At 36.9% G+C, this 288358-nt stretch overlaps 4 protein-coding genes across 8 annotated transcripts; all 4 read left to right on the top strand.

Annotated features, from left to right (window-relative positions):
- Nucleotides 1–79120: 79120 nt before the first annotated feature.
- Nucleotides 79121–175388, top strand: LOC6053351 (homeotic protein antennapedia). Of its 4 annotated transcripts, XM_038259144.1 has the most exons (6): nucleotides 79121–79921; nucleotides 100550–100648; nucleotides 162955–163174; nucleotides 163772–164217; nucleotides 164279–164498; nucleotides 174759–175388. In XM_038259144.1, the coding sequence occupies exons 4-6, from the start codon at nucleotides 163774–163776 to the stop codon at nucleotides 175004–175006; spliced, it is 912 nt and encodes a 303-aa protein (XP_038115072.1). In that variant the 5' UTR covers nucleotides 79121–79921; nucleotides 100550–100648; nucleotides 162955–163174; nucleotides 163772–163773; the 3' UTR covers nucleotides 175007–175388. The 4 variants fall into 4 exon arrangements, with proteins under 4 accessions (XP_038115072.1, XP_038115052.1, XP_038115067.1 ...); XM_038259124.1 differs by having other exon boundaries at nucleotides 162955–164217; XM_038259139.1 differs by lacking the exons at nucleotides 79121–79921; nucleotides 100550–100648 and adding an exon at nucleotides 114625–115314 and having other exon boundaries at nucleotides 162955–164217; nucleotides 174759–175006.
- Nucleotides 175389–177699: 2311 nt separating this feature from the next.
- LOC6032008 (homeotic protein Sex combs reduced) lies at nucleotides 177700–252071 on the top strand. Of its 2 annotated transcripts, XM_038259966.1 has the most exons (4): nucleotides 177700–178217; nucleotides 226405–226428; nucleotides 242098–242950; nucleotides 249902–252071. In XM_038259966.1, exons 3-4 carry the CDS (start codon nucleotides 242128–242130, stop codon nucleotides 250204–250206), a joined length of 1128 nt encoding a protein of 375 aa, XP_038115894.1. In that variant the 5' UTR covers nucleotides 177700–178217; nucleotides 226405–226428; nucleotides 242098–242127; the 3' UTR covers nucleotides 250207–252071. The 2 variants fall into 2 exon arrangements, with proteins under 2 accessions (XP_038115894.1, XP_001842676.1); XM_001842624.2 differs by lacking the exons at nucleotides 177700–178217; nucleotides 226405–226428 and adding an exon at nucleotides 234403–234945.
- On the top strand, nucleotides 223131–224477 carry LOC6032009 (segmentation protein fushi tarazu). The gene is made up of 2 exons (XM_001842625.2): nucleotides 223131–224031; nucleotides 224104–224477. The coding sequence occupies exons 1-2, from the start codon at nucleotides 223131–223133 to the stop codon at nucleotides 224475–224477; spliced, it is 1275 nt and encodes a 424-aa protein (XP_001842677.2).
- Nucleotides 252072–270544: 18473 nt separating the features above from the next.
- On the top strand, nucleotides 270545–283212 carry LOC6032006 (homeotic protein deformed). The gene is made up of 5 exons (XM_038249326.1): nucleotides 270545–271265; nucleotides 278451–278551; nucleotides 279015–279198; nucleotides 281757–282121; nucleotides 282187–283212. The coding sequence occupies exons 1-5, from the start codon at nucleotides 270806–270808 to the stop codon at nucleotides 282484–282486; spliced, it is 1410 nt and encodes a 469-aa protein (XP_038105254.1). The 5' UTR covers nucleotides 270545–270805; the 3' UTR covers nucleotides 282487–283212.
- Nucleotides 283213–288358: the final 5146 nt, after the last annotated feature.

The following is a 288358-nucleotide window of genomic DNA, read 5'->3' as shown; positions in this document are numbered from 1 at the left end:
GTATCATAGTTCTTCATTTTGTCAGAGCATTCCAAATATTGTCAAAAAATTCTCGAAAATGGTGCATTTGATCAACAATGTTGTAAATTTTTCGATAGAAAATGTCTAATAAATTAATGAAAACTTTTTTGCAATTCCATCGTGACTTACTTTTTCTGTCATTCTCGAATGACGAAACAGCCTACTTCTATCAACAAAAAAAAAATAGAATCGAATAGAAACACTTTTTAAAACAAATGCTGATAAGCTCTACTTTTCAGCACTGAAATGGTAATACTTTTCAGCATTTGGGTGGTCTCTCATGCTCATGAAATGGTAATACTTTTCAGCATTGTTATGATTAAAACTTTGGATTAACAAAATACATGAGTTTGAGTTACAATTCCATTCAAAGAGTGTTTTTCGTTGCCGTTTCCGTCTTTTTTGTCCCACGATTGTGTGTGTTTTTCTATCCGGGCGGTTTCGCGTTTTCGCGTATTATTTTGGTTTTATCTTTCCACAGCCGGCTGTCTAAGATTGAATTATTTATGCTAAACTCAGCACCAAATAACCGGGAATAGTCTCATCCGCATCATCCGATTTTTTGCCTTGAGAATGCATAATACATCACACAATTAAACAAAATTTATTTATTATTGGGTCGCATCATCACCCTTTATGATGAATCCTGGCTATTACCCTTACACACTAACAAAATCCCAAGTAGAAGTAGTTTTTCCGGCACACGTGGGGGTGTGGATATCGTATAGAACCCACCCTTGGTAGCAACCTGTGCTAACTAACATTCCCGTCCCAATCCCCCCGAGATCTACAAACTGACATGGCGGGCGCCGTTGGTGGTCAACGACTGTTACCTATAAGCTCCAGATCTAGTTATGATGATCTTGATGTTTTATCTTTTCAGCGCATTCATACATGCTGTTGATTAGGGAAACACCATTAGACCGTTGAAGCATATGATCGTTGTATTGATAGGATATTACGGTTCTGTTCAGCAACGGAGAAGGACAACCATGGGTGGTCTCTCATGCTCATGCTCATGCTCATTTGCGAAAAATGTTGTATGGAACTAGTTGCAAAACTTGATTTTTCCAGCACTCGTCGTTTTTAATTAAATGTACGACTCGTGCTGAAAAAATCAACTTGGTGCAAGCACTTTCGATCATGGTGTGCCAGATTTTCGAAAAAAAATTGCAACTGTTTACACTTTTGTTTGTTTATGCTGTTTTTAAAAGGTCCTATAACTATTGTCTTTCATGTGTTTAAAGGACCTATTCAAAAATAAACTTTAGTTATGATTTTTATGCTACACCCAGAACTGGGTATCGACATATGAGAGGATAAAGAGCACGATTTGGTAATAAAATGGTACTGTGTGCGGACGGAGAGGATAAATCCCGAAATTACCGAGAGTACTTTACTCATGGTTCATCTTCAAAAAAAGTTCATCTAACAAAAAAAAAAGTACCGGTACCGAGACTCGAACCTAAGACCTTCGGCATATTGAACCGTGCCTTTGCCGTATGGGCCACCATGGTTCGGTAACTAAGTGGCGGTCATTTGTCCATATAAGCCACTCAATAGGATGAACTGTTCCAATGAACGAATGAACACGCGAGAGGACTATACTCTCGCAAAAAAGCACTTTCCTCACGTTTCTTTTCGTGAGGACTATCCCCTCGTTCTTCAACTTTGGGTGTAGAGCTGTCAATAAATTTATGTCAAGTTTACCCTGTTGTTGTAAATATTGCGATCTGTCAACTTTTGAGTGGAGTTCATGTTTTGATTTCGGTGAAGTAAATGCGTTGTTTCGCAAAATTCTGCAGCTATTCTCTGTCCCCCGTGAAAGACGGTCCAAACCCGGGTTTGTTCCGTTTCCCCAACGCCCGCGATTTGTGCGAAAAGTGGTTGATGTTCTGCGAGGTGGAACCAGTTGAAAATGTGGGAGAATACGACTGGCTATGTTGAAAGCATTTTAAAACCGAGAGCCTGATTGTCAAATATACGAATCCCAGCGGACTGGTGGTGATGCAATATGTTGATTTTCCCACATTTATAAAATAATTAAATAATATCAATTTAAAAGTATAAAACATCTATCATACCAGATTTTTCTAACTTCCTTGACTGAAACCAAAACAAACCTGACAGCGCGCACAGAAAAGCAAAAAAAAAGAAATTAATTTAAAAACCAGCTTCATCAATATCAACAACTTTGCCGAAACCAAAAAAAACGATAATAAAATTCCTTCAAAAGATACAAATTTTCGAATATTTACGTAGGGGAAACTTAGGCCAGTACGACTATATGTGGCAATATGAACAATTTTCTCCTTGCCACGCTTTTCCCTACCATTTCATTTGGACAGCTGCCAAAATTCAAACAATCTCAAAAAGCCTTTTTTGGTCATAGGAAAGGCCCCCTCAAAGTTTGAGCCAATTAAAAAGTACAAATAAAATTTTTTTTTTTGAAATTTGGGGAGAATTGTTCAAAAGAAAAAAAAATGTTATCTACTTCCTACCAAGAGAAAAATCATGTTTTTTTTTACGTTTTTCCCTTATTTTTCTGTAGATAATTAAAAAAAAACAATGAAACTTCGGATCTACGGTCTATGGTATTGGAAATAGTTTAAAATAGATTGTACATGCACGGAGAAAAAAGAGTTCCCAAAATCGTGAACAAGCGTTCATGAAAATGGGAACCTCGAACAAAGTGTTCAAATCCCATGGTACGATTTTGAAAAACGTACCATGAAATTTGAACACTTTGTTCGTGGTTCATATTTTCATGAACGCTTGTTCACGATTTTGGGAACTCTTTTTTCTCCGTGTGTTTTTTCAATGCGAATTCAAATTGCTTTATTTAGGTAATTGCGAAAACTGTAATAAACAATGTATGGTTTAAATAGTTGTTGAATGAGCTCTAATATGAGATTTTTAAAATACCATCCAAATTCCCTTCACCAAACTGATGTTTTGAAGTATCACCAGCAAGACAGCAAACTGCTTATTTATGTTAAAAATGAATTCAAAATGAGACTGTAATTTGTGCAAACCTTGTACCACTCGTCGTTCCCCTTCGGGGAAAGGGGGCGAACACACAGGTGAAATATGAGGCCTGCGAGAAGGACTTTCGCTCTCATTCTACCCCATACACGCGTACGCCCACCCGCTTGGGGGAGGCGAGCATTTCCCACCGCTCCTTAACCTGAGATGCTGTTTTCTCCGTATGCGTAATAAAAGCAGAGGACGCTTGGTGGGTGGTGGGCGGATTTGTGCGGGCCGTAAATTATGCTCCTTTTCACGCCCGCCATCGCTTGTGTTGTGTTGCCGAAGCGAGGAATCAGGTTCTTTTCTTCTCCGATGGCTTTGTTTTACGGCAGGTTTTAAAATAATGCGCGCGAAAATATTACACAACTTGAGACGGGCCGGGGGATGGAAATTTGATGACTTTTGTAATTAATTAAAATTAATTATTATTAGAGCTGTTCAGCACACCGTATTTTTTATCGAAAAAGGAAAATACCACAACAAGTGGTAGGCTGAAACCGATTAACAGGTTTAGAGTGACATTTTGATTGGATTATCAAAAACATACATTTATCTCGAACTGGTGGGTGTCCTTATTTGCTCAAAACATCACGCAATGTTTAGCTATTGAAAACAACTTCTCAAAACAGATGTTCAAAAAGACTGCTGTGTGGAACCGACAACGTCCACATAATTGATCAATTCGATTAAATTTAGTACATAAATAACGAAAAGTAGCAAAAATCCTGCGGGAAAACAAAAGAACCCTCAAGCTCGATAGATTTTTCTCCTTTTGATTACGTAACTGAGAGAGGAATGTTCTTCACACAGTGGGAGTCGTTTGAATATATCGTGGGTCAAAACAACTCGAACATTTCCCAGTGGTTGCGCTGTAACTTGAGAGTAACTCATTTGATTGTGGCGGCACACAATACCGCCCAGGACAATGCTTTGGTGGTGGTCTGTCCTGAAAGTGAGCTGAGGCTGTCCGAAATCGCAAAATAGCAGCAGCAGCAGCAGCAGCAGAGACAAAACGCGCGTGGCAGGGCGGTACCGAGGGGTTGAGAAAGATAAAATATGTCAGAAAAAGAAAATTGCAAAGAACAGCGATAAATTTTCATGAGAAAGGAAGATCTATTGCTGATACTTTGCGCGCGCGGGAAATAAGACAAACCCTACGGAGAGCACTGGAGAGACACCGCCGCCGACGACGACGACCGGGAGATCCCAACTTTGAGGAGGTACCGGTGATGCTGCTGACGATGGGCTTTTGGGTGTTCAGGGTGGAAAAAAAATAAGATAGAGAAGGAAAACAGAGTGGAATTCGACCCGGGGAAAACTTCGGGGTGGCGTGAGGAGGAGACAGCCCAAGAAAGTGCCCTGGAGAAAAAAGAAAAATTATTGGGAAAAATCAACAAATATATCACGTATGCTTGACGTGGCGTAACAATTTTATTTCAAATTTATTCAAGATCGAGACTTATTATCATAATACTGATAAATATGGATGCTGGAGCATATAGGCAGTGGAAAACTCTGGAAAAGACATCAGGCACCAAAACAACTTCCAGGGACAGTTTTTTTTTATTCGCTCTGTTTTGTTCCCTGGTGGAAAGGGAATCGATTTCGCATGGTGCAATTTCGGTAGACCAGAGCAAATCTATTTCTCATCGCATTCCGATTTGAAGTTTTACCATCTCACACGAGCCACCAAGTAGAGAGCGCAATTTGAATGAAAATTTGTCAAAGGTCGTTTGTCACAAATTTTAAATCCTTTTAAAGAGGGATTGCCATTTCTTCCACATAGATCATGCGACTGTCTTCAGAAAATAAAGGACGCTTCACATGCAAGGCGACAGGAAGAAAAGCGAGTTCCGGCTTGGAGAAAAAAGTTTCATTTTCTTCCCTGCAGGATCCACTTGAAAGTCTAGATATCGTTTTTCACTGCTGCTGCTGCTGCTGGTGTTCTGTACCGATGGTGCAACATGGGAAGATAAAATGAAAGTTTTCCCCAGCGTGCTTGATACAGTCGAGGAGTAGTTTCTTTTTTTGCCTCTCTTTCTCGACAAGCATCCCCACTCCGAGTCCTGCAAGATGACAAATAAAACGGCCACAGCGAAGAATTCCAAAGTTTTGTTTCCTCTCCCGGTTGCCTTTCAAGCGGAATGATTTATTCCTGACAAGATTAATCAAGAAAATATAAATTGAGAATAGTAATGACTGAAGGGAAAATCCTCCCCCCCCCCCGAGGGAGAGTGGGTGGCAATTACAATCGAAGAATGTAGGGGTTGAGAGAGGAGGTGAGGTGAAGAAAAAAATAAACCCGGAAAATTTATAGAGAAAAGTTTTATTATTTGTTGAAGCAAAGTTTTCTACGAGTTTTTTTTCTTTGCCGTCATCCATCTTTCGTTCGGAGCCTTCGCCATTTTCCTCATAGAGATGCCTATGCACGTTTTCGTGGTAAATTTTCCCAACCGCGCACACAATTAATGAAAATATATTATAATTTTGCGAATCATCATTATTCCTCCAACTGTCCCTGGAACAAGATTGACAAAGAGATTCTACGTGATGGGTGCTGGAACCGCCATTCCTGCTGCCAATCAGTGACTGTGAAGAGCTCAAATCAAAGCACTATCGCACCACTTGAGCCTGCCGTAGAAGGCCCCGCTGTTAAGATAAGCCTCGTTGATGCGGCAGCTGGACGTAGACTATGATGGATTAAGATAGAAGAACCGGCAGTGATAGCCGACAAAGTTCTTTTTTTCTGCTGCTCCACGCTGATCCACCAGATTGGAACTCGCGCTCGTCCCAGAAGGGTCATAAGTGCGTGTCGTAAATCTTGAGTAGTTTTTTTTTTCGTTCCTTTCCCAGTTTTTCACAAGAAATTCTCGTTCTGCAAGACTTCACACGGAGTTTTTGTTGCCCCGTTTTTTTTTCGGGGCGGCATGGGTGCTTTGTGAGTGGATCTTTCCGGCGAATCCCCACGGCCGGGGAAAGCTGACACTACACACTGGTGGCGCGGCGGCCATGATAAATTTTTCACGCACATATAAATCGGAAGCCCGAGCTGTGCCAAAAGCATAAATTTCCATATCTTCTCACCCTTTGGGTTTGGAAGCGCCGCGCGAATGGATTCAATAAAACAGTGTACATGTACACTGACCCCGCTGGCAAGTTTGGGCACTTCTATGGCTGCAGCAGCAGCGACGTGTAGGCGTTTGCATTTGGCCCTCTGGTCAGAGTAGAGAGGTCCAGTAGACGAATGTGTCCTTCCTTGTGCGTGGATGCAAGTTTTTGGAGCGTAGGGTCATACGCATCCTTGTGGCAATTCTAGCGGTACGAATATCTGGAATTTTGAAGAGAATTTTGAAAATTACAAACAAATCAAATAGTTCCTCAAATTTCTACAAATATGAAAAAATCATGTTTCAACACATTTTTTTTACAAAATCTTAATCAACAAACATTTTTTACAAATTTGACCTAACACAAAAAGCAAAGCAATCCACTTTAACGACCCCCGGGTCTTTGGTGGGCTCTGTTGCAAGTTTCTGCTCATTTCTAGGCGTCCGAAGGTTATGTGTGGTGAGTCACCCAAAACCTCTTTTACGCAAATGGACCGACGTTTTACTTCCCCATCCGATAGAAGGCGAGACCTAACACCTGAAAAGTAAATAAATATCAAAAAGTCTGACCAAATCATCAAACTACGACTTAAATTATTTAAAAACACACTTTACTTCTTTAAAAAAATTCAAATAATCGAGTAAAAATATCAACATTCTCCTTAAAAATCGTGTTCATTTAACACAAAAAACATCAAATTTTTTCTGCGGTATTAAAACATAAAAATATTACTAAGAATTAAACTTAAAAATAACAAAATACCTTATTTTTTCCAAAATACTCAAGTTTCCATTATGTGTAATAAAGGTATTAGGATGTAACAAAAATGGCTTTTTGGCGGGCATTCAAGGGTTTGTTCCGGTGGGCATACTAAGCCCAAATCCAAAATATGAGCTTGATTGGACGTAACAGGAGCTGGCGCTCCGCCCTTCAATTTTAAATGGGATTTAAACCGTAAAAAAAGATTTTTTCAAAAATGTCACTTTTTGAGGCATTTTGGCCACTGAAGCGTTTATTTTCAACATCATTGGCGTGTTGGCCAGATCCTTGCGCATCTTTTGGTATATATAACATTGAAATTTGGAGCACCCTGGAGCTCGGTACAGACCTTCAAACTTTGGCATTTTTTCGAAAAATCGGTCCTGGCAAAAAAGATATGCGTCGCGCCTCGCGACGCCCTAGACGCCATTTGATTTTGTCAGGACCGATTTTTCGAAAAAAATGCCAAAGTTTGAAGACCTGTACCGAGCTCCAGGGTGCTCCAAATTTCAATGTTATACATATATACCAAAAGATGCGCAAGGATCTGGCCAACACGCCAATGATGTTGAAAATAAACGCTTCAGTGGCCAAAATGCCTCAAAAAGTGACATTTTTGAAAAAAATCTTTTTTTTTCGGGTTAAATCCCATTTAAAATTGAAGGGCGAAGCGCCAGCTCCTGTTACGTCCAATCAAGCTCATATTTTGGATTTGGGCTTAGTATGCCCACCGGAACAAACCCTTGAATGCCTGCCAAAAAGTCATTTTTGTTACACTCTAATAGGTATCAAACGATTCGAAGTTTAGCTTATTTTCACTATTTTAGAGATTGTTTTGAATGAAATTTCGTCCAGACTCGAATATTCGATGTTTAAGCAAGGAAGGATAATCGAGTAATAAAATTTTCACAAAATACTGTATTTTTTCGATTCGAAATTTACGAAAATACCGTATTTTTCCAATATACACAAATTATGATAATTTGCAATTTGGTTCTTAATCGATTAAAAATTTGGTTGCATTTGCACTGTTTCAGGGGTTTTTGAAAAAAATACTCAAATTTTCCTTTTTTAAAGTGCAATAAGAGTATCAAATGATTAGAAATTTTGTATAAATTTTCAATGTTTTATAGTTTGTTCTTTTAAATGAAATACATTTTTTTCACAAGATGCCATATTTTTTGAAAATACTAAAATACAACAAAAAACTAAACATCAAAACAATTGTACTGTTTTAGAGTTTTTGGGATCAAATAATAAAATTTTCTGAAAATTCCGTATTTTTTTAAAGACCTCCAATTTTCATAATCAATCGAAGCGATATTCTTAATAGATTTTCACTATTTGATAGTTTTTGAAATGAAAAAAAAATATATTCCAAAATCTTTAAAACTATTAAAATGCATACAAAATTTTTAATCGTTTGATACCCAGATTATCGTTATCTTCCCGAATCCCGACGATAACGATATCGATATACGATAATTTTATCAATTACCGACCTTGATGAGCAACAATTTAAGTCACTTGTTTGGATTGCTGGATTGACAATGTGCAAACTTTTAATATTTTATTGAATACTTGAAACATCGCCGAGTTCGTCACAGGAAAAGTGCGTATTTTGGAATTACGCGCGAAAAGGCCCAGGGCCCGAGAAACGCACAATCCAAAAAAGGACAAAAAAGAGATATTTAATAACTGTTTATATGACATTCCACTAAATAAAATTATGCATAAATAACGGAATAGTGCACAATAAAGTGAACTAAAAATGAAATATTGCGCGTTGGTGTCCTCGCTCTCAGTCTCAGTTTCTGGTGGAAGCGACCTCGTGGGGTGCCCTCTAGTAGAGCGAGCGACCGACCGACTGTGCCAAGCGTTTTGCGTTGCAACTCTGTGTTGTAGCCATAGTAAGTAGTGTTGCTGCTGCGACCAAAAACCGCCGCAACAGACGCGCCATGGTCATATATATTCAAACTAGCAAATTGGCCTTTGTTCCACTTCAACGTGGCATGTGTGGGGGTCCTGATGCTCCTATTTGAGCGGAAACGGATGCTGCGCCATGCGTTTTATGCCCGCGTCGCGAGTTTTTTTTTCTGTTGTCGTTTGCCTACATTCAGGCGGCTTTCTTTGCATCATAAAATCCTGCCGAGCGCCAAATACTTTCTTTCCGCAATCAAAAGCCGGCAATCCTCGCGGTGGGGGAAGCACGCTTTCAGCCAATTCATCATGCAAGAAGCTGGAAATCCTTGATTTATGGAAGATTTTCACAAGAAACAATGCAAATATTTTCCTTGGCCGCTGTAAAAATGAGGGAAAATCCTATCGAAATGTAATCGTTTGAACAAATTCTGCAACGAATTCACGTAGGAAAAGGGAAATCCATTCAATAAACAAATGATAAATTTTTCCTATTTGTACTGGGGTGTATTTTGCCATCTTATCTCCGTTGGTGTTTCCAAGGTTTAAAAATGGGATTTTCCAGCGCAAAAATAATATAAAAATGTATTATCGTGTCTTCGCCACATGTGTTGGCAGCGACGAGCATCCTTGGCGGTTCCGGAAAACGTGGCTCCACGTGGCGTGGCCAATCGCACCCAGTATGGCAAACGGATTACAATCCGTTGTGTGTGCAATCGAACACACATGCTGGGTGGAAATTGTGCGATAGTCGGAATCCTCGGACAAAAATGGTGGGGGTCATGTTTGAAACTGTACACAAATGCCACCAAATTTCAACACTCTATCAACTAACGGTTTAAATGTGCGCTTTCTGCATCCGCAAATTGGCAACACTCGTGAGGGAAGCTCGTAATGAACAATAACTCCTCGGTGGTGTAATGAATAACCGAAATAAATTATAATTTAAAATAAAACTTTCGTCTTTGCAAACTTTTCGCGCATGCAAGAGGATGGTTAATTAGTGAAAGAAGATTAATGTACTACTTCGTGGTGCTTTCCTTTTTGCTCGGTGCTCTTACACTGGCACAGCGAGAATTCAGGAGCTCAACTGACTTGCCGGAGCTAGTAACCGGGTACCTTCACTCACCCGCGGTACTGGATCTACTTCTTGGCTTCTTGTTTGGGAATGTGGCTAGGATTCGCACATAAAAAACTTTCGCCCTGGAACCGAAACCAATTTTCCCCTGCGACTCGACCACAATGGAGCCTTGGGCGGGCACAACGGTACAACAGCTAGCAGCAGCATCAGGCCACCGGGTGGTCCCAGAACAAGAGTTTCCATTCATCCGAGCTTTTCCGGGGTAGTTTTCAAACGAGCCTTCTCCCCATCCACCATAATTTTCCTCCACAAGTGGGTGGCGAAGCATGGAGCGAGCGAGCATTTGGAGAGTTTTATGAATTACGAAAACTTTACCCTTCACCAACCGTTTCTTCGGGAGACAAGCTGAGCTCCTGCACGCTGAGGTGGTGGGAAAAACTTTGGAAAACAGCTTGTTTTACTAGAAGTGCTATAAATTTCCGGCGAATCTCGCGAATCATTTTTCGTTTCTTCTTGCGCTTTGTTGGTGTTTGCGGAGCGAGTGTGGTTTTCCCCGAGATATTACTCTGCACCGAAATTGTAGACCACATTTAATCAGCACAAGTATTACACGTGCACGAACGTTTTAGACGGAATTAGCACATGACGAGCACATTTCAAAATGTCTTTCGATTGAGTAAATGTTCAAACTTGCAACATTGCCTTCGTCACTTGAGTGACTTTGACGTTGTTTCCCAGCTGCGGTGGTGCAGAATGTCAACGATTGTCCTTAGGACACTGTGTTCATAAAGGTATGCACGGCACAACAACAAAAACAACGACTGCCACAGCAAGAATGTAGACATCGAATCGCGGCTCAAACAACAACAAAAAACAAGAGCTTGTCAAGCTCTATGTACGACACATTCGTGGAACGTCAAATTGCGTCGAAAAGTGCGATCTCTAAAAACCGGGCGGACACCGAAATAGCGTCCCGCGCTTGACGGGCACAGACACGACTGAATAACACAAATAATTTCGTGTCATTTAAATTACGTTTGTACTGTTTGCTTCCCAGCCCAGGCAGCAGCAGCAGATTTCTTCGAGACGACAAAAATGTGGTAACATTGCACGTTGTTGCTTCAAAGACCAAACAAATTTTTCGAAGGCAAAACAAGTGAGACAAGCAACGTTGCCTGCCACCGAAAAGCCTTGAATTTTGAACCTCATCGCAAAAAGGAGCAGCAAAAAAACGTGTCCCCTGAAGCAAGTGACACAATGTTATGTAAATCGGCGTGGTAGCAGCCGTAGAGCAATTACAATCATTATCGTCAAGGTTCGCCATCAAGGACACGACACTCCGAAGGTAAGTCACAGCCAGAGCAAATCGATTTTCGGTACGGCTAATGGTTTTTCCCTTTGTTTGCGGAGAAATGTGCCCTCCTTTAAATCACCTTTCACCCTGAGAGAGCACAGCAAGGAAAGCAGGGGGCACACAAAAAAAGGACCCACCGAGAAAGGTGTTTTGATTCATCCCAGGCCACATTTTTTCCATCATTTCACGCTCACGGGAAGTCTCTAAGATAAACTTTAGAGACCTTGGATTCGGAAAAAATGGTCGAGGCGACCAAGATTCGAGAGGGTCCGTCGGGACCGGGAAGACACAGCACCGGCGACATTCCTCTATTCTCTTACCGCTCTCTCTCTCACAGGAACGTTCCAGTTTCTTCTCCAGGGCGAATAATCTTCTCGGTGCTTGTTTTGATAATAAATCACAATTTTAGCATAAATCATTTCATGTGACAACATTCCTGTTCTCCTTTTTTTTTCCTCCACACACTCTCTCTCTCTCGTTCTTTCTCCATAGTGTCATGGTGCCCAAGAATAACGCTTGGCTGCCTTTTCTCGGCCGATTCCCCGAATATGTATATGGTGGACGTGTTTTCTAGTTTGGCATCTCAGACTGTGTGTTCCGGGATCTGTAGATGGCATGTTCGGAGTGGATGGTAGGTTTTTCCAAACTTTAAAGTCACTTTAAACGGCGAAATCAAGGCTAAAGTTGATAAACATGTAAGTGATCTGAGGTTCGTGTGATGTATCTTCAGTTTGCTTAAGGGGTTACATACATGTAGAAAATCACAAAATGTCATTTTACAGAAAAAAAATATCAAACAGAAAAAACTAACTAACTGCCATGCGCAAAGCGAACTGACCAACTTTCTGAGCGTTTTCTAGAATCACTGAATTTTTTCACGGGTGCCAAGATATCTCGAGATTGAATAGACCAAATTGGGTGAAATTTGGGGGGAAGACACTCAAGCCATATCCTGTGTGCATGACGATGTCCGATTTTTATGTTTTGTTTTAAAAAAATACAAAATTCATAAACTCAAAAACAACTTTTTTAAACAAACTTTAAAAAATAGGCCTTTGTAATGCTCACGGGATGGGTTTAACGAGTCTTCACCAAAATTTTGAGACGATTTGGTCAAAGTAGTGTTCTGATATCATTTCACCCAATTGAAACCTCTTATTTAAATAGCTATATCTCGGCATCAATACAACCTAATGTCGTAAAATTTATTATGATAATAGTTGAAAATTTATATTTTAATGGTCAGAAATCAGTTGTTTTTATGTTTCAGAGTGTGCACATATCAAAACTTGATTTTTTTCCACCGATTTACTTGTATCACTTGGCACTTGTTTGGCTTCTACTGTTAGATACATATTTAGAAAATAATCATTCTACTAGTTGTTTAGAATAGTACGAATTTCTTGATCCTTTTGAATAATCATTAGACTCATTTAATTTGAAACTTAAGTTCCTTCTGCACCTTCAAAAACTAGCATTTTGGTGCTGAATTCTGTAAAATATAATTAGTTTTAAAGTGACGATCAATTTTCCATGATCAATTAATGCCTAATCAAGTATTTCGAGAAATACTTCTTGTCATTTGCCATAACTGTATCAGGTGATGAGAATTTTGCATCGACATTAAAAAAAAACAATTGAATTTAAAATTTGATTTTAAGAAACATGCGAAACATCCCTTACCTATAGGAGCAAAAATCACGATATTTTTTTTAATAAACGAAACTGCAAACGAAAACAACCGTCTATACTGAAGAAATTCTCCCCGAATTCCGGACTTGGATTTAATTTGTATTTTTTAATCTGATAATAAAATCGTTGCAAATATTTTTTGAAGTTTATGTTACCCTCTCCTTAAAAAAGGCCTTAAAAATTCAGGAAGCGAAACAAATATTTTCTATAATCTTCAAAATATAAATGCAAATAGATGTGCAATCGACTGATTTTTTTCCAAAATATATTTTCCTACGTTGAAAATATTTGTTAGCATGAATGAACCAGTTAAAGATATTTTTTTCCAGTGTGCAGTATCGCATTTTTTCAAAGTCTTAAAATAAAATTCAAAATTAAATTTACAAAGGTCAAAACAACTACGTAAATATTTGAAAATCTGTATCTTTTGTAGCCCCGCCCGTTGTGGATCAATCGAACCGCGCACTGGACTCACAATCCAGAGGTCGCCGGTTCGAATATCGCGGCGGTCGCCTTAAAATTCTACACTGAAATAAAAAAAAGTACAAAATTCCTAAATTCTAGGAATTTTGGCTCCTTTCTTATTTAGTAATTGGGTTTTTGGATTACTTAATAAGAAAAGGAGGCAAAATTCCTAGAATTTAGGAATTTTATACTTTTTTTTATTTCAGTGTAAGTGTCAACATAGGTAATCGGCGCCGTCGCTCAGTGTCATACTGTCGTACACTTAGGATCCTAAGGCGGCGAAATGCATTTAGATAAAGGGAAGACACTACAAAATAGTGGCCGACAGCTATAAAGTCAACTCTAATCTTTTGGAGAATTTTTTGATCATTTCGGTGTCTTCAGCAAATATTCATGAAACATTTGTGAATCTTACTGATAAATTAGATAAAAAAAATATTTCGAATATTTTAAAATCAAGACTAACAATTCCAAAGGGCGTAATATTTCTATTTAAAAACATCATTCCCTCTGGCTCAAAATTTGCGAGTTTGTGTCCCTTAAAATACATAAAAAAGGTAAATACGGTTTGTTAGAAACTAATTTTAAAATTTAAAAAAACGTAACGAAACTATTGGCACTACGCCCCCCGGGGCATGGCCTTCCTCTAACGTGGGATTTCTGCTCCAGCGCCTCTGACGAGACAGGAGAAACCGGGACCGACGTTTTACTTCACCATCCGATAGAAGCTTAGTGGATAAGGCGGGAATCGAACCCGCGTCTCATAGCATCATCGGGATCGGCAGCCGAAGCCGCTACCCCTGCGCCACGAGACCCACCAAAAAACGTAAAAAAAGGTAATTAGAAAATCCACCGAAAGAAATCCATGTGCATATTTTTCTCAAAGGACTTCATCAATTCGTCGCCGTCGTGCTAACTTGTCGTACGTGCATTTGGGCCAAACTGAGTTAAGAACGCCATTTTGTGCTGCTCATAATGTCTCACCTTTTGACCTTCACAGTTCCCACACGACGTCGACTTACTACAACTTTACCCAGAGATATCGAATCGATCAGAAAATTCCTCCAAAAGGTATCAAGAAATTAAAACATACAAAAATCCACTTGATTTTTTAAATTGTTTTCTTTTTCAATGAGTTTAAGTCAATAATGCTCATCTTTCCAGAAAATTATACATTTTCACGCAAGGAAAATTACAAAATATAATCTCCCCACTCTCACTTACATGATTATCACTAGCCTATTCTAGTGCTGAGCCCAGCAGTTTGTAACGTTGTTATTGCCTGTTTGCTCTGTAAGTATCATAAACTGCAATTCGTACTTTTTTCCTGTTTGTGCATCCTCAGATATTCGTGAATGGTCGTACCTTAAAAAAACATATCTTAAATGTTCAATCTGCCTTTTTGTCTTTGTTGTGGCAGTACTTTTTCTGCGTGACCATTAAACTTTTCTTACTGAAAACAGCAAAACAATTGATCAAACATCAAAATTTTGTAAAAAATATATGCTCAACTTATGTTTTTACATTGGTTATATTTCTAGGAATTTTGATAATGATGCTTGTAAACGATTAAAAAAAGGTTGTTTCCTCTATACTGAAGATTATCCGAGTATTCAAAGTGAATTTAGTGACTTATACATTTTTTACGTTGATCAAAAGGTCGCAGTCCTAAGAAGTAAATATTATGTGCTGTTGGCGATTAACAATTCATTTAATACCTTTTTGAATCAATTAATATCAATGCAGGCAAAATTGTGAAGGAAACAGCAACCATGTAGATGGATATAGTAATCTTTTTTTATTCCCGTTCTGCGTTTTTTTTTTCTGCATTGTCTTTCCCCAAACTTTCGCATATTGCACCGCGTGGCTACCGAGTAAAGCTCGTAACAGGAAGGAATGCGACAATTATAACATATTGACCGGTTGATACTCCAAATGATTCACTTCGAGTGGATGCCGCACATTTAACGACGTACAAATTGGTGTACACCTCTCGGGAGCCCGTCTTCCCGCCGTGTTCCCAGGTGGAGTTCCACGCAGAACACAAAAAATAAACAAACAAGTTTACCTCTTCGTGAGCCCTTTCCGCCGAGAGCAGGGATTGCTGGCTCGTGTAATTGGCTTCAATTGCATGCACGCGACTCGCCATGCATGCAAACATTCATCCAGCAATGTGGGGGAGAAGAGGAGGGGGGTAGGCATTACATAATCTAACCTCACCGCTGGATATTATGTTGTAGAGAGTCGCGCGCGCAAAATGCAGTTCACATTTTTGCGCCATTGCTCATGGCGGAGGGAAAGCTCGATGGAGATGCTTCGATAAAAATTCACACAATGTGTCACCTCCTCCTCCGCCTCCCCCACTTGGTAAAAGGCTCGTTTTGCTCGGTTGATACGACGTTGAAGACGACGACGTCGGAGCACGACGATTGACGGTTGACAAATAAACAAAAGACAGCTGGAACGTGATCGGAGGATCGAATGCTTTCAAAGTGGCTGCTCGTCCGTCGCGTTTTGGGGTCCTTTCGACCGGGACCTGTTCGAGTCTCTGGTGATTTTTTTTTTCTTTCTTTCTCCTGACGTACATGAGCGTTTTAAGTTATGGTGTGTTGGGAATAAAATTTATTTGCCGAATGAGACATTAAATTTGCATGTTTCGCAGAGTGTGTCATTTGTTTGAGCAGGCGCGTCCCTGATTCAGAGCCATCGCACGGTGGGAGAAACGGTGGACATTAAGAGAAGTTGAGTATCGTTTGCTGTTTTACTTATTGCAAACAAAGCAAAATAATTATGTTTAATACCAATTTATTTCCTTCAATTGATTTTTAATCAGAAATTGATATGATCATGTAGATGTGTTTTTCATTAACAATCCTGATTAATTCAACAAACCAATATGTATAACCATTTTTTCAATTTTTTAAATGGCTGTTTGAGGACCACGAGTTGAAGTTGATGTGTTTCATTTTTAATAGCTTTTCATGGTATTTTTTCAAGTTGTGGTAGTTGTTCAAGTGGAAAAACCAATATTTTGACCACCAGCATCACCAAACTCACCCACCGTGTATCGTTCTTATGAACGGCGCAAGCCTTCCCGGATGATGTGATTTATTTGGGAATTACAGTCAGTTTGTACAGTTGAGGCACTGCTGAGTGGATGCAAACCATCGCTGTTTATTCATCCCCCGTACGGACCATACAGGTGGCAAATAAAAGATGCTTCGTCAATCGTTCACACATCCCTTGATTGTTATCAACGGAGGCAAAATCTCCGGCTCCATCCCGTTTATAGCTGCCCAACAACTGGCAGCGATTTCGTTTCATGGGAAATTCTTTTATCCCGATAAATCTCGTCGCTTCATAAAACGACGAAGGAGCGAAAATAAAGCACCCATAAACGAGCAACGGAGAATGAGCGGCTTTCGAGGGCACACAAAAGCTCGCGCGCGCGGTGAAAAGTCCAAAAGAAGAATGAAATCCCTGGGATATTTATAATGTGCGAAAAATATTACTGCACTCTCCAATCCAATTCAGCGATACTTTGGTGTGTGCACCTTAATCCGCCGCTTACAATCGTCGTCGTCGTCGTCGTCGTGCGGCATTTTAAGGAACGATCTGGCACGCGGGAAATAAATAAGCGCGCAAAAATTTTCCATCCCGATCACATAATAATCCCATAAATAAAATATTATTTATTAAGATAAATAAAGTCATAATAATAATCTTATTTTGCTCTCTGACGGTCTTGTTCTAGCAATATTTCTTCTCGTGAATTCCCTGAGCGTTTCGCTTTTCGGTCGTGTTTTTAACATAACTTATTTATTTGTTTTATATTTTATCGTTTATCACCCAAATACACACACGTACAGCGATTCGGTATATAGCGTTTCTAGAGAGGTGTAAGGCAAGGAAAGAAAAAAAAAGGTGAAAAGTTTCAGGTTTCCCCCCGAAACGAAAAACAACAGGAGGAAGAGTGATGGATGAGGAAGAAAGAAGAAAAAAAAAGTTTCCAAGGATCCAAACGCGGCACCAAAAAGAAGTATAGCACCAGAGAGTGAACCGTTCCTTCAACGTCAAATTGGCATGCCTCCGAGAAGAACAAAGCGTTTCGGACGAAATGAGCTTGGCCCGGGAGGGAAAACGAAGGCGAAACGTGCCGCTGTGGGGTCAGCTCCAAGAAGGAGTCTTCTTTTGCCTTCGCCGAAAGAGAAAGGAAAAAAAATCTCAAATAAAAATTGCCGACACACTCTTGCAATATATCTTGTAGATCCTTTATAAATCACAATGTAATCCCTCATGCTGTACAGAAAATAATGTATAACAGCAAATATTGTATCGCACACCATTCCACGTGGCTGTGGGGATGAGGTCGCCACCCGTTGTCGCCCACCATCCACCGTTGGCCCTTATATTTTGGGCAGCCAAGTGCGAAAACACCTTCCAGTCAGCCAGGGTGGCGTCGACGACCCCTCCGTAATTCGGGTACTTTTTCAACTCACCCTCGAGCAATTCCACGGATGCTGTGCCGAGCGACGCCCAACTTTCCCGGAAAGGGGCTAGCCACTAGAACGAGGGTGGCCATAAATATGGTACCACAGCTTGCTATTTATTCACGACCATCAGTGTCACAGCCTCGGCGATGTCGTCGTCGTCGCAGCCTACTCCTACTAGCCCGGATACTAAAAAGTCACCTTCGCGAAAAAGACTTCTCGAATATCCGAAAGCTCCTCCGAAAATCGCTAGAATGAGAAATTTTCTAATTTTGCTTTCTTTCGCTATTCTTTTGATGTGACCAACCAACCTCCAACCACCCTGGCCAATGTAAATTTATCGACATTGGTCTCGGTGACAATCGCTAGGTGGGTTGCCCACGAGAACCGACTCCCGGACAGACATAAATTACCAAGTTTTACCAAGGATTCAGAAATTGTCTCACCTCGCTTTTCCCTGACAATCGCCATTATGGATTTTTCTTAAGTCCGCTTAATTGCCTCCTGCTGGGGATCTTGAGAAGAAAGTGGGGTTCAATCCAGCCAGCTAGGATGATTGTAACAATTAGTGGCCGCTGCGCTGCTGGTGGAAAGTTGTTGAGAATATTCTGAAATCACCTGCTGATCGTATAATTAAAGAAATTGGTTCCTCTGCTCAACCAGAGTCCCACTCTTCACAATTCGACTTAATCTCAATACCGAGCTGTTCGTCATTCCTCTCCGCGTGTTTTTTTTTTTTGCCACCCCCATGCAATCATCCAGGCCAGGGAAGAAATAAAGACATAAATTGTTATTTAGAGCACGTGTAATATTATTTTCACATTAAATTTAACTTATTTTCCGTCTTTTCAGTCGGTCGCCTGCACCTTCCGGCCGCCGCCGCTCGTTTGAAACTCATTATTCTCCACTTGAGTTTTGTTTCCCATCCATCGTTGCGGGAAAACGTGAGCGAAGTGAACCATTTCGGAATAAAGCGACCAAAAGGCTACCGTGGTCCCCTCCGCTTGGTTTATCTCAGAGGCGACTCGTGCCCGAATGTAGTACCTGTTCAATGTTATTTTTTTACATTCTTTATTATAGAGTTTTTCAGCCGGAGGCTGGTTCAACTCTTTTGGATGATTTGACTTCGTGCTTGAAGTCGACCCGGTTACAATGTTGTTTTAATAAATATTGTTATAATAATAGATCGTAGTAAATTTTTGAATCTCAATGTTAAAAAATGTTTTTGAAGCTTTTTTCTTTCCAATGGCTTCTATTTTTATGTTTTATTATTTTTATGCTATTATAATTTTCTGTTTATGCAAATAATTAATTACACTTATGATTAAGACTTTTTTATTTCGGTAAAATGTATTTTTAAGACTCAATCATTAGCGTGGCAAATGTGGAAAAATAGAGCAATCGCTCTGCCATCCTTATCGAAATTCAAGGAAAGTTATTGAACATTGTACTAAAATTCAAAACTCTTCATCAGGATGTTCAGAAAAAATACCACATCCTTCACAAAGGAAAACTGTTTGTTGGGCTTTTAAGGCCCAACTAATATTGAGCTAACTTGGTTACTATTTAAAAATACAATTGACATTTTACTTTATACTTTTAGAACCAGGTCGTATCGCTTTTGATCCTTTGTCAAATTTTTAGAGAATTGAATTTACTCACTGTTATGTCCTCATGGTTTTGGAATATAATTTCTGAATAAAAGAAGAGCTTCTTCTGATTTTAAGAACAAAACTATATTGACATGAATCCGAAATAATGAAAATATTTGATTTTAGCATCAGTGAAAAAAAAGTTTTCAGAACAAATTCATGCTACAATATATGATAATAATATATTCAACTAGAGTGAACCGGACCAACAGTCTGAATAAACACAGTCGTTTTTGGAGCATTTAATGGCATCAAATCTTGCACTTTTTAGAACTGCATCCGCTTTAAATACAATTATCCTGAAAATAAAATAACGATCATGGTTGAATCTACGATCATAATTCTTCTCATGTGTCCCGAGTCTGGAAAAAAACACAGTACTTTTTTGTTTCAATTGTTTCAATTCAATCTATCAATCACACTATCTAAACTTAACATTACATCACTTTCCAGTAGAGCAAGAATCCACTAGTTACCTAGAAGATCGAAGAGGTTCAACGCGCGCAGTTGAACATTCCAGTTTTAAAACAAGCCATCACCAGTCTGCGCAAAACAGCCTGATGCCTAAAAGTGCGCCAAATATAGAGCAATATCTGTGGTGCTCTCGCGCTCTCTCATTTATTCATGCTCTCAACGTGCTGTCAACGCGCTGGCTTGTTTACCTTTTGCAAGCAGCTCCTGCAGAGCTGAGCGAGCTAAGTCAGCTGGGGCCTGGGGTGGCATTTCGCTCTCTCCCAAAAATGCTGTCAGTTCACGCTCTCAGATTGAACCAGATTTACCAACACATCGATAATGCCGCTGCGTATGAATAGGATGCTCTTTACATGTGTTGAATTTTTCCGTATGGAGATTTTTTCCCGACGTTCACAGGGTCGGTTTGAACGCGACGAGCATTTGCGCCTGGCCCGTCAGGCTGGCTCGCTTTAGTATTGGTGGGTTGTAAAGAGAGGTAAAGAGTAAAGGGTGGCGGACCAATGCTTTTTTGGTGCATGCAGCGCTGCTGAACATAGGACGTCGATTTTGTTAACGTTTATTCAAACAAAAATTGTAATTGTATGTTGCTGGTTGAAAAAGCACCGCGGTACTTAAATAAAAAAAATATCCGCATGAAATCGGCTACCTGTTCAATGAACAGGTTGAACAGGTGGACGAGTCGCCTCTGGTTTATCTATTTTGGAGTTCTAGAAGAGCGGAAAAATATCGGAAACCCCCGTTTCGGCGATGGAAAGAAAAAAACCTGGGAAAATTTTCTATTTTACATTTAAAATTGTTTTGGCAGGGATAAGTTCTGGTGATGCTTTTACGAAATACCTTCTTTAAATTCACGAAGCAATTTTGTGAAAGTAAAGCATTTACATTCTGACATTTTACATTTTCATGTTTTGTATAAAAATCTTTAACCTTATATAATATAATATGGGCTAGCGATTTTTCACGGCTGGAAAATCGAAATTTCACGGCAAGCCAATTAGAAAACATTGAAATTTCACGACAATCTCAAATCTGCTTGAAATAAAGGCAAAAATCAATTTTAGATAAATTGTGTACAGAGTGTTTACCTTGAATTACCTAGAACTATGTTCAAGTTTAACCCCTGACATAAAATTTCAATAAGTTCAATAAAGAAAAAAGAAAACAAAATTTCTCAATGACTGGTAAGAAGTCGCAAAACGATCCTCAAGCGCTAGCGAAGCTAGCTCATAAACGCAGAACGCGTAGGCAAGAGCGAGACAGAAAAAAACGCCTGCGAGCGAAACAAAATGAGGTTCCTCTCCGCGCGAGCAAATGGCCGAAAAGCTTTCGCCCGCGAGTAAGCTTGCAGAACAGCACACTCTGGTGGCCGGATAAAGAACGATCGTGCGTCTGGTTGTTGGAGGCCAACAAGGGGCTGGAAACTCTAATATTACTCAGGAATACTAAGTATACTAACGATATTCCAGTATACTTGTTAGTATACTAACCGAAAAGCAATAAACTGTTAGTATATTAAGATACTCTCAGTATATTGGTAAGTATACTGGCGATATGTAAAGGAAATAATAAGTATACTAACATATATTTTGATATACTGGTCAACATAATAATTATAGCTCTAAGAGTTTCCATCCCCTTGGAGGCCAAACAAAATGGAAGCCTCGTCGGGTGCGGTCGGTGCGGTGCGCGTCGTTCACTCGCATTGTTTTGAAATATATTTTTTCGCAATTTCTACCGAGTGTTCCTTGTAGTTTGGTACGATATTCTGAAGAATATCAAAATGTGATCGTGTAATATCGATACGCGGCGGAATAGTATGGAAAAAAATGTTCTTAAGTCGAAATCTTGTGCCTTTGAGTGCGGTAAAATTCGGAGTTCAGAAAAGTGCTTGATTCTCGTCGATCTTAGCAAGCAAGCTGCATACAAGTGTGTGGTTGCTTTGGTTGGTGTGCGGTGATCACAGGAAAAGTAAGAAGAATCATTTTGGTGGCGACGTCATCAGTTGCAGTCATAAAAAGTTCGATATGCTACAGATATTGTTTTAAAGAAGTGAAATATTTAGTAGTCTTTCGAAAAGAGCGATTTTTAAAAGTTTTAATTAAAACTGGTAAGTTCATTCTATTTAAGCATTTATTGTCATGTAGAAAAGGGCCGAATAAAAAAAATAAGCTTTTTTAATTTTTGATTCAAACATTTTTAAAGTGGAGTTTGATTGCAAAACATTTAATATTAGCGGTGGCTTATTCGGTTACACTATGCCAATTAGAAAACATTGGAATTTTACGGCAATCTCAAATCTGCTTGAAATAAAGGCAAAAATCAATTTTAGATAAATTGTGTACAGGGTGTTTACCTACAATTAGGTACCTAGAACTATGTTCAAGTTTAAACCCTGACACAAAATTACAATAAGTTCAATAAAGAAAAAAGAAAACAAAATTTCTCAATGACTAGTAAGAAGTCGCAAAACGATCCTCAAGCGCTAGCTCATAAACGCAGAACGCGTAGGCAAGAGCGAGACAGAAAAAACGCCTGCGAGCGAAACAAAATGAGGTTCCACTCCGCGCGAGCAAATGGCCGAAAAGCTTTCGCCCGCGAGTAAGCTTGCAGAACAGCACACTCTGGTGGCCGGATAAAGAACGATCGTGCGTCTGTTGGAGGTCAAACAAAATGGAAGCCTCGTCGGGTGCGGTGCGCGTCGTTCACTCGCATTGTTTTGAAATATATTTTTTCCGCAATTTCTACCGAGTGTTCCTAGTAGTTTGGTACGATATTCTGAAGAATATCAAAATGTGATCGTGTAATATCGATACGCGGCGGAATAGTATGGAAAAAAATGTTCTTAAGTCGAAATCTTGTGCCTTTGATTGCGGTAAAATTCGGAGTTCAGAAAAGTGCTTGATTCTCGTCGCAAGCTGCATACAAGTGTGTGGTTACTTTGGTTGGTGTGCGATGATCACAGGAAAAGTAAGAAGAATCATTTTGGTGGCGACGTCATCAGTTGCAGTCATCAAAAGTGGAGGAAAATCGGGTGGGCAGTGGTTTTAAAAGTTCGATATGCTACAGATATTGTTTTGAAGAAGTGTAATATCTAGTAGTCTTTCGAAAAGAGCGAATTTTAAAAGTTTTAATTAAAACTGGTAAGTTCATTCTATTTAAGCATTTATTATCATGTAGAAAAGGGCCGAATAAAAAAAATAATTTTTTTTAATTTTTGATTCAAACATTTTTAAAGTGGAGTTTGATTGCAAAACATTTAATATTAGCGGTGGCTTATTCGGTTACACTATGCCAATTAGAAAACATTGGAATTTTACGGCAATCTCAAATCTGCTTGAAATAAAGGCAAAAATCAATTTTAGATAAATTGTGTACAGGGTGTTTACCTACAATTAGGTACCTAGAACTATGTTCAAGTTTAACCCCTGACACAAAATTTCAAAAAGTTCAATAAAGGAAAAAGAAAACAAAATTTCTCAATAACTAGTGAGAAGTCGCAAAACGATCCTCAAGTGCTAGCTCATAAACGCAGAACGCTTAGGCAAGAGCGAGACAGAAAAAAAAACGCCTGCGAGCGAAACAAAATGAAGTTCCACTCCGCGCGAGCAAATGGCCGAAAAGCTTTCGCCCGCGAGTAAGCTTTCAGAACAGCACACTCTGGTGGCCGGATAAAGAACGATCGTGCGTCTGTTCGGTGGAGGTCAAACAAAATGGAAGCCTCGTCGGGTGCGGTGCGCGTCGTTCACTTCGTTTTGAAATATTTTTTTTTTTCGCGATTTCTACCGAGTGTTCCTAGTAGTTTGATACGATATTCTGAAGAATATCAAAATGTGATCGTGGAATATCGATACACGGTTGAATAATATGAAAAAAAAAAATGTGTTTAAGTCGAAATCTTGTGACTTTGAGTGCGGTAAAATTTGGAGTTCAGAAAAAGTGCTTGATTCTCGTCGATCTTAGCAAGCAAGCTCATTATATGCATACAAGTATGTGGTTGCTTTGGTTGGTGTGCGGTGATCGCAGGAAAACGAAGAAGAATCATTTTGGTGGCGACGTCATCAGTTGCAGTCATCAAAAGTGGAAGAAAATCGGGTGGGCAGTGGTTTTAAAAGTTCGATATACTACAGATATTGTTTTGAAGAAGTGAAATATCTAGTAGTCTTTGGAAAAGAGCGATTTTTTAAAGTTTTAATTAAAACTGGTAAGTTCATTCTATTTAAGCATTTATTGTCATGTAGAAAAGGGCCGAATAAAAAAAAAAGTTTTTTTTTTAATTTTTGATTCAAACATTTTTAAAGTGGAGTTTGATTGCAAAACATTTAATATTAGCGGTGGCTTATTCGGTTACACTATGCCAATTAGAAAACATTGGAATTTTACGGCAATCTCAAATCTGCTTGAAATAAAGGCAAAAATCAATTTTAGATAAATTGTGTACAGGGTGTTTACCTACAATTAGGTACCGTAAAACGGGGTGACTTTGATAGCCGGGGTGACTTTGATAGGTTTGCGGTTTTTCCGCAAAATGAAGAGTACAATTAAAATACGTAAGGAATGGTTCAGAAACATACTGACCGTGGTAGAGAAATGTTCAAAGTACCTCAAGAAGAACTTTTCATAAATTTTTGAAAGGTTTATAAAGTTAGTTAACTATAGTTAAGAAAATGTTGATGGAAGTCATTATTTTAAACTTCTCAAAGTGTCATGATTTTATCAATGAACATGATTTTTAATCGGAAAACGGAATGCATTACCGGATTCTTTGGACAATTTTCCACTAGGAGAAGGTTAAAAAAGTTTGTAAATAATAAATGATATGTGTTTTTGAAACACAATTTAAAAAAAAATCTCAAAATTGAAAGGCAATTTCAGTTGAACAAATTTCATGTAAAATGTGAAAACTTGTGATTCGTGCTTCGAATTCAGTATAAAATGCAATATAAATCGATAATTTTACAAACAAAACTAGTTTTAACAAATTTCAGGCAAAATTCCGACTTTTTAACAATTTTACCTTAAATTTATATGTATTTTGTTAAAAAGCTTATAAACATAGTTAACTTAACATAAACATTGATTTTTTTTCTTACAAACTATATCAGCTACATTAGTAATGATACAGTTAACGTACAAATAAAGTTTGAACATCTTAAATATGATTTTAACAAGAAAAACTTTGACTATCAAAGTCACCCCGGAATTAAAACTAAGAATTTTTAACGTAACTATTTTTCTAAACACTATTGAAAATTTTTGTTTTCCAAAATAGTGCATGGACTTTGTGTGGCCTACCCCAGTACATGTTTTAAAAATAATAATCTTGAGAAAAACCTAACCTATTGGAAAATATTCTAAAAACAAATTGAAATCCTATCAAAGTCACCCCGGCTTACGGTACCTAGAACTATGTTCAAGTTTAACCCCTGACACAAAATTTCAAAAAGTTCAATAAAGGAAAAAGAAAACAAAATTTCTCAATAACCAGTAAGAAGTCGCAAAACGATCATCAAGCGCTAGCGAAGCTAGCTCATAAACGCAGAACGCGTACGCAAAAGCGAGACAGAAAAAACGCCTGCGAGCGAAACAAAATGAGGTTCCTCTCCGCGCGAGCAAATGGCCGAAAAGCTTTCGCTCGCGAGTAAGCTTTCAGAACAGCACACTCTGGTGGCCGGATAAAGAACGATCGTGCGTCTGTTTGTTGGAGGTCAAACAAAATGGAAGCCTCGTCGGGTGCGGTGCGCGTCGTTCACTTCGTTTTGAAATATTTTTTATCCGCTTTTTTATCGTCGATCTTAGCAAGCAAGCTGCATACAAGTGTGTGGTTGCTTTGGTTGGTGCGCGATGATCACAGGAAAACGAAGAAGAATCATTTTGGTGGCGACGTCATCAGTTGCAGTCATCAAAAGTGGAAGAAAATCGGGTGGGCAGTGGTTTTAAAAGTTCGATATACTACAGATATTGTTTTGAAGAAGTGAAATATCTAGTAGTCTTTCGAAAAGAGCGAGTTTTAAAAGTTTTAATTAAAACTGGTAAGTTCATTCTATTTAAGCATTTATTGTCATGTAGAAAAGGGCCGAATAAAAAAAATAAGTTTTTTTTAATTTTTGATTCAAACATTTTTAAAGTGGAGTTTGATTGCAAAACATTTAATATAAGCGGTGGCTTATTCGGTTACACTATGCCAATTAGAAAACATTGGAATTTTACGGCAATCTCAAATCTGCTTGAAATAAAGGCAAAAATCAATTTTAGATAAATTGTGTACAGGGTGTTTACCTACAATTAGGTACCTAGAACTATGTTCAAGTTTAACCCCTGACACAAAATTTCAAAAAGTTCAATAAAGGAAAAAGAAAACAAAATTTCTCAATAACTAGTAAGAAGTCGCAAAACGATCGTCAAGCGCTAGCGAAGCTAGCTCATAAACGCAGAACGCGTAGGCAAGAGAGAGACAGAAAAAACGCCTGCGAGCGAAACAAAATGAGGTTCCTCTCCGCGCGAGCAAATGGCCGAAAAGCTTTCGCCCGCGAGTAAGCTTGCAGAACAGCACACTCTGGTGACCGGATAAGGAACGATCGTGCGTCTGTTCGGTGGAGGTCAAACAAAATGGAAGCCTCGTCGGGTGCGGTGCACGTCGTTCACTCGCATTGTTTTGAAATATTTTTTTTCTCAATTTCTACCGAGTATTCCTAGTAGTTTGGTACGATATTCTGAAGAATATCAAAATGTGATCGTGTAATATCGATACGCGGCGGAATAGTATGAAAAAAAATGTTCTTAAGTCGAAATCTTGTGCCTCTGAGTGCGGTAAAATTCGGAGTTCAGAAAAAGTGCTTGATTCTCGTCGATCTTAGCAAGCAAGCTGCATACAAGTGTGTGGTTGCTTTGGTTGGTGTGCGGTGATCACAGGAAAAGGAAGAAGAATCATTTTGGTGGCGACGTCATCAGTTGCAGTCATCAAAAATGGAAGAAAATTGGGTGGGCAGTGGTTTTAAAAGTTCGATATGACAGATATTGTTTTGAAGAAGTGAAATGTCCAGTATCTAGTAGTCTTTCGAAAAGATCGAGTTTTAAAACTGGTAAGTTCATTCTATTTAAGCATTTTTATTTCATCATTTCAGGCCAAAGTAATGTTAAAAAGGGCCGAATTAAAAAAAAAAATAAATAGGTTTTTAATTTTTGATTCAAACATTTTCTAAGTGGAGTTTGATTGCTGAACATTTAATATTTGCAGTGGCTTATTCGGTTACACTATTTTTACATTTTTGTAGGTATTCGTCTATTACTGCCAAAAATGGTTAAAATTGTGATTGAATTACTTATAATTATATTTTATTGGAATAAAAAAAAAAAAAACGAATTTTGTTAGGTAATGTTAGGTAATGTGACAAACACTCAACCTCCCGGATTTGACTGATTTGTGGTCGTTGAACTCAATTTGAATTCCACAAATAAGTTGATAAAATTGTTTTTTTTTTACCATATTAGAATTTTTTTAAAGATAAAATAAAATAAAAACGTACTCTGGATAAATGAGCTTGTACTGTGTCAAAAGATGAGTCTTTTAATTAGGAAAATGTTGATACCCGAACATATATAGGTCATCGCAGAAATTTTAAAGTTATCACAGTTTTAGTAAAAAAAAGTTGATATTTTTTCTCGTTTCGTCATTTTCTCGTTTTTGCGAGTGGCGTGTGGAAAAACTCAGTTTTTATTTTCATAAAATCATATCTCTGAAACCTACGGGTCGACAACTATTTTTTTTTATATAAAGTCCAGACACGATTATCCGAAGGCATCGGAAATATTTCACTTCGGATAATCGAATCAAGAAATTTCATTGTATTATTTTTATGGTCGAGCTAAGTATGACCCATGAACAACTCTAAAATGAATTAAAATCTTTAAATCCAAAATGGCGGCCAAAATGGCGGTGATAATATATTGAAAAATGTATTTTTTAAAATTTAAAAGGAATTCAAACTTAACTAAAATGGGATCGCAGAACTCAAACTTCATGTCAAAAACAAAAAGTCCCATACACGGAGAAAAATGAGTTCCCGAAACCGTGAACAAGCGTTCATGAAATTCGGAGCCACGAACAAAGTGTTCAAATTCCATGGTACGATTTTGAAAAACGTACCATGGAATTTGAACACTTTGTTCGTGGTTCCGAATTTCATGAACGCTTGTTCACGATATTAGGAACTCATTTTTCTCCGTGTACATACCTTCGGATAATCAAACTTTGGATAAACGAAACTTCGGATAATCGAGTCTGGACTGTATTACCTATGTGGAATCCGATAAAAATATTTTCAGACATAGGCTCTTTGGTCAAAACGCCATTTTTTTTGTTTTCATTTGACTTTTTCAAATGTTTGGCTGTTTTTTCGGGTCTTAAATTTTTTTTGGAATACCAACTTATAACTTTTCATTTGCGTCCAAGACAGCTAAAATCGGTTGAAATGGCGCGGAGTTGCGATTTTTTTTAAAAGTGGTTTTTGTGAAAATTTACGAAAATTGCCGTTTTTGTGACCATCTTAGCACCCTAACCCTAACCCTAACGGTAAAATTTCGGCTAAGGAAACACAACAATTTTGAGCCCGATCGGTGAACTTTTTTTCGGTTTTGGCTCTTTTCAAATGGAATTGCTGTATAAAAACAAAACTTCATTTTTAAACAGAGTTTGTCCCGCATGTGTGGATCAATCGGGCACGCGCACAATCCAAAAGTCGGAGTCGACAAATTTTCAACAAATTTATCGAAAGGTGATGTTTGTGTTAGATTAAAAGACAATGAAGAAGGTTATTGCAATAGACCTGAAGACTACGTTGGAAAATAAAATTTCATGAATATTAAAAAATTATAAAAAGGTCAATCTGCTCTGAACTGATTTTATATGATTGAATATGATTGAAAAACATGAAAATAAATATAAATCCAGAATAAATTTTCATTCTTCATATTTTGTATGGAATCTTGGTCTTGTTAAAATGAATTTACTGTGGAATTGAACAGTCCACACTCGGTTATCCGAAGGCCTACGAAAATTTTCACTTCGGATATTCAAATCACAAACAAAATTCAATCCTTATGTTTAATTCTTAGGCTACGCTTGTTTAAGAATGTGAATTTGAAATAAATTATTATTTTTTAATTCAAGATGGTGGCCAAAATAGAGGTGATGAATTTATAAATAAAAACAATCAGTGTGATCATTCCATACGCAATCAACTAAACAAATTTGACCAAAATTGAGTCGCAGAACACGAATTTATATGACTTTTTTTTGTTAATCGATAATGTCAATTCCTATGCAAACCTGCGAATAATCTAAACTTCGGATAATTGAGTCTGGACTGTACATCAATAAGTGGTTGAGAAATTGTAAATTAATGCGGTAATTGGAATTCAACTATCAATATTGAAAGATGTGATTTTCATTAAAAACGGCCTGTTTATTTATTTTATACATATTTTATTGACTATGAAAATTATGTTACATACTATAAACGATGAATTTCTCTGATTTATTGAAAGTATTGTTAAATCAACATGAACAATTCTGATCGACCCTCCGTAGAGCAACACGATTCATACGCGCCACTCTGGGCCTAAATTTACCGACGGCATTGTTTGAATCAGGTTTCTTTTCGAATGGAAGCGACACTACAAGTCCCAGCGCTTGAATCAAGTTATGTTTTATCAGTTTAAACAATAAACCCGCACGTACCTCAACGAAGAACTCTTAACAAGTGTCATAACAATTATTGGAACGAGCTGAAAATTCTCTTAACTACAGATTGACGACACCATAATTGCGTTTACTTTACAACTTACCCTTCATCATCACCGTAATAATCGTCATCGTCGTCGTAAACAAGAGCCCAGAAGCACAATCTCACACACTCACACAACACTCTCGCATTCACTCTCACACACTCTCACAGTCGTTATCCTGATTCGTACTTGTAGCTTTAGTCCTGCCATGTTGTCCTAGAGAAGTCTTAAAGAGAAGTGCCGTAGCTCACTGAGAGGCTTCCATTACTTGTCAAATTTTGAGTTCCCGAGCAATCCGCTCACACAGGCTTATGCAAGTGCATGACTTTGTTAAACAAAATCGTATAATGTCAATTGCACGGCAAAATTTCACCAACTGTTTTTCACCATATGAGACGATTTACGATTGAAACCAAATAAACATACCAAATTCAATAAATTTGGTTAGGGTTTTACATTTTTTGCGAAAATTTGGGATGTTTTCTTGTACAAAACTAGTAACGGAATCGACGTCAAAACCTTCTAATGATACCCTATTAAACCTTGATGTTCCGTCAACGGTTCCACAATCTTGTATCTTTCATTTTGCGACAAGACTCCGCCTAACGAGTCTGCTAAGTATGAAGGTTTTGCACGGGCTGCTTGTAAAACTAGTGGCCACAAGAGAAGCAAGATAACAACCGGTACGATTGTCGTCCTTTCGTTCCCATCAGCCAGGGAAAACTTCCAAATTAGGGCATCGTGTAAGGCCCAAGATCGCAGCTGTTTGGAAAAAAACTCTAATTAGTTAACAAAAGGTCTTAACAGCCTCCTCCAGCACTTGAGAGCAAATCTAAATTTCATTGTTTTTAAGTTGAGGGCCCTTAATGAACAATCCAAAGAATTTGTGATAATGTTTTTTTCTAATATTGATTAAATCCCGATTGAAAAAGCTTTGATTAATAAAACCGCTTAGGATCAATTGCAATCTTACTCGAGAAATGCTACGTAGTCCAAATAACATCCGATTAATGTGCTTTCCTTTTACGCCGAACACACCATTAACACCTAAAATGCTTCTCGATCCATGCAGATGCCTAAATTGCTGAATAACTGAAAATTAATTATTCAAATGTGTGCTTATTTTAATCCTACGATTTCAATACTTCTTGCTTTTTAAGAAGAGAAAATATGCGATGCTCCCGAGTCCTTGCGTTCCTTTGAGTGATTTGAGTGCCTTGACGCTTCTCTTTAAGACTTCTCTATGTTGTCCTAAAGTGCCGGCCATGCTTATGCTGCGAGACATCCGGAGAGGGAATGCGAACGCGGCATCAGCCGAACACTGTCAAAGCCGGAGATCATGGTAACTCACGGGTAGAGAAGTCTTAAAGAGAAGTGCCGTAGCTCACTGAGAGGCTTCCATTACTTGTCAAATTTTGAGTTCCCGAGCAATCCGCTCACACAGGCTTATGCAAGTGCATGACTTTGTTAAACAAAATCGTATAATGTCAATTGCACGGCAAAATTTCACCAACTGTTTTTCACCATATGAGACGATTTACGATTGAAACCAAATAAACATACCAAATTCAATAAATTTGGTTAGGGTTTTACATTTTTTGCGAAAATTTGGGATGTTTTCTTGTACAAAACTAGTAACGGAATCGACGTCAAAACCTTCTAATGATACCCTATTAAACCTTGATGTTCCGTCAACGGTTCCACAATCTTGTATCTTTCATTTTGCGACAAGACTCCGCCTAACGAGTCTGCTAAGTATGAAGGTTTTGCACGGGCTGCTTGTAAAACTAGTGGCCACAAGAGAAGCAAGATAACAACCGGTACGATTGTCGTCCTTTCGTTCCCATCAGCCAGGAAAACTTCCAAATTAGGGCATCGTGTAAGGCCCAAGATCGCAGCTGTTTGGAAAAAACTCTAATTAGTTAACAAAAGGTCTTAACAGCCTCCTCCAGCACTTGAGAGCAAATCTAAATTTCATTGTTTTTAAGTTGAGGGCCCTTAATGAACAATCCAAAGAATTTGTGATAATGTTTTTTTTTCTAATATTGATTAAATCCCGATTGAAAAAAGCTTTGATTAATAAAACCGCTTAGGATCAATTGCAATCTTACTCGAGAAATGCTACGTAGTCCAAATAACATCCGATTAATGTGCTTTCCTTTTACGCCGAACACACCATTAACACCTAAAATGCTTCTCGATCCATGCAGATGCCTAAATTGCTGAATAACTGAAAATTAATTATTCAAATGTGTGCTTATTTTAATCCTACGATTTCAATACTTCTTGCTTTTTAAGAAGAGAAAATATGCGATGCTCCCGAGTCCTTGCGTTCCTTTGAGTGATTTGAGTGCCTTGACGCTTCTCTTTAAGACTTCTCTACTCACGGGTAGAGAAGTCTTAAAGAGAAGTGCCGTAGCTCACTGAGAGGCTTCCATTACTTGTCAAATTTTGAGTTCCCGAGCAATCCGCTCACACAGGCTTATGCAAGTGCATGACTTTGTTAAACAAAATCGTATAATGTCAATTGCACGGCAAAATTTCACCAACTGTTTTTCACCATATGAGACGATTTACGATTGAAACCAAATAAACATACCAAATTCAATAAATTTGGTTAGGGTTTTACATTTTTTGCGAAAATTTGGGATGTTTTCTTGTACAAAACTAGTAACGGAATCGACGTCAAAACCTTCTAATGATACCCTATTAAACCTTGATGTTCCGTCAACGGTTCCACAATCTTGTATCTTTCATTTTGCGACAAGACTCCGCCTAACGAGTCTGCTAAGTATGAAGGTTTTGCACGGGCTGCTTGTAAAACTAGTGGCCACAAGAGAAGCAAGATAACAACCGGTACGATTGTCGTCCTTTCGTTCCCATCAGCCAGGAAAACTTCCAAATTAGGGCATCGTGTAAGGCCCAAGATCGCAGCTGTTTGGAAAAAACTCTAATTAGTTAACAAAAGGTCTTAACAGCCTCCTCCAGCACTTGAGAGCAAATCTAAATTTCATTGTTTTTAAGTTGAGGGCCCTTAATGAACAATCCAAAGAATTTGTGATAATGTTTTTTTTTCTAATATTGATTAAATCCCGATTGAAAAAAGCTTTGATTAATAAAACCGCTTAGGATCAATTGCAATCTTACTCGAGAAATGCTACGTAGTCCAAATAACATCCGATTAATGTGCTTTCCTTTTACGCCGAACACACCATTAACACCTAAAATGCTTCTCGATCCATGCAGATGCCTAAATTGCTGAATAACTGAAAATTAATTATTCAAATGTGTGCTTATTTTAATCCTACGATTTCAATACTTCTTGCTTTTTAAGAAGAGAAAATATGCGATGCTCCCGAGTCCTTGCGTTCCTTTGAGTGATTTGAGTGCCTTGACGCTTCTCTTTAAGACTTCTCTACTCACGGGGGTCACTCATTCTCTGCGCAGCAGCTGTGGATTCTCTCTCAAGCTCTCGCTGCACTCACACTGATAACGATGCCGGAAAAAGTCGTAAAGCATAAGCCCCGACCGACCCCACTGATACATAAGCGACCACGTGGAGGCCACGATGCTCGTAAATTCTCTGCACACGAGGAGAAAATAACTCATTCGGGAAATCACTCACCTCCCCTCTCGGCACACACCACTAAAGAGGGGGAACTGAAATTGAAAAAAAGAAGCGAAAAAAAAGTGAGCACAAGAGGCGGACACTTTTATGGCTTTTCTCAAGGCACAGACACTAATCGCTCCATCTCTATCGCGCAAATTTATGTTTCACTTTTCCCCTTCTGCTTACGCACACCGAGAAGGATGCATTTGTGTGCGTCACCGGGAAAAAGGCAATAAAGCATTGGTTGTCGGCCATAAAGCATTTTAATAGCTCTTTAGTGTTGTCCTGCTCTCAGTGGGTGTCTCGCTCTCGCTCACTCTCTCTCGTACGCTGCGGGATGATGATGGTTGCGTACGAAAGTGAAATCTTTGAATGGAACTGGAGTGAACATCGTTTTGGGCGGTGGAGGCGAGGGATGGCCTTACGAGTGTGTTGGCCAAACTGAAACGGAACAAGAGGTAGCGGACGCTGCGAGAGCAAGCGAGATGAAACACCCAACGCAATCCACGCGTGCACACCAATAAAGCATTTCGGGGTTTTAAACTCACACAGAATGATTAATGAGTGAGGCACACTTAGCGGGTCGTTCGAAAATTACGTCCATAGATGTTTGGGTATTTTTACACAATTTCATTGTTTAGCTTTTATTTTTACTATTAACGATGTGTGACGTCCATGTTCTTGATTCTCACACAATTCAGTCGTAATTTTTGAACGCTCCCCTATCAAGTGTTTTCAAGTGGATCTGGGGTGGAATTTTGCTCGTCCACAAAAGATTAAATGTGAATGTTTCTATTATGTCAGGAAATATTTTCGTTTGCTATTTATTATAAATTAAAATTTTTTCAAGCATTATCTTAGGCTTAGGCACACATTTTTTTTGTTTCAGGCTATGTATTGCAAATTTTATTTCATGTTTTTGTCCACGGCCTTGATCCTAGTCAACATGTATTTTTTTTATTGATTTTGGTGTCTTCGGCGAAGTTGTATGGTATGCTGTTTATAAAATCACTTTTTGGCACATGCCAAAAATACTATTTTCGATTTTTCTTATTTCTTTTGTTTGTTTTAAGAGATATTGAATACCATCCATTTTTTCAGAGAAGTCCAGAATAGGTAAAACACCTTTGACCAAGTTATGATTTTTTGAAAAAAAAGATGTTTAAAAAAAACTTGAAAATTATTTAGACTTCATATTCAAATGTCAAATCAAAATTGTGATCAAAAAATAATTTGGAGAAATTAAAGTGAACAGTTTTCAAGTTAAACAAGTTTTTAGGTAACCTTTTGAAAAACAAAACGGAGTCATTCAATTTTCGAAAAGAGTAGCCATGTTTTCCAATATATTCAAAGATTTAAAAAATACAGAATAAAATAAAATTTCTCAACATTGCCTAATTATTTCTCCTTTTTGGATCACCGATATCTCCCCCCCGCCTTGAAGGGGGCGTCCCCTTCAAAGTTGGCCCGAAAATTCAGGGGACAAAACATTTTTTTTTTCAAAAAACTTTAAAATTTCAATGGAAATTAAAGAACAATCAGCTGAAATCAATTTAAAATTATTTTTCGAATGTTTTGGTTGATTTATAAACCCTTTGAATTTTTGAAAATTTTCGATGTTTATGTATTTTTTTTCGCTAAAATTTTTGTTTTCGTCAAATCTTTCATTTTTTGAAAATGTATGATTGCAAAACAACTGAACTAGTGTAAAATGCATTTTAAAACACTTTTGCCATGCAAATGTTTAAGCTTTGGCTTGTTATTTCAATATTTATATTTTTTAATTCCCCCCCTCCTCTCCTTCGAGCCCGGCCAGAGCCGTATTTGGATTGGCCTTAATATAAATATTTTATTATCAAGAATAAGAGCTAACCACTGATTTTTTACACTGATTTTTTACTTCAATCTATATCTATTACTACATCAAATCTTGATATTTCATTAATTGTGCATCTAATCAAACTCAAGTCTCAAGATAAACATTAAGTAAACTCATCATAAATATAATCTTGCATGTACCCTTTCAACCGAAATAAACTTTATGAAAAATCATGAAGGTATCGACCAACTTCAAGTAACAGTTCAATTTCATGGAAAACTCCAACATCAGCCTCAACGCAGTAGGAGTGAGTTTTCTCCCGAGGGAAAATTATGCGTGACTGTGCCAGGGACGAATGAAAATTTCTTTTACGCTATTGTCGCACCACCAAAGGATCCGTCGGTCTCTGAAGTATGTTTGAAACTGTAAATTAAGCATATTGTGGTTACACGTTGACGTATTTATGAAATTCACTAATTATTTCATAAATTTGCATTTTATATTAATTTGTTATTTATTATTATGCGCGAATCTAGTGTTTAGCCTTATTCTGCTTCCGCCGTCACTTCTGAGGCTACCGGTCAGAATGAACTTATTTTCCTAAATCGTTTTATTATACACGGGGTATTGATTTAATGACTTCATTTCGCGCCGATCAGGAATAGCCTGTATGAATAATGGATGTACCGAAGCGTATTTATCATTTAACAGTTTGATTGAATGATTAATGAGCGAGAAGTCTTTCTACCTTCTGCTTTTTCGAAAATTTACTCCTTTATGGGCTGTGACTTTTTTTTCTCCTTTCGATTCGTCTTGCGGCACTTTGCGCGTTTTTTCTCACTTCTCCATAGAGCATGGCATTTTAACAGACACGAGAATGTTAATGTTTATGATATCGTGTCCTATAAATATTAACCAGCTGAGGTGCGAATGAGACAAATTTATTTATGATTTGGTATTCATTCAGCTCCTACAACAAACAAGGTGTTCGTCAACCAACACGCAGAAGATGCAACACCGACTCTCGTCCCGACGGCTCCGTAGAAATGGTTTACTCTCCTCAGCGGTTCGGATCTGTAGGCTGCTCAGTTGCATAGGCTAAGCCGGAGCAACGAGCAAGAATGAAACAGTTGCATGTTGAGCAAGCCGCCCTGTATGCCTGTATTCGCAGTAGTGCCTTGTTTGTTATCTTTACTGTAAAGTAACTCCAAGCCCCACCATATACATTTGAAGTCTCACTCGCTCTCTGGGAAGGCGACTTGTACGTTGCCGTTTTAGACGGGACCACGTGGTTTTGTTTATTTGGTATATTATTTTTTTGTTGGTTTCTAACCAAATTTTATTCTCAGAAATATAAAAAAGAGGAAACTGAAGAATAGAAGAATACATATAAAAATAATTACATTATTCAGTTTACTGTACCAAGAGTGTTCATTACACAATCACAAGTTTTGCTGGATGTTTTCCGGAATACCTTTGAAATGAAATTTTATATTTAAAAATTACATTCATAAAAAAGTGCAAAACAAAGTTAGGCCGATGCCCCCTCTCCGCCTTCAATGTTAACAAAAATCAGGTGGCGAAAAAAAAATCGTTGTTCCGAAAAAAAATATTATCATTGTTTTTAAATACTATCATTGATTCATACATGTTTGGTAATTTTTGACAGATCTATTATCATTTTCAAGCCACACTGAAAACATTTTTTAAAACTTCATACAGACAAAAACACAACTCAACTGGCAGCACTGCACTGAACGTTGTCATTTCTCGACCAGCGCAGCATTAAAATGGTAAACAAACAACACAATCGAAATCAAATCAACTTGAAATTTCCCTGCGTTTGGTTAGATTTACGCTCAGTTTCTTATATATATCATTTTTGCTTAAAACAAGTGTAGAATTGTGCGGAAAGTTTGCTAGAAATGTGATATTAGAAGTGGAAAGAAATGGTTTCTAAAGTGAAGAAATCTGGAGTCAATTTTCAAAACAGAGTCATGCAGATACACTCAACCCCCGGTGGTTGGTCACTTTTTCGTTTGACACTTTGTTAGTTTGAACCCCGTTGGTTGGTCAAAGTCAAATTAAATAGTGACGAACTGTCACTTTTTACTCGACGCTCACGCACACTATCAAAACAAGCGTTTGGCAGTGTGTGTGAAAGGGGTGTCAAACTTAAACGTGACCCCGTTCGTTTGACAATAGATGGTGTCAAATCATCGGGGTTTGAGTGTAGGACCTTTTAAAAATTTAATCTAGAAATAAATACTCGGTTGAGCAGAAGAAACTAGTGAAATCGAGTCGAAAAAATGTTATTTCAAAGCAAATCTGTTACGAACAACGCGTCCACCAATGAAAGAAGGAACACTTTTCCAGAGTCTACCAAATTCAGATTATGGAAGCACAACAACAAAGGTAATAATTACAAAACAACATTTTCATACTGTGTTGTGTGATAATCAAACTTTTCGGCACCCTCAGCAATCAGTTTAAATTGCTGACGAATCTTTTCCAGGATATCTTCCAGAATTTTATTTGTTTTGAAGTTTGCGTGCATCAGCCAATCACCCTGCATTGAAAAAAATATCAAAAAAAAAAAAAAAACTCGATGGTTTTTCGATACAAAATCATTGCTTATATTATTTTGGATTATATAATTAAAAAATATTTATTCATTGAACAAACTACCCTTAAGTCATTTGACACTAGTTTCCGAACAAAATCATCAGGTACATCTAACGACAGCCAAGCATCGCCAGCACATCGAGCTCGTTGAACAAATCTGACTATAAATGTTATCACTGAACAACGATCGCTTGCTGATGAAACACGATTGATAAGCTCGGGCGTGCGACGCTTTTTTGTCCCGTTTTGGTTTCTACTATCCTACACACAACATTTCATCGTGTCCAGATTGTGCCAGTTGTTCTCTGAACACAGTCCGTGGCCAATTGTCTCCGACGACGACGACGTCGACTACGGCCGCAAGCCAGCTGACCTAGCGGCCGATTGAACTCCGGTCAAACCCGTGTTACAAAGCGAATATGTTTATCTTGTTTCAGTTCACTGTTTTATTTATGAAATATCACTTACTAAATTAAAAGTGGACGTGAATGGAATCGATAATCGCGCCACCGCGCTTTAACGCCGCGGCGTGACGCTATCTCGCTCCTCCTGGTCCCCCATGGCCCCATCCCTCTCCCGGTGAGTCTGGCCAAACGGCAAGGTTTCCACAGATCGGAGCTGCGATTGGAACCGCCAAGGTGTGATGCGGTCGCAGTCCGGAGTCTCGCGGCGCGCACCATGAAACCAAGACCAAGAGTGTGGCAGCCGAAGGAGTACATATGCTTGGGCCAAGTACATCACCTGAATAAAGTTAAGCTCGCTCCGTGGGTAAGCAAGTAAGCCAGTAGCGGCCAAGTCAAGTCGTACCTGCCGATATTAGCATGCACCTTAGACTCGTTGTGATTATATGCATGTTCGGCAGAGATGGAATTTAAATTCATTTCGCGAACCTCGACAACAATGCGTAATTAAAATTGTTTGGTGTTTTGCGCGCGATTCAACGATACTTGCGATTTCGCGCTGTGCGGTGATTATTTTCATATTTAGAATTTAATATGTCCGGCTGAAATGCATAAAATTTTAATGATTTATTGTATTTCGATTGGGGCTCCACACACAGTGCCACCCATCATCGGCTAGCTGCACCTTACCAACTCTGCGGCCTGCTACTGGACACAAAACTCGCATCGCTGTGATGGGTTCCAGCGTTCCAGGCAGCGCCCAAAGGAGACCAATTCTGTGCGGTAGTTCTTGCCTTTTCGCCGCAAAACGCGTCACCGTGGTAATTGATTTGGTGAATGATTTGTTGTTTGACATTCAGAAATTTGTCATCATTAGCATTTTGCATAACGCGTCATGAATCGATAGAATTGCAACGATTCTTCCTCGTTCGCAACGTTCCCTCAACCAACCGGGGGTATTTTATTGCACTTTGTGTGTGTGTGCATTCCATTTAAAACCCAGTGAGTCGAGCATGACACTGGCACCGCGCATCGGGAATCAATGCATGGGAATTGATTTATGTTTCTCGATAATGGGTCAATCGTATTAAACTTCCGCGATTGTGCCGTTTCGCGTGCGCACTTTTTTCCCTCACACCGTTTTTGTTTTGATTACATAACCGTTTTTCACTGTCCCTGTTGAGTTTTCCACGTGACCATTTCGGCTGATTTTACGGTCGTCATTAATTAACGCTGCTCTTCATTAGACTGTGGCCAGGCCCGCCAGCAAACCACCATCGCCGTTGCTCTGATTTATTGGTTGAATCACGCGCTCTGACAAGTGCAGCTCTAGTCCAGTGATATTCGATTTACTCAGAGAAGCTAGAAGCGAAAAAAAAAATCAATTGCATGTTTCTTGATAATTTATCGGTTATTAATTGACTCAATACGCTGTTTCAATTAGGTTTCTAGTTCTGCGCTGTGTTTATTTCAAACGATGACATCGTGGGTAGTTCGGGCGTAGGATTAATGGATGTTTAGAGTGCGAACTGTGCACTGCATGAAACGTATTTCGTACGTCATGTGGAATCCGAAATTTTATCTGAATTATGATACAAAAAAGAAATTCAATATATATTCGATCATTCTAAACTCCAAAACTTTGTTATTCACTACAGAAAGAATTTTTATTAGATTTTATATTATGATAATCCATCAGTTTTTTAAAAAATATTTTTGTTCTTTGTCAATTATATGCAAAAAGTTAAATCCATAAATTCGCTGTTTTTTTTTTTCAAAGTTTATATTAACTTCTCTGAAAAAAAAAACTTAAAATTTGGACTATTTGACTTGAACTTGTTTTTCTTGTTATTGTTTTTTTCAATTTTACTGGATTTTTCTTAAAAGCATGTCATAAAAGATGGAAAATGAGCAGCTATCTACGAAATCGGCCGAGTTCGATCATTCCTTATAACAAAAAAGTCATTTTGTGGTTCACCCATACAAGTCTCAATACAATTTGACTGCTGTTCATACGAAAATGGTACGTAAATATCCAGAGGTTTTTTTTTTTAAATGGTCCTATAAGCTATTGTGTTTCATATGTTTATTGGACCTTTAAAAAACTTTAGATATACGTAAATCTGTAATTTTCAAAGGAATTTTTTGATGGGTTCACTTTATTAAAAAAAAATCTTTTGGGTACTTTTCGATTGCAAATTTCAAATTTGATTTAACATTAATAGATCAAATCAGAAAAAATATTGACTAAAATATCTATTTTTCCAACATTTCCATTAAAAAAATAACTTGACGGTAATTTTTTTCCTCCTTACTTCCTTATGGCTCAAAAGTTGCGGTTTTTTGTCCCCAATATCACATATCAGAAAATTTCAAAAAAGGTCATAGTCAGGGTTGTTAAAATATCAAAATATCAGCTCTCAGCAACTACAATTATCTCGCCTGAATATTCATGCCTCAAATACAACTGCTCTTCTCTCTTCATTGAAACTCTCAGCGCCGAACATAGCCGAACACGTTTTCGTGTTAACACACTCGCGATTGACATTTTCCTCTTCTCTCTCATTCCCGCTTCCACGATCATCCTACCGCGACAGCGTTTAACCACAAAAGCCGCCACAAAACCAATTTCGCAGACGCAGTTTAACGGGACGTCATGCGTGGTCGGCTCCTAATCGCCATCTCGCGTTCTCTCATTGCAGTTTTCAGAGAGATTGAGACTCAGCGGTGAGAGCGCAGAGTCGAGGAAAAGGGGAAGAGTGATAAAGAGAGAGAGAATGACATCGCTGGGAATCACGAGACACAAGAAGAGATCTCACAGGCTAAAGTGACGGCCGCTATACTCTCGGATATTTTTGGTGCAGAGATAATCTATTGATAGCTTTTTTATCACTCATTTGCAACACTGGTCATAGTCATAGGGAAGGACACCACTATGTTTGGACCTAATCAAAAAATATAAATAAAATCCATTTTGGTTTTGGTGGAGATTTGCTCAAATATAATATTACGACAACGATTTTTTAAATGGATTCAATCAGCAAGTTTTTCACTCATGCAAGTTTTTCTCAAAAAATCAGGAAACCAAAGAATTGTTGAGCGCTAAAAATTTTAATTTTCATTGAAAATAGATTGTTTTTTTTAATTGTTTGCTACGAAGAATACATCTTAGAACGTTTATTTTTGTATTTACAATTAAATAGAGCACCTTAATATATTTTCACAATTTTGAATTTTTTTACCACAAATTGAGAAAAAACATTTTTAAAAATTCAATGATACTTTGAAATTTTTCAACAGTGCTTAAACTGATTTTTTTTCATGTACTTTGTGATACTTTTTGACTTGAAATTTGAAAATACCCTTCCCTCGACCAAGACCAGAAACAAGGGATAGAAATGTTCAAAAATTCATTAATAATATGTATTTTTGTTTACGATACCAAAACTGAAACAATGTAAAAGCATTTTGTGATACTGTTCAGCTTCCCCGACCTTGGTAGGAAATGAGGAATAAAATTTTCAACACAATTTTTACGAACCTTATATGTTTTATATAATTATTTTTACAATTCTACATAAAATTGAAATTTAGAAATTATAAAAACTTTTAAAAATGTTGACTGAAACAACAATTTTGCCGTGTTTTCCCAGGATTTTTTTTAATTGGATACAATTTAATCAAGAGTAAATAATTAAAAAAAATCTTTTGTCTTTTAAAACATCTTTTATGAAAAGTTTTACTTTTCAACATCCAAATGATGTAATCAACTTTTCAGCACTGTTATTTTCGGTGATGATAGGCAGACCTTATGGTCACTATAAAATCGAAACGACAGAAAAAGTTGATGCGAGAAATTATTTAATTATTAATCAAACATTGTAAACATTGCTTCTGAAATCATAATCTATTTTTGTAAACATGTAAATGTGTCTAGTTTATTGAGTTTAGCTTTGAAAAACAAAACATCGATTAGAGTCAGCATCAAACACTTGTGCAATAGTCTTAAGAATAACAACAACGGAAAACGTTTTATCAGATAAAGAACTTGTAATTCTTATTTGCATTGTTTCAAGGATGAAGGCCTTTATTAGACCGTGTACAAATGTAATGTAAACAAAATTGTGAAAATTGCATCTCACGCGACATTTGTGTTCGTGTTTAATTTTATACATAACTTTGTTCTTCTGAGAAGCAAAAAACTAAAAGCTACAACAGAACAAGAACAAACAAAACTCGGTGAAATCGCAACCAACAAATGTCAGACAGTTTACGCTTAGTTGCGCGTCTCGTACACACATAATATCGTTACGGAACCGTGCGACCGGCTTAAAGACGGCAGAACCATATCAGGTACCGCGACCGACCCGCGAGTCGTCGCATTCGTCCAAACGGAAAGGAAAAGCTGATTACTGGCTGCACTTTTATTTTATTTTGGCCAGACCCGTCCGACGAAATGGTTCTCGCATGAGATCACGAAACGCTGTGCACGCAAATTTTGTGGCCGCAGAGAGCGCGGGGGCCTATAGGAAAGTAAGTAAGCCGCCAACACTCGATAAAGGCAGAATATCTCTCAGGAGATGTCGAACCACCACAAAACGCGCAATAAGCCATGACGATTCTGGCTGGCTGGTTTGGCTTGGCTCGGCAAAAGGTTGGCCAAATGTCTGGCAAAAGCCCCACCGCGCCCGGCACTGACTGGTTGACGGGAAAAGACTTAATTTTGCGCTTCTCTTCGCCGTTAAACGCGCGATTGCAACGCCAGACGCGCGCACTCTGCACTGAACTGAACTGAAAAAAAGGGTGCACATATCGACATTAACGTTTCAATTCACGCTTATTATCAGTGCTCGGCGCGCAAGACGGCGTGGCGTGGCGTGGCAGGAGCTTAAGCTTAAGCGCTCTGACGGATGCTGTTCGGGGGCACATATTGAAATGTCCATAAGGAAATGCCATCGCGTTGGGTAGAGCAGCAGCAGCAGCAGCAGCAGATACGCGATGTCATGGTAGCGATTGGACGCAATCACGTGTGGAATTACTCCTCTGATGCAATCGTTTTAGCGGCTCTCTGCGAGGGCGGTTCGGCGACATTCGGAATTGAAATTATGTTCCTTGGGACGCGACAGCCGGCAGTGAATGACCACTACTGTACTCTGGGCAATTTGCTCCCAGCGCGCACACATGTTCTCCCCAAAGATCAAAGTCAGAGTTTCTATTTCAAATGCATATGCGCTCAGTTTTTCAAATTTACCCCGCTCAAAATGATTAATCGCTTGAAAGATTAAGCGAAGCCGTCGACTCCTAGGTTCGTTGCGGTCAGCGATAAATTAAATTCTGGTGGAGCTGGCAGGCGGAGTGAGTGTGCACTGCACACCCAAAATAAACATGCTCTCACAGCACACACTCCACACAGCAGCTCAGCGAAATCAACGCCACTGATTGCTACACACGGCCTGGCACCGGCACTGCCCGCTAGAATATTCAAAAATCGCGCACATAAATTCATAATTTGTCCATTCGCGGTTTGTTGATTTTTATTCGTACACCATTTCCTCTTTCCCGTCGGACGCGCGTTCTCCATTCTGTGGTGGCGAGCTTTAATTAGATCTGATTCATTTAATTTTCATAGAAAATTATTGTCATTGTGTTGCGATAATAATTCAGAACATTAATTTTTCAAATATTTAATAATTTTAATCCGATGGTCAAACTGGTCGCCGGAGCATTTTATTGTTCTACTCCACGCTGCTAGTTTTCCGCGGCGAGCCACAACACCAACGCCAGTTTCCCGTCAGTCGAGAGAGGGCACTTTGGAGTACAAAAGTGTAAACTCGACGCAATTTCTCTATCACCAGCATTCACCCACCATGATCGGAAAGCTCGACGCAATTGAAATTATTTGCACTTGGATGATCCTCCATTGTTTAGCCGGCTAAAAGTACCAACGCACACACACTCACCTAGGAATGGGAAGTTGACTACAAATGCAATTACCAATGCATCATTATAAATAATCGTCACTGCAATTACAATTATCAACAGTTACTGCACCTGTCCGTCCTGCAGCACCGTCCTTCCCATTCCGACGACTCTGTTGGGGTCAGCAGTGCGAACTTTCTCTTACCGAAAGCATAAACATAATTACCGTTTCTAAGGCCATTTCAGCCGTTCCGAAGGTCGTTCGAGACGCTCAGTTACGTAAAACCTTCCAAGACCTTCAAACTCACCTGTGTTTGTCCTTCCGACACCGTCATAAAACTATCAGGAAACTGGATCATATACCTTACGTGATTCGTGTACATTCATTTTAGTTAGAAGACACTTGATCCTGAAAAAAACAGCATGGGCATCAGCAAAACTAAAATTGTCCATCGTTTTTGCGAACAATGAAATCTTTTGAGGATTTTGTTTGAAGAAATAGCAAGGAATGACAATCAAGAGATAGTGATTTTGAATCCGTGAAAAACTCTAAATGTGAACAAATGCTTTAGTGTCATACCCTTGGGCCAATATTTTTTGTTAAATTGACTACCTGAGAGGTATTACACTAACCTACAAAAAATGACAGCTCAACTCGAGGGAAAGCATACAGTTTGGGGTCCCCAGAAACACGTGCACTTTGAATTTTTGATAAATATTTAGACAGGGCCGAATCGTTTTTCTTCAAAGTTTATATGGAGAATTAGGGCGGTTCGTCGCTCTTGCATACAACCAAAAAATTGCATGCACAATGTGGGAGTACCGAACAGCACTAATTGACCCAATTTTATCCTGTGAGAATGTTGCATAAAGTGAAAAAAATACGGGTCTTAATATTTTGGTCAAGTAACTTCCAAACCAATCGGAGCTCTTTTGATTTGAATCCTGCTAGAATTTTTGAATTTAAAATAACAAATTAAGAAAAAGGACTTAGGGTAGGGTAGTCATCAATGAGACACTTTTGGTTTCCAACATTCAAAAAATTTTCTCATTTTTTCATCAGCATGTTTTAATGAGCTTTTTGTTGCATTTTCTTTCTTTTAATGTGTTCTAACATTGACCAAAATATGAGGTCGATCCGACATCTACAGCCAGAGTTATTGAACTGTCTCATTGTAGACGCACTTGGCAGGAACAATGAGACAGCTGGGGAACAATGAGACACACTACGAAAATCAAGATTTTTCTAGTAAAACATCATGTTTTTGTATTGTTCTATTGCAGGTAACTTGCCTTGAACATTTTAGAGCAATTTTGCCAACATGAAACTTTAATTAACAAAAGTTATACTAAAAACTATTTAAATTTTGTAAAATTCGTATATTTATACCAAATAACTTTGTATTTTTGGTTAAATGAAGTTAAAACTCTATAAATATGCCAAAAAACACTTTTAATTCATGTTTTGAAAGATTTCCATAGATATTGAAAAGTTTAATGAAGAAAAATAGAAGTGTCTCATTGTTACCCATGAGCTGAAATGAGTGGGGAACAATGAGACAGTCCTGGATACTGGGTATATTCTAAATTTTGGCCAAACCTAATGAAAGGACATTGTAGCCCAACTCAATCCCTATGGAACGTCGAAAGAAATTTGAAGAAATATTAGTTTTGGTGTTAATGGCAGCCTACGAGCGAAAAAGTAATTTTTGTCCATAATTTACTTTTACACCCCAGAATCAAACATTTATGAATAACTTTTCAAGGGAGCGTCCATAACCAAAGCCACTATAATGGCAGACGTGTATCCAGTAGACACACCTTTCCCCCAAATATGAGCTCGATTGGTTGAAACTACGACTTGTGAGAGCCATTTTATCATTGTTCCCCGTGTCTCATTGATGACTACTCTACCCTACACAAAATGTTGTCCTTTTCGGATCGAATCTGGACGTGGATTTTTCGAGACTTATTATATTTTGTATATGTTTTGTTCTCTGAGATGTGAAAGATAAGCAATTCTCTACGAAATAAGCCTTTATTCGGATTTTTTTTAATTTGTTTAAGAAGACACAATTTTTTATTCAGATATTCCAAAAAGGGTGAAAAATCTATGGCCAATTATGATTTTTTATTTTTTTTTTAATTAAAACAAATTGCAAGTGCATCGTTTTCAAGTTATAGCCATTTTTACATAACTTTTTCGAAATGGTAGCAAATTTTCAATTTATGAAAATAGTGCCCATGTTGGACCACTTATGAAAAAAATATTTCACAATTTCACAATATTTTACAATTTGCTTCTAGAATTTTGTTGATAAGTTGCTAAGAATTATAAAGATTAAAAAACATGACATTGGGATTTGCTTAGTTTCGCCCACATGTCAGCTTAAATTTTTTTTTTTTTGAAAAGTTAGCCTTCAAAAGTAAAAATAAAAGTAGCGTGCAATGGAATGTTTTAGGAAGCAGCGCTCAAGCAGTTTTATCTACTACTGGAGTAGGTGTTTCAGATGAAGAGGAAGTACTTGGAAGATCAGTGAAACTATACTAAGTTCTACGATCGGGTGAAGTCGGTCGGAAATGGTGGATATTGCGCTGAAGCCGCAGTATCTCATCTGCAGCTGACCAAGAATTGCCAGTGAATCTCCAGGATGTGATCAAGCTACTCGCAGCTGGAATTCAGGGCGCATGCGAACAAAACAGGAAACAACGTCCGGGTGCTTGAAAGCTGCCTAGAAATTGGACAACCAGGCGATCCAGAAACTTGGTGAGATCTATCCGAATTGAAAGATTAAAATTTTGCCTTCTTTTCAACAATAATTAAATACGCGCTGATCCCTGTTTGCCTGATGGGATTGGAAGTTTAAAGATAGATCGAGAACCCGTCTGGTTTTTGCTCTATGTTTAGGCGGGGCCGGACATTCCCCTACGACCTCGGAATTGGACCGCAAGGAGCTCTGTCATTCTGAAATGGGTCGTTGGAAGCAGCGCGAGGGCTATCACCACCTAATACCCGGGACTGAGATAAACTGTATCAGCATTCGGCATATACAAAGTCTGATACAAATTATACTTTCCCATAATTTCGCTGCCGGCCAGCGGGTATTGGATTGGACCACACTCACACATTAAACATTTTTGTTCAGAATTCTTGCCTGAAAGAAAAGAGATTTTTTTATTATTTTTTTCAAGTTAAGTGAAGTCTTTTACAAATACACTTTTGAATACTGATTTATCTTGACAGTTAAGAAAAGAATGCCTAACCGCATCATAAGACACTAGACAAAATAAATACAATTTCGGCAGAGGTTGCAGCCTGTGTGCAAAGACGTCTTTGGAAAGGGATTAGAAATTGATAGCAATTTATTTTCGGTTACAGGCAACGTGTACGTACCCACAAGCCTGCTGCTACAGTGCGGGGGAAGGGATGGCAACACTGGTAGCGGTAACACTAACAGCAGTGGTGGTTGGTATTAGCTCGGAGAAATATTGCTTTTCGTTTTGTGCGGATGCAAGGCACTGCTGCTGCTGCAATGCAAAAAATCTATCGGAAAAGGAAGAAAAGCGGGAAACCGGAAGAAATTCTGCGGATTTGCGAGAGATGCATTTCAAATTCAAAGAAGATCCTTTGCGTTTGCTGCAAGAAAGCTTAAGCATTGTCGATGGAGAAAGAAAAAAACGAAGGAAAAATCTTCTCTGAGCGCACACCGACGTTCATTCTCGGTACAGCGGGCTGAAGGAAAATTTATGAGTCAATTAAATTAACATTCTTTTGCATTTCTTTCGCCACGAAGCTCGATCTATTTTACCTCGCTATCTATTCATTTTCCTTCCGCTCCGACTCATAGTAGCTGTATATCTCGGTTTTCTTTGGTTTATTAGGCGTTTTGTTTTTGTATCTTCAAGAATAAATTACAGCTTCTGAAGAAATCTTCCACGAGCCACGTGGAACAGAGCTGAGTGAGCCGCGGTGTGACGTTACCGATCCTTCCATCGCGAGTACGCAATCTATCAATGGCTCGGGGTTGGATTGTTTTTTAAACACAAAAGCAATAAAAAGTGTCATTTTCAAATTTGGAAATGTTTTCCAACCATTATCACCTTTATTGTTTTTGTCTCCGGAAAATATTCCAACGATGGCATCTTACGAGAAAAATCACTGTTTGGAATTTCGGGCGAGTTTAAATTTATCTTGCTTTGAAGAATTGTCTGGCACAGTTTAAATTACTTTTCGATTGATATTTATCTCAACGGATTTATGTGGACTGTTCGCTTACTTGGCGGTCTAATAGAGCTTGAGACAATCGGTTATTTATGGATGCGTCAAGCAATTCTTTTTACAATTGTAGAAAAGTGTCCACGACTTTTTGTGGGCAAACAGTGAGTGGCACTTACGCAAGCCAAATAAGAAAACTTGTGTTTGAAACACGCATAAATCAACCCCGAGGCAGAAATGTCCTTCAAGTCACGCAGTTTTCTGGTATGTCATAATGCTGAAAAGTAGAGCTGCTCCTGTGCAGCAATAAATTACAAACAAAAAATAATATATTGTACGCATAAGAAACAGACGGGCAACGGAAACAAAGTGCGAAGCTGACCTCCTAATGCCCAATGAATCAGCGTGTGATGGCAATGTGCTGCACTGGAAATCTGCAAAAATAAAACACACCATAAATCATAAAAAGCTATGGAAATTAAAAATTTTCTTTGCCATAAAAGGAAGAGAAAGGCAAAAAAAACTAAACCAGAGCGCCACCGAAAGAGCCAAACAAAAGCGGCATCCTCACATTTCCTGGTGTCACAGTTCCAGTTTTTTTTTTCTTCTTCTACTGGGAGGTTATGCTTTCCGGCTTTCTTCGCCGTGAAATATATGACCTAGTGGGATTATTTTAAATTTTATCCTCAATTCAGAAGCTATCAAAGAGTAAAAAGTATCGCTATAGCATTTTTGGGTGGTTTATTTTTCCATCTTTTAAAAAACTTTTGTTTAACTCTTAAAGCGGCGATTCCAAAGTAAGGATTGAACTCACGCTCGCTGGATTACCAGTGAAGCGTGCTATACGCGTGAGCAATTTACAGAACCTTGGAAGTGTTACTTCTGGTGAACCCCAATTCGAGTGCGGACTACGAAAGAAAGGGGGATGATAATTACTGGAAATTAATTATCGAACAACTGTTGATATTCAAAACGTAAAACGTGCCTTTCTTGCCGAATGTGTCTTCCGCCAGGCAGAGAATCGCTAAAGTCACTGCTTGCCTGCACTGATGCCATCTGTAGAGCACTTAGTCGGAGCTATTTTAGGACAATGGCTGGGGTTCGCTGGAACGGGGATGGATTTATTTTGGCTGTGTGAAGTACTACCGTAATCTGGACGCGACCACCCAAGCTGTTTGCTTACATCATTTTTTTTCGGTTAGTGGTATTTGATAAGCACATACGAGTTGATATGAATGTTCACAGTTCCAAACGGAGTCGGTGAGTGATGTTTTATTTTTGTTTTAAAACATTACAAAAACATCACCCGTATCAACTGAATAACATTGGATTGGTAAATAAATGGAAATCATGCATGAAATTTTGATGCTGGGAATTCAGTACACATCAATACGCTTCTTCAACGTTAATGATTTATGTAAATGAGTATAAATTAAAATTTCAATTAATTTTGCTTCACTCGCACTCACCTCTGATGCGGCAATAATAATGATTTATTTGGCCTCGATCGTGATTCGCGATGTGTGTGTTGCCCATTGAAAATTGTATTTCTAGAACACTTCCCATGCAGACAAAGCGAAATTTCGGATGTAAAAGTTCAGCTTGCAATGTCAGTTCACAACTGTGCACTATTACGCTTAGGATTTACTTGATCCAAAGCCACAGCGTTTCTATAACCATTACTCACCGAACTCATCACAAACTCACTCTCTTGAAGCTCACTCGCTTGAGTTATAGCTGTGAATTGAATAAAATATTTTCCATTTAATTGAACTTAATAAATCATTTCGGCTCAGCACTGCTCCGAATTTTCTCGCTCTCTATCCCATTCCAGAGTCCAGAACTATACACTTCTGGGCTCGTTCGTTATATAATATTTTTTTCGTTCTCCTTTTTTCACAGTTTCAGTTTTTCGGCGCTCCTTCTTTTTTCCCTTTTTTGTGTATCACCACATATTCAAATTTCTGGCGTAAAAGCATCGAAACGAGCCGACGACCAAAGAATCGCTGTTTGCCAGCCAACGCTGGATCGATCCACCCTCCAGACACACGCATTTCTCAAGTGACCACCGTAATATAACAGCATTCAAATCGTGAAAAAGAAAGATAATAAAATATTTTCGCTCAAAAAGCACACAGAATACATTTGAATTTTTGTCGCCATTCAATGATGCTGAGCCAGATCACAACGTGCCCCCCAAAGCAAGGCCATCACAGCGCGGTGATGCCGGAATGCTGATGACGATTGTCATCGTAATCATTTTCTCGTATGACTCGAGCTCGAGTCGTCACATCATTCAGGGTGGGTTCCTTTTCATTGGAGCCAGTTATTTACACATTTGCAGCCTGCAGGAAGCGTTTGGCAAAACAGTGCAAATAGTGCCAAAAAACTTCCCATAAACAGGCCTACAAAGTCGGGCCTGTCGGAGAAACATTGCCAAAAATATGGCAAAATAAATTAAACCTGACATATTTTCACATATAAATTTTAAAAATATTTATTGCGAAATAAATAAACGCTTTTGGTCGCAGCAAACAGTTCATTCTGCTTTTGCTTCTTTTTTTTGCTTTATTCATTACAGAGTTTATTTTGATTGGAAATGTGAACGCAATCATGCCGAGCAAGTGCAGTGTTGAATGAAACGAGTAGATTTTGGCAAACGGTACGAAATTTCGTAGATGCATTGGAACATTCTTTTCTTGTTACGTTAGCATAAATGTCTTATATGCATTTGCATCACTTTTAAGATTTTGAGGTACATTTGTTGTAAGTCATGTAAATTTTCGCAAAAACTAGCAATATCCCGTATTTTGTACGTTTAAAAGTGTATTCGCATTATACCGCATCTGCAGCCGCAGCCGCATCCGAACAAAATTTGACAGTACGGACGCGATTTCTCCAATGCATTTCATATGCAGCCATTCACACTTTTCCGCATCCGTATCCGCTGTAAGGATCCGTATAAAAATACGGATCAGTGTGAATGGGAACATTTGAAATGCATTTTAGGAATCGCTTCCTCACTGTGCGTCTGTACTGTCAAATTTTGTGCGGATGCGGCTAAGTTTGAATGCACCTTAAAGGTGTATTCACATTATACCGCATCCGCAGCCGCAGCCGCATCCGTATAAAATTCGACAGTACGGACGCACAGTGCGATAGCCATTCCTCCAATGCATTTCAAATGTTCCAATTCACACTGTTCCGCATCCGTATACGGATCCGTACTGCGGATACGGATGCGGAACAGTGTGAATGGCTGCATATGCAATGAATTGGAGAAATCGCGTCCGCACTGTGCGTCCGCACTGTCCAATTTTGTACGGATGCGGCTGCGGCTGCGGATGCGGTATAATGTGAATACACCTTAAACCGGAAGAAATCCAATTTAGTGAGATCCGTATGTGTGCTCATCTATTTTATGGTCTCATTTGGCTGTTTTTGCATTTGGTTTATTTAGCTGGCTAACATTTCAAATGGGCGTAATATTCAATGTTTTGCCCTTTTGAAATGTGAGTCTTGATTCAAACATTTTGAAAAACAAAATTTTAGAAGATTATAAAATTTTCCAAATATTTTAGTTTTTAACATTGCAAAATGGATCATTAGTAGCTGAGATATTGGCATTAGAAAATATGGGAATGTTAGGATGAGACTTTAAAAACACATTTTTTCCAAAAATAATGACAAATTTTTTGTCCCCTAAAAAACAAAATAAAATAAAATTTATAAAATACGCATTTTGAGGAATAGATTTTTAGTGTCTTTACACTAACATTTTTTCCGTGAACCTGTTTTTTTTTCTAAAAAATCCTCATCAATACCTACAACTTTGCACCAAATCGATCAGAAATTCCTTCAAAAGTTAGGGACCATCCATAAACGACGTGAACATTTTAGGGAGGGGGAGTTTCAGATTCCCAAAAAAGTATACACGTGGTTTATGGATGGTCCCTTACAGATGTTCGAATATGTACGTACCATTTTTGTATGGAGAGCTCCCAAAATTGCATGCAGCTTTTGCCCGTGACACATAATGGCTTCTTTGGACATATTTTGAAACAATTCCATGCTTGCTTACAATGATTAGACCAATATTGTTCCAAGTGTTTGTTTCTAACAAATTTTGATAAAACCTTGAAACTTTTATTTAGTTTACCTAAAATTTGTATAAACTTTATAAGGAGTCAATAAATTTGGTTAACCAACATTTAAATGCATTTTTTCTAAAATTGGTAAGAAAAACAGATTTTTTCAATGAAACTATTTTTCAAAGCACTATTGAAAAAATCATGTTTAAAGAAACGTACGCATTCTGTCACCCAGCCCAGTACATGTTGAAAAAATATAAATCATAAATCGTTCAAATGACATAGTCTAAATTAAGCTATAAATATTTGAGAAACATACCAAAAGTACTCCATGAAACCGATCAAACTCCATTTCCAATCATTACTTCTTGCGCATGCACGCAATTCGCAGTGCGCATTAAGCCGCAAGATGTTATCAAACCGAATTGTTTACCGATGAAATTACCAAGAGAACATTTTAATTACGTTTCTCGGAAGGACGGGTGCGCAGCCTCAACTTTGCTCGAGGGGGTGTTGCCGAAGCGAAATGCATCGTGTAAGATAAATATTATTGCAGCTTGTTTAACAATTGACCAACCTCGGTAAGCGCGAAATCGTTTTTTTTTTTTTGCTTATTTTCTTTCTCTGCCACGATCCGACTGCGAAAGAAACCCGCAGGAATTTATCATTTAGCCAATCAAGCCTGCCATGTCTACCTGGGCCGGGGTGAACCTCTGAACCGGGGTCCTCATGGCGTGCAGTGTGGACCCGAAAAAAACAACCCCGGAGAAAGAGAGTCAATTCACACGTTTTTCATTTCACCCGCCGCTGCTGCTGCTGCGATCTGCTGTGAGCTGCAAGCACCTTATGAGAAATAAATTTACATTAACCAAGAAGTGGAATCGTGTAATCAGAAGGAGCTACAACCCGAAGGCAATGTCAAAAAAGGTACGCGCGCGCTTTTTTCCCCCTTTTTTTGCCGGCCAGGGTTTGAGCCCGGTCCTTACAAGCAAGGATTGGGTCCTGCCAGAGCGGTTGTGGTGGTGGCCGACCACTGCCTCTTTGGAGAAATGGAAAAACCACTAGCTTATGCTTTATGGCACACGCGGATATAACTCTTGATTATAGTAAATTACTCTAATTTTTATGTTTTATTCATGTTCCCTTTCATGTTTACGGCTGCTACTCGCTAATTATGATTGTGCTTCTGATCTCATAAACAAGAATTTATAATTAACGTTATATGCTGGCACTGAGAGACACGACACTTTCTGGGATGCTGTCAGTTGAAGAAACTCCAGACTCGGTGGCGTCGCGTTACTGTGTACTATCTGCGTCCTTCGCCTCTCCCCTAAGGTGAAAAATGACCTTTTAATGTGCTCACAACATTCATCGCTTAGAATGGTTCCTAGTCGCAAATTGTGAGTGTTTTTTTTTCCTTTTTTTTTCTCCTCCACCACACTGCGGTCACCATCAGCATAAGGGATGGAAATTAACGTGAAGACTTCCATCATTTTCATGATTTTTCGTTCAAAGATATAATTTTTGCGTTGCTTTCAATATTTTGACAAAATTCCTTCAACAAGTTGTTTAGAATAGTGCCCTACACATGCTGATTCGTTTTGGTAACGATTATCCCATTCCTTGTAAAGTTATGGAAATCGTCATTAATCAATGATTGTCAACTAGGACGTCAATGACTGTGCCACAAAATTATATAAATTTTGAAGCACATTTGATTTAGATCAAAAATTCTTTCAGTTGCTTCAAGAAGGCAACAACCGGCACATGCTGATTCCTTTTGGTGCTGAAATTCGTTAAATTGAATTTAATACAGAATATTTTATAGTGATGATTAATTTTCTTCAAAAATGATCAACGGCTTCACCTTAAGAATCCGCAGATAAATGGGTTTCGGGTGATTTTCCCGCGCATCGCCGCGTTGGAAGAAAAACTGCCGTCAAGATGCTGGTGGCGTGGTGCTGCGGTGGATGTTGTTTGTTATCGGCGAGGAAAAGCTTTCGAAGAAAAATGCGAACGCAAAAAATTGGAACAAAATTCCTCAGCATTAGAGAAGAGGACGACGCTCCTGCGCAGGGATGCCAAGGAGGCGAGCCAGAAGAAAAAAAAAGTCGGAGAAAAAAATGTTTGCAGAAAAATATAGAATCTATCTTTTTACCGTAAGAAGCTATACATCAAGTTGATTTATGACCTCAGATACGACAGCTTAAATTGCATCTCACACCACCCAAAAATGAAATTAAACTCTCCCCTAACTAAAAACTAAGAAGCACACGACAGAGAGGACTGAGAGTGTGGTCGACGACGACGACGACGTCGAGAAGGCGTAGGAGAAAGTGACGAGAAAGTCGCCTCTCTTCCTTGTTGGATCGTTTTTTTCTTCTTCTTATACCTACTGGTTTCTTCCGATCTGCGACCAAGTTTGTGAGAATTCGTCTTCGGGAAAAGAGGGATGAGACGGGTGTGATATTTCCCTGGAGCTCCAAATATCATCCGTGAATACCACTGGTGTTTTGTTTTGTTTCGGCTCGAGTTTCTCGTTTTATTATTTGCTACGTCGAGGAATGGTAATTTTCGGTCGAAGCTTAGAAAGTGCGAACAAAATTTGAAAAGTACCAACATTGGACTCAGAACTGCGTGCCAGTTCGATTTTTCCAAGAGCTGTCAACTTGACAGTCTACAGGGTTCAATGGTCATTGACAGGCATACTATGATGATTGGCGTAAAGTTCTACGGCCAATGGTGCGATTAACGGATAATCATGTATTAGGCTCAGCGCAAAAATTCAGTGTTCAAGACGAATTATGATTTTCATTACGTCAGTTAATCTTTTTTATATATTGGATTTTTATGTATTTCATAATTTAAATGCAAAAAAAAATTCAAAACCCAGCTTCGCTATGCAAACAATCTGCACGAAATGTCTTTAGAGTCTCCACCACAAATTTCAACTCAGTTTGTTCTTACAGGCTTGGGACGCGCAGGTTCTTGATTTCTTAGAGTAATCTCACTTGAAAATTGATTCTTGCGATAGAAACAGTTAAGCAAAGCCTAATTCTGATGTTTCATGAGCAGTATATTATTTTTTTTTTGAAAAAAGTGCATGCTCTTTGAAACCGTTTATCTGGATCAAGTTACGGCGTTCCTTCCCTTCCCTTCGAAAGATTGTCTGCGCTAGGGTCTGATTAGATTAGATTTAGATCAGATACCACGCGTCTCCATTTTTATCTATATTTCAAAATGTTGGTTATGAAATTCTCGTTGTTTGTCCTGAGATCAGCATGAATTTTTCGAAAAAAATTGACATTAAATATCAATGTTTCTACCAACATATTTTTAAAACGCTGCAGGTATTCAAAATAATCTTTTCTTAGGAAAGCTTTCAAAAGCTCGCTAGCACTAGTTTGAACGAAATCTTTTTTATCGGTTTTGAATCCAAAATCCTGATTTTCATATAGCTTGAATTTTTCATATTTGCATGCTTTTCAATTTTCCAAGCACAAATTCAATAAAACTTTGGTTTGTTTAAAAATATGTAAATCAGGCCATTGCAAATATTTTTCAAAGTTTATGTCGGCCTCCCCTAAAAATCGCCCTCGAAATTGGGAACTAAAAAAACTTCAAAATGTCAATAGAAATAGAATCAACTAAAAACAATTTGAAATGCGTTAAAAATCATAGCAAGCAAGTTTTGACTTGTTAACATTTTTTTTAATTTTTGTGAAATTATTATGTGCCGTACCGCGAAAATAACATTTTTTTCGTCAATATTTAGATATTTTGGAAAATCATGATTGCAAACAAAATGAACTAGTTAAAATGCACACCTTTTTTCATTCAACCATTGCAATTTTTATATTTATTCTGGCGTTGTAACGTCACGAATTTTTCACTTTTTCCGGATTGGAAATTTAATTTTCTATTAGTAGAGACTATGGAAAACTAATTTTAAGTCTTTTCATTTGCCGCATGAGTAACTCCGCGACGTTGCAATTGAATCCAGCTGCGATTGATGATTGGACCAATAAAACAATCAATAAATAACTAAAATGTAAGACCTATCAGCCAAAACGTATCGTTTTTGTCGCGTGAGAATGTGTCTTGTATTTTTGTTTGGACGGTGTCGAAGGACATAAACTTTAGAAAAAAATTGAGATGGCCTTATTACTGAAAAGCAGAAAATGCAAATCACAGTTTCCTTTAACATTTTTCTGTATTTTTTTAATTGGTTTATATTTTGTGAGTATTTTCTCTTCGACACTTTACATCATTAATTCGTCCATATAAATTCTCCTTACAACTTTGGCAACTGTTTATACAAAGGATCAAAAGTCAGTACCTTGATTTTTTTTCTACTCGATTTGAACTTTGAAACTGTAGAAAAAAAGTTAATATGTAAAAAATAATCTGGTTTTCCTTTTTTTTCTCACGGGATTATTGGATTTTTTCGATTATTGAGAATGTAATTTTTTGAGTTATAACACGAAATTCTAAAATATTACTTTGCAATATTACTTCCTTAACAAGCGTTTTTTTTTTTGAAAAAGTACAGAAAAAATAAAAAAAAATGATTTTGCTAAATTGAAGAATCAAATTTATATAAAACATAAGAACTCCATTTTTGTTTTCATGTTTTATCCAAAACACCTAAAAAATAATGTTTGCATAAAAAGTGACATTTTTTCCAGTAGAAATCATAATTAGGTTAGGAGCTTTTGCATTACTTCTATTAATTTGAAGAAAAAGAAGGGAACAATTTTTTTGTTCTTTGTCATTGAACTCAATATGATCATCACTATACTGTTTAAAGATTCATGAAGAACTAATTCAAAACATATTAAATTTAAAATATTTAAGACCTTTAAAAACTTAAAATACATGTCTAATTTTCAAAAAAAAAAAACATCCGTTTGTTATTTTTTATCTTAGATTCGTTATAAATTAATAATTATTTGCTGTCCTGTTTGTCATACATATTTTAAAGAAAATAAAAAGAAAAACAGATTTTTTGAAATTCCAACAATTATGTTGTAGTTATTTATACAATAATACTGAATAGTAATAATAATAACATTCTTTCAATTCAATAAACCAATGTTGTGAAATTTGATGGGAACATCGGTTTAGCTCTGTTATTTCTATAATATTTATTCTTGACATCCTTTAATTCTCGCAAAATTCGACCAGTCCGCTCGATCCCACAACAAACTGGTAGCTTGACTGTTTTGCCTTATCCTGGACCAATGTTCCTTCTTCTGCTGATGCTTGATATATTTCTTATACATTGTAATGTGCGTTGTACACTTCCCTTAGTTATATTTTACTGTGTTTATGTGAGTATGTGTGTGTGTGTGTCTGCGCTTGTACAACTGTGGGTGGATTCCTGTTCGGCCCCCATCCTCTTTGTAGGACAACAGTGACACCGGTACCGGCTGGTGATATATGGCAAATTAAGAAAAGAAGACAGTTTGGGTAGTGTTTTACTCAAGAGTTTCGGGCATTTTCTGGGGAGCACAGCTGAAGCTCTCGCTTCAGGCACAATTGTTTTTCTTTTCGTCTAGAGCCGTCGTGAAAATTGCTCTTCTGGGAGCGAAAGCAAGCGAACCAACTGGAATTTTTATCATCACTTTAGGAAGCAACCCGATAGTAGGAAAAACACGCTTTTTCTATATTAATTCACCATGCGTCTCCACCGTCTTCAAAATATTCAATTCTCAATTTGATAAACGAGCTGTTAGATGAAAGACCATTTAGACGCCACATTGTTTGTCCAAATGTTTTACAGTGGTTCGTCAACGCACATAAATCTTGTGCTCTCGAAAGGATAGTGAGAAATAGAACGGAAGATGATACATTAACTTCCCCCAAATTGAGCACGGGGAATGTATTTTAATACCACGCAATATGTTGCCACTAGGGAGGCAGCAACGAAAAACGAAAAAGAGTTACCACTAGACTAGTTAAAAGTGTCTGAGCAATCCGCCCTCCCCCTGCCCCGACCATATAATCCATATAAATAAGAGATAAATTATGTAAAAAACGGTTCTCTCCTCCAACCTTTCTCGGAAAGCCGACGCTCACACCGAATAATAATTTTAAATTGTAATAAATCAAAAGAACAAAACACCAGCTGCTCACACATAATTTTCCTATTTTTCCTCCTGCTTGATCTCAATTTTCCTTGTGCTACACAGCTTCCATCAAAACCACTACCACTACTTCAGCCGGTTCTCCGGTGTGCGGCGGCCAGGATATGTTTTATGCATAAATTTAGAACATTTCCAGCATTTTCCTACGCCATCGTGGTGTAAAAGAAGTTTGGGAACGTGCCGTGCCGTGGCAGACCCTCTCCGGTTCCCGGGGTGGTGGCCGCGTGCAATGAGCCAAAAGGGGCGGACAGGAAGCGTACGTTGAGAGGCAAAACGTGTGTGTGTGCGTACGTGTGATCCGGTTTAATTTTTCCGACTCGTACACATTTTCCGCCCCATTTGGAAACTACAATATAATAGTGTTGAGCAGCAACTCAGAGGGATAACGATGATGCAGCCAAATCGGGACAAATGAAGTGTCTCACTGTGCCGATTCGAGAGTTCAGGGGCAATAATTTATCCGTGCTGACAAAACATTCCGGGTTTTCGAGGGTCGACAATACTTCAATTTACAATTAGCATCAGTCGAACTAGAAGAGGTTTTTTTTCGATGACTAATTGTTGCATGCTTTACAAATGATCGGAAAAACTCACCCCTGGATGGTTGGCGAACCAACCACGATGGATGGAAAAATAATTCAAAATGCAAGTTGCTTTCCATCACCGGTCCAGGCATTCTGTCCCCCACAGGCCAACAGGGAGGGAGAGTGTTTTTCCTCTGGCAGGCCGATTCGATCGGCTTTGGTCCGTTAAAAATCCAATTCAGTTCACGTACGCGAGTCCTTTCCGCGGAAAATGCGCGTTTCTCAACGGAATTTGGTTGGCGTATGGCCCCGCTCGTATGGTCGGTTCCTGCGTGTGTTTGTGCGTATTTTCAGCAAATGGTGATACCATAAATCAATGGAGTCATTCATTTTTCATGCCTCCGCTGTCCGGAATAAATCGATTTATGAACATTACACTGTTATTTATGAATTCGGAAATAAATTTCTCAAAAAAAGACAAAACAAAAACAGACTGCCTCGAGATTGGCCCGCCAGGCCTGGACCGGAGGAAATGGGCAATTTTTGGGCAAGATTGCGCTCGCAATTAGGGCCATTGGGCACTTGACCATTGCTTGCTTATTTTTTGATGTTGTGCAAGTTTGACAATTGAGTGTCACAATTGATTGCAAGACAAATTTGGTATCAAAAACTGTTTTTTTGTTTTAAATAAAAAGCTTAGTTTTCAAATCAGTCTGTTCAAATTTTGAAAAACGTCAGAATCCATATAGTTAATACCAAAATATATTGGGCATAAACAATAACTGCTGATTTTTCGTCATATTCTGTAGAAATTGAGAACCTTGAAGCTGTTCCAATCGATAACATTATATTTTGGGTTATGGGTATAAATGCTATGGAATCATGCTAGGATCGAGATTGCCTCCATAACTCTAAAAATGGATGAGATTCTGTTCATTTTTTTTTTATTTTATTTAAGGCTAAATTATACAGCCAAATACATTAATACAGCGGTGCATGAATTGAACATAAAGCACCATGCGTCTCCAGCAAAATGTTCTGGGAACTCATTTCGATGGAGAAGCATGGTAATTTGAGTTCAATTGATATATCGAATTTCGATTAAAAAAATCATATCTCCGAATCCTGTTGATGGATATTCACCATTTCCGGATATGTTACGTGAAACTTCACAAACAATCATAGACAAATATTTTCTGCTGTAGACTCTCTGGTCTCGAGATTGCCTAGACCTTATACCGTCCAAATCCAAGCGAAACTTACTTGGAGATTTTCCCTTGTCCTCTTTAAAAAGTGGAGCATCAATACATTCCGTCTTCCAAATCCCTTCCCTTCCTTCAGGTAGAGTTAGTACTATTTCTAATTATCAATTCCTTTTGGAAAATCATCTTTTATACGTGGTGAAATCCAGTCTGCAATCCGCTAGAATCACCGACTCCAAGCGAAGCGAATGTGGTTTTTGCGAAAATCATTAAGCCATTTTTTGTATCACCCTATTTCGGATAGGCCCCCCTAATCGCTAAATAAAACAAATATGGATATAGTTATTGTGACCAAGGAACTCCAATGCTAAATTTGAGCCAAAGTGGAGCTTTTTTCATCTGCTGGTTTGACGCTGTATCCCTGTATAAAGTTATTGTAAAAATTTCAAGAAACATTTACAAGAACCAAAAGTCATTTTTTGTTCTTCCAAATTTCATCTCATCTTCGTTTCATTCCAAAACGTAGCGTGATGAAATGCACAAACAGATTAATTGATAGCAAACATGAGCATACAAAAAGCATGCTTAATGTACAGGAAAACGAGGAAGAGACAAGGCGCTTCGAAGATACATATTTAATTTGCAGTTTCAAAGAGGCAGACTTAAAATGTGAACCTGGCAAAAGGTACAACGGCCAAGTCCAGAAGTCGAGAAGACGTGCGATGGTCAACCTGCGCTTTTAAATGCGTGAGCCGATAAAGGTGGCAAAATTCTGAACTCGATGCATCGGGAAGGTGCCCAGGCAACGTTTTAATTATGCTGCGAGGAAAGGTGTGAGCCAATAATTAATTCCGATTCGGGCGCTGTTTTGCATACTTAAGAACACATCCTTTGATTAGAGAGGGAAGAGTGCAGTTTTTCGATTTAAAAAATAAATAAATAAAATGACTTTTAATAATTTCCTTTTTTAATAATACATTCAACAAAATTCAAAAAATATTGCTAAAAAAATTAAATTTAAAAAAACAATAAACTGATAACTGCTTTTAGATATCAATTTCAACTGAAAACGCCTTGTTTAACCGTAGGTAGCTCATCTGTGACTATCCAGCCATTCTTCATCCGACGAAATAATATGCACGTTGCTCCTGGAGAGAGCCAGCGTGTTAAATTATGTAAAATATGGCGGCGAATAAAATTAAAATTACAAATGTTAGGCACGCTTCAACTTTTCACCCCCTTCGCAAACGCTGCGGCTCTGTTGGCTGGCGCTATGGAATATGAAAAGCACACGCTTAAAACGGCTCTCGTCGCATGTTGCTCATCTCTTACCACACTCCACCCAAAGAGAGAGCAAGAGCAAGAGCAAAAGACTTAGGGGTGTCAGGCCATGTCCGTTAGGAAACCGCAGCCAATCCCATCCACCCCCCAACCCTCCCTCATGAGCTCTGCTCTTTCACTGCGGGAAGTGCATGATATTCCACGTGGTCGCCGGTCGTCGTACCCCCAAAAAGTCTGTAACGCGTTGTCCCTGAAAGTTTTTGATTCATGATTATTCATGGAAACATTTGTCATTTCGGCGTTATTGTTTAAATTATTGTCCTATTGTTGTGGTTATATTCGAGAAGATAAAACTATCACACTTTTTACTGCTGAAAGAATTTTCATTCATAAAAAAGGAGGTCAGTATGGTAACGAATAACTTTCAATTTGATGTTTAAATTTGGCTTGGGGAAAATAAAATCTTAACTATAATTTTGAATAGTCTTACAATCTTGTTTCAAAATGAGTTTTAAAATGCAAGGGAAACAAAAAGCTGTAAATCATAAAAGATTATGCAAATTTCACTTTTTTCGGTGGTTCCATATACGATTAAACAATTTGCTACGAATGAATGGCCAACCTTAGAGGTTCATAAATCTGCAATCAAGTGACAATGGGAGGACCCGGCAGTCAATGATAAAGGCATAACACCAAACCGGTAAACATTTAGACAAATGAAAAATGGCAATTTCCCTGCAAGTTAATTTAAATGTTGCCCAGTGATAACGCCTTGAGCTCATACTTGAGTCGTGTTTTTTTTTCGCTTTTTTTTCTGTCGGACAATTCCTCCTGTGTTCAAATTTTGGCCGCACTAAATAGGGATGGTTGCGGCCAAGCATCTTCGCCCAGGATGTTGCCGTTGCGGTTGCACATTAAGATGTGCCCGGGGGGCATTTTGGGGAGGCAAGGGCAAGCACCAAAATGATTTTCTTCTCTTCCTGCCTGCACAGAACAGCCGTGTGGATAAATATGCATAAAACATTAAATTTTTAAATAATGTGGTTTTCTATACAGAGCTGTTGTACTCTCTGAGGGCAGCGCGGTTTTTTTTTTTATCTCGCAGCCAACAACCACGAAACGGAGCTCGCAATCTTTTTTTTTTGGCTGCTTTGGCTCCCATCACATGCTTTCGACATCATTTGGGTTTATAATATTTTCATTTCATTTATGGCTAATGTCTTAATTCTTAACTCGCTCGCACTCCTCTGCAGCACTCGTTTGTGGTGCTGGACAAAAAAGAAGAAGAAAAACATAATATATGTTAATGATTTATAGCTTTGCTAATATTTTTTGTTTAAAATTTTGAGCAAGGTGGCGTATAAGTCATTTTTGAACATGACTACTAAACAACTGATAACTTTTAAAAGCCATTGATTTTTTTTTCAGGACTGTACAATAAAACAAGTATTTTTATTTTAAGTCAAATAGTTTTGATGGCATGCATCCCACATACTGGGTTGCAGGACATTTCGCCGAATGTCGTTTCACCGTCGTTTTACAAACGTTCACTGTTTTGCCAAATGAATATTTTTCAAAACAAAAAAAGGTGATATTGAAGTCAGTAAACGGTTCAGTTTCGTCAAGGTATGACAGATTTGGGCTTCCTGAATACACTTCAAAAGACAAAATTGAATTTTAGTGAATTTCCTGCCAATAATTAAAATTATAAATGTTATGTTGGGTTCATAAAATAAGCAACCAAGCGCACCCTCTTATTAACATAGGTGCGCATGGTTGTTTAAGATAATTCCATAGCATTTATACCCGAAATTTTATTTATTGGCAGGAAAATCACGAAAGCTCAATTCTGTCGATTGAAGTGTGTTCAGGAAGCCCAAATCTATCATACCTTGTGGAAACTGAAGCGTTTACTGACATCAACTTCAAAAATGTCGAATTGTGTAATTGAGAGGAAGCAGACTGGCGATTGAAATTTTTAAATATAAATTGAAAATGTATGTATTACAATTATGTATTACAGTTTTTTGAGAAAGATCTTTGAAGATCAAAAAAATCATTTAATCATAATCTATCATAATTTTAGATTAGATTAGATTAATCATAATTTAAGGGAAAGTGGGGCAAGTGTAACAAGCTGCTCGTTATAACCCATTAAAAACGTTACAAATCTGTCGGATTTATTGAAATCATCTTATTCCAGGTCTTGACTGAGACTTTGATAGAACAAGTTTTTCAAAAATTCTGTTTTTTAATGTAAAAAATTGATTTTTTTTTTTGATTTTTCGTACGTTCTACTTCTACGTACGTGGGGCAAGACGAACAAACCGTTGGGGCACCTCTGAATGCATGAAAAAAACATGCTAATTTACTAACAATTGAACTATTATCGCTTAGATACATCAGATTAGGATGTATTTGAAACGTTTCTTTCATTTTTAAATTAAAAAATAATATTTTACTTAAAATTTGACCGTTTTTACGAAAAAAAATATTGCTTAGATAAGGAATAGTAAACTTTCATGATATTATTATATCGTGTATGGACAATTTTTAAAACAACTGATTATCAGTTTTAAAGTACTTTTTATGTATTTTTTCACAATAAAATATGTTGCTGCAGCAATTCATATTTTTTTCCATACTAAAAATCCATATGGTACACTTGCCCCACCTGAACAAGATTATTTAGAAGCTCTCTACAAAAATAACAAAAACATAAATCATACTTTATAATACGTGCAAGTCATTGGTAGGGGCACTACTGATCTAGGAAAAATAGCATTTTGATAAAATGAGCCTTAAAACGAACCCGAAGCCTTATTTTGTACTTTCCAAATATTATAAGGAAACAAAGGTTTTGAAAAAAAACTTCATTCAATATTATGCCCCGTGGCGTTTACGTCGTTTTGGTGGTTATGTGGTAATAGAATCAGCTAATTGCATTGCTAGCAACAATTCCTCATACTGGAAATAATCAAAATTGTAAAAATTACGGCCTTACTAGCGATTGTTCCTCTTGCCCCATATGGTCGTCTTGCTCCACCTTCCCCTATTTTGAATTTGATCGAACGTATTAAAGTATCAAAATTTGCCGCTTAGTGTATGTTGTATTTCAAATTTTAAATTATATTTACTCATGAATAATCCTACATTTAATTATTCAAGGTGTGATGTAGATAACAACAATGCTAATGAAAATTTTAGGTATTTTGTTAAATTGTTAAATTTCAATTTAAATCCCAATTACCATATTCTTATTAGGCTGTTGCAAATATTTTTCAAAGTTTTTGTCAGTTTTTTGCTTTTTGAAACCAAAGATTGCAATTCATTTTCACAGGTAATCACTGCATTTTCATACAATTGAATTGTAGATTTTCTGCTATTTTGTGATTCGATCATCCGAAGATAATTTTTTCCGACGACTTCGAACAATCGAGTCTGGACTGTAAACCTTATATCTTTTGAACTTATTTCGTACAAGCTCTTACAATACTGCCCATAATTTAAAATCCAGCTTAATCAAGTATTTCAGTATTGCAGTTTTCAGTAAATTTAACTGAATTCAGTAATGAAAAATTGGTGTGTATGTAATATTACACATTTTTTTCGACACAAAATCTGATGAATATTACCATCTGTAACTTGATAGGAATTCCAGCAAGCTTAGTACAAGAGAGCACATAGGCATCGGTTTATCCCACTTTATCGGTCTGATTGCCGAGCGGGCTAAGGTGCCAGTCCTATCTATTGGTGCTGGGTTAGAATCCCGTCGGTTGCAACATGTCTTGTGTGTGTAGAAAAATAGTACATGCGGTGTTTAATACTAAGTGACTTTTCCCACAAAGGCAGATTCGAATTTACCATCGTTTTTTTTTTTTTTTTTTGCTATGTTTCGGTCAAGTTTCGGTAATCGCATAATTGAACGAAAACTCAAGCAGCCCAAGATAAAAACAAATATTTTCCATACGATTTTGTCTAGAGAAATGTCACTTTTTAAGTTATGGTCATTTTTGCCAATTTTTTGATTCATATCTTGCGATATATTTCAAAACTGTCATGATTTCAGCTATCTATGTTATTAAACTAATATGTGTAGCACACATTGCATTTTTGTAATAATGATTTTTTTTTTTTAGAATAGCAATTTCATTCAAGTTGTTGCATCACTATCAGATGTCCTTTCACCTATATATTCAGTAGTAAACATAATAATCATAAAACCCAACGAGCTGAATCGTTTTATGCTCGTTTGTTACTAGCGACGGTAAAATGCAAACTCGTCATCGACTTTCAGCACATAAAGTCAGCCTGCATGACTGTTTGTGTTCATAAATCGGAGCCATTCGCCGGTAGGTTCCTATGTCCTGTGAGGCGCTACAAATCGCTGCTCCTTCGTCCTCTCGATGCGACGGGCCACAGTGACAATAAAGCAATTCACTCCGTCTGTTCTCTCCAGAGAAATGAAGCAATTTTGAGACTATGGGTGAAATGCAAGTCGTGCTGCAATTATAATCGAATGGAAAATTGTGAAATATACTTTTTTTCTATTAGGACTATTATCACATGATATTGGACAACTAGTAGGAGTTGGAATTAAATGTAATTTTTTTTGACGCCAATTTTTCCCACTATGCGTTTACACACTCACACACGAAACGTTGGTTATGAGGACCGTATTTATTTCCACTCTTATGACGACGATACAATTCACACTCTCACGATACTGAAATCACTCTTTTCTGACGACACCACCAAAAAGCTCCAAACTAGAGAAGTCTTAAAGAGAAGTGCCGTAGCTCACTGAGAGGCTTCCATTACTTGTCAAATTTTGAGTTCCCGAGCAATCCGCTCACACAGGCTTATGCAAGTGCATGACTTTGTTAAACAAAATCGTATAATGTCAATTGCACGGCAAAATTTCACCAACTGTTTTTCACCATATGAGACGATTTACGATTGAAACCAAATAAACATACCAAATTCAATAAATTTGGTTAGGGTTTTACATTTTTTGCGAAAATTTGGGATGTTTTCTTGTACAAAACTAGTAACGGAATCGACGTCAAAACCTTCTAATGATACCCTATTAAACCTTGATGTTCCGTCAACGGTTCCACAATCTTGTATCTTTCATTTTGCGACAAGACTCCGCCTAACGAGTCTGCTAAGTATGAAGGTTTTGCACGGGCTGCTTGTAAAACTAGTGGCCACAAGAGAAGCAAGATAACAACCGGTACGATTGTCGTCCTTTCGTTCCCATCAGCCAGGAAAACTTCCAAATTAGGGCATCGTGTAAGGCCCAAGATCGCAGCTGTTTGGAAAAAACTCTAATTAGTTAACAAAAGGTCTTAACAGCCTCCTCCAGCACTTGAGAGCAAATCTAAATTTCATTGTTTTTAAGTTGAGGGCCCTTAATGAACAATCCAAAGAATTTGTGATAATGTTTTTTCTAATATTGATTAAATCCCGATTGAAAAAGCTTTGATTAATAAAACCGCTTAGGATCAATTGCAATCTTACTCGAGAAATGCTACGTAGTCCAAATAACATCCGATTAATGTGCTTTCCTTTTACGCCGAACACACCATTAACACCTAAAATGCTTCTCGATCCATGCAGATGCCTAAATTGCTGAATAACTGAAAATTAATTATTCAAATGTGTGCTTATTTTAATCCTACGATTTCAATACTTCTTGCTTTTTAAGAAGAGAAAATATGCGATGCTCCCGAGTCCTTGCGTTCCTTTGAGTGATTTGAGTGCCTTGACGCTTCTCTTTAAGACTTCTCTACTCCAAACGCTTCCGTGCTTACCCGAACGACCGATGCGAGTCCAAGCATAAAGTCCTCCCAAATGATGAGGCTAGAGAAGTCTTAAAGAGAAGTGCCGTAGCTCACTGAGAGGCTTCCATTACTTGTCAAATTTTGAGTTCCCGAGCAATCCGCTCACACAGGCTTATGCAAGTGCATGACTTTGTTAAACAAAATCGTATAATGTCAATTGCACGGCAAAATTTCACCAACTGTTTTTCACCATATGAGACGATTTACGATTGAAACCAAATAAACATACCAAATTCAATAAATTTGGTTAGGGTTTACATTTTTGCGAAAATTTGGGATGTTTTCTTGTACAAAACTAGTAACGGAATCGACGTCAAAACCTTCTAATGATACCCTATTAAACCTTGATGTTCCGTCAACGGTTCCACAATCTTGTATCTTTCATTTTGCGACAAGACTCCGCCTAACGAGTCTGCTAAGTATGAAGGTTTTGCACGGGCTGCTTGTAAAACTAGTGGCCACAAGAGAAGCAAGATAACAACCGGTACGATTGTCGTCCTTTCGTTCCCATCAGCCAGGAAAACTTCCAAATTAGGGCATCGTGTAAGGCCCAAGATCGCAGCTGTTTGGAAAAAACTCTAATTAGTTAACAAAAGGTCTTAACAGCCTCCTCCAGCACTTGAGAGCAAATCTAAATTTCATTGTTTTTAAGTTGAGGGCCCTTAATGAACAATCCAAAGAATTTGTGATAATGTTTTTTTTTCTAATATTGATTAAATCCCGATTGAAAAAAGCTTTGATTAATAAAACCGCTTAGGATCAATTGCAATCTTACTCGAGAAATGCTACGTAGTCCAAATAACATCCGATTAATGTGCTTTCCTTTTACGCCGAACACACCATTAACACCTAAAATGCTTCTCGATCCATGCAGATGCCTAAATTGCTGAATAACTGAAAATTAATTATTCAAATGTGTGCTTATTTTAATCCTACGATTTCAATACTTCTTGCTTTTTAAGAAGAGAAAATATGCGATGCTCCCGAGTCCTTGCGTTCCTTTGAGTGATTTGAGTGCCTTGACGCTTCTCTTTAAGACTTCTCTAGATGAGGCCCGAGACAACAACAAAAGCCGAACATAGAGAAGTCTTAAAGAGAAGTGCCGTAGCTCACTGAGAGGCTTCCATTACTTGTCAAATTTTGAGTTCCCGAGCAATCCGCTCACACAGGCTTATGCAAGTGCATGACTTTGTTAAACAAAATCGTATAATGTCAATTGCACGGCAAAATTTCACCAACTGTTTTTCACCATATGAGACGATTTACGATTGAAACCAAATAAACATACCAAATTCAATAAATTTGGTTAGGGTTTTACATTTTTTGCGAAAATTTGGGATGTTTTCTTGTACAAAACTAGTAACGGAATCGACGTCAAAACCTTCTACACGGATAGAAATCCGTTCCGCAAATCTGAAATCAAATTGTCTTGAAATCGAAAACATCGTCTGTTCTCGATTTCGTTTCGAATGTTATCAAAAACGACAACATTTTCATCACATTCGAAAACATTTGTGTTCGAAATCGCCCCCCGCTTTTCACAAATTTTCTGAAGCGTAACAACTGTCAAACGCAACCAAAACCGCAACCCAATATTTTCTACCGCGCGAGTGCGACTGTTTGTTTATTTTTGTTTTTTTGAACGAATGCCAGAAGTGGAAGTGACATAAAATGGAAGGAACGTCGCCGTGTGGTTATCCCTCCGGATCACGTTCGGTTCTGCTGCCGCGGAATGACGGGGACGAACCGTCCTAGTTTTCGGGAATCCGCTAGCATTGCGGCGCGTGGTCCTGCGGCGAGGATGGTTGTTGGACAGTGGCCCTTAGTGCTTTTTCGGCGTTGGCCAGCGGAACGTGGTTTTGTTCGCCGGGTCCGCGTGTTGACCAGCAGCTCGTCCGACGTTGTTGCCCACACTTAGTTCGGCCAGGATTTCGAAAACGGCGCCGGCGCGGAATCACGAATGCCGATTCCTGGCAGCGGCGCAGAACTTATCCTCCTGCTCCACGACCGCCGAGGAGAAGATATAGCGGTAGGAAATCATCAACGCGCCTCTTCCTCCTCCTCCTCCTCCTCCTCCTCCTCCTCCTCCTCCTCCTCCTCCTCCTCCTCCTCCTCCTCCTCCTCCTCCTCCTCCTCCTCCTCCTCCTCCTCCTCCTCCTCCTCCTCCTCCTCCTCCTCCTCCTCCTCCTCCTCCTCCTCCTCCTCCTCCTCCTCCTCCTCCTCCTCCTCCTCCTCCTCCTCCTCCTCCTCCTCCTCCTCCTCCTCCTCCTCCTCCTCCTCCTCCTCCTCCTCCTCCTCCTCCTCCTCCTCCTCCTCCTCCTCCTCCTCCTCCTCCTCCTCCTCCTCCTCCTCCTCCTCCTCCTCCTCCAATCCCAAAATTTTTAATCTATCGATCTAATCGATCTTTTCTACCTATTCCGCCACAGACTGCGACGCCGACCTATTCCACCGATCTTCAGCCACCTCGGATAAGGACAAAGACGACTAGGAAAGCGACACGGCCAACATCATCCGTTCCAGTCGAACTTGATCTCCGTCGGCATCCTGGAGGCGATCTCTGGCCAGCTTCGGTCGCTCGTGCAGAAGGCGCTGAAAATCCACACACACTTTGTTACACTCTACCACCACAAAACTCTAATCTAAAATTATACCATTCTGCAATTCTCATTTCAAAAATTCTCTAATTTTAAAATTTCAACGCATTGACATTTTTGAAACCTAATAATCGAAAACTCTACAATTCTAAAGATTATTAATTTTGAATTTTTTTAAAATTCTGCAATACTAAAATTCTAAAATCCAAAAATTCAAAATTTCTACACCAAATCCCTTTACCAACACTATACACTCAAACCCCGATGGTTTGACAACAACTGTTCGTCTCTTTTAAGTTTGACCAATTATAAAATTCTTAAATTCTTAAACTCTTAAATTCTAAAATTCTTAAACTCTAAAAATCTAAAATTCTAAAATCCTAAATCTAAAATTCTAAAATTCTTAAAATCTTAAATTCTGAAATTCTAAAATTCTAAAATTCTGAAATTCTGAAATTTTGAAATTCTAAAATTCTACAATTCTAAAATTCTAAAATTTTAAAATTCTAAAATTCTAAAATTCGAAAAGTCTTAAACTCTAAAATTCTACAATTCTAAAATCCTAAAATTCTAAAATTCTAAAATTCTAAAATTCTAAAATTCTAAAATTCTAAAATTCTAAAATTCTAAAATTCTAAAATTCTAAAATTCTAAAATTCTAAAATTCTAAAATTCTAAAATTCTAAAATTCTAAAATTTTAAATTCTAAAATTCTAAAATTCTAAAATTCTAAAATTCTAAAATTCTAAAATTCTAAAATTCTAAAATTCTAAAATTCTAAAATTCTAAAATTCTAAAATTCTAAAATTCTAAAATTCTAAAATTCTAAAATTCTAAAATTCTAAAATTCTAAAATTCTAAAATTCTAAAATTCTAAAATTCTAAAATTCTAAAATTCTAAGATTCTAAAATTCTAAAATTCTAAAATTCTAAAATTCTAAAATTCTTAAATTTTAAAATTCTAAAATTCTAAAATTCTAAAATTCTAAAATTCTAAAATTCTAAAATTCTAAAATTCTAAAATTATAAAATTTTAAAAGTCTAAAATTCTAAAATTCTAAGATTCTAAAATTCTAAAATTCTAAAATTCTAAAATTCTAAAATTTTAAAATTCTAAAATTCTAAAATTCTAAAATTCTAAAATTCTAAAATTCTAAAATTCTAAAATTCTAAAATTCTAAAATTCTAAAATTCTAAAATTCTAAAATTCTAAAATTTTAAAATTCTAAAATTCTATAATTCTAAAATTCTAAAATTCTAAGATTCTAAAATCATAAAATTCTAAAATTCTAAAATTCTAAAATTCTAAAATTCTAAAATTCTAAAATTCTAGAATTCTAAAATTCTAAAATTCTAAAATTCTAAAATTCTAAAATTCTAAAATTCTAAAATTCTAAAATTCTAAAATTCTAAAATTCTAAAATTCTAAAATTCTAAAATTCTAAAATTCTAAAATTTTAAAATTTTAAAATTCTAAAATTCTATAATTCTAAAATTCTAAAATTCTAAGATTCTAAAATCATAAAATTCTAAAATTCTAAAATTCTAAAATTCTAAAATTCTAAAATTCTAAAATTCTAAAATTCTAAAATTCTAAAATTCTAGAAATCTAAAATTCTAAAATTCTAAAATTCTAAAATTCTAAAATTCTAAAATTTTAAAATTCTAAAATTCTAAAATTCTAAAATTCTAAAATTCTAAAATTCTAAAATTCTAAAATTCTAAAATTCTAAGATTCTAAAATTCTAAAATTCTAAAATTCTAAAATTCTAAAATTCTAAAATTCTAAAATTCTAAAATTCTAAAATTCTAAAATTCTAAAATTCTAAAATTCTTAAATTCTAAAATTCTAAAATTCTAAAATTCTTAAATTCTTAAATTCTAAATTCTAAATTCTAAAATTCTAAAATTATAAAATTATAAAATTCTAAAATTCTAAAATTCTAAAATTCTAAAATTCTAAAATTCTAAAATTCTAAAATTCTAAAATTCTAAAATTCTAAAATTCTAAAATTCTAAAATTCTAAAATTCTAAAATTCTAAAATTCTAAAATTCTAAAATTCTAAAATTCTGAAATTCTAAAATTCTAAAACTCTAAAATTCTAAAATTCTAAAATTCTAAAATTCTAAAATTCTAAAATTCTAAAATTCTAAGATTCTAAAATTCTAAAATTCTAAAATTCTATAATTCTAAGATTCTAAAATTCTAAAATTCTAAAATTCTAAAATTCTAAAATTCTAAAATTCTAAAATTCTAAAATTCTAAAATTCTTAAAATTCTAAAATTCTAAATTTCTAAAATTCTAAGATTCTAAAATTCTAAAATTCTAAAATTCTAAAATTCTAAAATTCTTAAATTCTTAAATTCTTAAAGTCTAAAATTCTAAAATTCTAAAATTCTAAAATTCTAAAACTCTAAAATTCTAAAATTCTAAAATTCTAAAATTCTAAAATTCTTAAATTCTTAAATTCTTAAATTCTTAAATTCTTAAATTCTTAAATTTAAATTCTAAAATTTTAAATTCTAAAATTCTAAAATTTTAAATTTAAAATTCTAAAATTTTAGAATTTTAAACCCAAATTCCCAAATTCCTAAATTCTTAAATTCCTAAAATCCCAAATGCTTATATTCCCAAATTTTCAAATTCCCAAATTCTTAAATTCCCAAATTTCCATATTCCCAAATTCCTAAATTCCCAAATTCCGTAAGTCTCAAATTCCCAAAATCACAAATTTCCAAATTCTTAAATTCCCAAATTATCAATTTCACTAATTCTCAAATCCCCTAATTCCCAAATTTCCAATTTCTCAAATTCCCAAATTTTTAAATTCCCAATTCACAAATTACCAAATTCCCAAATTCTCCTTCCTAAATTCCTTAATTCCTAAATTCCCAAATTCCCAAAGTCCCAAATTCACAAATTCCCAAATTTTAAATTACCAAATTCTAAATTCCTATTTCCCAAATTCCCAAATTCTTAAATTTCCAACTTCTCAACTTCCCAAATTCCCAAATTTACAAATTCCCAAATTCTAAAATTCCAAAATCCGAAATTCCTTAATTTCTAAATTCCTAAATTCTCAAATTCCTAAATTCACAAATTCTTAAATTCCTAAATTCCTGAATTCTCAAATTCCTAAATTCCTTAATTCCTAAATTCCTAAATTCCTGAATTCAATTTCCCAAATTCCCAAAATCCCCAATTCCCAAATTCACAAATTTCCAAATTCCCAAATTCCTAAATTCCGAAATCCACAAATTCTCAAATTCCCAAATTCCCGAAGTCTAAAATTCCTAAATTCCAAATTCCTAATTTTCTAAATTTTCATATTCCCAGATTCTCAAATTCCCAAATTCTCAAATTCCCAAATTCCCAAATTCCCATATTTCCAAATTCCCAAATTCCCAAATTCCTAAATTCATAAATTCCTTATTTCCCAAATTCCCAAATTCTCAAATTTCCAACTTCCCATCTTCCCAAATTCCCAAATTTCCAAAATCACAAATTCCCAAATTCCCATAATCTTAAATTCCCAAATTCCCAAAATCCTAAATTTATAAATTCTCAAATTCCTAAATTCCAAATTCCTTAATTTCTAAATTCCCAAATTCCTCAATTCCTTAATTCTCAAATTCCTAAATTCCCAAATCCCCAAATTCACAATTTCCCAAATTCATAAATCCCCAAATTCTTCAATTCCCGAATTCCCAAATTCCTAAATTCTCAAATTCCTAAATTCTAAAATTCTAAAATTCTAGAATTCTAAAATTCTAAAATTCTAAAATTCTAAAATTTTAAAATTCTAAAATTCTAAAATTCTAAAATTCTTAAATTCTAAAATTCTAAAATTCTAAAATTCTAAAATTCTAAAATTCTAAAATTCTAAAATTTTAAATTTCTAAAATTATAAAATTTTAAAATTTTAAAAGTCTAAAATTCTAAAATTCTAAAATTATAAAATTATAAAATTATAAAATTATAAAATTTTAATAGTCTAAAATTCTAAAATTCTAAAATTCTAAAATTCTAAAATTCTAAAATTCTAAAATTCTATAATTCTTAAATTCTAAAATTCTAAAATTCTAAGATTCTAAAATTATAAAATTCTAAAATTCTAAAATTCTAAAATTCTAAAATTTAAAATTCTAAAATTCTAAAATTCTAAAATTCTAAAATTCTAAAATTCTAAAATTTAAAATTCTAAAATTCTAAAATTCTAAAATTCTAAAATTCTAAAATTTAAAGTTCTAAAATTCTAAAATTCTAAAATTTAAAATTCTAAAATTCTAAAATTCTAAAATTCTAAAATTTAAAATCTAAAATTCTAAAATTCTAAAATTCTAAAATTTAAAATTCTAAAATTCTAAAATTATAAAATTTAAAATTCTAAAATTCTAAAATTCTAAAATTTAAAATTCAAAATTTTAAAATTCTAAAATTCTAAAATTCTAAAATTCTAAAATTCTAAAATTCTAAAATTTAAAATTTAAAATTTAAAATTCTAAAATTCTAAAATTCTAAAATTCTAAAATTCTAAAATTATAAAATTTAAAATTCTAAAATTCTAAAATTCTAAAATTCTAAAATTCTAAAATTCTAAAATTCTAAAATTCTAAAATTCTAAAATTCTAAAATTCTAAAATTCTAAAATTCTAAAATTCTAAAATTCTAAAATTCTAAAATTCTAAAATTCTAAAATTTAAAATTCTAAAATTCTAAAATTCTAAAATTCTAAAATTCTAAGATTCTAAAATTCTAAAATTTTAAATTCTTAAATTCTAAAATTCTAAAATTCTAAAATTCTAAAATTCTAAATTCTAAAATTTAAAATTCTAAAATTCTAAAATTTAAAATTCTAAAATTCTAAAATTCTAAAATTCTAAGATTCTAAAATTCTAAAATTCTAAAATTCTAAAATTCTAAAATTCTTAAATTCTTAAATTCTTAAAGTCTAAAATTCTAAAATTCTAAAATTCTAAAATTCTAAAACTCTAAAATTCTAAAATTCTAAAATTCTAAAATTCTTAAGTTCTTAAATTCTTAAATTCTTAAATTCTTAAATTCTTAAATTCTTAAATTCTTAAATTCTTAAATTCTTAAATTCTTAAATTCTTAAATTCTAAAATTCTTAAATTCTAAAATTCTAAAATTCTTAAATTCTAAAATTCTAAAAATTTTAGAATTTTAAAAAAACCCAAATTCCCAAATTCCTAAATTCTTAAATTCCTAAAATCCCAAATGCTTATATTCCCAAATTTTCAAATTCCCAAATTCTTAAATTCCCAATTTCCATATTCCCAAATTCCTAAATTCCCAAATCCGTAAGTCTCAAATTCCCAAATCACAAATTTCCAAATTCTTAAATTCCCAAATTATCAATTTCACTAATTCTCAAACCCTAATTCCCAAATTTCCAATTTCTCATTCCCAAATTTTTAAATTCCCAAATTCACAAATTACCAAATTCCCAAATTCCTAAATTCTCAAATTCCTAAATTCCTTAATTCCTAAATTCCCAAATTCCCAAAGTCCCAAATTCACAAATTCCCAAATTCTTAAATTACCAAATTCCTAAATTCCTAATTTCCCAAATTCCCAAATTCTTAAATTTCCAACTTCTCAACTTCCCAAATTCCCAAATTTACAAATTCCCAAATTCTAAAATTCCAAAATCCGAAATTTCTTAATTTCTAAATTCCTAAATTCTCAAATTCCTAAATTCACAAATTCTTAAATTCCTAAATTCCTGAATTCTCAAATTCCTAAATTCCTTAATTCCTAAATTCCTAAATTCCTGAATTCAATTTCCCAAATTCCCAAAATCCCCAATTCCCAAATTCACAAATTTCCAAATTCCCAAATTCCTAAATTCCGAAATCCACAAATTCTCAAATTCCCAAATTCCCGAAGTCTAAAATTCCTAAATTCCAAATTCCTAAATTTCTAAATTTTCATATTCCCAGATTCTCAAATTCCCAAATTCTCAAATTCCCAAATTCCCAAATTCCCATATTTCCAAATTCCCAAATTCCCAAATTCCTAAATTCATAAATTCCTTATTTCCCAAATTCCCAAATTCTCAAATTTCCAACTTCCCATCTTCCCAAATTCCCAAATTTCCAAAATCACAAATTCCCAAATTCCCATAATCTTAAATTCCCAAATTCCCAAAATCCTAAATTTATAAATCCTCAAATTCCTAAATTCCAAATTCCTTAATTTCTAAATTCCCAAATTCCTCAATTCCTTAATTCTCAAATTCCTAAATTCCCAAATCCCCAAATTCACAATTTCCCAAATTCCCAAATCCCCAAATTCTTCAATTCCCGAATTCCCAAATTCCTAAATTCTCAAATTCCTAAATTCCTAAATTCCTAAATTCCCAAATTCCTAAATTCCTAAATTCCTAAATTCCTAAATTCCTAAATTCCTAAAATCCTAAATTCATAAATTCTTAAATTCCTAAATTTCTTAATTCCTAAATTCCTTAATTCATTATTACCTAAATTCCTGAATTCCCAAATTTCTAAATTCCCAAAATTCCTAAATTCCTTAATTCCCAAACTTTTAAATTCCTCAATACCTAAATTCTCAAATTCCTAAATTCCCATATTTCTAAATTCCCAAAATCCAAAATTTCCAAATTCCTAAATTCCCAAAACCCAATTTCCCAAATTCCCAAATTCTTAAATTTCTAAATTCTTAAATTCTGAAATTCCCAAATTCCTAAGTTCTAAAATTCCCAAATTCCCAAATTCTTAAATTCCCAAATTCCCAAATTCTCAAATTCACAAATTACCAAATTCCCATATTCACAAATTCCCAAATTCTTAAATGCCCAAATTCCCAAATTTCACAAATACACACACACACACACACACACACACACACACACACACACACACACACACACACACACACACACACACACACACAAAGATTAGTTTGTTAATTAATGATGTATTTTTTGCCTCAATAAATAAAAAAAACGAATCAACTGTTTTACTGAACCAAAAAAAATATCCAACGGTCAATTCAAAAACCAAAACCAACGGTCAATTCAAAAACCGATTAAACCGCCACCCTTCGTTTGGGATGGCTGCGTGCTTTTTGTTTTGAGCCAGGCGTACCCAATCGTCACGCTTCAGAATCGAGAACATTGTTGTCGATTTCAATGCAAATGTTACCGGACGACTGGTCGACAACATTCTGAAACGAATCTCAGAACGAATCGAGAACAATGTTGTCGATTTCCCGGACAGGATTTCTATCCGTGTAATGATACCCTATTAAACCTTGATGTTCCGTCAACGGTTCCACAATCTTGTATCTTTCATTTTGCGACAAGACTCCGCCTAACGAGTCTGCTAAGTATGAAGGTTTTGCACGGGCTGCTTGTAAAACTAGTGGCCACAAGAGAAGCAAGATAACAACCGGTACGATTGTCGTCCTTTCGTTCCCATCAGCCAGGGAAAACTTCCAAATTAGGGCATCGTGTAAGGCCCAAGATCGCAGCTGTTTGGAAAAAAACTCTAATTAGTTAACAAAAGGTCTTAACAGCCTCCTCCAGCACTTGAGAGCAAATCTAAATTTCATTGTTTTTAAGTTGAGGGCCCTTAATGAACAATCCAAAGAATTTGTGATAATGTTTTTTTTTCTAATATTGATTAAATCCCGATTGAAAAAAGCTTTGATTAATAAAACCGCTTAGGATCAATTGCAATCTTACTCGAGAAATGCTACGTAGTCCAAATAACATCCGATTAATGTGCTTTCCTTTTACGCCGAACACACCATTAACACCTAAAATGCTTCTCGATCCATGCAGATGCCTAAATTGCTGAATAACTGAAAATTAATTATTCAAATGTGTGCTTATTTTAATCCTACGATTTCAATACTTCTTGCTTTTTAAGAAGAGAAAATATGCGATGCTCCCGAGTCCTTGCGTTCCTTTGAGTGATTTGAGTGCCTTGACGCTTCTCTTTAAGACTTCTCTAGCCGAACAACATATCAAAGCGCTGTGGTACTCATTCTCACTCTTCGCTCGCTCCCGCTCTCTGCCGAGCAACGTTCGGCTGGCCATAAATAACCCGGTTATATACGAGTTTTCTGCCTCGTGGTACGAAATACTCCAATATCTCACTCGCACGAAACATCCATCTTTCCGCCGCCGCTTTTTTCCCTTCTTTTTTCCCGACCGACCGACCGACCGACCATGTTTCTCGCCGTTGCTCACTCACTTCTCCTCGAATGGTTTATGAGATTTGCTCCTCCTATTTGTTGTCTTTTTTGCACCCCCGAATTTGGAAACTCTTCTTTCGCTGGTGTTGGTGACTTTTCCCGGCTGAGAGTCCCAGATGATTTTTGTTGTGTTGTTTTGTCGACTCGCGGCGTGTTTTGGAACTCACCAAGAGAGAGAGCCGGGAGAGTGGAATTTACTCACTCACTTTACGGATGGTTTATGTTTTGTTTCGCTCCTTCGGCGCTGAGTTATGGCGTTTCGCTGTTTCGCTCTGCCTTTCTGCACGGTCATATTTTACTCACGGAACCCACACCAATACCAGCGCAACGCTCGTAAAGGTGACCGAGATTCTCATAATAAATTTAAAAATCGTTGAGAAGGAAAATATACTTTACGACCATCGGGGCAGACGCACACACACACTCGCGCACACAAGGATATCTTCTTGCTCGTTCTGGTCGGTGGAGAACCCCGATGGAAGAGTTACATTTATCTCTTTTCGTCGTAATTGATTGTTATTGTTGTTTCACGCGGTCGTCACTTGGTAGTTTATGTGTGAGAGTCCTCTCAAGATCGGGTCGGGCCGTCTCTAGGGTTTCCGGGGGTGGGTTGCGGAGGGATCAAAGCGAAGTAGCGCCCGTGTGTCCAATCTCATCGTCGTATTTTATTGCTACAGGGATTCTCCCGCTTCACATGTGAGCTCTCGTGGCTGTTCGCACACAATTCAACCGGGCCGGGAGTGAACAGCAGAGAAATCGTATTTTATGGTTTTAGTTTGATAGAAATCGTAAAGAAATAAACATCAATTAGAAAAGCATAAAGAAACACACAATAAAAAGTACACAGTTGAGAGGTTGTCGCAGTTGGATTTTCTGCTCTCCGCTGTATTGTCGATTGTTGCGTTTTGCTCCTCGCAGGAGGACGACTTCGAGCAAGCGACGAGAGAACAGACAATCATAACAAATCGTAAAATTTTATAGTTATTGTAATTTACGAGGTGTTGACGAGAGGCGCCGGGTTTTAACGTCTAATCGCCACCGGTCGTCAAACAGTTCGCAGTTCGTAGTTTGTTTAATTGTTGTCTAGTGCTAGCCGACCACGTGGAGCAAGTGCCCACCAGCCGTACGTACGGAAGCACTTCATTATCTTATCGAGAAGCGAAAAGCGTGTGCGAAACTGACCCACAAACTGGGAGAACAAGTGAAAGAATTCAAAGTGCGAGCGGCGAGCTAGCAGCTCTTCCAGTCCAATGCAAGCAAAGTGTTCCTGAAAGAAGCCAAAAGTTGTCTAAGTAATCACCGTTTGTGCAGCAAAAAATCAATCGCTGAAGTTGGAGAAAAGAAAAAGTGTGCAATTTATATTTATTTATTTGGGAAAAGTTTATAATTTCGTGCAACAGAAGCAAAGAAAAATTGGGGAAAAGTGCAAGTGTAAGAAATACTTAAATTAAAAGATCCAGTCTAAACATTGAAAGTGGGAGAAAAATCATTCGGGTGCAATAAATCGTGAAAAGTGGAGGATTGCAGCGGATGAGCCAGCTACACATCCAAGACGACATCTCTAATCGGTAAGTTTTATTTGACGGGGTTCAACCCCGACGGGTATGGACTTCTTTGGGAAACAATTGTTGTTTTGCAATACCATTATTGGAAGTTAGCTTAAAAGTAATGAATAAACCCGTTGTAAAATTAAACATCATTGAAAACTTTGAATTTTGTTTAATGTTGGCAGAAATTTTATAATTTCAACTATTTAATTCACATATATTTTTGCACTATCATAAATTAAAGGCAAAAGTATTGTATAATGCCCAAAAAAATTTTAACCTTTTTTCAAATTGCTCGTTGAAAGCGATTAAAATTGCTCAAATAAGTTAAAACTGAGTCGAGTCCGGCTATAAAATGTACCAATTTTGCGATTTACCTAGATTTTCCAGTAGTAAAAATGAAATAAACAGAAACTAACGAATAAAAACTGGTTGGTTTATTTCTCATCATAATTTCAGATAATTAAAATTTATTGAAATGCGCTATACCAACCCAAGCAAAAAATCAGAGTTAAGTTTATTTTAGGTTTTTTTACCATTTTATAATTTTAATATCATGTGCACCTTTATATCTATTTTTTTCCTTTGTGCAATCAAAAGAAAACAAATCCTTTTATTTTACATCATAAAACATCATAGAAGAGCGAACAATTTAATTTTCTTTAAAATTAACTGTATCCACTAAAATAAACTTAACTGTGTTAATAAAGTCCCGCCCGTGTGGATCAATCGGACCGCGCACTGGACTCACAATCCAGAGGTCGCCGGTTTGAATCCCGCGGCGGGCGCTCTAAAATTCTTTGTGTAAATATGGGTATTCGGCGCCGTCGCTCCGTGCCATACTTTCATACACTTAGGAGCCCAGGGCGGCGAAGTCCTTGTAGATAAAAGGAAGACACTAGTGGTTGGTACTAGCAATGGTGGCCGACAGCTATAAAGTCAACTTCGTGTTAATAAACCTTAATAAATGAATAGTTTTTTTCGCTAACAACTCCATACTCATTTCTTATTCTGTAATTCAGCTGTTTCCGTAAATTTCGTTCTTTGGAAACGAAAATATTATGATAGTATTTCAGATAACATTACGGTTAAATATTTAACATCAATGAACCTCTGGCCAATAGGATTGTTGAGCTTTAGTATGACCTCTTATCTTCCTTAAGATGAATTGGAATTTTAAAATTCAAGATTATTTGTTCGTGATTCGATTATTCGAAGTCCCACCTTCGGATTATCGAGTCTGGACTTTATAGCAATAACCGTTGAAGTCCGGTTGTTGTTACAAGAATTCAAAATATTCGGCTCATTAGAAAAATACTAATACGACGGATCACATAACAGATCCGGACAAAAAATCTGATGTCCAGATCGAGATATTGTTAAATTTTGATTTAATCGTACCTTTTCATATGGTTGTTAGATCCTCGATATTTTTGATTCAAAATTGTATTCTGAACCTATTGTATACACGAAGATGGACTTAAAGAGTCAAATTCAAAAGTACTTTTTTCAATTGATGTTACAGCACAGTGTATAATAAAACTCGATTTATTGGCTTGGAAACAATTTTTTTATGCATAGAAAAATTCCTAAAAATCACTGGAAAATGGCCTATTTTCATAGAAATTGTTATATTTTGTTCTAAAACATTTTATAACAAGTCCGAATTACTCCTTTTTTTAACTTTGAGTCCTATCCTACCAATTATTTTCTTTATTTATGTAGAAGTTGTAATTTTAAATTGCAATCATGTTATTTGCCACCTCCTTGCTGAACAACTTTACTCTTTGAATAATCATGTTTATGTTTCCAAACCAAAAACATGCCAAATCAATAGTTTAATTAAATTGATTATGTGACGCAAGCGCCATTAAGCTGACAATCATTTCAAATGAACCACATTTAATGCATCAAAATCAATTTTATTGAATATATTGCTGAAAATCGATTTGGATGATATAATATTATAAATATTATTGCATACCTTGATTTGTTTTCTTGTAAATGCAGTTTTTAGCAAAACTTTGAAGAAAAAAAAATGATTTGGATGGTTTTTGTTAAAAATGCTTTTCTTCTTTTAATGTCCTAAATAATAAAATGTCAAATAACTAATTTCCGGATAAACCATAAGGCCGATGCAAATATTTAAAAAAGTTTTTGTCCCTCGGCCCTGGCAGAGGTCAAGAGGGGGGCAAAAAAATAAAAAAATATAAAAATTTAAATAACAAGCCATAGTCTTCACATTTAAATGAAAAAAGTGTCTTAAAATGCATTTTACACTAGTTCAGTTGTTTTGCAATCATTAGTTTTCAAAAAATCTAAGATCTGACAAAAACAAAAATTGTATCGAAAAAAAAGATTTTGCATCGAAAATTTTCAAAAAATCTTTGGATTTTTTAATAAACCCAAACATGCTAAAAATGATTTTAAACGCAGGAGAATGTATTTTAATTTGATTTCAGCTGGTTGCAATTGAATTTTCATTGAAATTTTGAAGTTTATAGCAAAAATATTTTTTGCCCCTGATTTTCGGGCCAATTTTGAAGGGGGTGACAAAAACTTTTAAAAATATTTGTACCAGCCTAAGCATTATAGAAAACAAATGAAAATAATTCCAACAACCATAGTAAACTTTAAGATCTTTATTTCATCAAGATTAGTGAAAATATAGAAGATGGATTAATCGATGTTTGAATTTAAGAAAGCAAACCAAATGAAAACTGTAAAAACGCAGTTTAAAAGAATATTATTAAATCTTAAAAAAGAATACTTAAAATTATGTTCTACTATATACAGTCCAAACTAGATTGTCCGAAGCCTCGATTATCCGAAGTTTCGATTATCCGATGGTTTGTATGGGACTTCGGATAATCAAATCACAGACAAATTTTTTTTCCGTATTTTTTTTAATTCGGTTCTACGACCGAAGTCAAATTAGAATAGTTGGATGCCTTATAAATTACAAAATGCCTTTTTGTACTTTAGCTCAAAAATAAAAAAAACATCGAAAATAAAATGATAACATCGTGATTCGATTATTCGAATTTTGCCGAGGCCTTTGGATAATCTGGACTGTAGCACCATCAATTTATTTATTTTTTGACATGATAATGTCATTTTCATACTCCATTTTTGTAATTTTCACCGATCTACAAACTTTTCGAAATTGATTTGAGCAACTATTTCTAAATTCTCAATCAGTTTTTTACATGTTGTGTAGAGCTATTTCAAAATGACCACAAATGTCGGATTTTTTCTCCCAAATAGATACCCTAAAACAAAAATGGGGGAAACTAAAAATAACGAAAAACTAGGCAAACGAACTCTGTCTTTAGACGTAATCTATTGCAGCCAGTATTTGATTAATGTCTTTCATTCATTTTCGGAGTTTGTTCATTTTGCTTTTTCCACGGTGGAAATTATAGGTTACCTCCTAAAATTCGGCATCCATGCTTCTCACTTATTTTTTCTTCGTTCCGTTTGATTCAGTATAAAAAAGGTGTTCTCTAGTAGACAATACAAGAAGCAGGGAATAATACCATCAAGGTTTGTTTTCTTCTTGCATGACGTAGTCAACAGGTGATTTTACGTAATGTTATGTTGACTAGAACACAAGAACAGCAAACTGCAAAAGAATCCTGCTCTACCGAACAGGCCGAACTTAGGAACAGCAATTATCCACAAGGACAACGGCCCAATGCTGCTTGCGTCACCTTGTACCAAACTAGTGTCGCCAGGTAATAAAGCAATTTTTATGACGATAATAAAACGACTGCAAAAAAATTTAAACAGCAGATTTTCTTGCTTGGCTTGCCTTCCGCTGGGCATTGTATTCCAGAGGCAGCGGGGTTTTGCAGGCTTTGCTGGCAAATTAAATAATAAAACAGATTTCAAGAAAACGCATTCCCATGTTCGAAAAAAGTGAACATTTAGATGAAGTCAAAAGCCAAGATAGAACTTTGGCTTAAAAAAGCAGCAGCAGCAGCAGCTATCCAAGGGCACCAGGAAGAAGAATGTAGAAAAATTTAAACAGGTTTTTTGGAAGTTGTAGGTACCTGCGTGAAAAGAAAACTGTTTGGACTTGGAGCGCTGTTACGTCCAAACTAGGGAAGAAAACGGAATGATTTTTGACCAAAAAACACGAACTTCGAGGTCATCGCTGTGAGCTCTGCTCGGTGTGTCGCTCGAATGTTGCTATCTGTTGCTGCTCTGAAGTGTGTCTTGTTTCCTTTTCAAAAATTCTGGCGAAAATATTTTTATACGTTCGTGTTCTTGTTGTCTTCTGTCTCTTCTGGGCCTTCCTCCACTTGGCTTGGTAAGCTGCCTTTTGCTTACCTCATCCTCATCTGTCGGTTGTGCTTCGCGAAGGTTTTCTAAATTCGCAATAAATCATACAATATGTTATTATGTATGCAAGCTTCTTTTTTTATCCTTCGCTACAGTCTTGCACTTCCAGGCAGGAAAAAAATGAGTAAAGTAAGCAATTTTAAAGGATATGCTTCTATAACACTGAAATTAATAAAATATAATAATAATGATAATAATAATGTAACCAGAAGATTTATGTCCCAGATTACAAATGTGTAGTGCAATTTGCAGGAATAAAATCCAACCCACCGAGGACGATCCTTGGTCGGGGGAAAAAATGAAGCGATACTCGCACATGCTGGGTGACAGGCTCAAGTTGTATGGCTTTTTGTGCCTTTCCTTTGGACGGGCTCCAAAAAGAAACGCAAGGCATGAACCTGCGAAAGAACCTGTTTTTTTTTCATTCGTGGCTGTTTCGATGATTACGATGTTGGTTTTTTATATTGGTCAGCTTTTTTTCGTGTGTCTCCTTGGGGTCATACCGGTCGTCCAATGTCCGGAAGATTTGTTTCTTTCTTTGATTTTTTTTCTTCCCTCTTTCCACCGATAGCATGTAGGAAGTGTCACCCAATAATTAGTATTTCAAACACGTTGTCAGAATCGAAAATAAAACTCAAACTACCCGTTATCATCCATAGCGTCAGAATCACGATTAACTAAGCCGCGAAAGAGGCTTTTTCGATTGTATTTTAGCGACAAAGCCGGCGTGCCGAAACGAACACGTAATTTTTAATTAAATTATGTGCGATTATGAAATATAATTTGTATTATGTTAATTTAATTATGCTGTACACGACTTTGGCATTATTATTATTATTACGGCTACAGTGCTACAAATCACATACCTTCATTCATGCTCACTCTTTCTGACATGCAACGAGCACCACTTACACTCACACGGGCACGAACATCGCCCGTGTGTCTCTCGCATAAAGCATACAATCACGTACAATAACGGGTGTACACAACCTACAATCGAATGCTGTGTAACGACAGGATTTCGCCGAGTATCACTCGATGTTCCTGTCACCTAAACTCGAAAGTGTCCGATTTACCAAACGAGTTAGTTGAACCAAATCAACACGCAATTGGCACATTAGTAAATAAGACAACTTTGCGATCAACGCAGAACGCACAACATTGCACCAGTGTTTTTGGGCTGCAGTTCTGCAATAGAACTAGTGTTCCAAATTATGTTCTGCTTTGGAATGCACCAGGTCATGCGCACATAAATTATGCTACATAAAGTGCATGCATGCGTTGATGTTTAGACGCTTCTTAACATTGCTGGCACCGAAAATTCCCAAAGGTATTCACAAAATTTAATAAAGCATTATATTCATATTTTTTTTTAGAATCTTAAAAAATGCTCCATTTTAAAATACTCTATTACAATACTCTTACTTTAAAAGAATGTTGAAAGATATCGACATACTTTCAAACCCTCATTTATAAATTACACAAGAGAAATCAAGGTCACTTAAAAATAGTGATAAGCTTCTTTTAAACTATTCTTTTCAAAACTGCAATTCTTGGAATTGCTTTGCATCTGGACATCTGAAATTATTCACCTTTTTCTAATGAAACACTGATATATTTTTATTCAGATTCAACTCCTTAAAACTCTAATAAGTATTTCAATTTAAGGCATTATTGCATTAAATCCTCTTATATCATATCATTTTTTAAACAGATTTTGTCAATCCAGTAAATAATTCTGAAAAAAATACTAGTTGCAAAAAGAAGATTTTTTCAGCACGAGTTTATCCAACGAGGTTCACCGAGTTGGATAAATATGACAAGTGCTGAAAAAATCAACTTTTGCAACGAGTTCCATACAACATTTTTTGCAATTCCGAAAAACACCCTTTGAATAGAATTATAAGTTAAATGTTTATGTATTTTGTCAATTAACCGTTTAAAACTAAATAATGTTGAAAAGTATTACTTTTCGAAACAACTGCTGAAAAGTACAACTACAACTTTTCAGCATTTAATTTGAAAAGTGTTACTATACGATTCTGTTATTTTTGGTACATAAAAGTAGGCTTTTTCATCGTTCAAGAATGACAAGAAAAGTAAGTAGTTTCACGACGGAATTGCAAAAAAATCTTTTCAAGAATTACATCAATCAAATCCTACATATGAAAAGGACCAAAAATTACATAAAAATAGTTAAAAATTACGATTTTCAAAACAAATCTATTCTAATTTGCTGACTCAAAACAGTGGTCAATATGGAGACTTGCATCCAAAATTGTCTGGAGAATCGATTCCCGTGGTCAATTAAAAAAACATTAGAAAAAAGGTTTTATAAAATGATTATTTATTATTTTTTTATGAGCGACATACCATCATGCATTTGTTGTGACTGTGGGACTTTTTATTTAAATAATCATGAACGCACCTCTGAATTTGACGTGTATTTTACATTCAGTGTATTTTTTTAAGAAAGCCTATCAAAATTACTAATTTTTTTTTGTAAACTTTTGTGCACGTTGTAACGGCGTCGACAGCAATATATTAACTACGGAATTTTACAATGTACTAACACCCTTCTCAAATGTCATTCTCGATTGCAACTGTTTGCATATGCACAAAAATGGCTTATATATAAGCATAAGATAACACGTCTACCAAGTTTCATTGATCTCGGATAGGTCGGTCAAAAAGGGTCTGAAAACTTTCTGTTTTGAGCTGCATTTGTTCTATAAACTTGTTTTTACTTTGTAATGGAATACACAAATAAATTATCGAAAATGTTTTTTTTTTCAGAAGCGTCTTACTTAACCTTTTAATTGATATTTAAATCACTTCTAATTGTCTCATAAAGATATTCTATGCATCACAATTTGTGTTTCAAAGAAGAAGATGCTGAATTTTGAAAACATGATTTAAAAAAATCGATAGAGCCAATTGCTTGCGTCTGATAATATGAAACATATTTTTTATCAACCTTGACAAACCACACGGGATTTTGGCCAGTCAACAAGCCAAACATGATATCGTTGCACCCGTTTTTGATCCTGTAAATTTGCATTTTTTTAAATATATCTCTGCCAAATATCAATAAAGTTATTGGTTAAATTAGGCAGTTGAAAATGTATTGTGATGCACTTAAATTAGATTTAAACAAAATAGAGTCCATACTAACATTTAGAAATTGATCAATTTACAATTCTGAGACCCCTTAAATTTGCATTTTTTTTTTTTTGACAGAAGTTTCATTGAAACTGAGCTTTCAAGAGCTTTGCACATTTGAATTAGGAGCTACATTTAAAAACATTAAGTGCTTTTTTTTTATTCGGAGAAACTTTTAATTTGTGACCTGAACTATCTGGATCCTCTTTTTCAATACATAGAGCCATTTTGATTGTAAAGTTCAGGAGATCATGAGTTGTCTTTATGGGATTCATGTCATTTTAGTTAATGTAGAAACCAATATGTATACAATGCTACAATGCTAATTTACACTTTACACTTACACTACACAGTTCAGGAGATCATTAGTTGTCTTTATGGGATTCATGTCATTTTAGTTAATGTAGAAACCAATATGTATACAATGCTACAATGCTAATTTACACTTTACACTTACACTACACAGTTCAGGAGATCATTAGTTGTCTTTATGGGATTCATGTCATTTTAGTTAATGTAGAAACCAATATGTATACAATGCTACAATGCTAATTTACACTTAACATTTACACAACACAAATTGCTTGTAAACCCACGTCGTTAACAATCTGAATTGAAATTCTGTTTTTATTTTTTATATTAATCTAATTCACTATTGACTTGACACTACTTGACTTATAATTTCATTATTATTTTATCCTAAACAAAATCAAGTTTTTATCCCATCTTACAAAGAAATTAACAATTTGTTCTCAATAATAACAATAATAATAAATTATAATATTATGTCATTGAAACAGTAAAGTGCAAAATAATTAATTATCAAATGTTCAACCAATGTTAAAAAAATCAATAGTCTTCTACCAATAACCTGTTTCTCTCAAATCATGCATCAGTCTACGACTGTCAACCTAAAATCATCTAAAAAAATCAGATGGAGGCTGCCACAAAACTGGAAAATCATTCATCTGTGAAACCCAAACTGTTTACTTCTGACATGCGACAACTACTCGCACAAATTCACGTGTGTACGAACACACACAAACACACACACTCACATGGTCCCAAATGTTTGACCAGGCCAGACAGCAGTGAGGGGTAGGTCCTTCTATGGGGAAGGGGGAAGAGAGGAGGCCTGATGGAAATTTGCATTATTATTATCGCAATAAATCACTTCATTGAGCTGCCGTCGGTCGTTCGTCGTTTCGCGTATCGATTGAACGGGACGGGATGGCCGACACGTTTTACCGGAACGGTCGATTTGGTCCAGGTTCAGGTCCAGGTTCGGGCCGCGGCGCGCGGTGTGGAGTGTGAGGTGAAATGCATTTCAGAGTGAACTTTTTTTCTCTCTCTGCGCACTGCCTCCCCCTCCACTTGATTCGCTTTCATATTCGCGGATCGTCATGACCGTGAGGAAGCTCGGGCTCGAACTGGCGCGAGGATTGGAAAAATCAGCGGGCTCGCAGAGGTACCGCAGGTATCATTATCTGGATAAAAATCAATGTAAAGACGTGTGTAAAACAAGAGCAGCGTGAGACACAATGACGTTATTGAAGTGTACAAGATAAAGTTTCAATCAAAATTGCTTTGCGCACTCTTGCTCTTGGTTGACTTGGTTGACTGGCGACTCACGTGGCGCGGTGTGACATTATCGCGGAGGTGGCGTTGATGAAACTATTAGCATTCCATAAAAGTGTAAACAATTTCCACGGTGAAGCCATTGTTTTCTTTTTTTTGCGTGAAGAGAAGGAAGGCATTAGATTTTACGACCCGGTCGCATCACAGCCAAGCCATCGTGTTAGTTTGGGTGCTTGAGCCAAATGTTTTATCATGATGCTACGCTTAGAATAAAATATGATGTCATAATTTTATTCTAACATTTCAACATTTTCTGGAACCGACTCGAAGGTGAAAATCTTGAAGTTACCATTAACGTCTAGCTTAGGAAATTGATAATGATCACTTGGCACAGTTTAGTAACGAATTACTTATACGTTGTCCGAGCTGCTCCAGTGTGACTTTGTGACTAAATCAGATAGGTCGAGCAACCTGAGGGAGACACAGAGAGAGAGAGACGTCGTACGAGGTTATGATGTCCATTGCAGATTTACAGACGCACCGAGAGTCCCGATGCAGTCAACTTGTGTGCCAACGCCAAGAGGTACGAGGCTCGGTGCGGTGGGGAGAGATTCTTAGATTACGTTCTGTGCATTTAGATTGCCTTCTGCTGGAAGAGTGATGTGGTGTGATATGCTGGAGTGTAAATTTGAAATTTAAATTATTGCGACAAAAGTTGCAAGAACGACAGCGAAGAAGTAGGTGATAATTCGAGACGACAATGTTTCAAGCATTTTACCTACTCTGGTAGGTGTTAGATCCGGGTCTTGACATGTGTCGAGCATTCATTTGTATCGAATAAACATATGCTGGCCTTCAATCAAAATAATATATGAGAAAAATGTGCACTCATGAATAAGTTCAATCAAATTTATTGCTGATTTCAATATATTTTCTTTATTATTTAAGTTAATTCTTCGCGCTTTTTGGTATTCATCACAAAATCATCGACAAGGCAATTTTTCCTATTAGAATGGTATATTAGACGTTTGGTTATTCGCATCGGCAACCAAAACTAATCCATAAAGTAAAAAAAAAACTAGTTTAAGGAGATGCATTGGAACATCCTCTAGCACCCTGAGCAAAAATCTCGATTTTGATAAAAGTGGTCAATAAACGTTTCTTCAATAATGGCCATTTAGGTATTAATTCAGATGTTATTTCCAAGTTTTTTATTTACCGTTCGCCAAAACTCGGTTAAACAGATAAAGACAAGCTACGCTTAAGAGTCATTTTTAAATACCGTCACACGGGGTGACATTTGGTCTGGGGGGTGAGATTGTGTCATACAAAAATGCTGAAATTTGTATGACCCAATTTTGTTCTAATGGAACTTCAATATTTGATTCATTAATGTAAAAAGAGGATTTCAATAACTTATCACTAGTTTAAAAAAAAAATAGTTTAAACTTGAAAAATTTAAGAGCAATTTAATGCCAAATCTCATTGCATTGATGTTTTGCAGCGTAAATAATTTAAAATGATTTTTTTAATATTTTGAAAAAAACCATTTTTATTTTTGGTTCAGCTTTTTTTGAACTTAAAGACTACACAGAAAAAAATTATGTTAATTTGGAAGATTGAATTTTACCTCTTTAATGTTGTAATTTTACCTCAATTTAGACTGAAAAAGTGGCATTACATCATAAAGTGGTAAAATAACAAATTTGCAGAGGTAAAATTTCACATTTTATCTGACATAAAAGAAGTAGCCCTTTCCAGATGTAATATTACCATGATTTTTTTTACTGTGTAGATATTTAGCCTGATCTTGATATACTTAAAACATTATAATTCTTGAGAATTGAAAACATTTAATTTAAATATTAAAATTTTAAATTGATATGAAATAAGAACTATGTACAAATTTATGTATGTATATTGACTGAAAATAATTACCGAAATAAGTTTAATGTGCGACAGGTGCAGCGGCCGAACTAAATTTTAATTAGAATTTCCCAGTGAGTATTTTTGAATTCGCTCTGCCAGATACAGCCATTGCATCTTGGAAGGGCGGAGTTTAGACTCGGCACGATGAAATGTTTCAAATTTATTAGCTACAGCTGTTTCAGTCCTGTTGGCGGACGCAGCATCATCGTGGTTTGAGCTCACCTTGGGTTTTCCTGCCGGCAAGGGCCAAAGGGTCAACGATATTTGTCTTATTGGCCATCTTAGAACCTAGCTTCACTCATCTCGGGTCTTCTCGTATCAAATTAAGGTACTGCATATGGGGCTTGGATGATGGCCGGACTCGGAATACTTAAATTACAGGTACCCTATGAAAGGAATAATTTATCTTCGCTGAGGATTACGATAAGGTAACAGCTTTTGTGCGATTTTGAAAAATAATCGGCCATTTTTAAGCTCGACCGTGGAACCTCCTTCGTGGCTTTGTTGGCTGGACCTCTCGGCGGGACGAACCAGCGGAGTCGAGTTCACCTTTGGTGAACTGAGAGCGCGGTGTGTCTTACATTTTTTGAAAACTTATAACGAGACGGTGATTTATTATGCTTTGAATGTCAGAGGAGAAACGAAGGCAGAAATGTCTGGGCAACACAACACGCAATAAATTTCAAGTTTTCTTAGTTGTTATCCTCTTGGGCGTTTAGTGTTCTTCTTAAAGTCGCGGGGCCCGTGGTTCATTTACATCGTTCGAGGAGTCATGGAAAATGCTCATATAATTACTCGTATAAATCTGTCATAACGAGGATGACCTGTGCAGAAAGAAGCGTGTACTGCTTTAGACACGGCGGACTATTTGGAGGAAAATGACTGTATTTATTTCACCACGTGACATTTCACGCCGAAAGTGAAAGTTAATTTATTCAGCGGCCCCGAGGGACGAGTTGCGAGCTTATGGGTTGTGTCGTGTAAATTCATAATCATTGGCCAAAGTGGAATCAAGAGTGTGGGACTCTGCTGTGTGTGTTTTTTTTCTGTGTTCCCTGCTCTGTCAATTTGAACTGCAATTTCCAGATTTTGCTATTGTGTCCATCAACCGGTTTCGAGTGGGTGGTGTCCAGCCGATGAATGTGATTTAAATTTTAAAATGTATTAAAAATTCTATGAATTGTAAATACCATTTCCCATTGGATTTCGACCGGACCGAAGCTCTAGCCTCTCCATAGGCGAAGGAAATGTGTGCTGGCCTGAGAGCGGAGGAAATAATAGGATTTATTATGAAGCTAGAGATGGAAACTGCTGATTTCCGAGCCTGTTGTAAATTTCCCATCGGCACTCGGCCCGGACGGTCGAAAATTCGTTCACATCCGGTGTTGGTTGTTGGCGAACGATCTACACAATGTTTCGACCAGCAGGTTGAAAAGTTTTTTGGTGAGCGTGCCCACCCAGCGGCAGAGAGGCGTAGAAAAAGTTTATAATTATGTAAATTCCTAAACTTTTAACTTGTCATTAACCTAGCCCCGAAATTACTCCAAACCATTAATTTTGTGTTCCTCTTGCTGGCTTGCGAACGCACTGCCCGAACCCCTCGCAAGGTGGACAAAAACTGGACAGTCGACTCGGTGTTTCGAATTCATCGAGCGTACTTGCTCCGTTAGTGGGCCGCCCCAAAATACGAGACAAAACAAGCCAAGATTATTGCGAACGATAAAATATTTCATCCTTATACTAGCGCAACACCGAAGCGGACCAAGCCACCAAGGAAAAGTTGTGTCGTTTGAGCCGACCCAAATGTGGTGGCCAAACTCCTTGGTGCGGCCCTGTTACACGGAGGAGGAAACAATTATTGGAGGGTGTTACTCGACAAAATGTATTATTCACGTAGTAAATTCATCACACGGACTCCGGTGCCGAGTGGGCAATCGGAGGACAATTCCAACTTGGCAACCCCGTTTGCCCGAGCCGCATAATTCGATGTCACTTGCACGAGATGCTCGACATTCCTTGAATATTCCAAAGTGTGTTCAAACTATGCCAGAGTGGCTTGGCCTCCCCCGTCCACAGGACGAACTGCGACGACGACGACGACGATCCCTGCGACGGAGAAATATTATAAGGGTTATAAGGTTAAAGTTCAAGTTAAAGTGAAACATAAAGCAAAATCTCAACGCTGGTACTGAAAACCTCCAGAACGACGACGAGCGACACGAGGGGGCGAAGGAAGAAATTATTGATTTATTATTTGACTCTTTCGTAGTCGGTGCTTGGCTGTGTTGGTTCGACCGGCTTCAACCCCAAACTGAACATACGGGCACGGGTGTTGGGAGTACGTACGGTGTGTACATAGGGAATCCCGTCCATGTAGGGAACGACGACGACGACGACGACTACCAACTCATCTATCTCCGTGTTTCGAAGCCAAGCTCAGGCTCAGAACTTGCCAGATGCAATCCTTTGCTGTGTATCCATGCACCAGGAGGACCCACCGGGAGAAAAGCTGGCAGCAGACGACGAGGATACGTTTTTCATTTCCAGGGTTCACCGTCGAAATTATGCTGGTGGTGACCAACACAGTCTCACCAACCCCAGAGTGTGGCCCCCTGTTCTGGTGGCTATGTTCGACTTGCCTCTCTCGCGGTCGTCGTCGTCGTCTTCTTCGCAGGGATAACGGTGAACGTTGTGTGCATCTGATGGCAGGATAATTTATGTGCACACCTCTTCGACCTCCCCGACGATCCAGCCGGGCCCCACCAGCTGCACCCACCCAAAATTCCATCTATCTCTCTATGTGCTTGTGCACTGCCACACTCTCACACTGGTGTGTCGTCCTTTTTGGCAAACGCGCCACACCAGACAGGGCCTTCCCCAATAATGATTTTCATCGTCAAGGGAAAATTGCAGCGCCCTGGACCAGGAAAACCAAAATTAATGACTTTTAAAGCGTGGATTTTTCTTCGCAGCTTGCGGAATATCGTCGCTCGTGCTCGTGTTACAGGTGACCGTGCGAGCACGTGGAAAGCTATTGATTGCGAACTGAATCACTGGAACAGGACAAGGACAACAGCTAGGCACCGCCAGTGAGCGCGCCCGCCACCAAACGTAAATCAATACAAATTCCATTCAGGTACACCGGAGGAGGCACCGAGTGGCGCCACATGTGCACACACACTTGGTTTCAAAATTGTCTAGCATCGACCTGTTCCCAAAAACCCCGGAGAACCCAAGACTGTGCGAAATAAATTTAATTTCGACCGAATGCTGCTCATCTGTTCCATTAGTTTTTGTCGTATGTTCAGTTCGCTTGACCTGCCAGGCAGGCTTTTCTGCCAGCCCAAGCAACATTTTAATTTATTTCCAAAATGCATTCAGGGGGCTCTGCCGCCGACAGTTTTTCCGGGACATACACCAGAGAAATACACTGACTATGAAATTTGTTGCATGTCTGTCTCTTTCTCTTTCTCTATCTCTGCTCCATGTAGAACATCCCCACGGTTGTGCTGGCATTTGCACAAGTACCTGGTATGAACGTACGTACGTATGAACATTGCTAGTTGTACGAGAACCCCTCCGGGAGTGCATGCAACCTCCTCCAATCGCTCATGATGGAGGTTGTTTCGAGCGGTAATTTGTACGAAATCAAATCTACACTAACAACATCGGTTCGGCAGGGCCGGAACATTGTTGTATAACTTAAAGGGTTTTTTTCGGAAAATTTTGCTTATCAACTGTTGGACTTTGTTTTGAAACTTTGGGGAGTCTGGTTTCGTGCGCTTTTCCTGTAAACTTTAGGAAAGCCCCTCTACTCTAATTTCTATTATTCTAATTTCAAACAATTTAGTTTTTTGTAAAATGTTAATTTTACATATTCCTTTCAATACCTTCACACATTTACCACGAAATTTTACGAGGATTTTCTGCATTGGCTTCTCATGTACCAATTTTTATTAAAAATTTTAGTTTAAAATTTTCATCAAATTTGTGGAGAAAACCATATTAAATTTAAAACTTTTTCCATCGTTCTTAACTTATCCAGTCTTTTTAAGATGTTTAAGAATCGTGAACTACAACAACTTTATTGCAAAATTTATAATTACCATTTTTAAGTTTTCTGTAACTTTTGGGTTCAACATTCATTGTATATTTTACATTGAACAATATATTTTTTCAATCTTAAGGCCTTTAAAATAACACTGACCTACAAAATTGACAAAAATTACTGCGCAAGCTCAACTCGAGGGGAAACATGAAGGTTGGGGAACCCAAAAACACTTGCACTTATTTTTATATTTTCTACTTTTAACATCAAATTCGAGTTCTGTGACTCTATTTTAATCAAATTTGAACGGTTGATTGCCTGTTACACTGAAAATCTGATCTATTTTTTTCAATATTTTATTACCGCCATTTAAGGATAATAATGAAGATCGACAGTCAAAATAAGACAACAACAAAAAAACAACATTTTTTTATTTGATTATCCGAAAATAAGATTATCTATAGTGTTTTTTCCACAAGACCTTTGGATAAACGAATCTGGACTGTATAGAAAAATTCATACTTTTGAATTATGATCGAAAGACAATTCTATTTTTTGTAAGTTTGTCACAATTTGGATTCAGCAAATTATTGTTTCATAGAAAAAAACAATTATAAGATTTCTAAGATTTCCTGTAATTTTTGAAGGCAATACATTAAAACCATGGATAATGCTGATGATAGAAATTCATATATTGTATTGAAACTGTGAATGACATAATTCTTAATTTGAGGATTATTAAAAACAATTTGATTAGCAGTTCATTATTGACAAAAACATAAAAGTTGTTTGTTAAAGAACCGTATACCGGGGTGACTTTGACAGAATTTCAATTAATTTTTTGAATATTTTCCAACTGGTAAGGTTTTTCTCAACATTATTATTTTTAAAACATGTACTGGGGTAGGCCACACAAAGTCCATGCACTATTTTTGAAAAATAAAAAATTTCAATAGTGTTCAGAAAAACAGTTAATTTAAAAATCAAATTCCGAGGGGACTTTGATAGACATAGTTTTTGTTGTTAAAATCAGATTTAAGGTGTTCAAACTTAATTTTTACGTGAAATGTACCTTCACTAAGTTTGCTGATATAGTTTTCAAGAAAAAAGGGTATATTTAGTTAACTAAGTTTATGAGCTTTTTAACAAAATACATATAAATTTTAGGCAACATTGTTTTAAAGTCGGATTTTCCTTGAATTTGTTAAAACTTGTTTTGTTTACAAAATTATCGATATATATTGCATTTTAAACTTAATTCGAAGCATGAATCACAAGTTTTCGCATTTTACATGTTTAAAAAAAACACATTCTCCATGTGGAAAATTGTCTAAAGAATCCGAAAATGCATTCCGTTTTCCGATACAAAATCATGTTCATTGAGAAATTCATGACACTTCGAGAAGTTTGAAATAATGCGTTTCATCAACATTTTCATAATTATAGTTAACTAACTTTTTAAACTTTTCAAAATTCTATGAATAGTTTTTCTTGAGGTACTTTGAACACCTTTCTACCACGGTCAGTATGATTTCAAACCATTCCGTACGTATTTAATGTGTACTCTTCATTTTGCGGAAAAAATATCAAACCTATCAAAGTCACCCCATTTTACGGTATCCTTTGAATATTAATAAATAAAATAGTTCAATATTTTATGTTTGATTTGACATTTGAAAATAAAAAAAAAAATAGATGGAAAGCAACCCAACAATTATTTGATCTTTCGTTGACAGAAAACTGTCTGCCATGTATTTTTTTACAATAACATCCGCATGTAAAATTTTCAGAGAAAGTACTTTAAAAAAACTGATAGAATCAAATCATATTTTTAAACAAAAAAAAATCCGTCGGTGAAAAAAACTCCGACGGCAAAGTTGCCCAAATGGTGATATAACACCAAAGAAGCAGAAGAACATGGAATTCAACAAAAATGGAGCAAGAATGAAAATTATGGCCGCCACCGAACTGCCCTGGTAGTAGTGAATGATTTATTTTTAATCCCATAAATTATATGATTATTCCCTTATTTTTGTATCTGCCCGTGTCCCGCATTCACACACATTCATTTTTCTATGGTGCTTCTCACCATACCGGAAGGCCATTTTTCCACACACACACACAACATGTATAATGTCTTCTTTGAGTTTCGGGTGTTGTAGTGCCAGATTCGATTTATGAACATTATGGAATCCTCAAATTTATCACCACAAACACACTCTCACATGTAAACAAGCCGCCGCCGCCGCTGGGCTGACGAAACGAGCTGCTTTGGTTCCCATCCGCTCATCATCATCATCATCACCACCACTACAAACAAGCAAACCCCGTGTCTACAACAGCAACACGTTCCAGCGGTGCTGGCGGTCTGCGCAATAATTTAGAACATGATTTAATACGTGAAAATTGCTCGCGACGCATCGTCACTCGTTTTCTCACTCACTCACTCGTTCGCTCGCTCACTCACTCGCTCATCAAACTGATTTTCCAAATCGAGCGCGAGATTTGCGTTCTCCAGTTGCCACAATCGCACTGGATTGAGTGCAACCGGAAGTAATGCATTTGACCTGCTGACTCTGCATGAGTCTCTTAAATGTTTCTCGCTCTCTCAAAAAAGAAATTCTCGCCATCACTTCTGAGAGAGTATTTGGTGAAATATGGTTTGTTTACAGTTTTCCATATACAGAAGGTTGTGGGGAAAGTCTTCATAAAAACACATCACTTAAATTTTCCGAAATAATCGTAAACACATTTTTAGTACAAGCTTTTATAGCGCAAAAAGGTCCTGTGCTTTTATCTATGTTGCCATAAAAAAGCTTTCTCCGAATTGTAGCATGATAAGCTGTCAAGTACTAGAATGTAAACGAGCTCACGTTCTGAACTATAATCATCTAGTTATGTTTGTTTTGTAATGAGAGGCTAACGCAGCATGCAATCAATGTTTATCGGAGTGGAAAACTGAGTGACTACATTATTTATAATTGCATACTTGGCCACACGCAAACTATCGTTTGCATGTGAACTCATGTTGCGTTACGTTCGAGCAAATTTGAATGTCGTTTTATACAGAATTAAATTGCAAATTTCTTTCTTTCTATATTTTGAGTGGTATTAGAACATACACTGTAGTATGCCATAAAAATCCTGAAAATCAGCTTTTATAGCTGAAAGCTAAGGATGTGTGTAGTACAAGAGCAGGGATAAAATAAAGCTTTCCAATCTGGTACTACAATAAGGAAAAACCACGCCAAACATCCTTGCCATAAACTAGCGGTCCAACAGGAAAAGTCTTTATTTGAGTATCGAAGTTAATTTAATTCGCATTGCAACAGTTTCATGAGTACATAAAATTTGAAACCGACGACACCCAAAAACGGACCGGTTGAAGGCGTTGGGTTAAACAAACTGTTCAACTAAGGAGGGAAAATAAAAAATGACATATGTATACTTGGCAAACGACAACACAAAAGCAACGCAAATTCACAAAAAGAAGTCGAGAGAAACGCCGCTCGAACACCTTTTGGGAAACAATCGATTTTCCTTTGGCCGTACCGTCTCATTGAGGACTCTGCAACTGCTCGTTTAAGGAACGACGACGACGACGACGAGGTGCACACTTATTTTAAGGCCTGGCCACGCGGTCCCCCGGAATCTCACCTGTGCCTCAACGGCGAAGAGGGGGCCCATATAACGATTAGGGTTTGTAAGCAATTTGAGCACACACAAAGAGCAGCAACAAAAACAATCGAAAAGGGTCAAATCATCCGAAGCAGCAGCCGAAGGTGGATGTTAATGAAAAGCCTGTAATTGATACGATTGGCGGTTCAATTGCCTCGGAAGCGGTGCGAAAGTTTAAAAGGAGAGGGAAAAAAAGCAAGCTGATTTGTTTATAGTTTATTATTGTTATTTCCACACTTACTGCCTTTTAAATTGAAATCTTGATAAGAGAAGCGATGAAAATCAGGTACGATACTTGAATGGAAATGGATTGAACTCGAAGTCTGAAACTTGGTTTTTTAACTATCAATAGTGGCTCGCCTTATCAGTTTGCTACACGTTTGATCATTTTTCTCCCTCCTTCCAACACTGCTAGGGAAATCGATCACGGGATCCACAGAGACTGCGCGGTGCCATGGGTAAATCAAAATAAGATGAATTATTTCCACCATTAACGAGCATCGGGGCGCGCGCAAAGAACAATGCTTTTTGGCGGAGATTCCGCGAATGGCGATAATGATTATTGCCGCGGGAAATGGTATATGGGAAAAAGAAACCCGGTGACATCGGGGCAGCCTTTTGTCGGTGCGCTATTATTCTTTTTACCTCCCGGGATCGGCGCGCGATTCCAACTGTTGATCTCCCGAAGGTGTCCCCGTAACGATCGAGTGGGAAATTCAACCGAACTGAGCAACTTATAAACTTGCTAATTTAAGTGGCTTTATAGGTCAACTAAAATTTAAATGCTATCAACTAGATTTGTACTTCCTACTGTTCAACACTCATAATAAAATCTAAACGTTTTACGACCCATTCCACCGTCACTAAAATCACACTTAAATCACCAAATTCAACCCCCTCCGTTGGCGGCATTTGAAATTTTACTTTAATCGTGTTTTACAAACATTAAATGAGCCATCGCCGACGACCATAAAGATTCCGGTTCTGTACGCCGCAATGCAGCCGCCGGTAGGAAACCACGAAATTAAGCGATTAAAATTCGACAACTTGTTGCGCGAAGCTCTGTGTGTTTATTTTTGGTAAGGTAATTTATATGCTAACGGTTATTGTATGCTTCCGCCCCCTCCTGTGGCGCTTGGCAACATATTATGCTGGCGTTATTGCACCGGCAAAGCGATAGTAACGCCAAGCTCTCCTCGTGCTTTTCGGCTTTCACTCTGTTCGTTTCTGCGTCGGCAAACCGGTCTTAGAACATGTGCTACGATGAGATGTGTTTGCACGATATGATCTAAGGGGGTCGTTCTCAAAATACGTCGCCGGGCTAAAAGAGAGAAATAATTTTAGTTTGGGCATAATTTTCACAAAATGCCTAACAAAAATTCAAATTAAAACAATCTTCTTCTACGTTCTTCGTGAACATCCCACCGGCCTCTCGTCATTCCAGTGAAACTTTACCACGCTGAAGCTTATGGTTCCCCTAGTGGTCGCTAGATGTAGCTAGTCTAACGTCTAGCCAAGCTTCCCACCATTAGCACTTTGTTCTTGGCTGGTGGTGTAACGTGGCATTCTACGCATGCGCGTCGGCAGATGTTCTCGGCGAGAGTTGCTGTTACGAGTCTTGATACTTGGTCGTTACTTATATGTTTTAAATTGTTTGAAATTAATTTCGTTCGCATTGCTCTTCAGAACTTTTTCATTTTAAATATTATTGTGTATTTGTTATTTATTTCAGTATCTTGTTTGTATAATAATTGTAAACTTCACTGTATAGATCCTCTTCAAATTAAAATTATTTTTTTCATTTTAAAACAATTTAATTTTTCCAGAATTCTGCATTGAAACTAAGTTTTCGTTTTTATTTTATCTAAACTTCATTACTATTTTTTTTTTTCATTTTATACTTTCAGCTCCAGAACCTAAAGGATTACCATTGGATTAATAACTGTTTAAACTCACCAGCGATTAAACTGATATCGGAGAATATCGTTTGTCAAACGCTCAAACAGGTACGTTCGATTGCCTTGTACAATTTTGTCCAGAAATCAGAATGCAAAACCATTACACAGCATTCACACCTTGTCAAAACAGAGCCAGTCAAACAGATATTGCACCGGTCATAAAAAGGACGAACCCCGGGACTCATTGTTCCTTTTTTTTCGAAGGTTTCGGGTCGAAAAGAGAAATTTTTGCATTCTTTTATTTCCACTGGAAAGTTTAGAGAACCCAAATGCCATGGACCATAAAACACAACACGGACGGACGATTGGTGAAGGTCACTACGTAACATTAGGCAACTTTCTCTTTTTTAATTCTCAACAAACGGGCGATCTTTTCTGTTAGTTGCCTTCTTGACGTTCGAGGTGGTGAGGGTACGATTTCAGTGTCAGTCTGTTGGTGGAACTGGAGCATTCAGAGTTGAGCTCGCCGGAAATGGATTGTGTTGATTGTGTTGTTGATCGGTTTGTGAAAAATATTGTGTAGTGTTCTGATTTGAAAAAGTGATATTTCTGTTCAAGTCAACTTTGTTAATCACAAAAAGGATTTGAAACGGAATTGTGTTCAGATGTGAATCATCTTTTTTGAAAAAACATGTTTTTCTACCGCTGTTTAGCTCGCTGAAAACTTTTTTTTTAGTTGTTGCGGTCAAAAAGGCAAAAAAAATGTAATTAAAAACCAAATTTTCGAAAAAATTTAGCAATATTTTCACGGTCAAAATTGTCTTGGAATCTTGAGTTTTCTATGCTAAGTTTGCACTTTTACTTAGAACTGAGCCTCCAGCGGATGAAAAATAAAGTCCAGACTCAATTATCCGAAGTTCGATTATCCGAAGGTTTTTGTGATACTTCGGATTATCAAATCATGAAGAAATTTTTTACTTTGATTTTTTTTTGTTTCTTACTTATAACATTATATCCAAACTCTGCCATTTTAATCAAAATTGAATAGTTGCCTTAAAAATTACCAAATGCATTCTTTTAAAATTTTCATCACTGCCATTGGCCGCCATCTTGTATTTACAATTTTATAATCACTTTGGAGCACACAGACAAAAAGAATTTTTAATGTTACATTGTTAATTAATTAACTTTTGCACGGCATTAATAATTTGAATTTTAATGCAATTCGATGTAAATTTGCAACAAATCAGACGTAAAAATATGATTTCACGTGTGATACAGACGATTACATCGAATCTTAAGTTTACAGCAACATAATGTCCGTGTCGAGTAAATTTACATTTTTTTGTGTAATTTTGTGGCTTTTAATCTTGACAATCAAAAATAAGACAACGAAACATTTTTTTTCGTGATTCAACTCTTCGAAGATTCGAATATCCGAAGTGAAATATTTCCTATTTATTCGGATGGTCGAGTATGAAATTTTATGTTTAAGTTTTTATCAGAGTTATAAGTTTTAAGTAATATTGAAACAGATGTCAAGAATATCATCAGAATCATAGGCATTCTCTGTTCTACTGCGAAACAAATTTGTAATTTTTTATGCATGCTTCAAAATTGGGTTTGGCGTCAAAAAATCACATTGATATTAAGAAATTAAAAAAATCTAAAGCATTTCTATCAAAGGTCAAACTATTAATTCAGCATGAACATGAGCATGAGAGATCACCCATGGTTGCCCCTCCGTTGCTGAACAGAACCGTAACATCCTTTCAGCACTACTGATCATAGGCTTCGACGATCTAACGGTGTTTCCCTTACCAAAAGCATATATGAATGCGCTGAAAAGATAAAACACCATGATTGCCAAAACAAGATCAGTTGCGAATAGCTAACAGTCATTGGCCACCAACGGCGCCCGCCATATCAGTTTGTAGATCTCGATTTTAAGGGACGGGAGTGTTAGTTAGCGTAGGTTGCTACAGCTGGTTTGCCACAAGCGCCAGAAACCTGAAAATTTGTTAGTAGGGTAGGGTATTTAGTCAGGATTCACCACAGCAGATGATGATGCGACCCAAAATCAAAATGTTTGTTGAAATTAAATGTATTATTCTCAAGGCAAGGAATCGGATGCTGCGGATGAGACAGTTCCCGTTTATCTGTTGTTAAATTTTAAATGAAATGGTATTTTTTTGTCTTAGACAGCTGGCTGTGGAAAGATAGAACCAAAATCATTTGAAATTAATGAATGAAGGATTGAACAGTGCAATTTTTAACATGAGATGATTTTACGAGTTTTAAATGATTGATGTTTAGTGAGGTACGTATTAAAGGTTAAACTATTAATTTTCAACTAAGGTACCCAGCAACCTTGGAAGTTGTTGTCTTCTTCTTCCAAAATTGTTGAACTTATGGACCCAATCCTGAAATAATTTGATTTTAAAAATTGATAAATTTTGTTGTAAATAGAAAAATAGAATTAGTAGCTTAAGGGATCCAGAAAAAAATAACTCTACAGTTCCCGTAGTTTTGAATACATTAAAATGTCTGTAACAAACATCTGGGTGCAATAGCATTGGTTGATGTGCACCGTTAAACATTAAAAGTAATCATACTTATGGTAAATTTGACGCAATCAATTTAATTTGTACAAATTAGGCTGAAGTTTCTTAAAACATATTGACTATCAATAATGACTCAGAACACATAAAAATCTTTAAAAATCTTAAAACAAGTTCGATACTTTTTTAATTAAACATTGTATAAGTGTTAATGTTGTGAAGCAGTTGCAATGTTCATTTATCAAATATCTGATTAGTTTAAAATACATCGTAACAGCCCTGTCGACCTCCGACAATTAATTGTTTTTTTTTCTCTCTCTGAAAAAAATCAAATTTTCATAGTTTTTCAGTAAGGAGCATTTAACAGACATGCAGATGAACAATTTAAAGCATTTTTGAATTTGAAAGTTTTGTAAGTTGACCGAGAACCAATCGAAAACTCGCTTTGTTCACAAATTGCGCTTAAAACCTTTTGAAAACTAACCCGAGAAATGATTTAGTTACTGTTTTGAATTTGAACCATCCAGCAAATAGCACTCTTTGTTAGAGGGCTGCATTTTTAAACTAAATCAAACTTAGGAAGAGAAACAGATAAAAACCTTCAGCATTCAATATTGATAAAATAATGTCATCTAAAAATTTATTAAAATGAAGGAGAAACCGGTAAAGTGTCAATTTTATGCAACAGAAGCCGAAATCTCTCCGTTGCACAATCCTTCGAATGCAAATTCAACAAGTTGAACATTCATGCCCTACGGCAAGACTGCCAACGACTGTTGAACGTGTTCAGCTGATTATCCGACCCGGCGGCATTAAATCTTCGGGACCCAGAATCATCAGCGTGGTGCGGTAACAACAAGAAAATAATTCTATAAATCAATTTTAATTCCAACCACCTGTTACTTTCGCTCTTCCCAGACACAGAACCCGGTACAGCGCGCATGGAGTTCAGCTGGGAAAACTGTAGCGCCGGAAAATCATGCATATAATAAAACATAAAATCCTCTCGCTGCTGCCTGGGTTCGGATGATGATGCTCTTACGTTGACTTCAGTTCCGCAGCCAAAAAAGCGGAGATTCCCGTAACAGCATTCCAAAATACCGAAAATGCGCTGCTCGGAAGCCAGCCAAAGAACCGAGAGCCACCGTCTGGCTGGCTGGTGCTTCTCTGACGTAACGACTTTCTAAGGCCATAAATTTTCGGAAACCAGAGCACAAGCACACAACGAAAGCGTCTGCTGCCATCGGGGGTATCCCCCCGGCCCGCTTTTGGCAAACGGAATGGGAAATGGGAGGAAGAATGACACAGTTTTTCCTTGCTGGCAGAAGCTTCATGATTTCCTCCCGATGTCAAGTTCAATGGCCCCATTTCGGATGATGATGATGATGTGGCTCCCAAACTGACCAATCTTCTTGAGACCTCGGAAAACTCTGCTGCATCGCTGACGAACCCGTTGAACCAAGTTGGCATTTCTAACTTGCCGTCGCTTCTTTCTGCTAGTTCGTTCAAAACGCAATTCACACCGAACAGCACTTTGAAAAATGAATAATGGCCGCTCCCCTAAAAATTGAAAACTGCTCTATATGTGTGTTTGGGTTGTCCGCTCCGCTCATTCTCTTCTGCCTGCGCCCGCAGACGACGACGGCTGTGTTTGAGCTTCCATTGCCTTCCCATCATACCATGTTCGTTCGTTTTTTTTTTGTTTTTGGCCTCTCTCTTCTGGCTTTGTCCTTTCGCCTGATCTACCACCCATCATCATCATCGCCTATGCTCTTCGGCTCATATGTAAGCGCTGTATGTTTTCTCTCTCTCGCTCTCACCAACTGACAACCGCTCTCTATCCCTCTCGTTCTCTCTCTCGCTCGGTACTCGGGGTTGGATTTGGTTTTTCACGAGCGGCAGCGAGCAGTAATGATGGATCTGGTGTAGTAACTAAGTGGGAAATGAAAAACAACTCCGTGGAGATTGTGGAAAACTGGCGTGTAAGAAGTTTTTCTCTCCAGTTTCGAACGACGGCGGCGGCGGGGTCGTATTTGTAGTTGTGGCTTGCCCCGATAGATTCCTTGGCGCGTTTTTGGGGGGTGCAAGAAAGTTTACCGCGAAACTTTGAAAAGAAACCTAGAAGGGGGCCCACAACCACAACTCCGTAGAAAGGATATATCCTTGCGAACGGTTACGACAACGGCTAACAACAATCGCAATGTGGTGAAGCAACGAAGCGATAAAACGGCAAAAATGTGTTTGAAATTTATTAATTTATTGATAACGATCGCAAGTTCAATTTTAATTTAAATTTCCCAACTTCTCTTCCGCTTGACTGACGCTTCAAATTGAAGAAAATAACCTCTATTTTCAGGCCGGGAGCTGCTTCCTTACACAGCAGACTACGACGTCCTTCGCCGTTGGAACGTGCCCCGGTTATTGATTGAGCCGAAAAACAAAATCCAAACATTTTGGCGAAACTGTTGAAATGATTCAAGCGCATTGCGGAAAGCCGTCGGCACGAGACGACACAATCAACAGTGTTCAACTCTGCTCTACGCCGCTAGTCGAGCCAGCGCCGCAATCGTAATGAATTAGTGATGAATTTAAATGGGGCCTGCTTTATAATTTTCATTTTCCGAAAAGGGGTTTTCCTCGAGCGCGGGCCTATTCCCGGTGGTCAAATTATCATATTTAGGCCGATTTTAGAGTGGAGAGGACAATGCGATGGCTTTATCCTCTTAGAATGATTAATGGCAAAGGAGCTCTCCCGTAACCTATGGCCTCAAGTATTACAGTGTGTGTGTGTGTGTGTGTTTGTTTGTGTTTGGTATATCACGCTTATTCTTGCAAATTAGTGTTAATTAGGTAGCAATAAAATATTCAGAAACTTTTAAACACGCGATGGACTGCTAAAAAGAGCAGGAAATAAAAAAAATTGAATCCAAAAGTTGAATTTTACACAACCACTTTTAAAACCCTTAGTATTTTATTAAACGAGAACCATTTTATCCATTTTTTTTCATTACATTCAATTTAAAATGTATTCGTGTAATTTCTATTTTAATTGAATATTTTTTTGTGAATTTCAACCGATTTTACCCGACATTGCTTAAAATCAAATTTCTAAGATCTTGTTATTGCAGGTATTTCGGGCAAATTTAGTTAGAAATGTAATTCTGCGATTACAAATTTTATTTAAAATTTTTGTTCCTCAACCAGAGGTGGATCAGAGATATAAATATAAAATGCTAGCTATAAATTAAACTCCAACCTTCAAAATATATCTCGGCCAAAACAACTGAAACTGATAGAATAACCAAATTGACCAATCGACCCGAACGACAAAAAAAAATACCCAAAACAAACTTAATGGCCAAAACGATTGAATTGGCCAAATCGATCAAAATTACAAAATTGACCAAAACACCAAAACGAACCAAAATTAACAAAAAAAAGTCAAAGCCAGAAGGAACAAAACAGCCAGATGAACTGAATTTCCAAGACCAGATCGTCCAAACTGACCAAAATGACCAAAAAAAACCAAAACGACCAGAATGGCATAATAGACCAAATTGACCAAAACGGTCAAAATTACCCAAAAGCCAAAACGACCAAAATTATCAAATCGACCAAAATGGCCAAAACAACCGAAATCACCAAATCGACCCTAATGGCAAAAACGAACGAAATGACTATAACGATCAAATTGGTCAAATCGACAAAAACGGCTAAAACGACCAAAATAGCCCAAATGATCAAACTAGCAAAAATGGGTAAAATAATCAAAACGACCGAAATCACCAAAATGGCCAAAATGGCCCAAATTGTCAAAACGACCGAAAGGGCTAAAACGATCGAAATAACTAAATCGCCCAAATGACCAAAATAACCCAAATTGCCAAAACGACAGAAATTACCAAATCGACCAAAATAGTCGAAACGAACGAAATGGCTAAAACGACCAAAATAGCTAAATCTACAAAAATAACCCAAATGGCCAAAACGACTGAAATTACTAAAACAACTGAAATGGCCAAAATGACCAAAACGACTGAAATGACCAAAACGACTGAAATGGCCAAAACAACCAAAAAGGTCAAAACGGCCAAAATGGCCAAAACGACCAAAATGGTCAAAACACCAAAATGGCCAAAACGACCAAAATGGTGAAAACGACCAAAATGGTCAAAACGACTGAAATTACTAAAACAACTGAAATGGCCAAAATGACCAAAACGACTGAAACGACCAAAACGACTAAAATGGTCAAAACGGCCAAAATGGTCAAAACGGCCAAAATGGCCAAAACGACCAAAATGGTCAAAACACCAAAATGGCCAAAAACGACCAAAATGGTGAAAACGACCAAAATGGTCAAAACGACTGAAATTACTAAAACAACTGAAATGGCCAAAATGACCAAAACGACTGAAATGACCAAAACGACTGAAATGGCCAAAACGACCAAAAAGGTCAAAACGGCCAAAATGGACAAAACGACCAAAATGGTCAAAACACCAAAATGGCCAAAAACGACCAAGATGGTGAAAACGATCAAAATGGTCAAAACGACTGAAATTACTAAAACAACTGAAATGGCCAAAATGACCAAAACGACTGAAACGACCAAAACGACTAAAATGGTCAAAACGGGCAAAATGGTCAAAACGGCCAAAATGGCCAAAACGACCAAAATGGTCAAAACACCAAAATGGCCAAAACGACCAAAATGGTGAAAACGACCAAAATGGTCAAAACGACTGAAATTACTAAAACAACTGAAATGGCCAAAATGACCAAAACGACTGAAACGACCAAAACGACTAAAATGGTCAAAACGGCCAAAATGGTCAAAACGACCAAAATGGTCAAAACACCAAAATGGTCAAAACGACCAAAATGGTCAAAACGACTGAAATTACTAAAACAACTGAAATGGCCAAAATGACCAAAACGACTTAAACGACCAAAACGACTAAAATGGTCAAAATGGCCAAAATGGACAAAACGACCAAAATGGTAAAAACGACCAAAATGGTCAAAACACAAAAATGGTCAAAACGACCAAAATGGTCAAAATGGCAAAATGGTCAAAACGACCAAAATGTCAAAAATTGCCAAAACTAACAAAATGGCTAAAAAGTCCAAAATGACCAAAACGACTAAAATGACGCAATCGACTAAAATGACGAAATCGACTAAAATGACGAAATCGACTAAAATGACGAAATCGACTAAAATGACGAAATCGACTAAAATGACGAAATCGACTAAAATGACGAAATCGACTAAAATGACGAAATCGACTAAAATGACGAAATCGACTAAAATGACGAAATCGACTAAAATGACGAAATCGACTAAAATGACGAAATCGACTAAAATGACCAAAACGATAAATATAACCAAAACGATCAAAATGGTCAAAACGATCAAAATAGCACAAATGGCCTGAAAAAGTAAAAATGGCCAAAAAGGCCAAAATTACAAAAAAATTCGAAATTGGCCAAAACGACCGAAATTAACCAAATAGCCAAAATGGCCAAAACGACAAAAATAACCAAATCGACTAAAATTATCAAATCGAATAATTTGACCAAAACGATCAAAATGGTCAAAACTACCAAAATGGTCAAAACGACCAAAATTGCCAAAAAGACTGAAATTACCAAAACGACTAAAATGACCAACCACGTGGACACTTTAGGGAGGGGAGAGGGGGAGTTTGCGATTGTCCACGCTCCATACAAAAAAGAACGAGGGGGGGTTGAGTATCCAAAAAAGTTTCCACGTAGTTTATGGATGGTCCCTTTCAAACCAGTTTTTTCACAAATCGGTTGCCATTTGATATTGTCGGAAAATGTGTTGCTTTGTTTTATTTAAAACAAAGAGAATTCTCAATCAAACATGTGTAAAAAACACATTATCAGGAAAAATATTTTTATTTTGTTTTCAAAAAGCAAACAAGTGGGTCCAAAAATTACATTATTGTTCCCAACGACAAGGCTTTTTTTTCTGAGCACAATGACCCTTTGTACAACCGCATAGGATCTAGAATGAATTTTCAATTTATTTATTTTATAAATAGACTTCGCGACCCTTCTTGATGGAGAGCATCCAACTTGACAGTTTGTTCCAAGGGGACCATAGTTGATCCATCGTAAACCATTACCTTGTCAACTTTTTTTTTTTTTTGCATTAAAGTAAAAAAAGTGATCAGAAATGGTTTTTGACAAAACTGGCAACACTTCACCCCGGGAATGCAACTCGCTGGATATACTACTCTGCACGTGCACACTCACATTCGTGACGACGCTGGCTATGAATCAAAACTGAGTGCTGAAGAGGAGCGACTATGCGAATAACCCACAAAAAGCAGAAGTATGGAAAAACGAAATAAAAATGCAATAAAATTAACATAACAACATTATTAATGATTTTAAATTGTTTAAAAATGTTTGTTTCTCCTTGTCTTGCCTTTATTTGCTGCAGATTTCTCCGCCTCACCGGGAAAGACCCCGGGAAGAATCCGGGGTTGATGGCAAAGTGAGGTGGCGGTGGTGGTGGGAGGCCGAACCGTCTGACTCGATTGCGCGACCTTTTGCTTGAATCGCAGTCGGCAAATCGATGCTTGGTGGGGCCCAGGGGGGAGGCAGGCGGCCAACCAGCACCAGAGAAAATGTAAAACAGACGATGAGTCTGATTCTGCCGAATGATGAATGGAAAATAAAATGTGAGGAATTAATTTGTTCATTGAGTTTTAATGATAAATAAGAGACCGCGCAAAAAAGGTTTTCGGGAAATTTATAACCTGCACTCGCCGGGGAAGACACACAGGTTTTTTTTCGAAGGTGTGATAGAAACTGGAATGAAGATAAGATTGCTTCAATGCGGGGAGAAGTGATTCGCCAATACAACCCTTTTGACGTCTCTCCAGAGCCGTGATTTACGGTCGACGGGAAGAATTTTAAACGATTTTTTGATGCAACATGTTCATCCGCGAGTCGCGAGCATCACTGCAGGACCTTTTGTAAATTAAATTGAATATTTTTACATTCAACTTAACGGGGGGATGAAGGCATACAAGTGCAGGAACTCTCTGTCTGAAAACTCTTACTTTCATAATATTGAATATGAAGGGCCTTCTCTTGGCATTACTGTTACTCTCGAGGGGGGTGGCAACCGAGGCGCGAATATTATCGTAACTGAAAATTGGCTCCCTTCTGGAGTGGATCGGGGGCAGCTACAAGGAGTTGAAAATCTTTTCCCCGTTTGCCAGCCAAACTCCTACAGCGCGTGCAAACAAAGTTGAGAAGCCAAGCTGTAATTCATGCACTCTTGCCGTTCTAACCTTGAGCTCGCCAATTTATACCGGAAAAATATTGAATCCAGTATTATTTATTTATTTAAATTTATTATCGTAATTTTAGATGACAAAAAAATTTAATATTTCTATGAAGATTTTGTTAGTTCATTCAAAAACTCTTAGACCAAATATTGCCCCAAACGAGACCCAAAAGTCTGAATCCCTTGCTCCAGCGGAGCATCTCACAGTGCGTCGTGTGCTACACCGTTGAAAGGAAAGCAGAAAATTCAACATTTACAAAAACTGTCACCCGCTGTGTGCGCTGTCACTTACCGAGGAACCAACGAGACGGCGATGGTGCCCCCTTCCCGAGAGCTGTCTTTGAAAATCGCTTTTGTCTTTCGCGCAGGGATTCTTTGTTCCAAGCCCTGTCACCCGCTCGTCTGCTATAGCCTGGTGCTCCGTGCTCTATACCTCCATCACACGCTGCACTCTAGGGTCAAAACTTGAACGCTTCTATTACATCAATTGCTTTACGGGAAAAGAGAGCGGGAAAATCCTCCGATGGAGAGTTGAAGAAAAAAACACACGGATCACGCCAATATCTACCCCCAACGGGGGGAGGATGGGATCTCCAAGGATAAAAGAAAACATTGGACCGTCGTCAAGGGAGGAACGAATAACGAGAAAGACTCTGGAAAAGCGAAAAGCTCTCAGGATAAGAAAGGCATCAGTTCCAGGAAGCTACCTAACGCAGAACGAAAAGTTGAAAGACACGAGTAAGGTATTACAGTTCTCAACCTTCTGTTCCGGTTTGGTATCGTTTCTTCGCTTTCCACGTTCACCAGGACCGGGCCCGCCTCAGTATACGAACAAAGATCCATTTCCGAGCTGGAGCTAATGTGGAAATTCTTTCCCAGCTGCGAGTTTTTCCAGGCTGAAAAACGAACGAACGGAGCGCAAACGGGAGGAAGAGAGCTGTCTAACAAAAGTGTCGGGTATTGGAAAATGAAAAGGATGTGTTTCTTCTCCCTGCCCACCCTTGTTTCCGCCGCTGCTGTCATGAACGTCTCACGCACCAAGACACGGGAAAGCAGTTGGATTGAAAGCTTGCCAACTAACAAACAAGACAAGGAAAATATAACATGTCAAATTTGAAAACACCTGACACCGACATTCGAAACTGTGGCGTTAGATCTTTTTTCTTTCTTTATTTGGATTTTGAGGATTTAAAAAAAAGTGTTAATACTTTCTTCAAATATTCCCATCTCAAGCATTTCCGTTTAACCCTTTTTCATTTTATTCATTACTGGTTCATATTCCTGTTTTGCATAATATGATTTATTCATGTACTGCTACTTTACATATATTCATCCCTATAACACCAACGCATTCTCGTGTCTCGTCACACTCTTGTACCGGGGGGGTTAGAGAGTTGCCAAAGTCTTTTCCGGGCCACTTAAATTCTTCACAACCAGCCGCTTGCCCGCTACTGCTGCGCCGAAGAACATGACACTTGAATCGCTCTCGGAAAAGGGAGATCCCAACCTAGCGAAAGATACTTTCAGGACGAAGTTTTGGCACCACCGACCAACCAGCAGGAGAAGTTTCCCCCTATAGCAAACATTACATTACGGCGGCAAATTTTCTCGCCTGAAGATAATTCCAATCTTCTTGTTTCACTGCTCGAGACTAGAGAATTTTTGGTGAAAAGATTCGAAAAAAAATAAAATGGATGAAATCAATAAAAAAAAATTAACTACGAACAAATGTGTCTTTCTCACACTCTTCGAAACAAAGCCTATTGCAGTTTCAGGCACATGTATCCAATAAATGTCTTCTTAGAGTGATACAACGGCTATATCAGTGGAACAAAACCCCACAAAAAGTTCGTCAAGAGATGTTTCACTTAGGTCCAACTGGGCGCAGTCCGTTAAGGCAACAACGAAAAAAAAAATGCTGAAAAGCTATGAATAATACATGGATCGTTGATTTTGGTAGATTTCTGTCAGCGCGTTTTTTTCTTCTGCGTCCTGCGTGGACCATCAGCTAATTCAAACCAAACAGAAATCGTCAAACAATCGTCGTTGTCCTATCTCCGCACGATAGCGGACAACGCCAGCCCTTTTGTTCGGCCAACAACACAGACGCCAGTAACAAAAATCAATTACCTCGAACCACGAGGCTCCTGTCACCAAAGGCGCTCGGGGCCTCAACCCCCGGCCACCACCACCGCCGGCTTGTGTTTACATCCATCCTGTCCAATACCGTTAAAAGGATGGAACTTAAAAGATATGATTTATGGCGCTCCTCGCACGGACTGGTTGTTCCCGTTTTGCCACCGTTGGAATGAGAGCAAAATAATAGAATATGGCAAAGGCATTCCTGGCATTTTCAGTTGGTGGTGTGTCTGGTGCACGGTGAAAATTTGCTGGTGAAAATGTCATTTTGATGCTTTCTGTGTGTTTGTCTGATGACGAAAAATTCTTGGATGGTTCGAATATGTCTCTAAATAAACAAAAAAAAAACTTGAATATCATCAGAAGTCAATAAGGAATTTTCATTGTTTAAAGAAACACCTCATTTCTAATTCTGTTAGTGCACATTAGACTGGTTCAGAATTTAACAATTTCATTCTAGATTTAGATTCAGAATTACTCAAACCACTTCAACGAATCATCTCGGTGGTAATCCCCACGCAGTAGGCCTGGCCGTTTTAACGTTTGTGATGTTAGATACGAATGTAATCTAACGTAATCTAAGGCACTTTCCATGACCCCTCAAAAGATTGGCTGCGCTATGGTTTAATTAGATTAGATCAGACAAAGTGGATGTTTATGTTACAGACATGACCAAAATGGCAACGAACATTACAAAGACCTGGAATTCCCACAAATTACCCAGAACAGATTTACCAATTGAATGACTCATTTGTGAACCAGCCTAGCCCCCATCCGCATGTACCTCTGCGAAATTTTATCATTGGTGTGTTGGTAAATCACACACATTCTAAATCATCTCCGTGGAAAGCCGTAATGCCCCGTCTCTCGTTTTCGCTTGTTTGTGTGTACATGGTTCGCTTTTCCTGTCAACAGTGGAAAACTCGGCTCGGCCGCCCTGGAGCAGCAGCAGCAAAAAATAAAACTTTATGTGCGCAGCATCCGTAATTCATTGTTTTCGTTAACAACATCATCAGCATTTCTCCGAGTCCGAGTCCGAGTCCTCCGTATGTGCGGGAGATGCACGTGTCTCTGTGTTGGTAATGGTTGTTGTTGCTACTGCTGGTGGTCGTGGTGGTGTTGAGCCTCGAAAGGAAATGCATGACGCCGGAATCCAAGTTTTCCGAGAGTTTCCACTCGCAGCAGCACAGACGGAAATGAACCTTTCGCTCAGGATGATGGCGTTATCGGAAAATCGTCATCGAAAGACCCCACAGGCTTTCGCTAGCAGCGTTGATGATGATGCCCAGCTTCCTGCTTTTGGAGTTTGGAAAAGTGGAGAGCGAAACGAGAGAGTCCTCTCGCCGCACTCGGGCCCAAGGATTTATGGTTTGTTATTGTTGCCTTCTCGCTCTGTCGCTTGTGCTCGCACCGGAGTCTGCAACCTCCTCGCAGACGCTCTAAATCATTTTTCGCGCTGTAACACGATGAGAGTGTGTGTGTCGTCGTCTCGTGGTTATAAATTTTGTCGAATCGAATTTGAATGAGACCGAGAGCAGTAGCAGTGAGAAAAGCGCCTTTCACTTTTTCGGGGGGAGGAAAAGCTGCTGGTCTTCCATATCTCTGACACAGAGCGTTTGATAACAGGTTTTTGGCGATGCTTTATGAGAATCCTGTGAATGGGTGACTTGCGTGGTGGTAGTGGTGCTAGTCGTAACTCTTCGTACATGTAACTCGGCGACGAGACTCTGCTGGAGTTTGGGAAAATCAGTTAAAACAATAGCTTCCCCACGGCAGGATGTGATACACGTTGAGGGTCGTGAGGATTTTTGCCCTACGACGACAGAATAGGCAGTTCGTAGCTCTCTCGCTCGCTCTGTCCTCTCTCTCACTAGACAACAGGACCCAGTGACACAAGGGAGTTGGAAATGCGAAAGGCGATGTAAAGAAAGTCGAGATATAACAATATTCAGCATTTTTCGGAGGTGGCGTGAAAAACGAGAGCGAGCAGTGTGGATAGTGGAAAACGGCCCGGGGAAATCGGGTATCTTTTTTCTCGTCTTCATCACTTTTCGATGTCGTTCTTTTCGGGACGGGTGGAAAATTGCTGCTCTCTGCTGGTGCCAGTAGTGTTTCGTGCAGAAAAGTTTGGCTACTTTTTCCGAAAATGTAGATCCTTAACCGAGTGCACAGGAAGAAACAACCGGAATTGACTGCGGGACGTTACGCCACGGAAGTCGTTTAAATTATTTTTCAGTTTGCTTCCAAATTTGTTCCCGAGCTTCTTCAAGTGTAGTGAAAGTTTTGTTCTTAGAGCTCGAAAGTGCTGCATTACGTTTTGATTCAACTTTGTGTTTGAAAACAATTGGTTCGTTAAACTAATTTCGGTAGAAGTGTTTCGTCATCTGTTCAACAAAGAAACAATCCAAAAAGAGTAAACAAAATAAACTCCAAAAAAGACCCAGAAAAAAAACTTACCAAATCATACAAAATCAACGGTTTCCAGTAGCAAATTAGTGTACACAAAGAAGAAAACTAAATGTCCAACAAGCTGTGAGTTACAGACACAGTTTCAAACCATCTGCCACGAACGAAATGAGGAGATTTCGATGGCTCACAACTACGAAACAGAAAAACGTAAACAGTTCGCGAAGAATGGTGTACTACAGTGATAAAATTGTAGATAAAAATGTTTGCTTTCAAAGGCTGATTGTTAGATTCTTCACATTCCAACAGCCGTGCCCAGCGCTGACAGAAAATAAGGTAGGCCTCAACAAAAGTCAAAAAATTATGCTAAAATATTCCACTGGTGGTAATTACCCGGGGAGAAGAGAAAAAAAAAACTGAACGGAAGGTGTGATAATTAAGGTCATTCAATAAGCGGTCGGTACCGTGGAAAAAAACAGCAAGCGAAAGGAGACTCGAGTTGTAAAACAAATTGAAAACAGCGAGCTGCCGAAAAAATAAAACAAAAGCACAACATTTTTGGACACGCTGCTGAAATGCAAAATAGTACCACGGCGTGGAAGTGGGAAAATAATAGCTCACTTTTCGGGGAAAATTTATAGCATTATTATACGAAGCGTCGCGGCGGCAAAATTGTGCCAAACTTCACTATCGATAGTTTCGCGAAAATGCCACCAGTTTCGTCACCTGTCAACGGCGGGCTTACACCTATAGCTCCCCGGAAAGGGAAACATTCTGCGCTGACAACATTGAGAGAGCATGTTGCTTAAAATTTATGCTACAGGTGCTCGAGCGGGAGGTTGGGGCCAGTGACTTGTCGAGGTCATTAGCTAATTAGATAAAGAGTGTCGAGCTGTCTTCACGTCTTCCTGTCAATTGTTGCTAGCGTACTTTTTCAAAAGGTTGTATCTGCAAAAGGAAATTTATACAATAACAAGCTCTTCCCGGCAAACTTCGTCCTGCCCTTTTTTGTTTCCTGACGTTTCTTGCTTGTTTGTTAATTCAGCCTCCTGTGATCAAAATTTGATTTTATGCAGCTTTTCCCATACAATTTGCAGATTTTCTGGAATCGGTTCCAGAGTGTCCACAGTTGTCATTTTTTGGCGTAAGAACCTTCCTTGGACTTTAACGAACCCAACGCAACAAAAAGCACCTCGATACGACGCTCCGTATTGAACTGATTCGCGTTCGAACAAAACCGTCGAAATTTTTTATATATATAGATTACATATTTTTCGTCATAAGCTGAGCTCCCCAAAGCTGAATTGAACTCATTCCCCTTTAGAAATTAGGTGATTTGCTCCTTAGACCAATCACCTTCCCAAAAAAACCGTCCAACTCCAAGCGAAACTTACTTGAGGATACCGTGGAGAATTTCCCTTATCCTGTTGAAAAAATCAATTCCTATCTTCCAAATCCCTTATCCTCTTGGTGTGCGGTGAAGATGGACACCGCCGCAATGGACGGTTGCCATGGTCATGGAGAATCTGGTCCAGATTGAGTTGGTTATGTTTTGTATTTTCGTTTCCATATTTTCGTAAATTTCGAAGATAAATTCATGAAATCATCCTAAGAAACCAAGCGCCTCCATCAACTCGGTTTAAGGCAGTGAGATTCAATGGAGACGCTTGAGTCGTTAGCACTTGTCCCAAAATTTTAACTATTCTCTTTCGGATAGAATTGAACCAATATTGTGTAAATTGAAAAAACTTCGGGAAGTTCAATTAATACAGAGCATGACGAAAATTATATTGTTGAAATTTTATTTCAAAAAAGTTTAGATGTATCTATTTTCAATAACGAATGCTAAATTATTATTTTTGCAATTTCGCTGTGAAACTGTTTTACAATATTGTTTTGTTTTGAACAGTGAATTAACTTAACACATGGATGTTTGACATAAAATTCCATTCAAAAAGCGTTTTTCAGAATTGCGAAAAATTTTGTAAGCAACTCGTTGCAAAACTTGATTTTTTCAGCACTCTTCGTATTTATCCAACTCGGTAAATAAATGTATGACTAGTGCTGAAAAAATCTTTCTTTTTCAAATTATGTTAAAGTATATTTCATTTCCTTCATGAATGAGTTGTTATTAGTTCCGACGGCCAATTTTAATCTTCGATAGTTCACCGTTTCCTTCGGCTTTGCAGCGCATATTTAATTTAATATCGCATATGCGGTTGATCATCATATTCAACCGAACATCGTGTATCTCGAAATCCCGTTTCTCTCTAGCGACCATTTGATCTTCAGGCCACCCTTTTACCCTTTTGCTGTACCGACAATTGAAATCCATGGGCGTAGTTGCTGATGGTGTGCCAATTATTTGCATTTTGCATTTTTTAAATTTTAAATCTTTTGAAACTGATTTGTGTCAGCAAATTGAAACTTGATTTTTTTGATTTTTATTTTTGCGTTGAAACAAATTTCTACAAGCCCATGGTCGCAGCTGAGATGCATCAAGAGCGCGAGATTATATAGTTGTATCTTATAAAGTATATCATGTATACAACTGCTGTCGCTAAATTGTTTTTGATCTCCGACAATCGCATGCCTTCGCTGAGTTTTGCCGTATTCTCGCTTTTTCTTTTATTCTTGAGCTCTCGAGTTTGATGTTTGGATCTGTGCGCGTTCCTCGTGCGACATTCGGTAAGATATGGAGTGTACCGCAGCGTTCCTCGAGGATGGCTGTACAGCAACGCTCTAGGGAACCCCGATCTGGGCCGATGCGCGATGGCGATGGGAGTCCCGCTACCCAAAATATGTCCAACTGACAGGCACGCCGACAAGGCGAAAGACCCAAGACCGACAATGCACTTGACTGGCATCCCCGTTTTATTCGTTTTAATTTTTAATTGAAATTTTTATCCCAAGCCGCCGACTACATCACTCATACAGGCCCACAGTGTTTTGGGTTGTATCCACGCGCGACGTAATGCTCGGGGACGATTCTAGCACGAGGAAACCCTCCGAGGACTTCAACCCGGTGGACCGAGTCGGGCAAAAATGGAATTTCGAAATATATATATTTCGCTTCTGCTGACACATGTTTGACGTTCAATGGATGCTTCCTTTTATTCGCTGTAGAGCATTTTTTTTCTGTTTCGTCAGTACTACCGAGAAAAACACTTTGCTTAATCAAAAAGTTGTTCCCGGCTCTCTCTCTCGTCGGGCTTCCGTGTCCACCACAGAGTCCGTACTACGACGAACGACAACCGGGAAAAGTTGACTAACGAAAACCGTTCCATTTAATTCATTAAAACTTAAGCTTTTCGATCGAATTAGAACACCGGAACGAACGGGAAGGCGAGCAAGAAAAAAATACTCAAAAAGAAGCAGGAAAGACGAGATTAAAGCGTAACACCCAGAAAAGAAAATTAATTAAATTCAACTTTGCTTCTTTTTTTTTCCTATCCCTTGGACGTTTCTTTCAAATGGTCGCCTCCTTGTGACATGTAAACCACTGCTGCTGCTGCGGGAAACAGCAAAACATTCCCGAAAATCTTGGAAGAAGCCCAAGGAAAACGTTGATGGCTGAAGCCCTCCGTTGAGCGCAAGGACACGTCGTACTTCAAGCTTCACGCTATCCTGATTTTCGTCCTGTGTGTGACGCAAGAATGGAAAAAAAACTTTCTTCGTTTTTTTTCCTAGTGTGAACACATCAATTTGTCACCAGGGTCCATCGTTTAAACAAGGTCAGCAATTTATGACGAGCGAGAAATTACCATACTTTCTCCAAGGTTTAGTATCATGTTACACGAGTGACCTTGCCGATTTTATGTAATGACTTTGAGCCATGGTAAGCACATGGGGGCACATTGTATGTCACAGCAATAAATTCAACCACTTGCTAATTTGATTGATATTGGTCTTCAATTTCGTTTGCAATCAGTGCAAGTGTTTATTTGATTTAAACTGTTTCACAAATAAATATTCATGAGGAGCCAACAAAGGAGTGAAAAAGAAAAGTTGAATACACGAAGAAGGGGGGAAGACCTGTAAGCAAATCGAACCGTTCGACGGGGCAAAGGAATCGGAAGATTTGCAGAGTAGTGCTGGATATTTATATTTATTTCCATACGACCAGGGTTGCGAGAAAGAGAGTTGTAAGGTGTTCCAAACCCGGTGCTGATTTGAAGAAAGCATTCACATAAGGTATATATCCGAAAAGTAAACAGAAAAGCGTATCACCAAGAAGCCGGGACGAAAAAAAGAAGGAGGTAAAATATTGATAAATTACATTCCAGTCACGTTTTCACAGATGCTATCGAGAACGCCAAGGTATCAATGCAAGCCAATATGTGTTGTGCGAATACGAGAAATCTTTTTCATTCCACTGACGTTTAATTTAAATAAAAACACTCGTCGAATTTTCTCACATTATTCAGATGCTTACACCCGGCCCTCGAACAGCAACAAAAAACTGTATCGATAATAATTTAAAACAAAATCCAATATAGCGCAGCAGACACATTCTTGCGAATCCGAATCTTGTGCTCGCACTGCATCCAGCTTTTCTGGAAACTATTGCACCGTAATCTGCAATCGATATCCGCCCCAGCATCAGCTTTCCACCCTCGACAGTTTTTACGAATCAGTAAGTGCACTCACTCACACACACTTTCTGAGCCAGGATTGAAGTGTTGCAAGCATAAATCACATTAGGATGTCTTAACTTTTATGGTGGTACTTCCCACATTTCCTTCCCCGGTGTCGAGTCAAGATCTCCCACTTTTGCACAACCCTTGTGGCTCAGCTAGCTCGGGAAAGGTGGTGCGCAATTCGAAGGTGTGCATTGCATTTTTCCTCCCTCCCAACCCTCCACTTGCCTGTCCAAAAAGGCGTCAAGTTTCAAGGCGGCGTCGAGAATAAAAACTTTTCTTCTTTTCCGGCGCTCGCAAACAGTTTGAGCAGCAGTAAGAAAAAGCAGGCAACCTGATTAAGATAAATGCTCGCTAAAAGAGTCAGTCGCCCTCATGTAGCACAGAACCAACGGGTGGAAGTTACGAAAAAAAAGTACACCTCTTTTGGCTTGGGGCAGCGCATGAAGTAATTTTAGGTTACAACGGGTTCAAAAGGTTGAAAAATTATCTCCCCCCATCATGGGCGGCAGTTGTGGAAATCCTACTTGATACTGGTGGTGAACCGTTTTTTTTTTTGGGAAATGGTCTGTTCTAAGAAATTTATCACAAAGTTTTTTTTTTATGTCAGTAAACGTTTCCATTTTCTCAAGGTATGATAGATTTGGACTCCCTGAACAAGCCCCAATCGACAGAATTGAATTTCAGTGAATTCCTTTCGAATAAATAAACTTCGGGTATAAATGGTATGGAAACATCTTGAGCAACCATGCGTACCCACGTTTATCTATAAGGGTTGCAAAAAAGGAGGTGCGCATGGTAGCTTAAGAAGATTTCAAAGCATTGATACCCGAAATTTACAATTTTATTTATTGGCAGAGAATTCTCAGGGAGTTTACTCAACTTCAAAAATTTCGTAATTTGTTATTTTAAATGTACAAAATTCTATTGAAAAATCTTCTTCTAAACATCATTAAAAAGATCTTGATTTGAAATTTGGAGAAAAATAGAGTAAGGAAGCTAAGGTTGCTTATGACTTAGAGACTTACGTGTTTGAAATGATGTACGAAGTTGGGGTGCCGTACTCGGCACCCCATGAATACAATAAACTGATTTTGAGATCGAAAAATCACTCAAAACTGCGAATCCTGCAAGACTGGAGGGGCCCCAGTAAGGAGACAACCCTCGTCGCCGTCTTCCACGTAGGCAGATACGGCCCTCATTCTGCAGCGCACAGAATGCTCGAAAGTTTTCATCCTTCTTCAACATCCATCGCTCCTCCGATGCCGATATGTATTTTTCTGCTCGTCGCAAGTCCACACCCTCTCTCGGCATATCGTTCGAACTGGCGTTTTTCCCTCTTATTCGAAACGTCTTTCGACTTGTTCCTAAGAAAATTTTTGACGTGAACATAATTTATGACTCCCCTACAGACATTAGAAGGAAGAAGTATAGAACCGAACTCCACACTACACACAGTCTTCTTCACTCTCCACTTGTGCCCCGGCGCTGCTCTCGCTCTCCACACTGTCGTGAAGTTTTGATACACGTCTTGAAAAGCTTTTCCAACAAGGATCAAGCAGAGCCGTGCACGATAACGCCACGGGAGTGAAGGTATCATTCCGGAATTATATAACATACTCATCAACTTTTCCAGTGACGAGTTGACAGCTCTCGCAGTACTGTCCAACGAACAAAGTTTATTTATCCACCTTGAACACCCCTAAGAATAGCAACTTTTTTGAAAGATTTCCTGGAAATCAATTTCACGGTTTGTGACTTTTTCGTTCCGATCAGGTGTTTTCAAAAAAGTAATTATATTGTTTGGCGCTTTCTTTACCTAAGCGTTTATGTAAAATTGTAAATTTCAAATTTCGACTTCCATTACGTAAAGTTCCGTCAAAATTACAACAAAGCTTGCATCACGAGCAGGCTCCGTACCAGATGGTGAGAAAAATGAATTGGAAAAATATGAAGTGAAAAGTGCACTAAATAAAAATATTTCTCGGAAACACGCCGGACACTCGGGTCCGGAGGTGAAAGCCAGCAAGACGCCCTCGGTTTGTGTGCGCTGCTGGCTGACTGTCTCACACCGCAGTGGAACCCCGTGGTACAAGAACCAGCACACAGTCTTCCTGCCAGCCTGCCAGCCCGCAGCCCGTGGTCGGTCGGTTCGTTCCCGTTGACGATGCGGTAAAAGGAAGCGACGTGTGATTCTGGAATCGGGTGGATACGACGAAAATGCCCTGGCAGCAGGAAATCGCTGTTGTGTAAAGAGCGCCTGGGGGACAGTGGGAGAATGTTGCGGATTTTTTGCGTCAAAATTATTAGCTGTTTTCTTGGGGGTAGGAAATGAAAATTTGGGTTTTGAAAACAAAAGCTTAATTTTGTCCCTAGAAAATTAATTTTCGATCAATGTTCGAAAAGTGCCGGATGTGTGTTTTCGAAGCGAATATACAAAAATATCAACTCGAAAAAAAAACTTTTCATAATAATAGCGGAGGGTCTCTCTCGATTCCATTTTTTTTTTCGTGTCGTTTTTGGCGGTCGTTTTTTTCATGCTGTTTTGCGTTTTTTCGTCTCCATCCGAACGAGCAAAATTCGACGGACCATGACTCTACGTCTAACGAAACAACAGAAACACAGCGCGCCGAGCAGCACATAGAATTCAACGAACGTTCGTCGTTCGCGCGTTCGCCAAAACACAGCATGGTTTGAAAGGTTTTTGGAGTTTTTCGATGTCTCACCCTTTCACACCTCGCCTTCCCCGGGTCCCCGGGTCGTCCAAACCAACCAACGGTTTTTTTTTATTTTCCACATTGTGTGGCTTTCAACATGGATCGGTCGGTATTGGTTACCTACCTCTCCAACGGGCCACGTTGTCTGTCTGAGGCCTCATGGTGGCCTAAATATTTGCAAAAGTATTTGAATATTATGGACCGAGATTAGGTGCGATGAAATCTCTGATGTTTCCAGAGCATTCCATTGATATTGCAATGTAATTCAGTCCGTCCACAAGATGCCACCAAAGCCACGGAATGAGTTCATTGTTTGCCCAGTGCAGACGGTCCAAACGAGAGCACTCTCAGCAGGATAGCTGCTGCGGAAGTGCTGGGCGAATCCTGACGATGATGCTGAGGCTACCGCAGAGCAGAGTAGAGAGTGCGACAAGGATAATGACGATATAAACGGTTTCACGTTCATTCTCTATCACACTCTCCATATCTGGCGCCTGGCAGTGCGTTTACACATTATAAATAAATAATTCTCGCCGGAAGGATATAGGAATTCATGAATCATCTCCTGGAACGGATAAAATATGACAGTTTTGTTTTGGCGTCCTCGCCACCAGGCGACGTGAGAGGTGCATTAAGAGATTACATCGTATCCTCCGTAGAAGAGCACACTCCCGGTCGTCCATCCTTCGTTCAACCAGTGAATGAAGATAAAACGTTGGGATCACTCTCGGTCTCGGCATAACCGGAAAGGCCAGTCGCCCCGGCGCTGCTACCCTACAGGAAGTCACAGTTTGATCGTGCATCCTGTCCAGAAATTTCTCAAAGGAATTTCTCCCGAAGTTAACAGAAAAGCGACAGCTCCCCAGACGCCAAAGGCCACCGACACACAGGATGAGCAAACGTGAAAAACTCGGAACCTGCCCGTAATAATTCATATTAACAACCACCCACACATATCACCCCTTACTCAAAAACACTATTTGAATAGTTGTCAGGCGTGGTCTAAAACCAGGGCTGATGCATTTGATTTATGGCTCTCAGGATAAACAAAGTGCACGGTCAGGTTGGCTGTTTTTGCGATCTTGCTGCATCTATGTGCTGCTTCCTGGATTCCATTACATTTTCACCAGCAGTCGTCGCGACTATGAGCCCCCGCTGGTCGCTTCACCAAGGGGTTACACTTGTTCTCCCTATCAGGACGGGTTTCCTTTTTTTTCTTCCTGCAGCAGCAGCTAACTTTCGCCAGTCGGCTTTCTGCGAGCATTACGTGATATCACTTTTTCTAGAAGTATGGGCACCGATGTGCCCTGGCTCGCTGGCTGGCCAACCAACACCCCCACCCACCCAACTAGAGAACGAGCAAAAAATTGGAAAAATTGGAAACTCATGGGAAAATAGTTTGTGCCCGCTGTACACACCAAATCGAACTGTCAGAAGCATCGCACAGGTAAATCAACAGTAATGCAATTGCGTTTCCTAGTAACGTGCAATGTTTCTGACAATTTGGGAAGTGCGCTCAGGTGTGGCGTTTTGGCAATTTTCATAACAACTGCACTACACTACACGGAGGACCTGGTCTTGACCAAAATCTTAATAAAATTTACTATAGAGAAATTTGGTTTAGGAAAAGCGAGTTTTAGTCGATCCAAACTCACAACTCGACATATTTTAAGTTTATGTCAGTAAACGCTTCAGTTTCGTCACGGTATGATAGATTTAAGCTCGCTGAGCACGCTCCAATCGACAGAATTGCATTTTAGCGAATGCCTTGCCAATAAATAAAATTGTAAATGTTAGATATAAATTCTTAAGCAACCATGCGCACCCACGTTTATCTATGGGGGTATCAAAAATAAGGGGGTGCGCATGGTTGCTTAAGATGACTCTATAGCATTTATACCCGAAATATAAAATTTTATTTATGGACAAGAAATTCACTAAAATTCAATTATGTTGATTGGGACGTGTTCAGGGAGCCCAAATCTATCATACTTTGACGAAACTAAAGCGTTTACAAAATTGTCGGGTCGATGGTTCGAATTTGACTTGACTTTGTAAAGATATCAACTCTAAAACAGATGTCTGACCCAAAAATCCCCTTTTCAACTAACATCGCACAATCTCCCTCGCTCATCAAACTATTGACCTCACCAGAGTGCTTGTTACAACTGGCAGCATATTTTTCATTTTGAAATGACGACAATTTAACCAGCTGAAATACCGCACATAATAATGCTTACAGGCTCCCACCAGCACAACAACAAAAAAAACTTCCCCACAAACAGTTGAAATATGCAACTGCACCGGGCGGCGTAGCTGGGAGAGAAGCCACCTCGTGGTACAGAAAATTGAACGAAACAAAAAAATTAAAGCCAGCCAGCAAACCTCGCAAAACGAAGACTCACTTTTCTCTCGGTACCTTTCGGCTGGACATAGTGACGTATGTCGAGAATAAATTGAAACAGGTCGCTCACGCGAACAGGGTGAGGAGTACAAGAAAATTAAATTTATTGTGAGAATTTTCCCTGCGCGAGCAAAACACAGAGGTCGACAGAGGTCGACAGAGCTGCAGAGTTGGTGGACGTAGCTTACTTAACTGCACCGACCAACCAGCCTGGCAACGGAACGGCCTTCGCAAGTGTTGTTAAGTAATCAATTTGCTTCAATTGCGCAGATGGTCCGGTGGTGGTTGTCACAGCGATTATGAGAGCATTGCGATGGGGGCACCACCCTAGCGGGTTTCGACTAAATTGTGGACTTTTTAAACTTGTTAATTTGCAAATTATAGAAACCTCTCTTCACGATCAGTAAGAATTAGGCTTAAAAAATCAATCAAACCGTCCACATTAACGACCCCCGGGTCTTTTGTGGTCTCTATTGCAAGTTTCTGCTCGAACCTAGGAGTCCGAAGGCTTGAATGGGGAGGGCAACCAAACCTCTTTCTACTCCAAGGAACCTTCCACCCCAGTGTTTGAACTGACGACCTTTGGATTGCGAGTACAACCGCCGCCAGCTATTCCACCGGAGTAGGCTGTTGTTTGTACTTATGGCATGGAGACGACTCCTACACCTGGAATGACTTAACGGCCTAACAACCAAGGCCGGGACCGATATTTTACTTCCTCAACCGATGGAAGGTTGAAGCAGATGGGAATCGAACCCAGAATCATCCGCTTACAAAGCGGACAGCGTAATCATTGGGCCACGCACTGCATATAAAACAGAGGCACCTCCATGAGGGAGATTCAATGGAGGCGCTTGGTGTCTCAAAAAAATTATGTCATTTTGGTATATCCGGAATTAGATATTTTTAATATTGATTAGAAATGAACAAAAATTACAAGAAAATAACATAAATAAATGATTCTAAATTAAGTGATGTGAACTGAATAGTAATATTTTAGTAAAACATCATGAAAACCTAAAAACATCAGTAATTTCATGTACGCTGCCATTCACTGTAACATCACATTCTCACAACCACTCTCAAACTCTATCCCAATCCCGGTACCATGTTCACGTGCTGTTCGCACAGGGAAATATAGATTTCATCAATGAAATTGAATCGAAATTCAATTTATCTCCTTTCCAGCAGGATATTACATACGATTTTTGCATTGTTCCATCGTCGTGCCAGTCGTCAGTATACGGCCAGCAGCAGCCCTCTGTTAATACCGCCTATGGCGCACCGTTTCGAGCTGGATGCGTTTGTCGTTATTGTTGTCACCGTCAGTCTATGATACATGGTCGCTTAGATGAATCTAGGGCCCCTGCCCGGTAGCGGCAGCCGGCAGTTCTGGCCCTGGAGGGTGTTTGAACATTATTTCATTCTATCTCGCTGATATTGACAACCACCACCACCACCACCGGCACAGTCCGGCCTTGTCCACGCGATGACGGTGTTAAATAAAGCGATTTCAATACAACGCATCCCAACCCCTCGCTATAGATCTGGCGGCGGTGGTGAAAGTGATCAACGCAAACTCTCCCCCTCCGATCCGGTTGCAACCAGGGTGCAGCTCGGTGGGAATCCTCTACCTCTATGTACAACGCACACAATATGCAATCGGATCAAATCGTCCCTCGACGATATCGACCACCATTAGGTTGAAACGTAAGCTCTACGATGTTCCCAATGGTGGACCTTCGCGTTTTTATTTGTTAAAACAATTAGATTGATGATCCTTAAGCGTGATTTTTTTTATTTAGATTTTTTTCAAGATTTTTTTACATCGGAATTCAATTGAATTGACCTAACAGTTTAAATTAAAGAAGTTTTCGTATGATCTAGGTCTAATCCTCATTACTAAAACAAATATTGAAAAAAGTAAAATTGCACGTGGTTCTGGGGATATCATTGGATTGATAATCAAAAGACCTTCCAAGCGAGTCTAAAAGTTTGAAGTTCTGGCAACCCTATCTAAATTTATGATCGCTTTATATACATTTATTTTTAACCTGATCTCACTTTTATATATGAAAATTTTGTCCGGATCAATCACCCAATATATCATTGGATTGATAATCGAAAGACTTTCCAAACGACTCTAAAAGATTGAAGATCTGGCAACCTTGTTTCAAGTTATGACCACTTAAGTAAAAGTTATGTACATTTTTGAAGCTGGATCTCACTTATTTGTATGAAAAGTATGTCCGGAACTATCATCCGACATATCGTTAGATAGGAAATTAAAGGATCTTCCAAACGAGACATTTTGACATTTTGAAGATCAGGCAACTTCAAACTTTTAGACTTAATTTATGGCCACTTTAATGAATTTTATGTACTTTTTTGAAACTGAATCTCACTTACATCTATGGAAACTATGTTCATATCCATATTGGGACTTATCAATATGGATGGGCATAAAGTGTATCTGGCATTACCAGCATAACCTTCCAATCCTGTTCCAATCATGTGTCAATTATTCCCGGATCTTTTGTGTGACCCATTTTTGATAATGTGTGAAGAAGGCATCAACCTCAAAGATGGACTAGGTTAGTTGATATGGTTGTTAATGCATATATCATATAATCGGAATCGAATTTTGGGGATTTGTGATGGTAAAAAGGTGAGGAATTGAATGCTGTCTAAAATGGCATTTAAGAAGACTCAATTTATATAGTTATAGTTGTATAGTTGTAATGTAACGATCACAACTATATGACCTCTTCAATATTTTCTATTAATTTTTTTAAATATCCAGGACAGAGAAAAAATATAAAATGTAAATATTCGTTTAGTAATAACATAACATATTGATGCCTCTGTGCTCGAATATTTTAATTATGTTTACAGCAACGAACAGTTCAGTTGGCATGCCAAGAGATTTAGTATTCTAATGTAGTACAATATTCTAAAGACAAGCTCTAAATTGCAATCAACAAGCAAAGTTTCAGAACCAAACCAATTTCACAGATACCCTGAACCACAACTCCAAACTAGACCATGAAATGCATTCAATTTAACGCTTGTATAGCAAACCGAAAAGCCGTTTGGCACGTGCGAATTGAACTAAAAATTTCGATTAATCAGCCCTTTTCGATTTCGCCACGCTGCACCAGATACACCCTTCCCCGAAAAAAAAATAGCTGATGATCGGGGTTCATTACTTTCCTCCAGGTCTCTCTATCTCTCTCTCTGTGGGTTGTGCAGTTTTGTCAATCGAATTTTTTGCAATTATTTTTTATTGATCGCTTTTCACCATTTTCCCCAGTGCAATGGGCTAGGTTATTTCGAAACCCGTCTCTCATTACGAATCATACACACTGCGTCAGCATAATATGTCACGGGCATTGTCGAACTCGCCTCGGCTCTTTTTGGCGTTCATATTATTTCATTTTTCTGTCACGGTTGTTGCCATGTGTTCACGGCGGGCAGATTTCAGCAAATTTGCGGCGGGTTCGGTGAAATCTGCAATTGTAGAACTGCTCGCGCTTGAAATCGAAGCGGCGCTTTTTAGGGACTTGTAGCCTATCCTTTTCATCTTGTTTGATGATTTATGTGTTGCATTCAATGCTGTTTTCTAGCCACTTTTGTTGTGGTCTCAGTTTTTGTAAGCTAAAGCAATAGTTTAATGATTGACTGGCACGCGTTTCCAACAAAAGTTTGCTACAATCAGCTGCTAATGATGCTTAAAAAATGCAAATAACATTGTAAAATTTAATTACAAAAAAGTATCTAAATAAAAAACATTCAAGGATGGAACCCAACCACCAATGCAAGGTTGATTGATGATCTCAGCATCCCTCTTTTGTGCGTTCACGAACTTTCTCTTTCGGCCTTTGGTTTGAGATTTTCACCCTCCATGATGAAACTGCAACCGATTTCAGAGTTGCCCTTCATTAGAAGCAACGACCGATTCTGAAGTAACCGAAGGGAATTAGACGGAAGTATTTTTCGATTTGTTCGTTAGGGAGAAAACTCGATTTCACAAAGAACATGTTCAACGCTAGTGGGCGGATACCCCGAACAGTTGTTCAGATTTTTGGAAATCTCACCATTGCAGGAATCTTAAGGCTGGGAATCGCTACATTTTGCACTGTGTACAAAGAGGAACAAACATTCACGTCCTATCGTGTTTTTTTATGCTGCCAGCCAGCGACTCTACAGCGATTTTAATGCTACGTTGGAGAAAAAAAATAACAGGCCACAGGGCAATAATTATAATGTAATAAAACGTTCAACTTTATTGATTTATTGTTGCTTTGTTGAACTATTAGTTGGCAATAAGCGGATACATGTTTAATGGCTGACACGATGCAAGCTGAAAAGTGGCCTCCACACGGTGGAGATGTGAACCAAGCTGATCGTATCCTTCAACGGCAGCGAATGTGACGAAAAATGTCAAAAGTCAACCGTCGACCGCCTTTTAAGACTCGACTTAGTTGCAGAAGTGGGGATTTTTTTTCAAAGAAAATTATTTTTAAAGAATAAATATCAACCAAATTTTAAATAGTAACATGGGACAACATTGCCAACACCATCCGCCAAGTTCTCACTCTAATGCGATTCCTGGAAAGTCTGTAATATAGAGAAGATAAAAAAGTATAAACATACGCGCGACGTTTGATTTTGATAAAATATGGAAAATTATAGAGCCCGCTCGGAACGTGGTAATATCCATTGAATGATGAATTGCTTTCCGAACTGACGACTCAGCAAAACCAGCCGAAGGCTGGCTGGTTGGAGAGAAAAAAGGGTTTCGCACAGATACAAAGAAAATCCCCCTCTTGAAGATTGAGAAGACTTTTTTTTTTGTACAGATTATAGGATATGGTTGCCAGAATTGAGTTTAAATTTCCGCGAATTATGGTACAAAACTTACAAACTAGCTTTTTTCTGGTTACCACAATTCAACTGCCTTAATGGGGTGCGTACATTATTCCGTTCGCGATGACTTATTTAAGATCCCTTTTCGGCGCTGACAGTTATTGTCCTTCAAAGCGTTCCCCGAACCAGCATATCCGGAACCATGGGAAGTAACTATGAGCACTCAAAAGCCAGTATGAAACCAGTTTTCTGGGATAATGGTAGTGCTAGAAATCTCATAAATTTTAAATCTCACACCAAAAAATATTTTTTACAGACGTGTTTCACTGGTGACGAATATTACTTTGATTTTGCAGTTTTATAAACAACTCGAGTAATTTGTCACAGCAGCTTACAGTCGTTGGCCCGCGGCGGCAGCACTCGTGCATAACGATTATGATAACAATAAATTAAAATGTTCGTTTCGGACACTCAATGTTAGTGGTGGTGTGCTGCACACGGGCGCGGACACGGAACGCGTTGTAAATTGATTTATACATTTTGATATTTGTTCAGCGTCCAGCAGTAGCGCGTCCATGTCCTTGTTTGCATTGTCCCAAACTGCACTTCAGCCGTCGGTGGAAACTGTGTAGGGGTTTGGCATTTTCCGGGTGTAAATCGCATCGTTGCCAAGATATATTGGAAAATCATTTCGAATTTTGAGTTGACGGGACGGGAAATGACCGTAGGGAAATTTCGTACAGCTCAATTCGAGCAAATTACATTGTTTAAAGATAGCCCTGTGAATCGTCTGATGTATCCGACTAACCTGTGTTTTTTTCTTTTGTTTTCTTTGCAGGTAAAAATGCTGAACGGCTCAATTTAACCAGAATTTCGGCATCTGCCGACCGAGATAAGGCGATTTCTTACGCAAGTGTTTCTACCTGCTGGGAGTGTCCGTCCGGCGTTGTGCGTCGTGCGAAGAAAGAGAGATTTGATCTTTCTTCCAACATCATTATTAACCATTAAACGGCATATCTGATGCTAAGACAATTGCTATGTATCCTCGTCAAGGTGGAGACCGTAGACTCCCACCAAGGAGTAACTATGAACCGAATCGCAGTTTTTTTTTTTGGTTTTACTTCGGCAAAATGGACGTTCGCTCAGGAAACGCTTCAACGGAGTACGCTTCTCATACATCCATATATCTCCAGCGGCGATTCTCTCGTTTTGTCCTTCTGGTGGGATTTGGAGGGAAAGAGCAAGCAAATATTTTATGCTACATCAGCCTCAGCGACAACGTCGTCGTCGAGGCTGTTGGTAAAAGTAGGGGAAGAAACTGAGCATTTTGATTGATGTGCAGCTAAATGAAATGTAAAAAGTGTGATGGACGAATGGCGAAATGAATGATGGGAGGAAAGGGTCGTACCCGAACCCACCTCTTCTGTATGTACGTAGTACGACAGTGTGAGTACTTGTGCTATGAGGATCTATCTAATAAGGGAACACTGGGTGAGATTGCAGCTGCCACTGAGTGGCTGACTGGCGAATAGAATCCAACCCGTGGGTAGGCTGGGCAGAGTGCAGAAATGTGTAAATGATGGATCCATGTCAGAATGAGTTATGCCTGCGACGTCTACACAAAAGTTGTTGAAACGTGTTTGCATGAAACCTAGTAGCTGTAGGTTGTATTGATTCCTGTTTTTTCGAGCTCCCAACCCATCAATCAAACCAAACCTAGCACAATAAAGCACTGAATTCCCTCTTCAAAACACCTACAACTGTCTAGAAATAAATTATTCATAAACTAATGTCGTCATCGAAGAACGCGTTTTCTCACAATAAATAAAATAGATATAGTAACATCACATGCAAAATACAACCAGAATCTATTAGGGTATCCATAAATAAAAATTCCGCGTAGGCACCGGCACCGCGTCCACCCTCCCAACAACAACCACCAATACCAACAAACCAAGGCTCACCTATACCAACGAGAGAAAAGAAAAAAAAAGTTTTTCTCAACTCAACTTACTACACAGTCTTCGTCGACGTCGTAGTCGCCGGATCGATGATGATGATCCCGTACATAAACAAAGCATAAATCTTTCAACTTCCTCAGTGAGTTCCCGGACCGGTGCTCACTCAGTTCGCAACAACAACAGAATATATTCACACTAGAGAAGTCTTAAAGAGAAGTGCTAGAGAAGTCTTAAAGAGAAGCGTCAAGGCACTCAAATCACTCAAAGGAACGCAAGGACTCGGGAGCATCGCATATTTTCTCTTCTTAAAAAGCAAGAAGTATTGAAATCGTAGGATTAAAATAAGCACACATTTGAATAATTAATTTTCAGTTATTCAGCAATTTAGGCATCTGCATGGATCGAGAAGCATTTTAGGTGTTAATGGTGTGTTCGGCGTAAGGAAAGCACATTAATCGGATGTTATTTGGACTACGTAGCATTTCTCGAGTAAGATTGCAATTGATCCTAAGCGGTTTTATTAATCAAAGCTTTTTCAATCAATCAATAAAAAAACATTATCACAAATTCTTTGGATTGTTCATTAAGGGCCCTCAACTTAAAAACAATGAAATTTAGATTTGCTCTCAAGTGCTGGAGGAGGCTGTTAAGACCTTTTGTTAACTAATTAGAGTTTTTCCAAACAGCTGCGATCTTGGGCCTTACACGATGCCCTAATTTGGAAGTTTTCCTGGCTGATGGGAACGAAAGGACGACAATCGTACCGGTTGTTATCTTGCTTCTCTTGTGGCCACTAGTTTTACAAGCAGCCCGTGCAAAACCTTCATACTTAGCAGACTCGTTAGGCGGAGTCTTGTCGCAAAATGAAAGATACAAGATTGTGGAACCGTTGACGGAACATCAAGGTTTAATAGGGTATCATTAGAAGGTTTTGACGTCGATTCCGTTACTAGTTTTGTACAAGAAAACATCCCAAATTTTCGCAAAAAATGTAAAACCCTAACCAAATTTATTGAATTTGGTATGTTTATTTGTTTCAATCGTAAATCGTCTCATATGGTGAAAAACAGTTGGTGAAATTTTGCCGTGCAATTGACATTATACGATTTTGTTTTCATATGCATAAGCCTGCTGAATTGCTGAAAAAATTTTAATGGAAGCCTCTCAGTGAGCTACGGCACTTCTCTTTAAGACTTCTCTAAGAAGTGCCGTAGCTCACTGAGAGGCTTCCATTACTTGTCAAATTTTGAGTTCCCGAGCAATCCGCTCACACAGGCTTATGCAAGTGCATGACTTTGTTAAACAAAATCGTATAATGTCAATTGCACGGCAAAATTTCACCAACTGTTTTTCACCATATGAGACGATTTACGATTGAAACAAATAAACATACCAAATTCAATAAATTTGGTTAGGGTTTTACATTTTTTGCGAAAATTTGGGATGTTTTCTTGTACAAAACTAGTAACGGAATCGACGTCAAAACCTTCTAATGATACCCTATTAAACCTTGATGTTCCGTCAACGGTTCCACAATCTTGTATCTTTCATTTTGCGACAAGACTCCGCCTAACGAGTCTGCTAAGTATGAAGGTTTTGCACGGGCTGCTTGTAAAACTAGTGGCCACAAGAGAAGCAAGATAACAACCGGTACGATTGTCGTCCTTTCGTTCCCATCAGCCAGGAAAACTTCCAAATTAGGGCATCGTGTAAGGCCCAAGATCGCAGCTGTTTGGAAAAATCTCTAATTAGTTAACAAAAGGTCTTAACAGCCTCCTCCAGCACTTGAGAGCAAATCTAAATTTCATTGTTTTTAAGTTGAGGGCCCTTAATGAACAATCCAAAGAATTTGTGATAATGTTTTTTTTTCTAATATTGATTAAATCCCGATTGAAAAAAGCTTTGATTAATAAAACCGCTTAGGATCAATTGCAATCTTACTCGAGAAATGCTACGTAGTCCAAATAACATCCGATTAATGTGCTTTCCTTTACGCCGAACACACCATTAACACCTAAAATGCTTCTCGATCCATGCAGATGCCTAAATTGCTGAATAACTGAAAATTAATTATTCAAATGTGTGCTTATTTTAATCCTACGATTTCAATACTTCTTGCTTTTTAAGAAGAGAAAATATGCGATGCTCCCGAGTCCTTGCGTTCCTTTGAGTGATTTGAGTGCCTTGACGCTTCTCTTTAAGACTTCTCTAATTCACACCTTTTCCGCAGACAATCAATGCGCTCCGCGCTGTGAACTAGGAGAAACGAGGGACTCAAACTGCCGGCTCTGTGTGTGCTGTGCGCTGTGTTACATGGCTCTATGTTTTGATTTGGTGAGGGTGTGTGTGTGCGGGACTCCGTATGGCGCCTCTGCTGGCTGTGTGCGAGACACTCTCACACGTGACCGAGAGCGAAAATTTTGTGTGTGCGCTGGTGTGCGAGCGCCACGCTGGTTGCACAAAAATAAAATATAGTCTGTTTACATTCATATATCATAGGGGAGCGTACGGGCCGGGTAGGGTTGCCAGCGGTTACGGCCATGTTTCGGGTTTGATTCTGTAGAATTTAGAAAAAAGATGTTTTGTGGTTGCTTCTAAAATAAAAAACCAAGAATTAAATCGAACATTTTTAATAAGGCCGTTGCAAATATTTTTTAAGACACTATCTTCAATAATTGCATGCAAAATCATTGGGCAAACAAATATTTCGACGTCGTCGTGCTATCTTGTCGCACCCGCCATTTTGACGTTCCGAGAAAAACGCGTTTTAATGTTGCACCTTGAATATTCAAAAACGAGAGCAAGCAATGTAAACAATAACAAACACGTTTTGTTTGGCTCACCATTCTGTGCATTGTCCCAAAGTTTGGTTGAAGTTGGTTGCTGGAGTCCCGAGTTATAATTACAAATGTTTACGGTAGTCTAGCTTGTACGTGCGACAAACGCATCCTGACTTTCCTGGCCTGAAATCCCTTTGGCCTTTTGTCGCACTTACATCAATTTTCATGGAGTGACAAGATAGCACGACAAGATTGAAACTACTTTCATATGTAAAGTGACAAAAATGCACGGAGTTTTTTCGGTTTTTATTGAATATCTCAGGATTGAAATCGAATTTTGGGGATCTGTGAAGGTCAAAAGGTGAGGCATTGTGAGCTGCACAAAATGGCGTTCTCAACTCAATTTGGCCCAAAATGCACGTACGACAAGTTAGCACGATGGCGACGATTTGTGTCTATAAACTTCAAAGATTTAATGAAAATAGACATGCAATCAACAGAAAACAATTTTAAATGAATTTTCCAGCGATAAAAATCGTTTAAAGCATGATGAAGCATTTTTCAAATACAGTCCAGACTCGGTTCGATTATCATAAGCACATTTTATCACCGCTATTTGGCCGCCATTTTGGATTCGAAAAATCAATATCACTTAAGCGTAGTTTAGGGATTCAGCTTAAACTCAACAATCAAAAATATGACAACAACAACAACATTTTTTTTCGTGGTTCGACTATCCGAAGTGATATTTTTCCCAGGCCTTCAGATAATCGTTTTTGGACTGTATCTTGTTTTTTTTTTTGGGAAATGTCAATGTATAGTTAGTACCACAAACATTTATTTTATCGCCATTTTTGCAACTAATGATTGTACAAAATCAGCGAGGTTCTATCCCATTCCCCAGAATCCCATTCTCCAGAATCCCACTCCCCAGAATGGCACATTCCCCAGAATGATCCATTCCCCAGAATGACCCATTCCCCAGAAATATTTAGGACCTTGAAAAAAATGTTATGTTTCCCATTTGGTATAATGCCATTTAGCATGACATAATTTGGCATAATGGCGCATAATGGTAAATTTTCAACATGAATTCAATATTAGAATCGCTTTAAAGATGACATCGTGACTTGGGTTAACTGCTGACACTGATTGATTTTTTTCATTTTTTAAGAAGGGAAAACTCTCTTTACTAGTGATAACTGCTGGAGGAAAATTCAACTTGTGTTAGCATGCTGCAGTTATCACAAGTCAAGGGAGTTGACCCTTCTTTAAAGAAGGCAAAATTCAACTTTAAAGGGAAAATTCAACTTTTGTCCGCAGTTATGACAGTCACGAGAGTTTTCCTTCTTTAAAGAAAGGAAAATTCAACTTCAACGGGAAAATTAAACTTTTGTCAATAGTACTGACAGACAGTAGAGTTTTCCATTCTGTAAAGAAGGCAAAATTCAACTTTAAAGGGAGAATTAAATTTTTGTCAGTAGTACTGGCAGACAAGAGAGTTTTCCCTTCTTTAAAGAAATACCTCAACTTTAAAGGGAAAATTCAACTTTTGTCAGCAATTATTACAAGTCAACAGAGTTTTCCTTTCTTTAAAGAAGGAAACATTCAACTTTTGTCAGCAGTTATCACAATAAAGGCGAAATCTGAACAATTCACACTTTAAAACTGATCACTTTTTGAAATAAATTATATTCATAATAAAAATAAAACTTTTCTGGGGAATGGGTCATTCTGGGGAATGAGTTTCTGAGGAATGGACCATTCTGGGGAATGGATTTCTGGGGAATAGCATTCTGGGGAATGGAATTCTGGGGAATGGGATTCTGGGGAATGGGATAGAACCATCAGCGATCACCTGCCAATTTTACACCATCCAAATTTACACCACTTTTTACTGGGTATTTTTTTTACACTTTTCTATGATGATCAAAAGTTTTCGAAACAAAAAATACTTGGGATAATCAAATCATGATTTTCTAAAATTTATTTTCTTGATGCTGGATTTTATAAAATAAAAAAAATCCAGAATGGCGACTTCTAGGTAATTTCTGGAACATTTAGGACATTCATTCAACATGCAATTGACTACTCGAATTTGTTTCATGTGGGGTAACAGAACTCACATCAGTGAAACACAAAAATGTGAAAGTAAAACAAAAACGAATGTCGAATAATAGAAACCTCGGATTTTAAATCATGACGATATCTCAGTCAGCTTTTGACAAATACCATAAAATTACCAGAACCTAAAAACACAGTTTTTTTTTGATAAACTAGAGAACTAAAACTTCCATTTCCAAGTCCATTTATGAGAAATCAGCCAATGGAGACCCATGGTGGTAACCAACATTTCATTGATAACAAACCCCTCCTCCATCTGCCAACCCTAATCAGCACGAGCTGCCACAAACTTGGCAACGTTGTCCCATGAAAGCATGCTTCTTCGAGCCCCTTGCAACCCCTCTCACAACCGCTGCTTCCATTCATCGGCAGAACTCACTCACCAACACCAAGAGGCACAGAAGAACCCCCTGTTGGTGGGCAGGACGACACTCACGGGCGAGGAGGGAACTCTCTGATGCGAGCGCGCGTGTTTTGCGTTCCTTCCACACGAACAACAGAATAAAAAACCGCCTTTTTGCCCTGACTGACGACTGCTGGACTGATGTTGGCTGTGTTGCTGCTGTTGCTGCTGCTCTTCGGGCTTTGGATTTCTATGCCATTTTCCCTTTCTGTCTTGCCGTGCTGTTGCTATTTTTCCACCCGGTTGGGTTTTGGTTGCAGCTCAGCAGCTCGTTGCTTGGAGGAGAACTTCATTCACTCACATTCGTTGGCCGTCCGCTCGGTTGTTCGTTTTGCTCGCAAATGCTGCTGCTCTCGGCGTGGAGTACACAATCTATACAGCACACACGTAGCGAGCGTGTGTAGTGAGTATCGTAGGATTGGCACATTCTGGGCCTGGGTTTGTTGTGTGTTTGAGCAGCAGGCAGCAGAAGGTATATTCAGCGGTGCGGAATTGTTTGATGTGTTGTTGTTGGCGCAGAGTTGAGTTTGGACGGTCGTCGTCGGTCTAACTTGGCGCTCGATGCACACACTGCGCTCTCAGTTCGTCGCAGCGGTACCGCGTGAGCGTGTGTTTTTTCAAGGGATTTTTCATTAGAGCAGCTTAGTATTTGCATGACATTCGGGTAAATAAGACATAGAAAATAAGCAATCCGGCGCGCGCGACAATGGCAATTGCTTACCGCGGGTGGTGACGAGTTTTTGTTTTTTTGTGCAAACGGCGACAAGGCTGCAGTATTCCTGTAATTGGTGATCTTCATCGTTGCGTGTAAAATGCGAATATTTGTGGTGAATATGACGGCATTTCAAAAGTGTCCTTCAATTGTGCAACGAAGCCGAAAACCGTGATTAGCGTGAAATCATTGCACGGCATTACAACTGATTAAGTTCCTATCGTCGTCGACCTCGTCGAAGCCATTGTCCTCACGGAAGTCCTGCGGTGTAATAGGTAGAAAGTGTCTCCTAATTATGTGTCTTCAACTCGGTAGACCCCTTGCCGTAGTGTGACAAAAGTTGAACGGCGCGCGAGAAATATCAGCGCCAGCGAGCAACAGGAGGGCCGAAAGTGAGAATCGAAGGCAAAAAATTGTAAGATTTATGATTCGATTGCAGTCGTCGTATAGAAAACCGAGGAAACGGCGACGCAAGAAAAAAAGAGAGATAATTTATTAGTATTGGATTCAAATTCGGATAAAAATTCAAAAAGGGGGAGAGAAGAAAAGAAAGGAAATGAATACCGTCATCTTCGGTGACAACCGCAGCGGATGATCCTTCACCAGTGAAAGTGAGAGTGTGAATGAAGGAAAACAAAGAAGAGGAAGAAAAATCAATTAATAGTGTGCACTTCTTGGCGGAAGGAAGTTGGAGGGATCTTCTTACGCACCACAAGGGGGAAGCAAAAAATAAAAAAAAGGTAAAAGATCGTTTAATCGCCCCGATACACCGATAAGTACAAATTGATACCTTGTTATCCCACTCTGTGCTGCACAGACTTCCCGCGCGAAAGCAGCCAAGATTTATGGGCGTCCTTTTCCACGTCTCATACCACGAAACCACGTTATCCAAACAAAACATCCGTAACGGTGTGACTGACGCAGTCCCGAACTTGACTCATACACTGCCCGAAACTGTCCAACTAACCTACATTCGCTCGCCGATCTCAAATTAGTCACCGGCATTTCTGACTGTCTGGAGCGGGTTCGCTGGCCAACATATTTTTATTATTATTTTATTCGTGGTCGTTGCGGTGGCGGCTGCTCCGACGATCGCCGTTTATTATCCAAACACACACCGGTGTTACTTTTATTTTCGGCCAAATATTTCGCCGCGAATACTTCCAGAATTCCGTCTATCCATGCTCGTTCGCTGGGACAGAACCTTCAGAACAGAGCAAGAAAAAAATCGAGCAGAAATAATTTATTGTCAATTTTGTGCCATTATATATTCTGCGCGCGCATTTGACCAACCAAGTCGTCCGACGCGCTACAAACTCTACTTGTGAGCTCGTGCTTAGTATAGTAGAATGTGAAAGAGCGTGTAGCACCACTGTTTGATCACCAAAGTTAACGTTTACGGGGCTCATTTGTTTTGAATTGCCGAAATTTGTTATGAAGTGATGGGTGTGTTATCAGTAGTAGCGCACACACACTCGAAATTGTATTCAAAATTATGTAAATTGGGGGTCATATAATTGTGATGGGGTAATCAGGCGCATGCTATCGCGGCGAAGCCGCTGATTTTGTTGTACAAAAGTGTTTCGAAAACTGATTGATTTGTCTTTTTTGACTAATGTTTTTTGACTCATTATGATATTGAGTATTAAATGAGCCGTATCACTTAGAAAACTACGTAGCTAATGGAAAATATTATTAAAAAGTATTTTGAAATCTATGAACAGAAGCTGCCTATAAAATTTAGCATTTTATTATTGTTTAACGACTTTATTGTAACTTTTATTCAATTCTTCAATGATTATTTTTTCATTATTTTTTTGTTTTGGTATATAAAAAAAATTCAACATAATGAACGAAATAACTTCACTTTACTGCAGTAATTAAACAGCAAACTAGGGAACTCTGAATTGAAATAATGATTCATGCATAAATCGGTATTAAAAGCATTCAGTTAGTAGGACGCTTTATCGACAAGCCTAAAAAAACTGTTTTATAATTGGAAAATATGTTTTTGCTTTATTTTCTAACTTTTATATTTTTTATCCATAATTAAATTATCAACAAGTTTTATGAAAAGATTTATCTTTGCTTTAGATATACCAAGGAAATTTTTTTTCTTCAAATACTCTGCAATTTAAAATAAAACATACTTGCTGATTAAAATAAATGATTTGCTTTGAAATATAAGCAAAGCTTTTTGAATCAATTAATTCAACTACCAGACATTTAATATTTGCCATCCCCATTACATCGTTTTATTCTGCTTTCTTTTACATGGATAAATTACAATGGTTCAATGAGGTTTTACTTCTACCAAATAAATAGTTGCCTTACTATTCCGAAATTGTCGAAACCCAATCTTGCAATAATCTGGCTGTAAAATTATCAAACTTTTTTGCAAATAACTCTACAAACAGTACTTAAGGAAATGTATCCAATTTATATCGATAGTGCCCTTAGATTTCAAAATGCTAGAAAATGTATTTAAAAATATCGGTGCAAAACGCTCTTTTTATGTGCATCGTTAACGGAGCAAATGAAAAACAACTTCCTTGGTTCCTGTGCACTCTTAATTCATAAAATTGTGAAGATTTTTAAGTAAAGATATCAATTTATAACACCCAATTGCTGTTCACAGGGCGTAGGACTTTAAATGAGTACATATTATTGAAGAATTGAAAATAACTCTCAAATTCGAGCAAAATTGGTGCTGTTCAGAAAAGAAGATAATGCTGGAAATCTAAAATTAGATTAAATACGCATTTTACTGATCATAATCATTACTCATCAGTGATACAAAAAAAACAATGTTGAAATTTGGCAAATATAAACCTCAAGTATCAATGGGTTAGATTTTATCGAACTAAGGCCGATGCAATTTTTTTTAATATTTTCATAAATTTAAATTTCAAGCCAAGGTTTCCAAATTGGTATGAAAAAGTGGTTTGAAATACTATTTACAAAATTCTTGTTGTTTCGCAATTTTTAGCTGTTCTTCGACACTTTCCCAAGTAAATCATATTGTCATCCCTTGTAATATCAATTTAACTAATTTTATTTTGAAGGTAGAATCACAAGAGAAATTTGATGATTTTATTTAATGTTTATGTCGTGAATTAGAAGAATTTTTTGTAATGATTTTGTTATTATTATAGATTATTTTTTGCTACTTGATTTTTTATCAAAGCTTCGAAAGGGGGGGATTAGAACATTTCAGAATATTTTTATTGGGTTTTGAAATTCTTTTAAAATAAACAAGAAAATCATTAGATTGTAAAATAATACTAAATAAGCTATAACAAGTATTTTATGTTATTTTATCATAAGATTTCAAGGTAATTTTTACATTTTTCACAGTCGAAAACACCAACTTTTCGAATTATGGCCCCGAGAAAATTTTAATTTTTGAGCGTGAAGAATCACCAAGCCATGTTGTAAATTATGAATTCAAATATTTATTTTAAAATTGTAACTATCATTTCTGTTATGACCAACCATTAAAAAGTCAAAGCGTTAAAAATGTTCTCTTAGATTTTGAAGGTGGAATGAGAAATCGTTCATAGATCGACTTGTTTTTGGTTCGTATTATTACTTTTTTGATACCATCATTGGGTGACATTGGGTCTGGGGGTGAGATTGGGGCAAAGTATTTTTTTTACGGATTTTACCATTGCTCAGGTACTTCTCAATGAAACTAAATTCTGTTAAAAGGGACAAGGGATTCTGTTGCAAGGGACATCTTAAGATGACTTTTCTGAAATAAATCACGTTCCTAGAACAAATCCTGTCTTATTGCAGCTGTCTTAAGTTGAGGTACGTTTTTGGCCAAAAAGACTTCTCGAAAAATTAACTTTTTAAATTTTTTGTTGGAATTGATCAAAAAGTACCCAAATGTTTGAAAATCTCTACTTCAAATATTTTAGCATGTCAATACGATTCCCTCGAACAAGAAACACTGTTGGATGACTTGTTTTTACTATATCTTTGTATTTGAGCATCATTTTAGTTTCATTTGACCCAATGTCACCCCCTCAAAGGGGTGAGAGTCGGGTCAATTTTCAAACGATTGCCATTTAAGGTAGAGTCCATCAAATTACACCATATTTTGGGAAAATGTTAGTGAAATATCTAAGAACAATTCTACGATAAATTTTTTCGATGTTATTCAATTTTTTTTTTGTTATTTAGAAATTACGAGAGGTGTATCGTTTTTTGACCCATAGTCACCCCCATTGATGGTAGCCTTTTTTAGCAACAATTCAATGTTATCTACTGCGACAAGCTTTTGAAATAAATATTTTTTTTTCATCAGGAAATTCAGTATTGTTTGTTTTATAACATTTACAAACAATCTTAAACACAACGATAATGCAATTATCATTGAAATGGGTGGCTCAAACCCTTACATTTCACACCTCCGTGGAATTCAGCGTACATCACTTTTTAAATGTTAATTATCAGCAGTCAATTAAAAATTATCATAATCGTTCAAAGTTTACCGAGCAACCGGGCACAGAAGGTGTTGCTCGCACACACACTCACACACGTGAAGTTACTTCGCCCAGACGTACAAGATAACGTAACAAATTGACTCTAGATAAACATGATTTCGTCTCGCTCGGTAGAACGACGACAGCGAGGTGGAAGCTTCTGGAGGTGAGTGCGCGGTGGCGTTTCATTGGCGGCCGGCTGCAGGCTCGAGACCGGGTCTAGCAAATTGTGCCGGGTGCAGCAAAAAAAAAAAATGTGAATATTTTTAATTGAATTTTTTAAACTTGTTCAAGTGCATGTAAAGCGTGGCAATGCATTTCGTTTCTTTTTTCGTGCTTGGCGTTTTTTTTTTGAACACAGAATGAGTGGTGTGTTTGCATGGAAACGGTTTCAATTTTTTAATACAAGCATAAATTATTCAATGCGAACTTCAGAACTGCTGCTGCACAAACTATGCATGCAATGTGGTTGATGTTGTTGATGCATTTCAAGGGTTGTTAGCTTTAGGCATAAAATTGCACAGCTGCTTAACGTGCTGCTGCTGATCGCTGTTGTTTGGAGGAAGGAAAAGTAAAACAGCCATTTTTCGTAAAGTATACACCATTGACAACCGTTTGCCCAGCGATAATAACAGTGATCTTCTTTATTAAAAACAGATAACAATTTGCTCCACACACATACTAAAGTGATCAGTGAAACGATGTGTGAAGGAAGAATTCGTAATGATCGAAATTACACTTTTGTGTGCGGTCCCACGTCCACCATCGCTGGTCACCCAGTGGCTGAGCATTGTTCGAGTTGTGCAGCTCGTGGAAGCTCCCACAATGTATTCATAACTCGATAATCATCATAATTACCGGTCAGTGTATGTACGGTAATTCGATCTGCGTGCCATATGAATCGCTGAACGAAACAAAAAAAAACACAGGAAAAACAAGAGTTGATTGCTGGAGAAAACACGATCCCGTCACGACGCCACTGGCAGTTTGAAACACGCTTTTGCGCGCTTGCAACAATGTGTAACATAGTATTCCAGGGGCATCCAAATTAGTGCATCCTATAATAATGGAGCTTTGTTGCCTTGTACCGGCATGCCGGCAACACTGCCCACACTGCCCACCTTGTCTGGGGCCAAATCGTGGCCGTCTCGTCCATCCGGCGCAGCGTTACCGATCACAGCGCGATCAATAATGACGGCCGAAGGGGCGTGCAGATTGAAAACTCGTAGACCTTTGCCTTTGTTGCCTACCTGCCTGCCCCCTGCGGCTCTGTTTGGCGTGAGAATGTGAGCATGTGTAATTTTCGAGGACTGTTATTTTCTGCTGATTCCCCGTGGATTAGAGGCTCATTTTTTATTGCATTTTTATTTTACTTTTTTTGCTACCCCCGTGATCAGAATAAATTATTATGTTGGGGGTCGCGAATCAGCAACTTGTAATTACGAGCTGCAGCACGGTTTCGAGGATATAGTTTTAAACAATGTTGTGTTGGAGGCAAAATGGGTTCCGACAATAGTTATTAATTTACGAAATCGAGAATGAAGCATTTCGTGGTGAACACTGTGAAAAACTTAATTTTGACTTTTGCAGAACATTTTCCAAAAATCAAAAATCAAAATTCAAACAATCATAAAATCTGCATTCAAAAATATAATCCTTTCGCTTACATAATAAGTTCAATTAGATCCAGTCTTAAATTGTTTAGGAAACACTTTTCAATATTAAATTGAATTTCAAATGTCTAGCCCAACTTTTTTAAAATTTGGAAGCAAACTAAAACACAAAATGCTTTATAAATTATTGCAGTTATGCTACTATTACAAAATTCAAAATATTACTGCATTTATGGAAATGGTCTTTTTCCGATATGTTATCCCAATTCAAAATTTGCATAAAGACTTAAAGTGCCCTTTTTAATCAATTGTTCAATTTGACTGATAAAAAAACAGCAGTGAAAAAAAGATTCAAAATTAACATTTGTTTCGTTACTTTTATGAGGTATCATTTTTTGAAACGCATTAAAAAAATACATTTTTTTAAATGAGATTCTATGGAGACGCTTGGTTTCTTAGAATGATTCCATAGCATTTATACAATATATTAGCTAATATTTGTTAAGTAAAAGAATCTGACGAAAAATTTGAAGATATTGAAATTGCCCTTAAAAAAGGTGAGCTGTGTCATTTTAGAAAGACAATGTATTATTTGATTATTATTCAAAAGTTATTTTTTTTTTTAATCTAGGGACGTATTTTGCCATAGTAATTTCATGCTTCAAGAAACCAACTGGGACGGAAAATCGTCTGTTTGTATATGCCTGTACAGGCAGTTGCACTGCTTGCTGGCGCCTCATCCCAGAACAATAAACATATTGGATTATTTACAGAGCTCTTGTAATGATTTATCATCCCAATAAACAAACCACGCGTACTTCCCATCAGGGGGCTCTTCAGTAAACACCTAACAAGTGTGTTATGAAATTGTGGAGCACATTATTGGCAGCTGGAAGTAGGGAACAAAAAAAAAGAGTCTACTTTCAATTACTTATCTACTCCCGAGAATAGTTTCGAACTCTGTCGGCTGAACCGCTGCAGTAGCACTCAAGCAACTTCATTCAGCTTTTCAGCTTGACACTAAACTGATCTCGTGCGCCACATATTTATGCTGCTTCGATCAAGCTCGGTTCGGTGTATCAATTTCCACCAGTCAGAGATCACTTGGCCGGGAAATGTGCAGCCAAGCAACACCAGACAGGCCAGGCCAGCCACATACTCTGCATTCGTACGCTTCTCGTTCCACTTTGTCTGCGTTACGCCTCCGAGAGTGGCTCGGAAATCATTTCGCCAAGAAGCCAAACACCAGCAAACAGTGTGGGGAGGTTTTTTGAAAGAGGAAAAAAAACGAGGCATTGAATCACGAGTGGAACTTGGTAAAGCGCAGGAAAGAATTCCTTTCCGTCACACAGTTTCTTTTACTTCTATAAAAATGCAATTATAAAATACTCAAAATTCAGCAGAGTAAAACACACTTCGCATCGGCACACTTGCATACACTGCGAGCGTTAACTGGCGTGCTGAGAAACTGCTGCACGATGCCAGTTATGCGTAAAGTGAAGCCGAGAAAAATTCACTAAATTGCAAGGATGCAATGAAACCGTGGAGGAATGCTACGGATACCTATACAACACCGCCCAGCAGCCCTCACGTTCGCTGATGATGACCTGCAATTAGAAGTTCTAATTGATCATCTCGGTGAAGTTTTGCCACCAAAGTGGAGCACACAAACGCACACACTTTGGGGATCATTTTATGACCAGCGGAGAGCTTTCAAAGCCACAGTGTCTCGCAGAAGGAAGAGCACGGAGAGCAAAAAAAACGGAAAGGCATGAAGGATTTTTCTCGCTTTTTTTCTCGCTATTCTGCTTCCTGTTGATGCAGCAGATAAGATAGCCACACCACCAGACAGCAAAGCGCGCGGTTTGCTGCACTTGGTTTTGCGGAAGATTCCTCAGCCGACCCCCCACGAGGTGGGTCGGAAAAGCGGGAAAATGCTGCGCGTGGTGAAAAGGATTTTCTCCATATTATTATTTAATTAGAATCTTTTTCCCGCTCCCGCACACAGGTCCGTGACAGTACATGATAATTATAATAATGTGAAACCTGCACTTTGCGGCTACTTGTGTCCTTTTATCAGGTTGTTGCTTTCAGTGACTTTCTTCGTGCGCCCCCCTGCGGGGGGACAGAATTTAATAAATTAATCCGACTGTAAAAAGCTTTTTCCTGGCCGTAATTGCTCCCCTGTTTGTGGACAAACGAGCAACAATTTCGAAGAAAAGAAAAAACGGGGAAAAGGTACGCTTTCGCGGTTGTCCATGGCAAGCGCAACATTTTCCGCAACACTGATGCGGCCCTCAGACGGTTAAATAAATCGACCCATAAACACTGTCAATCTTGCGTTTCACGATTTTACGATCGCTTGTTTTGTTGTGCTGTTTGCTGGATGTGCGACATCTTCTTCAACATGTGATTCCGAAGCGGAAAGAGCCGTTGGCTGCTGCTGCTGCTGCTTGTACGACAAGTTGACAGACAGAATCATTCCGATCGTGACAAGCACACGGTGGTGCCAAGATCTGGCCGCGGCGGTTTACGTTTGGGACGTTGCCGCAATTCAAAGTTATTTTTCAAGGTTGATTTATTTTAGCATTGACGAATACTAGCTATTCAGATGAAATTAATTACCAATTGAAATTTGATATTTTTGAAAGAATCTTACTTACGTTAACCTCTATCGGATCTGTGATTGCGCAAATATCATGATATATGATATCATAGCATACTTTCGAGTCTCGAACCCGACTAAACTCAATGGCACAGTTTGGTTTGCTGCCCACGGTTGTGGCGCTTTCACAAGTCCCACTTGTCATACGAAACACTATCCAATTTCTAGTCACACCACGTAGAATCAGTCTATTAATAGTTTTGTTCACGACACGATGCGCTTCCATCTGTTTGAAATCGCAAATTTAAAACCACTTATTATTTTTGCGTCCTAATATTTTTAGCCGAAATAACTTTTATAATTTAAAAACCTTATACAATATTGAAGGTCGCCTAACAAAAACCCCAACCGTTGAAATCATATGGTTCGATCCAGTGTGGTCCACACCCCGACGTGAAACAAGTTCATCGAAGGTGTAGCAAAAACAACGAACGCTCTTGGAAATGACATCTTTCTTGAATATTCATTAGACGTGCCCCGGTGCTATGTGTAAAGAATGATTTTCTGCAGCTCTCTAGGTCTCAAGCTTCAAGCTTCTAGCCGAGTGCATGAGTCAAGTCAAGAAAGCAACAAAAACCCGCACCCCGTACATACGTAATGTTGACAATGTTGTTGTTTTTTTCGTGCGTCCCAGTCCTCTCTGTTTCAGCAGGCCCGCAGGCAAAGGTGTGTTCTCCGTCATTCATAAACATTTTCCTTCCCAGCAGCGTTCGATAGCTGAAGGTCGACTTTAGAAAGCTGAACGAATCCGTGCTCTTCTCTAGGCTGTGCAGTTTCCGTTCTTTGTCGAAAAGAGAAATCGAACCCGTCCTTGGAAGAAATGGATCTTGGGCTCGTTTTGCGTAAGGTTGAAGGTCTCACTTCCTTTGTAGTTATGCAACCTTTGTAGTGCATTTCTTTCGGTTTAGCCTCGTTGAACCAATTTTTAAGTACTGTTTGAGTAAATTCCTGGTACCTCAGAAAACAAAAAAAAAAGTATTTCTATCAGTACCCGATGGCTGAACAGTTGTCAGAACAAATATTTCCAGTAGCAAATGCATGCAACAAAGGGAGCCTCCCGCGATCAAATTACGCACCTCACGAAGAGAGAGAGAGAGAGCGTAGTACCGTTCAAGGTCTATGATTATGTTGCAGCAGTGGCTAGGATTCGCGTGTTCGCTGCTAATTAATAATACAACGCCTTCCCAGGCAACAAACATTCATGGGGGCGGTGTACCGGGCTGACTGGGAAGGAAATTTTCCACTCTATTACTCGAGCGGAAAATACACTCCAGATGGACTCGGACATTAGCCTAAAATTACGGTGGAAAAATATGAGGTGGTAATGTCCACGCCTTCGGTAACTCGTCCAGCTGATATTATATTTTTTTCGTTGCTATCGATTTTGTTTGACTAACTTTGGAGGGTTATTTTTGGAAATCTATTCGATCTTCTGGCTTCAATTTGGATTTATTTCTATGTTTATCAAAATGTAGCTCAATGCTGGAGTTGGTGGTTTACTTGTTCCATGTAATTTTTTCAATGTTTTGAAAAAGACATTCTTTGGGCCAATTTTGGCTGCCTTTTTTTTCCATGCCGCCTTAAGGTTTATAGGCTTAGTGATTTTTCACGCTCGAAAATTGCAAATTTCACGGGGCCCTAATTTCAAAACACCAAATTTCACGAAAATTTCGCGGAAAGTGAAAAATGTTAAAATTACCGTGAAAATCTAATGTAAAAATAACCGAAACTGCTTTTTTGTTTCATTATGTATTATTTTTCAATAAACTAATAAAAGTTCTTTACTAAATTTGAATTTGACACATTTTTTTTCTTGATTTCCAAAAAAAAGTCTTCACGTGGTTTATGGATGAGATATAAATTTATTTTGAAATGTAGGGCAAACGTATTCTCACTTTTCAAAAACTAAAATAAAAATCAAGATACAGAAATAATATAATCTGTAACGAAATCTTCAAATTTTTATTCAAACTGAGAACAGAAAACAAAAAAGTTGTATTTTTTAAACTTCCACAGGAACCATTCAACCAAATAATCAAATATCGTTAAAATTAAACAGAACTTAGCAAAAATATGATATAAGGTGATTTTATAGATCAAAAATACTAATCATTAAGTCTTGAATAAACTATGCATGAATCTTCTAATTTCATTTAGAATTATGCTTTTAAAAATTTAAAATTGTTATTACAGCGAATGAAAATATCACAAAATTTTGTCAAAAAAAAACTGATAAACTTTTATTGATGTTTCATGTTTGTTTTTCTCTACTCTAATGAAATTCATTTTTTTTTTTTCATTCTATTCTTATTGTTTGCTCCTCCGGTCAATGGTACATTGACTTAAGGAAAGATGACTTTTTCTATTGAATGTTACTTTTATATGAATGTTTGCTTTTAACTGATTATTAAAAATAAATCTTTCAAAAACTTATCACAATATACATGTTTGGTCAATTTTAAAAAGTTTGTAAAAAAAACTTTTTGGTAACTGCAATCAAATGATATCATTCTTGTGATAACTTCATGATTCCGAGCATATATTTTTTACTTTGACTGATTTATGTTAACATGATTTAAGTATTCGTAGCATTCACTTCTTAGTAAAAGATGTAACAATTTTATGTTATAGTATGTTTTGCTAACAATTCTTCAAATGGTTTTTCAATTGAAAACTAATAAAATTTACTTAAAAAGTCTTCATTGATTAAATATTTATTATGTTGTTATTTCTTAGCAATGATTTGAGAAAATTGATAAATTTCATGAAATTTCACGGAACTTCAAATTTGACGAATTTCACGCTGTCCGCGAAATCGTGAAAATTCACTAATCCTAGTTTTAGATAAAATAAACAGAATTTTTAGGTTTTTAGCGAAACTTACCTGCTGGTACCGTGGAGACTTTCCTCTATCTTCTTAAAAAAGTGGAGCATCGTCAATTTTCGTCATCCAAATTCCCCCTGGTGTGCGGTGGAGATGGGAATATTTCCGTTAAAAATGGATCATATTGGTCCCCCATCTGATAGTTAAAAATATAGACAAATCTAGATCTTTTGCAACTGGAACCATTCATTTTGGTCAATTCTATGCACCCAAAGTTAAAGGCCGAGGGGATAGTCCTCCCGAAAAGATTCGTGGGGAAAGTACTATTTTGCTTGAGTAAAGACCTCTCGCGTGTTCATTCGTTCATTGAAACAGTTCATCCTATTGAGTGGCTTATATCGCCAAATGACCGCCACTTAGTCACCGTACCATGGTGGCCCATACGGCAAAGGCACGGTTCAATAAGCCGAAGGTCTTGGGTTCGAGTCTCGGTACCGGTACTTATTTTTTTTTTTGATAGATGAACTTTTTTAGAAAATGAACCCATGAGTAAAGTACTCTCGAATTTCTGGATTTATCCTCTCCGTCCGCACACAGTACCATTTTACTACCGAACAGTGCTCTTTATCCTCTCGTATGCCGATGCCCAGTTCTGGGTGTATAAGTTATAAGATTTTGAAGAAAAAAATAGTGGTCAAATGACTGCCCAATAGGGTGCCCAGAAAAAATGACCCCCTGCTACACAAGCAAAAAACGGTTTTTTTGGGTTATTTTAAGCATCTCTGTAAATTTTGAGCGAAGTTGGTTGAGATTAATCCATTGATACCCGAGTCTAGAGTTGGAGAAAAAAACGTTTTTCATACAAAAATGACTTTTTTAAATCGCTAATAACTTTTCAGGGTCGAGTTTCACACTTGGTATGTTCTACAAAGTTGTAGATCATTAAATTTCCAATAAGAATCTCACTTTTGGAAATATTTGGATGGAAGTGGCGCACCCTGCAGACCAAACCGTAAGAAAATTAGGTTTTCCATACATTTTTTTGAATTTTCCCATACAAACTTCACCTCCGAGTATCAATGGGTAAATGTTGACCGATTTTGCTCATATTTGACTCAGAGTCCTAAAATAGGCCAAGGAACAATATTCAGCTTGTGGAGCGAGGTTTTGAGAAAAAGTCCCATATTCTGGGCACCCTACTGCCCAAGCGTTTGAGTGTTATTCTTAAACAAATAAAATCTTTGATATTTATAACTTCACTTTCCGTATCGCTGGTGTACCTACAACAAACAAATTGTTTGCTATGAGATCAATAAAGAACGACTGAAGCCACTTATACTAAGATTGCGTGGAATGCTGCGAAACTGGTTTGTTCTCACCGTTGTCAATCTATAACACGCTAGCTTTGAATACCAACAGTCAAGCCGGTAAAGCAATGAACTTTCATACGATTCGTTTGATTGAAATAGTGAAATATATATATCTTCGCCAATCGGATAAGTGCCCTCTGCACTTAATCCATTGTCGCCCCGAAAGCGCCCTGCTATTTAAATCGCATTAAATAATTCGAAAAGCCTGCAAATCAAGGGTAAGGCCATGCGAGGCGAGTTTCATCATATTGTAAACATGACCGTACCACTTGTACTTGGAACCATTACCGTAATGGGTTACAATGGGATGGAGGTGACGAGAGCAATCGAGGCTGGTGCGAAATGTGCACGTACCGGCCTGGCCACCACCAGCAGCAGCCGCATGTACAACCGGAGTCTCACTTTTACCATTTTCCAATATATATTCTCTGTGAAGTGGGGCCAGGAGGAAGCAACACACAGGCAACGAGAGAAGTGTTTCGTTTAACGTTAGAGGGGCAACCACACACTGCACACTGAGCAGGGCCGGGCCGGGCTGGAGAGGAGACAAGTCCACAAGCTCCAAACCACTCGCAACAAGTTGATAACATAATTAATTCGATTCCGATCGGTGTCACTGCTTCCACGGTCGAACTGGCCAGCCGACTGAAACCAAACTGCCGACGGCAACTGTTGCAGCTCGCCTGATGGCCATAAATTGTACCAACTTTTTTTTTATTTGATGATGTAACGAACGTTTTTGCATTTTCTGTCATTAGACGGAGACTGTCACCGATTCACAGGCAAAAGGGGTACCGTACCTTTTGGCGTAAGATCGGAAGTACGACCAAAATGAAGAAGCAGAAGCAAAATTGGCTTGCCCTAGGTCAGCACTCTGACGCGGCGAGGACCGAAGCTCACACGCCGCATGGTTTTATTGCCGCCATTAAGTTCCCATCGTAAACACTAACGAAAATTGCTCCATTAGAAGCTGAATGAGCCGGCACGCCGTCGCGCCCGTCCAATGCTGTGTAAACATGAGAAACTCTCATCAAATTTATTGCCTTTTATTATCACATCATTAAATTGAATTACTTCGAATTAAATTTTGAGCTCTCTCCTGTGGTTTCCATTCTGAGGCCGCCACCGCGCGCGCACTTTCTGGTGGCGTCTGGTAGATGAATGATTGCGATCAGTCGTTTTTTATGGAGCGAAAAAAAAAAACAAACAAACAATCAAAAATAGATCATTTTAAAACAAATTAACACCAACTCATACCGGTTGTACTACAAGACACCTCCGAGGCCGATCGGTGTGTGACAATTTAGACATCAAACTGTTATCGTAATTCTGTCACGTGAAATCGGCGTCCAGTCACATTGACATGTGAGTGGAGAAAAAAGAAACCTCCACCTCGGCAGTACCGAGAGTTCTGAGCTGGCGGCGCATTCCCCAGAGTGTATAAAACACAAATTAATGAACTAAAGCTGTGCGTCGTCGTCCGCGGACACATTGTGCTTCTTCGCCGAGGTTCCCCCGTTTAATGTCTCCATCTCCAACTCATGTAGTGAGCATACTTTCGGTGCCTCTATATTGTCATACTGTCCCAGCGTAGCAGTTCAAGTGTGTGTTTCCCGTTTTTACGCTTGAATGGAGAGGCTTTCCTTTTACGATCGCGCGTGAAAAAGTCGCGGTTCGTTCGGTTCTTCTTTCGAATCTTCTTCGTCTCGGGACGCGATGCTCACGAATGAATATTTATTCCATTGATTTGCTTTAAATGATTTTACACCACGATATGTCCAAGGGAGAGATGCTCACCTCACAGACTTGTAGCCTCCACACTCGGGCTCCATAATCAGATGCAGTTTCCATCCAGCCCGGGTATGCGCAATTGTATAAATTATGTCCTGCACACGCATCACACGCTGATTGGTGCAATTGCATTCTGCACTACACAGTACACACTCTGGAATCGCGAATGCGGCCGGCGTGCGAGCGATGTCGACGGAGATCGAATATTGAGCGATTGACTTTTATAACTTAATTAAATGCGAAATGTGTGTCGTTCGTGTGAAAATTACGCCTGCTTGAGCCCTTTTGCAATTTTTTTTTTTTGCTGGAAATTTAATTTGAGGGAGATCAGCTGCATGCAGATCATTTAAATTTTATAATTTGGTGATTTGCAATATTGTAAGGCCGTTGTAAATATTTTTTGAAGTTTATGTCCCTCGGCTCTGACCAAAGTCAAGAGGTGGGAGGTGGGCAAAAAAATAAAAATAAAATATAAAAAAATATATTACAAGCCTAGGTTTCAACATTTAGATGAAAAAAGTGTTTTTAAATGCATTTTTCACGCGTCCAGTTGCAAAATATCGATGTATTGACGGAAATTTTTTTTTTCACGAAGAAAAAACTTTTCGTGGGACTGTACATTGGTATTTTATGAAAATTTAAAAGTAGTTCAAACATGCTAAATATGATTATAAACGCAGGAAAATGTAATTTAACTGGTTTTCGGTAGATTAAACTTTAAATTTCATGATTTTTTTCAGTTTTTCGTTAAAATGTTTTATTTTCCCCATTCAGACCGACTTTGAAGGGGGGCGACATAAACTTTGAAAAATATTTGCAACGGCCTAATTGGTATCAACAATAACATAAGTCATGCTTCATTTTATTTATTTCTCATATTTCATGCTTTTTAATTTTTGTCGCATTCTTAAAATTTTTACACCACAGATTTCACAAATAAAAATTAAGCAGTTAGAAAATTATTTTAAAAAACAACATTAATACAGGAATAATACTTAAAACATTAAGAAAAACATTATTTTTCATAAAGTTATATTTTGCTAATTTGAAACTAGGACTACCCCATGGCTAAAACCAAGGGACAACAAATTTAAATAACCAAAGTCTATAACACAAAAGTATCATTTATGCCAGAAACAAATGATATTACATACAAAAAAAATCTTTCCACCATTCAAATTAAAGAGAATATAGGATTTACTTACTACACCCAAAATTCAGAGTCGAGATAATCGTTCTCTCAAAATTTATTGAGGGCTCAGTGCCAAAATCGATAGAATAATTGTACACACTCACACCATCATAACAAATGAGTTCATTCGTTAGTTGAATCAATAAATCTCCAACAAGTGTCATACATCGACTTCTGACTTCTCCTTGGTCAAAAAGCTGTGGTGGCCGAGGCAGCTAATTCATTGGATTGGTTTGTCAAAGGTCTCTGGTTCGATTCCCGTTGTCGACACTTTTGGTTTTTTGTTTGACGGATGAACTTTTTTTTGCAAATGAACCTCGAGAGAATAGTTCTATCGCCCATCTCGAGCTGTGTTCTCTGCGTCCGTGAATGGTACCACTATTCTCTCGACTCGAGACCATCATTCTCTCGGACTAGCGCTGCCAGTTTTGGGTGTAGGATTTGAAAGACAGAACAGAAATCCGAACATTTCATCCAAATTTTATTAAAAAAAAGGTTTTATTTCCAAATGTAAACTTTTTTTTTCTGTCAACTTTTGTTGAGGTTCGTCTCATCCTAGTGCTTTAAAAAAAATAAAAATAAACATACGAGGAAACTCAAAAAATGGTTACCGTAAAACGGGGTGACTTTGATAGCCGGGGTGACTTTGATAGGTTTGCGATTTTTCCGCAAAATGAAGAGTACAATTAAAATACGTAAGGAATGGTTTAGAAACATACTGACCGTGGTAGAGAAGTGTTCAAAGAACCTCAAGAAGAACTTTTCATAAAATGTTGACAAGTTTAAAAAGTTAGTTAACTATAGTTAAGAAAATGTTGATGAAAGTCATTATTTCGAACTTCTCAAAGTGTCATGATTTTCTCAATAAACATGATTTTTAATCGGAAAACGGAATGCATTTTCGGATTCTTTGGACAATTTTCCACTAAGAGAAGGTTATAAAAGTTTGTAAATAATAAATAATATGTGTTTTTAAAACAAAATTTAAAAAAAATCTCCAAATTTATAGGCAATTTCAGTTGAACAAATTTCATGTAAAATGTGAAAACTATTGATTCGTGCTTCGAATTCAGTACAGAATGCAATATAAATCGATAATTTTACAAACAAAACTAGTTTTAACAAATTTCAGGAAAAATTCCGACTTTTTAACAATTTTACCTAAAATTTATATGTATTTTGCTAAAAAGCTTATACACTTAGTTAACTAAATATAAACATTGTTTTTTTTTCTTAAAAACTATATCAGCTACTTTAGTGATGGTGCATTTAGCGTACAAATAAAGTTTGAACATCTTAAATATGATTTTAACAAGAAAAACTATGACTATCAAAGTCACCCCGGAATTAAAACTAAGAATTTTTAACGTAACTATTTTTCTAAACATTATTGGAAAAACTTTTTTTCCGAAATAGTGCATGGACTTTGTGTGGTCTACCCCAGTACATGTTTTAAAAATAATAATCTGGAGAAAACCCTTACCTGTTTGAAAATATTCTGAAAACAAATTGAAATCCTATCAAAGTCACCCCGGTTTACGGTAACTATTTTTATGATTTAATTTGTTCTCATGCAAACGATAGTCAATATATTTTCAAAAGAATTTCTTTCATTTCACATATTTTTTAAAATAACCAAATAGTCCACTATGACACATTTTGTTTATATTTTTTTCCTGTGGGTATACAATGCAATTTTTTTTTTTTTTGCTTTTTGGGTGTACTTGAAACCGCCTTGTGTCAAGAGTATTGATGAAAACTCGGTTTAACATTCCATGTTTTCAATTTACATTATCCTTAAAGTGAAGCCGTTGATCATTTTCGAAGAAAATTGATCATCACTATAAAATATTCTGTGTTAAATTCAATTTAACGAATTTCTTTACCAAAAGGAATCAGCATGTGCGGGTTGTTGCCTTCTTGAAGCCACTGAAAGATTTTTTGGTCTAAATCAAATGTGTTTCAAAATTTATAAAATTGTATGGTACAATCATTGACCACCTAGTTGGCAATCATTGATTAATGACGATTTCCATAACTTTGCAAGGAATTCGATAATCATTACCAAAAGGAATCAATATGTGTAGGGCACTATTCTGAACAACTTGTAGAAGGATTTTTGTCAAAATATTGAAAGCGACGCAAAATCTTTGAACGAAAAATCATGACAATGATGGAAGTCTTCACGTTAACCGAACTCAAATCCAACATAAAATATATCTGTTTTCTAATGTATATGATTACTCAATTCGTCCTTAATTTTTTTTTATTATTTTTTTTTACCCATGTTTGCTCGGGGAACCATCATACCAATTTTTTCTCCCTCCTCGTTGAGAGTTAGAAAACTACCACCAAAGCAGGGGCCGCCAAGTGATGGCCACTGATTGTAGTAGTAATGGCAGTTCGGGTTGTTGTAAACAAGCATAGCAAAACGAAGTAGCGACGGCAGTGACGAAATTGTGATAGAAAGAGAGAGAGAGAGAGAGAGAGAGCCGCCGCCGGTCCGAGGCGATGTAACGTGCCAAAGAGAGACGGCGTTCCCCTCTCAGGAGGGGAAGGTATTATTTATAGCTACGCCCATCCATCAATCGGAGTGGTTTGTGCTATGGCTTTGGGAGAGAGAAAAAAAAGAACTCGAGGGGGTGGAAATGGTAGGTGCGAACATTTAGTTTGGATTAGAAGGATTTTGCGAACATTCAAATATATTTGTTTAAACACCTCATGGCGACAATAAAGTGTGTAACGTAACTATAAACAAATAAATAAATATCATTAACATACCAAAAAAATTCTAAAATATTTAAATTTCTAACAAGTTTCTAATGTATTTTAAACCTCAGTGTAATGATTTGGAACGTCAAACATAAAAATTCTTAGACGTAATGAATTCAAAGTCTTACATTTAAATCGTGTTTGCCTCAACAACTTAGTATGATGCTTAACAATAAATCTTTACATTTTTATCATTGTTATGCAAATATCAGTCAATAAAGTAATAATACTAATTTTATTTGTTCAATTTGTTTGTTTATATTGAAAATATAAACGCAGTAAAATTCAAATGTTTGATTATCACTTCAAACTAACAACCAAATTTTGTACCAAATTTGCACTCGCAGTGTGTACAGGCTAACACCCCTTTTTACACCACTTCGCATGGAGGGGAACCATCGTTGTGTGAGTGACGAAGAGCTTTTTTGCTGTGATACCTGCCATCTGCTATCGAGTAGCGAAATGTGCATAATTTTGAGGTGAGAGTGAGGGGTCCATCAATTGGCATATGATTTTAAATTTAATATAAATTGTTCTTTTTTTAATACATTTTACGGCATGAAATCATAATTGATAAAAAAAAAGTATTTTTGTAAAAATCATTGATGCACCCCTCGCACAACAAAAAAAATAACTAGAAAGTATTCTAACAGATGTCGCTTTACCAAGTTTAATAATATTTTGTGAAACATAGTGTTTGGATTATTTTATTTTAATTGAAGAACCATATGAAATAAGTAATTTTATTTAAAGCTTTATTTTAAACTCTTCAAACACCTGATTTAAAATTATTAATATATTTTTTTTCTTTTTGCTCTGCGTCAAACTAACATCAAAACATCAGAAACTTTTCAAACATTTCCGTAGTAACATTTCAATAGGGCGAATCTGCGTTTGTAAACAAGCAGTCTATCCCTTTTGCTCAAGTGACAGTTCACGTCACGTAAGAAAGGGATAGACTGCTTGTTTACAAACGCAGATTCGCCCTATTGAACTGTTACTACGGATTTCAAGAGTGATTGAGGTTTTGCAGCGCGACTGCGTTTCAAATGTAGGTGGCGCCAAAATGAGGTTACTTGCCTAAAGTCGTATGCCTTTCTGTCGATTAAAGAACAAAATCGCTTATTTCTCATGATTCCCTGCATCAATCTTCATGAAACTGGTTGCAAAAGACGAGAAAAATTTTTTGCTTTAAAATAATGAACATCAACTTTTGGGCGCGCAAAAATTTGTGACCTTTTTCTTTAAAAAACATGTTTTGGAACACGAAAAAATGAGTTTCCCCGTATATATCAATGAAATAAACAGTTATATAGTTGATAACAGATGTGTTAACGTATATTCAACAATTTGTATTGATTTTTGACAGACTTTCTTGCCAAATAGTCCAAATTACTATCTTTTTCTAAATTTACAGTTTTCTCATAGAAAAATCAAACAAATATTGGAAAGTTATACACCAAATTGTTGGAAATAATTTTTCTCATCCGAATCCGGCATAAGTTGTATAAAAATGTTGATTAGGAAGGAAAAAACACATTTTATCTAAAAATCATAGGTTTACGCTATTTGTTCATAGGTGGCGACACGCGTCTTTTAGCTTTGCTTTAAATTCTCTATTGACGAACGAGTTCTCGCCTCCACCAAAACATACGCTTTTACGTTTTGTGCTTTTTGCTTTCCCTCGTTCTTCTTCGCACCGATAACAGTTTGGGCGAAACGAGCTTTTCGACCAGTTGCGCGTGCTTTCGCTTTGCGGGCAGTCTACTTGAAGGCGTTTTTGGTTTTATTTTCGATGTGTGTGTGTGCGTCAGGGTAGTCAGCTGGATCGTTGAACTTTATGTTTTTGTTTGTCATCATGTTGATCTGCAAGCAGATTTTGAAAGATTTTTTGTTTTTCATATATGAAAATGTGGCAATGCCAATTTAGACATTGTCTAATATTTTAACATTCTGATCTCTATGACTGCAATTTCCGTAACTTGTTTTGAATTAAAATCAGAAATACCAAAGATATGAGAACTTCTTGAAGAATTAAGGCCGTTGCAAAAGTAAAAAGAAGCAGGAAGAAAGGAAAACAAATGATCAACACTATTTTGAATTTTTGTGACAATCCATTGTACAGTACTGCAAAAAGTTTTTTTTTCGACGAAAAAATAATTTCGTCAATACTTCAATATTATGAAAACTGGCCTGTAATTTAAATTTTTATATTTTTTTTAATTTTTGCTCCCCCTCGAGTTTGGCTAGAATCGATGGACAAAAACTTAAATAAATATTTGCAACGGCCTAAACAGGATTGTTCTCAAACGTTTGGTATACAGACTAGATTATTCGAAGCCTCGATTATCCGAAGTTTGGATTATCCGAAGTTCGGTTATCAGGAGTGAAATTTTTCCAAGGCCAACATTTTCACAATTTGCTTGCGAAAAAAAACAAAATAAAAATCAGAATCTGGAGTAATTACCGGTGGTAAAAGCAGACACTTCCAGGATTGGTAGTGGCCGGTCGAGTGAGATTTTCTGGTTCTGGTTCAGCCATGGGGTGCAAGCTGCATCTTTTTGCACTGACCGGGCTCAAAACAAGTTTTACTGGTTCGCAGCGAACTGCGAACCGAGGTGGCGTCGTCCCCGTCTCCGTCTCCGAGGAAGATGATGATGCACGCTTGAACACTCATTTCTCAATCACCTTGCTGCGCTGCAGCTTTATGACCGTGGTCGTGGGTTCGTGCAAGAGGAAGAGACTTGATGAAATTATTAAAATGCAATTAAAAACAGTTTAGAGGTTTATTATCACCAGATGACCTGCGGCTTTTGCGATGATGATCGCGGTTAGGAGGAGTTTCTTGCTTTCAGCTTTTAAAATAAAGCTTTAAAATGGAACGTTGGGTTTGTGTTGGAAAAATGTAATAAATTAATCAAATCAAATTGCAAATATTCACGCCATTTAGCAGGAATTCAATCCAGATAACAATTCTATTGCTGGAGCTAGCACATTTCATTCCAGCCCGACCAGCTAGATTCACTCCTAACGAAGACCTGCAGGCTGTGCGTAAGTATGTCGGTATGTTTAGTGTGCTGGAATCCTGCTGGGAAGCTTTGTGTGGATCTGTCTTGGCCACTTTCGTCAACCCTTTGGTTCCAAGTTTCCCCCCAGGATGACGGCATATACACTCAGAAACCCTCATACAAATTTAACATCAGCATCATCATTGTCGTCGTCGTAGTCGTTGTGGTTTGTGTCTGAACGGCAAGAACCTACACACGGTACAATATGATGATTTAGCAGCGTCAAAACCAATGCTATTGTTGTTGTTGTTGCTGTTGCTGGAGTTGGTGTACACAATCTGATGACGACGGGAAAATGCTTCAGCCATGGTAGAAAACCGAAACTAGATGGAGGAAACAATTTTCATGCTTTTACCACCCACTGACGATCCCCACCTTCAGACTCCACGGGAAAGAACAGGTTGCTGCTGCAACCTGGTGTGCGGTGTGTTCAATGGGGCAAACGCTCCACCGGCACTGCCATTTATCGAGCTGGCTCAACCGGGTGCACTTTACCCCCCTGTCAAACAGTCTCAGTGCCTGGTTCCAACCAGTCTCACACCGACTTGTTTGCGGTTCATTGTGTGTGCACTCCCACATACACACATACACACAGCACACTAGTAGATGGAAGCGACTCGCTTTAAATTCAATTAAATTTAATCAAATCAAATGATGAATGTGGTTTCAGAAATGCTACATTGAGCAAACCGATGAAGTAATATTCTCAGCAAATTCTCTCATCTTGTCGCGTTGGCAGCTAATCCATGAGGAGACAAGCGCAAGAAATGGTGACGTTCGGAGAGGCAGACGCCCAAACCCCATACGGGCTCCAATTGCCATTGTTTTCATCATAATCAGAAACGATTAATGTTGATTTATGGCCAGTCGTGTGCGTCCGCGTCACATGGCAAGGTCTGTGGCATGTGTGTGACCCACAGCTCGATGTGACACTCTCTCTCTCGCTTATGTCCTAAAATATGAGAAATTTTTATTTCCCGTAGATACTTGATCTGCCACAGCAAAGGTCAAACGATGTTTGTGTTTTTTTTTCGCTTTTAACTTCTTCAACCGTCTTGTTGAACTCCGACGCCAAGGAAACACGCGAGGAAGAGAGAATTTCGATGATGGTCAACCACTTTGTGCAAAAGCGAACGGGTATTTCATAATTCATAAACTCATTCGCCAAGAGCAAGTCAGCGAAACGCAGAATAATTAATTGCTTATTTGAAACAACTTCGTTTATTTCTTGTTCTACAGTCGTCTCTACAACCAACAAAATTTTTGCGCAATGGATTTGGTTTTCGTGGCGGGTGACGTGTCCTCTCTGGATTACCTCCCACTCCCCCTCCCCCCAACCCCCACAAACCTCCCCCCTGTTCGAGCTGCCCAACCCACTGAGTGGATCTTTTTTGTTCTCTTGCACCGGGGCACCTACTCTCAGAGGATCAGCACTGAGACATAAAAATTAATTACGTTTGGCAACAGAAGTTGTTTTTCACCGCTTCAAAAAGAGCGAGATACGTTCGGTTGAGTCCTGGTAAAAAATAGCAAAACAAAAGTAACCGAGACAAGCAGCGCGGCGCAAGCAAATGAGCAGAAGAAAATAGTGAAATGGCATTATTGTTGAGAAGAAACGAATAAAAAAAAAAGTTCTTCCACCAAAGATGCCATTTTGTTGTGTTTACAAGCCGAAAGATCTGCTTACCAATTTATCATTCCGGTAATAATCTTTCCCTTTCAACCCGCGCGCGCTCGCCCCCCCTCTCTCGGGGTGATGGGTTTTCCATCGACTCGAGGAATTTCCACCCAGACGATTCGACTCGGGGGGAAGCGCCAATGTCTCCTCGGGAGAGTGCATTTCGAATCTAGTAATTATGATTACACGCTCGTTGCAGCTCACGACACAGACACCGCAAACTGACACACACACTCACACAAACCGAGTCTCACGTGGGTAACTAATTTTGAAAATGGCATGAAATCAAATTATTCATTTTCAAAATAAACTAGAGACTTTCCGCTCTCCCCGGCAGGGCACGTCAGCTGAGAATTTTACAGAGTTAAGAAAAAACGTCTGATACACAAGAACGATCGCGCATCAGCAACCGTAACCCAAGACACCGTACAGAACGCTCTTTGAGCTGACTGATTGGGGCCTGTCTGTGGCTCTTCCCGTGTTGCGCGATGTGTCTTTGAGCAAACTGGTTGACTCGCGTCTGAGTGCCGACCTCTCGATGTTTATAATTTATTTTGGCAGAAAACACGGGAAAACGTTGTACATGCGTCATTTTCCATTGAAATGCAAAACCCCTTGAGCATTAACTTGTGTTAAAGTTCATTGATATTGTCAACCATTTCTATGTTGGCTCAAACTCCTGGCAACCTTTGATGTTCTTGATTAGTTTGTCAAAAGACATGTAGAAATAAAAAAATAGTTTTTTTTAGATACAGCCCAGACTCGATACTCCGAAGGCATTGGAAAATTCAAGATGGCGACCAAAATGGCGCATTTTGTAAATTTGACTTAATTGGAGTCGCAGAACTCGAATTTGATGTTAAAATTGATGTTTTTTTCATGTTTCGATGATCCAAAAACCTTAGGATAATCGAACTTTGGATCAAGGATTCCGATAATAGAGTCTGGACTGTATTTTATTTAAAGGAAAATAAATCAAAGTAAACAGTCCCATTATTTGAGTTTTGAGGTTCTCCCTTTGAAATTTGCAATTCGAAATTCAATTTTAGAGATAGGGCGAGGGCTAACACCACCCAATACCCGGGCATAAAATCAGCTTTATCAGTATAATCCAACTCAACCAGCCTCAGGGTATTGGGTTGGAAGCACACCCTAATATTCATTCTAAATTCTCCATGTAATGTTAAATTGCGGAAAACAAGATAAAATTTTCATTCTGTTCCAAACGTTTTAAATTAAAAATGTTAGGTAGTTGCTCAAAAGCGTTCTATATAGAAACATCATCGAATAATAGTCCAATTTAATATAAACAACTTTAAAAAACAAACTAGAATGTGAACTAGCCTTAGAAAAAAAGTTGCACTGATTCAAAAATGCACAAGATTATCCGCAAGTATAATAAAAATGAGTCCTACATCCCGAATTTTTACAAATTTGGTTAAAATTTGCATGTAGAAACTTTTTTCAATCCGCAAAAAGCATTTTTTCAGACATGTCAACATTCGAGCAAATTGGAAAATTTATGGGATTTATTTGAACTGACATTTTGCACCAAAATTCAATGAAAATTCTCAAGTTTTTTTTCTCAATTCCATATTATTACATGTAACCCAATTTTCCTATTTTTTAATGCACAATAAACGGGCGTCTGTTTGTGTATAATTCAAAATATTCTTTACATTTGTTCTGTACAGAAAAAGAAACTGATTCATAGCTACGCGATCACGGTACAACTTTTGTGGTCTTTCTGCCAGAAAATCGTGACAAAATCACACATGCAGAAAGTCTTCTGATTCGTTGAATTTGGAACTCACACCCAGTTTAGATAGAATACTTAAACAAAAGTCGTCTTTTTGCACTCTTTTCTAATACCAAATCTTTTCCTTCTCCATTTTCATTTCAGAACGGACCGCACGGAGCCATACCAACCTAATAGTAGCATCGATGAGCGATAGTTCCTCTTGCAAGCGGCTTGTTTCGAGTTAGTTTGTCAGTATTTTGTATTTTTGGAAATTTGCTCCACAATCACCACCACCAACATCACCTACTACAATACGTCCAAATCAAATCAAAGAATCTCGGATAAGTGTGTAAATAAGTGCGGTTATCTGCGCCCCTGCGACGTACGTGAGCAATCTCCATCAAAGTTTTCCGTTTTGCTTCAAGTGAAAAAAAAAAATCCGTACGATTTAATATTTTTGTTTTGAGTTGTTTTGTGCGCAAAAAAAAAGTATTCTCATCGTGTTCATCGCCCAGCTGTAAAAGTTCATCTTCACTACAATCACGCATGCCAAGCATAACTTCGACCGAAAACAAAAAAAGTCAATACACAATAAGAAAAGCTTTTGTGATAGTTTTATAAATGAAAAGTAAGCTTACCGTAAGAGAATCGAGTGAATAGAAAAGTATTAAGTGAAAGTGTGCGTGCGTGCGTGTGTTTGCCGGATCCATCATATTTTTTTGTTGTGAGAGTTCATGAGTCGATCACAAATTTCATCGAGCCAAGACGAGACAGATGATTGATTACTAACCTCCTCGATAATCTGGAGCTGTGAGTTGGGTTTTTTTTTGTTGGAACGACCTTGTTCGCTTTCCCGTTGAGGAGTCTCGTGTACCGATTCGTTAAGCTTGCGCTGTAACCAAACCTGTCAAAATGACGATGAGTACAAATAATTGTGAAAGTATGACGTCATACTTTACAAATTCCTACATGAATTCAGACATGCACGGTCACTATCCTGGCACGGGCGTGGACGGACTCGACACCAGCCAGCAGATGTACCACCACAGTCAGGGTCACGCTGGCCAAGGAAATATGCCACCGTATCCGCGCTTTCCGCCGTACGACCGGATGGGCTATTATCAGCAAAATATGGATCCTGCCGGATATGCGCGAGCCGATAGTCCGTCGAGTCAGGTGGGTGGTGTGATACCACAGCAAACGAACGGCAATCCCCTGCAGCAAACGCAAGTCCCACCTCAGCAACAGCAGCAGCAGCAACAGCAGCCGATAGTTTACGCAAGCTGTAAGTTGCAGGCCGCAGTCGGAAACGGTCCGAACGGGCTCGGAACGTACGGTGCTGAAAATGGATCCCCTCCGCTGGAACAGATGGGTCACCATATGAACACTGCACAAATGACAATACCTCAGCACCACATGGGCCAGGTAAGTCCGAAAAATCATCCCCTCCAACCTGAACCTGATTAGATACTACTGTTGATATTAGGATTGCTTTCCTCCCGACCAGGTGCACCAGAACCCCCAGCACATGGGCATGTACACCAACACCGGTGGCGGTCCCCCCGGAGTCGTCCCGCAGCAACCACCGAACATGATGCACCAGCAACCTCCGCAGCTTCACCAAGGACAGCAACCACCGCCAAATAGTCAAAATTCCAACTCTGGACTGCAGTCGCCTCTTTACCCGTGGATGAGGAGTCAGTTTGGTGAGTGTTTTTACTTTTAAGCGCCATTCAAGATTAACGGCAATCGATTTATCATGCCACATCACTTGGCAAGACGTTATTAGTCATTAGAATTTTTAACAATGCCCCGAGACTTGGGAGCAGAGAGAAAGGCGAAAATTACTGAAGGTTGCACTACGGAACGGAACGGAACGGAACGGAACGGAACGATACAAACGTAGAGAGCGAAGGAAAATTTGATCTAAATTAATAATCGCTTTTCTTTTTCGGCGGTCTTTCATGCTTTCTACAGTCTTTTAGAAAAGTGCTAGGCTTCCTAGGTAATACCAAGTCAGAAAGTCACCTTCCGCTATGAAAAGTGTTTATTTTTCAAGACTTTTCCAGTCCCAGTTACACAATGTGGAAACACAAAAGAGCACCGTCCACGATATTTTTCTTTTCGCTGGGTTAATTTTGTTTTAATTCTTGACTTGATTCTTGGGCCGTCCTTCTTCCGCCGAGGTTCCATTTCTTTGCGCGCTTGCTCACCAAAACGCGGAAGAGTATTTTTCTTTTTGACAACGGCAAACCTAAAGGAGAGCAAAGAACGCGCGAGCGCAATTCATGAAACTGGATTGAAGATAAATGAACCGGTATTAATTTTAATTTCATTCCATCTTCTGGCTTCACGCTTTTTAAAAATAACATTAAATTTGCACCTTTTTTTTTTTTTTGTTCGCTGGGCTAGAATCACATCACACAATTGTAAAAGTATCCTTTTGGCGGACACAATAGTTGTAACGACCAGCGACGGCGGTAGAACATTAGCTGGCAGGCATGGGATTGCCTTTTGGTCACTCGCTCTGACGAGAAGATTGAATGTGTCTGAGTCAATAATTACAGACTCAATCATGGGTGCCTCTTTTGATGACTGCTTTCCATAGCTTCGAAATGAAATTATTTTTAAATTAACATAACTTTCCCCTCGGTCATGACGAGAGAATCTGGTATCACGATAATAATACGGCGGATGTGGAAACTTCATTGCCCTTCACTCACGCTTTTAATTCACCTGAGGGAGAGATGTACGCGGGAAGAAACGAAGAAACGTAAAACTAAAATGGCTTCCTAATGATTTTTTAATTTTAAGGTTCCCAAACCACTCATCTTCTGTCGGGGGGCCCCAGTAATCCCACCAACGATATGAGATTGGCGGTAGCATTGAGTTAATTCTCCATCTTGCTCAAGGAAAAAAAAAGGGAAAATCAGAAAGAAAGAAAAAACTCTTCAGAATTCTTATTTCATTTTGATTGACAGGTTTAAGCATTATTGCACTACTTTTTCGAATAAACTCGAGGTAGATCATCAATCATCAGACGTTGTTTTTTTTTCTTTTCCGTTGAGTTGAGTTGAGCTCCTGAACGTTAGCCATCACGCAAGATTTACAATATGGAGAGAACAACATTTGTATCATTAGCAGAAACAAACGCGTACTATTGGTCAGCAATCAACGGAACAAATTGAAATGTTGGATCGATATCGAGAGATAACTAAACTTGAAGGAATCATCGACTTCGTCATAAGAAATTTTCACATCTACATCTGATCGAATATGTGAAACTTTTAATTTTGCCAATCCAACTTTGGGAAATTTCTTAGAATTTTCAACAGCTTAACGATTCACTATCCATATTGAGTTTTCAGAAATGTATTATTATTAATTTGTTTGTTCTCATGGTTTTTTGCCAAATGGAAATTTATGTACAGTCCAGATTCAATTATTCGAAGCCTCGATTATCCGAAGTTTCGATTATCCGAAGGTTTGTATGGGACTTCAGATAATCGAATCACGAACAATTTTTTTTCCTAATTTTTATTTTCTTACTTTTATCATCAAATTCGAGTTCTGCATCCCCGTTTTAGTCATATTGTAATTATTGAATGCCTATTAATTTAGAAAATGTATCTTGTCAATTTTCAACACCGCCATTTTGGCCGCCATCTTGGATTTAAATATGTTAAATCATTTTAGAGTAGTTTAGGGGTCATACTTAAGCTAAAGAATCAAAAATAAGACAAAAAACAAAAAATTCCATGATTCGATTATCCGAAGTGAAATTTTGCCAAGGCCTTCGGATAATCGAGTCTGAACTGTATTTCAAAAAAGTTTAGGAAAAATTCCTTTCATATCAGGGTTTTTTTTATCTATTTCTAGCAGTTTTTTTACTTTTGTTTCTATTATAACAGACAATTATAAATTTGCAGCGGAACAAATTTTCTTTCAACATGTAATGTATTTTTAAATTATGTGTGTGGCTTCCATTAAATCGCTAGAAATCACTCCTTTTCTTATTAAGTAATCCAAAAAACTATATTACTAAATAAGGAAAGTAGCCAAAATTCCTAGAATTTAGGAGTTTGGTATTTTTTTTTTATTTCAGTTTAGCTCTTTTAGTAATATTTTGCATAAAAAGTAGTTTTCAGGAATTTTATGAATAAAGTGATTTCGATTGACGTACGTAAACGGTTTTTTCTTCACTCAAAAAAATGAGTTCGCGTAAACGTGAACAGAAATCATGCCAACGGGAACCAGGAAGAAAACTGTTCACTTTCATGGTGCAATGCACTATAAAAGTTGAACAGTTTTTTTCCTGGTTCCCGATGGCATGAACTCTGTTCACGTTTACGCGAACTCATTTTTTTGAGTGTTCTTAATTTCGCTTACTTCATAGCAATGACAGCTATTGATTTGGCATGACAATTGCTGGAATATTTTAGCCCCTAAACAACTTCTAAAATTTTGGACCAATTTTTTTGTGTCCACATTTTTTTTTAATATGAAAATTTGTATGAGAAAACATACTTTTTCACATTCTGTTTGTTTTATTTTGTTTTCCACTACATTTTTCAAACCAACACAATTGAGTAAAAATTGAGTAAATTGTCTAAAACTTTCCCGAGGAAAGTATGGTATGGTATGTATGGTTCCTGTCAAAAGATACAGTGAAATTATCAAATTCGCGATTTTGATAAAAAAAAACTCGTTTTACACCAGTTTTGTGAAAGCTGAATCTTTAGATTTCTCAGATTTTAACGCTATTGTATTAATCTGAAAAAAAAGTTGAAAATAAAAATTAGTCGCAACATCGCGTTTTTATTTGGACACCTTACTGTTTATATAACAAAAGATATGATATTTATCACTCAAGCTAAATCTTTTCCTAAATGTGTTAAGAATCACCGTTTTGGGTAGGAAATTAAAAATCTGATGAGCTACAAATCAATTCAATTTGAAAATATTTCAAATGATTCACATATTTTTTTAAAGTTTCTAGATTTTTTTTTTATAAATCTACTACTACAAAATTTAAAATACATAATTTTTTTTAAGCATAGTTCAAGCACAATGTTCTGTTAGTGCCATCGATTATTTATTTAAGAAAAATATGTATTTTTTTACTGTGTCCAAACCATCCTGTGGGTCCTGCCGCCATGCACGACAGTAGGTAATTTGGGACTAGTAAGGAAGAAACGTTCAAAGTGCAACAAGAAAAAAAGGCTTTCTTCTGAACCGTACCGTTGTCACACAAAAGAATTTGCTCTAGTTTTAACCGTTTGCCTTTGTTCTGGCGGGGTTCGACTTTCCTCTCTGCCAGGATGACCTCATGCGGCGATCGGTCTACCCTATTTTTGCATAATCGGAAGGTTTGATTCTGCAAGACTTGATCATGGCTGTGAAATCGGCCATAAATTCTTCACCCGAATTCTTTTTGGTCACCTTCTGTTTTTGAATAAATAGTTGCAACCAGTTGCTGGCGTAATTTATGACATTATTTACAACGTTCGAATTTGTTGGAAGAAATGCAAATTTCCTGCAGTTTCGCCAAGTTTTGTTCATTTGTTCCAGTTGCAGAATTTTGCACAAGGCTTGGCCCAAAACTGAAAGGTAAACTCAGTATGAATCGATTGCTGCAAAGAGTCGGTTCCACCTGAAGTGCAAATTGTGAGTTCGAGTGATAGAGACAGTGTCAGTGCCACCGTGAACAGTGTGTATTTGCTGCGGTCAAATCCTATCAATTCGTCACCAGATTAGTGTCCCGATGGCAATCTCGAACGAGTTGTCGCAAGACAAGAATTTCGCATCCAACACACCCTGAAGCATCGTGTCTTAAAATCGCATCAACAAGGATATACGTTGCGGCTATCTCTTGATGTTCGATCTTTCCCCCAAAGATGGTCAACTAATCTTTGCATATAAATATCACATTTAGTGTTCACCTTCTTGCATTGTGTGTGTTTAGTTTTTCCCGTTAAGTTCCTACGCCAGAAGTGGCGGTATATTTTGACGCCTGTATACCATACTAAACGCTTTTCTATACCCTTCCTGGCGAAGGGGGAAGTGACGCACCAAGCCAGGCGAGGGAAAATCTTGAAAAATATCTTTTGATTGTGTTTCCGATGTTGATAAATGAGAGCATAGCACATTATGTATGGAATATAAATGTCATAAGAGGAATGCCGAACTTTGGAAAGGACCAACCACTAACCATTTGTATTAATCCACCTAAACAAGATCAGGCTTTTTCAAAAATACTGCTGCTTTGCACCTACTTGGCACCGCCGCCAACGTTTGTAAGAGCATTTTTCAGTGACACTTTGGTTAAAAAGAATCGTGAAAATGAATGGAAACATCCAACACGCGGAGGCTGGTTGATCAGTTAAGCACGCTTTTCCGCTTCGACTCTTGAGAGCACGCGTTTGTGTGTCGCGATGTTTGAGCCAACAGCCGCAGCCGAAAAGATGCTGAAAGCGGAAAATGAGATAAACAAAAGATAAATTCAGATTTTCCTCTCCCATCTTGAGAAGAAAGGAAACACCGAACAGTGTGTGAAATATTAGATTTTCTTCCTCACGTGTCTGCTGGGAAAGTGTTAATTTTTCAAGTTTCGGTTTTGTTGAAACTGTCACATGTTGAACGGAATTGAAGTGCGTTCTACAACTGGAAGAAACGAATTTCATATTTTTCAGTAAATACTGAAGTAACTATTCACAGCGCGAAGAAGTGAAAATATGGTTCAAGATCAGTATATCAAATTGTTCAAAATCAGGAAATTTGAAGCAAAAGTAAAAATTCCAAAATAACGCAATGAATTTAAACGCAACCACCGAGCAATCACAAACTATGCAAAGTGATGAAGCTTCAAAGTAGATGAAAGTAAAATTTATTATTGATTGTTATCTGCCAAGACGCAACGACGGGTTTTTCCAAGCGCCGGTAGCAAACTTGGCCAAATTCTTCCCGCCGTGCAGGAGGAAAATTTGCTCCCGCGTGCTTGATACGAAAACGGTTTGCCAAAGTACACGTAGAACAAGGGGGGAAAGATCGCACCCGATGTTTTAAAATTATGAGCCACTTGTTGATGCGACATTTTCTCCCGGTATTCTTCGGGTGCTGCTGCTGCTGCTGGATTGTAAATTACCGATGTTATCCAGTAGTCGACAGGGAAAATTAAAAAATCAGCTAAAATTAAAGAAAGCAAACCCGAATCGATGATGTTAGAATGTATTGAACGAAACTGCGTCATGCTGTGTGGGTAAGACTTTTTTTTTTATTCATTTAACCTATCTGAAACATAACCGTCGTGATGAATCGTCCGCATATTCTATTAATTGTATTCAAATTGTGCATCATTAATTTTAACGTTTCTTCGTCGCGACACGCCACGGACCGTTGGCCACTTGGGGTCGTATTGAATTAAGAGATTAAAATTGAAAACCCGAAAATACTTTTTTCTCATATTTACTCATTCATCGTTTCCTAATCGCTAAATCGCCTTTTGGTGGTGGAATAAAATTTCGATTTATAATAATCATTAATTTTCTCCTAGATGGAATGTTGATCCGGCAAGTTGAGTGGAGTTGAGAAATAAAAACACACGAGATTTCCTTATCAGCGTTTTCTTGGATGATTTTTCACCTTTCGATAAACCCAATTCCGAGAATGAAAATGAAAGAGAAAATAGTATGAATTGAGCCCACGAGAAGACCGTCCTGAGAACCACAGGAGGTTTACTTCTGCTCATTTCTTGCGTTCGAATAAAAAAAAAAAGACACCGAGCGAGCAACATCATGGTCGGAGGTAATTCCCTGTGCTCCCATCGGCTCCACGGCACCACGGCAACGGATGAAAAATTACGCTAAGAGACACTTTGAAAAATGTCTTAATTTCAATTCCAACATTATCATATTATTTAGAGATTTTTTTATATACAGAATTCTCCATTTACAAAGCCAGTGTGTTCCTTTGGCTGGTCGCGGGCGATGTTGTTGTACGGTCGTGTCGTTGTTGGGATAGTTTATTGTTTACTTTTTTCCCTTCTTTTATTCACTTTTGCCAGGCCAGCCAACACAGAGACCTCGCGACACTACCTCCTCCGCACCCATTTTCGAGGCAATAACTCGTTGCTATCACGGTGACCGTCCCATCACCTCAAAACTGATGCCAAACCGAAGCTCCGCCACTTTGTTATGAAAAATTATTCAAATGTTTTTACTTGTCGTTGAAATCAATCATACAACAATTTTATCCTACATTTTCGGGTTTTGTTTACAAGAATTTTGTTTCTTTCCCAAATCATACCAAAGCTTGTACTTTTCGCGAACCAAAATTCGCGACGTATCGATTTGAAGTTCAATCGAATAGTGTATCAACCCACCACACTAAATACGCGAAAAGGAACAAAAGTCACAAGAAATTGAGATGTAAAGTAAAATTGATTGCAATCATTAGTTACATACATGGGGCACACTCAATCTCGTACGCACACACACACACACTTACTCCTTCCGTGCCCTCTCTCCAGATCTCGGACACCTTTGGGGGGGAGGGTGCTGCTGTGCACAGGAGAATACTTTATTTATATCTTATTGAAGAGTCAATTTTTCCTACAAACTTGATCACTTTTTGCTTCCTTTGAATATTCCTTAGCGCAATGTTTCGAAAAAGTACTGAACTCTTTCGCTTAGACGGGAAGTGATATTGTTTAAGGACATGGACTCACCCTTGAAACATTGACGACAGCGGATCCAGTCCAAACTCGATTATCCGATGTTTCGATTATCCGAAGTTCGATTATCCGGTTCAAGGTTTGTAGGAGACCTCGGACAATTTATTCATGAACAAAATTTTTTTTCGTGTTTTTGCCTTCCTCACCTTACTGAGGAAAGGCTATAAAATCACTCGAAAAATGAACTTCTTAATTTGACCTCGTAGTTCTTCTGAGCAAATGTCTGTGTGTGTGTGTGTGTATGTGTGTGTAGGGATGTGGGTCAGTGCACCAAAAAATATGCACTCGATTATCTCAGCACTGGCTTAACCGATTTGGACCGTTTTGGTCTCATTCGATTCGTCTTGGGGTCCCATAAGTCCCTATTGAAAATTATGAAGTTTAGTAAAGTACTTCAAAAGTTATGCTAAAAACGATTTTGGCGTATGTCCGGAAGATTGTAAAAGGGTGGTTTTGTAAGAAACCCTGTCATGTTATACATTTTCAGAAAGGTATTAAAAAGACCTTTCCAATGAGAAAACATTGAAGATCTGATAACCCTATCAAAAGTTATTAGCACTTAAGTGTTATTTATACACTTTTGGAGGCCGGATCTCAGATATTTCAATGAAAATGATGTCCGGGTCCATCATGCGACCCATCGTTAGTTAGATAATCGAAAGACCTTTCAAATGAGCCTAAAACATCAAGGATCTGACAATCCTATCAAAAGTTATTGACACTTAAGTGTTATTTATACACTTTTTGGAGGCCGGATCTCAGATATTTCAGTAAAAATGATGTCCGGGTCCATCATGCGACCCATCGTTTGTTAGATAATCGAAAGACCTTTCAAATGAGCCTAAAACATCAAGGATCTGACAACCCTATTAAAAGTTATTGGCACTTGAGTGTTATTTATACACTTTTTAGAGGTTTGATTTCAGATATTGTGATAAAAATATTGTCTGAATCTTCCATGCGAACTATCGTTGGATAGGTTTTTTTTATCATACCTTGCCGATGAGCCAGAAATATTGATGGTCTGCGAACCATATCAAAAGAAATGAGTAATAAAGTTGATTTGTTAAACATGTTAAGGGGGAATGTTGCTATTTTTACTGAATGTATTGACTTTATGAATATGAGGAAGGCACCAACCACCTAAAGGTGGATTAAGTAACGTTTTTTTATAAAACAACCATTCAACCAAATAACTTATGTTTAGTTCGAACAATGTCAGTATAAAATTTTAGTTTAAAATTAAATCAATCTCCTTTAAATCTCTATTAGCAGCCCTGAGTCCATGTTAATGCACTCACACTGTTGGGTGAATACCTATTAATTTATTCAGGTAACTTCTGGAATAACCACTTTAAACTTGACCGGTAGTCGAAGATACAACGTTCAACGGAAGATATATTTTACCAGTGACTTTTTGTTGATTTTTGATGTTATTTCTTCTACTTTTTGCAATAATCATAATCACATTTGTTTATGAAATGTTGAGGTTATACAGTCCAGAAGAATATACGAAGGCTACGCTCAAGTGATTTAAAATTTTTAAATCCAAGATGGCGGCCAAAATGGCGATGATGAAATATTGAAAAAATGTATTTTGTTATTTAACATGCAATCAACTATTCAAATTTGACCAAAATGGGATCGCAGAACTCGAATTTACTGTTAGAAACAAGAAAATGAAAAAATAAGATTTTTTCATGTTCGTGATTCGAATATCCGAAAATACTCATTTAAACACATAAACTCCTAATATCAAGAAAAATGTGGTAATTGGCATTAGATTTTAGACATTTTGCGACTTTTTCGATGAATCAAATGGGTTAAGAAAAATTCTCCGACCTGTTATGGAAATTCTAAAATTTTAATGTTAATTTCAACTTAATACAACCGATAAGGTAATAAACGTCTTTCAGAAAAATTCAATACAATGGATAAGGAAAATTAATTAATTATTCATGTTTTCAAATAACAATAGAACAGCACAAATTGATAAAGGTACGAATTTCTAATTCAACAAAGCCTTTATGAACTGTTCAATTCAGGTTTGATTCTATATAAATTTGTGTTTTTTTTATAAGGAGAGTCCTTTATAGGAAACCATTGCACCACAGGGAAAAAAAACTTTCACGTTTTCCTACCATCTTAAGGGGCTACCCAAGAATCCAGAGATGAATAATAATTGGAACGCATGTCAAATGGAAGAAGAAAACTTAAGCCATTTAGAGTCCTGTGGCAGCGACAGAGAGAAAGAGAGTTTGTGAGTAAGCGGGCACCGGCTGGAAAAAGGAAAGTGGCAATGCACAGGACCTGAGCACCCATGTCAAAAGATTTGACAGCTGACTGGAACATGAACAACCATCCCACTCTCCCAAAAAAACACTCGCCGCCATCCAGCACACCAAGTTTGGGCTCGAGCGCGGTTGAAGATAATCGAAAAGACGACGACCCAACTCCGGAGGGGGAAACTTTGAGACAGGATGAGGGATTCCTTTCCAAAAGTTTTTTTTTTTTGCTTTTCCTGTACTCATCTAAGGTTTCCTAGTTGCTAGATTGAAGCCAATTTTGTGATGAATAAAAATGTGTTCTGTTACCCTTGGCCCGTGGTAGGCGCAAAAAAAAGTTGATTTGAAATTCAGAAAGCAGCTCTTTTTTTACGGGGGGAGGTTTGCTTGCTTCAAACGCGGCGCCGAATGATGAATAAGCAATTAGAATCTCGTTCCTAGATACTCTTCGTGCGGCGGAGGTTACACTATCTATCACCCGAAAAAAGTTTTTCGGGCTGGAACAATAACATGAAAAACAGCGAGTAATCAAGAAAATGGACGCAGGAAATCATTAAACTTGCTCCTCTAAATTGGCTAACCGCACTTTGGAGGCTGCTTCTAGTGGCGCCCAGGCAATGATTACCAAATAATAACAAGTCGGGAAGCTTCAATTGTAAATGGGAAAGAGGCGAACGGGGTAAAAGCTCTGCCGAACAGTATCTTGAAACTTCATGGGTTTGGAATGTATGATTTTATTTTGGATAAGATGTAAGGAATGAGAATTCTTTAAGTTTCACCTGAAAGGTTTAGCTTTAGTTTTATCTATTCTTAATTAACACTGTTCTTTTTACTCTACTGGTAGCCATTTTAAAAGTTAATTATAAAAAAACAGGTCTCAATTTTTCAACGACTAAACTTCAGATAAGCAACATATGATGATTTTCTTCTTTTTCTATTGTATTTTTCAGAACGAAAACGTGGCCGCCAAACCTACACCCGGTACCAAACGCTGGAGCTCGAGAAGGAATTTCACTTTAATCGCTATCTGACCAGGCGAAGGAGAATCGAAATCGCCCATGCCCTGTGTCTGACAGAGCGGCAGATCAAGATCTGGTTCCAGAATCGGCGAATGAAATGGAAAAAGGAAAACAAGACCAAGGGTGAACCGGGCTCCGGGGACGAAAACGATATGACACCGCCACAATCGCCGGCGTAAACACTTGTGCTCACGACAAACTCCCCCCCAAAACTAGCATAATACTACTATTAGCAATTTTGTAATGATTTGCTCTTATCAGAACAAAACAAAACGGTGCAGTCTATGTTTCAGAAGGTTAGCAAAAAAAAACACATTTTCAAAATCATTTCGCTTTACCATTTGATTGCAAGTGATGGAAAAACGAGCACCGCTATTTTACGACATCAAGCAAGGACGACGATCAAAATTCAATCTTTGTAGGAAAACAACAACAACAAAAAAGCAGAATCTATCATATATAAAAGAAAAAAAATCCACGAACACTAATTTATTATGAACGAAATATGATGAAAGAAAGCAAAACAACTCATGTGACCTCAAAACTAATGTTAATTTAGAATTACAAGATCTAGACATTCAAAAAACAGATCGCAGGCTAAAGGAAACAGAAAATGAAATAAAAAATGAAAACCATGTGAATTAATTGTGCAATGAAGGAAAACAAAAAATCTTTTGTCGGTTTTAGATGAAAGATGCATAATTGTGAAAAAGATGAATAAATATTCTAATAATATACGTACAAAAGTGCTTGTAAATTCGAAACAAAAGATTATCTGAATATCCAATACCGAAATAATTGGAAATCACAAAAAGTTAAAAACTTTTTTTTAGAAAGTACACCAATATTTGTTCCACTTTTCCGGCTCTCCTCTGATTTGTTCGTTGCTGATCTTTTCTGTTTCCATCTTTTTTTCCGAGCGCTGCACTATCGGATGCGATTTTAACCTCACACTCATAGGAAATCATAGGAGAAAGATTATATCCAAACCAACTATACCAAAGGCAATAGTTTAATTTAATTATTGGAAATATCACTTTCATTTTGCATCCCTTTTTTTATTTAAATCTCGCAAACGAAGGACAAATATAATTTATTTGAATTTTACTGTTGTTACTCATTCATACGTGCCCATAGCGAAGGAATAGTGAGGAACCGTTTCTCATGTGTAGAATAGGCGTTATATTACAGCAAAATAGTCATGCTCCCAGTGAAGGAAGTACTATTTCCAGTTTTGAGTTGCACAAATCCCTCTGTCACAATCCGGACGAAAACAGAAAAAAAAGAACAATTCACACATTTGAGACTCATCAAAAACGACTATATACGAAATTGTGGTATACGGCTCTTGTAGTAAACTGGTAGAGTTTAAAGTTTAGATATATTTTACAAAACATCATCCACAAAATTGGCAGATTGTTGATTTACATATTGGACAAATCTGGAAAGCTAACACAACTAAATCAAACCAAAACAGTGTAAGATAGAGGAATCATTGGAATGGGAAAAATAGGATACGATAACAAAATATTGTGATCATTCTGTTGCATCGCCCACTATTTTGGAGGTAACTCTGAAAAAGGAGAAGAATAAAAAAAAATCATTGCAAATGAAACCCGGAAATACGTAACCAACCACGGTGAAATGTGTAATTATAATTTATACAGACCTAATTCATGGAGGTGAATAGAGCATACGTAAATACAAAACTCATGACATTAGCCTGTAAGGATTGTGTAATTAATGCAAAAATATTGATAGAATGAAAGATGCAAGTCCCAAAAATTTTAAGTAAATGAATAGTAATCATAAAGATAACTGATGATGAAAATGATGTACGTAAAATATATTTAACCATAATTGGTAAGGGATACAGCTACAGAATTAAGGCATAAATATAAATTATCTCGTTAAAAGAACAAAAACTATGTTATGAGTAAATGAGATCCCAAGATACTTTGATTATGATTATGAGATAATGCAGTGTAACAAAATTTGTAAATACAAACCCCACACACACACACAAACAAAAATGGACAAGTAATAAACAGAAAGATAAAATTATATAAATATGCCAAATTTGTTTCGTTGCAATAATGCTGACAATTTCAAAATATTTTACAAAGGTTTGAATTTCGATAAAAAAGGTAATGTTAATATCAAAAATTTCCAAACATTTTAAACACTTTCGTCGAAACTTTTGCGATAGTTGTTGATCGAAAATCACACACATCAAAACGCGCGGCACCACGACCACATGCACCTTCCGGCCGCCACCAGAACTGCGCTGGTGGTGGTTGCGGACGCCGAGCGAGAGGTCAATAGTTCCAAAAATTATAGATTTGAACTCTTCACTCTAAATATGCACGTCTGGGGGCCATTATGAAGTGGGATCTATCCAAGTTTGTGCCCGCCTAATCATGCTTTTTTTTCCTCCTTCCTTCTTCCTTCCATCATGCCTTCGTCAACCGAGCCATCGTCGTCGTCGTACGAAGGCTACAACAAAAACAACAACAACATTCCAATATCGAAAGTTGGGCGACGCGTGCTCGAGCTGTGTTAGGCAGCAGCAGCGAGTTGCCCAGGCCTTCCTGGTTTTCGATGGTCACAAAATCAACCAAAAGCAACAACAACAAAAAAAGAAGGCTCATCGACGAAATCGATCTAGGCACACGATCACTTGTTCCCACAAGCACATGCTCGGGCTCTGGCACTGTTGTTGCCTCGGAGATATGTTTCTCTCTCTTCCATCTTTGCCGTTTTTCGCACCTTGCCTCTCGCTCGCTCGCACGTCGTTTTGAAGGCCCTTCCCCGTAGCTATAGCGCTTTCAGACCCAAGAAGTGTGTAGCCCCTTGGTAGAGTCTTTTTCACCCGGAGACCGGTCCTCAAAGCAGGGACTTGGAATTTTTTACGACTTTTCACAAAAGATTCTATTCACGGGTGAAACATTGTCTCGCTTGTGTATTTTATTTGGACCATTGTGAAAGGTGTTTTTTTTCTTGTGCGTGTGTATCGATCCCATAAATCTTACGAAAATCAAAATTAAAACTCTAAAACTGTGCATGTGAAGTGAAATTATCGTTCGAGGCGGCGCGCGCTTTCACCGATAATAATTGAACGCTGAGCTCTCTGGGCCTGTTTGGTTATTTCACAGCTCATCTACGAAATTGCCGTCGATCCACAGTAGACAAAATTCGATCTACCTTCAGATTACGGACGGAAAAAAAGGCTTAGGCAGTAATTTAGGTGGTAAAATTACTTCGCTGAACAGTTTAACCAGCTTATATCGTAAAGTTGTTGATGTAAAGTTGACGAACCATTTTAAAGACTTTGAAAGTGCCGCGAAGGATCCGCTTTTCACAAGTTGAGAAAGTGAAGTTGACAGCGTGGTAAGTAAATTTAAAATGACCTAAATAAAATTTCCAAGTGTAGTTTTTATACCAAGATTTGATGACTGTGTTCAGTGATGAAATAAATTTAGTCATGCCGTTAAAATAGACAAAATTTCTTTTTCACCGACGCGCTATCATGCCGCTGTAAGAATTTCTCATGACTAACACGCTTGTATAAATCTGAAAATTCATGAAATTCAGATAAAAAATATAACTAAGTAAATTGCCCAAATCTGGTCAAAGACTCTCCTCAAATAATTTTTTGACCACATTTTTCACAAAACTAACATTTTTAAACTTATTTTGAAGATCGTTTCAATTGATTGTTTATAATTGTTTCACTTCTTAAAGTTTTCAACGTGTTTCACGATTTAAGCAAGTTATTGACGATTGAAATTTGATAATTTATCAAGGTTTTCTTCAAATACGAAATTTATTCACAAGTTCCACCATTTCTCAAAAGTGTGGCAACCTGCAACCTTTTCTTAACCCGGAATCACAAAATTGTATTTTTTCAGTCAGGTTGAGTGTGTTACTTTTTAATTATGCATTTGCAGTTTGTATACACCAAACATGATATCATACAAGATCAATGGGTTACGAGAATTCGGATAATCTCCATTAATGGCTGCCGTGAATAAATGACAATTTAATTAGCCAGCCTACATGCACGCCAACAAACAGCATTTATTTTCCTTGATATCAAGTTGCAATTAAAAAAACATTAAGGTACAAGCAAGTCGTTCTCTTCACTCTGGTACTTGCTGTGTATTTCTCCGTTCCCTTTTATTTCTTCTACACGTATATCATGCGAGTATGAAATGTGATAGAGTTGCGTCAAAACAAAAAAATAAATAAAATAAAATGGTTGTTTTTTTCGAGATCTAATATGGGCTTCTTTTTCGATCAGCACATGCAAAATAGTTTAGAATGTTTTCAGCATAGTCGTTCGACAAAAGGCTCAACATCATCGCCCCCGTAGTCGCCGCTGGTAGTGGCTAAACCTTTTCGACCTGATCGTGAACGCGAAACTTTTCCACCATTTATTTCCATTCTAGCATTTTCCGTCGAGTTTTCCGCTTTGTCTCTCCGTCAGGATGTTTTTTTTGCCCGAAAAAAAAACTTTTTCTTCTTTTGCTCGTATTTATCTCTCTCGTTGGTCTCTTGTGCGATATCCAAAGCCGGGAAAACTTTCCTGTTGAAACATTTTTCTCGTTACATTCAGAGTTTCCACTGCTAGTAGTTCCGCCGTTCCCTGGCCTGGCCTGGCCTGGTCACTGGATGGTTCTGATTCTGACAAGCTTCGGTCTTTGGTCCCTCGGATGCCAAACTCACCGAGCGTAACCGACCCTGGACCATAACGCTAACGATATAGGGAAGAGAAAAGGTGAAGCGAGAAAAAATGAGCCAAGCAAGAAGATGACTTTTTTCACTCTATCCGCCTCCGGTATACACTAGCGTGGTTCACGTTTCTATGAAAAAGACAAAAGTTGTTATTTTGTCTTGCATCAACCGGAATTTCGTTCTTTTATGTCCCCAGAAGCACTCCTGAAAATTTGAGCCCATTTGGTAAGGTCTAGGAGCTCCAGTTTTAATTTGAAATTTATATGGGATTTTGATTTATTTTCCATGGGAAACTATCTTTTTTTACATTGTATTTGGATTTTTTTTTTATAAATCGATGAAATGACTTGATTCTTACAGTAGGAGATAGGTTTTGAACTGGGGAACAACTTTGTAGAACATACCAACAAGGTAGGAAGTGACCCTTCAAAGATACAGATACTTTTAGATGGTGGCTTTTGAAGGGGCCAGCCACCATCTAAAAGTATCTGTATCTTTAAAGGGTCACTTCCTAGCTTGTTGGTATGTTCTACAAAGTTGTTCCCCAGTTCAAAACCTATCTCCTACTGTAAGAATCAAGTCATTTCATCGATTTATAAAAAAAATTCCTAATACAATGTAAAAAAAGATAGTTTCCCATGGAAAATAAATCAAAATCCCATATAAATTTCAAATTAAAACTGGAGCTCCTAGACCTTACCAAATGGGCTCAAATTTTCAGGAGTGCTTCTGGGGACATAAAAGAACGAAATTCCGGTTGATGCAAGACAAAATAACAACTTTTGTCTTTTTCATAGAAACGTGAACCACGCTAGTATACACACTGGGAGTGGAAAAGTGCAAAATAAAATATACACCTAGCCCCAACAGCATTAATCCGAATGACATTTTCAGTTTTTCGCTTTCCGTTCTTTCCAATCCATCAATGTCACGGAGAAAAAATGTTACTATGTATTTTCTATAATATAGAATAATTCTTTCGCCTTGGTTTTTCCCTTCGATCAAATTTTTTCCATCACGGTTTGGCATTCGGAACGAACCAACCGAGGGAACAAAAAAAAAATCTTCGTCACCCTCCTCCATATCTAAAGAGAGCATAAAGCTGGGAGTTACTGTGCGATCCATCCATCCATCCATCCATCCATTCATCGTGCCATAGCCCTCTACCCACCGTAATACACAATGATAACACAACTCGAGCAGCAAAAGCTCTAAGCTCTCTAGCCTCTTGATGGCGTCTGCTGCTGGCCCCTGAGTTTCTGGCATTTTCTGTGACGGAAATCCATCAACTTGAACGGAGGGTCCTGTGCGTGTCAGTATATTCAACTGTCAAGAAAAACCAATCAGGGACAATTCCATCCGCGCCGAAAACCCCGGGCGCAAATTTTCCTTTTTCTAGTGACGAGTGATTTTCATTAGCTACGTTCCTGAATAAATAATGGCTCCGATAGGGAAACGGAAAAACGCCGGCTGCTCGTGTTAAAGGAAAAGTTTACAACCCCTGTATTTAAGAGTGGAATTAGCTTATCAAATGCCACACTTTTGGGAAGGCGGACTCTTTGAACAGGAGAGTTTCGTTAATTGAAATAACGCTCTTTGGAAACAATTGTGGGAATGATTAATAATGAAATCCAAATAGTTGATTACATTAAATACCGTTGTCGTCTGCTTAGTCGGTAGTGGCTGCTTATGATTAATTCATAAATTAGAATGGTACACTTTCTCAGGCAATTTTGCTTCCTTCGAATAGTTACCCGAGGAGGTCATGGCTATATATATGCAGCATTTGAAAATGGAAATTGTTTCAACAGTTAAAATTATTTATTTGAAAATATATCGCTGATCAACACACCGAAATATTATTTCTTATCCTATGCAAAACCAAAAAATTGTGAGCGGTTGGTTTGGAATCCGATTGAAATGATTGAAATTACATATTAGAAAGTAGACGGTTTATAGAATTAGAATGTTTTGCGATGTATTTCAATTTTACAAAAACTAAAAAAACATATCATAAAACTTTTTAAAAAATACTGGAAGTCTCTTTAAAATTCATTGCCTTAAAAAATATAAAGAAACGGATGCAGCATAAAAACATTCGAAATTTCGACAAAACTAGTTAACAATGTCGGCAAATCGAACTAAAGTTTCTGAAACGCCAAAACATCCCCATGTTTTGGCAAAAGAAAATCCGATTTCGTAAAAATTAAAAGCTGGCCCAAAACGATCCTCAAGCGATGCTAGCCGAACGCTCTAGGCAAGAGCGAGACGGAAAAATGTCTGCGAGCGAAACAAAATGAGATTCTCTCCGCGCGAGCAAATGGCCGAAATGCTTTCGCCCGCGTGTAAAACTTTCAGAACAGCACACCCTGGTGGCCGGGTAAAGAACGATCATGCGTTTGCTTGGTGAAGGTCAACAAAATGGACGCTTCGTCGGGTGCGGTTCGCGTCGTTCGCTCGCATTGTTTTGATTTTTTTTCGCGATTCATACCGAATGTTTTTACTTGTTTATTCCGAGATTTCGTAGAATATTTATGTGTGATCTCGAAATATCGGCACGTGGCGGAAAAATATGTGTTCCTCGGCTTTTTTTCTGTCGAAATCTTGTGCCTCTGCGCCGTGAGTGCGGTAAATTTTGAGTAGTATGCAGATGGGAAGAAAAATGAAGAGTAGTGCTGCTTCGTCGATCGTAGCAGGCATACATGTGTGTTGCAGCGTTCTTGGTGTGCGGTGATCACAGGAAAAGAAAAAGGAAGCATTTTGATGGCGACCTGGCAAAAGAAAAATCAGGAGTACTGTGCTGTGATTTCGGGGGTTTAATTTAATTATTTAACGATGTTATTTTGAAGAAGTGAAAAGTCTAGTGTGTTCTGATCTCTCCTCAAGCAACCTCTTCGGGACGATCGAGTGTTAGACCCGGTAAGTAAATTTTTTTTTGGTATTTCAGACCAATTTCTAAACTTGTACAATTGATCTTAAACTATTTTAAATACATTGTATAACAAAAGTTTTTGTTTTTTTTTAAATGAAACTGGGCACAGTCCAACTATTTGCAAATTTAGAAAATTTTGGGACCACCGGTGGTGATGACTTGTCTACGTGGACAATAAATTGAAAAATCTAAATTTAAAACGATACATTCTAAGGCCTATGCAAATATTTAAAAAAGTTTTTGTCCCTCAGCCCAAGCCGAGGTCAAGGAGGGGAAGCAAAAAAATAAAAAATGTAAAATTTCAATAACAAGCCATAGTCTTCACATTTAAATGAAAACAGTGTTTTAAAATGCATTTTACACTAGTTCAGTTGTTTTGCAATCATTAGTTATCAAAAAATCTAAGATATGAAAAAACAAAAATTGTATCGAAAAAAAAAAAGATTTGGCATCGAAAATTTTCAAAAAATCTTAAGATTTTTTAATAAACCCAAACATGCTAAAAATGATTTTAAACGCAGGAGAATGTATTTTAATTTGATTTCAGTTGGTTGCACTTGAATTTTCATTGAAATTTTGAAGTTTATTGTAAAAATATTTTTTTTGCCCCCTGAAAAATATTTGTACCAGCCTAATTTGCAAAATACCTCAAGGAATTCATTTGTCGATGTTGAGAAATTCATACATATTAGAGAGAATAAACGGTACCTGAGTTTACATCAGGGGTGCTCAAAGTTTTTAGATGCCGGGCCAAATTTGAAGGTCAAATGAGCATGCGGGCCAAACGCATAAAAAGGTTATTTCAAAAATAATAATTCATTATTTTAATTTAAAAGACTATAAAAAATTGTTATTTTTTCATACTACATATTTCGAAAATATAAAATTTGTGGGTATTTAAAAATTTGTTTGATTGAATGTACATGTATTTTTATCGAAATTTGAATGTGTTTTGTTTTTTAAAATGTCTCTCGGCTCTGGTAAAAAAATATACTCCTGCAATAATTATTTTCAAAAAATGTCAGATTCGACGAGCATATACCTTCCAGCAAAAAACACATTTTTTATCCCTGTTCATCGAAAATTCGCTTAAATTTCAAATTATTTTTGAACGAATCCGAATATGCGCAAAATGATTCTAAACGCAGAAAATTTATTTTAAATTGATTCTAGCTGACTGCACTTTGTTTTCAATTAAAATGTGTAAGTTCGCTTGAAACAAAATTTGCCCCAAGATTTGCCCCTGATTTTTCGAGCTGATTTTAACGGGTAGATTTGAACAATATTTGCAACCGCCTTATTCCTCCGATTTCAACATTTTGTCTGCCAAAAAAACAAGAAAATCAATCCAACTGTCATGAGTTCGAATTCCGAGGTGGAAGATTTCTAAGTAAATTTGAGGCTCAGTGCTTAAAAAGGTCATTATGACTTTTATATTGATATGTAATGCTTATATTTTTGCTTTTATTACAGTTCTCTGCCAAAGTTAAATTTGAACGTTTCATAAAAATTTCCAAAAATGTTTGATGGAAATTTCGGTATTTGCTTATTTCATTGAAATTGTTTAAATTAGATGACCCGAATATTTTTGAACAATATAATTGTGTCGTAAAATGGAAATCAAAATATCGATAAATCATCAGTTTTATATAAAAATTAAAATAAAAAAAAAAATAACATAAAAAGGTTAAATAGAAACTTTCATTTTAAGAAGCATAAAATCATTTTACAAATGGTCAACGGGCCATTGTACATGATCATTCAAAATGGGTCCGCGGGCCACAAAAAATCACTCCGCGGGCCACGTTTGGCCCGCGGGCCATACTTTGGTCACCCCTGGTTTACATTAAGACTTTTTTGTTTTGCTTTTTGTCAGTAACCATATTAAATTTCGATAATCACACACTTTGCAAAAGTGAAGAAAAAACAGTGGTATTTTATATAAACAGAACGACAATTTGTTGATGGCGCCAAAAATAACACAACACTTCATCAGTGTTTAACCATTGAGCAACTCTATACGAAATCGGCCGATTTCGACCAATTTTTTTGTTTTTTTTTTTTATTTGGCTCAAACTTTGTGGGGGCCTTCCCTATGACCAAATAAGCTCTTTTGCGTCATTGGTTCATCCATACAAGTCTCCATACAAATTTGGCTGCTGTCCATACAAAAATTGTATGTAAATATTCAAACAGCTGTAACTTTTGAGTGAATTTTCTGATCAATTTGGTGGCCTCGGCAAAGTTGTAGGTATTGTTGAGGACTATTGAGAAAAAAATAGGTACACGAAAGAAACATTTGCAGATTTTTAAATCAACTTTTTTTTACTTAAACTCAATTTCCCAAAATACGTATTTTTTGATTTTCGAGATTTTTTGTTATGTTTTAGGGGACAAAAATCCGCAACTTTTGAGCCATAGAGAAACATGGTAAAAAAATCTGCCGCCGAGTTATAAATGTTTGAAAATATAGTGATTTTTGGAAAAAAAATATCGAAGTTTCATTCAAAAACAAATTTGACCTTATATTTTAATGCAACATTGAATTTGCAATTGAAAACTACTTTACAGATTTGTTGATAAAGGGCTCCGTTTTCAAGATATAGCCACCGAAAGTTTGATTTCTGCGAAATATTTGCAGTTTTTCGATTTTTAAAAATAGTGACCATGCTAGACCATTTCTGAAAATATCTTTTTTGCTTTTTTGCTGAGATACAGCCGCTTTAAGAAAAAGAGACAGGAAAATTGAAGTTTGCTAAGTCTCACCAAAACAACCCATCATTTTCTAATGTCGTTATCTCAACAACTAATGCTCCGATTTTCAATGTTAAAACATGAAACATTCGTGAAATTTTCCGATCTTTTCGTTAAAAAATGTTTTGATTTTTTTTAAATCAAGACTAGCATTTTAAATGGGCGTAATATTCAATGTTTTACCCTTTTACAGTCGACTCTCTGTCTGTCGATCTTCTCGATATCAATATTGCTCCATCTATCGATGAATTCTTCAGTCCCTTCAAACTGCATACTTGATTGGCTTTATTCCTCGATATTTTCTATTGCTTGAAGGATCTCTTCCTCGACGGACCCTTGGATTCTGTTTGCTATAAAAATCTCTTCCGGTTGTCAATATTGTCACTATCTCATGGCTTGCACAGACATTTTTCTTTGCAAAACGAAGCTTTGAAGGGTGTTTGACATTAGTTTGTTTTTGTTTGCTGGACGTTGCCATGATTTTCTCCCATAGCTGGGTACCAAGAAAAACATATTTTCAATCGAGTCTTCATTTTGCATCGTTCTGTAAACTGATGATTCTCTTCCTCGACTGTCCCTTGGATATTGACAACCAGAGAGTCGACTGTAAAATGTTAGTCTTGAGCAAAAAAAATAATTTTTTTTTTCGAAGAGATCGGAAAAGATCGGTTCTATCTCAGCAACCCGAGGTCCAATCTTCAATGTCTCTTAGACAATTTTATAGCAAATTTTCTGAACTCTTAAAAAAAAAATTTCTTAGAAATTGTCACTCATGGTCACTATTTTTAAAAATCGAAAAACTGCAAATATTTCGCTTAAATCTAACTTTCGGTGGCTATATCTTGAAAACGGAGCCCTTTTCCAAAAAATCCGTAAAATGGTTTTCGATTGCAAATTCAATTTTGCATTAAAAAATAACGTCAAATTTGTTTTTGCACGAAATTTCGATTTTTTCCAAAAACCACTATTTTTATCAAAAATTCATAACTCGGCGGCAGATGTGTTAATTTTTCACAATTTTTCATATTTTTAATTTATTTTGTTGTTAAAATACTTTTTCATGTGTTAAACAGCATTGTACATAACGTTAAATAAAGTTGGAATGTTCAAACTACCATATCTCGCAAATCGTGTAAAATTGCACTTTTAAATTTACAGATTTATTAGAGATCAGATCAAATCTGATCTTTCAAATGATCTTAGTTTTTGAAAGAGAAAGTGTGAGCAAAAAAGTACATGATTAACAAAATGGTTTTATATTTGTTTCTCTTATTTTTGATAAGAAAAGTGCACCTGTGCTATTAATTATGAAAAAGCTTGTCTTATTACCTTACCAACGATGTATAAAAGTCATAATAAAATATTCAAACTGGCTGAACTATGTTAAAATGAACAAAAGAGCTTTTTTACAACAAACGCTAGCTTTTTACCCCAATTTACGAATCTCATCGTGTATCTCCGTAATGATCAAATTTAGAGCTTTGAAAATTTTGAATTTTCTTCGTTAGAATGTTTACTTTAAAAATATATTTAATATTTGGAGAAGGTCACTTTTTCGAAACTTGGCCGCCCAATGTACCATAGTGGACTCGAGTTTTTGTGAGGGTAATTCTGCGCCAACTCACACGATATCGGAAAAAGTTGCCCCTACCCCACTTTGCATGAGACTTTGTCCTAAGGAACTACTTTTGTCCCTGATCACGAATTTGAGCTGGTGATTGTTTGGAAATTTGGTGTCAAAGGGACTTTTATGTCAATTTGAACGTCCGATTTGATGACCTACTCATAATTCCGAAAAAATATTTTTCATCGAAAAAAAAAATACAAAATAGCTTAAAATTTGTTAGCAATTTTTCGTTACTCGACTATATTTTTTTAGACGTGTCATTTTAAGGAAATTTAATGTACTTTTCAAATGTGCAATAACTCACCAGAGTTTTTTTTTCATTTAGAACATTTTTTTCATTTAAAAATTTCGTGTTTCTAGAGTTAGTTTTTAAAGTTTGAAAATGTCCAACAAAAAAACAACAACAATTTCAGCTGATTGCACTTCCATCGAAATTTCAAAGTTTTTTGAAAAAAAAATCTGCCCCCTGATTTTCCGGGCCAACTTTGAAAAGGAGGGGGGGTTTGTATGGAGCGTGAAGAACCGCCTTGCGTCGGCCTTGCTTAAGAAAATTCAATTTCTCTAAATTTTAAAGTCGCAAAACGATCCTCAGGCAGTAACGATGCTTGTGCTGCATACAAGCAGAACGCGTTTGGTAAGAACGAGACGGAAAAACGCCTGCGAGCGAAACAAAATGGGATTCTCTCGCGAGCAAATGGCCGAAAAGCTTTCGTCCGCGAGTAAGCTTTCAGAGCTCTGGTGGCCGGAAAAAAGAACGATCGTGCGTTTGCTTGGTGAAGGCCAAACAAAATGGAATCTTCGTCGGGTGCGGTTCGCGTCTTTCGCTCGCATTGTTTTGAATGTGTTTTTCGCGATTTCTACCGGGTTTGATCGCGAAATTTCGATACGCGGCGATAAATAGTGAAAAACATCGTTTTCTTCGGCGTCTTTTCAGCCGGAATTTTGTTGCCTCAGTGCCGTGAGGCGGAAGAATATGGGGATTGGAAAGAGTGCTGGAGTCTTGTCGATCGTAGCAGACAGGCGCACACTACTCACAGCAGTGGATTTATGTTTTGGTTGGTGTGCGGTGATCGCGGATAAAAGGAAGAAGAAGCGTTTTTGTGGCGTCGTCAGCAGTTGAATTGCAAAATATCGGGTGGGAAGTGCGCGGGATGGTGAGAAGAGTTTCCGAGTGCTGTGAAGCTGTGTAAGTGTGATATTGATCTCGGTGTGTTTAAGAGTTCGATATGCTTTAAAGATGTTGTTTTGAAGAAGTGAAATGTCAGATCAAATGTTAGACCCGGTAAGTTTCTTCTATTTGACCGTTGTTATTGTGTTTCAGTTTTTCAGACCGTAAGTCATGTAGAAAAGAACCGATTTTTTTTAAGTTTTCTTTAAAGTTTCTTAATCAAGACAATTTAATTAATTCATCCATAAACAAAGGCCACTTCGCAGAATCAAACTCACAGTCAAATCTTAAAAAAAAAATAGATAAATACACGACGTGAAAATTTCAAAATCGATCTTATTTTTATTTAAAAATTGTTTAACTTGTTGAAAAGTCTTTCCACTTTCCCAAAAAATCTAAATACTGAAATTCGATCTTCAAATGGTTCGGGTTCAGTACCAATTTTCAAATGCAACTGAAATGATTAAAACCGAAAATATAAGAGTTGAGCGCGACACAAAATTTAGCTATTTCCAGGTATAATATTACCATGCTTTTTTTTACTGTGTAGAACAAATCTTGAGCAACATTTGAAAAGCATAAGCATTTTGAATGCTGCAACTATTTTGCAAATTCCAAGACAACAAGTTACTATTTGACAAAACCCTAGGTGTAGAGAGGTAAATTGAGAGACCAGCTTTGATTTAACACTTCGAATTTTGTAAAAAAGTTTTCTGAAGCACGAGAATAAGCAAAATAGTTCAAACTGTCAAAACTTTTATGGGATATTAACGATATTGCAGAATGTTGGAATGGGGAATATCAACCAATGCAATTTAGTTCAAGGCTTAAAAAAAGTAAAAAGTCTTCAAGATATTTTTAAATGTAGATTAGCATTAGCATTAGCATTAGCAATAAAGGTCGCACAATTCCGGATGGCTGCACAACGCTTATCTTGCTGTTTAACTGTAATTAAACGTATGATAGCACTAGACTCTCATCCGGTTACAATATTCCAACACGGGAGATACCATGTTTTCCTCTTTAGATGAGCGTGTAATACTATCCAGTAAGATAAGGGGCTCCTGGCCGGTACCTTGCTAACCTCGGGGATTAGAAGGTATGTTAGTAAACATCTATCTAGAATGCGCAGAGATCTCTACGTCACCTAGTGGTATAGATGTTTGTAGGGAGGTTATGGACTCAATGTTAGTAAATTGAACGTTTGTTTTTTTTTAACACCGCCACCACCACCACCACCAAAACCATACCATCACCACAAAAAGTCATGCTAGATTTAAATACAAATATATTACAAAACGAACACAACAATAAAACCATCTTCCTGGCCCTGCTGCCCACACGATACTAACGCGCAATAATATTAATAACCACAATGACCCCCCACTGCATGCATGACTCGAACATGAACACGAACATAGCACAAAGAGAACACCACAAAAATCCACCTTCCCATCACCACTGCTTGCACGATACTGACGCGCAATAATATCAATTACCACAATGACCCCCCACTGCATGCATGACTCGAACATGAACACGAACATAGCACAAAGAGAACACCACAAAAATCCACCTTCCCATCACCACTGCTTGCACGATACTGACGCGCAATAATATCAATTAACACAATGACCCCCCACTGCATGCATGACTCGAACATGAACACGAACATAGCACAAAGAGAACACCACAAAAATCTATCTTCCCATCACCACTGCTTGCACAATACTGACGCGCAATAATATCAATTACCACAATGAACCTCCACAGCATGCATGACTCGAACATGAACACGAACATAGCACAAAGAGAACACCACAAAAATCCACCTTCCCATCACCACTGCTTGCACGATCTCAAGATATTTTTAAATGTAGATGTCAACATAAATTAGGCTCAGGCGCATGCAACAATATTATTTTTGACTGTTTACTCTGGTGAACTGTTTGTAAAAGAAGCAGAAAGTTGAGATGAAATATAGAGTTTTTTTTAAAGGACCTATAAGCTATTGTGTTTCATACACCCAAAACTGGGCAGCAACGTCCTCAGGTATGCCAGATACACAGATTTGTCTGTGTTTCACAGACTTTTGAGCTTGTGTCAGACATTTTTTGAGATACACAGACTTTAAAAAAACTTCATTAAATTAATATTTTGTAAATTTTTTAAGAAAAACTTGTTTAGTTAGTTCTCAAATGCATAAAAACGCAATTTCTGAAGGATTTCAATGACTGTAAATTGATATATTTGAATTTTAGACAAGTGCACAGACATACACAGACTTTTTTACAGACAATTTAAAAAAACCATCTGGCATCCCTGAACGTCCTAGAGAACAATGGTTTCGAGTTGAGAGAATAGTGAATCCATTCACGGACACAGAGAACACAGCTTGAGATGGGCGAAAGATTTATTCTCTCGAGGTTCATTTGCAAAAAATGTTCATCCGTCAAACAAAAAACCAAAAGTGTTGACTCTGGGAATCGAACCAGAGACCTTTGACAGACTAACCCAACGACTTAGCTGCCTCTGCCACCACAGCTTGGTGACTAAGGAGTGGTCAGATGTCGATGACACTTGTTGGAGATTTATTGTTTCAATTAACGAATGAACTTTGTTATGAATTTGTTATGATGGTGTGAGTTGGTAGCATTATTCTTTCGATTTTGGCACTGATCCCTCAATACATTTTGAGGGAACGATTCTCACGACTCTGAATTTTTAAACATATATGTTTATAGGACCTAATAAAAAAAAGTCTGGAAATAATGTTTCTTTAGACTAAGTCGCTAGAATTAGCATACAAGAAATTCCCGGAAGAATCCTAATAATCATCCTGAAAATTTATTTATATGTCGTCTTTTGTGTGCTATCTTGAGACAACTATCATTTTCGTCAAACATGAGTTAATAATGAACTTAACAAACACTAAAAATCGTTTTTCTCGAAAAGTACTAAATGGTCGTTGTCACAAGATAGCACACAACAGAAGATGTGCTAAAAACCCCAAGTGTGAACAACCGCTATGCTCAGCTAAGCTATTTTCTTGCAGAGATACCAATAAGCTTTAAAATTCCAAAAACATTTTAAATGTCTGCTTTTTTGATACATAGAAACTGCGTAATGTCACTTTGTTAGTTCGCACATATGCAGTCTTCTTTTAATAATTTACGTGAAGCTTAAATGTTGTCTTGCTAGTTTAAATCTGAATCTGTATTGTAGAAAATTTCAACAAAAAATACGCATGCATACCAATCAAATTTGATTGAACACTTGCGTAATTGATTTCATCTCAGACTCCTATCGGTTGAGCTCGCGGCATGAGCATTGCATAAAATCAATGAATGAACGCTGACTGACTTCAAGTGCAGCATGACAGTGTTGAAAAGCGTTTCAGCAGGAAGACGTTTGTACAACCACCAACGTCAGAAAGGGAAAACGGTGAGAGCAGCGAAAAAAAAGCATTCATATAAATAAATAAATCGGCAGCACTTTAACTAAATGAGTTTCATATTAAATTTAACGATGTGGCAGTTTTTCAAAAAATGAGTAAAATAAAAACGGAGCAGCAGAAGCAACGTCAGAAACTGGGAGGTGCAGTCAATAATAATGATGAGCCACGAGCAAGCAGGGCAGTGGCAAGCGTTGGTGGAGCAGCTCGGAAGAGACTGTATCTGCTGCAAACGGCATAGGCAAAATTTATTGATGGTAGCTTATTCGTTCTCTCAGGCCATGGCAGAAGCTGAGACACGACGATGAAAAATAAGTCAAACGTCTGGCTGCGAGTTGAGCCAGGGAGCTGCCAAGAGAACCCAGTTAGAAATGTGTATATGATTATTATCATCAAAAGTAAATATTGTTTTGATTTGAGCCGATTTATTTGCCAATAAATTTAAACGACTTAAGCCATCTGTAAGCGAGGTGTGTTAAAGCCTATAACTGATGGTGGTAATTTCAACTCAACCATACAACTTATCGCTCATGACTTTTACAGGACACGTATTTGGCCGACCTTGAGTTGGAATTCACTTTGGCAAATTTTAGGACAGCATGAAATTAAAGACATTGGCGAACTCATTGTAACCTGTTAAATTTAACCTTCACTTTTAGTCAATCCTTTGCTAGCATTTTTGCAAGACCTTGACTTTTATTGCATACGCATCAATCATCAAAAGAAAACGAACGTGAAAATGGGTTGCACCCGAAGCACATTGCCTATTCAAATTAGACCATAAATTTTTACCCTACATTTTAACGTCGATGCTACCCACATTCTACTTCTTTCGACACGCATTGCCTATGTGGTCACACACATAAATCAACATTCAAGGTCTTGTCCGAGCAGAACAATGGTTTTGGGTCAGAACAGTGTCACAACGTTTTCCGATTCTTTGAAGACATTTGATTGACAGCTTTGACCGCCGGAAAGAGTCACAGTTTGGCTTCATATCACAGAGGCGACGGCTGCGTTCAACTACTTTGTGCCAATGAGTTTTGGGCCGTTTTGAGAAGAAGAACTCTGTTTTGTGTCTTTCAAAAGCTGCATTGAAAATAGGGTCCTAACACCGGAATTTGCTGCTATACATCGAGATTTTTTTTAATAAAACGCTTGTGAATTGACGTTGTTTGGTGACTCTGCTAGTAACTCGACTTTTACTACAGTTCTTCGTCTCTCGAGTCAGATGAAGATAGAGTACGGGGAGAGGGCGCCGAATACCTATTTGACACTTGGATTTTTTTCGATTTCTAAATTGTTGAGTTCAGTGCGCAGTACGATTCATCGCAATGGAAAATTTAAGGTCAAACAAGGTTTTTGAAAATTCATTTTTAAAAGCCTGGAAAGTGTTTTGCTACTTGTGGACTAGTGGAGAGGAAATTAAAAGTTATATATCATGGAAATTTCATATTTTATTTCCAAATGTGTCTGCTTTCAACCAAGCACTCAAGGGAGCTGAAGGAAGCTGGGATGCAAACCAGAAAGTGTACGAAAGCTTCGCAAAAATCAACACAATACACAGCGCTGTGGTTGCTATCGGCAAGAACTGAGCAAGGCATGGTTTCATCATATGAAGAGTGCAGGGAACAAGTGCAATCCTTTCTCATACTCGTCGCTCGTAATATATTTGTATGTGCACTGGAAGCGACCACCACACTAGATTGGATCACATGCATGTGTTGGACTCTGGAGTCCTTACGGTCGGCGGGTAGTTGGATGGTACGAATATCCTGGGTGACATTTGCAGCAACATGTGCCTGGCAAAAGTTTCATTTTGCTAATGGAAACTTTTTTAACGTTTTCCCTGGGTGTTTCGCTGTCACATGTTACGTAAAGTTTGCTTCAATCTGAACGTACGCTATAGTTTCATAAAATTTAACGTAGATTTCAAGTTAGTCATAAACCATCGAAAAACAAACATTCTGTTACAGACATTAAAGAGTGCGCAGAAAGGAATCCATCTTCCTTCCACACTGCCAGCCCACTAAAAAACGAACAAGAGAATCTCAAGCAGTGGCAGCCATTCGAAATACGAATCAGAAAGAAAGTGGAAGAAAGTGATGGAGCTGGATGAAAGCAAGAAAAAAAAATTGTCGAATGGAATCATTAGAAACAGCAGGAACATTGCGAATGACAATAGGTTCTGGGAATGGAAAATCGGAGGGAGATGGAAAATCCACAACACGAGCAAGGCAGTAAGAAAAATGGTAGAACAAAATACACTTAAAATGTATACAATGGTTGATGGCTTATCATTCATCATCCCTTGTGTGATTGATGGCTCTGTCACCCACGCATTTTCATTTCCTCATTTTCTTTTTTTGGGGGGGCTGCCCTCCGTAGCCGAATTTCCATCCCCTGATATTGGTCTGTCCGGAAAAACATTTCCGAGTCTCTAGAGACGCTGACAGAATGTGCGTCCTTCCATCATTCTCAATTGTAACTGTTTCTTCAACACTACCCTACGCAAGCCGGTGGATGTCGGTATGGAACATTATACAAACAGTTTTAACCATTTTAACAAATAATGCTATTTGATTTCTGCTTAGAAAATGTTTTTGTCCCGCCCGTGTGGATCAATCGGACCGCGCACTGGACTCACAATCCAGAGGTCGCCGGTTCGAATCCCGCGGCGGGCGCTCTGAAATTCTTTGTGTAAATATGGGTATTCAGCGCCGTCGCTCCGTGCCATATTTTCATACACTTAGGAGCCCAGGGCGGCGAAGTCCTTGTATATAAAAAGGAAGACCCTAGTGGTTGGTACTAGCAATGGTGGCCGACAGCTACAACTTCGTTTTAGAAAATGTTTTTAAACCCAAACTTTTACTTTTACAAATCCACAAATCTTTTCTATAAAAAAATAAAATAATAATTATATGTTAACAAGCAGTTGAAAGGCAAAATGTGAAATAACATTTTGACACTTTAGAGTTGTTTAGGGGTCATCCGTAAGCTCTACTGTAATATCTCTACAATAAAAAAAGCACATCGATCGTTTATTTGTGATTTGATTAGGCCGATGCAAATATTTAAAAAAGTTTTTGTCCCTCGGCCCTGGCCGAGGTCAAGGGGGGGGGGCAAAAAAATAAAAAAATATAAAAATTTAAATAACAAGCCATAGTCTTCACATTTAAATGAAAAAAGTGTTTTAAAATACATTTTACACTAGTTCAGTTGTTTTGCAATCTCTAGTTTTCAAAAAATCTAAGATCTGACAAAAATAAAAATTGTATCGAAAAAAAAAAGATTTTGCATCGAAAATTTTCAAAAAAAATTAAGATTTTTTAATAAACCCAAACATGCTAAAAATGATTTTAAACGCAGAAGAATGTGTTTTAATTTGATTTCAGCTGGTTGCACTTGAATTTTCATTGAAATTTTGAAGTTTATTGTAAAAATATTTTTTTTGCCCCCTGATTTTTCGGGCCAATTTTGAAGGGGGGGGTGACGAAAACTTTTAAAAATATTTGTACCAGCCTTATCCGAAGTGAAATTTTTCCAAGGCCTTCGTATTACCGAGTCTGGATAGTATTAGAAAAGGCTATTACAAATAAACACAAAGCGGAAAGAAAGAACTGTTTATTTTTGTAAAACACAATTATGAGTCGTTAATGTGAAACCTAAAATTTACATCGTCTTGATATCTTTGTTCAGATTTGATTCAGTCGGCAAAAGAATGTTTTGGAGAACAAATGATTTTTGCTTAGTAATCAATTGTTAAAAAACTGTCTGTCCGGTTCGTCGCTTGCTTATAGTGCAGTCTAAACAAAGTTTTTGGATATTCACTTGATTTATAGTTAAATAAAAAATAATAATGAAAATAAACATCATTCGCAATGAAAAAAGAAAAGTCAGCATTGTTTATCTTGAATTCAATTAGGGTGGTCAAATTAGTTTTCACAAGACGCGCAATGATAAATAGCTCTATTAAGTGAAAAGGTGGGAAATTTGAAGCAAAACTATTGCCAAAATTAGAATATGATGGCAACATTCTTTGAAATGCTCTATAAATCTGATTTTTTCCTGTCATCTCTGCCAAATTAAATCATCTGAGGATTCTTCAAATTCCTAGTAACAATAAATTACTCTTGTTTTATTTTGTTTAACTGTTTTATTTTTCAAGTGTTTTTCTTGTATAATCTTTTACAAAGATTTAAACTGTTTCAGATTCACAGATTCCCAAAATTTCTTATAATAATTCAGTGTTGCCAAAAATGGAGCGCAACCTTACGACAGACCAATTTCTTCTGATGAATCAAACTCATAGCACCATTCCGCCAAGCCGTTGAATAATCTGCTGGATCGGTTTCCCTTTGAGACACGGATCTCTTAAATGTGGCGTTGTAAAGTTTCATACATAAGAACTATTAAAATAAACGATTCGTTTTACGAGCGCAGAAAGGAAACAGAACTACAGTGAAACCGACGACGCCAGCAGATTGCCCGCCGAGGAGCAGCAGCTAGGAGAGAAGGAACAACAAATCTGAGATACGATAAATTGCTAGAAATTAAATTTTAATGTCTTAATTTTTGATGAAATTGTTGTACAAGTGCACACGCTAGAAGCCGATCGGCGGAGGTGGCGACGGTGGCGACGGCCCGGTTGAATGACGAGAGTTTTCGAAGAGTTCTCAAGTCAGAAAAATTGAAAAGTTGTACTTCTGATGATGGCCGGCTGTGCGCGCGCGGTGTAGTTTGAGCGCTCCGAGGCAAAATGAAGGCAGCACTCGTCAAGCGGCAGATAGGAACAACGCTGAAATGAATAATGATATTATAAACGTTTTCAACGGGACCACGGAGCAAAATGCCCATTAGGGTGGTGCGGGGCGAAAACATGGCCGCGTACTTTTTAATATCCTTGGCATTTATGGCTTAGCTGTAGTTACAAAAACACTTGAAATCGAAGATTTGAAATGAAATAACCTGTTTTTTTTTCGCAAAATAAAAATAAATATAGTTTATGTTGTATTGATAACATCATGAACCATCCTAACTTCAATGCTGATGATGATGATAATGTTGATAATCATACCTACTCTTTTTTGTCTGTATCCGAGGATCAAAAAATAGAGGCGCTGTGGTGAAGATTATGATGTTCAATATAATTACAGTAAATGGTATCATTACAACCATTGGAAAAAGGAGAGAAAATAAGGATCCGTGCGGCTGCAACTGTCCGTTTCGGAAATTAGATGGTTTCGGACACTGTTTTTTACGCGATTTTGTTCGATTTTCTTGAAAATTGTAAAATTGGATCGTTAGTTGAGAACGTCTTACTTAATGTTAAATTTCAGCGGTTTTGATTATAGCAATCGCGGTGGTTAGAAGAAATGTGACTGAATTGATGAGCGTTTGATACGTAAGATTGGTTTCAGTGCAATAAAGATTTTTTTAAATTTCGTTATTTTTTTTTTAATTGAGTTCTGCTTTTCTTTGTTAGTTTTGTTAGTTTTTTTTAGAAGTTACCACGATAAATTATAACAAAAACTTGATACTTGCTTTGGTAAAAATGACGGTTTTCAAATATCATTCGACTATTGGCATAATATAATTCCTAAACTAAGCTCAATGACACTAATTAAAAGACAACGAGGTTGTTTTATTTTTTTTTGCGAAAATCCGAAATGAAATTGTTATGATGATTTCAGAAAAAATGGTTTGTAAGATTATAATAAATGGTAGTAAACAAGAGGTTATTCTCATAAGGTTTATGTAAAACGGAAAATCCTGTGAGTTCACACGGGATCAATCTGTGACACTGGAATATGAGAGCAGGAATCATTTTAATTATACAAAATTACGTTTAATCTATTTTTTTTGCATCGTGCAACCAATTTGTTTATAATGACTTTGCGTGCCTCGGCTTCAAAGGCGGATTGGATGAGAAGTAGCTTTTGTCGCAATGGCGGAGTGTACTCTCTCCACAAATTACCACACACCATCAACGCGTATCATTATCGTCATCATCACCGGCAACAATAACATGAAATTAAGGTAGAGCGAAAGACAGAGAGAGACGCGAGAGTGAGTGAAGAAAAAAGCACTGCACAATATCAAACACATCAAAATAGTCATTATAACAATGGCAGTAACCACAAATGGTGGAAACATACAAACATTTAAACGCACACAAACACACACAGAGATCACAATGAGCTCCACACAACTCGAAAATGATGGCGCTCGAATGTAGTGAGCGCTGATGGCCGACGACTGCGATTTTTCCACTCCTTTTCCCACCTGCCACCGCCCCCCAAAAGACCTCGGACCGACGGAACGGATGCCGCGGACTCTGCTCGTTTGCTTTTTAATGCGTGGCGGTCATTTTATTTTAATACAGCTAGATTTGCGGTTGTTTGATTTGTTTGATTCGCCTCTCACCGAAATTGAAGCAATTATTTAGCAATCATAATTTATGTCCCATCGCTTGCTGGCTGCTGCTGCTGTTGCTACATACACTCGTTTTTTTTTTTGCTTTGACCTGAAACTCAGCAGAGTGGGAAATGAATTGTAGTTAACCAGTACACAAGTATAGAAAACTGCTTGTGACTACTTCTGCCGCCGAACGGTGACTGCGGGAGCGGGTGAAAGTGACCGTTTTGCATGCAAATTTCAAGGCTGTGCAGTTTCACTTTGCTCCGAATTCCAGAACAACCAAAAAGGATACTCAACGCCAGGTACAAAAAGTCGTTCCAATTTTACTCAATCTGGAAACCAACGGCTTAAAACTTAAAACAGCCTGCGTGTAGGGTTTTTGGAATACACACAACTCGACAGCCTCACGCTGTTTGGGCCATTCCTGCGTGCAAATGTGTGCAAATTTAGACCGACTTCAAGCAACGGACATAGTTTTGTGTGCGTGGTGTGCCCTACAAGAGACGATTTCCGTCAAATGTACCAAAAAAAGCAAGATCCAAACCGACGCAACTTTCGAAGTTGGTACGAATTACAGCAACAGTAGCTACTCGAAAGGAAGAAAAAGGAATCATCCTCCTGCGTAAAAATTACAAGTAGAGCACGGCAGCTGAGGAAACGCTCATTTTTGGTGCGATGGTTTAGTTGTGATTTCGCCATTTTTTGCTCGAGAAACGTGCACAAAATTTCAACAGTTTTGACTACAAATGTAAATAAAAATTCCATTAATACTTTCAAAATTAGTTTGTGGAAACAGGCAAATGCTGATTCATTTTAATGCAGATATTCTTTAATCTGAATAAAATGTAGAGTATTAAAGGTGGCTTCACCCAAATAGAATAGAAAAAATAGGTCCTTAAGTTGAGTTTAGATAGTTAATTAAACTACACACAACGATTAAGCTTTTTTTGTACAGGAAGAAAAAAAGTTTCAAATTGACTTTACATTGATTAAAAAAAAAGAGAAGTGGAATGCAGCCTTTCTTGATAGATAGTACACCCAAAATTCCGAGTCGAGAGAATCGTTCCCTCAAAATTTATTGAGGGCTCTGCGCCAAAATCGAGAGAATAATGCTCCCAACTCACAAAACCATAACAAATGAGTTCATTCTTTAATTGAAACAATAAATCTCCAACTAGTGTCATACATTGACATCTGACCACTTCTTGTTCACCAATCTATGGTGGCCGAGGCAGTTAAGTCATTGGGTTAGTATGTCAAAGGTCTCAGGTTCGATTCCCGTAGTCAACACTTTCGGTTTTTTGTTTTGACGGATGAACTTGTTTTGCAAATGAATCTCGAGAGAATATTTCTCTCGCCCATTTCCAGCTGTGTTCTCTGTGTCCGTGAATGGCACCATTATTTTCTCTTCTCGAGGCCATTATTCTCTCGGACTAGCGTTGCACAGTTTTGGGTGTATCTTGCTTGACAGCTCGTCACAAGAAAACTAAAGTTGATCCGACGCAAATTTTCGACTTGTCGATTTATTTTTTTTTGCTTTAAAAAAGTGATTAAAAATGGTTCTCTGGCATGACTTTTATCTTCGTATTTAAAAAATTCCATATTGCTTTAGGACCCTATTGGATCTCCAAAAATAAACTATTTTACGCCCATCGTTACACCAAATCTTTTAACTCAAATTTTTCGGAACTGGGACGACTTTTTCATGGTGCTTTAAGTTATTCATGTAGAATTTATTCTGACAACTCCCAAATTGCATCATATTTGGTTTGGGCAAATTAAAAAAAATAAATAAGACCCGTTTTAGAAAGTTTGTGTACCAAAACGGTTTTTTAAAACAAAAAAAAATCATTCTATGATTTGATCTTCATACAAGGCAAGAGATTCTTATTATTTTTGATACAGAAAAAATCGCATAATTAAACCACGAGTACTTCAAATCCAGAATTCTATGAATTGCTTGAAAAAAAAGACTGATGACAGAAAAAATAAATCCAATTTATTACAAATGTTTTCAGTTCAAAATCTCACAAAACTCATCACATTTTACAAAACCCAAACCCCGTCAGCTGTGCGCTGCTCCCTCGCCTTTGACTCGCCTCACAACTCACGTTTGCACGACGAGTCCTACCAAAATGGCGCGAGCGTTGCCACAGCTGTCGTACTCGATGAAGCTTTTCTTGATGTTGACGGATTGCCGTCATTAATCTATGACGTGCACGATTTTCGAAGAGGAGGATATAACACCGGAGGTACACACTCGCACTCTAGTTTTTTCTCACTCTCCTAAAACGCCAAGCCCATGCCATGCGCGCTTCTGGGATGTAAAAATCCTTGCGACCCGAGAGCCATCTCGGGCACACAGTTTGTGGACGCCCAGGGGAAGCATGATTGTGATTACGAAATCCAGTCATGGTTGTATTATATTTGCACAAGGATAACACTGACAAGCCGCCACTGGAAGTGATTTGAACTGGATGTTTAAAGTTGCTTTACAGCTTCATCGGTTGAATAATGTCCGATCGACAACTTTTGTAGGGTTGTTATGAAATTAACCTTGTGTCTCAAAGCATTTAAGACTAGCAGTTTCAAGTAATATTCAATCTAATTGGACCAAACTGAATCGATAATGCTCCTTAATAATTTAGTTTTGCATCAAATATTAGCAACATTGCTACCGAAATCCATCAATTATTTTGTTTAAATTCATCGCTGCTCAGAGGCATTTCTCGACACCTGGTGAACTTCATTAATCATCGATTTGTTGGGGCTTGTGGCATGCGGTGAAGGAGATCGGAAAAGTTTACAAACAAATGATTTTATTATAAACATCATCAATCATCTTGGAAATTACGGTTACGGCCATTATCATCTTTTTGTAGTAATTGAAAAATATGATTGCTCAGAAGGTTAAAAACAAAACACATCGATATGATTAAAACACCATCAATCATTTTGTCACGCTCGTATTGGGAGAGTTTTGTCCGGCTGGTTTGGCTCAGGAAAACCGGTAATAATGTGAGACCTTTAAACTGACGCGTGTTATCAGTGAGTTATTTTTAAACATTTGGTACTGCACAGAAACATGATGACACAATATTAAATCATGGAAAGAATATATATGAGCAAATAAACCGTGTTTCTGAAATCAAAGTACAATTATTTTAAAATAAAATAAAATCAAAATTGTGAATGAGTTAAGGGCTGGTTCATTAACATTTTTCTCAACTAAGCTGATATCTGGACGATTTTTAATTTGCACGAAATTATCACTAACGTGGTTATAGGGTGTTTTAACCATTAGGGGACATTTAAACACACATAAATAGTTGACCGAAACAAAATAATAGATTTTTTTACAGTTACTTATAAAACCACGCATGTTTATTTTCTAAATATGCTTTGTTATTGATCATTTCAAACTTCAATTTTGATGTTTCAGTTAAGTACAATTAAGTATAGTTTTGATTAATTATAAATTCTTACGGCTTCAGCATTTTTGTTTTTTTTTTTAAATTAAAAAAAGCTATATTTATGCTCATAATTAAAAAATATGCATTTAGGTTGATAACAACATGCATTTATTGTATGTTTAAGAGAAACTTTTTCTAAAATACACAGTTTTCCTCATTTTTGAAGGCTAAATTAACAGGGGTCCACATTTGGAAAAGTTAAGATTTTCGCTTGCTCGCTTTTTGCTCGAAAATGAACAATTCTTTGTTTTATTTTAGTAAAGTTCCATAAACTTGCATTATTTCGACTTACTGAAGTTAAATAATCAAACAAAAAATGATTGGATAGTTATTTCAATCATAAAATAGCAATGCTGTTTTGTTGTGAAAATGCTAGTGGCTATGGCTGGGTACATGTGGCAACGCTGGTGTCAGACGCGTTGTCGCTGCGATCGGCTTGAATTATGTTTTTTCGTGTGAAAACTTTGGGATTTCGGATTGAAATTCGTATTAATCGTTTCGTGTTGGTGTGCTCCATTCAAAGATTATGAAGTTACGCAATAATTTTGAGGTTTTTTGCGAGTTTTCGAGTGTTTTATCCGTGATTCCTCCTCGGAAAATGCGTAAACACAAAAGTGAGCATCGAAAAGAGCGAAGTGTCATTTTATACGAAAGAGCAAGTGGAAAAAATGAGAACAAGAGAAGAGAATTTTTCGAGTGTTAAGAGCGGCTCTTTCGATAGAGAGGGGAGGAAGGAAGAAGTGAAATGTAGTTTTGAGCCTGCTGTTGCTGCTGCTGCTGTTGCCCTGAACGAGAGCGGGGACCGTTCCAAGAGCGGTGACGGTGACCTTTCTCATGTGCTGTGGTTCGGGCTGTCGTGCCGATCACGAAGAAACTGGTCGACGTAGAAGCAAGAGAGAGTGCATCGGCAATCAACCACTGGCTAGCACTGCAACAGACTGGTTGTTCTCGAGTAAGAGAGTATAAAATCGATGATTCAAGTCGTCGAATATGCCGAAGGGAGGGATGCTCATGCAGTCAAATATCCTTTTCCAAAACTAAATGATTGATCAATTTTTTTACAGCATGGTTTCAAGGTAATTTTACATAGCAAAAATATAATTATTATTTTCATTTATAACAAAATGCATATACAACTACAAACAGGAGCGTTTGGTACGGTATGTCCACGCATCCTTCCTCCCCTGTAGATTCTGTGAAATGTGATCCGTTCTCAGAATCCTCTCTGCGGTAAACACAACGCAGTAGGGCTGGCCGCTTTAATTTTTGTAATACATTTTCGGGTGTTATCGGATGTACTGCAATTATTAATAATGACAAGAAAAGTGCTTGGGGCATAATCTAATCACAAGACTTTCCAGCATGCTTTCATCGGACTGGCTGCGTTTGTGTTAGATTAGATTAGATTAGAAAATGCTAGTGGCTATGGCTGATTTCAGAAGTCGAACTCAAAACACTTCTTTTGGCGAAAATGACACTTTAATATCAGTAAACATTGTTTTAAATGATGCTGAACTTGCCAAATATAAGATTCGCTGACAAAACACGCTTGAAATTGTGGTTTTATTGATTTTTTTTTATCAAAGTCCTTTCAGAGAGTCCACTGTAGGAAAGGGGTCCACTAATCGAGAACGTACCCTAACTTGAGATCCGGTAATTAGATCTTTGAAATGCAAGACTCTGATGTATAATCGTTTTGCTGTCTTATTTGATGTCTCATTCAAAAGATTAATTTTATGCATTTTTGGTACTTGAAGTTCACTTTTATACATAATAAGAGAAATAAGATGATGTTGGCATTGTTGTTGTGACAACTAGTGATCACTTGATTTTTTTTAAATTGTAGCTTTTTCAAATTACGGCATTGTTCATTCCTGTTGGTAAGAAGTGTAAAATTTGAAATTTAAATGTTTTTTACATTGTAGTTTGCTATAATTAGCTAGTTTCGTAGGGGGCCATCCATAAATCACGTGGACACTTTGTTGAAATCTCCCTGTTGACAATTTCCATAAAAAACGAATCTTTTTTTGTTTAGACCATAGGCAATCGCTAACCCGCAGTGGTTCATAAAAAAACAATACAAACCAAGTAGAGAGTCGTATAACGACAACTTATTCCAGCTTTATTTTAATTTTTGTTTTATACAAACAAAATGGAGAGGAAATTAATGCATGTTTGGCTTGTTAAAGATTTTTTTCTATTTTCTTACAAATTATTTTTCAAATCTGTCGATAAGAACTTGCTTGCCTACTTTTTACTTAGCTATTTACTACTTTATTTCAGTAGTAGTATTTTAGTAGTGATCATCACTCTAAAATTCTTTGTATTAAGTTCAATTTAACGAATTTCTGCACCAAAATGAATCAGCACGTGCCGGTTGTTGCCTTCTTGAAGCCACTGAAGGAATTTTTGGTCTAAATCAAATTTGTTTCAAAATTTAAATATTTTTGTGGTGCAATCATTGAAGCCCTAGTTGGCAATCATTGATTAATGTCGATTTCCATAACTTTACAAAAAATGGAATAAGCGTTACCAAAAAGTATCAATGCATGTAGGGTACTACATATTCTGAACAACTTGTGGAAGGAATTTTGTCAAAATATTGATAACAACGCAAAATTTATATCTTTGAATGAAAAATCAAGGCAATGACGGAAGACTTCGCGCCACTTTTTGGGAGCAACATGGCGTTCTCCTATTTATAAGAATTAAAAAAGTTTTATAAAAATAATTGAACGAACACACCAACTCGTTTCGTAGGGCGCTCAATGAAAATCTAACGCGCACTGCAAAATCTCCCAAGCAGCCGCCAACCTGTCCGGATTTCTCCATGCACGAGTTCCCATACAACGCAACAAATGTTCCAACAAATACACTGAAAGCCAGCCCATCCCCAGTGGACGGTATGAATGTGTGAGTTCATAAAAGCTTTTGAACAGCCACCATAAAAGCGCGCGAGCTGAGACGCGAGCAGGGGAAAGCTGTCCAAAAGCTTTCATGAACTCACACATTAATAGCGGCTATCGTGTACAAATAGGAGGGCTTTCAGTGTATTTTTTTGGATGCGTTGTATGGGAACTCGTGCATGGAGAAATCCGGACAGGTTGTCGGCTGCTTGGGAGATTTTGCAGTGCGCGTTTCTATGGTTCGAATGCACTTGGCTGTTTTATGATTCCAAGACGAGTTGGCGTGTTCGCTCAAATCTTTTAGTAAACATGTTTTAATTCTCTCTTTCTTCATATTAGGAATCAAAATGATCACCTATCCTTTGAACAGGTTGAACAGGTGGACGAAACGCCTCTGAGTTTCAATCTAAATCAATATTTTTTTGTCAATTAAAGCCAATTTAATCAAAATTAAAAATATTGTTTTTTTTTTTGCTGTTATAATTTAAGTTCTGATTCAAAGGTAACTGTTCATGAATTTGTTTTTTTTTTGCCCAGCAGAAAAGTTGTCTACCCTGGCTTGTGAAGCTGCTGTTCTATTTCCACTTTTGATTGATACGTCATTGCTCACTCCCTTTAAAGTTGTGTATAACTTGATTTCAGTTGAAAACGCTTTATATAAGATTTGATTTCTGGCACAGGAACCACTAGTTTGTTCTGTAGTATTTGTGCTTTTAAATAATTGATATTTTTATATTTCACTGTCCACACCAAACTCGGTTATCCGAAAGCCTTGGAAAAAAATCATTTCGGATAATCGAATCACTATTCAAAAAAATATAAAAAGAAATAAAATTTCGTTGTCATATTTTTTACTGTCGAGCTTAGTATAACCCCTTAACAACGCTATGCAAGTGCAAGATGGTGACCAAAATGGCGGTAATGATATATTGAAAAAAAAAGGATTTTTAATTTGATAGGCATTCAACCACTCAATTTTGACTAAAATGGGATCGCAGAACTCGAATTTGATGTTAAAAACAAGAAAATAAAAACAAAATAAGAAAAAAAATGTTCTAGATTCGATTATCCGAAGTAGCAAACAAACCTTCGGATAATCGAGGCTTCGGTTAATAGGGTCTGGACTGTATATAAATGCATTCATCTATCCTCGATTTTGTCTTGTATTATAACAACCATTTTGTATGGAAACGTTGTAAAATTAAAAAAATATTTAATTCATTCATACTTTCGTACCAGAAGTTTTTGTAAACAGAGTGATACTAACTGGCAAATATTGCAAAGATTTTATTATTCTACCTTACCAAAAATAAATTACTGTCATTAATTTTTATGAGGAGATAATTTATTTTGATATTATCATTGTGCTTAATCTTCATACGCTTTTTCTCGCTCTCTTTCTCTCTGCGAGTATATTTTCTCTCTTGGGCACACTCCACAATCCACGCAATGATGCTTCTGAAGGCACTAATTCTGCACTTGAAGGTCCATCCGGAGGGGTCAATCCCTGCGAGCATACACACAAAGACACACAGACGATGTGTTCATTTCGATTTCAGACAACCTTGCGCCTCCATAAACCGTGTTCGTTCGCCCAGCAGGAGAGAATCTAGTTGCGATTACGACGAATCGACACAGAGCCTGGAATATAAAACAATAATTAAGTTATTAATTATGTTAAAATAAACACCAACGCGTTTTTCAAGCGCTCTCGGACTCTAATACGGAGAAAAAAACAGGTTCTCGTGGTTGGCCAACTGGACTGGCCAACGTTGGATTCCCTTGTAGACGGAATAAAGATGAGTGTTCGGTGTCAGTTGAAATCGTTTCAATCTTTTTGTCAGACATTTTTTAGACCGCTGGAACAGAAATCTGACATTGCCTGATTGACAGCCGTGATAAAGGTGTGCTAACTACAGGGGTCTTTTAAAATGAACGCCGTAAGTCTGGATGGATTTCTTTTGTAGATGATTGAACTATAAGAAGAAACGATTGAAGGCAAAATTCTTGTGAAGAGTAAAAGTGCTTGCCTGCTTGCTTGCGTGCTGTTCGTTAGCCTTTTTCTCACCGAAACCCACATTTTTGTATCTGTGCATCATCCATTCTGGTTTCCCCATGGATTGAGGCTTGGAATAGAAATAACAAATAAAAATAGTTACAGTCTAATATATTCAGACATTGACGGATTGGAGGCAATTAATCAGCTTCATTGTATTTTGGCGCTTTTAATTTCTGACATACGTTCTATCTTATGATCAAAAAAGATTTTTCGAAGGTTTTTTTTAACAAGTTCTTATAACTGCGAGAGGAATGTCTGTTGGGTTTCATAGCTTGTGCTTTGATAACTCGTCCGTAGTAATTTCAAAATAACAGGGAAGTTGGAAGAGTTTTTGTTTTCTTTTTTTTCCAAACAGAACATCTTAATTTTACTTTTAAAAAGAAAAAAAAAATAATTGGCCATTATTGATGGGCCGGCAATCATCCAACTTCTCTTATACAAACTCACTATCAGTATTACCAACAATGCAAAGCAAACGAAACAAGTACACTCGACTTGACGACAGCATGAACATTAAAGGAAAAAACCGCTCTCATCGATGATAAACGCTTTCAAAAGCGGGTTGAGCATAAAAATTCACACTTGTTAACATGCATATCAAAAGAAAATGAGGGAAGGCGCAACTATCGGTGAAACTCATTATCACTATTTAGCTTTTCAGTTTTTTTTTGTTCACTTATTCCATGCCCAGAACATAAACATCCCTTCTTCAATCAAAAACACAATCGCCGAGGCATCGGAAAATCGATTGGGATGCGTGTGTATAATTATTTGCGAAATAATTATAAGGAGTGCATTATACGGGGCAGCAATTTTACACTATTTGACTGCACGTAGAGTGGTGCGGAATTGCACCGAAAACGATCTCTTGCGCTCGGAAATTATGTGTAACATATTAGTGTGCACCCAGCTCCAACCGAATTTTGATTGTATCTGTAATGTAAAGAAGGAAAAAGTTATAATGTTTAAGGCTTGTGTTATTTTTAAATAATATACTCGGAGTAACAACACGCATCTTGATGCTAATAATTTACATTTACTGTGCTGAATCAGCACAATCAGCACTGCTGATGAAGTTGTTTTTTGATAGACACACTTCACTTTTATTAAATTTTTATTTTTTTGTATTTATATCTTCATAAAGCCCCAGCATTTTTTTAGGTTCATCCCTAGGCTTTGTCATAATGAGTATCATAGGTTTGATGCTTGTTTGGCAAGGAGTATGATTTGATCCGATGTGGAATTAAAATCGAAGTTTTCAGTATATTGCTAAAGCTTCCATTTTTACACATGGACACCACTTCATGCTACGAGAACCCACTTTGACGCAGTCTCAAGGCTTAATCGATGGCCGGTAAGCTGTCATCGAGCACAAGAAGGTTCTCCGATAGTGGAAATATCACATTTGTACAATGAACCGCTACATATGTGATTTTTCCCTATCTTGATATGGGTGTCGGGTTAGGATGCGGGTTTTAGAAAAAATAGTTTTTTGTAGAATTTAGGATTTCAACTATAAATATCAAGTTTTTACACTTTGCTTTTAGTTATTTAGGGACAAAATTAGTAGCAGTGAATTTAGTAATTCTGTCAGAATCGGTGATTTTCATTCAAGTAGCATAAGAGCTGTTCTCTACGGAATCGGTCTTTTTTCTTTAATTTTAATTTTTGTATTTTTTAATCCGGCTGAAACTTTTTTGGTGCCTTCGGTATGCCCAAAGAAGCCATTTTGCATCATTAGTTTATCCATATACTTTTCCATACAAATTTGGCAGCTGTCCATACAAAAATGATATGTGAAAATTCAAAAATCTGTATCTTTTGAAGGAATTTTTTGATCGATTTGGTGTCTTTGGCAAAGTTGTAGGTATGGATATGGACTACACTGAAAAAAATGATACAAGGTAAAAAAAAAATTTGGTGATTTTTAATCTAACTTTTTGTCACTAAAACTTGATTTGCAAAAAAACACTTTTTTTAATTTTTATATTTTTTGATATGTTTTAGAGGACATAAAATGCCAACTTTTCAGAAATTTCCAGAATGGGCAAAAAATCTTTGACCGAGTTATGATTTTTTGAATCAATACAGATTTTTTCAAAAAATCGAAATATTGGTCGCAAAAATTTTTCAACTTCATTTTTCGATGTAAAATCGAATTTGCAATCAAAAAGTACTTCAGTAAATTTTTGATAAAGTGCACCGTTTCCAAGTTATAACCATTTTTAGGTAACTTTTTTGAAAATAGTCGCAGTTTTTCATTTTTTAAAAATGGTGCCCATGTTTGCTCACCATTGAAAAAAATATTTTTGAAAAGCTGAGAAAATTCTCTATATTTTGCTTTTTCGGACTTTGTTGATACGACCCTTAGTTGCTGAGATATTGCCATGCAAAGGTTAAAAAACAAGAAAATTGATGTTTTCTCACCCAAACAACCCACCATTTTCTAATGTTGATATCTCAGTAACTAGTTGTCCGATTTACAATGTTAAAACATGAAACATTCGTGAAATTTTCCGGTCTTTTCGAAAAAAATATTTTCAAAAAATTTAAATCAAGGCTAACATTTCAAATGGGCGACATTTCGTTTTTATCCAACTCGGTGAACCTCGTTGGATAAATGTACGACTCGTGCTGAAAAAATCCTCTTTTTGCAACTTGTTGCATAAACTACTATTATATGTTTAAGTTAGTTTAAAAATAATTTCAGTTTTAGTGAATGAGTGATTTTTTGTATGAATAAAAGAAAATTTCAAAACTCAAAACCTAGTTTCTTGTTCGCACACCAAAACATTTAGAAATAATATTATTATTATTATTATTTTTATTTTTATTTAATTAACTGAAATTTTTGGAAATGATGCTTAATTTTGTCTAGAAGCTATAGAATCAAATATGACTCCATGAAAAACGAACTAGCACTTTAGTCAAAAGTTTTGTTGGCAGATATTCTAAATATTAACTTATTCCGTACTGAGGTTATTTCATTAAATAAATAAAAAGACATTTCAATACTGTTTGATTTAAACTGTAAATATAAAGTGTAGAAAAATTATGCGCATTCAGAAATGATTATGTGTTGCATGCAACTTATGTTATCCTTTGTGTTCATTTCGCAAAAGCAAAAGCTTCCGATGCTTTTTGATGTTAACTTTACAAAGGGATTCATTTGTTTGTGAATCATAATAATTTAAACATGTTCGATTTCAGTACAGATTTTTTGACATAATCCTTTGATTGGAATCTTGATATGATTTACAATAAGAAAAAAAAAAAGTATATTTCCAATCAGAACAAGATCCGCAAAGCTTTTTCCTTTGTAGCAGCCCGCATGTAGCATCACAGCAGAGCTTCGGGAAAAATGTATGTTGCAGTGCATAGTGACGCTATCGCACAAAAGATGTCAGCAGCGTTCATGCGTTTGGCAGGCACTCTTAAACGAGCTGGAAAGGAAAAAATGAAACGGTTAGCATACATATCCCATGCAAACTATGAAGAAAGAAAATATGCAACTACTTAAATTTATCACACGAAATGTGAAACGCTTCTTCAAATTACATGTTGATGATTTAAAATAAAACTATTGATATAATAAATATGGTCAACCAGTGATATTTACAAACTTTAGTAATTGTTATTATTAGTTGGCATAATAAGTAACAATCAAACTCCACGAATAAACGTTTAAACTTGAAATACAATTGCAGTCGATTATTTTATTTTATCACACGGGCTTTAGGAATTTTATTGTATAAATAGTAAACATAAACCAAAACTGACATCATACTTATAGGTTTTTTAGATATTTTATTGAAACAAAATAATGAAATTAGGCTTGAGGTAAGACTTTTTTCTCAAATAGATAAAACTACATTCTTAAAAAAATAAGAAAGGTACTAATTTTCTTTTTTTATTTCAAAATGCATAACGGGCGATGAATTATTTAAAAAATACCTTCTCTAGTCCACTCTTCCCTTATTCATTACAGTCATCCCACATATTCGGAACACCCACAAATTCGGAACACTTTGATGATAATTTGTCAATAGCATGCCAAAAGTAGCTTTTCTGTCGACCTTACTATTTTTAGAACCTTCATTAGGACTTTATCTTTCTATTTCACAGTAAAAGTAGTACTTTTTGAACAAAAAACTTCATTCTAAGACTATGTTGTGCAGAGCAGTAAAACACTGCCTCCAAATGGCCTGTTTCATAATTGTGGGATGTTATTGTGCCTCCCACAATTGTGGAACACCTGAATTTAACTGTTATTTTCACAAAAAAAGTTATCAAACCATGTATAAAACATCACTAAGCTTGAGTTTCATTGGTTTCAGTGTGTGAAGTCATTATTTGGTAATAAATATGTACTCCTGGAGAGATCCAAAGTTTGTTTACATTCGTAAGAAAAAAGTGTTCCGAATTTGTGGATTTCAAGGGTCAAAGTAATTCTTCAAAAACTTGATATAAAAGTTAAAATTTGCAGATGTTCGAAAGATCGCAAGAAAATCTTTCAAATGAAGGTAAAAGCGAATCATTAAGTTCAATTATCGATTTGCTATGATTTTTTGAACATTGGCCGATCTGGAAACCGTTCCGAATATGTGGGATGACTGTACCAACTTATTTTGCAAGAATAAAAAAGTGAGACGAAACAGGAATTGAAAAGTTAGAAGATTTTTTTTTTATATAAACCATTCAAATGTTTCGAACAATATTAAAAAAAAAATATTAATTTACAAATAAATGCCAAAAAAAACATTGTTCAACCATGCTCAGCGTTGCACATGTGAGATTGAGCAAAACACATGCTAAAAGTCTGTTGAACAAATACAGTGAAAGGTTAACACGAAATAATTAAATTGTAGGATTTTTCAAAGACGAATTTGTATTTTCTACGCCCCATATAGTTTCAATGTCGCATAACTGTCGCCACATAATTTTAATCGCGGCAGATTTTTTCGCTGCAAATCCCGCCGCTGGTTTTCGTTCTCAGCCAGTGTTTGCTGGTTGACATGTTAAAATACTTTTTTTTCTGCTAACTTTGTACAGCAATGCAGGGCAGCGGCGGCAACAAACTCAACGACTCAACGTCTATAGTGCAATAACGGATGAAAACGTTTTCTTGTAAACTTTTTGTGATTTTCAAAGCAATATTTGCTAGCTGTGAACGTCAATTTCCTCAGTCACATTCGTAAGACGGGAACATTTCTCGCTACTCCTAGCTACCTTTATATATTTGAGTCTAATAAAACAATTCATGCAAATGCTATATTGCAAAGGACCCTTTCCAGTATTCGCTATCGATATTTCCTTGGGACCGCTACATCCCGTTTCAAGGCAGCCGAAGGCAAAAGCGTGCTCCTGTCAGCAGGGATGTGAAAGCACAATAATCGTAAAATTAAAATATTTGAAAATAAACACAGTGAGAAGTCAACGCCGACGACAGGGTCGAACTTTTCGGATGAAAGCAGGAAGCATTCTTGTCTTGTTTCCCTTAATTCCATTCTGACAAATTTTGCCGAAGAAATTAGCTGAAGGAAAGTTTCTTTGATCTTTTACCTTTCTCTTTGCATTGCCGATCCCGTCTCAGCCATGGGTAAAATACCCTACGAGCACCCAAGAGTCATTCTAAAAGGGCGAAATTATGACTACTAATAACAGTAAACTTGTAAAACAATAAACTCATAAACCGATTTTTGTCGACAAAATTCGGCATGCGGGACCGTTTCATCTCAAACTTGCCTTTTCACAGAAAGAAATTTGAAAGTTTTAACTAAAAAAATCGATTTCAGTTAAATATCAATGTTATGGTGGGATTCCAGAATAAATGGTACTTTTGAATTGTATAAAGTTTTAAACAAATATTTCTTCAATTCAAATACTTTTGCAAAGTCAAAGCATAATTCATTGCATAACATGTAGAAAAAAAAAAAATCGACAAAAATTGTGTTTCACAAGAAATTGAAAATTGCCGCCAATAAAACAAGGCATGACCTTCTCCTTACGACTTTCTTCATCAGAAGCTAGCAGAAGCGGATAGAGGAGTGATGCCAGGACATGGTAGGAGGAGTGATGCCGGCCAGAATGCATCCCAAGGACGTTCCAAGTTTGATGTCTTTATAGCTTTCGACGTTCGTCAGTCGCATGGAACAGCAGGACAGCGAGTTGCTCCGAAATAGTTAATAGTGTTGATTTGTTTGACCTTGGCTAACAAGCGTGAGTCTTTTTAATTACTGCCACACGTACTCAAATGAGACGTACTGTCACGCACTCCGGTATCTTTCAATACATAGCATAGCACTCGAACATGTTTTGACAATGTAAGTAGATGAAATTCTCTCACCTCACAGGTTGACGGAATCTCAAAAAGAAAGTAGGCAAAGTTTCCACGTAAAACATCTATAATAGCCTGGGTTTATGGGAGAAAGCTGTTTTAACATTCTTAAAAGTACAAAATTTCCGTAATTTATCTTCAAACGGATTTTTCTCAAATATATATATGGGTATTAAGTTGGTTGTGTCGATCATGGCAGTTCATCGTCAGCTGCGACAGACACAAACAACAAAGTGAAAAAAGTTACAAAAAAACAAGAAATTTTAAAATGAAAATTATATTTTAGGTGAAAAAATTACCCCTCAGGGTTAGTGTAGATTCCAAAAGTACATTAAATTTCAAAATGACATATTCCACAATTTTTTACAGTTGAGTAAGTAAAAATGGCAGAGTTAATAAAACTGTATTTGTGTTTTCCGATGAAAAATACGTTTTTTGGATTTGTGAATACGACATCCAATCGGGCGTCCAATTTTACATAAAAGTCCCTTTGACACAAAATGTTCAAACCATCACCATTTTAGGCTGCAAATTATTGAAAAACATGTAGTTATTTTGCATGTTCAGAACTTGAAGGGGTTGTACCGCCCCTCCGTCACGAGCGGACGGACCTCAGATTCGTTCGTCCGTATTTTTGTAAAATTTAAGGGGTTACATACATGTAAATCGGCAAAAATGTCAGAGGTTGGTATGAGCACACAATTACATTTTTTGTAAATCTGTTTCCAGGGCATTAAAATATACACAGAAAAAAAAAATAAAAGTACCAAATTCCTAAATTTTAGGAATTTTGGCACCTTTCCTTATAAAGTAATCCAAAAAACCCGATTACTAAATAAGAAAAAGAGGCAAAATTCCTAGAATAAAGGAATTTGATACTTTTTTTTTTATTTCAGTGTACATTTTCAACTTTTAACAAAAAAAAAAAAAATTTGGAGACATTTGTTTGTATCTTTTCCGAGATATACTGCCGCTCGAAGCTAGTCCGCCCCATATGTAATTTCGTGAATTTTGAGGTAATGATGCAGTTTGGTTTGAAACCATGTAAACTGTCAGAAAAAACAATAATATTTAGTACTTTGTTCTACAAAACTGGAGAAAATTCACTTTTTCGTGAAACTTTAACACGTTGCCTTATGGGCGGGACAAATTTGACATGCGTTTTTCTCGGCTTGCTGTTTTTACATATGGGACGGGCTCGATTAGAGCGGCAGTATAGCTATTTGAAATAAGCAGTTTCAAAAAAACGGGTGCCATGATATCTCAACACTGCTTCGACCAAATCGGCTCAAAATTTTGGTGAAGACTCGCTAAACCGGTTTAGTGTGCATGACGAAGGCCGATTTTCAAAAAAAATATTTTAAGAAATGTTTATTTTAAAAAAAATTAAAAATATTTTTTTGTTTTTCATATTAAAAATAGTCATTTTTTAATTTTTGTATTTAAAAAAAAACAAAATTTAAAAATCGGCCTTCGTCATGCACACGGGATATGTCTTGAGAATCTTCATCCCAAATTTCAAATTCCAGCTTATTCGGTCTGTCTCTTCTCGGGATATCGTGGCACCCGTAAACCAACTATGTGTTTAGAGAAAAACGCTCACAAAGTTTGACAGTTCGCTATGCGCATGGCAAAATTTCAAATTTAAATCGTCTGTTACTCACTTGAATCATGAAATATCTTCATGAAACTTTCAGGAGTAATTGGAAATCATTTTTTTAGTGGAATTTACTATTTTGCTGTATTATGAAATTTTGAGATTTTCTACATGTATTTATATAACCCATTAATTGTTTTCATCGCAAGCACTCATTTCAAATTTATTTCAGCTTTTAAATTTTCATTGAACTTTTGAAAATATTTGGAAAAATATATTTCCCACCTGATTTTTCGGCCCTATGCACAGTGGGCGAATTGGAATCCAATTGAACGCGGCTGGTTCCCTGGTATGAAAACTAGTGGCTCTTATGTAAAAAAAAAAACCGGAGAATCGATTAGTGATGGTTTCATCCACCATACGACACGGCAAAGGGTCCATTTTGGCCCAATTCCCCATTTTTCAAAAAAACTTCTTGAAAATCGCTCTGTATTTAGAGCGAAGGTTTTATTCGGCCACCCTAAATGTACGTACCTAATGTGAAAATTTCCCAATAATCCAGTATAAATAATCACTTGCATCTTCTAGAGTCTATTTAACCCCAATTCCGCTATAACAGCATTTTTGGCCATTTTAAATTAAAGGTTAGATTTTAAAAATATGAAAATATTTTTATCGTAAAGATCAGACAATCTTACCAGGGCTGTTTGGTCGGAGCCAGAGTCGGTGGAGTCGGGTCTTTTTGAGAAGCCTGGAGTCGGAGTCGGAGTTGGAGTCGTAAAAACTCGAACAGCTGGAGTCGGAGACGGAGCCGGAGTCGGCTAAATTTTATTAGCTGGAGTCGGAGTCGGATTCCGAGCCGAAAATTTCTGATTACCCGGAGTTGGAGTCGTAGTCGGAGTTATCTTAAATTCAACAAAAAATATGTTTATTTTTTTTGTATTTGCTATAAAACAGATTAATTTACAAAACTTCTTATATTTTTATTTTTTTTTTGGCATGCGTTGCGTTGCCATTTTTATTTTTTTTAGAGATCACTAAATGATAACCTGTTAATCAGCTCTAACCCAAGTATGTAGTATCATCATACAGCAATTCCCCACGAAAACAGCATGGAAAAAAACAAAAGTGCTCGGATCGGGCTCAAAATTTTTCTGGGGGTTCCCTGGCCGAAATAATTAGACCCGTATTTTTTTGTTTGGCCATTAGGGTGACCTACGCCGTCTTAGGGTGGTCTGAAAAATGGCCATTTTCGTCAATTTTCGCAAAAACCACTTTTTTTCGAAAAATCATAACTCCTCGCCATTTTAACCGATTTCAATTGTCTTATACGCAAATGAAAGGTGATAAGTTGGCCTTTCAAAGAAAAATAATAAGAAGTTTCAAAAATCTAGCCTAACATATGAAAAGGGCGTATGAAACTTTAAAATGTCGTTTTGACAGTGTCTGGACCAAAGAGCCTATGTCTGGAAATATTTTTATCGGATTCTCCGGATATTTTTACATAACATACTAAAAAATGGGAGGAGTTCATTAACAGGATTCGGAGATATGATTTTTTGAAAATAAAATCCGTGTTTTTTGACGCGCCGCGCGCAAAAACCGGAGAATGACGAAATTGGCAAAAAATCAACTTTTTTCACAAAAACTGCGATAACTTAAAAATTTCAGCGATGACCTATACATGTCTGGGTACCAAAAGTTGCGTCTTTTAATTACAAAAATGTTGGTACCCAGACATCTATAGGTCATCGCTGAAATTTTAAAGTTATCGCAGATTTAGTGAAAAAAGTTGTTTTTTTGCCAATTTCGTCATTCTCCGGTTTTTGCGCGCGGCGCGTCAAAAAACACGGATTTTATTTTCAAAAAATCATATCTCGGAATCCTGTTAATGAACTCCTCCCATTTTTTAGTATGTTATGTAAAAATGTCCGGGGAATCCGATAAAATTATTTCCAGACATAGGCTCTTTAGTCCAGACACCGTCAAAACGGCATTTTAAAGTTGCATACGCCCTTTTCATATGTTAGGCTAGATTTTTGAAACTTCTTACTATTTTTCTTTGAAAGGCCAACTTATCACCTTTCATTTGCGTATAAGACAATTGAAATCGGTTGAAATGGCGAGGAGTTATGATTTTTCGAAAAAAGTGGTTTTTGCGAAAATCGACGAAAATGGCAATTTTTCAGACCACCCTAACACGGCGTAGGTCACCCTAATGGCCAAACAAAAAAATACGGGTCTAATTATTTCGGCCAGGGAACTCCCACAAAAATTTTGAGCCCGATATGAGCACTTTTGTTTTTTTCCATGCTGTTTTCGTGGGGAATTGCTGCATAACTAAAAAAAATTGGTTTTGTAGTCAGAAATATTTAATTGATTTTTGACTGCATCCTTTTGCCAATATTTATGTACCCTTTAAACTCAAATTTGACCAAATTAAATCTAGTTCTTTCTGAAAAAGTACACACACAGTCATCTTTACCCCGCTAGTGAATTTCTTGGTGGTTTTAAGTAAATCAATGTCCAGGAAAAAAGTTACGAGGTACATCAACAATATAAATAATAATCACTATTTATGGAAACCGAAAACAAAAAAAATCACTGACAGGATTACTCTTCCAACAAATATTCAACGATTATAACAATCTATTACTTGGAACTCAACTTGCGCATTTTGTTTATAACTTTGTACAAAAAATTAAAAGTATCTGAGAATGTTAATCCTTACACGGAGAAAAAAGAGTTTCCGAAATCGTGAACAAGCGTTCATGAAATTCGGAACCACGAACAAAGTGTTCAATTTCCATGGTACGATTTTGAAAAACGTACCATGAAATTTGAACACTTTGTTCGTGGTTCCGAATTTCATGAACGCTTGTTCACGATTTTGAGAACTCATTTTTCTCCGTGTAGGCAAACTTTTTTGGTATTGTTGCAAATTATCGTTGAACAAATCTCAAGTTTTCAGGATAGGACAGGATTTCAAGATAAAGAAATATCCGTGACCTAGAAAATATTTATCCTGTGGATTTTTGTTTTTTATCCAATTCTATGTTTTTTTCATATATTTTCATCGAGGCGCACGACCATTCATAAAGCTTCGTTTTAGGTGAAGTTGCAAAAAGTATCGCGCGCCTCTTTAAATATATAAAAAATTAAAAATTCAAATAAATCCAAAATTCCGAGGTAAAATATTTTCTATGTCACGGATTATTGAAAAGGATCCCTTAAGCGTTCTCACCACGTAGATTTTTTTTAGATTCATTGATTTGTAATAATAAACTTCTTCAGCCTTGGCGTGATGTCCATGTACGTCTTAAAAATTTCAATGGAGCTTTAAATAATAGTTTCGTTTAACGGTGCACATCAACCAGTGCTATTGCACCCAGATTTTTTGTTACAGATATTTTAGTATCTCTAAAAACAAGGGTACTATCAAAATATTTATTTTATTTATCCCCTAAAGTACTGTCCACAAAGTAATTCACAATAATGTTTGACTAGTTTTTTAAATCCCGTTGTTGCAAGATTGGGTCCGTAAATTTGACAATTTTGGAATAAGAAGACAACAACTTTCTTCGTTGCTGTGCACCCTTAAAATTGTTATGAGCAATTATCTGAGATTTCGGTCATTCGATTTTTTTTTGTATTTTTTAATCCGGCTGAAACTTTTTTGGTGCCTTCGGTATGCCCAAAGAAGCCATTTTGCATCATTAGTTTGTCCATATAGTTTTCCATACAAATTTGGCAGCTGTCCATATATTAATGATATATGAAAATTCAAAAATCTGTATCTTTTGAAGAAATTTTTTGATCGATTTGGTGTCTTCGGGAAAGTTGTAGTCATTGGAAATTTTGGAAATTTTGAAAATTTTGGATGTTTTGGAAATTTTGGAAATTTTAAAATTTTTGGAAATTTTGAAAATTTTGGAAATTTGGATTTTTTTTAAATTTTGGAAATAATTATAATCACCACGATAAATATTTCTGGGGAACGGTACATTCTGGAGAATGGTTTTCTGGGGAACGGTTCATTCTGGGGAATGGTATTCGGGGGAATGGTTTTCTGGGGAACGTGACACAATCAAAATTCTCTATATTTTGCGATTTTGAACTTTGTTGATACGACCTTTAGTTGCTGAGATATTGCCATGCAAAGGTTTGAAAAGCAGGAAAATTCATGTTTTCTAAGTCTCACCCAAACAACCCACCATTTTCTAACGTTGATATCTCTGCAACTAGGAGAAATTTTAGTATGTTTGGCAGGTTAAGCTCTCGCTCCTAACTCCATCCAATTTGCTGATTTTAACTAGTTAAAAAACTAATTTTGCAAAATTTTGATAGAAACTTGCTCACTTCTTATTGAGCTATTTATCACTCGATTTCAGTTGAAAACGCTTTTAATTAGCTTTAATTAAATGTCAAAGTTCTGACCTGTCAACACTAGAGGCACGCTGGAATTAGATGCTGTTCCCCTAATTGTCCGATTTTCAATGTGATCTTTCCGAAAAAAATATTTTCAATTTTTTTAAATTAAGACTAACATTTCAAAAAGGCGTAATATTTAATGCTTGGCCTTTTTGAAATGTTAGTCTTGATTTGAAAATTTTTAAAGTATTGTTTTTGGAAAGATCGCAAAACTTCACGAATGCTTCATATTTTAACATTGAAAATCGGACCATTAGTTGCTGAGATACCGACGTTAGAAAATGGTGGATTGTTTGGGTGAGACTTAGAAAACATAAGTTTTTCTGCTTTCTAAACCTGTGCATGGCAATATTTCAGCAACTATAGGTCGTATCAACAAAGTTTAAAAAAGCAAAATATAGAGAATTTTCTCAGCTTTTCAAAAATATTTTTTTTTTTCAAAAGTGGGCAAACATGTGCACTAATTTAAAAAAATTGAAAACTGCGACTATTTTCAAAAAAGTTACCTAAAAATGGCTATATTTTGAAAACGGTGCACTTTATGAAAATTTCCCTGAAGTACTTTTTGATTGCAAATTTGATTTTACATCGAAAAATGAAGTTGAAAAATCTGCGACCAATATTTCGATTTTTTGAAAAAATAGTGTTGATTCGAAAATTCATAACTCGGTCAAAGATTTTTTGCACAACCTGGAAATTTCTGAAAAGTTGGCATTTTATGTCCCCTAAAACATATATAAAAAAAAATTAAAATAATATTTTTTTTTACAAAAAGTTAAATTAATTTTTTTTACCGTGTATCATTTTTTTCAGTGAAGTCCTTATCCATACGTACAACTTTGCCGAAGGCAAAATATTCCTTCAAAAGATACAGATTTTTGAATTTTCATATATCATTTTTGTATGGACAGCTGCCAAATTTGTATGGAAAATTATATGGACAAACTAATGATGCAAAATGGCTTCTTTGGGCATACCGAAAGCACCAAAAAAGTTTCAGCGGATTTTAAAAAAATTAAAATTCAAAAAAAAGATCGATTTCGTAGAGAACTGCTCTCATTTAAAAATACAAGGTGACTATGATAGTCCCTGAGATTCTTATATATGTCAACTTAAAAGTGAGCAAATTGAATTTATACGTTAAATCAATCATAAAGGCCAGCTTTCTTTTCATGATCATTTGAAAAATAACAATTAAATATTTTAGCTTTTAATCAATTTCATGAAAATTTGAGCTTAAGTAAATAAATCCCAATTTACTTACCAAACTGTTCTTCTGAAAATGCCTTCAAAACTGGCGTTTTTTTTTATTTGTGTTTTGTCAATAACGTCTAAAACTTGTAAAACTAAAAACTTTTTTCCGGTTTTTTCCACATAGAGAGTTTTTAAATAATCCTATTTATCAATGTTTTCGAAATAACAGTAAACAAACTTTTAAATTTTTAAAAATATGTGGAGTTGGAGTTGGAGTCGGAGCCAACCATTTTTTGAAAGCTGGAGTCGGAGTCGGAGTCGGCTAGAGTTGGTGGGTCGGAGTTGGAGTCGGAGTTTGTTGGATCTGAAAGCCGGAGCCGGAGTCGGAGTCGGCTAATCCCAGAAAGTCGGACTCGGAGTCGTTTGAATTATGACCCGACTCCGCAGCCCTGAATTTTACATAGGAATGACTATTTTTTTATTGTAAACTCGGGACTCCGACAGCTAAATTCAACCAACCTTTGGGATAATGTGCAGAATGGTCAACCAAACAAAACGTGTTTGTTATTGTTTATATTAAGTGCTTTTGTTTATGCAAAGTCAAACATTAATACTCAATAGATTCTAATTAGTTAATTTGTAAAAAAAAGTCTTGTTTTTGCACGGGTGCTTTTTCTTCATGTATTTTTTAAATTGCAAAAAAATCACATATCTCTACAATTTCAACCTAATATGCTTGTACCTGAAAACGAGGCACTTCATCGAAAAAAAATAAATTTCTTTTTGAATGCGAATTTTATTTTGCATCTAAAAATGATCTTTAAAATTGTGTATGCTCATTTCTTCAATATTTTCCATTTTTTTTTTTTTTTTCAAAAAACCAAGGCTCTGGTTCCAGATTCTGCGCTATTCAAAACTCTTCCGCAAAAGATGCATTATTCACTACACAGAAAAAAATAATGTAAATTTGGAAGGTTGAATGTTACCTCTTTTATGATGTAATTTTACCTCAATTTAGATTGAAAAAGTGACATTACACCAGAAAAGTGGTAAAATTGCACATTTCCAGAGGTAAAATTACACATTTTTTCTGACATAAAAGATGTAGGGGAACAGCATCTGATTCCAGCGTGCCTCTAATGTTGGCAGGTCAGAACTTTGACATTCAAATAAAGCTAATTAAAAGCGTTTTCAACTGAAATCGAGTGATAAATAGCTCAATAAGAAGTGAGCAAGCAAGTTTCTATCAAAAGTTTTGCAAAATTAGTTGTTAAAATAGTAAAAATCAGCAAATTGGATGGAATTAGGAGCGAGTGCCCTGCCAAACATACGAGAATTTCCCCTACCCCTTCCCAGATGTAATATTACCATGATTTTTTTTTCTGTGTACCGTAAAACTTTAAGTAATAAGAATACCCAATTATGTCTTTGTTTACATGGCCATTTCTGTGACCAGTCCTCAAAATTGTATGCAAACTTGTATGGTAAATCTTATGAAAAATACAAAATGAAATGCTTCGAAAACAATAGCGGAATTACATCACAAGATACAATTTTTTTTTGCAGCAGCTATGCAATTGTATGGCAGCAATGCAAACGGCATAGGCCCCCACAAAACTTTTGCCAAATCTTAAAACTTTTTTTTCTGTTTCCGTAGAATCGCCTGAAAGGGTTTAACAAATCGCTGCTGGTCCCACCTTACCATCCAAAATGACGTCAGAAAAAACTGAAGAAAGAAAACAACTCAAAATTTAAGAATATAAAAATTCTATTTTTTTTTTCAAAAATGAGATATCCTCCAAATCCAAACAACGTTACAGTTTGTCCACGTGCGAACATTGATTAATGGTTTTCTTTATATTCTTTTGTTCAACAGTTTATGCAGCTAGGTTCGATATGTTCCATGGGTAGAAGAATACACTATCCTTGACCAGGGGCTTATTCACATTGCAAAATTCGTTCGGAACAGTGAAGGGAAGTAGAGCATTGATACATCTGTCGAATCTGGCACGGGTTCATTTTGATAGTAGAGGGTGCGATTTTGTGCACATCTACCCCGACAGTGGCTCTTTAACCATTTTTCCCAAAAATTTAACCTCCGATCAAACTGTTCGATTCACACAGCGATTGAATAGAAGTGCATTGATGTGCTGACACTGAGGCGTAATTTATGACTATTTATTTTATTCATCTCGCTCTCTTTCTCGCTGAATTGAGATATTTTCTGATCTTGCATTTGTGCTAGGGTGAAGTTTACGGGTTTACTGTTAAATTCAAACTCAATTCCGGTTTAGTGAAAATCTTGATGTTGGTTTCAAATTTATTTTTATTTATTTTTATGGAATACAGTTGATAAATGAAACAACATGTTGTTTTATTTATTTTTCTTGCTTTGGCATTTAAAGTTTAATGCATTATGAAGTTGGAATGGATTTTATATCTTTACAGCCTTAAAATCCATTTACACAAAAATATATGTTGATTTGTATAACTAATTACGATTATAACAAAATTGACTTTCACGGAAGCATCTTATTTACACGCTTTTCACAAAAATCGCTTTTTAATGCTTTCCAAGATGCAGAACCTACTGGGAGGTTTTCAGAATTCAGAAGCAACACCTTGTTTGTCAAGGCTGAATCAATTGACGGAAATCACTTGGACGGCCTTGAAAAATCATCTAGACACGCTTATCCAAATGCTTCCCGAAGCTATGTTTACTTATTAACGTTTGTTTACGATCATGCTGTCGGCACGCTGCTTTGGAAAATAGACACTGTTGAATGGCTCAAGAAATGTCATAAAAACAGTACATGGAAGGCCACGCTCTCATCTTATGTACTATGCACACTGAACTGCAGTTCTTCTCTTCGTTTGTTGCACCGCTTCTAGCGGACTAGGGTAATAAACGAATTTTTGCCTTCGGAGGGGAAATTTCGGACTGTTTCGTTCTCCCTTGATCCTTAATGCCTCACAACAGTGATTTACGGATTTCTAGTTTGGCAGAGGGGGACGGAGGCAGATTTTATTGTATTTATTTTGTCCTAGTCGTGTGCCAAACTCGGTGCAGTCGAAATTGGCGATCGATTTCAGAATTTGAAGTCATTCTAAGTTGAGAAGCGCTTGGGAAAAGTTGTTCCATTCTCGGGTGTCAACAAAAATAGTGTTTCTTTAAAGTTCCAAGTGCTAAGTAACAAGTTCAAACAGTGCAGCAATGGCAACGGCGTATCCTTACTATTCGGATTACAGTTCGAACTATTACAACGCCTATCACGGTCAGTTTAGCCAGGATCATCTACAGCCAAACTATTCTTACACGCCAGCTAGTGCACCAATAGGAGCCAATCATTTGACTTACCCACTGCACGGTAATCAGTCGACTCCAGAAGAGGAAGTCAGCGGGGCTGCACATGAACAAAGCTTATCAACAAAAGTTGCACATGCAGGCAGCGATTATAGCTACTATGCGTCTAATCAATACTACTCGAACCAGTACTACCAGCAACAATTCAACGATCATCATGATTACTACGCGTATCAACGATGCTACCCGTCTTACAATGGATCCCAGAGTGCACCAGAGGCTGCCAAATCTTCGGAGTACCCATTTCACAGCGAGAATCAAAACAAGATCAGCTCTGAAATCAGTCACGCTGTTAAGTCGACTGACTACAACTTGATTACACCAACTACAAATGTAACGAAATCAACTGAAAAAGCTCAATCAACGACGCTGAAAAGAAAGTTAGATGATCAACCCCAGGACTCACCTGCGTTGCGTGCTTTACTGACGAATCCTGCTAAGAAATTGAGATACAATCCCGGATACAGTACCTGTAATGTCACCAAAATCATGTCACCAATCAGCGATCGAACTGTTCCAGAGATAGTCCCGCCTTCGCCAAATAAAACAGAGGATAGTATTGACAGCTTTCTGGACTGTGCTACCGATACCACTCAAAACATCAACTTTTCGCTGAATCACTCTGCTGGCACTCCCTCCAAATTGCTGAACTATGATGGCGTCAGTACTCCGCCTTCATCGCCGAAAGATGCAGATTTTGCAGTGTCATCCTTGCCATCAGATTATTCGACAAGCCAGCAAAGTAACGAAGGTAGCATTACAATTCAAATTTTCCACCTGCAACAATGTACTCATCCATATTTTTTCCTCTTATTTTCCACAGATACACCCAAAGAGTCATCCAAAAGAACGCGCCAATCTTACTCCCGGCAACAAACGTTGGTTCTGGAAAAAGAGTTCCACATGAATAAGTACCTCACAAGGCGACGTCGCATCGAGATCGCAAATATCCTAAAATTATCTGAGCGTCAGGTTAAAATTTGGTTCCAAAATCGACGAATGAAAGCGAAAAAGGATCAAGGAACCGCTAGCCCTGAACTTCCGTATGAGGAAACGGTCTGTCCGACTTATCTTCATCCGCACAACATGTTACCTCAGGTGGAGCAAAGCCAAAGTCACCAGCAATCACAGTACGGCTACTACGAACCGCAATTGCCGCCAAGCAGTACTTATCAGTATTATCCGGCAGCAATTTAAAAAAGATATTTGCTGAAAATGATCAAGTTCGTTCCAATGCGTAACTCGTAACCATTTTCGTTCGATATTGTTAATTAAGCCAAATCGTGATGCCTTAACTTTGTATCAAATATGTTCCTGAGTCCTGTAATGTTAAAAGCCTAGTGTGATTTAATTGTAATCGTGTAAATATTGTATCATAAGATTGTTTAGAAATATATATGTATACATAACTTCATATGAATATACGCAGCATTGTACTTTACTAATTACGATTATCTATCCTCATCCTCGTGGTGTGACATACCGACTGCCCCTGGTGAGATATTTTGTTTGTTTTTTGTTCCTGCCACTCCACGAACTACCGCTGTTTCTGTTTATGTTCACAGCATACAAGCCAAACCCAAAGCCTAAACGGAAAACCAAGAGAAGCAGCATGAACAAATGGTTTTCATGAGGTTCACACCATGCTTCCCCAGTCTTTGAAGGAGGAATAGGGGAAACGACAAGTACACCTTAATCCTACAGCAGGCAGTGATTGCCGTTTTAGGAATCATTCCCAAATCACGTGGAAACTTTTTTGCGGAATTCAAGAAACCCCTCTCATTTTGTGAAGTATTGTTCAAAGATGGACCACGGGCTACTAGTTACCATCTCTCTCACCTATGTAGTGACTACGTGATTTGTGAATGACCCCTCCAAAAAACAATTTGGATTTACAATGTGTTGCGATATTATACTAGTTTTTTACAAATCAACAACCAGGTTTTTTGTACAATATTACAGTATTGGTTTTGTACAGCATATCGCGTCATAATCGTGCTATCCTGTCGCCCGTGTTTTTTTATTTCGTGCAACGTGTTAACTGGTCATATAAAATGTTGTTCTGATAAAATTTGGAACAGACAGTTCTGACAATATAATCCCGTTGCTATTTGTCACACTTGCATGTACTCTCGTAATTTGTTTTAATTACCTAATTGAAACTCGGAACTCCGGCAATCGAACTAATCCAAATTTAGAATTTAGCGTACTTCAATTTATTGATTATTCATGGTCAAATATTCGAACACACCTTCCGTCAAACATAATCAAGTTATCACGTCAAATTCGGACTTAGGAGAATTTGGTCCTAACATTGGGTTTAAGTTGTTGATTTTAATGATTTGTAAAATACCGTCAACTGGGGCAAATTGAGACACATGGGGTGAATTGGGACAGCAGTTTTAACCATGTTAGAACACAATATCTTGATTTTTCTGGTAGGTTTCAGATAGAACAGACTCAGACCAACAAAATGTGTACCTCCATTTCCAAATTTAAAACCTGCTCTAAACACTGCTGTCCCTATTCAGACTGTAGTCACGATTCACCCCAGATGACGGTAATAGTATTTTTTAGGCGCAACCACACTTTAAACGACTACAATGTATTTATTTAAAATGGATTTTTAAATCTATTTTGAAAAATTTGCATTACGGACTTTCTGAACGTAAAGTCACAACTTTGACAGCTCGTTCCAAGGGAACCATTTTTGAGCCATCGTTGAATGTCGTCTTGTCATTTTTTGCGTTAAAATAAAAAAAAAACAAATCAGGAAAATTCGATAAGGAATCTGAAACCAAACTGTTCAACTTCGGTTTCACCACATGCAAACAGCATTTCAAAAGGGGCCGTGCTTGGAACAAGCAATGGCCAAATGAATTCGTCAAAAATGCAGCGCACTGGATGATTGGCATTTTTTCCCTGAGGATTATCCTGAGGATTTTGTTAAAATCGCAAGAAAAAAGTAGGAGGGAAGAATCATGAAGATTATCGCACTAGTAAAATGGCTGCTGTTGAACGAAAGTTTGGAAACAGGGGTCAACAATACTTGAAGCAGTTTTGATATGACACGTCGCTTTGATGAAAGTACCTATAATAATTTTATTTTTTCTTTTCTTTTCAGAGCTCCGAGGATTTTTAGGCAATTGTAAGTAGCTGTTATTACTCAAATGTAAATTTCTTCATACAATAACATGCTGGTGATATTCAAAATACAAGGCGAAATTATGTGCGGTGTAATGGTTTTGGAATGTTAACCAAAACTTGCATTGCTTACTCAAAATGAAAGCAACTAACAACCTTCAAACAGATGCTCTGAAATTTGAGCTTCATCCTCGTACCATTGTGGTGGTAGCGATCTTTCTGCACGAAGTGATTACTGACGCTCACTCTACTATATCACCAACAAAAGGACCGACTCGGAGAGCTGAAATAATCATATTCAACACCAGTGGTTGAAAATTGAAAAATTTTAATGACCGTATACTTTAAACTAAATGTGATCGTTATCAGCTACTTTTTCATCAAAAAGTTAAGTTCAACTTTGTTTAAAATTTCATTTTTTTCATCCTTCCTTTCTGCGGCAACCGGAGAACGGAGAACAAGACCGGCATTGCTACACACAGGCTGAAATATATACGTTTGATACGTAGCGCAAAAACGGAGTCCACTCCACTGAAACGGAATCAGCACATGAACAACTAAAACAACAGAGAAGATGAATTCTAATTAATTTTAACCGTGTCGTAAGATTTATCTCCTTCTCCGCTCTCGACGAAAGAGTAAGAACAACGGGTCGGCTTTTTAATCATTTTTCTGATTTGAATTTTCCACTTTTTTTTTCTCTCGCTCTGCATATCTCCAGAAACTTTGCGTTTTGGGAACCTGATAGCTCCGGTGGCCGAAAAAATAAGAGATAGTTTTAAGGAGAATGCTAAATTCACAAGCTTCCCCCGGTTCACAAAATTCCTGCCGTTGACCAATTGGAACTCGATCTTCCTCACTTAGGTTAGACGGCGGCCCTTTTGGTCCAAAAGAGGATACACTGAGATAAAAGCTCGCATTAATCCATAAATTTAAAAATCAGCCGCAAAACCGTCAAAGCAAAGCTTAAAAGAGCATAAATAACACTAGAGTTGGAAACAATTCCCATATAAATTAGTGCATGTTTTCAGTTTCCTCCGTTTGATTTTATCCTATAAAGTATCACACGTCCACGCCACCCGTTTGGTCGTGCCTTCTGGTTGTCGTGTGACGCTTATACAAACGCAATAAATTAAATATTAAATAATTTTTAACCTAATAAATTAAATGGCCTCTTTTCGTTTTCATCTCCCATGTTCTTTATGTTCCGTCGTCATGAGAGCTACTGCTGAATGAAGGCACAGGTAGTATTGTTATCCTCCGATCATTCACAAAAAAAGACGCACTAGCTCTTCTAAAGTGGACAAGGGAAGAAGTCATGTACAAGGTACAACGGACCTTCTCGCTTTGGGTGTACCTTTAGCAATGAAGCATAAAAAAGGTTTCTGTTTTCTTGAGGTAGAAACACACAACAGTTTCCTGAGCGCCTCCAACGATTAGATATAGTGCTTTAACTGTCGCTGCTCTATCATTTGACTATAAATATTGGAAATTCCCAAAACGACGTGCGCGATGAAAATGAAGAAATAAATTATAAACTTCAACAAATTATTGTTATTTATTAGCATAGCATTTCGAGCCTTTTACAGGTTTCAAGTTGAACCACGGAATAAATTAAGGGCATAAAAACGCACACTCTTCGTGGTTCCGTTTGTCTGATAATATGTTAAACTACGCTCTTTAAGGTTTTCAATAATATTTAGTAGGGCATTTGCTGAAAAAACAAACTTTCGTTGTGGGTTCCGTCAACTCCAGATGCTATTGAATTCATTTCATGTTTCTGTTTCCGGTACAATTTTGTGACCGTTCGATTTGAATCGACCTTAATGCAAGCAGACAATATTTCCCTAAATTGGAAATGCTACCATAGACCGACGCACACGATGATTAATGAACCTCGTACCCAGGTCCGTATCGCACCCATGGCATTCCTGCAATAGTTGAAGCCAGAACGGGTGTTAAAAAGCCACACAGGCGAATCCGACAACACGCAAAAATATTTCAATAAAACAATCAGTCTAAACCGAAACATGACAGCAACAACAAACGAACAGCGAATGCCTTCACATCCATACGTTGCGCGGAAGAGTTCCGTTCACGCCCTCACTCCAGCAAATAGAGCAAAAAAAAAATTTGGAATTTTGCAATTTCTTATTTTCAAGATTAATGACACGCTGAAAGCGAAACTCGGCTGACGTTGACGAGACACCACATTCGAAAATCGATAACGGATCTCCTCTAGCGTTTCAAAAGGGGGATTGATTTTCCCGAGCATTTTGGGTGTTTTCTCAAACCGAACCATCTGTGCCAACAACGGTTGGCTAGAACATGTCCTGATGAAATTTTGCTTCACCAGTGTGGCCATCTATGAATTGCTAGTGGAACAATGGTGAAGGATCATTGAAAAGCTTTTAAGGATTCGATATGTGATTCTTATTGGATAAATTCCAGTTATAAATAAAATTTAAAAATTATGTCAGTGAGAAACATGTATTTATAGTGAGGTAATAAATCAGTTCATTTGCGTAATTTTCTACCTGAATATTGTTTCATGACATTTCGTTTTGGGAAACCAAACATTTCATTTTAACAAGTCAAAGAAGTCATGTTTTTCCTTTTGCAATCCTTTTACATTTTTCATCAATTTTTCTTTTTCAATTCGACAGCGAAATGAAATATACATGATCAGCGAATAGTTCTGCTTCTCTAAACAGACTTTGGAGAAAAACAATAGCCTACACAGAAAAAAAAGTTGAATTTTGGAATGTTGAAAATTTGGTTGGTGTGAACCTGAAAGTTCACCAATTCCTGATGTAATATTACACATTTTTGCCACAAAATCTGTCACCATTTCCTGATGAATATTACTATCATTTTTTCGGTGTACCAAAATAACGTAACCCTTAGGAACTTCAAGTAAAAGCTTTCCCGTTAATTGAGAATGCACAAGCAATATTAATTTTAGTAAATCAGTATTTATTTCCATTGTTTTAATGTAGGTCAGGTTTTTTTCATATTTTGTTTGACCTGTTGGCTGCCTCACAAATTACAAAACAAAATGTTATACGTGTCCCAATGCCGCAATTTTGGCTATTATCATAAAAAATACACCATCATCTCTTTGGGGCATTTTTGGAGTTTTGGCATTTTTGGAGGATTTTTGGGAAGAGAACTCAATATTAATTGTTAATGTTAATCAAAATTTAAAAAAAATGTGATTCGATTATCCAAAGTGAAGAGTTTTGGCGAGGACTTCGGATAATCGATTACGGACTGAATAAGAAATCTTGGGGAAATTCTCATATGTTTGTCAGGTTTTGGATTTGGTCCTATTTCAATCCAATCTCCTGTTTCTCACTGCGTAAAAACATTATTTTGCAATCTTTGAATTGTTGTTCACTTCCTTTTAGGATTTTTTTTACTTGATATCAGTTGAAAACGTATTTTAGGAACTGTTATTTAACAGATTTCCAGAAATGATTCTTTGTTGTTTTTTTTAATGTTTCAATTTGCTTTTATACAAGTTTGTATAGAAAATAAATGTTGCTATGAACCACTAGATACAACTAAATAATGTGATTTTATGTGTTGTTGGTTTCAACCTTAACCTTACGTTGTAATGCTGTATTTTTTTTTTTATTTTTGAAATCAGCACACTTGAATGGCGGACTTTCCCATGATATCTTTTATGTTTTGTAGGGAGAAATTCGCTGAAATTGTTGAATTTTTTACACTTTTAATATAAATATCATGTTTTATTTTCTTGTTCATCAAACCACGTGGAAATTCCTTATATCGCTTTCTACTTTCATGCTTAACAAGCTACGTGGAAATTCCATTGGAAATTTGCTATTTAGAGACGAAAAAATACTTAAAAGCATGTTACCGTAAATAATCCAATCATGGTGACAATTAACTGCAAACCTTTATTCAAAAACAGCAGGCCCAATGTAAAACGATTAAAAGCTGATCCTTTTCTTCAAAACAAACAGCATTTTCTGGAAGTGTCACAGGCTATTGCAAATTTAGTGAGCATCAGGTAACTGTGCCGAAAAGGGTTCAAGATGTAAAATTACCTGCAATTAGCACGTCTGAACATATGCAAGGTCACAGAGGCTGCTCGCACTTGTCGCTGCTAAACTGAAAGCAACTACAAAACGTTTCTTGCTTGCTTTTGGCAAATATTGGCTTTATAAACGCCCCTTTGCCGGCTTACAAGAGCGCATGCGTATCACTAGACCAATAATTTTTATTCCTTGAGTGAAAGAGTACGATATGTCTATCTATCTAAACACTATCATTTCAGGAATTTAATCGGGTTCGAATTTTGGATCAGTTTTCAATATTTTTGGTAATAATTATATCGGAAAAATGTTTTGTATGTTTTTGAAAGACTTTAAACATATTACAAAAAGTCAAAGTTTTCATTTATTATTTTGAAAATTTTGACAGCAATTGCTATTTTCTTTAAGATTTTTTAGCTAAATATCCTTGTGAAAGCCTCCATTTAGTCTATTCGTTGTTATAATGATAATTTAGAAATCAACAAAAGAATTTACATAAGGGTGCCCGGAAAATTGACCCCCTGCTCCACAAGCGCAAATTTTTTTTTTTTGGTTATTTTAAGCTTCTGTGCAAATTTTGAGCTAAATTGGTTGAGTTTAACCGATTGAAAAAAAAACTGTTCGTACAAAAATTACTTTTTTAAATCGCTAAGAACTTTTCAGGATCGTGTTTTACTGCTTTGGTATGTTCTACAAAGTTGTAGAGCAATACATTTCCAATCTGAATCTCACTTTTGGGAATATTTTGAAGCAAGTAGCGCACCGTGCAGACCAAACCGTAAGATAATAAGGTTCTCCATACATTTTTTAGGTTTTTCTCATACAAACTTCACCTTCGAGTATCAATGAGTAAATTTTGACCGATTTTGCTCATATTTGGCACAGAGTCCTAACATAGCTCATGGAACAAAATTCATTCTAGGCACCCTAATGTACATTTTCTAAGCGAAAAAATATAAATAAATTTATATTTTCTCTACCGCATAGATTTCTATGCAAGTAGTTCTTTTAAAAGGCTGATTCTCAATTGATTAATAAATCTACTTGTATTTTTAATCTAAATGGTTTGACGAACGATGTTAAATCTTGTATAATAAAGCAATTTTTATTTTAGTTATAGGTATAATATCTTTTTTTTTTGGTGTATTAATGCAAAAATCTTCATATTTTTATATTTCGAAAAAAAATATTTTCAATTATAACATCTCTAACCTATGGTAACTTTTAATATGGGACAGTGGTGAAATGTATTTCATATACATTCATTTATACAAAATATTAAGCTAATCACAAATAGTGATTTCTTAGCTCACCACTGACACTGACACACACTGACCAACAAAAAATTACAAAAAATGACTGCTGGAGAATTAGCACGATTTGTCACTGTTGCACACAAACAAAAATTTGCATGCAATATGTGGGAACAGCACTAATTCTCCATACAAACTTTGGAGAAAAACCATTCGGCCCTGTCTAAATATTTTGGAAAAATTCAAAGGGCACGAGTCTGCGCAGGAATTTTGTTGGTCGGTGTAATCGTATTTGTTTTGTTGAAACTTTGACTGACATGTTCTGTAAAAAGCTGCCAATTTAATGTTTCATCCACCAATCTGATGAAGTTAACGGTGCACATCATCCAGAGTTTTTTTAATCATGATTTTTGTTACCAAAATTTCAGTATATTTAAAGCTGCGGGAACTATGGACATAATTTTTTTCATACCCTAAACTAGTAAAAGCAAAATATCGTAAACTAGTGTCTACAACATTTTTGTTTACCATCAGTTTGTTGCAGGATTGAGTCCGTAAGTTCCACAGTTTTGGAACGGATGTATTAAAAAGACAAAGTGTTTAATTTCGAGCGCATCAACCAGAATTATCAAACACTATAGCCCCAGAAACTAGGTTTAGTTGTTCCACCCTTGACTGAAGTTATTATGCAATTTCAATGAATTTAATTTATTTATTTTTCATTTTATAACTTTTCTTCAAAAAAAGTTTTCCTATACCCGATGAAACTTTCTCAAATTAGAAATTTTTTATAACTTTTGATCGAGGAAACAACTTTATAGAACATCGCAAAGCGCTTGGAGTTAGTCCCGGAAAGATACAGGTTAATTTTTAGAGCACGTTACATTTTTTTCTATACTCCAAACAATATCTTGTATCATTTTGGGATCAATTCCTATCGTTTTGCGATGTTCTACTATGTTGTTCCACTGATCAAAATTTATAAGAAACTTAAGAATAGGATAAACTTCTAGGGTGTTGGGAAACTTTGTCTAATAAGCGGTATGAAGTGAAAGTTCTCGAACATACTAACTTCAGGTCAATGGTGGAAACACTAAACTTTAGCCAAATGAGCTAAATTTTTGCTTGATGCGCTCGAAATTACACACTTTTGTCTTTTTCATACATCCGTGAGTGAACCACGCTACTGTACGCCTCATTCTTCATTGGGATGTAAAACAAATCAAATCTATTTTTTGTAAAATTTCAATAAAATTTGGTAGTCATAAATATTACACACTTACTCAATAATTAGAGAAACGGACAAAAAAAAATTCTAATTTTCATCGACAATTTATTTCACTTTATTTTTATTTTACATTGACATACATTTCTGCATCCACAAACATGAATAATATGAAATAAAACAATTGAGTGTCCCACCTCGTATCAACACAACTGGTGATTGTTTCCATTCAGAATTTGACTGCTTAGTGCAGGGAAAGTAGAGTATCAATACGATCTTGTTTGGAAAATACCGTAGGGAGGCCAATACACTATTCGATTTTATTTACTTTTTAAATAAATTTATACAAAGTGCAATAATTAGGAAAGGTAAACAGTCACTAAATTGTGTTGTGCTTTACCAGACATTTCTCCAAAAATTATAGATAGACGCATTTACTTGTCATGATATTATCACTTAAAATGTAAAGGGCACGTTAAACTTGTTTATTTTTAGTATAATAAACAACGTAACCAAAAAGCGAAAGCAAAGACATGATCATACATGCATTTTCACCATCCTTGATCTAATAATGAAGAAAGATTTCAAAATATGTAAACAAAACTCATCGCATAAACCACCTGTACTCTAGGATGAATGAGAAAAGAATGTGCATATATTTGAACACAAACTGCAGCATAAATGCCACTTTACGTTCTGTTTTACGGCTTCTACAAATTCATTCATCGATTCTCACCATAAACACCATAAAGTTTTACCATCAGCAATCGTCCGGAATAGCACACAACTAATCATATTATGATGTAGATAACAGTCTTTCAAACAGTTTATGTCATCAAAGCTATCCATAAGATAATTTATGCTTCGGTTACAGGTTGTAAACAAGACTTGTCACTTACACACGTACCGCCGGACTGCGGAATCGACGAACACTTTTTTTATGTTGGTATCTTTTTCACGCTACCAGCAAACTAAGCGAAAAGGGGCGTGTTTTTCGGTCTGTTGCCGTCCCTTTCGAATCGTTCTATCTTTGTTTCTCCCATAAATCAACACGACTGTTTCGTTTTATCATACGCACTGCTTTCACCAATACAAACGCACCTCCGTATGCTATGAATGAAGTGTAAAAAGAAAAGACAGAATCGACGAAACTTATTTTTTTTGGTAAAGTCTTGAAGTCACGATGTTCGGAGCTATGAAATATGAGACGGCAAATCCAACACAAACCAAACACGAGAAACGAAGACAGAAGTCTGTAGGAACCCTTGGCCGTAGCAACGTGCGCGAAGATTTCGAGACTTTTCCGATTTTTCAACCTGCGACTGTTGACGTTTGTGGCAGTTCTGTGAATCGATGATCGAGTCGGTTTATGACTGTGTGCGCAGACCATGTGTACGACGACCGTCCATGTGCTTGGATGTGTGACGAGAATTTTTACTGGCCAAAGTAGCGACAGCATGCAAGATGTGCACACAAACGACAACGTGCGGTCGTCGAGAGTAGTGATATTTTTACTCCGCATCATGTTGGGTGAAATAACAAATTCCATGAAGTAGTTAGTCAAACTCAACCGTTGGCGCTCAAAACACGTACTGTTTTTTACGGATCGGGCATGCGGCTTTCAGTGATTTTGATCCTTCCGGAAGAACTCATCGTTTTGTTGTGAACCGATTGTGTAGTGATTTATGGTACCAGTTGGAATAAAGAAAAAAAAACAACAAACCATTCATACAAAACCGTACTTGTGCAACACACGCAATGGATAAATTTTACCCAGTTCAAAAGTGAAACAATTGTACTAAACATTAAGTGAAGTGAAGGAAGTTGATGTTTTATGAATCATCGCTGAAACAATGAAATGAAATAGTTTCACTGGCACAGAATTAATAAGAGAAAAAGAAGAAAAAACTATAATCGGAGTACATAACAACTCTTTACCCACAAACAAACTGCTCAAAGTTCTGAGTTGATGCATTAAAGTAAGTAAATTTAATTTGTTAGTAACATTTATGTGCCTGATTCAGGCTGAATTAGAAATGAGCAAGCTACGATTGGTGTCAGATAAAAAAAAAATGTAGTATTTGCAACAGTACATTAATAATAACTTTAAATCCCTCGAAACACTAACCCAGCATATTTCGTCGTGGTTGCGCTATCTTGTCACACGTCGTAACGATTTACGCAAGCGAGCGGCAAGAGAGCGCAATCACGCCGATTTGGTCCTAGTGAACCCGCTAAACACCCACAGCTACGGTTAGGTACTTACTTATTGCAATTTTCAGTAAAAAGTGGTTGAGTTACACTTTTCTAAATTTCACAAAAGAGATCTTGCTTCTGTATTGGTCTCAAATTCAAAATTAAATTATTTTAACTATTTTTTTACAGCAAAACAATTAAAGTTAACAGTTTACTTTGCTGACAAACACGCTATGAAACTTTATGGAGACGCCTAGTAATTCGTGTGAGGAAAGTGTCGAGTATTATATAGAATGCTTCAAATACAAACATTTAGCTGTCTGGATTGGATAGCTTCTAAAGACCGTTTCATGTAAACCACGCACTTCATGCTGAATGGAATGGCTTGGAACTATTTCATAGGCATTTTTACCGCTGAAACTTTTTTGCAACACCTTAAAGTTTATTCATTGTCAGGTGATGAAATAATCAAAAACGCGCTTCTCACTAAACGATAAATAAAAGATCAAAAATATTTTACCGCTTTTACCGTGTATGATAATCGAAAAACAAATGCAATGCTATTATCGTTAACATCCCTAGAGATACAACCATAAATATAAAAAGTCCGTCCCCTACGACCCTTCTAGCAATTTATATTTGGTGACTTAATCGTCCTGTAGGTTAAAAACCTTCACGGGTTTGGTTACGGTTAGCTAAGTTATTAAAATGATTTCTAAGTATTATAGATATTCTTTAAGAATTAAACAAAGAGGTTTGTCAAATTTATGCTGTATTTAGCAAAAGTTTTGATTATTCTGAGTTCTAGGGTGGAAGGTTCCGAGGGGTTAAAAGAAGTTTGGGTGCATTTCCTATTCAAGCCTTTGGACCCTTTGGTTCGAGAAGGAGAAGGTTTTTTTTTATCAAATCATGGACAATTTATTTTATCTCTCTTAACATGAAAATTCTACTTCTGCGGCCTTGTTCATGTCACATTTGAGGCAATCAGCCTATTACATGGAATTTCTTTCTTCTCTTTTATGTTGACCAAAGGTCAAAGTATAGCTAGCAGGCACATCTGTAGCCGCCAACTATTTTAATAAGGCAGGTTTAGTAATGATCATGCACCCAGAACTGGGCATCGGTATACGAGAGGATAAAGAGCATGGTTTGGTAGTAAAATGGCACTGTAAACGGGACCGAGAGAATAAGTCCCGAAATTACCGAGAGTACTTTACTCATGGGTACATTTTCCTAAAAGTTCACCCTTCAAAAAAAGTGTTGGTACCGAGACTCGAACTCGAGACCTCCGGTATGTTGCGCGAGAGGTCTTTACTCTCGCCAAATAGTACTTTCCTCTCGTTTCTTTTCGAAAGGATTATCCGTATGGATTTTAACTTAGGATGTGTACAATAACGTCCTATCCAAAAGTATTTTGATTCTACTGATATATTTACATATATTTTTGTTCGGCATAATTATTTATATTTTTATTACATAAAGCTGACGATCGTTAAGTATTCTCTCAGCTTTTTTTCAATGCATTTTTTTATTTTTTTTACTTTTGTTTTGTTAGCATTAGATGTGGACCTGTTATCTGTTTTCAATAAGCTGCTAATTTTGCTGTAAAATTAAATTACTGACATGTTTTATTTATCTTAAAAAAAAGTACAAAGATGTTTAAAATACAACATAATCTTGCATGCACATGATGAACATGACTTAATGTAATGACTTGCACCCATTTAAAAAATAAATTTTCGTCATTCGTCTTTTGTTCATCTTTTTTAGAATTTTAAGCCTTTCCTATGTTTCGTAAATAGACGCTTTTTTGGCTGGAAATAGTACCAATAGATTGTTTTACGGACTTTTCAATAAATATCGCAATGTTGGATGCTGTTTAAACAAGAGGACTAAAACTATGTTAAAAAATTAAAAACTAGTATGTTCGGAATGATAATGGTTTGGTACATTGAGTTTCTTCAGAAGAAATTTCCGTATCATTAACAGGGTACACGGAGAAAAAAGAGTTCCCAAAATCGTGAACAAGCGTTCATGAAAATGGGAACCTCGAACAAAGTGTTCAAATCCCATGGTACGATTTTGAAAAACGTACCATGAAATTTGAACACTTTGTTCGTGGTTCCCATTTTCATGAACGCTTGTTCACGATTTTGGGAACTCTTTTTTCTCCGTGTAGTAATTTGATCGTAATTCCATCAAATTCTCTAATCATTACAGATTACTTTAAAATGTTTTTTTTTTTTTTATGAAACTGCTGTTTCAAGATTTTAGCTTAAACATAAAAAAACTGCCAAAATCTCAAAACACCAGGCCCAATGGGCCAAATTAATTTAATTTTGCTCAAATTTTGGACATCGGCCTGAGAAAGTGTGACATTGCGTGTTATAAGTATAGGGAAAGCGTGACAAAGGGGGGTCATCTGACTGTTTGGGAACAAAACATGCAATAAAATTTGAAACATTGATTTTATTATAAAGTGCCTTCCTGTTTTTGACAACACTACACCCAAAGTTAAAGAACGAGGGGATATTCCTCACGAAAATAAACGTGAGGAAAGTGCTATTTTGCGAGAGTATAGTCCTCTCGCGTGTTCATTCGTTCATTGGAACAGTTTATCCTATGAGTGGCTTATATGGACAAACGACCGCCATTTAGTCAACGAACCGTGGTGGCCCTTACGGCAAAGGCACGGTTCAATATGCCGAAGGTCTTGGGTTCGAGTCTCGGTACCGGTCCTTTTTTTTAGCAAGATAAACATTTTTGGAAAATGAACCATGAGTAAAGTACTCTCGGTAATTTCGGGATTTATCCTCTCCGTCTGCACACAGTACCATTTTACTACCGAATCGTGCTCTTTATTCTCTCGTATGCCGATGCCCAGTTCTGGGTGTACACAACCCGTTTTTTCGACACAATTTCTCTTGTCAAAAATGACTGATGAATGAGACAATCTTCATTTTTCATCCAAATTGTTGATCCAAAACCAATCTTAAACTTAACAGAATAAAGAAAACAATAAAAATCGCCGTTGATTTAGGCAAGCACAAATGTTTGTTGCCAAAGAAACGGGATGATACTGTTATCATCGTTGTTTTTGTAATTGATTAAATTCCCTTGGTTTTGTTCGGCTTTTTTACACTAGAAAGATTTTGTACGGTTGTGTAAACCCTATCATAAGTTTAGACCAATTTTACCTAAGATAACCATTTTTGCGAGTCTTAGACCCACAACAAACTAGGTAAAATCAAGCCTGCTCCGTTGGAATCGCTGACAGCCGTTCGACTCGCAATCCAAAGGTCGTCAGTTCGAACTCTGAGGTGGAAGGTTCCTTGGAGTATAAAAGGTTTGGGTGCTCTCCCCATTGAGATTGGTTGAGATTTTATGGTAACAAAGAAATAAAAAAGGTAACACCGAACAATATTTTATTTGAAATACTTGAATGGCAATCAACCAACACCAGAAAATATTTTTAATCAAAAGGTTACATCATTGAGGTGTTTTTGGACTTCACTAATCACTCATTAGAGAAAGGGCCTTGTGGCGTGGTGGTTAGCGGCTTCTGCTGCCGATCCCTAAGATGCTATGGGGCGCGGGTTCGATTCCCGCCTTATCCTCCTGGCCTTCTACCGGATGGGGAAGTAAAACGTCGGTCCATATGCGTAAAAGAGGTTTTTGGTGACTCACCACACATAACTTTCGGATGCCTAGAAATGAGCAGAAATTTGCAACAGAGCCCATAAAAGACCCGGGGGTCGTTAAAGTAGATTGCTTTGCTTTTTCATCACTCATTAAAATTTCAAAAAGAACATGTAATTTTTCGTACCAGGTTTTATGTAGCTCGAGAACGGAATCTTTGAAAATTTTGCACAAATCTATCACCAATGGAGGATATTTAAGCTAAACTGATTTTTTTAATTTATAAAACCAATCTTAGTCATGCTTACTGAAATTCATTGAGCTTATTCATGAAATTCATTGAACTTCATAACAATCTGTGTGAATTTTATATTTCCTTTTTGATTTCGCTACACCCACAGTTGGGCAGCGCCATCCGAGAGAATAAAGAACATGATCTGAAAGTATAAAGGTACTGTGAATGGACACAGAGGATAAATCCAGAGATTGGCGAAAGCGTTATTCTCATGGGTTCATTTTCAAAAAAGTTCATCAACCAAAAAAAATGCCGACATCGAGACTCGACCCCAAAACCCTTTGACGTATCGAACCGCACCTTTGTCGTATCGGCCACCAAAGTTCGATGACTATGGTATGGTCATGTGGCAATATAAACCACTCGATGGGATGAACTGTTTCAATGAACAAATTAACACAATTTCGTGGTGGTTCTCCCGCGAGAGCTTTATTCTTCCATTTAATTTTGGTAGAGCTATTCTCTCGGCTTTCTACTGTGGGTGTATGTTTGAACATTTACTGTGTGAACCAATCATTATCATCCTGACAATGTTCAATCATCATGGTTCGCACAATAAATATCATTATATGTTACAAGCAAGAAATAATTGGTTTAAGTTCTGCTGCACATTCTAATTACCTGTAATTTAATGAGACTTGCTCAAGCTTATTCTTTTTCTTTTTCATTGTTCTTGTATGGGTAGACATTTGAGCCGCATTAAAACGTACAAAATTCATTATAATTGAAATTTTAGGGATATTTAGAAATTCAATAAAATAAACAGCATGTGAAACAGAACTGTAACTAAACACATTGTTTTGCTAATTATCCCTTGAATCTTTGCCAACATTTATAAACATATACAAAAACTATTTACAAATATTACGGTCGATATCTTTAAATACAACAGTGAAACTAAGCAGTAAAGTAAAACGAAGAAAATTAAAAACAACGAACAATTTGCGCTTCATATCAATTGCCGTTGGGATACGCATAAAAAAAACTGCTGACTGTCTTTTTCTTCGCATTGCCGTCTTCTGCTGTTGTATTTTTTTTTCATCCAATTGTTCCCATAATTCCATAATTCTTTTTTGCAATAACTACATGCACCGCCAACGGGCAAAATGCTGATGAAACAGATTTTTGGTACATAATTTTACATAAACGAAGGGCATTGAATTTTTGCTTCTTGCCATTTATCTTTCGCGTATCCACCTAAAGAACTGAAAATTGGTTGGTGTGCAAACGTTGCTTGGTTTTAAGTTTTCACGTTTTTCGTCTTCAAGAATATTTGGTTTACGTTTAGATTACTTTTTGCATTTAAGACATTTTAACGAACATGATCACACATTTTTTTGTTCGCATTTGTATAAAAAATCTTCTGTAGTAACATAGCATTCCAGATTTTCTACATTAGCTTATAAATTTTAAAAAGAAATTTGCAGCCTTTTTTTGGAAAGAAAAGTAATTATAATACACCAACCCGTCATCTGTGGTGTTTGGCCAATCTTTTAACCGCGGGGACTTTTTCTTACTACTTCCTACACCCATTTTCAGTTCGTTTTGATCAGTGCATTTACGCAAAGTCTTGTATACATGGTTGTTATGTTTTGCCATTCCTCCATGGGTCCAAATTTAGGTGCTTTTAATTTCGCGAAAAAGAAAATATGCCCTGTAAGTTTTGGCCATGTTTCGAGTAACGAAAGCCAAGAGGCGTCTTCACGTCGATCTTTTGCTGCGGACCGCCAAAGGCATAAATTGTTCATTGGTTCAAAATTGCCGGTTTCTTCATGTTTCATTATTGCCTGCGTGCCAGCTCCTCGAAACGCAAAGGAATATTATCAGCTTAATTCCGTTGTTTCGTTTTGACCCTTTCGTTCAGTGCCTTTTGAACGTCCATGTTTGCACACCAAAAGCATAATCATATGAGAATACTCAGCTGCTGTCAGTGTACATTAGCACATATTTTATCATTCAATCGTGACAACCGCACAGCCCCGTAATGTCGTGGCGCAACAAACAAACGCAACATTTGTTTATTATCATTAGTAGAACATAAAGCGTCGTTCAGTTTGGTACGGATGATATCCTCAAGACTGTTACGTTATGAAGATTAAAATTTCAATTATAAATAATTATAATGGCACAAAAAACACATTCCCGGTAACCCAGGCCAAACATAGTTGTGTCCAGTCCTTTAAAAATGTTTTTTTTTGTAAAACAGGACTTCTCTTGTTTTATGTTGTACTTTTGTTTTTTTTTTGTATTGGGTAATTTCCCTGACCCCTCTTCGATTTGCGTGAAACTTTGTCCTTATGAATAATTTGTGCCCCTGATCACGAATCCAAGCTCCATTTTTCGATATCTCGTGACGGAGGGGCGGTACGACCGCTTCCCTTTTTGAACATTCGAAAAAAAAGACGTGTTTTCAATAAATTGCAGCCTGGACATTTGGTGCCAGAGGAACTTTAATGTAAAATTGATTTGATGGCGTACTCAGAATTCCGAAAAAATGTATATTTCGTCCAAGAAAAAAAATACGAGAATAGTTTTGAAAATTCTGCTTATTTTCGTTAAGCAACTGTATTTTTTTTGTAATTGTCATTTTATGGGAAATTCAATGTACTTTTAAAATATGTAATCTTTGCTTTTTTTTCATTTAGAGCAATTTTTATTATTGTAATATTTTATGTATTTTGTATTTTTGGCACAGCTGGAGGTACTCTATGATACAGAAACCAATTTTCAATCCAAGTAGTTCCAATCTCTAATAATATATTAGATAATTCAAAACATCACATTTTTACATGTCATATTGCCAAAAGGGTTTGTTCAAATATTACGTCCAATGATTTTGGGGATTTCAGACCCTGTGGGCTGCCACAAACCGCAGCCCCCCACCTCCCCCCCGCTTCATTTATAGATGCAATTTTTGAACGAATCCAAAATGTGGACTAACAAAAGCATTTGATGAATATTTTGGATTAATTTGTTCCTTTTTTTATTCCTCTTTTTGCAGGTGAATGGTGTATAGAAACTCGACTCAAAAATGGATGCCAATAATTTTGTGATGTCTTCCTATCAGTTTGTAAATTCGCTCGCGTCGTGTTACCCGAATAACGCCCAAAATCCCAATACTGCCCAAGCTAGCAGTGGTGGAGGCCAGGGTGATGGTTACTTTCCGCCGTCTGCTTATACTCCTAACCTGTACCCTGGCACGCCACATCAGGCGCACTATGCCAATCCACAGTCCTACAACCCCTTGGCAGCCGGATCCAGCAATGTTAACAGCAGTGGAAGCAGCGGTGGTCACCAGTCAAACGAAATGGTTGACTACACACAACTACAGCCTCAAAAGTTTCTACTTAACCAGCAGCAGCAGCAGCAACAACAACAGCAACAAGCCGGTCTCAGTTCTCAAAGTTGTAAATATGCTAGCGACGGTGCAAGTGCAGGTACAAATGTAGGTAATAATAGTAGCAATAACAACAGTACCACTAGCCCGCAAGATCTAAGTACCGCTGGCAGCAATACAGGAGGTGCTGGAGGAAGTGGCAGCCGGCCGGATATTTCTCCAAAGTTATCGCCGAATTCAGTGGTAGAGAATGTGTCGCGAACAATGAAATCGGGCAGCGCAGCCGCATCCGTTAGTTCTAGTAATACAAACAACAATAGCAGCAACATTAGCAATCGCAACCCAGTGAATCAGGTGAACCTACCCCTGGGGAGTCCAGACGGAGATGAGTCCGATGCCAGCGATGACGACAGCGGCACCGAAGGTGGAAGCTCTCAGGGAGGTGGCAGCGGTGGCAAAAAAGGAGGCCCACCACCCCAGATATATCCATGGATGAAACGAGTGCATATCGGCCAAAGTAAGTAATCACACGAAAATCCCCCTCTCTCTAAAAACAGCTGTAATTAAATTCCATCAAACAGAGCTAAATGCTTTAAGCATCTTTTCCGGTTCTTTGTATCCGCTCGCACGGTTGGTGTTCGTTTACCTTCACATGGTTATTATTTTTAGCGAGCACAACATCTCTCAAAGCAATGCGGCGAACATTTCAAATCTTCACTCTTTCAACCGACGATCCACTGCTGAGTGTCTGTTTAGGTGAAGAGATAAACGTTCTTAATTCTTCAAACAAGATATATTTCAATCAAGCGCGTGCATAACAAACAATAAATTAATCATCTAATCACTTCACACCTTCTGTCAGTAGCACATGCCTTTCCGTTTTGCTATAGCCAACACACGCCTCGGCAAAGTAAAGAGTAAATGAGCTGGTTTCCTTTTCTCACCGTTAGTGATACCACCACCGAGGAAGGGCAGCTTTCCCACTTTGAGTGATTTGAGCGGTGGAGTGGAAATTGATGGAAAAACAAACAAAAATATTAATCTGTATAAACAATTACGCACAGAAATGTTTCAACCCATCCTTTTGTTTCTTCAAAACTGCAAGTTTGGTTTATTTCCGTGGTGCGATATTTAAAAAAAAATCACACAAACAGACGAACCATACTCACTCTATGCGCGAGAATCTCTCCGTGTGAAGATGTGGTAGCAACAAGTGTGAAAAAACATGAAGCAACATAAAACATTCCTAGCCTTCCGCTCATACATCACTTTTAGCGAACAAGTCAGTCAACGTTGTTTTAAATGGTCAGTCAATTTGATCCGAGTTTTATTTCATCACACCTTAGTACGCATATCTATTCGAAATAGATTTAGCTAAGCAATGTTGGTATAGAATAGTGTCTTTCAGTATATTGGGCGAATTCTAATTTCATCCAATTAGTCGATTATCACTATTCAAACATATTTATTGCAAAACAATTAATGGAAACTTGCTTGCTCACTTCTGACTGAGCTATTTACAAATAGATTTCAGTCGCCTTTTAGAAGCTGCAGTCAACGTCAACGCGCTGATCAATTTAGTTTTATCTTATTCTAGTAACAATGGTTTGCTTCTAAAAGTTCAACATTATAATGGCGTGCCTAGTGACACATGTGTTACTCCTACATCGAATTACTTCCGTTGTTAAACGCTATCATTTGATATTGATTAATGGGAAATTAAATTATTAAAGCAAACCTCTTTAGCTCGAATCACGTTACATTTTTCGATTCGTCGTCCAAGTACCTTCACGTTACACTATTTGCGGCGCAATCTGTACATTGTAGAAGCTCTTTACGGTGAATGAGTATTTATTTAGCGTTGCTAAATATTTAGCTACGCTTTAAACATCAAGCACACCATACCATTTAACAACATTGTTTCGGACGATGTGTCTCTCCCGCCAACGGTCCACCTGCTCGATTCACTCAAAATCAAGGGGAGGCACAAGAGAGGGAGAAAATTTAAATCTGCACAACTTTACGTCTACGAAAATACAACGATATGTAATGTCAATTTGACGCATGTGACGAACGTAAAATTTGAATCTTTTGAAACGAGTTGAACCTTTTTTTTTTCGATTTATTTAAATACGAAAGAAAGCAGTGTTTGTGCGAACGATTAAAACACATTGTAATATGGGTTGACCAATATCTGTGATATATATTCATAAATTCATTTCAAGTCAATGACCCAAACCCGTGCAACTTCAACATCATAACACGCATATGGACTGCGTTCTGAGGATTAAATTATCATATAATTTTACAATCCGCTCTTTCCTTACTTGCGTTTCAGGTTATGAATCGTAAGAGAGTTTAAATCGCGATTGTTGTGCAAAGTAGCTGTCGATGCCAATGACCTAATATTATGCGTTTGATCTGAACTTTGATGCTAGTTGAATATCGTCAAATTTCATATTACAAACATTAATATTAATGCAGCTGCAAATGTTCATATGCAAGTTCAGCTCGGAGCATCAAGCATGAGTTCGCAGCACAAGTTTAAACAGTAAAATATGCAAAACAAAATTTGCTCCACTTTTTGTACCGCAACAAGTGTATGTTTATTGAAACAATTATGAAGCCCTTAGCAATTGATAAATATTTTAGTAGATGAGTTTACGCATCGACTTTTTTCAGATGCTTTTTGACATGAAAGTAATTTGCATGTAAAATGAATCGCTGCTGCTCGTCATTAAGTGGATACTATTATGTGCAGTCCATAATTTGAAGTGAATTTTAATTATACATGTGTAGCTCACTGCAGTACTCTTTAATTTATCCTGCAAAACGATCGAACCTTCGCCTTTCACATCGAAAAACACGCTGGGCACAGAATTCGTAATGATGTAGCCACCAAGACGCATTTTTTCACATCTTTTTTGCTGCACTTCCAGTGCAGCTTCCCTTACGCCATATAATTGAACGCAGTGTATTGCGCTGCACAATTTTCCAAATTATCGAAAAACATCGCTAAAACGATCAGACAAAAATGGTCGTCGTGAGCACGCCATCGCACAGCGGACGATACATGATAGCAGATAATTGAAGGACTGAATAATTTAATCATATGTGGTGCCATGTATCGCCCCGACACAGCGAACATTTCCGTAAAAAGACGCTGGGGCGAATAGGAAGTCCACAATTTAAGATTCCGCTCGTACGAATTATGATGAATAGCTACAGAATTAAATTTTAATGATTTCTTGATTTCTAGTAAACTTTTTGCTTAACCCGGTAGATTCTCACTACCTTCCACCTTGATGCCATAGTACGCACCACACACTCATTCATGGTATTTGAAACCATATGTTCACACACAGGGGTGAATAGAGATGACCTGGGCAGGTACGCTCCGGCAAAGGTAATAAATTTAGTTCAAGTCCAAACACCGGCTCTAGAACGTTCATCATTGCACAACTGTGATACCTTTAACCTGATATTTCTTCCCCGTGGCTCTACCACTCATGCAATTCAATGTAGGAATTCCCTAATGCCCGCTGGGCTTTTTTGTATCCGAGTCTGTTTTTACGTTTGGTAACTCTCTTCCTAGGTCAGCCGCAATTGTATCTTTATCTGAAAGGGGGAAGCAATATTAAAGATGAACCGCAAAATAGAAACGAAATTTGCCATCATATTTGCTCGAAGAGTATTTAGTTGTGGTTATCAAAAACACAGCAAAACTATCATTAAAAAAAACGAAATATTGAAGTAAGAATACCAAGCACATGATTAAGGTTGCACAAAATGGATTTAGTTACCCTTGAAGGATGTACACAAGTACAATTTCTTTGAACACAAAATACATCGAGATAAGCAGAACGTCTTGCGAATTGTGTGGATTTTCACACTAAACAAAAGCACAAGTCACGAAGTGAAGCAACTTCTTCGTGCACCAAACAATATAAAAACATTTTTCCCCGCTATTTCAACCATACGAATCCTCGTTTTTTTTGTTCAGAGCATTGTAAAAGAAAACTCGGCCCGGTCCTGAAATCAAGAAATTATCACGCAACATAAAAATGGTTGCAATCGTTTAGGCAAACGAACAACAAGCTACGCCACCACCACCACAACTCACTGCCGCGGTGACGATGAAACGGAATATTGTGAAGAAAAGGAAAATGGCAAATTTAAAATTAATTTAAAATCGCACGCCATTGCCTTCGGTAATCTTGCCTTGGCTGTTATTAGACAGAACTACATGAGCAGACAGGAATTAAAAGCAAAAGCGATAAACGAAAAACATGCGAAAGAAACTGGTTCTGTGCATGTCTTTGGCCGCCAGCACCCTGGGATCAGGACTTCAGGTCGAGTTTAGCAAAAGCTTGAATCATTGAACTTCAACAGTTTTAACAGCGTTAGGTAGCATTGTTTTTATGATGTGTATTTTTTATTCATATCAAACATACTTTCAGTTAAACAAATCAGTTATACTTTTACAAATTTAATTTAAAGTTTTTGTTCCTTAGCTGTGATCAAGTTCAAGATGAGCGTGATGAAAAAATCAAAATTTCAAAAAATTGCAAATAGCAATGAATTAATTTTTATCCAAAAATGCAAAATGAGTAAAATTCTCTAAACTTGTTCTTGAAATCTAATTGGCGTTGATCTTATTTAAATAACTTCATACCAATAAAAACACAACTTTTGCTTCGTTTTGTTTTGTACGGTGTCAACAACAAGAACTGAAAACTCAAGCCGGGAATATTCACCCTAGCGGTATTTTTGGAATGCAACAAAAACTCAGCCATAACAACCAGACAATCAATACTCAATCAAACATATGACTTGAGCATGCTTATAAAAAAATGAACCCACTAACCTACCTCACTGATCCCATTAATATATAATGAATACACACCACCGCCGAAATAAATGTGCTGCAAGTTCTGAGTAAGCAATAAAAAGGGAAAAACCGGAATTGGCAAACACTAGAAACCAGACAACACAATCAGTTTATGCAAGGGATTTTGTTTTTTTTTTTGTGTTTATGCGCAACCTTTTACATATACTGAGAATAACTCCACCACCAAATTCGAAAAACCTAATTGCTATTGATTATGGTGAATGAGGCACGTGCTCTAACATCCAGTTAAGCTGCAAAGTTTTATTGACTTAAAAAAAAAGCAAAACAATTTCTTCATTCAAATAAAACTTTAGCCACTTACTCGTATCACACAATTGAATTTCCCCGTTGCGTTTGAGATCAATTTCGGTGCCTGCAAGGGACGTAAGAGGGTTTGCCTGAAGCCTCAACATGATTAATGAAGCGAACTGGCTGTGTTATTGGAATTTCTTGTATCAACAGTGCAAAAATTTCCATTTATTTAAAAGCAGTTTGATTGCTCGGCTCGACGGCTCTAATTGAGTTTCACACCTTTTGCTGTCGCGTTTCATTCATGAACTGTGGGAGGAGAGGAAAAATTGTGTCACTCTTTCGACGAAAGTGGAGGTGACAGGACTGACATCCTACATACTGCACGGGGTGATCAAATTCAGGTGTTATGTGGGAAGGCAAAGTGGTCATCATTGTACACTTTAGTAATCCCCAAAAAGCGATTTCTGCTTCCATAAGTCCCTCTTCACGCTGTATCTTCGACTGAATGAACGAAGGTCAGCGTGCGAGATGTGGAACACATCATCATGGGGCAGGCACACATTCAGGAAAATCGAAACAAAACCCGACTTGGTCAACGAGTTTAGTTCGACCCTGCCCTCCCGCCGTAAAAGCTCTTTTGATTGTACATGAAATGCTGTCATAATACCTATTGTCTCAGTTGATTGATGAATGTCTGATATACTACATTTTTATGCCACTTTATTTCATCCATTCCTTCGTCTTTGCGTTTGTTTTGATTCCATTAACTATGCATGGGGATCACTATCCAGCCGTGGATGTGTCTGTGTGTGCGATTTTTCCTCTCGAGTGTGTTTCATTGATTTTTATAACACGTGCTGTGAAACTTCTTCAAGCTTAACTCTTTAAGGTGATCTGACTTGAAGATATATGACTCCTTACAGTTTAGAATTGACCATTTAAAAAACTTGTTCATCCCCGGGAAATGGCTAATAATGTACACTATCCTGTCATCAAAATACACTCCTCGTTCTACCGAATAATTTTCCTAAAGTTAAAATCTCGTACTAGATTAACACAGTTTTGTCGCGTAATAGAGCTGTTTATCTAAATGAAGATATTCCCTGCGATGTGAAACCATGTGCTTGCGACGTGACTTTCGCAACTTGTTTTACGCATGAAAATTAGAATTGGCAAAAACATGCGCTGCGCATCATACAGTGAGATTTCACTCTGAATGCGATCCAAGTTCAAGATTCGTGAACCTCGTGTTTGTCAGCAGCAGAGCGACATCAAGCCCTGCTCAATAGCATGTTTCTCTTTCCAGCACACGAAAATATGCTTCACGAGACCGTCATCTGAGAAGCAGAAGAGTGCGGCTTACCGATGCACAGCTGCGAGTACTAATCGTCGTTTAGATACTCTTTTCGTTTGTTACCATGTTGCCTGTCACCGTTTTGTCACTTGTCGTTTTCGCTGCGCTTGATCGCGTAAGATCTGAAATAGCGCGAAAATATCTCTTAAATGCCGATGTCAAAACAATAATATAGACAAGTTCAACTGAACCTCGAATGGCATTTTGGCACCACTAGAATGTTGAGCTAACATTTCGTTAAAAAAAATCGAAAGAGGGGTTTTCTTTACAACGTAAAAATCAAAATTAAGATTTCAGATTTTCAACCATTTTGTTCTATAAAAATCATTAATATTGGCCGATGAGATGTTTCAAACACATCTGTCAAACAAATATCAGGTAATTTGTGCAATGAATGCATGATTTTTTATAAGGTGGGCCTAAAAACGTGTCATCTCGAGTGTTCAAGGTAATCTGTTGGTAAATCGTGAGTGTGAAAACGTCGATGCATCAATCCATCTGTGTCTTAGTTCTCTTGTTCTAAGTTTGCTGTGATTCCTGTATAGTTAGCACAAGACTGCACTGAGACATCGACATGACATTATATTGTTCAATGAAAAGGAGACCGGAAGATTTTAAACTATCAAATTTTTTTACTAAAAATAATTGAGTGGAATAAAATTTTGAAGCTGTTGTTTATTCATAATTATCGACCATTCACCCACATCAGACGGCAGAGAGTAAAAAGATCACGGATTTTCTAAGTTCACGATGCTATCTGCGAGAGTAAAAACTTCTATAAATCGAACTTCGGCAACGATTTTGGTTTATACCAGTGAACTTTTTTGAAAATGAACTCTGTATACGATCCCTGTACCATTTTTAAACTCTCAGTCCGTGTTATTTTTCCTCTCGGATGGTGTCTGCACTGCTGTGGGTGTAGCTTTCAAGCAAGCAAGAAATTATTTATTAAAATGTTCAACTTATTTTAGGTACTGTAAACGCCAACGGAGAAACTAAGCGCCAGCGAACATCGTACACGCGCTACCAAACGCTCGAGCTAGAGAAGGAGTTTCATTTCAACCGATACCTGACCCGCAGAAGGAGAATTGAAATCGCTCATGCCCTATGCCTGACGGAACGACAAATCAAAATTTGGTTCCAAAATCGGCGGATGAAGTGGAAAAAGGAGCACAAGATGGCTTCGATGAACATTGTCCCATATCACATGACGCCGTACGGTCACCCTTATCAGTTTGATATTCATCCGTCACAATTTGCACATTTGAGTGCATAGGACGCGTGGCACTTTTCGGGTACTGGTTAGAGGCTCAACCAGCTCTATCAGGAACAATATCAGGGATATCAGAATAATCAGGATAGTGTCTTGTTCGGTGGGAACACAACACCATCTGATTCAACCAAGTATAACCAAGAGTTTTGATTTTCCCCGGACTAGTACGAGAATTCCCTTCTTGATGGCTAGCGGCCGAGGATTGGCAAAACTTCGCTTAAGTAGAATTATGTAAATCACGATGATATCCCTGGTAGAAACTGATGTGCGCTGCTGTTGAGATATCCATCAAACTTGAAGTTGTACCATCCTTTCTTCGATTTTATCTTCATACTCAACTTTAAGTTATTTTATACATTGAACAATAACCAATACGCTGTAAATAGGTGATAACTTCGAAGAAAGTATCTTAATCTTCTCTAATCAGTATTCGAAAAGCAAGCTTCGCGTTAAGTGAGGCCCTCTAATAGTATGTAAGGCATCAAAGTGTTATATTTCTCTTTTCCATGATTTGGCTTCAGCTTGAATCGTTTCAGCACTCAACTTGCATGCAAGTTGCTTGCCGAGATTCATAGTGAAGACACTGACATTGAAATATTTCAATGGAATTGTGGAAAAGATACTCTCGTACTTGTTTCAAAATTAGCGATTGTCAGTTTTTGTTGATATTTTTTGTATTCATGTGAATGTAAAGGCGCTTGGTTAAATTGATAATTTTACTAGATTGTGTGAAGTTGTTCGACTATATTGTGTATAATGTCGAGTTAATATATTTAAAAAAAAAGATCTGCTCCTAATTATCAATTCAACGATACGCCTACAGATTTGTCCTTTGTGTTGATTTTGAACACCATTGTGAAGAATAAAAGAATTAAGAGTCTATAATTTGTAATTGGCATAATCGAACAAAATGATATTGGTCTGAGATATTAAAAGCATAGCATTATTTGTACGATCAGTAGAATTTAAGAAGTAAGCACACATTGTAAATATAATACAATAGAAAACTTTAATTTATTAAAATGCTTTAGAAATATTATGAGGTAATTTTAAGTAGTTAAATAACATCAACCAACGAAGATGCAATATTCAGATTTTATTACACGAACAAAAACTTTTTTCACGTTAACATTTAAAAAAAAACTTCGTTTACGTTTCGTTTAGTTTCGTTTTAGTTGTTTTTTTCTTTTGTTTTCAAAACAAGTACGCTAATCAAAAATGCGCTCCAGGAAAATTTCAAGCAAATTCGGATTACACAGGGATTATTTGAAAGCAGCATTCTTCTGTGCTTTGAAACGTACATTTTTTGATTCGACCATTCTCCTGAAAATGGTACATCAGGAGTGCATGATAAAAAAAGAAAATTGATTGTAATTATCGCTAAATAGAATTTAAAGAATAAACTTTTGAGTTGAATCGCATTAAGGAGTTATTAGCCAGAAAATAAATCATGAAATTTTATGCATTCCGAGATGACACTATTTTACCAGTTTAGATGATGAAAACACGTTTTATAAACTATGAAGTATAAACTATTGGGCTAAACAAACAAATCATTTTGTAAAAAAACGCTGTTACGTAAATACAATGCCACGTTGACGACCTCCAGTAGCTGTAGTGTAACTAAATTAAATTCAGACATGCCCACTTAGGTTGAAATGACTAATTCTCTGAATAAGCTACAAATTGTCATGTACTATATAACCATCATTTTTTTCCAACGGGTGACAAAACAAAAAGTAGAGCATTAAACACTGAGTTTTATTATTTTTTTCGCAAAAGAATCCAACATTTTGCGATGATAAGCAACAGGTCGATTAGTTTTAATTACACGTCATTTCATTAAAAAATAAATCGAATTGAAACAAAAAAAACTCGTTTCTTCAACTGCCGAAAAATCCCTACCAACTCATTTCAATCAATCATATGTAGTTTTCTAGGCCGTATCAGTCGACACAAAAATTTCAAGGTGATAATTGAATTAGTAAGACTGTGGTAATTGGAAAGAGAGCGCTTCATATGCAGTGTACACTGTAAGCGACAGAACGCTGGAACACAATTAACACGTAAGATCACATGACTGTTCGTGCGGTGAAACTTTTTTGAGCTAAATTCCGCTTCTAACCGTTGTTCCGAATTGATTGTAAAAGTCGTCACAGCTGACGATATGCAAATGATTTAGAATCAAATTCTGAGCAAATCTAGAGTTTTATTTGAAAATGTTTTATAAACATAGGGAACTAGGTGGTCAAAACTAGGTGTCCGATGGCTTAAGATTGTTAAGGCAATTGCAAACCTCTTTTAACACCTAAGCTTCCATCCACACCGGGGTTCGAACTGACGACCTTTGGATTGTGAGTTCAACTGCCTATCAGTGACTCCACCGAGACAGGACCCAGGGAGACTTTTCTTACACTTGGATTGGGCTAACGACCATCCTCTAGGTTAGACCAGGGATCGAACCCAGACCGACTGGGTGAGAGGCAACCACGCTTTAAATGAGCCAAACAGATTGAGGATATGATGACTGCTTATAATACACTACATACACTTTTTGGAGGCTAATATCAGCTTCTGTGTGGTGCAAATGAAAACATGTTGCCTAATTTTCACATTGAATACTAATTCTAACCGCACCATTGTATTTCTGAGAAAACTCTACATAGGATACAAGCTTTGGTAAAAGTTTTCCTTTTGGTTCACGGAATATATATTTTTTATGTTCTTGTTTCTACACATTAAAAAAAATTTAATTTCACATTTGACATGATTGTTAACTAAATCTAATATCAAAACGTGTAATCGTATATTCGATGTAAAGTTATGTTTATTTTGACGTAAATCGGTGAAATTTCCATTGGTACACCATTACATCTCGCGAAACCTAAAAAATATATGACAAATAACTTAACAATACGCAGTATCCTCGCTCTACAAGCTGAATGTTGTTCCTTGGGCTATTTTTAGACTCCGGGCCAAATATGAGCAAAATCGGCCAACATTTACCCATTGATACTCGAAGGTAAAGTTTGTATGAGAAAAATCGAAAATATGTATGGAAAACTAAATTTTCATACGGTTTGGTCTGCACGGGGCGTTCTCATTGAAATTTTATTGTTTTTCAACTTTGTAGAACATACCAGAGCTGTAAAACTCGATTTTTGGATTATTAGGGACTTAAAAAAGTCATTTTTGCATGCCTAACATATTGTTCACCAAGTTTAAGCTCGTGTATATATAGGTTAATCTCAACAAATTTCGTTTGAAATTTGCACATATGTTTTACATAACCCAAAAGCCATTTTGCGCTTGTGGAGCAGGGGGTCTTTTTTGCTAGGCACCCTAGTGCACAAAAAATAGAGTTCATTGTTTTGTTACAAACATTGTTATATTTTTAAATTGAAACTGTCGATATATTTTGTTAATTATGCCATGAAGGATTAACAGCAATGTTTAGAGGAACCGGAATATTTTACAACAATTTTAGGAAAAAGGCTTGTGAGATGAGTACCCTTAAGAGCGAGTTTTTCACCGATGTGAAACAGGTCGTATCGAGGTGCTCCGATTTGGATGAAACTTTCAGGGTTTGTTAGTCTATACATAAGATGAACTCATGCCAAATATGAGCCCTCTACGACAAAGGGAAGTGGGGTAAAACGGGCTTCGAAGTTTGAGGTCCAAAAAACATGAAAAATCTTAAAATTGTTCGCATTTCCGTAAAACTTTATCGATTCTAGTTCTCTTAGATGCATTCGAAAGGTATTTTGAAGCCCTTTAAAATGTGCTATAGACATCCAGGATTGGTTTAACTTTTTCTCATAGCTTTTGCAAATTACTGTTAAAAATGGATTTTTTTAAAACCTTAATAACTTTTTGCAACAGCCTCCAACACCTATTCTCCCATAGGTCAAAAGTTAGGGAATTTCATGGACTATAAGCCTACGGTATTAACTTTTTGGCCAATCGCAGTTTTTCTCATAGTTTTACGATTTTTCTAGAACAAACCTATTACAACGTTAGTTTTTGCCCTGAAGGTCACCATAGCGCCACTTTTTGGTCTTAATTTTGACATATTCGGAATCCTCAGAAAATTTTACATTAGATTGAGGTGTTCGGATTTTGAATTTGATTGAAAAAAAAATGCCATTTAGAATTGATTAAAATATTATTATCATTTTGTCGGATTAGGGGTAAAACAAGTTTTCGCCTACTCGATACAGCGTTTGACGTATTGATTATAGGGTAAATAAGATCTATTTCTTTTTTCAAAAATGTTTTACTTAATTATTTTTTAAATCAAAATTATAACTCCTATGCTTCTGACTTACGTGAAATTGTCCGAGGATTCCGAATATGACAAAATTGAGACCAAAAAGTGCCGTCTTCTTGGCCTACAGGGCAAAAATTACCGTTGTAAAATGTTTGTTCTAGAAAAATCGTAAAACTATGAGAAAAACTGCGTTTGGCCATAAAGTTAATACCGTAGGCTTATAGTCCATGAAATTCCCTAACTTATGGGTATGGGTGTTGGAGGCTGTTGCAAAAAGTTATTAAGGTTTTAAAAAAATCCATTTTTAACAGTAATTTGCAAAAGCTATGAGAAAAAGTCAAACCAATCCTGGATGTCTATAGCACATTTTGAAGGGCTTCTAAAGACCATTCGAATGCATCTAAGAGAGTAGGATTTGATGAAGTTTTACGGAAATGCGAGCAATTTTATGATTTTTCATGTTTTTTGGACCTCAAACTTCAATGCCCGTTATACCCCACTTCCCTTTGTCGTAGAGGGTTCATATTTGGCATGAGTTCATCTTATGTATAGACAAACAAACCCTGAAAGTTTCATCCAAATCGGAGCACCGCGATATGACCTCTAGAACAAACCGAGCAGAATTTACAAATACTGCCTCTTAAAGAAAATATATGTGTACCCTTCGTTGTTAATAGTTGTAATTTCATTTGCCCGAAAATTGCACTGTTTCTAAATAAACTAAGCTGTGAACTCAAGCAGTTCTATATATTAGGTATATGAAAATAGGTTGACAGTTATCCTAAGTAAAATTTTAAAATCAATAGTTTAGACATTCAAACTAACGCTCTTATTTGTATGTGTAACTTACCTTTTGCTGTATTGAACAAGCATCATTTCATTAGAACAGAGGCGGTAATATTGCTTGGTTTTCAACTGTGAACTGGAGTTTAATAGAGCTATAAAAGAAGAAAATGTCTGAATGTATAGCTAAACATAATTAAAATATTCTTATTGATTTTCAATCTCGAACGTTTGAAATATCTTGAGCAATCAGCATCACACCAAGCATCCTGAAAACGTCCTTGAAACAACTTCAACTGTATGCAACCTATCTTCCTCAATGATACCAAAAAATAATACCCAAGGAGAAACAGATGACGAAATTCAACACAAATTTATGATGAAAAAGACTATACAATCATTTATGATCCTCATTGAATACAAAAAAAGAGATATGAGAGCGGTAAACTGAGAAATCTCACAACCACTCTACTCGAATACCCATACCGTGCTACGGGAGCCCATGTTGAACTTATTTTGTAGAGTCCAAACACGCATACATCTAAGGTTTCTTCCCGTACTAAAGTTTTCAGCTGAACGAATAAGAGAGAGAGAGAATTTGTACATCTAGGAGGGACATGTCTCACAACTGCCTCACAACTTCAGTTGATTTTTTGACTTCCAGCATTATACACATCGGCAGTGAATTGGCAGAGTAAATGCAAAATCCACTTTATTTTACACTTTTTAATTGCATATTTAACTAAAATATTAATAAGAGTTACAAACTAATGGACGAGTGCATGTGTAGGATGCATTAAATTGGTAAAAATATGTATTTATTTCTGATTTCTGTGTAAGTACGAATTGAAGCAATTAATAATAATGTTATCACTGTTTGGCAATAACATAAGTTTTATTTTAAATTTGCTTTTATCATTTTAAAAAATCTGATGATTAAATTGAAAAATCGCATTTAAAAGCAAATGAAATACAATTTTAAAAAATCATTCACAGTGTTCTACGCATGTGTAAAACAATTTTTATGCTTTTTGCGAGGCTGCAAATACCCTAATTTTTGCTGCCTGCTGGCCTTGTATCACGACAAGGCTTTCAAATATCACACTGATATAAAATGGCGGGCGAACAACTTTCACTTTACAGTGCCTGGAGAAATCAATAATCCCAGCATGGTAAAGCTCGAATAACTATCCTGATTTTCCGTAAGACACCAATCCCATCATAAGATTGCAGGTTTTCAAGTTAATATGCATTGTACATTGCAATTGCGAGCAGTTAGATTACTTAGTGCTATGTGAGAAGTTGCAAATCGAGTGATTATGACATTATCTTCTTGAATCGATTAAGATTGAATCATCGGTCTTCAATAAGACTTGTTATTATCTGCTTATCAAAATTCATTTTGTTGAGAGCTCAGCTGCAGCCAATTAAGGTAGATTAAAACTGTGAGTGTTTGTATGTCGTTTTCATAAATAACATTTTTCTCATTATTATTTGACAAAAATCACATTCCAGATATTTATTTAATTATTATCGTTCTTTTTAATTAGTAGGTACTCAATAATGATTAAATATTGAACATAAATTTAAACTTTCATTGTATACAAATTTATAAATCATCTTTGTGGACTGGTTTAGTTAGTTAATTGCAATATGTATTTGCCCATTTTGCACAATCCAAATCCTACTCTAAACGAGCTTTTCAAATTTATTTGACTTAACTTTTCACAATGTCATATACAAACAGATTGTCATTGAGGAATGCAAATCAGTATGACCAATTATTTCCTGATGTTTTTATACCTGTGAACGCAAGAAAGAAGCAAATGTTAAATGTTCATACTCAAGTATCGCATGACGAAAAAGGAAACACAAATATCCCTTCGTTCCCAAAATGTTTCAGGTAGCTTAGGAAAACGGAAGGTGTGATCGTTCCGAGATTATCCTACCGAAAGTGTTTTTAAAGGGGATTATCCCTCTAAATAATTGTTTTTGTACACTTGACTTTTAACAATCAAGAAAAGAACAAATAATAAATATTCTTACAATATTTAAACAACTGAGTTCCCTGCTATACATTTTTTTTGTTTCTTGTACATTCAATTTCTGGTCCATCAACTGGGATTAAATTATAAGACTTGACCAATTGGCTTCATTCACAACGGTGGTGGCCTTCATATTTACACTCAAATTATTTGCATCAGCCTATGGATTTAAACCGGTAACACCGTGCAACAAATGCAAAAAAAGCGGTGGATGTATGCAGAGGGTTATACCTACACTAATTCAAGTTTTTGTACAATGGTTTCCGTTCCTACCCATTTTTATAATATCTCAAAAGGAAATGATTCTGAAGCACTTAAAAATCATTCTTCCACATAACTCGTATTGAAGCGCACAATTTTGTTTGTTGTGAATTCTTTGAATTTTTAGTTTGGTGGCCTTTTCGTTTTATACATACTAACAGAACTTTATGAAATGTTTATACGGAATCCAACAAATATAAATCTTAAATCAGTCTTGAAACTTTTTATAGGCGCACTGCTATTTTAAAGAGTGCATACATAAAATAAAAATAAATTTTGTATATTGTTATCTGATATCAATTAGCCTATTATTAGATCAACGGGGGAGCAACTATTTATAAACTTTCTCCAAATCATTGAGCTTTCTTAAGCCGAATAGTTTGAACTAAACTGAGTAACACACGTCTTAAAATATTTATGTGTAAATTTGTAAGGAAAAGTGACAAGATAACACGACGGCAAATATTGATTAGTTCCGCTATTACATGTTTTGAATTGCATCAAACTTTTTCATATAGATCCAGAAACAATATTTTCTATATTTCGTCAGATCATTCACACGGCCATCTTTACATCAAAACCTTGAAGTCAAATCAACGTCAGTCACGATGTCAACTGCGATACGGTGTTGATGTGAAAAGAAGGGCGATTTTCGGCTGTCGACAGGAGAGCAGAACTCAACACTAACACTAACACCACTCAACATGGGAAGGTATAAATATCCATTTTTATTACACCAGCCCCTGTTTCGATGCTTTCAGATGAGGGTTCTTCAATCGAGCAAACTGAGTGTGCTCCGCGTCACCGCTGAATATCCTTTTAAAAATATCATGGCGTTTGCGCACAACGTGTCTCGTACCACAGGTATTTGTATTGGTGGCACATTTTCCTATATCCTGTTGAAAATGCTTGTTTTGAGCAAGGGGGATGTCCTAACTGCAACACAAATACAAACAAACCGTGCTTTTTCCTGGTTATGTCAATCTTGTGCACGCTTCTTTTAGCGGCAAATTTAGCATCAGGTATATTTTCTTACTTTTCACTAGAAACGCTCTGTGAAGTTTGTTTTTAGTTAAATTGTTAATTGTTTCACGATTATATTAAACATGTGAATAGCTAGCCAAATTACATACAGAATCATGGACTTTCAGGAAAAATAATCGTTAGGCTGCATTTTTCTGTGCAAAAGTAATTTAATTTCAGCAGTCTTTATGGTAGTTTCACTGTTTTATAAATGTTTATTTCTCTCATTTTAGCTGTGTCAGCTAAAATTGGTGAATCTGTAATTCTATGAATACTAATTAAACCAACAAAAAAATACACCTTCCAACATTGTTCTAAACATTCTCAATTTATTATGATGCAAACACAGCCTCAAAGACAGCTCAGTTTTTTTTTCGTTTTTATACTTTTAAGTTTCAAATGTTCTTTTCCAAAGTTTTTATGGAGAATAAAAGCGGCACTTTTATTTTTCAAACAATCTTTGAAGAATCTCATCCCTCTTTTTTTTTAAAAAAAAAGGAAAGGAAAAAAATACACGTGATTTTTTAGTTTTCTAGTACAATTTTTGCTAGAGTTTATATGTTTTATTGCTGTTGTGTTACACGTAAATGGCTTACGGCTACAGATTATTAAAGTACAGCAATGATAATCGTAGTTGTAATTGATACAAATAATGTCTGTTAGTTTTTTCCACAGGTTTAATCTGTATCTAAATTAATCATTTAGTGCCATTAACTCTTATTTAAACAGGATCATCTTTTCGTCGATTTATGTTCTACATCTACCCTGTAGATCCGAATTTGTTTGAATATAAACAAGCGACAAATTCGGTTCTAGAGAGGTTTGTGTGGGGCATTTGAAAACAGCATCAAAATAACCACAAGTGAGTAGAATCGACGAAAGGAACACTTTTCTTCGAAAATTACAGGATGTTTGTTACCTCTTCCGGGCCGAATATGCAGATGCTTTAGTTTTGTACAATGTTGGAATTGGAAACAGTAAGAATTATTTTTAAAATGCTTTGGTAGTTATAAAAAAGTGCGGTATGTTGCATGTTGTAAAATAAATAAATAAATAAAGCCTCTTTTCTATAAAATATTTCTGAAAGAAAGCCATTGTGATAACAATCATTAAATTAAACTAAATTAAATTACAAAAAATGTCGATCATACACATCAAAGCAATTAAAGGGGGTGTTGAAGCATATGTTTACCTATTCAAACCAAGAAAAAATGTTTGGTCTACTATTATTCTTCTTTAGTTCAAATGTTTAGTAAAAAACCGCGTTTAACGTTGATATAAAAATTGTTACAAACTTGTTCATAAATTTCAAAAATAAAAGTGGCCAAACAAAATGACCTTTACCACCTAAAACGCCAACGCAATAATAGAACACTTTGAAGGGAAAAACGAAACTATTGGCACTACGCCCCCCGGGGCATGGCCTTCCTCTAACGTGGGATTTCTGCTCCAGCGCCTCTGACGAGACAGGAAAAACCGGGACCGACGTTTTACTTCACCATCCGATAGAAGCTCAGTGGATAAGGCGGGAATCGAACCCGCGTCTCATAGCATCATCGGGATCGGCAGCCGAAGCCGCTACCCCTGCGCCACGAGACCCACGTCACACTTTGAAGGGAAAATTTCTAAAAAAAATAAAATCAAACGCCACCTTGTCGCATTTGTGCTCACTTGTGACAACTGGTCAACCACTTAATACTTTTCTAGAAAAACGATAATTCAAATTTGATGGTAAATGCTCTCAAAACTTTGAATTATGCAGTTAAATAAAATGTACAAAGTGTCACATTTAAGCACAAAATTCTTATACAAACCAAATTAAGCTTTAATCAATAGTTTAACCAACTTTACCAAGGTATTTTCAAAAACAAAAGATAGGAAATTAAATATTAGTTGCAACAAACTTCAAAATGTTAATGAAAATAAAAGTCTAATCAACTGAAAACAATCTAAAATGGATTTTTATTGATTGATAATCACATTTTTAGCATGTATGGGCTGGTTAAAAAAACAAATTAAATATTTTTGCTAAAAAAAAATCGGCAATGTTTAGATATAAAAAATGTGTCAAAAACAACTGGACAGGCGTATAATGTATTTTAAAACAGTATTTTACCCAGAAAATGGTAATGATTCAATAACTCTTAATTTAAATTTTTAATGCTTATTTTATTTTTGCCCAAGCACCAATACGCATGAAGGTCCTAAATGCATCTTCAACACTTCAGTCTTGTTATGAAGCATGCAAAATTTATAAAAATAAACAGCATAACCAATGTATTTTGATCAAGCAAACTTGATAAAACCATTTTTGCCCGAAATCCTAACAAGTAATGTTACGTTTTCTCAGTTTGCTGTTTTATTTGTGGCAGAATATATCCCATCACATTTCAATAAATTAAATGGTTTGCAGTTTTAAAAATTTTTAATTCAAAGCTGCACCTTCTCTTGTGATGATGACTCCCATTATTGCCATAATTGTTTCGTTAGACGATAATAATTGTACTTCATTTACAATATTTCTAGAGTTTTTTTTTTTTAAATCAAATTATTCGCTCTACAGCATTGCCTTGGCGTTCTCGATTGCGAGATTCCTACTCGAAACTAGGTGTCCGAAGGCTTGATTGTTGAGGCAATTGCAAACCTCTTTTTACACCTAAGCTTCCATCTACCCCGGGATTCGAACTGACGACCTTTGGATTGTTAGTCCAACTACCTACCAGCGACTCCACCGAGGCAGGACCCAGAGAGACAACCCCTACACCTGGATTGAGCTAACGACCTAACCCTTTAGGTTAGACCGGGGCCAACATTTACTTCCCCATCCGACGGAAGGCGTAGTCAGACAAATCTCGTCTCGAAAAATGCCACCGGGACCGTCTGGAGTATTTTTAATAGGTCCTAAAAACATATGAAAGACAATAGCTTACAAGACCTTTAAACAAAATCTAGATTTTCACAAAATTCCTTCAACAAGTTGTTTTTTAAAATTGAATGTAATACACTGCTTCTGTTCGTATGAACTTTTCATCACTTTTGAGCTATTAATGGAGTTTGATCCAAAATCGTCAGCTCTTTCAAATTCAGTTTTTTTTTTGCGAGAACATAACACGTAGCCTTGGGCGAGACACACTTCACTTACGTTTTTCTCAACTTGTTGTATTTGCCTATGGGACACATATACGAACATGGGCAGTACAGAGCATTTAGGGTCATAAATAGTGTTTTTCACTTTTGGGGCAATGAATGTCAATGATGGTTCTGAATTCAGGGTTCAGAAATAGTAAATTGAAATGAAAAATTAATCACTGTATGTAAAATGCTCCTACAAACCACACAAAGAAAACCATTTTTTGATTGATAAATTCTGAAACAAAATTTGAATGTTTTTCTAAAACAAACATGGCCGCCAAATGGCCGATCGGGAATAATGCATTTCAGAGCCTTAAAAGTTATGATCATTTTTTTCTTGAAACGATTGACGGCTGCACCTTAACCTCAGAGTCTACATTTGGTCGAAGTAGGGAAAGAACAGTTGGATTTGGCGACTAGTCTCATCGGAATAAATGAGAATAATTTTTTTGTTGCATTTTGATGATTTTGGCAAAGTTACTATTACCGAAACGGTGATGAAAATGGGAAAAATCTTGCATTATCTCTGGTCGTAATAGCACGTAACTTTTGCAGGTCATCGATATGAACCTAAATAAAGATACATTTCATTTAGCTTCTGCAAGTCGTTTTCAAATGTTATTTAGTAATGTATTTCTCACTTGTGATTAAGGAAACAGGTTTCTGTCAACAACTCATAAAAAAAATTTGTTGTCAACAGTTATGGAAAAGGACCAAATATTTCATTTTTTGAAAAGTTCTTTTAAAAATTATACCAAATGAAATTAAATTTTTAAAGTTACATTTATTCAACATGCAGCTCAGCATTCAAATTACTTTGTAGAATTAAAATTCAACTTCAACGCAATACCTACACTATATTGCATACAACATTTGTTCCGAATAGCTAGTCACGTATAGAGGCGCTGCACTCCAACGGTGTGGAACGAAAAACGGAATCACCCCAATGAAAGACCAAAGGAAGATGTATCTTGCGTGAACATACATTATTCAGAAGTGATTGAAACTTTTAATTAATTGATCCTCTCATGCTGTTATTCAGACTCATTAAGTGAAGCAAAAAATATTTATACAGAGGATATTATGAGTAGCTTTCTGGAATTAAAAGATAAATATTACTGCTCCGGCTAATAAGAACATGGAAAAAAGTCTGAAAAACACTTTCCACTTTCAAACAGTTCAAATAGTTGTCAATATTAACAAGTCCAGTAGTCAGTAACTCGGAGTTATGATTATTGAAAGATGTACTTATTTGATAATTCTTAAATTATACGAACTGACCATAATTTAAAAAAAGAATTACTGATTTATGGCATTTCTTATCTAGCTGACTCCGAACAACGGTTTTGTTTTACAGTATTTTTTTAATATTTATTTTTAATATGAATATTTTTTCCCTTGTCAGAAGAAAATCAAAAGGAAATCAATTTCAATCAATCTTTTCATTAAAACAAATAGTTTTCGAAATGGAAGGAATGGTGTATACAAGCATTTTTTTATATTATTATGAACAATCTTATCTGTTGACTAACATTTGGAAATAACTTAGAAGTGAACTTTTGTTTCCAAAAAAGGAGAAAACTAATCCTAAAGAAAGGATCAGTAATATTTGAATGCAGAACATTTCTTCAATCTTAACACAACAAGCATGCCGCAGTATCAAAACTCAGAAACGTTCTATTTTTCGGCACAGCGGTTAACACTTGATTGACGGATTCAAAGCCACTTAAGTATAATTAATCGATTTTCAATTGTCTCATTTAAATTCAAACATTCTTCAGACAGATAATTGACTAAAACTCGCTAGAAAGTGAAGTGAAGATACATCGAGGAAATTGATGAAATCTCATTTAAGCAACTCATGCTCGAGAAGATTGAATTCGATCCAGTTGCGAACAAAGCATTAATTCATTCATCGATCATTAACTAGTTGATGTTATTATTTGTAAAATCTAAAACTGGCTGAAACCCGGGGATTTTTCGCTTAAAATGTCCAAATTTTCTATAACTATGGTAACTGTAGCTTCAATCGATATCGGGCTAGTGAATTAAAGCAGTTTACGTTTATGTCACTTTAAAAATATCAACCTAAAGGAAGTATGAACGGCTTCGTTCAAAGCCATGCATTCACGCTGAGTGAGGTGGCTAATTTAGAATGACTAGACGGAAATCGATTGCTAGGCTAAATGTTAAGTAAACCAGTCTCGCATTTTATGGTGAAACAGCAGCGGCAGCCGTATGGAAACAGCAGGAGCCTATAGCCAGCCAGTTGAAATGCAAAGTCATCGCTGGGCCTCCTCTGCATATTTCGGTTCGCTCACCGGTCATTCTTGGAATGAAACCGTAAGATTTGAATGTGATTTAGTTATAACGCAGAAGCAAACACCTACAATGTTTGCCAGGTTGAAGCACTGAGTCCGAGTCGAGATTGGGAATCGTAGTAGTAAAATAGTAGCAGAACTCTGGATATTTCATACGGCATTCATCGAGACAAGATGGCGAACAACAAAGTTGGCGCTCAACAAAAGAAGCGCTATGATAAAAATCTACCAACAAAATTTCAACATGACGAGGGTTCAGACAAAAGCAATCGCTCATAGAAGCGGAGGGAAATGTAAGAGAAAAGTATTCTTCATCATTTCTCATGCTTTCATCTGCCGTCATGTTATGCACGGTTGTACACCCTATATTTATTCCCTCGTATTGGGTTCTACTTGAACCCACGGAATAGGAGAAAAAAAAATATACATTTCAAGAGGCCTTTTCAGCTCGAAATCAAATATTCGAGGGAGGAGTTTAGTTATTCTAAGTAAATGTAACAGAAATTTCAATCACTAGTGAATGATTTTTTTTCTCTAAATCTTGTGTAAAAAAATAGACCTGTCCATTTGTTTCAACCTCCAAAGCATCCAAAAATGTGTGTCCACTCCACTAGCATTTTGGGCGTCACAATTAGGCATCTCGACACAAACTTCCAGCCGTCCTTACCTTAGAGACGCTCTACTGCCATTTTCAAGTCAACGAAAATTATCGAGCTGATTTGATTTATAGACTTTGGTCAGCCTTCTCTTCACGCTTTTCAGTCATATTTTTTTCCACCAAATTTGCTTTGAAATATCAATGAGGTGCCGAACAAAATAGATTAATAATAAAAGAAAGAAAAAAAATAAAACCAAAACAACGCAGCAGACCCTCCAGCACGTAGAATTATCTCGGACAACTAATGAAGGCTAATTGAAGAAGCAACAGCCCATCATTGTAGACCATGAGTGTAGAACATCACACATTTTTTACTTTATAACATTTTATTGTCTCCACGATGCCACATGACATGTTGGATTTTACAACAGAACATAATCAATCTAAATGTTGGTGAAATTCTTAATTAACCGGAAAATCAAACAAATTCAATACACCGCAGCGATAAATATTTGGACTTTCAAATAAGAGAAACAGAACGTCTCAAGAGACCAATCTACGTTTCCTGAAAGACCCTCCAGCAACTGAAATCTGCATTGAGTTTCTGTTGTCATCTGTGGAGGAAGAATGATGGATTAGGTTGCCGAAGCCTTTAAAAGACGCCCAAGCACCCACGCATCACAACAGTAGCTCAAAGCATATTTATGGATGGTTATCATCGGATGGACTGAAACCCCAAAGCAAATGAATGAAACCGTGAGCTGTGTTTCAGCAGAACTCATTCAGACGAGAGTCTCCAGACTGGATTATCTTGGTGTCATTGCCTTACGCTCTCACTAGAACAGGTTTCGTTGTAGGTGACATAACTTTTCAATAAACCGGACAATTCGGGTAGCCACAGGAATTTTAAACTGTGTTATTTTAATTCAGATACTGATACTTAACACTGTCTTACATCTTATCTCAAAGAAGAAAAATATAAAATTAATAATGCCAAAGCGTAGGAAAGGTAGTGGGCACAAGTCCGAGAACGAAACTGGGAATGAGTGATGATGTGACAACAATTTTTAACGTTTTATATTTATTAGGTGGTCTGCTCGCTCAACTGTCGCGCTGTTATCTGACATATTCCGGGGGAGTACAAAACGAGTTTTGATGACAGTCAGCTCAACATTTACGGTAGTATTTAAGAGTCTGTTGCTGTCTGGCATATTGGACGGCTTGAAAACAAAACTTGTAGGGCAGTCATTCATAGTCGCTCATTCGGCATAATTGAACATCAACCAAATTTTTTTTTTTTATGCTAACCGCTATGAATAAAAAGTATATAATAACTACCTAACATGTCGCTCTGACCGAAAAATAAACATTAACAAATTATTCAATTTAAAGACCATTGAAGGGAAAATGCAACGCGGGGTCTACAGTGGCAATCAAATAATTATAAGTCTGCAAGACGGCGAGAAACCCAAAAGCAAGTAATTGTTTGCCTGCAGAAGTGTTGAAATTTATGGAGCCTTAATGATGCTCCAGTAAAGGATCACATTTATCTTCTCCCATTGACTAACTTTTCTCGTCGGTAAGAGGATGTTGGTGGAGTGTGGTATTGAATATGAGTATCAATTTGACATTGTTTTTTTTTTTGGGTGTGAAGCTTTGATACTGATAATAATTTATCTTTGTGTTAAAAAGATGATATTTAAATTACTCTGTTTGTAAAATAAATCAAACAAGTTTTAATTGTATTAAAATTAAACCATACTTGTGATCTACCTCTAACCCCTCTCAGACTCAATGGGTACGCTATCTTTCCCTGATTTTGGGTTTATATTTATGAGAAAAAAATAAACAGATTATTTTTTCGCTTGCGACGGGGTTTGAACTTTAATGCTGTAAGTTGATTTGTAACTTTTTCATCGACATCAGACATTTCATCGAGGCTGATAGCTGAATCCAGAGAAGGTAGAAGTTGTTCGAAATGTTTTTTTTTGGAGAATTCTTATTGGGTGTTGGAACGGCAAAACCAAATCAATTATTAGGCCACCAAAGTTAAGGGTTCAAAAAGGACTTTTTCCGGTAAAATCTGGATTTCGGAAGTCCAGGTGGTCATGCCAAAGGGTGTTTTGATAACAAACACAAAGTCTAATATTTCAGCTCTGTATGTTGATTTGTTCTTGAGGTTTCATCAATTGAATATTACGTTTGGATCCGTAAGGCAGCGAAAAACAGCACCGGGCTATCAGCTAGGTTTGCGTCGATCAAGAAAATAAAATCGTTAAGTTTATACTACCCTTTAATTTTTTTATGTTCAGTCATTTTACCTCTCACCAAGTCTACCTGCACAGAAAAAAATCAATTCCCGTAATCGTGAATTAATTTCACGAATTTGAGATCCACGAAGGAATTTATTCATGAGTATGGTGCATTTGCACCATAAACGTGAATATATTCCTTCGTGTTCTTATAGTCGTGAACTGACTTCACGGTTTCGAGAATTGATTTTTTTCTGTGTGGGCTCGATTCCAAAAGGTCCCGGTGGCATTTTTCGAAACGAAATTTATCTGATCACGGCTTCCGTTGGACGGGAAAGTAAATGTTGGCCCGGTCTAACCTAGAGGTTAGGTCGTTAACTAGTTTCAGGTGGAGGAGTCGTCTCCCTGGGTCCTGCCTCGGTGGTGTCGCTTGTAGGCAGTTGGACTCACAATCCAAAAGTCGTCAGTTCAAATCCCGGGGTGGATGGAAGCTTAGGTGTAAAAAAAAGGTTTGCATTTGCCTCAACAACCAAGTCTTCGGACACCAAGTTTCGAGTAGGAATCTCGCAATCGAGAACGCCAAGGCAATGCTGTAGAGCAAAAAATTTATTTTTATTTTATTTTTTATTTATTTTATTTTTTAAACATCATTCTTGATCGCGACTTGGTCAATCGCTTCACACAGTTGTTCGCTGTACTAACTGAATAAGAGGGTGTGGGAAAGGCAAAAAAGATAGTTTTTTTTCATAAAATTATTTTTATTAGCTTCTTTTCGGTACTGGGACCTGGTTAGGACCGAGTCGGCTTTTGTAATTACATTTTTCTTAAAGCTAAGAGTAATTACAGAGGATCTTGTGTGTAAATGTTAGTGGGAGGGGAGAAAGAAAGAGTTGCCAAAGTGACAAACGGTAAACAGAACAGATTTGCGTCGCGTTCGATTTGTGCTCGCGAGAGAATGAGTTCAAATATTTGTACAGGGAGAGTGGTGCGTTCTAGACTGAGCTTTGATGCTTTCGAACAGTTTAGAAAAGTTTCAAACAAGGGAGTATGTCTGAGATAATTTTGTCTGCTGTAGGGGAGCGTTCTTTTATTACGTAACGCAAAACTTGGGATTTTTGTCCAGTATCAAAAACCCTAAAGTTTGATACCCATATTGCCCCAACTCGTATGGTTCCGCAAATGTCCCCTTATTGGAACATCCCCGGGGCCTCCGGCCACTCCAGGTGGTGGCCACTACTGCCAAAATATCAATTTTGATTTATTTTTTTGTTTTGGGTGACGTTTCTACATCATGATTTTTGTTTTATTCGTTTTTTTGTGTGCTTATATTGATGAACAAAAACCTAAGATGTAATGAAATAAAATAAATTCAATTATTGTATTTTTTTTAGAGAGTAAAGGGTCTATCTCACCACTGGCGAGGTTAAATCTAGATTAAATTTTTAAAACAACCTATCTCTCATGGGTTTCCTTTGCAGATAGGACCTTTTAAAAATGTAATCTATCATGTTTTATTTCGTGTAATTTTTTCTATGTGAAATTAAAAAAAGAAAACAAATTGGAACCTAAATACTTAAAATAAATCAAAACTCTGCAATATGCCGAGGATAAAAAAAACTTTAAATCAAATTTGTAATGGCATAGTTTCATAATTGACTTGTTGGAGTGGTTCAAATTATAGGTTTTTCAAAAACTTCATGAATTTACAGTTCGTGTTCCAGAAGTGGCGAAGAGCTTTGTCAACTCTGAAGAACCTTATAGAATTTGTAACATCGTGCACTGAAATAAAAAAATAGTACCAAATTCCTTTATTCTAGGAATTTTGCCTCTTTTCCTTATTTAGTAATCGTTTTTTTTTCGATTACTTAATAAGGAAAGGAGCCAAAATTCCAAGAATTTAGGAACTTGGTACTTTTATTTTTTTTTTCAGTGTGCTTAATATCCTCATTATAATTCATCATGTTCACTATCGCTATCAGTTAGCAAGTTGTTCTGTGGAACATAAACTATAACGTATACCTCCAAGACTTTATAATAGACGTAAAAATGACTAAAGTTTGAACCACCTTTTAGTTCTTATTTCTATCCTACATATCTGATATAATCAAATGATTGAATAAGTATAAACAAACCCATCCGACCCACTCTATAAGCCACAGGTTTTATGGTCTCAGTTGCAAGACGTTTTTAAGCGTTCAAAAATTAGTATGGAGCTTGCACTAAAATCTCTTACGCATACAGTACTTTTCACATCTAGATTCGAACTGACGAACTTAAGATTGCGATGGTCGCATTTGGAACATTTTTTAATTTCACATTATTCAAAACTCTCTTTTATTTCCCATCTTTCACACGATTTCCATTCCATGTCAAAAAAATGTTGTAAAACAGCCAAACCACGTAAACACTTCGATGAGGAGGCAGGCGATTGGCAACTTTCTACGCAGAATACAAAAAATATTTTAAATAAACTCAACACCACGAATTTGAAATATGTGACCAAGTGGTTTATGAATGACCCTTAAAGCCTCACATTCTTTGACCGATGTACAATTAGATGGTGTTGTAAAATTGTTGATTAGTTCCTCAAAAACTAGGGATAAATCAGATGAGCGTTCACAGCTATCTGTTTCAACAATCCACTTTGTACTAATATTGAATTGAAATTGAAACAAAAATAATATTCAAAAAAAAATGCTAGTTTCTTTTGTTTTCGAAAAAAAACCCTCACAATTTCTATGGTGGGGAGTGGCCATTTCTTAAACCTTTTTAATGGTGTAGGAAAAAGATATTCACAACCTCGCATAACACAAACAGCAGTAACAGTGATCTATCCATCTATTAAACACAAAAGTTTTTCTTGCTTGCATTTTTCATTATAGCTTAAGGTTGGGTCACATTCAATCTACATGACCGCAGGGATGGAATAATCGCAAAAAAATCAATTTCGCTTGCGAACATTCTTCACCCGCGAAAGAGAGAGGAGGCAAATCACGCAAAAGAAAATCGTTCCCGAAATTCTCCAAGAAAATCAATCTGCTGATGATTTATTGTGAGTTTCCTTGTCAGCACCACTTAATAATATTTATTTCAATTTGTTTATGCACATTGCCCATCTACAAAATGTGACGGGTAATTTTTTGACGTGTGACGTTACACTTGCAAGTGTAGTAGTGAAAAAGATGTTCCGCCGAATAATCAAGATGATGATTTTATTCGAATCTTTTTATCGATCTTTCGATCGAGAGAAGAGCCATGCTCCCTTCGGATTTTTTCTCTTTCTTCTTTTCAAGTGATAAAGTGATTTCTTTCAATTCCAAGACTTTTCCGTAAAGACAACAATCAAAGAACATATAATTTCTGGCATCACTTCTTCTCTCCCTGTTGCCACAAACGGAACCCTCGTGTAGATGTGCACAGACGAAAAATATCTGTCTCTTTCCCACTCCGTAAATCATCGCATAAACGACAAGAGCGACATGCTCCAGAAGGGCGGAGCTTATTTTAGTGTGTTGTTTTTGACTCAGAAATAGTGTTGCGTTGTGTAGGAAGTATGAGGTGAACGAAGGAAAGAGAAAAGAAGTATGCATAAATCTTAATATCTAAGAAATGTAAAATCAGCACTGTTCTTGTTTACTACACTTCGTCAACTGCATAACAAAAGAGTTTGTCGATCGATGCAGACGTGCGCGCGGACGGTCGCTGTTTCGAGGCCTTGGATTATCGTTCCTTAATCAAATCTACGATATCTCTTCGATTTTGGATTGTTGCCGGTTGTGTCGTGCTACCGCGTAAAATACAAGTGATCACAAATATCAATACTTGGGATTAACTAAAATTAGTGAATTTCAGAAAAAATGATTGTGTCTGTATAGTGAAGTGAATCGATTTATAGTGATATTGGTGAATAACAGAAAATGAGCTCATTTTTAATGGGATATCCTCATCACCTTCAATCAATGGGTATCAATATTGAACCAAAGTTCCCACCGAGTGATGAATATGGGTTCCATTCAACGGGGTACAACAATGTTGATGGAATTAGTCAAACCGGAAATGAATACTTGCATCAAACACAGCATGATGTGCTGCATCATAATAATAGTTATCAATATGGTATGAGTGGCCATTACTACCATCATCACAATGGATACGTCTCTCCAGCACAAATGCATCTGCCAGGCCCGATTTCCGCGCCTGCAGCTGTGCAACCATCACAATCAAGCAACTCAACGCCAAATCAAAATAATGGATACGTGACAGACTCAACGACGTATTACTCTGGATACTATAGTGGTAGTGGACACCACATGGATGTACCGCTGCATTGTCCAGGAAGTGAAGTCAGCAATACTGCGTTAGGTTTACAAGAATTAGGTAATCAACTATTTTATTTCCAATCTAGATATAATTTGTGCCTCAAATAAACGCATAACTCGCAGTCTTCAAGTTTTGCGATCGAATATCAATGTAGGAGGAAGGACTAGTGTGTTCCCTCTGTACAAACCTTCGACGTTTAGGGGCCGTTATAAAATCTTGCAATAGAGAATGTCAAAACCAGCGGGTTGTAGTGTTCATGGTTTCATTTTATGCTTTTTACGTAAAATACATTCTTCCACTTGTTACGTAATGTTATAAAAATACAATTTAAAATACCCCATTTTCCAAGAATTTACAAAATAGAAATTTGATGGATTATCGAATGCAATCATTATTCAATGGCGTTTGCTCGGGTTTCATTTTTTTTACATTTTTTGGAATTTTATATATTAGACACTTTATCTTTACGTTGACGATTGCTTTGACATTTTAAGGGTTACTTCGAAATAGCGATATAATATCATTTTTTTACAGATTTTATCAGACATGACATAATCGAAACGCATCGACATCAGACATGAAAATAACCCGTTCATTAATTTTCCTAATATTGCCAAACTAATGAGTTACAAAATCATCGAAACGATTATTTTCAACTTTAATTCTTTAACAGCATTTAAGAGTAGACATTCCAGAAATATAAACGCACCGACCTGATACTCGATCGTCACATATACACGTGTGAATAAGTGGTGGCGATCTACCAATCGTTATAACCAATAGACAAATCCATCGAAAGCTCAACGCCACCGGTTGATGGTGAGATATTTGACAGCTCCAAATGTAAGCAGACTCTTTGTTTACATTTCTACATTGGCATTTAAATTTAATTTGCTTGAAATATATGAATCAACTATTATATATTTTGGATACACAAAATTCCTGCTGAATCGTTTGATTGTTTTTTCAGTTTTTGTTGAAATTGCATTCTACACACATTTTTTAAGATAATGGTTGAAGTTTTATTTCAATACAATCAAACAGCCGCGTGGCAACAAAAGTGCAGTAAAACACTGCCTGAAAATTTTCTGTTCCATAATTCTGGGATGTTATTGATTCTCCCACAATTACGAAACACCTTGATTTAACTGAGAATTTCTACAAAAAAAAGCAAAAAAATCAAATGCAAAAGCGTGCACTTCACCTTTTGTGAGTAAAGTCACTTAATATTACACACCGCATGTACATTTATTTTAACACATAAAAAAAAGTTGCAACCGACGGAATTCAAACCCAGCACTTAGAAAGCGAATTGGCGCCTTAGCCTGATCGGAAAGTGGAAAAGGCTAGAACATTTCGTTTAAATAGATTTGCGATGCTAATGAACTACATATTTCGGGATGTAATAATACATAAAATTCAATAAAATAATGCAGAATTTATTCTACATACAGGCCTATTACACGTTGTAAAACCTGCTTTTCTATTAAAGCGATATACGCCCTTCGGAAGTAACCAGAGCACGCGGGCAAGAGAGGGTGAAGAAAAGCCCCAAGAAATCGTTTCCTCTACTTCTGCTGTCCATAAAGCCATTACTTGACCCGTTTTTTGGAGGTGCGTATTGGCCCTAATGGTGGAGAATTCCACACAGGTGAAGGCCATTTGCCCTTGGTTTTTGGAAGTTTTTATTCTTGCACACAGAGGCGAAGCGTGGCCGAATTGATTATCAGCACATTTTTTTCCATAAATATGAAACTATTAGTTCATCATCCCGGTACGAGAATCGAACTCAAGACGTCTGGATTGGAAATCCAGAACGCCGCTAGTCGAAACCCATCCCCTACCGGTCAGTATTCCCAGTGAGCATATTTACTCTTTTAAGGGATCTGACTACGCCAGTATAAACGTGTTGAGGCGAAATCAGATGATGAATACTTTTTGATTGTGACAACAAAGTTTGATCATAACTTTTATATTTATTAAAGTCCCCATTAAATGGCAATGTCCAGCATAGACAAAGGCTACCAACTCTTGCTGAGCCAAAATCCGTATACTTTACCGATATGACACCATGGTATAACAAAAACTGTCAAGGATTTATTTAGATAAGTTTGGAATTTGGGAATAAAAAATATTTTTGTTAAACGTTTAAAAGTTTACGAAATGTCAAGTTTGCTTTTACGAATAATATCGTTGTTAGTGTTTTCACGAAAACATTTCTAGAGGTCCTATAAATACAAGCACAACACAAGGTATTCACAAGCCAAAATTTGATCTTTTATTTAATAAATATGTTTTGTAAGGATTTTGAAAAGAACAATCATTGACAATCAAGTTTGAACTGAGGAAAACCCGGAAAGTTATGCAAGTTATCCCTTTAAAATCAAAATGTCAGTTAAATAAAAATATCTAATTAGAGAAAGCTTTGGCCCAATCAAAAAAGCAATGACATTTTTAAAAAGTTGTTAAAATTCCGTACAAATCCGTATTATGCCAAAAATTCCGTACAAAAATTCCGGCCTGTTAAAAATCCGCGGAGAAGGTCGAAATTCCATGCGGTAAGGAAAAAATCTGTACAGTTGGTAGCCTTAAGCATAGAGTATCAGTGATTGTTTTTACATTTTACTGCTTCCCCCTTGAACATATTTCAGGTGAAAAAGTCAGTATTCAAAAAAAAGTTGTTTTTAAAGGAAATCTTTGTACAAGCTATTTTAAGGCTGGTACAAATATTTTTAAAAGTTTTTGTCACTCCCCCTCCCCCCTTCAAAATTGGCCCAAAAAATTAGGGGGCAAAAAAAATATTTTTACAATAAACTTCAAAATTTCAATGAAAATTCAAGTGCAACCAGCTGAAATCAAATTAAAATACATTCTCCTGCGTTTAAAATCATTTTTAGCATGTTTGCGTTTATTAAAAAATCTTAAGATTTTTTGAAAATTTTCGATGCAAAATCTTTTTTTTCGATACAATTTTTGTTTTTGTCAGATCTTAGATTTTTTGAAAACTAATGATTGCAAAACAACTGAACTAGTGTAAAATGCATTTTTAAACACTTTTTTCATTTAAATGTGAAGATTATGGCTTGTTATTTAAATTTTTATATTTTTTTGCCCCTCCCTTGACCTCGGCCAGGGCCGAGGGACAAAAACTTTTTTAAATATTTGCATCGGCCTAAACACATTTCATAAAGCTTATTTTCGCATTTATGATTTTCGAAACAACAGATTAAAAAAAATCGTCAAATTAAGGGAAAAAAAATCTTGAAATAATTGAAATTTAGTTAAATTATGATAGTAACATAACTGTTTCTGCAAAGTAAAAAAAATAATGTAAATTTGGAAGCTGTAATTTTGGTAGGTTGAATATTATCTCTTTTATGAAGTAATTTTACCTCAAAAAGTGGCATTACACCAGAAAAGTGGTAAAATTACACATTTCCAAAGGTAAAATTACACCTTTTTTCTGACATAAAAGATGATATATAATAATGTAATTAACATTATTTTTTCTGTGTACGTATAAAGCCTTTTTCTATGCTTCTTAGCTTGGTTGACCGTGCACACACTAGCCGAGCATAAAGCTCGCAATAGCTAGGTTGGTTCCGATAAGAAAAATAAACGCGTCAAGAATGTGCTTAATGACAAACCACTACTCATTTTTCCACTCCAACATTTTTTTTAAATTCTGTTTCTGCGGTCTTACATTGTTTTTATTGTTTATTATTCCTTCTTCCTTTCTACCATGACCGGGACCTAGTACTAAATTGTTTAATAAAATTTCTAACAGTCGACATAAACTTTGAAAAATATTTGCAACGGTTTTATGAACAAACTATAAAATATGTTAACAACAATATTTCTAGAGCTTTTTTTTGAAAATGTCCTATTTAAGCTATTGCCTCGTCACGTTCAGAATCATGGAATAACCAAACGGAATCATGACATAAAACGTACCGTAAAACGGGGTGACTTTGATAGGTTTGAGATTTTTCCGAAAAATGAAGAGAACAACTTAAATACGTACGGAATGGTTCAGAATCATACTGACCGTGGTAGAGAAGTGTTCAAAGTACCTCAAGAAAAACTTTCATGAAATTTTTAAAAGTTTAAAAAGTTAGTTAACTATAATTAAGAAAATGTTGATGAAAAACATTATTTAAATCTTCTCAAAGTGTCATGTTTTTCTCAACGCACATAATTTTGAATTGGAAAACGGAATGCATTTTCGAATTCTTTGGACAATTTTCCACTAGGAGAAGGTTGAATAAGTTTGTAAATAATAAATATTATTGAAACATAAATAAATAAAAATCTCTTGTTTCATAGGCATTTTCAGTTGAACAAATTTCATATAAAATGTGAAAACTTTTGATTTTTGCTTCTAATTCAGTTTTAAATGCAATATTTATCGATAATTTTATAAACATAACAAGTTTTAACGAATTTCAGGCAAAATTCTGACTTTTATACAATTTTACCTAAAACTTATATGTATTTTGTTAAAAAGCTTATAAACTTAGGTAACTAAATATAAACATTGATTTTTTCCTAGAAAACTAAATAAGCAACCTTAGTAATGTTACATTTGTTGTAAAAATAACGTTTGAACACCTTAAATCTGATTTTAACAAGAAAAACTATGACTATCAAAGTCACCCCGGAATTCAAAATAAGAATTTTTCAACGGAACTATTTTTTAAAACACTATTGGAAAAACTTTTTTTCAAAAATGGTATATGGACCATGTGTGGGCTACCTCAGTATATGTTTTGAAAATAATAATCTCAAGACAAGCCTTACCAGTTGAAAAATATTCCAAAAATAAATTGAAATCCTATCAAAGTCACCCCGGTTTACGGTACTATGAAAATTCACCACGCACTGCAAAATCTCCAAAGCAGCCGCTAACCTGGTCGGCTTTCGTCCATGCACGAGTTCCCATACAACGCGTCCAAAAAATACACTGAAAGCCCACCCATGTGTACACAATAAACGCTATGAATGTGCCTCTAAGACAGGCTGTGAAAAAGCGCGCAATCAGGGAGAGTGCAAAATACGGAGATTTTCTCTTCTCTTCATACTTTGCTCTCTCTCTTTTCTCCCACTTGCTCGCCTAGAGTGATGCGTATCTCGACAGAGCTTTGATGCATTAGAACAGTTTAGAAAAGTTTCAAACAAGGGTGTGTGTTTGTGGTGTGGCTCTTTTTGGAGAGCTTTTTACAAATGTCACGACTGTTGAGTGGTTCTCTACTTTTCTTTGTATTTTTTTTATTTGGATGAAACTTTGTCCATGATGTCTCTACCCAGAAAAATGACCCTACGGTCTTTTTGCCTTCCTCATATCACTGAGGAAAGGCTATAAAATCACTCGAAAAATGAAATTCTTAATTTGACCTCCTGGACCCACCCACACGTATACATATCGACTCAGAATCAAATTCTAAGCAAATGTCTGTGTCTGTGGTGGGATGTTGATCAAAAAAATTTGCTCTGGATTATCTCGGCACTGACTCAACCGATTTTTTCTGTTTTGGTCTCATTCGATCCGTCGTGGGACCCCAGTCGCTATTAAAAATTATAAAGTTTAGTTAAATACTTCAAAAGTTATGCTGAAAAAAACGATTTTAACATAAGTCCGGAAGATTGTAAAAAGGGTGGTTTTTGCTAGAAAACCCGGCATGTTATACAATTTTAGAAAGGTATTAAAAAGACCTTTCCAACGAGTCCAAAACATTGAAGATCTGATAACCCTATCAAAAGTTATTCATGCACTTTTTGAAGCCCGGATCTTAGATATGTTGATAAAAACGTTGTCCGGATCTATCATGCGACCTGTCGTTGGTAAACAAATAGGTAAATAGGATAGGTAAACAAAAGACCTTTCCAAAGATTACAACAGATTGAAGATCTGACAACCCTATCATATGTTGTAAGCACATAAGTGCCCTGAATTATGATGATCTGACTACGCAATCTGATGGTATGAATAATGAAATTGATTGAACACTGAAACCGCCCTTTTGTGTCTATTTCGGAAAGCAAAAGCAAGTTCTCTGTTGCAAGTTTCTGCTCAATTCTAGGCACCCGAAGGTTATGTGTGGTGAGTCACCCAAAACCTCTTTCACGCAAATGGACCGACGTTTTACTTCCCCATCCGATAGAAGGATAGATTTCGGAAAGCATTACCCGCTAAATGTGAGGAAGGCACCAACCACCTAAAGGTGAGTTGGCGACATTCGAGAGAAACACGAGTGTAACAACGGAATTGCAAAAAGTCATTGTTCACATACTTCTACTTCGTATACAGATTGTTAATTATTACTAAATTCATTCAATCGGCAAAACTATGAAGTTTTGTTTTTATTTAAAATGTTCGCCACAAAACTCGGCTACACCGACAAATAAAAGGCAAAAAACGGTACATTGTTCCAATATGGTGACGTTTCGCGGGTCGCGAGTACTTTTGTTTGATTGTCGCCGAGTTTTGTCGTCGGACATTTTGGTTAATTTCCTCCTACAAAAGTTAACGCACAACACACGTTAATTCAGATCGCAATTCTTTATTTTAAACCCTTTTTCTCGGCTTGTCGTTTTAACAAATAAGACTGACTAGATTCGAGCGGCAGTACATACAATATTCTGTAAATGTCTGTGAAGACGAAATCACGCATTACTCAAAACTGACTGAATCGATTTTGGCCGGGTTTGAATTTTTGTAACCGCGTTGGGGTCCAATAAGACCCTATTCAAAATTATTAAGTTTAGTGAAGTATTTTTAATGTTATGCTGCCCATTGTTTCAAATAAGAGTCAGCATGTTTTCTGGAAAAGTCTGTATGAGGTATTTTTTTTTATTCATAAACTTATTTGTATCAGGTCCTTTTCGGTGCTGGAACCTGGTTTGGACCGAGTCGACTCAATAAGCCGTAAGACCGTAAACAATGCAAATCTGGATTAGGACAACTTTGTAAATGTGTGGAAGGAACCAACCACCTAATTGGTGGACTAAGAAACGTTTTTTCTATGAACAATGACTTCATAATTCGTCAAGACTTTTAAATTAGATGTTTCAAAGAGAGAGACAAACCTTCGTTAAACTTGTGAATAGCACTTTTAATTGCTCGGCTAGTTAAAAAAAGAGTTATACTTACTGTAAACTTGAAACAAACGTTTATTCTACTTTACAAAGTAAAAAAAAAATGTGATTTTTATTGACGTGGTATTTTTTTTACTTCTAAAACAGGTATGAAATTAGACAGACGAATAGAGGAAGCGGCGCCAGCTGGACAGCAGTTGCAAGAACTAGGAATGAGACTGAGATGCGAGGATGTAGGCTCCGATCAAGTAAGTTTATTTCTAAGTTATATATTTTGATTCTATGAGATATTCATGTTATTTATAATCAATTTTATCATTTTGTGCTAAGGACATATTTTTAATGTTTGAGTTACTGGGCTAATTCCTTTTGTAAACTATTGTCTTGAGTTGTGACAAATAAAAGAATCGAAAATGTGCTCGTGACACACTATTATTAACTCCTTAAAAGTTTGTCAACTTTAGATTGTTTACAATCTTTAACCTGTCCCAAAATTCTGGAAGTCGGTACCAACCAAAAATGCAATCACCATGGGTTTTGGATTTAAATAAAAGGGTCAACACCGATCGGCATTATGAACGTTGTTACGATTAAATGTCTTAATCTCTTGTTCGTTTATTTCCTTGAAATATTTCTGGATTGCAGAAATTGATTATTCAATTAAATTTTGTATTCTTATGATTACACTTTTCTTCATACAACTTCTTTTAGGATGAGTATCTGGATGAAGAACGCCTTATGCTCGATAGATCGCCTGAAGAAACCGAGTCCAACGACGGTGATTTAGATGACCTTGATTCCGATACCGATCTCGTAGATGAAATGATGACAGCTACGAGCGACGGTGAGAGGATTATTTATCCCTGGATGAAAAAAATCCACGTTGCGGGTGTGGGTAAGTAATATCTATTTGAATAATGAAGAATCATTCAGTAGTCTTACCTCAACGTACTTGAGCTTCCACAAAATCTGCTTATCATGGTTGTGGATCAATAAACCAGTGTCTAAATGTGACATCAATTGCCCATAGTCGAATAACAAATGATCAACCCTAGGATGTTTCCAAAAGAAACCTGTCGCTAAAGAGGGAAGCGTAAATAAAACATAAAATAAATTACCTCTAATTTATCACTCTCAACCGCTTTTAGTCTCGCGCCTCACAACAAAGAAGGGAGGCGATGATGTGCTTTGATGTTCGTTGTTTGTGTAAACTTGAAAAATAAGTTTGAGGCTATATGAATGCCAATTGTCATTTGCTGGGCTGACCGGTATGACTGACCTTCAAAATGCAAGAAAATAGAATCTAATAAACACCCTGAATGCAACAAGAGACGTTTGAAGCAATGTGATTGATGCTAGTCCTTGATTATTTTTTTTCTTTCAAACAAATAAAACACAGTGTGTGTTTGAAATTCACCACAATAGAACTAAAACTATGTGCTTTCTTAGAATTATTTACAGGACATTACGCTCGATTAAATTTGGGGTTAGGATTGGAGTGAACGGTTTGATATTGATAGGATTAGTTTTGCTGTAAAAAGAAAAATATACATTTCTTTTGAACGGAATGGTATGTAAGCAAGCGTCCTAAGAACCTCAAAAAACAGTTTTTGACAAGTTTTGAGAGTTCTAAAAGTTAGGTAGGTTAGGTTTTTTATTTTTATATATGAATATGCTTAATTAAAGTTGGTTCCAGCCAGCAAACGGACTGCATTTTGGGATTCATTCTGTAATAACAACTAATATTTATGAAGAGTTTTTTAAAGAATTTTCAGCAAAGTTGTTACTCAGGCGCAAATTTATATGTATTTTTCTGAATGTTAAAACATTTTAAAATGAATTTTAAATAGGAATCACAAAATTTCCTTTCTATAAGAATGAGATAACTGGCGTGAACTTGAAAACTTGCGTGAGATGAAATCGTTCTAGAAAATTCCAACTTTCAGATTTACTTCACCATCTGATTAAATCGTCCAAAATCGTTCACCCTTCCTTATTATTTGACTCGTTATCAACCAGTACATCTAGTGAAGAAAAAGCTGTCAGAAGTTTCCTCCTGCAGACTGTTTTTGAAGAATATAAATTGATGTACTTATGACAGTTTACTCTGCTTTTTCGTCTGACTCGACGCAGTCACTGGTCGCATCTGCTAATAATAAAGAAGTAGGAGTAAATTACAGCCAACTTTTTATAGGCAGCTCAAAAGAGGCTAGGAAGACAGACGAAAAGTTTTCGCCGCTATCAAATGTCTTATTTTCTCTTTGAAATTAGTTTTTATTTGAAATATTGTGATTGATTTAAAACTTTGAGCTTATTTGCTCTGTTTGATCTATTCAAATCTGTAGTAGCCTTTGACGACAGAAAGGTTTTATTTTCGTATGTTTTATCCAGAACAGAAAATTTACCTTCGTCACCATTGGTAATAATAAAAAAAGAAACACGGAACAGGCCTGCCCCAAAAGCGAAGGTGCTGCCTGTTTGGGAAAACACAAGAGATGTGTTGATTGAAACGATGATTGTGCGATGATTCTACTTTCAGCAAGCTGCCGTTGGCGTTCACACAAATAACTCTAACCAGACCGAGAGGGTCTGCAATGTTGCTCACCGTATTCGTTTGGTACCGTAGGGTGGCTCTGCGACCATGTTGTCATATTATGATGGAAAATGTTACTTTGAAATTATAAGGAACATAACTGCAACTTAAATGTATTTTTTGGAAGATATCCGTTTTTTCCAAAAAATAAATTTTGCGTTATTCATTTCTTTTTAAAAAAAAGTCAACATAAAATGCTGGCACGTCGGTCGATGCATGCGCAGCGCATATTCAAAGCATTAGCAATACTTGGTATGAAAACAGCCCAATCATCTCGTAAGGGCTGGCGGTGAACGTTACAAAACAGCAAGTCATTTTTATCGATATCTCGTCTCGTAGCTGTACAGACGCGGTAATGAAAATAATTGCTAAATGCAAGCCATGAAGGATAACTATGCCAAGGTGAGCCACTTGCAGTCGCATTGGAGTAAGCACTGTTTTTTCATTCGCCACATTTGGAAATGAATTAGTGGCAACTTTTAGAAAATATTCAACATATTTTACGGCAAAAAAGAGAAAAAATCCTAGTTCCATAACACATAATACGCTCGCACATACATTCGCCTCTGTTGCTCAATACTGAAGAAACGGCGGAATCAACCTCATACTTTTCATGTCAATCAAGCCGAGCTTTGCGTGTCATTCAAAAGAAACAGTATCAGACGTTCGGGAATACGGGTGGGATTATTTTTTCACATTCAAACTCTTCAAGAATCCTACTTCCGTTTATCACAGTTGATACCATGTCAAGCAGTACTTATGGAAAAGTGCTAATATCAATTTCTTGTAGTAGAAATCAGTATTACCATTTATATTCATGCTCTCTTCATCTTCTTTTTCCTGCTTTATTTTTGCTCCAGCAAACGGATCATTCCAACCTGGAATGGAGCCAAAACGCCAGCGAACCGCCTACACCAGGCATCAAATTTTAGAACTGGAAAAGGAGTTCCATTACAATCGCTATCTGACTCGACGGCGACGGATAGAAATAGCCCACACACTGGTTCTGTCAGAGCGTCAGATTAAAATATGGTTTCAAAATCGGCGGATGAAATGGAAGAAAGATAACAAACTGCCGAATACGAAAAACGTTCGAAAGAAAAACGGAGATCAAGGTAAAAACAACTCCACAACCAACTCAACGGGCGGCCAAGGCAAAAAAGGTCGAAAGGGGAACTCGTCAAGCTTATCAAACGCGAAGAAACAAATGAGTCTTCAAAATGAAGTAAGTATTGGTGTCTACGGTGAGGTAAAATAAAAGTTGGTTTATAATAAGTTTCGATCAAACAGTGCCTTCGCACCGAGAGCCTCGAGAGCATGACGGACATCCATAATTCATTGAATGGAAGCAATCTTACTTCGGTCCCATACATTTCTGCATCAGACGTCACCGGGGTGCTGACGACGACTAGTAATAATAATAATAACAATAATAATAATAACAACACCAGCATCAACCAAGATTCATCGTCTCATGGTCAACAGCAGCACCAATCTTTATTGAACAACCCGACGGCAACGAGTAATGTAAATACCGTAGCATCACATTCCGTTAGCATTAAGCAAGACTATGATCTTACGTCCCTTTAGAAAAGCCTTCAACGTCAAACAAAGCTAGACATGTTTTGCTCATTTGTGAAATTAACAAAATCCACCGAGATCTGAATACTTCACATCGCACTTTTAAGGTTCAATGAAATTCACCTGATGGGGATTGCTGAGGCCATTCTCTAACAAAAAATAACTAACATTATCAGTTTCAAAATCTACTTTCCTTACCTAACCCATGAAACTGTATCTGTATAAGCACACGGAAAGGCTAAGCAGTTCGATGCGTCGCAAAGCAACTTAGAAACAAAGTTGTTGCATTATTAATTTCAAATTCAAGAAAATCTCGATTTTTTTAACATCAACATTTTGATTGATTGTCATAAAATCTTTTACAAGCTTAGCCTTACCGTGCACAAAGAGTCTGAGAATAGTAATAGTTTCAAGATTGATATATAATTTCATTTTGTGTCCACAGTTTTTGTGTGCGAAGTTGCATAAGAAAATATATTTGTAATTGATCGTAAGAATCGTATCATAATTCCTTCAGTATGAAGAATGGCGAAAAATTCGGATAAAACAGTGATGTAGTTTAAGGGAAAAAATCAGAACTGTAAATAGATGTATAAATAGGCATATTAGTCTGTAGTGCATAGATTTGATTTCAACAAATATTGTATTTGGTTTAGTGCCATTGTCAAGAAATAATTTTCTAGTTTATTTGCCATAAATAGTCGATGATACAGTATTTCAAATTGAACAATTACGTTTGAAAATATGTGCTTGTTTCAAAATAAAACTTGGAATTCAAACTCGTATTTTTAAATAAATCGATGCTTATTTTCTTACTAATATCACACCGCATTTTGTTTTCAATTTAAAAGGGAACGGGCGATGCAAACAAAAATTCCTCGAAAGAGTTTAACTTTTGAATCTCCTCAGTTTAAACATAAATAAAGGATAATGCACCGCTGGGAATAGTGGGCTCAGTCGGAAGGCATACATGTGTAATTAGTTTCGGCATGCTTCACAAAAAGGATTAGCATATGCTTTTATGTCCCTTTGAAGAAGCCTACAGTGGCACCCCGGGAGAAGTCAATGAATAAGCAGGTAAGTGCTACCGGCAGTTTCCTAAAAAGTTAATCCTTTTAGGGATAAGCTTTGTCAACAATTTTGCCAATGAATATTCACAGAATTTCTAATGGCACGATCGGTTACTTGTGTCAAGAACTGGTGCTTAGGCAATTGGCAATTGTCAAAGTTGTGATATGAACGCATTTTTAGTGAACGGAATTTAGTTAAAGCAATTTAAAACTAAGGATTTGCTGTGATTGTTGTGACTTTTTTTTGTAGGCACAAAAGTGGTTCGGATGCTCTCTCCACGAAAAATTTCTGACGCCTAGAGCAGAGACGACATCTTTTATCAGAGACTAACAAGACTTGCTGGTTGTATAGTGGATGGTCTTGAGCTTATTATCCAGAAAAACTTTGGACAAATCATTCGATACTCCATTATGATAACCACATTTCGGCTAAAGGAATTCTAGCAAAACATTGTAATAGGTCCGAGGCCGAAGTAAAAACAAAGAGTCTATCCTGTTCAATTCCAATGTTAACATCAACTGACGTGAGCAGGATAGACTCTTTGTTTACACTTCGACATTAGCCCATTTAAATTATTTTGCTTGAATTTAGCCTAATGATGGGCCAATCTTTGATTTCAGGGGGTAGCCCCAAGGAAGCCCGGATTTGTACCACCCTAAACACTGCCATTTTGGCCACCATCTTGGATAAAAATATTCTCAGTCATTTTAAAGTAATTAATGGGTCATACTAGCCAATTGTATTAATTATGCACATAAAGCAAACTAGCTTAAGTTCTCAATTGATATTCCAACTATTTAAAAACAAACATAACCAAATTTATTATTAGTTTTAATTGTAGAATTTGACTTAAACTCAGGGAAAATGTTGAACAATTTTATCAAGGACATTATTTTGGCCATAAAATGTGATCTTTATACCAAACCTTTGTTGAAAAGTGAAAAATTTGAAAGTTGTTTTTTTATTGTTGGTATACCCCCTTAAGGAAATCATAAGTATGTTCAAAAAATTTCTAAGTGGCCCAATTTGTTATTATTTTCTATTTTGCTAAATATGGTCAGAACGATGGGAAAATTTCGAACAATTTTGTCAAGAACACTATTTTGGCCATAAAATGAGGTCTTAATACCAAAACATTGTTGAAAAGTGAAAAATTTGAAAGTTCATTTTTTTAAATTATTGATATACCCCCCCTACGGAAATCAACAATTTGTTCAAAAATCTTCCAAGTGCCTATAACCCAATTTGCTATTTTTTTCATTTTGCTATATATGGATAGAACGATGGGAAATTTTTGGTCAAGAACATTATTTTGGCCATGAAATGAGGTCTTTATTCCAAAACATTGTTGAGAAGTGAAAAATTTGAAAGTTAATTTTTTTTAAATTACTGATATACCCCCCTACGGAAATCAACAATTTCTTCAAAAATCTTCTAAGTGTCTATAACCCAATTTGCTTTTATTTTTTATTTTGATATATATGGATAGAAGGATGAGAAAATTTTGACTAATTTTGTCAAGAACATTACTTTGGCCAAGAAATGTGGTTTTATACTAAAACTTTTTAGAAAAGTGAAAAAATTGAAAGTTATTTTTTTAATTATTGATATACCCCCCTAAGGAAATCAACATGTTCAAAAGTCTTCTTAGCGTCTATAATCCAATTTACTAGTATTTTTTTATCTTCCTAGGGGAAATTCTCGTATCTTTGGCAGGTTAAGCTCTCGCTCCTAACTCCATCCAATTTGCTGATTTTCACTATTTAAACAACTAATTTTGCAAAACTTTTGGTAGAAACTTGCTTGCTCACTTCTTATTGAGCTATTTATCACTCGATTTCAGTTGAAAACGCTTTTAATTAGCTTTAATTGCATGTCAAAGTTCTGACCTGCCAACATTAGAGGCACGCTGGAATTAGATGCTGTTTCCCTACATATGGTTAGAACGATGGGAAAATTTTGACTAATTTTGTCATGAACATTATTTTGGCCATGCAATAAGGTCTTAATACTACAACTTTTTAAAAAAGCGAAAAATTTGAAAATTGTTTTTTTTTTAATTATTGATAAACCCCCTAAGGAAATCAACTATTTGTACAAAAAAAAATTTCAGGTGACACAAATTGTTATTATATTCTATTATCTAAATTTGGTCAGAACGATGGGAAAATTTTGTCAAGAACATTATTTTGACCATGAAATGTGGTCTTTACACTAAAACTTTTTTTAAAAGTGAAAAATTTTAAAGTTGATTTGTTTAATTACTCATATACCCTCCTAAGGAAATCAACTATTTGTTCAAAAATCTTCTAACCAATTGCCTCGCCAGATGGGTTTCAAGCCATCGACCTTCCGCTTATAAAGCGAAACCCGTACCACTAGACCTCGGGAGTTTGGCTATACCCCCCTTATGAAATCAACAATTTGTTAAAAAATCTTCTAAGTGGCTATAACCCAATTTGCTATTATTTTTTATTTTGCTATGTATCGCCATAACTATGGGAAATTCTGACCAATTTTATCAAGAACATTATTTTGGCCATGAAATGTGGTCTTTATACTTAAACTTTTTCGAAAAGTGAAAAATTTAAAAGTTGATTTTTTATAATTGATCCATCATTCTATTTTGCTATATATGGTCAGAACTATGGAAATATTTTGACTAATTTTGTCAAGAACATTTTGTTAGTTTCTTTAACCCGATTTGTTATGATTTTTTTTTATTTTGCTAAATATAGCGAAACCTACTAATGTTAAGCAATTTATTCAAGGACCATGGAATGAGGTGTTTATAGCAAATCTTCTATGAAAAAATGTTTCTATAAAAAAATAGATGTTGAAAATCTTCTTAGAAAAAATTAAACACGTTTTTTAAGAAATGCTATCTCTTGTTTTTGAAAATTTACTAATTAAGTCAGTTAAACTATTGATTCAAGCTTATTTTAGTATGTATAGGGATTCTGTACACACTTGTAACACGCAGTACATTTTTCACTTTAAAGGCACACCTGTGATATAATTTGATTTTGGTTCTGATTATTTACTGTTTCTTTTAACTGGTGTACCGTAATCTGGGGCGAATCGGGACTTCAGTCTGAATAGGGACAGCAGTTTTTAGAGCACTTTAAGCTTTTAAATTTGGAAATGTGTACATCACACATTTTGTTGGTCTGAGTCTGTTCTAACCGAACCAACCAGAAAAATCAAAATATTGTGTTCCAACATGGTTAAAACTGCTGTCCCAATTCGCCCCATGTGTTCCGATTGACCCCAGTTTACGGTACACAAATTAGTTGAAACTTGGAGCGTTTGTTCAGAGATAGTATATGAACAGATTGCTTAAAAAATTTTGACTCCATTATTTATAGTTTGGAAATATTTACAATCAAACTTTCCTGGAGATGGAGCCACACGTTGCCGTCGTTTCAGGGCTATTTGCAAAGATGGTTTCCGATGTGAATATATATCACACATTTATTTTATATTTATATACTTGTGTTGATAGAAATCACAGCTTTTATAATATGTAAAATTGCAAGATATTGATTATTTTTATTTCAGTATCAATTTTCTTGTTCATAAAGTCTGTTAGGAACAGGTTAAAATCTGTTTGATAATAGGGAGGAATAGTTAGTTTTTTTGTAACTTTTTCTAGATTGTTTAATACTAATAATTATTATTCCAGAGTCCAGTTATGTGTAAGCCAGTTTAGTAATGCTATCAGAATCTCTGATTTCATTTGATATGTGGTATACTAACCATTCTGAATTGTCAAAAAATCCATAGAGTCTCGATCAATCAATAATGAAATGACATCGGACAAAATTCGTTAATCTGTTGAACTAACTGTTTTCGGATTATGGTTGTATCGGCCATTGTTGCGAATCGAGGATCTACTGGAGTTTTGACAATCAAATCGTGCTTGCCATTTCATTTGGGCACATAACTTTTTTAAACAGGAGTGTGTCCCTTTCACGCCTTGTGTGGACTGTCATTTTAGTGAAAGGGATACACTATTGTTTACAAGGGTTATGTGCCCTTTTGAAATGTTAGGCTCTAAATAGAGCCTAACATTTCAAGAGGACATACAGGTGTGAACAGGATTGCGTCTCTTTCATTCAAATGATAGTTTACATAGGGTGTGATAGGGATACACTCTTGTTTGCAAAGCTTGTATGCCCTAATGAAATAGAAGGCACGAAATAGTCGTCTTAACAACGACTGTTCAACTTGTAAAATATGAACGTTTCATTAATGTGTATAGTTTTTGGAAGCAGCCAGACAGGTTTAAAAACTAGGTAAATAAATGGTTGGTTTTGTAATTAAAATTTCGGGGAGTTGAGATTCAAGTTACTTTCAGACAGTTTAGTTGAGGTTGATTCAAGTTAGTTAGTTTTCCAGGAAAAAAAGGCCTCAAGATTTATGTTCCCTTGACAAGTTAGTTTTCATCTTTAATTTTCCAGTAAATTTATTTGATTTCCTTTAAATTTGAAATACATCATAGGTTCCCTTTGTATAAATCTCAAATTAGTTTTAGATTAAATCACAATTTCAGATTTTCTTTATTCAGTGTTAAACTTAGATTACCGTAACTGCTCAAATCATCCAAGTTCTTACTACTCACATCAACACTAATTTTCTTTTACCTTCCCCCTCCCGATCCCCTATATCTTCCGGTGGTGTTCATTTTGTATGCAATACTAGTTCGGCCACTACCCTTTTTTCCACAAGAAACCGGACTTGGACTGACTTGAGGCCGCGTCCCCCACCTTGCTCCGTAAAACGGAAACGAAAACGAAATATTTACTAT

The sequence above is a fragment of the Culex quinquefasciatus genome, chromosome 1 (assembly GCF_015732765.1).
Source record: "Culex quinquefasciatus strain JHB chromosome 1, VPISU_Cqui_1.0_pri_paternal, whole genome shotgun sequence".
Classification (NCBI taxonomy): Eukaryota; Metazoa; Arthropoda; class Insecta; order Diptera; family Culicidae; genus Culex; species Culex quinquefasciatus.
Note: the sequence above shows the minus strand (reverse complement) of the source record. Positions and strands in the feature narration are given on the sequence as shown.

Bases quoted from the DNA above. Each gene is read 5' to 3' on its own strand.
- LOC6053351 (XM_038259124.1), top strand. From the start codon at position 163,705: ATGACGATGAGTACAAATAATTGTGAAAGTATGACGTCATACTTTACA. The intron at 164,218-164,278 runs GTAAGTCCGAAA...TGTTGATATTAG, and splicing joins CTCAGCACCACATGGGCCAG to GATTGCTTTCCTCCCGACCA. The intron at 164,499-174,758 runs GTGAGTGTTTTT...TGTATTTTTCAG, and splicing joins GTGGATGAGGAGTCAGTTTG to AACGAAAACGTGGCCGCCAA.
- LOC6032009 (XM_001842625.2), top strand. From the start codon at position 223,131: ATGGCAACGGCGTATCCTTACTATTCGGATTACAGTTCGAACTATTAC. The intron at 224,032-224,103 runs GTAGCATTACAA...TATTTTCCACAG, and splicing joins AAGCCAGCAAAGTAACGAAG to ATACACCCAAAGAGTCATCC.
- LOC6032008 (XM_038259966.1), top strand. From the start codon at position 242,128: ATGGATGCCAATAATTTTGTGATGTCTTCCTATCAGTTTGTAAATTCG. The intron at 242,951-249,901 runs GTAAGTAATCAC...AACTTATTTTAG, and splicing joins ACGAGTGCATATCGGCCAAA to GTACTGTAAACGCCAACGGA.
- LOC6032006 (XM_038249326.1), top strand. From the start codon at position 270,806: ATGAGCTCATTTTTAATGGGATATCCTCATCACCTTCAATCAATGGGT. The intron at 271,266-278,450 runs GTAATCAACTAT...CTTCTAAAACAG, and splicing joins GTTAGGTTTACAAGAATTAG to GTATGAAATTAGACAGACGA. The intron at 278,552-279,014 runs GTAAGTTTATTT...AACTTCTTTTAG, and splicing joins AGGATGTAGGCTCCGATCAA to GATGAGTATCTGGATGAAGA.